The 288,358-nt window shown below is 37.1% G+C and overlaps 3 protein-coding genes and 1 long non-coding RNA gene across 15 annotated transcripts; 2 read left to right on the top strand and 2 right to left on the bottom strand.

Moving 5' to 3' along the window:
- Positions 1-49,064: 49,064 nt before the first annotated feature.
- EXTL2 (exostosin like glycosyltransferase 2) lies at positions 49,065-72,283 on the bottom strand. 8 transcript variants are annotated; one of them, XM_073008537.1, is made up of 8 exons: positions 71,621-72,280; positions 70,921-71,073; positions 69,096-69,147; positions 65,781-65,855; positions 65,047-65,122; positions 54,136-54,563; positions 53,447-53,517; positions 49,065-51,104 (listed from the first exon to the last, which is right to left on the bottom strand). In XM_073008537.1, exons 5-8 carry the CDS (start codon positions 65,049-65,051, stop codon positions 50,616-50,618), a joined length of 993 nt encoding a protein of 330 aa, XP_072864638.1. In that variant the 5' UTR covers positions 65,052-65,122; positions 65,781-65,855; positions 69,096-69,147; positions 70,921-71,073; positions 71,621-72,280; the 3' UTR covers positions 49,065-50,615. The 8 variants fall into 8 exon arrangements, with proteins under 8 accessions (XP_072864638.1, XP_037854044.1, XP_037854042.1 ...); XM_037998117.2 differs by lacking the exon at positions 69,096-69,147 and having other exon boundaries at positions 50,797-50,927; positions 51,047-51,104; positions 71,621-72,283; XM_037998116.2 differs by lacking the exon at positions 69,096-69,147 and having other exon boundaries at positions 53,447-53,514; positions 71,621-72,283.
- A 93-nt stretch (positions 72,284-72,376) lies between these two features.
- Positions 72,377-157,155, top strand: SLC30A7 (solute carrier family 30 member 7). Of its 2 annotated transcripts, XM_007977801.3 has the most exons (12): positions 72,377-72,645; positions 72,873-72,974; positions 83,282-83,395; positions 87,504-87,591; positions 88,574-88,700; positions 90,141-90,284; positions 94,925-94,975; positions 98,587-98,722; positions 137,410-137,500; positions 141,635-141,784; positions 150,276-150,368; positions 150,689-157,155. In XM_007977801.3, exons 1-11 carry the CDS (start codon positions 72,566-72,568, stop codon positions 150,321-150,323), a joined length of 1,131 nt encoding a protein of 376 aa, XP_007975992.1. In that variant the 5' UTR covers positions 72,377-72,565; the 3' UTR covers positions 150,324-150,368; positions 150,689-157,155. The 2 variants fall into 2 exon arrangements, with proteins under 2 accessions (XP_007975992.1, XP_007975991.1); XM_007977800.3 differs by having other exon boundaries at positions 150,276-157,155.
- On the bottom strand, positions 150,688-200,646 carry DPH5 (diphthamide biosynthesis 5). Its single transcript, XM_007977803.3, has 8 exons — positions 200,489-200,646; positions 200,094-200,251; positions 196,986-197,110; positions 189,037-189,145; positions 177,188-177,308; positions 170,859-170,898; positions 168,327-168,430; positions 150,688-166,327 (listed from the first exon to the last, which is right to left on the bottom strand). Exons 2-8 carry the CDS (start codon positions 200,226-200,228, stop codon positions 166,104-166,106), a joined length of 858 nt encoding a protein of 285 aa, XP_007975994.2. The 5' UTR covers positions 200,229-200,251; positions 200,489-200,646; the 3' UTR covers positions 150,688-166,103.
- Positions 200,634-265,737, top strand: LOC103224359 (uncharacterized). 4 transcript variants are annotated; one of them, XR_005240367.2, is made up of 6 exons: positions 200,634-200,849; positions 232,098-232,146; positions 255,352-255,577; positions 258,455-258,568; positions 260,036-260,375; positions 261,778-265,737. It is a non-coding gene; the product is annotated as an uncharacterized lncRNA (long non-coding RNA). The 4 variants fall into 4 exon arrangements; XR_012090015.1 differs by lacking the exons at positions 200,634-200,849; positions 255,352-255,577 and adding exons at positions 225,108-225,725; positions 225,908-229,059; XR_494098.3 differs by lacking the exon at positions 255,352-255,577.
- Positions 265,738-288,358: the final 22,621 nt, after the last annotated feature.

The raw sequence follows: 288,358 nt of genomic DNA, 5'->3' as shown, positions 1-288,358 counted from the left end.
GTTATATGAACCACATTTCCTTTATCCAGTCTATCATTGATGGGCATTTGGGTTGATTCCATGTCTTTGCTATTGTGAATGGTGCCGCAGTGAACATACACATGCAACATGCCATCGATGTTAATTGTCAGTGTTAAAATAGAGTTACTCAAATGTAGACGTGTAGTATTTTCTAAATATTCACTGATATAATAATTAAACAAATAAAGAATAATTAAACTTTAAAAATTTATCAAGCTATTACTTGAAGAAAAGTCACTGTACATTTTGATGAGTAAATAAAGAATTATGGATATTCTGTAGAAAATATCTAGGTATTTTCAAGGTCTGTAGTGATAAAAATTTTGTTTGTTGTTTTTGATGTTGTCTAAACTCACATCAAAACTTAGTACTCTCACTGTTCTTGTTATAAATAAGCAATTTTTAAATACATATGAATAATATATAACTAATGCTATATTTCCAAGGAAGCAAACTCATAGTGACTATCCTTTCCCCAACTCTGACTCTACATACTTTGGATACTCTGGACTTTTCCAGAAGCCATTGGAGTTAATATAGTTTAACATGGAGGCCTTAGAGTCAGAAACAGATTTAAACTGTGTAAATCCCAACTCAATCACCTACTAGCTGTATGATCTTGTACGATTTACGTGGTTACAATAAATCTTTGTTTTATTATATGTAAATAATCATTGGACCTACCTAAGAGAATTGTTATGGAGAGATAATACAAATTACATGTCTGATATGCAGTATGTTTCAATAACTAGGAGCAATTATTATAAGCATGGATGATGGCATCAGGCTCCTAATGGAGTGGGACTGAAGCCTATGGCATGCTTTAGATGTCAAGGTTCTCTGTATAACTAGTCTGGCCTTGAGCCCTGATTATTACTAAAGCACAAGATAGGCCCATCCCTACTGCTAGATTTATCAGATTTTTAAAAAGTGCAATGCATTCTAATAGCACTGGAATGATCATGAGAGTAGAGCCATGGATGAATGCATAAACCTGACTCAAAGTTAAGAAAAAAATGTTATGGGGACCCTCTCTTTTACCTCCCCCACTCTCTCAGGAGAGCTGAGATACTGTCCTTTCAGAGGATGCTAACCGTCCATCTGTACAGCAAGAGAGATGAGCATGGGCCTGAGTAGGTGCTAAACCTCAATAACACCCAGCTAGCTGGTCCACTTACCAGTGAAGCAAAAGTTCAGAATAAGAAGATTAAAACAATGTTATCAGAGGTAGTATTAGCAGAAAAAGAAGAGAAGTCACAGCAACTGCCATTCATGAAATTAAGACCCTGATGCTAATGGCCTTCTGTACAGAAGAGGCAAGCCTGATTCCAATACTTATATGTTTACTAGGAATTCTTGTAAGGACATACTGAAGAAATACACCAAGTATTATAGATTATACCAGCAAAGAGCCCCTAAAAGATTAGTCAAAAAAGACTCAATATTAGTTACTGCTAAGAAAGAGAAGATATAGCTTTTCTTCATATCAATTTGTAGATACCTCACTCATAAGCCTTTGGCAAAGGTAACAAGTATTGCTCTCCTGAAAACTGTACATATACACACACATTATTTTGCTTGCTCTGTTGGCAGAGACATAAAACCCCAAAGACTCCCCCTACCCCAGTGGATCTGGGTTTGGATGCTGAACTCCTGCTCTTCCAGTACAGAAAATGACTTAAACTTTGGGCTATTCAGAGGGCTATTGATAGCCCTCGGAAAACTCACTGTTTCTCATCTCAATATGTTTTGCTTTTTTTTTTCCCATCGCTACTCTCATTTATGCCTTAGAGATAAATTTTGCACATTGTTCCCCTACTCATAATAGTAAACCAATGGAGAACACAAGAAAAACCTTTTTTCTGTTTTATCGTGCCTGGTCTTCTAGTGTACATTAGCCAGCAGTAACAATAGCTCAGCACTCTCACAGTCGGGATTAGCTTTCATCTTAAAACTAATTATCATATTACAAAGGAATAGATTAATGTAAGAACAAAGACAGTAGACATGCTGATCACCATCACAGCACACACAAGGATGGGGCTCAGAAGTTTGAACAGAGAGAAGTGCTAAAGATAAAGGTTTAGATTTCACAATAAGATGTACACAAAATTATTATTACGTTCATCAAGGTGAGAAGTTTAACACTAAGTTGTAAAGATTTCTCATTAAAAATATGACTTGTTGTCACTGATGATATGCATTTGTTAAGAATACACTAATAATTAAACTATACCAAAGTGAAAATGTAACACTAATAACTAACATTGGTCATAGCACGACCTGGCTAGTCTTTTCAAGAGTTAGGGTTCTTGCTTTGCGGTCTTTTTTTCAATGGGTTGACTCATTAGTCAGAGATGTACTTTCATACACTGCTGATGGTGGAAGGCTATGGATCAGACATCAGACTATCCGGGAAGAATTTTAAAAATATAATTGCTTGTCACCAGCCCTTGTACTACACCCTCAATTGCCCATCTTTAATTAGAATTTTTGTCCACAGGCCCAGGAAGCAATGTTTATTGACAGTTCCTCTGGCAATTCTAACCAGCAGCCAGAGTTGAAACTCTGTTGTAGACCCTCTGTATCAACTTTTAATTTAAATGTAGCCATTTTGATGCTTTCTCTGACTGGAGCCAGTGATTTGCCTTTTAAGGAAACTGGTGAAAACTAAATCGAACACCCCTTGTTTTCACAATAATTGGAGACAGGGTAATTATTCTGAGTCATCTTGCAAATATGTCCTGTTATACAGGTTATTTTTAACAAATTTATATAGTTTAAGGCCCATATAAATAAATCAATCTATTTACAGATAAACAATCTTTAATCTGTATGAGCCAAGTCCCAAACGTTATCTGCAAATGGGCTAGATTTTGCATATGGCAGATAACTTGTAACTCAGTTGATATCCCAACAACCCTGTTGTCTTCCTTTAGCACAATACGCTCTTATCTTCCCTGGTTTGATTCTGTCTACCTATGCCCTAATAAGGAAAATATCTGGGCTCAGATTCTATCTTTTCTGCTTGCAGTAACTTTGATCAAGTTACTTAACCCTCTGTGATCCTGTTGAGGATAATAGCAATCTCATGTCACTGGGTTGTCGTGAAGAGAACTGAGATAATAACAGAGTAAGAACTCAGTAAATGTTTGAGGCTATTTTAAGGCATATAATTTTTTTTTTACAAACATGGAATAATAAAAAGCAAATAGCTTTGGAGTCCAGGAGATCTGAACAGCTGTGTGACTTCTGGCAAGTTACTTAACTTCTCTGTTTTCTGTGACTGCCATGAAGATTTAAAAAAAGACTTATGTATATAATTGACTATCTTCCCTGGTATCATCAGTATGTGAGAATGAATGCAGTAAAATTAAGAATACATTTTATCATTTCCTCCCCCTATCCCTTGCTTACAGCATCCATACTTTTTGGGGCTGAGACAGCAATGCTTAGCAAGAGTGCCGTCTGCTCCTCCATATCCACTTGCCAAGTTGCAGTTCGGCAGGGCCCTGAGGCTTCTGATTATTGAGTCATAAGTAGAAGCAACGTGTTTTTTATGACAACCTAACTTCTCTTCACTAACACATTCCTCCCATTGCCTAAAGACTTTCTAGAAGTAATAGTGAATTTCTGCAAGTACCAATGAATATACTTTCAGTTAATGGGAAATCCAGGATACCCCACTGCTACTTCTGAAGTATCTGCTACCTAACTACCAGGGGGCTATCATCACCTACTGGGCACTTCCATTTTCACTGTTACCTTCAAGATGCCTGATATGGTTTGGCTTTGTGTCTCCACCCAAATCTCATGTTGAATTGTAATCCCCAATGTTGATCTAGTGGGAGGTGATTAAATCATGGGGGCAGATTTCCCCCTTGCTGTTCTTGTGATAGTGGGTTCTCACAAGACCTTGTTGTTTGGCAGTGTGTGGCACTTCCCCCTTTGCTCTCTCTCTTCCTCTTGCTCTAGCCATGTAGGACTTGCCAGCTTTCCCTCTGCCTTCTGCCATGATTGTAAGTTTCCTGAGCTACCCGCTACCCCAGTCATGCTTCCTGTACAGCCTGTGGAACCATGAGTCAATTAAACCTCTTCCCTTTATAAATTACCCAGGCTCAGATAGTTCTCTGTAGCAATGTGAGAGCAGATGAATATGTGCCAAAACTATTTGTTGGTTTGTGAGAAAAAGGAGGCATGCCTCTTTTCCCTTTTTCATGTTACATTGAATTAGAAGACTAATAAGTAGTGTTGCTGGTGCCAATACTTTACTGAGTTGTAGTGGAAATGCCCTTTTATTGCTTGCTCTCTCTCCCTGACTGAGACAGGGTCCGTGAGCAGGAGACAATTCCAAGTGACCCAGTATCATTGAAGACTGAGTAGACTCAGAAGTTGCCCTGTCTTCTGATGACTAAGGGTTTCAAATTGGATTAGGCACATGATGTCTTACTTTTTTCTGCCCTTAAGGTGAGTTATTTTCCAGGAGGATCTCAGCACCTTCATAAGAATGGATTTGCCCAAATCTGTTCAGACATGCCTGAAATGCTTACGTGGATGCACTTAGCCTCAAACTGAGCTATACTCTCACGTGTGTGTACAGCACCCAGCGGAGCACTGGGAAACAGGTCCCACAAAGAGTGGTGCTGCTGGTGGAAAAGGTAGTCACCGTAGCTTATGTGGTAAGTTCTTTTTTTCTTGTTTCTAAAATTTAAAAGAAGTTCCTTTCTCTCTTCTTCCAGACTTTTCTATTTTTCATCCTTTGATTCATTATCATCAGAGAGTTTGATTAGCTTTCAGTTTTATGCAGAGCAGCGCCCTGGCCACTGGGTTGGATTTATTTTTATATCTAATAGGAATCAGGTCACAGAAGATGGTTTCAGAATGTCTCACATCCGGCCTCCCTCACCCACTAAAATGTTAACCTTTGTTCTTTTAAAATATTGATAAACACAATTGTTAATGAATTTTCCTTCAGTTTTCATCAGAGCTGAATCTTTAGACTTTTGGAATCTCATGAATCATAGGAAGTTCCCAAGGAAAATGGGAGCTTTTGGTGCTACAAAGTTTTTAAAAGGTTTTGATCTTTCTTTCAAGGTACTCGTCATGGGGCGTATGTGTGTCAAAATTTCACTTAGCTGATGTATTGTTATTAAAAGTGAATTGTTTCATTTCCTTTAGACAACACTAAAGGGAATGTTTTCTGCTAGTTTTAAGCGATAAAAATCTGAACACAATAGGTCTTAATATAACAAGCATTTGGGTGTTACTTTTTCCTCTGTTAAGAGAAAAAACAACCCCATTTATAAAGTGTTATTAAATCAAATTATTAATCCCAGTGGGATTTGAAACTCAGTAACAAAAATAATTGATATAATGTTACTTTTTCTGATTTTCCTGGGCTTCTTTACTAATTGGAAATTTTATTGCAAAATGAAAGCCTAAATAATTAATTTTTTTTTTTTTTTTTTTTGAGACAGAGTGTCACTCTGTCACCCAGGCTGGAGTGCAGTGGGATGATCTCAAGCACACTGCAACCTCCGCCTTCGTGGTTCACATGATGCTCATGCCTCAGCCACCAAAGTACCTGGGATTACAGGTTGCACCACCACGCCCAGCTAATTTTTGTATTTTTAATAGAGACAGGGTTTCACCATATTGGCCAGTCTGGTCTCGAATGCCTAACCTTAAGTGATCCACCTGTCTCGGCCTCCCAAAGTGCTGAAATTACAGGCGTGAGCCACCACACCTGGCCAACAATTGAATTTTTGAACTGGGAGAAAACCTGTTTAACTAAAATACTTATATTTATATAAATTTATATTTATATATCTCGCTCTGTCTTTCCTTATACACACACACACACACACACACACTCACATTCACACACATATATTTATATGCTGAGGCCCAAAGAGTTTGTATTATTTAGCAATGATACTGCTTTAGTCTGTTCAAAGTACTATAAAGATACCACCGACAGAGTGACCTAAACAACATTCATTTCTTACAATTCTGGAAGTTGGGGAGTCCAAGATCAAGGCACCTGCAGATTCAATGTCTAATAAGGGTTTACTTCCGGATCCACAGACTACCGTCTTCTTGATGTGTCTTCACATGGCAAAAAGAGCAAGGGAGCTCCCTTTAGTCTCTTTTATATGGGCACTAATTCTATTCATGTGACTCCACTTTCGGGACCTCATCACTTTCCAAAGGCCCCACCTGCCAAAACCATCACCTTGGGGATTAGGATTTCAATGTAAGAATTTGGGGAGGACACAAACTTCCCGTGTATGGCAGGCACAAAGTTAGTTAATGAAAGATCTGATTACATGGTAGTTTCTATTTATTAGCATAAAAATAGCTCCTTATAATAGGCTTTGATTTATGTCAAAAATATTTATATTTAGGCAAAATGTAAGCAAGAATTTTGCTAACATTGTGCACATACCATTAATATATACTAAACTCAGTCTACTTTTTCCCTCATCATTTTGTTACAGCTACAAAAATCTCTTGTTGCTAAATATAAGTTAAGAAAGAGAAGTTTTATAAAATAATGTGTTGAAACCTACGTTTATGAGACAAATACTAGTAATCCCCCACCTCCCTAAAGAAAAAATCTTAGTTTTAAATACTCCAGAAGGTCTCATGCTGAAATCACTTTTGCAAAATTTATGACAATGAGAAAAATTTGACATAGGAAAATTATGACAGTGAAAGAAATCTGACCAAACTGACTCCATCCTGCTTCTCATCTCCAAGCTGCCCTCATTCATACCTGGGTGAAGGCCATGCTAACTATGGGAGGAATTTACTTCATGGTTTAACTTTGAGAAAAGGAGGACAAGAGCCCCTTCCCAAAGCACACTTCTTCCTTGTTTGGGGACAAGACCACCTTTGTAAAACTAACAAATTAGTCATAAGATTAGAAATTATGGCTCAGGAGTGATGTAACCAGAGGCCACAAGATTCCTAAACTCTCCAATTGCTCCTGTAAATAACATCAGTATTGTAAAACCTAAGACTTGTATTTGAGGTATTTTTCAGACCCTGCAATCTGATGGACCAGCTAACACCATCCATACTAGTAAAGTGGCTCATCTAGTCTTGTGGCCCCCACCCAGGAACAGACTCAGAACAAGAAGACAAGTTTTGACTCCCTATGATTTATCCCCAACCCAACCAATCAGCATTCCCCATTCCCTAGCCCTCTGTCCCCCAAACTATCCTTAAAAATCCCTAGCTTCCACATTTTCATGGAGGTTGATTCGAGTAATAATAAACTCCTGTCCTTTCACTTGGCTGATACTGCGATTATTAAATTTTTTCTCTATTGCAAAAACTTGTTGTTCTCAGTGCACTTGTTTTTCTGGGAAGCAGGCAAGATTAACCCTTCGGGGGAGTACAATGCTATAATTTTATGAACCTGGTGTTTCACACTACCAAAATAGATACATTGAAATTCCAACTTCATATCAATACACTGCATGTTATTTATTTATTTATTTATTTATTTATTTATTTTATTATACTTTAAGTTCTAGGGTACATGTGCACAACATGCAGGTTTGTTACATATGTATACATGTGCCATGTTGCTGTGTTGCACCCATTAACTCATCATTTACATTAGGTATATCTCCTAATGCTATCCGTCTCCCCTCCCCCTCCCCACAATAGGTCCCAGTGTGTGATGCTCCCCTTCCTGTGTCCAAGTGATCTCATTGTTCTATTCCCACCTATGAGTGAGAACATGCAGTGTTTGGTTTTCTGTTCTTGCAATAGTTTGCTGAGAATGATGGTTTCCAGTTACATCCATGTCCCTACAAAGGAGATGAACTCATCCTTTTTTATGGCTGCATAGTATTCCATGGTGTATATGTGCCACATTCTCTTAATCCAGTCTCTCATTGATGGACATTTGGGTTAATTCCAAGTCTTTGCTATTGTGAATAGTGCCGCAATAAACATACATGTGCATGTGTCTTTATAGTAGCATGGTTTATAATCCTTTGGGTATATACCCAGTAATGGGATGGCTCGGTCAAATGGTATTTCTAGTTCTAGATTCTTGAGGAATCGCCACACTGTTTCCACAATGGTTGAACTAGTTTACAGTCCCACCAACAGTGTAAAAGTGTTGCTGTTTCTCCACCTCCTCTCCAGCAACTGTTGTTTCCTGACTTTTTAGTGATTGCCATTCTAACTGGTGTGAGATGGTATCTCATTGTGGTTTTGATTTGCATTTTTCTGATGGCGGGTGATGATGAGCATTTTTTCATGTGTCTGTTGGCTGTATGAATGTCTTCTTTTGAGAAATGTCTGTTCATATCCTTTGCCCACTTTTTGATGGGGTTGTTTGTTTTTTTCTTGTAAATTTGTTGGAGTTCTTTGTAGGTTCTGGATATTAGCCCCTTGTCAGATGAGTAGATTGCAAAAATTTTCTCCCATTCTATAGGTTGCCTGTTCACTCTGATGGTAGTTTCTTTTGCTGTGCAGAAGCTCTTTCATTTAATTAGATCCTGTTTGTCAATTTTGGCTTTTGTTGCCATTGCTTTTGGTGTTTTAGGCATGAAGTCCTTGCCCATGCCATTGTCCTGAATGGTATTACCTAGGCTTTCTTCTAGGGTTTTTATGGTTTTAGGTCTAACATTTAAGTCTCTAATCCATCTTGAATTAATTTTCATATAAGGAGTAAGGAGAGGATCCAGTTTCAGCTTTCTACTTATGGGTAGCCAATTTTCCCAGCACCATTTATTAAATAGGGAATCCTTTCCCTATTTCTTCTTTGTTAGATTTGTCAAAGATCAGATGGCTGTAGATGTGTGGTATTATTTCTGAGGGCTCTGTTCTGTTCCATTGGTCTATATCTCTGTTTTGGTACCAGTACCATGCTGTTTTGGTTACTGTAGGCTTGTAGTATAGTTTGAAGTTAGGTAGCGTGATGTCTCCAGCTTTGTTCTTTTGGCTTAGGATTGTCTTGGCAATGCTGGCTCTTTTTTGGTTCCATATGAACTTTAAAGCAGTTTTTTCCAATTCTGTGAAGAAAGTCATTGGTAGCTTAATGGGGATGACATTGAATCTATAAATTACCTTGGGCTGTATGGCCATTTTCACAATATTGATTCTTCCTATCCATGAGCATGGTATGTTCTTCCATTTGTTTGTGTACTCTTTTATTTCGTTGAGCAGTGGTTTGTAGTTCTCCTTGAAGAGGTCCTTCACATCCCTTGTAAGTTGGATTCCTAGGTAGTTTATTCTCTTTGAAGCAATTGTGAATGGGAGTTCATTCATGATTTGGCTCTCTGTCTGTTACTGGTGTATAAGAATGCTTGTGATTTTTGCACATTAATTTTGTATCCTGAGACTTTGCTGAAGTTGCTTATCAGCTCAAGGAGATTTTGGGCTGAGACAATGGGGTTTTCTAAACATACAATCATGTCATCTGCAAACAGGGACAATTTGAGTTCTTCTTTTCCTAACTGAATACTCTTTATTTCTTTCTCTTGCCTGATTGCCCTAGCCAGAACTTCCAACACTAAGTTGAATAGGAGTGGTGAGAGAGGGCATCCCTGGGTGGAGCCAGTTTTCCCAGAAAAGGGAATGTTTCCAGGTTTTGCCCATTCAGTATGATATTGGCTGTGGATTTGTCATAAATAGCTCTTATTGGTTTGAGATACCTTCCATCAATACCGAATTTCTTGAGAGTTTTTAGCATGAAGGCTGCTGAGTTTTATCAAAGGCCTTTCCTGCATCTATTGAGATAATCATGTAGTTTTTGTCTTTGGTTCTGTTTATATGCTGGATTATGTTTATTGATTTGCATATGTTTAACCAGCCTTGTATCCCAGGGATGAAGTCCATTTAATCATGGTGGATAAGCTTTTTGATGTGCTGCTGAATTCGGTTTGCCATTATTTTATTGAGGATTTTTGCATCAATGTTCATCAGGGATATTGATCTAAAATTCTCTTTTTTTGTTGTGTCTCTGCCAGGCTTTGGTATCAGGATGATGTTGGCCTCATAAAATGAGTTAGGGAGGATTCCCTCTTTTTCTATTGATTGGAATAGTTTCACAGGAATGGTACCAGCTCCTCTTAGTACCTGTGATAGAATTCAGCTGTGAATCTCTCTGATCCTGGACTTTTTTAGATTGGTAGGCTTTGTTCCGTTGCTGGCAATGAGCTGTGTTCTTTTGGAGGGGGAGATGCGCTCAGATTTTTTGAATTTCCAGCTTTTCTGCACTGCTTTTTCCCCATCTTTGTGGTTTCATCTGCCTTTGGTCTTTGATGATGGTGATGTACTGATGGAGTTTTGGTGTGGGTGTCCTTTCTGTTTGTTAGTTTTCCTTCTAATGGTCAGGACCCTCAGCTGCAGATCTGTTGGAGGTCCACTCCAGACCCTTTTTGCCTGGGTATCAGCAGCGGAGGCTGCAGAAGATAGAATATTGCCATACAGCAAGTATTGCTGTCTGATTCTTACTCTGAAAACTTCGTCTCAGAGGTGTACCCAGCTGTGTGAGGTATGAGGTGTCAGTCTGCACCTAGTGGGGGATGTCTCCCAGTTAGACTACTCAGGGGTCAAGGACCCACTTGAGCAGGCAGTCTGTCCATTCTCAGATCTCAACCTCCGTTTTGGGAGAACCACTGCTCTCTTCAAAGCTCAATTGAAAATGTAGAAATCACCCATCTTCTGTGTCGCTCACACTGGGAGCTGGAGGCTGGAGCTGTTCCTATTTGGCCATCTTGGGCACCAGCTGGAAAACATTTCTTATTTGCTGCATTCCAGGACTGGCTAAGGGAAGAAAGAGGGAAGGGTTGAGTCAGAGGTGTGTGTGGCTTCAGGACTGGTGGTAAGTTGAGTCTGGGTGGTGAGGGTGAAGTCTGTGAGTGAGAGCTGAGGAACTGAAGTGGGAAAGAACTAAGAGAATTGCGGAGGAAAGAGCTGAGAGGTGGGCTGAAAGTGCCGCTGCATGTTTTTACATCAACAAAAGCATCAGCCTCCTTACCAAATATGGATATTCAATTGAAATCTGAAATAATTAAATATTAAGGTAACAACCGTTAGTAATATAAAGAGAAGTTTACAATTACATTAACAAGTGTGATGACATTTATTTGAGGACACTATTCTGTTGGGACACAGAACTGTGAATCTTTTCCATGAAATCCTTATCTTAATTGAATTAGGCATTTCCCAAGTACTGTATACATATTTTTATTATAGAATGCTTATTAGATATCTCTTGCACAGTACTTAAAATCCTTTCAGCCTCACTTCTAATTCCAGTCACTGCCGCAGCTACCTAATACCTACTTCAGTCAGTTTCATCCAGGAGCAAACTGACAGTCTCTCCCTATGTGCCTCTCACTTTCTACCTTGCCTGGAGTTTTCTGATGCCTTCAGGTATGGGACACCTACAAAAACTTGCCCAAACTTGTATCAGTGTGAGTTCAATAAGAGAAGCAGAACCATTAGAGGCTCAATTTAAATTTATATTTGTTATCAGGATTTCACCATAAGTAATTGATGCTGTTTAGACTATCAGTGTAAGGCCACAGTATTGTTTTAATGTTGTCTTTTTTTTTCTTTACTGTAAATAATCAAGTTTTATTTTCAGTTGAAAGTTCAATGTCCTTTGTACTTGCAAAGGACATGAATTCATTCTTTGTTTATGGCTGGTGGTTTGTTGCACTCATCAACCTGTTACCTACATTAGGATTTCTCCTGTTATCCCTCCCCTTACTCCTCACCCCGTGACAGGCCCCAGTGTGTGATGTTCTCCTCCTTGTGTCCATGTGTTCTCATTGTTCAGCTCCCACTTATGAGTGAGAACATGCAGTCTTTGGTTTCAGTTCCTATGTTAGTTTACTGAGAATGATGGTTTCCAGCTTCATCCATGTCCCTGCAAAGGACATTAACTCATTTTTTTTATGGCTGCGTAGTATTCCATGGTGTATATGTGCCACATTTTCTTTATCCAGTTTATTATTGATGGGCATTTGAGTTGGTTCCAACTCTTTGCTATTGTGAATAGTGCTGCAACAAACATATGTGTGCATGTGTCTTTATAGTAGAATGATTTATAATACTTTGGGTATATACCCAGTAATGGGGTTGCTGGGTCAAATGGTATTTCTGGTTCTAGATCCTTGAGGAATCGCCACACTGTCTTCCACAATGGTCAAACTAATATTCACTCCCACCAACAGTGTAAAAGCATTCATATTTCTCTACATCCTCTCCAGCATCTGTTGTTTCCTGACCTTTTAATGATCACCATTCTAACTGGTGTGAGATGGTATCTTACTGTGGTTTTGATTTGCATTTCTCTAATGGCCCGTGATGATGAGTGTTTTTTATATGTTTGTTCACCACATAAATGTCTTCTTTTGAGAAGTGTCTGTTCATATCCTTTGCCCACTTTTTGATGGGGTTGTTTGTTTTTTTCTTGTAAATTTGTTTAAGTCCCTTGTAGATTCTGGATATTAGCCCTTTGTCAGGATAAACTGCAAATTTTTTTCTGATTCTATAGGTTGCATGTTTACTCTGATGATAGTTTCTTTTGCCATACAGAAGCTCTTTAGTTTAATTAGATACCATTTGTCAATTTTGGCTTTTGTTGCAATTGCTTTTGGTGTTTTAGTCTTAAAGTCTTTGCCCATGCCTATGTCCTGAATGGCATTGCCTAGGTTTTCTTCTAGGATTTTTGTGGTTTTAGGTCTTATGTTTAAGTCTTTAATCCATCTTGAATTAATTTTTGTATAAAGTGTAAGGAAGGGGTACAGTTTCAGTTTTCTGCATATGGCTAGCCAGTTTTCTCCACACCATTTATTAATAAGGAATCCTTTCCTTTCCCCATTGCTTGTTTTCATCAGGTTTGTCAATGATCAGATGGTTGTGGACATGTGGTGTTATTTCTGAGGCCTCTGTTCTGTTCCATTGGTCTATATATCTGTTTTGATACCAGTACTGTGCTGTTTTGGTTACTGTAGCCTTGAGGTATAGTTTGAAGTCAGGTAATGTGATGCTTCCAGCTTTGTTCTTTTTGCTTAGGATTGTTTTGGCTATATGGCCTCTTTTTTGGTTCCAGATGAAATTTAAAGTAGTTTTTTCTAACTCTGTGAAGAAAGTCAATGGTAGCTTGATGGGAATAGCATTGAATCTGTAAATTACTTTGGGCAGTATGGACATTTTCACAATATTGATTCTTCCTATCCATGAGCATGTAATGTTGTTTCATTTGTTTGTGTCCTCTCTCATTTCCTTGAGGAGGGGTTTGTAGTTCTCCTTGAAGAGGTCCTTCACATCCCTTGTAAGTCATATTCCTAGGTATTTTATTCACTTTGTAGCAATTATGAATGGAAGTTCAGTCATGATTTGGCTCTCTGTTTGTCTATTATTAGTGTACAGGAATGCCTGTGATTTTTGCACATTGATTTTGTATCCTGAGACTTTGCTGAAGTTGCTTATCAGCTTAAGGAGATTTTGGGCTGAGACAATGGGGTTTTCTAAATGTACAATCACGTCATCTGCAAACAGAGACAATTTAACTTCCTCTCTTCCTATTTGAATACCCTTTATTTCTTTTTCTTGCCTGATTACCCTGGCCAGAACTTCCAATACTATGTTGAGTAGGCGTGGTGAGAGAGGGCATCCTTGTCTTGTGCCGGTTTTCAAAGGGAATGCTTCCAGTTTTTGCCCATTCAGTATGATATTGGCTGAGGGTTTGTCATATATAGCCCTTATTATTTTGAGATACGTTCCATCAATACCTAGTTTATTGAGAGTTTTTAGCATGAATAGGTGTTGAATATTATCGAAGGCCTTTTCTGCATCCATTGAGATAATCATGTGCTTTTTTTCATTGGTTCTGTTTATGTAATGGATTATGTTTATTGATTTGCATATGTTTAACCTGCCTTGCATCTCAGGGATGAATCCAACTTGATCACGGTAGATAAACTTTTTGATATGCTGCTGGATAAACTTTTTGATATGCTGCTGGATATGGTTTGCCAGTATTTTATTGAGGATTTTTGCATCGATGTTCATCAGGGATATTGGCCTGAATTTTTCATTTTTTGTTGTGTTTCTGAAAGAGTTTGGTATCCGGATGATGCTGGCCTCATAAAATGAGTTAGGGAGTAGTCCCTTCTTTTCTATTGTTTGGAATATTTTCAGAAGGAATGGTACCAGAAATTATTTGTACTTCTGGTAGAATTCAGCTGTGAATCTGTCTGATACTAGGCGTGTTTTGGTTGGTAGGCTTTTAATTACTGCCTCAATTATATAACTTGTTCTTGATCTATTTGGGGACTTGACATCTTCCTTGTTTAGTCTTGGGAAGGTGTATGTGTCCAGGAATTTATCCATTTATTCTAGACTTTCTAGTTTATATGTGAAGAGGTGTTTATAGTATTCTCTGATGGTAGTTTGTTTTTCTGTGGGATCAGTGGTGATAATCCCCTTTATCATTTTTTATTGTGTCTATTTGATTCTTCTGGTTTTTCTTCTTTATTAGTCTGGCTATCTCTTTTGTTGATCTTTTCAAAAAACCAGCTCCTGGTTTCATTGATTTTTTTGAAGGGTTTTTTGTGTCTCTATCTCCTTCAGTTCTGCTCTGATCTTAGTTATTTCTTGTCTTCTGCTAGCTTTTGAATTTGTTTGCTCTTGATTCTCTAGTTCTTTAAATTGTGATGTTAGGGTGTTGATTTTAGATCTTTCCCACTTTCTCCTGTGGACATTGAGTGCTATAAATTTCCCTCTAAATGCTGTTTTAGCTGTGTCCCAGAGATTCTGGTGTGTTGTATCTTTGTTCTCATTGGTTTCAAATAACTTATTTATTTCTGCCTTAATTTTGTTATTTACCCAGTAGTCATTCAGGAGCAGGTTGTTCAGTTTCCATGTAGTTGTGCAGTTTTGAGTGAGTTTATTATTCCTGAATTCTAATTTGATTGCACTGTGGTCTGAGAGACTGTTTCTTATCATTTCCATTCTTTTGCATATGCTGAGGAGTGTTTTACTTTCAATTATGTGGTCAATTTTAGAATAAGTGCAATGTGGTGCTGAGAAAGATGTATATTCTGTTTATTTGGGGTGGAGAGTTCTGTAGATGTCTATTAGGTCTGCTTGGTTCAGAGCTAAGTTCGAGTCCTGAATATCCTTGTTAATTTTCTGTCTCATTGATCTGTCTAATATTGACAGTGGGTGTTAAAGTCTCCCCTTATTATTGTGTGGGAGTCTAAGTCTCTTTGTAGGTCTCTAAAAACTTGCTTTATGAATCTGGGTGCTACTGTGTTGGGTTTATATATATTTGGGATTGTTAGCTCTTCAGGTTGCATTGATCGCTTTACCATTATGCAATGCCCTTCTTTGTCTCTTTTGATCTTTGTTGGGTTAAAATCTGTTTTATCAGAGACTAGGATTGTAACCCCTGCCTTGTTTTTTTTTTTTTTTTTGCTTTCCCTTTGCTTGGTAAATATTCCTCCATCCCTTTATTTTGATCCTAATGTGTGTCTTTGCACATGAGATGGGTCTCCTGAATACAGCACACTGATGGGTCTTGCCTATTTATCCAATTTGCCAGTCTGTGTCTTTTACCTGGGACATTTAGCCCATTTACATTTAAGGTTAATATTGTTATGTGTGAATTTGATCCTTTTATCATGATGCTAACTGATTGGTATGTTTTTGCCATGGCTGGTACCAGCTGTTCCTTTCCATATTTAGTGCTTCCTCCAGCAACTCTTGTAAGGCCTGAGCACTTGCTTGTCTGTAAAGGATTTTATTTCTCCTTCACTTATGAAGCTTAGTTTGGCTGGATATGAAATTCTGGGTTGAAAATTCTTTTCTTTAAGAATGTTGAATATTGGCCCCCACTCACCTCTGGCTTGTAGGGTTTCTGCAGAGAGATCAGATGTTAGTCTGATGGGTTTCTCTTTGTGGGTATTCCAACCTTTCTCTCTGGCTGCCCTTAACATTTTTTCCTTCATTTCAACCTTGGTGAATCTGATGATTGTGTATCTTCAGTTTGCTCTTCTCAAGGAGTATATTTGTGGTGTTCTCTGTATTTTCTGAATTTGAATGTGGGCTTGTCTTGCTAGGTTGAGGAAATTCTCCTGGATAATATCCTGAAGAGTGTTTTCCAGCTTGGTTCCTTTCTCCCTGTCACTTTCAGGTACACCAATCAAATGTAGGTTTGGTCTTTTCACACAGTATCATATTTCTTGGAGGCTTTGTTGATATATTTTCATTCTTTCATCTGTAATCTTGTTTTCATGCATTACTTCATTAAGTTGATCTTCAATCTCTGATATCCTTTCTTCCACTTGATCAATTCAGCTATTGATACTTGTGTATGCTTCACAAAGTTCTCGTGCTGTGTTTTTCAGCTCCAGCAGGTAATTTATATTCTTCTCTAAACTAGTTATTCTAGTTAGCAATTCCTTTTACCTTTTTTCAAGCTTCTTAGCTTCCTTGCATTGGGTTAGAACATGCTCCTTTAACTCAGAGGAGATTTTTATCACCCGCCTTCTGAAGCCTACTTCTGTCAATTTGTCAAACTCATTCTCCATACAGTTTTGTCCCCTTGCTGGAAAGGAGTTGTGATACCTTGGAGGAGAAGACGAGTTTTGATTTTTGGTATTTTCAGCCTTTTTGCGCCGGTTTTTCCTCATCTTCATGGATTTATCTACCTTTGGTCTTTGATGTTGATGCCTTTGGATGGGGTTTCTGTGTGGATGTCCTTTTTGTTCATGTTGATGCTATTCCTTTCCTTCTAACAGTCAGGCCCCTCTGCTGCAGGTTTGCTCGTGTTTGCTGCATGTCCACTCCAGACCCTGTCTGCTTAGATATCACCAGCAGAGGCTGCAGATCAGCAATGAATGAGGCCTGTTTCTTCTTCTGGAAGCTTCATCCCAGAGGGGCACCTGCCAGGTGACAGCCAGAGCTCTCCTGTATGAAGTGTCAGTCAACACTTGCTGGGAGGTGTCTCCCTGTCAGGAGGCACGGGGGTCAGGGTCCCACTTGAGGAGGCAGTCTGTCCCTTAGCACAGCCTGAGTGCTGTGCTGGCAGATCCCCTGCTCTCTTCAGAGTCCGCAGGCAGGAACATTTAAGTCTGCTGAAGCTGTGTCCACAGCTGCCCCTTCCCCCAGGTGCTCTGTCCCAGGGAGATGGGAGTTTTATCCATAAGCCCCTGACTGACCTGTTGCCTTTCTTTCAGTGATGGCCTGCCCAGAGAGGAGGAATCTATAGAGGCAGTCTGGCTACAGCGGCTTTGCAGAACTGTGGTGGGCTCCGCCTAGTCCAAACGTCCCTGTGGCTTTGTTTACACTGCTGAGGAAAACCGCCTACTCAAGTCTCAGTAATGGCTGACGCCCCTCCCCCCACCAAGCTCAAGCATCCCAGGTTGACTTCAGACTGCTATGTTGACAGCAAGCCAGTGGATCTTAGCTTGCTGGGCTCCATGGGGTGGGATCCCCTGAGCTAGACCACTTGGCTCCCTGGCTTCAGCCTCCTTTCCAGGGGAGTGAACGGTTTTGTCTCCGTGGAGTTCCAGGTGCCACTGGGGTATCAAAAAAAATCCTGCAGCTAGCTCAGTGTCTGTCCAAATGACTGCCCAGTTTTGTGCTTGAAACCTGGGCCCTGGTGGCATAGGCACCCAAGGGAATCTCCTAGTCTGCGGGTTGCAAAGACCACGGGAAAAGCATAGTGTCTGGGCTAGATAGCACCATCCCTCACAGCAGGGTCCCTCATGGCTTCCCTTGGCTAGGGAAGGGAGTTCCCTAACCCCTTGCTTACTGAGTGAGGTGATGCCCTACCCTGCTTCAGTTGGCCCTCCATGTGCTGCACCCACTCTCTAACCAGTCCCAGTGAGATGAGCCAGGTACCTCACTTGGAAATGCAGAAATCACCCGCCTTCTGTGTTGGTCTCACTGGGAGCTGCAGACCTGAGCTGTTCCTATTCGGCCATCTTGCCAGCCACTTTCTTAGCCATTTTAAATTACATGGACTATCTCCCTTGTCCCATGCCGTGTCCACTTGCTCTTTTTAAAAACATTCATATTTTAATTTAAAAGACTTTATGATGCAACATTTTATATGCACAAAAGAAATTATATAACTTGTGCTAGCTTAAAAAGCAAAATAATAAAATGAACACTTGTTAATCGATTACCCAACCTCAGAAATTTACTGTCACCAATGTCATTGAAGCTACCTGTTTGTTCCTCCCTGATCCTATTGCCCTCTTTCTCCAGGTGTTAACCCTATCTTAAGGCTTATGTTGACTTGCAGTCTTTCTATAGTTTCACCACAAAATCAGCAATGTATTTTTTTGGTTTTGAAATTCATAAAAAGAGCGTATCACACAACATGAATGGCTATCAGCATATCCCCACTAGAATGTCAACTCCATAAGAGCAAAGCCTTTTGCCTATTTTATTCACTGATATATCCCAAGTAACTATAAAAGGATCTGGCACACGGTAGACACTCAAAAAATATTTATTAACTAAATTAGTAAAAATATAAGCCTTCCAAATAGTTTTGTCCATTTCTTCATATCTGAAGCTTGACAGTTAGGCTTAGTTGCTTAACTGATTGAACACCATGATTGTCAGGTACTATTTTTATTGGTTTACTACCTTACTTATACAGCTATTTCACTTTTGGCCTTAGTTAATGCTCTATGCATGAACTCAGCTCTTGTAAATAAATCCATTTTGATAATGTAAGGTTTCTTTCTGCTTTTCTCCACTGTCTGATTATAATTAGCCCAAACAAGAAATGCTTCTTTAATACAACGAATTTTGCCTCGGTCATAGAAACTGTAGGATGGGACAAAAGAACGGATTTCCTTCTTTCTGCTGCTGAATCACAGATTCTCCTAAGTAAGTAATACTTACTTAACCCAACATCTCAGGGATTCATAGGTCTGACCAAACATTAGAGTTCTTTGTTGTCTTGTAATATGTATGCTGTTCTGCTGTATATCACTATCAGTATACTTTGTATATTTTTAATGTCATTTAAGATGCACAATTCCTTGAGTCAAATGTCCTGCACTGAGAACTCCTTCAGGAATTAGTTTTATTTTCAAATGTGAATTTCTTAGGTTTACTATTTTCTTAGTATATATATTTTGTGTGTGTGTGTGTGTGTGTGTGTGTGTATTTCTTCCTATTGCTGTCATGGAATCTTTGCTGGAAGTCCTGTGTGATAAAACCTCCAATATGTGGAATGTTATTAACTGTTGCTAAAGACCTTTGGATGCAAAGCAGAGTTTCTTTTCTTGAAAGAATTGTGCAGTGGAAAAGAGAAGACTGCTTTGTGATTATAGCAGTTCTTTAACTGAATTAAGAGAGGCAATCATTGGTGTTTCTACTATGTTGCCAGGGACTTCTATTTATTATCAAGGCATTCCTTTATATTCTGCTTTGTAAAACTGGAAATTCCCTGAGAAATCTCCGAGAAAGCTGAATGCCATATAAAGAAAAAGAAAACTGAAACCAAGGAGGACAATATGTGGGGAAAAAAGGAAGCTAAGACGTTAGAACTGTGCTATTTCCTAAAGATTAACATGAAAAGATATAACAATGTTAGTTTTTGGATACAAGCATACATATTGTTTGCACCAAGTGTTGCTTTTTCCTAGTCTATAATCAATGAACAAGCATCTCTTGAACATATTGTATTTACTTAGCACAGTTTGAGACACTGTGGGGTATTCTAAAGAATAATCTGTAGAGCACTTGCCTTTCAAGAGCCTACAATTGAGTAGGAGGAATGCAATGACACATTTAAGCCATAAGGCAAGGCAAGATGATACTTAATTACCATAAGTACTAACTTATGAGGTACAGACTATTAGTACTATAAAATGTATTGGGTTCTTGAAATACTCTATTTCTTGTCTGAGTGGTAATTACATAGGTATTCTTTTCACAACCTGTTTTAAAACTGTACACGTTTTATTTACCTTTTTAAAAATCATAATTCACAATAAAAATTTTAAGTGATAGAAAGAGAAGGAGATGAATAAGGCCTGGAATAACTGGAAAAAAAAAAACTTGTGGGGGAAATATAACTTAAGAATTGGTACAGAAGAGAGAGCAGATCAATACAAATGCAAATGTAGCACAGTTGTGGATGAGTTGGGGTGCAGATGGGTTGCAAGGAAAGAGGGTACCAACTAGAGTGGGCTTAGAGTTTGGGGTGGGTTGTATGGGGTGGTGCAGTAGCTAACATGAGCCTGGACAATTTGAGAGTCAGTGATTGTGGGGTTGAAGGAGGACTTTGAGATGGAATTAGAAGAGCTTAGACTGATGTACCAGGTCATCCATATGTTTGGGGTTTTAAATTAGGCAAAAGATTGATGACAATGGAATTAAAGAAAAAAATAATGTAGTTGTGCTATGTCTTCTCCATGAAAACAGGATACGCAGCTGAAAGGATGTGGGGATGATTTGGATAAATGAACCACGTATTTTATGCTCCTGGGAGAATAACAGTGCCAGTGATAGAGTAGTTGGTAGAAGCAGTTGGTTAAGAGGAGGAGGTAATTCTGGTCTTTCAAATGCAGAATTTGGAGTGATAATGACAGTAGGGAGTAGCTATATGGGCATAGAGGAAAGGCACATAAAGACATTTTGATGAGCATTTTCAAATGTAAAATATCACAACCAGAAATGAATCCCCATATTGTGTTATATGACAGACATCATAAAGCACCTAAGCAATGCTGCTTTCACATCAAAGGCTAAATATCAAGGTAATTCTCCCTCCTTGAATGTGGTAGCCAAACCCACATATTCCTCTTCCTTTCCATTTCTGACAGTTCTATAAATACCTAAATTCAAAGCAAAGTCTGTTTATTTTATTGGGGAGAAAGCAGATGTTCCAGTTGTTGGTGATTTCTATGCAAGATGAGCCATCCTTACTATATTTTAAATCATTTTGAACTTGTGTCTTTTTTGCAAACTTGGAGAATTATACTATAGAAATGGAAATCTATAAAACTCCAAAGGGCAGACAGAATTAAGGAGGCAGATTTTGATTCAATAAAGAAAGAACTTTCTAAAAATGTGAATGATCCATAAATGGAAAAATCCTAAGTATATTCCCTCTTCTGGAAATATTTTAGCAAAAGCTTGACACTGTAGCGATTCTATATATAGGATTCTCACTTTGAGTCAGTGATTGGACTAAAAGACTTCCATGACACTTTATATATTTATTTTCTCCCTCTCATGTGTTGAGGCTCGGTGAGGAAAATTTTGAATAATACCAATAAATTTGTTCATTTATTCATCCAAGCAGGTTTGTTTTTCCTGTGAGCCTGGAACTGGGCTAGGCACTGGGGATGAAACAGTGAAAGAGACTCTGATCCTTGTTCTCAGTAATCTTGTAGTCTAATAAGGGATACAGTGAACACAGTGTTAAATGCTAACATAGAAGTAAATACCTGGAAATCAAGGTGAGAACGGCTCACACTTAAGGAGTCAAAGAAGACCTTTGAGAGTAAATAGCATATACCCTGAAACATCAACTATTGCACCAAACTGGACCGTTGAAGACAGAAGAGGCTTAAGACCTTTCTATCAGTCTGCTTGCCCAGTATTCACTATCTGTACACAAAAATTCTATAGCAAAGCCCATTTTCAGAAAACACAGCCTTATAGAAGGACTCTCAATATGACAGAATGAACTACAGTTTCAGAAATGTAGTTTGGCTTTCTAGAAAACATAAATCCATTTGAGTCTAAAATATTTTAAAACCTAAATAAAATCCTTATCCCCATGAAATGATATTGTCAAGTATTAATTGCTTTCTCCTATATTACCTTGACCCTGAACCTCCCCTATCCAGGCAACTAAACTGAATTGTTCCATTGGCCCAAACAGAGATGTGAAGAAGAAGGGAAGAGGAGGGAATTGCAGCACAATCAGAAAATAAATATAACACATTCTTGACTTTTCAGTTTTAAATGCCCACCTATGCAATACAAAGATTAAATCAAATACATGCTGGAGCAGTTTCCTTTCTCAAAAGGAAATAATTTAAACCTTTATCTGGACTAAGAGAAGAAAAGGGATATAGTGGAGATGGGAAACAAGATTGTTAAGACATTGATGAGACTCTCTTAGAAAAGAACACCAGACCCTACTTCCCCATACCTCTCCCTCAGTAATTAGCCCCTCGGGGAGATAAGAGCAATAGAATCCTTCGATAAGGTCAAGGTTCTTAGGGTAAATCTATGCTGTATCTCCGATCAGTGCTTTGCAAATTTCAATGTGCATAAAAATTACCTGAGGATTTTGTTAAAATGCACTTTTAATTGAGTAGTTCTGAAATGTGGCCCAGGATTCTGAACATTCCCAGGTGATCCTAATGCAGATAATCCATGGTTCACTCTTTGAATAGCAAGATAATGGGGAATTTTTGAAGACAATATTGTCTCTAGAAATTCCCTCTACCATCATGGAGCAGGCTTAGTAGCAGATATGGTTATGTATGTGGGTGTGGGCACTTAGACCCCGAGGCGGCCTTACTGAGCTTCCTAAGAGCCAATAGTGGTGTATGAGAGGAATTAATATTTTTATGTTTTTCAAAAAGGGTGCAGAAACTAGCCAGATAATTGGCAAGGGGCTCATGGTCATAATGAGGGGACTCCATGATGAGGGGGAAGCAGTAGGAACCACACCACCGTGGTGCAGGTAGGAACAGGGACACCTCTGCAGATGCCATCAAGAAGGTTTGTGCAAGGCTCCGTGGGCTAGAACATCTCCACGGGAGCCAATATGAAGGACAGATGACAAGCATGAGCCAGTTATCCTTCCACTACCCCCATCAGACCCACAATGCCATAAGCTCCTGGAAATTAAATTTCACATCAGAGGGGAGAGAAGACCCGAACAACTGAGTTTACCTAGAACTGAGCAAATTATTTTATCTGCTACTGGGGGAAAAAGGGAGATGTTAAGGTCAAAACCAAGTTGTTACATAAAAATAAAATTATTTTCTTAAATGCTCATACTTATGACCCGAGAACTTTGTACTCACTACAGAATATACATAAGAAATTTGATGGTTAATGCTCCCAAATAGTAATTTACATGAAAATTCAAACTACCAGTAAATTAGAGGTTTATTTTGAGAGGAGAAACTGATGTTTTATAGAATCTAATATTCCATGTAGGCCCTAGGACAGTACTTTAAAGAGGTTGGAGGATTCAAAATGATTTTAACTTCTTTTGGAAAATAAGAATTTGAAATGTTGTGAAAAAGATGGATTAAAATTAAATTAAATTAAATTAAAATTTTATCTCGGTTTTTTAAAGAAATAATGCAGAAAGTGAAAAATGAGAAAAAAATCAGTTCATGGACAGAAGGAATTGCTATGTTTTGATTACCCAGTGTGTGCCAGGCATTGTGATGGGCACACACAATAACAGAAAATTGCCCTAATGTTGTCAATAACCTTGTAAATAGATTTAATTCTTCCCCTTTGTAGATGAGTAAATAAAGACTAAAGAAGTTATGTGGTAGAGCCAAGGTTTAAATTCAGGCTTATCTGGTTACAAAGAGTCAAGTTTTGGGGTTTTTTGTAAATAAAGATGAAAGATCCAAAGAATAATAAATGTTTCGAGATCAAAGTTGTGGGATTAGTGATGCCAAATACTTACTCATAGCACAGTAATAAGAATAACAGCTATCAGACAGAGACATGGGGTGAAGAACATGGCAGAGCACAGAAGAAAAAGAAGGAAAACTGGCATTTATTGATATCTAGAACTGAACCAAAGCTAGAATGTTTATTAACACTCACAGCAGTAAGAACATTCACTCTACAACCATTCTGTGCAGATCAGTTTGGAGCAAAAGCTTTAGAAAAGATGTGTATTCAACATATTAAAGAAAAGTGCTCCCTCTTTGCACATCTATTCCAAATGATAATAGCTAATACAAATTGAATATTTATTATATGTTGGGTAATATTTTAAATACTTATATGTATTAATTCATTTAATGCTCACAAAAAGTCCTATGAAGTAAGTATAATTATTATTACAGAGCGAACACCTGAGATGCTGGGGCACAGAGAGATTATGTCATTTGCTCAGTCACACAGCTTAGGAATAATGGAGTCAGGATGTGAACTCAAGCACCAGGCTTCAGTTTTTAAGTGTATTACTGATGCCCTCACTTACTTTCAGTCATTTTTCCAAGTATGGAGCGTCAACTATCTTCATAGACCTGCATTAGGCTCTCTGAGGCATACAGAAAAGCACAAGATATGTTTTCTGCCCCAGCTTATAAAATAATAAAATAAACTATATTGATTTGGTGTACCTTTAAAATGTGTGTGTGTGTGTGTGTGTGTAATCATTCCAATGCCTGAAAATTGACTGTTGTGATTACCTAAGGCCATTTGATGCTGTTCATGAGACAAGAGTACCGTAGGTCCCAACACAAGACTGAACAGATCAGTTGTAGCAATTGGCATTCACTGAGTAATTTATTTTGAACTCATTCAGTATGATCTTATAATGAGAATCATGTTAATTATAATAAATAAATATATTTCCTTATACATATAACTAAACATATGAGAAAAAAAACCTTGAAAACTATTTTCCAAATATCATAAAGTAACAGTAAATAAAACAATAACAGCTGGAACATAGCCAAATTCACTAGTCTAGCTTTAATTATAATATATTCAGGGACTTTGCATACCTATTCACTAATCCATTTAAAATGGGTTTTGAAGAATCACTGACACCTGGAGATAATACACTTGTGTGTGTGTGTATATATGTGTGTGTGTGTGTGTGTGTGTATTTATATATCTATTTGAATGACATATCTCAAATGTAATGTCATATATATACGCAACAAACTGGTGATGGACATATGAACAACATAAGCAAAGTATATCTTTACAGGGCAGGTCATACTGCACAATTAACAATTTCTTTTCAAATTTTCAAGTTAACAGGTTAAAGAATGAAGGGTGTGTTAATCACCAAACTTTAGTAATAAAATAGTGCCTCTCAAAAATCGTCTTGCAAATTTTGTGTGAATCTGGATGGAAAATCTCACAATAAAATAAAATAAATATATATCCAGTGGCAAGTCTAGTAAATATGTTTTGAGGCTAAAATTCAGATATGAGAGATACATTTTCTTTAACTTTTAACTCAGTTTTATTTTCTCCTTATTTCAGGTGATTTTAAAAAACTATTTTCATACACAAATCCAGGTAAACTTAGGAACTTTGTGTTTAAATTAAAACAATTCATTGTTTTTACACCATCTCAAATATTCCTTGGGGTAACATCCAATCTTGAAGAAAAATTTTATAGGATATACCTCATTTAATCTGTGCTTCTGATGAATGGCATTCTAGAATTTTTTAAAGTTTTATCAACCTTCCATTTTTGAGATAATTCAACTTGATCATGATGTTTCATAACCATTTTGTACATTGTACATTGACAGTTTCAATTTGCTAAGTTTTTAAAGAATTCTTACATCTACATTCATTAGTAAAATTGGCTTGTTATTTTTCTTTCTCCTACATTCTTTGTCTGATTGTTATCAAGGTTATACTGAACTCACAGAATGTGGTAGAAAATGTTCCCTCTTTTTCTATTTTCTTTGGGAGTTTGCAAAAGATTAGAATAAACTTTTCCTTAAAATTTTGGTAGACATGTCAACAAAACCATCTGAGACTTTTTTTATGAGAAGATGTTCAATTACTTTATCAGTGTCTTTAATTGTGACTAAACTTTTCTGAAGGTTTACACACACACACACACACACACACACACACACACACATTTTTTTGTGGGGACAGGGTCCCGCTCTTTTGCCCAAGCTTAAGTTCAGTGTCATGATCCTCCCACCTGAGTCTCTCAGCTTGCTGGGATCACAGGTAGATGCCATCATGCTCAGCTAATGTTTTAAAAAAGTTTTGGTAGAGACAAGCTCTCCCTATGTTACCCAGGCCAGTATCAGAGTCCTAGGCTCAAGCGATTCTCCCTCCTCAGACTCCAAAAGTGTCGGGATTGCAGGTATGAGCCACTGTGCCTAGCCTATATATTTTTTTTAAATTTTCAAATTTATTGGCATAAAATTAACCAAAGTATTATTTTATATTTTTAAAATCTTGCTGGATATGAAGTTATTTTCCTTTTTCATTACTAAAATTATTTATTTGTGCCATATCTCATTTTCTGTATTAATATTGCTAGTGGTTTGTCTATTTTATTTTATTTTTCAACTCTTATTTTAGATTTAGGGGATACATGTGCAGATTTGTTACCTGGGTAAATTGTGTGATGCTGTAGTTTGGGTATGAATGGTCCCATTACCCAGCAACTGAGCATAGTACTCAATAGTTAGCTTTTCAACACTTTCCTTTCTCCATCTCTCCCCACTCTCTAACAGTCCCCGGTTTCTATTGTTGCCATCTTTATGTCCCTGAGTATCCCATGTTTAGTTCCCACTTACAAGTGGTAACATGTGGTATTTGGTTTCTGTTCCTGCATTAATTCACTAAGGATAATGGCCTCCAGCTGCATCCATGTTGCTGCAAAGGACATTATTTCATTATTTCTTATGGCTGTGTAGTATTCCATGGTGTATATGTACCACATTTTCCTTATCCAATCCACCATTGATGGGTACATAGGCTGATTCCATGTCTTTGCTATGGTGAATAGTGCTGTGATGAACACACCCATACATGTATCTCTTTGGTAGATTCATTTTTCTTTGGGTATACACCCAGTAATGGGATTGCTGGATTGAATGGTAGTTCTGTCTTAAGTTCTTTGAGAAATCTCCAAACTGCTTTCCACAGTGGTTGAGCTAATTTATATTCCCACTAACAGTGTATAAGCGTTTCCTTCTCTCCACAGCCTCACCAGAATCTGTTATATTTTGACTTGCTAATAATAGCCATTCTAACTGGTGTGAGATAGTATCTCATTATGGTTTGATTTGCATTTCTCTGATTATCAGTAATGTGGAACGTTTTTTCATGTTTCTTGGTCACTTGTATGTCTTCTTTTGAGAAGTGTCTGTGTCTTTTGCCCATTTTTAAACTAGATTATTTGTTTTTTGCTTGTTAAGTTCTTTATAGATTCTGGATATTAGACGTTTTTCAGATGCACAGTCTGTAACTATTTTTTTCCATTCTGTGGTTTGGTTGTTTACTCTTGTTGATGGTTTCTTTTGCTATGCAGAAGCTCTTTAATTAGGTCCCATTTGTCAATTTTTTTCTTGTAGTTGCTTTTGAGGATTTAGTCATAAATTATTTCCCAAGGTTGATGTCTAGAATGGTGTTTCTTTTTGTTTGTTAGTTTATTTATTTATTTATCTTTTAATTTTTAAATTTTTTATTATACTTTAAGTTCTATGGCACAAGTGCACAATGTGCAGGTTTGTTACTTATGTGTACATGTGCCATGTTGGTGTGCTGCACCCATTAACTCGTTATTTACATTAGGTATATCTCCTAATGCTATCCCTCCCCCCTCCCCACAATAGGCCCCGGTGTGTGATGTTCCCTTTCCTGTGTCCCAGTGTTCTCATTGTTGAATTCCCACCTATGAGTGAGAACATGCAGTGTTTGGTTTTCTGTTCTGGTGATAGTTTGCTGAGAATGATGGTTTCCAGCTGCATCCATGTCCCTACAAAGGACATGAACTCATCCTTTTTTATGGCTGCATAGTATTCCATGGTGTATATGTGCCACATGAAGTCCTTGACCATGCCATTGTCCTGAATGGTATTACCTAGGTTTTCTTCTAGGATTTTTATGGTTTTAGGTCTAACATTTAAGTCTCTAATCCATCTTGAATTAATTTTCGTATAAGGAGTAAGGAGAGGATCCAGTTTCAGCTTTCTACTTATGGCTAGCCAATTTTCCCAGCACTATTTATTAAATAGGGAGTCCTTTCCCTATTTCTTCTTTGTTAGGTTTGTCAAAGATCAGATGTCTGTAGATGTGTGGTATTATTTCTGGGGGCTCTGTTCTGTTCCATTGGTCTATATCTCTGTTTTGGTACCAGTACCATGCTGTTTTGGTTACTGTAGGCTTGTAGTATAGTTTGAAGTCAGGTAGCGTGATACCTCCAGCTTTGTTCTTTTGGATTAGAATTGTCTTGGTAATGCGGGCTCTTTTTTTGGTTCCATATGAACTTTAAAGCAGTTTTTTCCAATTCTGTGAAGAAAGTCATTGGTAGCTTCATGGGGATGGCATTGAATCTATAAATTACCTTGGGCGGTATGGCCATTTTCACAATATTGATTCTTCCTATCCATAAGCATGGTATATTCTTCCATTTGTTTGTGTACTCTTTTGAGCACACAATGCTCAAAAGAGGGAGGGATAGCATTAGGAGTTTGTGTACTCGTTGAGCAGTGGTTTGTAGTTCTCCTTGAAGAGGTCCTTCACATCTCTTATAAGTTGGATTCCTAGGTATTTTATTCTCTTTGAAGCAATTGTGAATGGGAGTTCACTCATGATTTGGCTCTCTGTTTGTCTCTTATTGGTGTATAAGAATGCTTGTGATTTTTGCACATGGAATTTGTATCCTGAGACTTTGCTGAAGTTGCTTATCAGCTTAAGGAGATTTTAGACTGAGACGATGGGGTTTTCTAAATATACAATCATGTCATCAGGAAAAATTTGACTTCCACTTTTCCTAATTGAATACCCTTTATTTCTTTCTCCTGCCTGATTTCCCTGGCCAGAACTTCCAACATATGTTGAATAGGATTGGTGAGAGAGGGCATCCCTGGGTTGTGCCAGTTTTCAAAGGGAATGCTTCCAATTTTTGCCCATTCAATGTGATATTGGCTGTGGGTTTTTCATAAGTAGCTCTTATTATTTTGAGACCTTCCATCAATACCGAATTTACTGAGAGTTTTTAGCATGAAGGGCTGTTGAATTTTGTCAAAGGCCTTTTCTGCATCTATTGAGATAATCATGTGGTTTTTGTCATTGGTTCTGTTTACATGCTGGATTACGTTTATTGATTTGCATATGTTTAACCAGCCTTGCATCCCAGGGATGAAGTCCACTTGATCATAGTGGATGAGCTTTTTGATGTGCTGCTGGATTTGGTTTGCCAGTATTTTATTGAGGATTTTTGAATCAATTTTCATCAGGGATATTGGTCTAAAATTCTCTCTTTTTGTTGTGTCTCTGCCAGGCTTTGGTATCAGGATGATGTTGGTCTCATAAAATGAGTTAGGGAGGATTCCGTTTTTCTATTGATTGAAATAGTTTCAGAAGGAATGGTACCAGCCCCTCCTTGTACCTCTAGTACAATTCGGCTGTGAATCCATCTGGGCCTGGACTTTTTTTGGTTGGTAAGCTATTAATTATTGCCTCAATTTCAGAGCCTGTTATTGGTCTATTCAGGGATTCAACTTCTTCCTGGTTTAGGCTTGGGAGAGTGTATGTGTCCAGGAATTTATCGATTTCTTCTAGGATTTCTAGTTTATTTGTGTAGAGGCATTTATAGTATTCTCTGATGGTAGTTTGTATTTCTGTGGGGTTGGTGGTGATATCCCATTTATCATTTTTTATTGCATCTATTTGATTCTTCTCTCTTTTCTTTATTATTCTTGCTAGCAGTCCTATCACTTTTGCTGATCTTTTCAAAAAACCAGCTCCTGGATTCATTGATTTTTTGAAGAGTTTTTTATGTCTCTATCTCCTTCAGTTCTGTTCTGATCTTAGTTATTTCTTGCCTTCTGCTAGCTTTTGAATGTGTTTGCTTTTGCTTCTATAGTTCTTGAAATTGTGGTGTTGGGGTGTCAATTTTAGACCTTTCCTGCTTTCTCTGTGGGCATTTAGTGCTATAAATTTTCCTCTACACACTGCTTTAAATGTGTCCCAGAGATTCTGGTATGTTGTGTCTTTGTTCTCATTGGTTTCAAAGAACATCTTTGTTTCCGCCTTCATTTCGTTATGTACCCAGCAGTCATTCAGGAGTAGGTTGTTCAGTTTCCATGCAATTGATCGGTTTTGAGTGAGTTTCTTAATCCTGAGTTCTAGTTTGTTTGCACTGTTGTCTGAGAGACAGTTTGTTATAATTTCTGTTCTTTTACATTTGCTGAGAAGTGCTTTACTTCCAACTCTGTGATCAATTTTGGAATAAGTGTGATGTGGTGCTAAGAATGTATATTCTGTTGATTTGGGGTGGAAAGTTCTGTAGATGTCTATTAGGTCTGCTTGGTGAAGAGTTGAGTTCAATTCCTGGATATCCTTGTTAACTTTCTGTCTCTTTGATCTGTCTAATGTTGACACTGTGGTGTTAAAGTCTCCTGTTATTATTGTGTGGGAGTCTAAGTCTCTTTGTAAGTCTCTTAGGACTTGCTTTATGAATCTGGGTACTCCTGTATTGGGTACATTTATATTTAGGATAGTTAACTCTTCTTGTTGAATTGATCCCTTTACCATTATGTAATGGCCTTCTTTGTCCCTTTTGATCTTTGTTGGTTTAAAGTTGTTTTATCAGAGACTAGGATTGCAACCCCTGCCCTTTTTTGTTTTCCATTTGTTTGGTAGATCTTCCTCCATCCTTTTATTTTGATCCTATGTGTGTCTCTGCACATGAGATGGATCTCCTGAATACAGCACACTGATAGGTCTTGACTCTTTATCCAATTTGCCAGTCTGTGTCTTTTAATTGGAACATTTAGCCCATTTACATTTAAGGTTAATATTGTTATATGTGAATTTGATCCTGTCATTATGATGTTAGCTGATTCTTTTGCTCATTAGTTGATGCAGTTTCTTCTTAGTGTCAATGGTCTTTACGTTTTGGCATGTTTTTGCAGTAGCTGGTATCGTTTGTTCCTTTCCATGTTTAGTGCTTTCTTCAGGAGCTCTTGTAGGGCAGGCCTGGTGGTGATAAAATCTCTCAGCATTTGCTTTCTGTAAAGCATTTTATTTCTCTTTCACTTATGAAATTTGGCTGGATACAAAATTCTGGGTTGAAAATTCTTTTCTTTAAGAATGTTGAATATTGGCCCCCACTCTCTTCTGGCTTGGAGAGTTTCTGCCAAGAGGTCTACTGTTAGTCTGATGGACTTTCCTTTTTGGGTAACACGACCTTTCTCTCTGGCTGCCCTTCACATTTTTTCCTTCATTTCAACTTTGGTGAATCTGACAATTTTGTGTCTTGGAGTTGCTCTTCTCGAGGAGTATCTTTGTGGTGTCCTCTGTATATCCTGAATTTGAATTTTGGCCTGTCTTGCTAGGTTGGGTAAGTTCTCCTGGATAATATCCTGAAGAGTGTTTTCCAACTTGCTTCCATTCTCCCCATCACTTTCAGGCACACCAATCAGATGTAGATTTGGTCTTTTCACATAGTCCCATATTTCTTGGAGTCTTTGTTCATTTATTTTTAGTCTTTTTTCTCTGAACTTCTCTTCTTGCTTCATTTCATTCATTTGATCTTCAGTCATTGATATCCTTTCTTCCAGTTGATCAAATCGGTTACTGAAGCTTGTGCATTTGTCACGTAGTTCTCATACCATGGTTTTCAGCTCTATCATGTCATTTAAGGACTTCTCTTCATTGGTTATTCTAGTTAGCCATTTGTCTAATCTTTTTTCAAGGTTTTTAACTTCTTTGCAATGGATTCGAACTTCCTCCTTTAGCTCGGAGAAGTTTGATCGTCTGAAACCTTCTTCTCTCAACTTGTCAAAGTCATTCTCCGTCCAGCTTTGTTCCGTTGCTGGCAAGGAGCTGCATTCCTTTGGATGGGGAGAGGCACTCTGATATTTAGAATTTTTAGCTTTCTGCTCTGTTTTTTCCCCATCTTTGTGGTTTTATCTACCTTTGGTCTTTGATCATGGTGATGTACAGATGCGGTTTTGGTGTGGATGACCTTTCTTTTTTGTTAATTTTCCTTCTAACAGTCAGGATCCTCAGCTGCAGGTCTGTTGGAGTTTGCTCGAGGTCCACTCCAGACCCTGTTTGCCTGGGTATCAGCAGCAGAGGCTGCAGAAGAGTGAATATTGCTGAACAGCAAATGTTGCTGCCTGATCGTTCCTCTGGAAGCTTCATCTCAGAGGGGTACCCGGCTGTGTGAGGTGTCAGTCTGCTCCTACTGAGGGGTACCTCCTGGTTAGGCTACTCAGGGGTCAGGGACCCACTTGAGGAGGCAGTCTGTCCATTCTCAGATCTCAAACTCTGTGCTGGGAGAACCACTACTCTCTTCAAAGTTCAGTTGGAAATGCAGAAATCACCTGTCTTCTGTGTCACTTATGCTGGGAGCTGTAGCCTGGAACTGTTCCTATTCGACTGTCTTGGAACTGCCGCTAGAATGGTGTCTCTTAGGTTTTCTTCTAGGATTCTTTTTCTTTTCTCTTCTCTTCTTCTTCTTCTTTTTTTTTTTTCTTTTTTTCAGGGTCTTCCTCTGTTGCTCAGACTGGACTACATGGCATGATCACAGCTCACTATAGCCTCAACTTACCAGACTCAAGCAATCCTCCCACCTTAGTCTCCCCAGTAGCTGGGACTACAGGTGTGCACAACCATGTATGGTTAATTTTTGCATTTTTTGTAGAGATGGAGTTTCACCATGTTGCTCAGGCTGGTCTCGAACTCCTGGACTCAAGTGATCCACCTTCCTTGGCCTCCCAAAGTTCTGGGATTGCAAGCATGAACCACTACAATCAGCCTCTTCTAAGAGTATTATGGCTTGAGGTCTTACGTTTAAATCTTTTATTCATCTCAAATTTATTTTTGTATATGGTGACAGGATCCAGTTTCATTCTTCAGGATATGGCTAGCTAGCTACTCCAGCACCATTTACTGAGTAAGGAGTCCTTTCCTCATTGCTTATTGCTGCCAGTTTTGTCAAAGATCAGATAGCTGTAGGTGTGCAACTTTATTTCTGGGTTCTCTGCTCTGTTTCCTTTGTCTATGTGTCTATTTTGGTACCAGTACCATGCTGTTTTGGTTACTGTAGCCTTATGGTGTAGTTTGAAGTCAGGTAATGTGATGCCTTGCACTTTATTATTTTTACTTAGGATTGCTTTGGTTATTTAGGTGCTTTTTTGGTTCCACGGGAATTTTAGAATAGTTTTTTCTAGTTCTGTAAAAAATAATGTTTGCAGTTTGATAGGAATAGCATTGAATCTGCAAATTTCTTTGGGTAGTATGGCCATTTTAATGATATTGATTCTTCCAATCCATAAGCATGAAATGTTTTTCCATTTGTTTGTGTCATGTATGATTTCTTCTAGCAGTATTTTGTAATTCTCATGTAGAGATCTTCTATCTCCTTGGTTGGATGTATTCCTAGTTTTTTTTTTTTTTTTTTTCTGTCACTATTGTAACAGGGATTGCATTCTCTATTTGATTCTTAGCTTGAATGTTTTTGGTGTATAGAAATGCTACTGATTTTTGTACATTGATTTTATATCCTGAAACTTTACTGAAATTGTTTATTATTTCCAGGAGTCTTTTGGTGGAGTCTTTAGGGTTTTCTAGGTATAGAATCAAACAGTCCTTGAAGAGATATAGTTTGACTTTTTCTTTTCCTACTTAGATACCTTTTGTTTCTTTCTTTTGCCTGATTGCTCTGGCTGTCCATTCCAATACTATGTTGAATAAGAGGGGTGAAAGTGGTCATCCTTGTTTTATTCCATTTCTCAAAAGGAAATGCTTTCCACGTTTGCCCATTTGGTATCATGTTGGCTGTAGGTTGTCATAAATGACTCTTATTGTTTTGAGTTATATTCCTTCAATGCTTAGTTTGTTGAGGGTTTTCATCATGAAGAAATGTTGGATTTTGTCAAAAGTTTTTCCCATGTCTATTGAGATGATCGTATGGTTGGGTTTAATTCTGTTTATGTGGTGAATCATATTTATTGATTTGCATTTGTTGAACCAAACTTGCATCTCAGGAATGAAGCCTAGTTGATCATGGTGAATTAACAAGCTGTTGGATTGGTTTGCTAGTATTTTTGCTGAAGATTTTTGCATCTATGTTTATCAGGGATATTGGCTTGTAGTTTTTTGTTGTTGTTGTTTCTTTGCCAGGTTTTGGTATCAGATTGATGCTGGCTTTGTAGAATGAATTAGAGAGGAGTCCCTCCTCACATTTTTTGGAATAGGTTCAACTGACTTAGTTTTTACTATCTTCTTCTTCTTATTACTATTGAGATAGGGTCTCACTCTGTTGCCCAAACTGGAGTGCAGTGGCAGAATCATGACCCACCGTAGCCTTGATTTTCTGGGCTCAAGTCATCCTTTCACCTCAGCCTCCTTAGTAGCTGGGACTATAGGCACAGCCCATAGTCTGGCTAATTTTTTTATTTTTGGTAAAGACGGGATCACAGTGTGTTGCCCAGTCTGGTCTTGAACTCCTGGGCTCAAGCAGTCCTCCTGCCTTGAACTCCCAAAAGGCTGGATTATAGGTGTGAGCCACTGAACCCAACCCATTTTGTCTATTTTAAGTCTTTTCAAAGAACCAACTTTTGACTTTGTAGATTCTATTTATTGTACTTTCTGTTTTTGAGACCATGAATTTTGTTCTTAACGTTATCATATTCTGTCTTACAATTTATTTTGTCTTTTTTTTTTTTTTTTTTTTTTTTTGAGATGGAGTCTTGCTCTGTTGCCTAGGTTGGAGTGCAGTGGCATGATCTCGGCTCACTGCAAGCTCCACCTCCCAGGTTCATGTCATTCTCCTGCCTCAACCTCCCAAGTAGCTGGGACTACAGGCATCTGCCACCATGCCCGGCTAATTTTTTTGTATTATTAGTACAGGCGGAGTTTCACCGTGTTAGCCAGGATGGTCTCGATCTCCTGACCTTGTGATCCACCCACCTCAGCCTCCCAAAGTGCTGGGATTATAGGCATGAGCCACCGTGCCTGGCCCTTTTGCAGACTTTTTAAGTTGCATGCACAACTCACCCATTCTTTCTTGACATAAACATTTAAGGCTATTTTTCCCCTAAAAACTGCTTTTGCTAAGTCCTTTATGTTTTGATATGTAATCTGAGGTGAGGCATGCATTCCAGGCAGAGAGAACAGCCAAGACTGGAGACAGGTGTATGCCTGAAATGTTTAAAAGAACACTCCAGAGCTGATGTGGCAGAGGAAGGTGAGTGAGGAACACAGTGGCAGGTCATGGGGTCAGGAGGGAGGGTGAGACCAGATCACTTAGGGACATGTAGGTCACCCTAAGAACTTTGGCTTTTGAGTGAACCAAAAAGCCATTGGAGAGCCATGAGAAGAATTGTGATGTGTCCATCTTGTCTTCTTAGAAGTGCCCTCAATTAAGACCAGGGTTAGGGGTTTGATGAGAGAAGCTTAAGAATGCTGCATTCATTTAGTTTCATTTGCAGCCTTTAGTAAGTGATTACTAGGTGTTAGACACTGTGCTAGCTACTTTCCAAACATTTTATTTTAATTTTCAACAGCTCTATGAGAGAGCTATAACAATAACAAACAATAATAACAGCAATAGGAATAGTTGACATTTACTGAGTAGTTACAATGTGCCAGGCACTATTTTATGAACTTTCATCACTTAATCCACCATCAAACCAATGAAATAGATAAAACTATTGTCCCCATTTTATAAATGAGGAAATTGAGGAATAGAGAGACTAAATCACTTGTCCAAGGTCACCTGGCTAAACCCAGGCAGCCTGGCTGCAGAGCTTTACCTCTTGGCCAATACACAATACTGCCTCCCTTGCAATAAGCTTTTGAGGATGAAGAATATTGGGCTTAGTGAAGTTAAAAAACTTGCCAAGTTCACATCCTTGTAAGTGATGGCTATGGATTTTGAACCCAGGTTCATCTGACTCTTGATTCTGATTCCCTGGTGGCAGATGGTACCAGCTGATAGCCTCTCTGAAAATCCTGTTGGACATGTAAAGTCAGAGTGAGAGAGGGTAGGCAACATCATCTTAGAAGAGAATGGCCAAACTATTCTGAAGGCCATGCATTTTCTCCTTTTGCTCCATTCTACCTTTCAGATAGAACTATTTTACTCTGTGTAACACTTGATGTGCTTGTTTCCTTCCATTCCTTGAGAACACTGGCCACTTCTTGTCCTTCTTTGTATCTTGAGCACCTAACACAGTGCTAGGAAGTAGGTGCTTAATAAGCGCTTGTGGAATGCTAAAAGATTATTTAACCTCTTTCCTAGAAAGAAGACCCAGATTCATAGGAGCTTAACCTAGTGCATGAAAAAGAGAGATCTTAACACATCCGGTGTCAAGTAGGGTACCCCATCTTAGTCAATATAGTTTTCATCATGACAAATAAGGTGAGAAAATGTATGGTTAAATTATACACATTGCTCAAAACAAAATAAAATACATGGATCTAAGCTGCTGAGCTTTAAATGATTTTTGGTAAGTATTGAAATAAATATATTAACAAAGTTAAAAGTTGTTTTTTTAAAAAACAGCTTTTTAATAACACGGTGATTAATGTCAAGTGATAGGTAAATATTACTGAAACAAAGAGATACAAACTAAATCTGACTTTTGGTGTGATATACAGCTTTATCAATAATGCTATATGTAAATTCATCAGAACTAGAAATTTTCTGGTTCTGTTTTCATCCCTTCATCCACCATCCCTGCAAAGAAAAAAAAAAACCAAGAAGTTTCTAAACTTTTAAAATCGTTGTGAAGATGGAGGTAAAGACTATGGCTGACAACTGTTTAAAATGAGGGAAACTCAATGAAGCACAGAGAACTTTGCTTTAGACATTGTATTACTTTCACTGCTATAAAGAATTACCGGAGACTAGGTGATTTATGAAGAAAAGAGGTTTAATTGACTCACAGTTCCACACGCTTTACAAGAAGCATGACTGGAGGCCTCAAGAAACTTACAATCATGGCAGAAAGCAAAGGAGAAGCAAGTACCTTCTTCCCATGATGGTATTGGGGGAGAGAGAAGAAGGAAGTGCCACACACTTTTAAACCATCAGATCTCACGAGAACTCACTTACAATCCTAAGAGTAGTAAGGGGGAAATCCACCCCCAAGAACCAGTCACCTCCCACTAGGCCCCTCCTCCAATTCGACATGAGATTTGGGTGGGGAAACAAATCCAAACTATATCAGATGTTCTGACTAAAAGGACGTATTATGTTTTCCATTTAGTCTGTAACTCTGCATCATGTCATGAATCACATTGCTGCCAAGAATGTGTAGAGAGCTAAATGCATTATAGGAGTCAAATTACAAGGGAAACTCTCCATTGTCTTCGGACACTCTCTTGAGGTCTTAGATAACCTCTTCTCAGCCCTCACATCTCCATGTCAACCAAAGGGGACCGAAGGAGGAGCAGAATATTTTCTCAGTACAAGTAATTTTAATCCTTTATCAGAACTCAAGACTGTCCCACTGGGGGTTGGAGGCTACGGGCAAATCACACTCTGTACCTTGTTCCTTCTCCAGTACCTTGTTCCAACTCCACTTGCCCTTCCCTAGCCCATTTCAGTTAATAGGCAAAACTGGATTTAAGTAAGCCTCAAGGAGAATCTTGCAAGAGAAGAATCACAAAGCAGTAAACTGTAGCAATTAATTATATGCATTTTTAATGAAACTTGGGTGGTTTTTTTTTTAGCATTATCTTCATTTATTCCCACCACTACCCCTAGAGTTACTAGTATCTTTGGCTTTCTGAAGAGTAGGGATATTACAAAGCCCTGGTCAGGGCAGTGATTTTTATTAATGGTAGCCTGAGTAGGATATATTATTAATAGTTGAGGTTATAAGCTTTATAACTGACTGACCTAGTTTTGAATCCTGACCTTTTACTTTATGGCCTTGAACAAATCACTTAACCTCTCTAATTCTTAGTTTTTTAAATCAGTTAAATAAGGTAATAATACCAATTTATAAGATTTGTTTGAGAATATTAAATAAGAACATTGTATAAAGCATGATGCATGCTACATTGTAAATACTCAACATGGTGCATGTTTATATTACTATTATTATTATATTTTATTTATTCAATAAAGGTTATTGATTTATTATGAATCCCATAAATTGTGCTGACCGGACTCACTTTAAATTTGTAACTACAAATCTCAAATGACTCAAAACAGTCCCAGATTATTCTATCTCATTGCCCTGGTAACTTCATTTTCCTCCTTCCCAAGATAACTATTTCACAATGTTCCCTTCTCTCAAATCCCCATACCTCCCACATATACACACACTCACACTCAACTGATACTCATACTCAGACTTTCGTCATAGACAATAAATGTCAACATGCAAAATGCCCTCTTTCTCATTACAAAACCCACTCACCTTCCTACATCCCTGTTTATGAACTTTGTCTTCCCTCCTTTTCCAGGAAAACAGAGTTCCAGGCCCCTTAGGCCACCCTCCCCTGCTCTTGGAACACATCGTCTCAGGCCTTCCCAGTCACCTCACTTCTGTACTCATGTACAGGCTTCTTCTGCTCCTCTAGAACTTCAGTCCTGGAGTGTCCCAGGCTCTGTCCAGCCCTCTTTCCTTCTCTATTTATGCTATCCCCCTAAATGATTTGACCAACTCTGAGGGCTTTAAATATCATCTATGCTTTAATGATTGATCTCCAGTCTTCCTCATTTCAGTAAATATTACCAACATCTGCCTCATGTCTCCAGCCAAGAACCCTGGAGCCCACATATAATCTGTCAACAAGCCTTGTATGTCTTACTGGCTAATTCCAAACATACCTTAAGTCTAACTACTTCTGACAAACTTCATTACTACCACCTTGGTCCCAGCTACCATCATTTCTCTCTAGATCAGGGTTTCTCAATCTTGGCATTATTGACATTTTGACCAAGTCATTCTTTGTTCTGAGGGCTGTCCTGTGCACCGTAGGCTGTTTAGCAGCATCCCTTCTCTCTACCCACCAGATGCTAGTCACACTCCCACTCTACAGTTGTGAACACCAAAAGTCTCTCCAGACATGGCCAAATGTCCCCTATGGGGACTGGGGGTTCAAAATCACTCCCAGTTGAGAACCACTTCTCTAAATTAGTGCCAGCAACCTCTTAATTTGTCCCCCTGTCCCACTCTTGCCCTTCTAAAATCTACATCCTATACAGCATCCAGAGTGATCTTATTAAGCATGTGCATCATCATATCCCACCCCTGGTGACAACATTTCAATGGCTTCCTTTGTACTTAGTGCACAGCTCAAGATTCTGACGTTATTTTCTTCTACTCTCACCTTCAGTCACTGCTCTACAGTCCTCTGGCATTCTTGTCGTCCCCCAAACTTGCCAAGTTTATTCCCATCTTGGGGCCTTTGCCCCTGATGTTCTCTCTGCCTGAAATTCTCTTCCCACAGAGCATGCCTTAACAATTCACCATTCAAACCACACCTCACATCCTCCTCCCGCTTCTCCCGAACCCCCAGTGAAAGAAGTCTCCTATAGCTACTCTTCATCACATTACTCTATTTTCTTTATCAGGGCCAGAGATTATATCACTTATTTTCACCGACTTATTGTCTTCCTGCTAAAATGTTTACTCCATGAGAGGAGGGACTTTATTTGGTCTTGTTTGCCACTTGCCACTTTAACCTTAATTTCCTGAAAAGTGCCTGACTAAAATAAGGATCTGGAAAATATGAACCAATATATTTTTGTCTGATTAATTAGTTGATTAAACACCTATGGGATTCAGGTTTGGGGTTTGGGGGCTGTGACTAGAAAAATAAATAATGACACATGGTTCCTGTGCTCAAGGAGTTAAATCCCATGGAGGTTTTGGAGAAGTAAAAAGGAAATTACAATATAGAATAGGAAGTGCTATAATAGAGGGAAGTTTAACTCAGATCTAGGGCTTCAGAGACTTCCCAGGGAGGGTGACATGAGCAAATGCATCCAGAGGGGTGAGTGAGAGTTAGCTGGGTTTGGGGGTGCTAGGGTCTGAATTATGTCCCCTCCTGAGTTCGTATATTGAAGCTCTAACCCCCAGTACCTCAGAATATTACTGTATTTGGAGATGGGCCTTTAAAGAGGTAATTAACTTAAAATGAGGTAGTTAGGTTGGACTCTAATATAATTTGACTAATGTCTTTATTATAAGAAGAAGAAATGTGGATACTCAGAGAGACACCAGGGTTGTACACACAAAGAAAAGACCATGTAAGACACAGAAAGAAGGCAGCCATCTATAAGCCAAGGGGAGAGGACTGGAATGGATCTTCCCTTATGGCCCTCAGAAGAAACCACCCCTGCTGATGCCTTGATCTTAGACTTCTAGCCTCCAGAACTGTGAGAAAATAAATGTCTGTTGTTTAAGCCACCCAGTCTGTGGTCCTTTGTTACGGCAACCCTAGCAAATGAATACAGCAGGATGGGAAAGTGAGGCATGTGGGTGGGGTGGAAAGCACCTGGGTGTGGAGCACAAGCTGTATGGTGGTTAGAGGGGAGGCTGGAGAGGTCAGCAGGGCTGAGCTCAGGGAGGCCAGGATAGGAGTGTGAGCACTATAGTGAAGATTCTCAAGAACAATGAAAAATCACAAGCAGCACAGTAAGGTGATCATACTTGCCTCTGAGAAGAATTTTAGTGGTAGCGTGGTGAGTAGAGCATAGGTGAGGAACACCAGAGATCCTGAGAGCAACAAGGAAGCATGTGGCTTTGCAGTTCAGCCGACTGAGGTTCCCATCCAGGCTCTGCCATTTAGAATCCCTATGACTTTGGACAAGTTCTTACCCTTCTTTGGCTTCTGTTTCCTCATTTGTAATTATAGGTGCAATTCTTACCTCAGGGGATAATATGAGAATTAAATAAGACAGCATGTGTAAAATACTTGGCATAATTAGAAACAATGATTGCAAGTAGTTAAAATGCTCAAGACAGTAATAGTAGAGCTGGGAAAAAGGAATAAGCTTGAGATATCCTAAAGATGAATAATCTTTAAAACTTGGACATTGATTTTATGTTTGGTGGTGTGAGAGAAGATGAAGTAAAAAATAACATCTGGACGTTTGATTCGGGCAGATTTTGGATTGTAATGTCATTCACCAAAGTAGGAAATGAAAACAAAGAAGAAGGGGGGGAAGAGGATGAGTTTAATTTTGGATACATTGAATTTGAGGGATCCTTGGTACATATCAGAAGAATATCTCATAGATGGCTGAATATAGAGATCTAGATTCAGGAAAGAGGCTTGGGCTAGAGACGTAGACTAGATTGATAAAGCATTTCATTGAAAGTGTGCAGAGTGAGAAGAGAAGCAAAATAGAGGTAGAACTCCAGGGACACATCCACCGTCAGAAGAAGAGAAGACAGGATAGGAGGCTAAAAAGGAGGCTGCAAAGAAAAAGGAGAAAAACAAAAAGTTAAGCCAAAGGAGGAAAGACATTTTAAAAAGAGAGTGGTTAACAGTGAAAAAGTCAAAGAGAAATCAAATAAGCTAAGAACCAAGTCATACACACCAGACTGTGTAATGCCTAGACATTAGGCAAGACTTGGAAAAGGATGATTTTAGGGCGTGATAGGGATATAATCCCTAATGTAATGAGGTAAAGAAAAAATGAGAGATGGGGAAGTGAATATTGTGAGCTTTATTGTTCCATTTTTATTTTGTTTCATTATTTTAGAGATACGGTCTTACTATATTGCCCAAGGCTGGTCTTGAACTCCTAGGCTCAAGTGATCCTCCTGCCTCCACCTCCCAAAGTGCTGGGATTGTAGGCATGAGCCACCGCACCTGACCAATATCATGAGTTTGAGAATGAGACAGAGAGAGAGAGAGAGAGACAGAGAGAGATAGATAGAGAGAGAGAAAACTCTGTCTGTAGAAGAAAAATCCTTTTGTTCCCTTACCCTTCATAACTCCTTGTTTCCCACCATCCTAACCTCTATTCAGCCCAGGGGTTCTTAACCTTGGGTTCATAGATCCACCTCAGGTGGTTCACAAATAGAATTTAAGGGGTCTATGTAATTTTAGAAAAAAATTACAACTTTAATCTCACTCGACTGAAATCTAGCATTTTCACCAATTGTGAATTTTGGAAAAACTACAGAAGATCAGCAGTACCTGTGACTGTCAAAAATATTTTTTCATATCATGTTACAGTTGTCGCAGATTTCTCAAAATATCATTTATACTCTTCACTTTTATGAAATTATAATAGTTATTTTAAGCCTGCTGCTAGATCTTATAAATAGTTTTAAATATTTTGATAACTATATTTAAATTCAATTAGTTTTCTTTGTAATCTTACGTGTTTTATGTTTTTAAAAACATTATTTGGAGAAAGGGTTGATAGGCATCTTCAGATGTCTTTGGCACAAAAAGGTTAAGACTTCCTGCTAGTTCATTCCATAAGCTGTGTATCTGCCCCATTATCTCAAATTTTTGAATTCTGTATGCTTCTGCCCTTACTTCTTCTTTCTATAAGTCACAATTATCCCATATGTTTTTCCAGGGAAAATAGGCATGTGTCTCTATGTGTTTTTCAATTGATCTCACCACCACTTAGTCCTGGTCATAGAAACACCACCTATTTCGAGATGGTAAAATTGTTTCAAATATTCATTTACTTTTTTGTTCACCATCAACCAATTATTGAGCACAAGATACTATGCTGCATGCTTGGGTACGCAGCACTAGTATAACCCAGGGATTTACGGTTTGAAGAGTAGTTGAAAAAGATGATAAGTATATTTATATATAAATAGTTATAAGACAGCATGGAAGTTGCTTTACTAAGGATACATAAAGTTTTGGGGTATCAGAGATGCCAGGGGAAGGCTTCATGCGGGGAGCGACACCGAGAATGACAAGGATGCTGTTTCAGGACTGAGTGTGTCAAGATGGGGTAAGTAATGTTCATAAAGTCATTGCTTTGCTTCCTAAAAATCTTTGAAACATTAAACATCATGGAGTAAAAGATATTTTTTCCCATCATGATGTATAGATTGAATTAGCATACCTAATGAGGACTAAGAAAAACACGGAGGACCAGATTGAATTTTTAGGATATCTTCCTTCCTGTAAGCATTTACGCAGAGAAACAATGTTCATAATCGCTACAAATGAAAATATTAAGCAAACATTCATTTAAAAAAGCATTTGGATATGAGAGTTATCAGTTTTTCGTAAATGAGTGAATGACACCTGCTGGCCACATTGAATAATTACCCGCTCTAAAGGAATGGGGAGTGCTAATAGTGAATACTGTGAACCCCATTTCTCTACCAAAGCAATTACATATGGTTCTTGGGCTTTTCTTTAATGACCAGCAAGGGGGAGAATTTTTGGAACGGTGAACCTCATCTTTTTTGGGGTTTGTTTTTCTAGCTTGAAGAGTTCAAGAAGTTTAAAGAATTTAAATGTTTAATGCAATTTATTTAATAGTAAGTTAACTGAGACTTGGAGAGAAGTAATGCCTCACTCAAGGTCACACAAGTGGGTTGGCAAGCTAATTCTAGAGCCCTGGTTTCTGTTCTCCTGCATTCTCAGACTAGGCAAAGGTTCAGATCGTTTGTTAACTTTTCTTCTATCTTATTGTTTGACTCAACTCTTCAGAAATTTTATTAGTGGTGACATCACTAACCCTTTCTATATGTCTAATATCTTTCACTTTTTAAAAAAAGTCTGATATGTTGAAGTAAAATTTACATAAAATAAAATTCACCAATGTTAAGTGTACAGTTCTATGAGTTTTGATAAATGTATATAGTCTCATCACCACTCACCACAATCAGATCTAGAATATATCTATCATCCCTGGAGATTTCCTCATACCCTTTTAATAGCCAGTCCCCCACTTCTACCTCCTGGTCTTGGCAATCACTGATCTGTTTTCTGTATCTAGAGTATCGCCTTTTCCAGAATGTCATATACATGGAAGCATATGGTATATGGCTTTCTGTGTCTGTCTCCCTTCACTTGGCGTAACGCTTTGGAGGTTCAGCTATGCTGTTGCATGGAAAGGTAGTTTGTTTCTTTTCATTGCTGAGTAGCATGCTACTGTATGGATAAGTCACAATGTGTTTATCCTCTAACTAGTTGATGGAAATTTGGTTTTCTTTCAGGTTTTGATGAGTATGAACAAAGTTTTGATAAATATTTGAGTATAGATCTTTGTGTGGATATCTATTTCATATATCTTAGGTAAATACCTAGGCATGGGATTGCTGTTATATGGTGAGTGCAAGTTTTACTTTATAAGAAATTAAGGCTTTTGCTTTTTAAAAGTAATTGTACACATACACCTTCATTTTATTAGTGTACTTCTAGTTGTGTGCCATATCATTGTTGTAGACATATTTTGTATAAAATATAGTTTTAGTATGAAGTGTAATAAACAAATAATGAGAGGTCTTTTCAATACAAGGTCCTAAAATCGCATTTTTAAAGGAATGGAGTATTGCATAAAGGGAAGACTACAGCCTTGGAACTATCTGAAGTTTGTCATTTTGGATGCTGTGTAACCTTGATTAGAAAAATTATCTAATCTCTTTGAATGTTAGTTACTTTATCCTCAAGATGTGGGTTACACAGGCTTCTACATGGCAGGGTTGTTATAAAGATTATATGGGATAATATAAGCTGAGTGTTCAGTACATAATAGGTGCTGCTGTTATTGTCATTACAGTTACATTTTTTGCTAAATGCAAAAGGCTGCACTATAGAAAACAAATAGTATCATACTACTAATGTTTAATATTCATTGGGAATTAATGGGTTCTTCCAAGGCTTTGTACATGTCACCCAGAGACAATTCAGTTACATTTGGCTCAAGTGTCTATGATATGTGAGTTTTTAAAATAATGTGCTGGTCTAACACTTCGCCACAGATGAGCATTTTGTATTTAATTAAGGTCATGTCTTCTATATGTCACTGAGAAATGCTATTGTCACACAAATTATAACAAGGTGTCATAACTTACGTAATATGATTTACCTAGGCAAGGACCCATTTAACTTAACTTTTGAAGGATTGATATTTTCTATAGCTCTACTTAGATATTCTTAATGAAAAACATTGACAGTAGGTTTTTAACTTTGCTATTTTAAGACTACTTCACTTAGTTTACTGGCAGGTATTTAAACTACTAAAAATGTTAGTTAATTAGGTTGCACTGACATCTGCTGGTCAGACAGTAAATTCCATAAAAATCGTGTTTCACTCGTTTAAATGAAATCAAATAATTTAATTGTTTTTACAACTCATATTTGCATTCTGGGTTTAACAAATTAGCTGCTGTATATGATAATTTCTGATTCATAGTTCAATTTGAGTCAAGTGGTTTGTTAGCCTGCTGTAACTCTCTTTGAGTTCTTCATAATGGCCAGTAGTACCCATTAAATAGCTTTGTTAAGAAGTAGAATATCTGTGAAATCACAACCTCTTCCAGTCGATGTTTACCACCGAGTTATGACATCATCATCACGTATTTTGGTCCTAAAACACTGCAAACAAGCAGCGACGTTGATTAAGTTAATTCACTTGGAGACAGTGTTCCTGGGGAGATAGGCTTAGGATGTAGGGGAGGTTCCAACAGAGCTAAACTCTATGGGATGATTTTTTCTTGCCGGGAAGTATAATACAGCTACTTTAAAACCTACTAATTCAATACTCACATTTAGGGTTACAGAATTTTACAATGGGAAATAAATTTCCTGACCATTTAGTTTGTCCCTCTCTTTTGTAGATGTGGAAATTGAGACCCAGATAAATTTAATTAACTTAGTCACCTAGCTGATACTAGAAAGAAAGTTCCCTGATTCTCCCACTCCAAGATTATTTTCTATATAATTGTCTTCAGTAGTTGTATATCATTTATTGTTTAGACCAAAAATATTTGGACACACATATTCACACATACGTATGCTTACTTGAGAATTTATATTTAGCTTATTTTAACTCAACCATGCTGACTTTCTCTAACTAGAGACATGATTAAAATACGAAACATATTATATAATATTTCTCTGTGGTGCTTCAGAAATATATATATTCATTCATATGTTCCCTCCCAGAACATCAAGCTCCATTGTCTAATTCTTCAATATGAGAAAATAGAAAGAGGTATGTGGATCAGAAAAAGAAAATGAATCAAAAATAAACCTTAACCAGGGAAATTTCTGGCTCTTTGATCACGTTGAGGGTCATAGAATCATGCATTAGATAGCTTATCAGGAATACAAGCACATTTTCCCTTAATGTTCTGTTCTAATGGCATTGTTATACAGGATAAAACTTTTAAAATGCAATTTTCATGTGATAAGGAGTGTGATATGATACAAGACTGATGAAATATCCATAATATAATGCCAAATATATTTTTTCTCAACTTTAGCACTACTGACATTTTGGGACAGTTCGTTCTTTGTGGTAAGGGCCTGTCTTGTGCATTGTAGGATGGTTAGCAGCATCCCTGGCCTCTACTCACTAGATGCCAGTAGCAAGCCCTGCATTGTAACAACCAAAAATGTCTCCAGACATTGCCAGATGTCCCCTCGGGGGCAAAATCAGTCCAGGTTAGGACATACCGCTATAAAGTAGGACTGATTTCTTCAGATGTATATATATTCAAATTACTCAAAATATTCCAATCAAGAATTTGATTCTTTTTCTTTTTAGATAAAAGAAATATTGACATATGAAAAGGAAAAGAGACTTGAGGAATCTCTAGATTAAATAAATACTTCCTTTACATATTCCTTCCGAGCTAGAGCTAAAGTAGGCTCCTTAAATTGCTTTCAGTACTTGCATATTTACTCTCGCTTCTTTTTATACTCTAAGGTATAATTTTGACACAGTTACTACTTCACAACCAAGTTTTCTTTTTAACTATTGGCCAAGCTGCTGTTTATCAGTGATGGCTTTTACAATATTCTTTAATTTTCCTCATATTGCAAAGTTCTCTTTACACATATGGCCTGTGAAAGCAAAACAAACAAACAAACAAAAACCAACCAAACAAACAAACAAAAAAACCCTGTGAATCTTAGGGCAGGTATTTTCATCCCTATTCTGCAGATGAAATTAAGTCAGGCCAGGAGTCGGTGCATGTTTCTAGGGTACCAAATGGTCTTTTTTATCATCTATGGTAGCTATATATTTGAGTTGTATATTAAGAGGGCTTTCAAGGAATGGAGGAAAGAAGAATGAGGGAGGGGAAGAAGGGGGGAAGGGAGAAAGTGAACAAAGTTAAAAGCATCCTAGTGGAACAATAAACAATGAAAGCTGGCATGGGATAGAGGATGATCTAATCTCACTGTTTAAGTCATTATAGCAACCCTTGAGATTCACTACCTCCATCCTCCTCCTCCATCACAGCAATATCCTCCACTCCCTCTCCCATTCCACCCCCTGTCCCTCCTGCACCCTCAAGTGCATGTATTCTAGCACACACAGATATCCCTTCCTGACCTCAGGTTCAAAGCTTTAGGTCTTCCCAGGGGAAAACAAATGTGGCCATTTCTGTTGCTTCCAAATGGTTTCTAGTTTGTACCAGGAAATTTTCATTGTTTATTCTCTAAACCTTAAAGCTTTTAGAAGCCGTCAAATGCTTCCTGAAGCTTATATTACCCTCCAATGTTTTGATAGTTGATTGCTTGCCTTTTTAGCCTTCTCAATACAGAGTTCTATGAATGAGCAGCTTTTCAAATCAGCACCATTTGAGTATTTTATACACAGAAAAAATATATGAAAGAACCTGTTACATAACACTCAATGTTGGGAAAACTGACAGGAAACAGGTCCTCTCAGATGTGGTATGAATAGAGTGGCCATGTCAACACCTCTGGAAGCATTTAGCAGTATGTAGCAAAACCCTAAAAGCATACACACTACTAGATAGACCCAGGTATTGAACTTTGTTGGACTTGATTTTAAAGAAATAATTATAGATATGCTCAAAGGTATCTTTTTAAGGCAAAGATACTTATCCGAATGCTTTTATAATGGCAAAAAAGGGTAAAATAAAATGGTAGTATGATTGAGCACATAAATTATGGTCTATTCATATAATACCAGATAAATCATGCTAGTAAAATATATGCCTAGAAAAGTCTGCAGGAATACATACCAAAATGCCATTGTTAATTGGGTTAGTGGGTTTTTAATTACTTCTTTATACTTTTCTGAATATGCCAAAATTGCCAGAATAAATATATACTGCTTTAATTAGAAGAAAAATTGTATTTGACAGAGCGAGACTCGATCTCAAAAAAAAAAAAAAGAAAAAGAAAAAAAAAAGAAAAGAAAAGAAAAGAAAAACAGTATTTGAAATAAATAATGAAAAGGAATGAAATTGCCATGGTTCCTTGCCCATAGTTAAATGTAAATAATTTCCTGAATGTCTCACCTGGTGGATGCAGGGGCTTCCTAACAACTAGGTGGTGAGTGGAAGGATTAATTCTGTCCTTAGTATCAATAACACTGTCATCCCAACAGCTTTCATTTATTGAACATCTAGACTGGGCAAGTCACTGTGCTATATGTATTCAAGTTATCTCCTTTATTCCTTAAAACAAACCCTAGGCAGATTGTATTCTTGTTTTGCAGTTAAGGAAACTGAGTAGTTAAGTGAAAATGAGGTCTAGCAAGGATTTGAGCCCAAGTATTCTAATGGCAAAGCGTGCACAATTGACCCGCTACGCTGCACTGCTTCTCTTACAAAGTTTTAAGCCTGAGCATCTCTTCTCTGGATCATCTGAGGCAAGAAGAAGAGGTGTTCAGGGAAAGACAGCTTTAATAGGAGTCTAGTTACAATGCAACAGTCTTTGTAATGTAGACTGAACTGCATTTTGGTTTCATATTATTTGCTCTATAATATCTGAAAACATGATATGATTAACTTATGTGATGCTTAAGACAAGTTTAAAGACACAAGATGGGAAATAAAATCTGGGAATATTTTTTCATGGGTAATGTGGCTAATGTCTCTACCTTATTCTCAGCAAAATATTAGAGTATCATATCTAGAAATGTGTAAGAACACCAATCACAAAAACATGAGTCTGCTTAGTTAACACAGAAAACATGGATGGCAAAAGTTTTTTATTTATCTGCTAGAGGAATCATAAGAGGCAAAAAAGTACTACCAATATTGGACAAAACAGATAATTGACATTATTGATTTTTAGTAAGGTTCTAAGTTTCTTTGTTTTTGTTTTTTACAATCTGACTGCATTAAGATATATATACTCTTTAATGTAAAAAAAAAAATCATATACTGAACTAAATGCACAAAGACCTCATTATTGGAACATTAGCCATGATTATTTTAATATTCTCACAGCTTTGCAATTTTGAGAATATACTGGCATTATATAAGAAGAAGGAAGAGGAGAAGGAGGAAGAAGAGGGAAAGGAGGAGAAAGAGAAGGTGGTAAACAGAGGCCTAGTTAAGAATTCCTTGCCCTAGTAGTGAACAAGGACTAAACACAGACCATGGGTGGAACACAGATGCTAATTCACGTAACAGAGAGTAGACAACCTTAACAATGAACTGATGCAGACTCCCTATAGAATTCCTCTGTTATGACTGGGTTCTTGTTTTCTCCTCTTTGTATATAGTTGAAATTATGTCATTATGAATAGTATCTTGGATCTTCTTTTTTTGAAGTTGTGAATGCAAGTGTTTGGCTTTGTAATACAACTTTTTAGTATCCAGAAGATAACCAGTGCTCTAACAATAAAGATCTTTTGATGCAAAGGGTTTTAACTTCTGCCAGTTCTTACTCATTTTTTTCAGGTTTTTTATACATTTCTTAAACAACACATACATTACGTAAAATATAAGAATTAATGTACATTCTCAAGGTCAGATTCAGTGACAAAATGCACTACCCGAATCTAGTAACACATTTACTCTTTGCTGCATATAAGCTGCATATAAGAAATACAGGGTATATTGTTTTGTGATCCATGCAGTAAATGTTCACAAAAATCAAGCAAACAACTAGACGTTCTTCAGCTACTAAAATTAACTGTCCCAGTCACAAAATACTTCGCAAAGATAAAAGCACTCATGGTTACATGAAAACCATGCTGGACTGAGTTTGTCCTGGAAGAGCTGGTTGGCGGGGCCACAACGAAAGCACTGGCAGCTGCAAATTTTCCTCCTCATATGTGACTGAGACTATTCTCTTCTCACATGGCTTTACCCCATACCACAGGCTTTTGCTGAAGAGGCATTTTAGGCTTCAAATTAAAACAATCGACCTTTAGTGAAAAAGCAGAGATACGCCTCTCTTGAGTTTCTGATCCTAGAAACAGCTTGCTGTAGGTCCTTAAGGCAAATGCCAGGAGTCAAAGAAACTGTAGAACAGTCTTAGGATGTAAACAATAAAATCACTGACCAAGGAGTTACATCCCTGGATGAAAACTCTTCATCTAAGACCTAACTGGATAAGACCAACTTCTTGGCTTTCAAAAGTAATGTGAATTTTATATCCTAGAAGCACTGCACATTTTTTCCTATTGTAGAGACTTCTGGAGTAGATAAAAGTTCATGATGTTGCTTAAAAAAATACATAGCATGGAGAAGCTACTCAAATGCCAAGCAGTTTTAGGTTTGTTTGTTTTACTTTTATATTTTTCTTTTGTAGTTGGCATATGGAAAACCAAACTGGGAAATCATAATGTTGGAGTATTTTAAGGGCATGCTGCCATAGATATTAACAAGCTTATTTATACAATAAGACCTCTGCAGAGCATGCTCAGCTCGATGCCACATTCCAGAATAGCCACTGTTGGTTTCTTTTTCCAAATTTTCCATGTTTACAGGCTTCACAAATATCCCTGAAGTCTTCCCAATATGCTTGGCAATGATAAAATTCATGGCAATATCATCACAGTTTTGAGTATCATCTATCAAAGCATGGACAGCTGCAGGTTGCCTCTGAAAGAATTCAAGATATTTGCTATTGAAGAATGAGGCTCCAATCAGCACCATAGAGTACTGGTCACCATTTCCAGACCCTGGTGCTTGCATTTCAAAACCTCCATAACTGTAGATACCTGATGAAGTAGAGACATGCTTTCTAGGAACAAATCCTACAATTTGATCAGGAAATTGCTGAAAAGAGGGAAAAAGAACAATTAAGTGTCACATATTTTTAGAGAAGATATAGTCAAAAAGGCAATGATTTATTACAGAGAGAATGAAACTGATTTGTCAACTCTTCCTTATTTCTAGTTTCTACATTTCAGTTTTATTTAGCTCCAGGTAACTTCATAAATCTCTGTTCTGATATGTTTACAGGTCAAACTGCATCACAACCCAAATATCTCTGAAAACAAATATTCTACCCTTACAAATGTTCTCCTAATTCAAACATTATCTGATATGAACAAATTCCAGTCACCAAAGAGTCCAATCCTTCAAAATCTGCTGTGAGAAAAGTTGAGTGCCTGAATGCTATTTATTGTAGGAGATAAGAGATAATGGGATTATTCTGAAAATTTGTTCTAATCTCTTAGGACTATATAAAATTATGGACCTACATGTGTGACTATCTCTTTTTCATGTTGATTTCAATGTTCATAAAACTTACTGTTGATTTTAAACAATGTTATATTTTATCCCATTTCAGCTTGGGTGTTTCCTTTTTCAAAAAAATGAGATAATATAAATAAATGTTTTTATTTATCTATATAAAATAAATATTTATATTATATATGCGAGAGAGATGCATCAGAATCTTTGATGAAAGGATAGATGGTAGATGAGCGTGACTAAAAATAAAACAACAATCAGCAAACAAAAGAAAAAGACAAAAGCATGCGAAAGCGGTAAGAACTTATAGGGTTGAAAGTTTCATTCGCTCTCATAAATAATTTGAATTTCATTCATTTATTGAACAGATGCAGAACTAGGGACGCGCACACACACACAAACGCAAATGAGGCTGAGTTAAATCCTATTTAAAAGCACTTACAGTCTAGAGAGGGTAGAGGGGTATGATACAGATATGCAAACAAGGAATTACAATACTGTGAGAAAGTTGTTAAGTGCAGCTGGGTAAATCCGATGGGAACATTGAAGGTAGAATGACAACTGTGTTGCTGGGAGGCAAAGGGCAAGGTCAGGGGATGGGGGATAAAGGCCAGGAGACTTCAGAGAAGATGTGCTATTTACACAATCTAGGAGAATGAAAGAAATTTCACAGTTGGCTAGAGGAGGAAAAGGGAAAACACTAAAAGCGGAGGTAATGGGCAAATACAAAGACACAGATGAATGCCTACTCTAATCTTGCTTGCTTATACACAAACCTCAGATCATTACACTATGCAGGGTTTGGGTTGGACTGAATTTAAGTTGGTCAATGGATTGAAGTTGTTTTTGATATTTTTATAAATAAAACCTAAAATCATATTTATATATCTTTAATTTATAGTTTACTCGGATGGTTCCAATTAACCACAGTCCCCATATTCTACCTCCATTTTTACATTTCGGGCAAATTGATTTTTAAGCATCAGTAGAAATCTCATAGTTGAAGTATTACATTAGAACTTTTTCCCCAAGAAGCTTTCATTTACAGCGCTGGGAAAAAAAAAAAAAAAAAAAAACTGTTGATATGAAAAAAATTTCAATTTGTTGATCAGCACACTAGGCATTAAAAACTGAAGTTTTAAAAATGCTGATATCTGTTGAGTATTGTGATCACTTACCATTAATATCTAATGCTGTTATATCCCAAGAAGCTAATTTAAAGTTACCATGGTGTAAATGAGATCATTTACTGGGTAGCACAGTGTTTAATTATTTGACACGGCTTCCAAGTATGTCTACGCAGTTCTGGTTTCAGGTAATGGTAGTGCAACTTGTAAAAGTTAGCTATTACTGACACATATTCAATAGGAGAGAACTGCTTTTATAGGATACTGAGCAATTTATGCCTGCTTATTCAAGCTAGGATTTAGGAAAAAACAAAACAAAACAAAACAAATCCCTCCTACCACAATGGTACATGTAAAATTATTACTGCAAAATTTCTAAACAATGCTCTCAGAACCAGGATTAAATTTTGTGGAGGTAACAAATACTTCCTTTTACAAAATGTTACATCCAATATTAATATAGAAATATACTTATCATTTGAGACACATGTCTGTGGTCTGGGCAAAATATCTCCTCATTCCAGCTTTTGCTGGACCACATCATTTCCCCATTGTTCTCTGGAAGGCAGTTCTAGTTCTTTTCCCCAGTACACCAAAATATAAATTAAATCTAGATAAAAGATACCATAACTTTCAGGTTGGCTGAACTAAGCTCAGGAAATCTTGATTCATCCATCTTTCAGATAAATATTATCTAAAATATTTTAGGTAACTTCTATATTAACCATGTTGCCCTGGTTAAGTACTAGTCAAGATCTTATAAAGACGGTTTCATAAAGGAGACAGCAACATTACCTGCCAAACTGAGAAAGCAAAAACAAGGTCTGGGGTGCTGATGAGTGTGTCATCATCTACCATCAACACTGCTAAAATGAAAGGACAAAAATTTAAGTTGAATAGTTTGGAAATGAAAACAAAAGTAGTAAAATACGATAGTGTCTACATATATCATTCAAATGAAGTCTTTTCTGACCCCCAATAAGTAAATAAGCAATGTATTCTTGGGGAGATTCGTCCAGTAGAAAAACAATTTTTGGTATCAAAACTGATTATATAATTGCCTGAAGGGAAAATAATCAAGTAGTTATCATCCATCATCCTAGAAACTATTGGGCCTATAAATAAATAAAGTCAAGATTCTTTTAAGCGAATTGCAACCTCATGAAACTATCAGGAATGGGAGGAAAAGAGGAGTGTCAAAAAAATATATTAAGCATAAGCTAAATGGCATCTTACTATCAACTGTAATGCAATAATATGTAATTATAGCATATTCTTTATTACAATATTAACCTCTTCGCCAGGAAACCACTTCTTGACATCTAGGAAATTGTCCCTCAAGCTTTCCAAAGTGCTTTCTTAGGACTAACTTCCTTCATTTTTCTCCGGACAGTTAAGACAAGCAGAAGGCCAGAAATTCACATGCCCGTCCCAGCTCTGGATAGCGGCAGCCCTTCCAGGCTGAGAACCCCACCGCAACTCACCACTGGTTTCCAGTTCAGGAAAGACCTGGAGTCGATTTCTCATCCTGTTTGCTGTCTGTTGTTTGAAGATCACAGGGATAGGGTGGGGCCCTAGAGAATTCCATAATTCATCTGGTGCCTTCTCTCCAATATTGTTCCATACCACAATCACTTTGTGCAGATTTGGTACAGCCTGATAATGATTTAAAAGTTTCAATAAGAGATCTGTTCTGTTGTACGTCTGCATTATGAGAGTAAAGGAGTCCATGGTGGACTTGCCCTGGGATTTTATTTCCCTACGCAACATGAGCATCTTGTCTTCTTTGACACTGGGAAGTAAGGCAGTCAAAGCACCAGCTACCAGTAATAATACGAGGATGACCACCAAAGAGAATCGAAGCACTCGAATCCCCATTACTCTCCCAGGAAGTTTGCAGATGTGGCAACACCTAGAGTAGAAATGGAAACAACATACAAATGTTAGCATTCTTACTAGTCCCTGTGTTTTCATGTTTTTTTCCAATGAGGAAAGATACCAATCTTACTTTAGTTGATTCAAATTCAGTTCTCCCTTCCTCCTCAATAAGGTAATTTGGCCTAAGAGATATTAAAAAACCAGTTTAATACTTCCTCCCTTCTTGCCCTGCTTGTTATGCAGTTGTAGACAAAAGATGCTATACATATGAAATTGGAAAAATTAAGCATTTAAAAATTTGCCATCATTTTATCACTAAATCTCCAGAACTGAGATTATTTTTCAACTGGAATTTTATTTCCCTTAGTAATATATTAATTTCAAATCTACACTTCTGTAGTAGCAGACTTTTTCCCAAACAAAATCATACAGGCCATAATACATGAGGCAGCAAACAATTATGGTAGGTTTATTACTTATTAGGCCCTGTACTATGTGCTTCATCTACCACAGTATGTACTTATTCATTCAACAGATAGTTACTAAGCACTTACTTTGTGCCGCCACTGTTCCAGGTTCTGTGGATACAGCAATTAATGACATAGAAAAGGTGTCTGCTGTTAGTAGCAGAGGAGATGATAGGGAGAAACAGGTAACACGATAAACAAATTCAAAAGATAATCTGGGGTAGTGGGTATGAAGAGAATCTGTTTATAAAGAGAATGGATCAGAATAAGCAAGGGCCAGATTATGTGGGACCTCTGACCCTCATTAAAGAGTCTGGATTTTACTCTACGCCAGATGAGAAGCCATTGGAGGGCTCTTGGATCTAATTTATTATTTATTATTATGATTCCCATTTAATAGTTTAGATGCTTACAGACATCAAATGACCTTCCCAAGATTACCAAGTAATTTCAGTACTACTGCTAGGATTTCGAACAGGAAAATCTGCCCCCAGAGCTCAGGTTGTTCATGGGCTTGGGGGTGTATTGCCTGGCTTTACATCCAGGTTGAACTGAGGCACAGTCTTTGAGCTTCCACAACTCCCTTTCTCACAGTACAAATCACAACGTATTATCAGCTATGTACTCTCCCATCTTCCTTATTGTACCTAAAGGATCTTCCAGAGATAGCCATAGAACAGTAGTGAACAAATCGATAAGTACAGTCTAGCTATCCACTGTCAAAAAATTTTGTGGAATCAAATCCCTCGCTTATATGAGAAAAGGTTAAATCTTACAGATAGTTTTATAGATGCCTAAAACTCTTATTCCCTGGATTCCAATAACATTTCATTTCCATGCTTGCTGACTCCTACTGTAGTACTGTTGGCTTTCAATTATTTCTGTTTTTCAGTCTTCCACTATTTCTGCATCTGATTCCAGGCTACTTACTCTTCCACAGGCTACCAGAAGCATTTTAGGTATGGTCCTTGTTTTGTACTTTGGCAACTGAGTCTTCAAGCCATTTCAGCCTATCATGGATCTATTTTACTACTCTATTCAAGGGCAAAGCCAGCAGTGAGGAAAATGAACTATTCAAAGAAATTTACTGAAGAAAAGAAAGACTGGAAACAAAAACCAATCAGGAGTTTCTAAACAACATATTTAAAACACCTTTAAGAAAAAAAATAGACCTCTGAGAAAGAATAGATGAGATGTTATTCTTGGTGATCTTAATTAACCCATAGTCTATCCCTTTTCATCCCCACTTCTAGTACAATTTCTCTTCTTAGGCTATATGATAAACAGTTCCTCTCATCCACTGCTTAATACTGACAGATGTAAGATAGCTGGAAAAGACTTCTCACTGCTAACCACAGCTAAAGTATACTAACTGCAAAGAGCTACTGTCACTCTTCTTCTTGGTATAACACTGCCTCTGTACATTTTATTTTTGGTACTCCCCCTCTTCTTGGAAAAGTGAACTGTATGTATACTTACACAGTAATATCTAAGCTCTTGATTTCATGCCTCGTGGCTAAAGTTAGGCAACTGAAGCTAGGCCATCATTCCACAGGCAATTCTAAGACTGTAGTCTACATTTAGTTTGGAATAGAATAGAACAGTTTTGGAATATTCTGTTCCAAACTAAATCTCATTTTACTTTCCTAATGATACCTATTCAACATTTTCTTTTTCACTGAGGAGACTTGGCAGTGGTTGGGTTATTGACCATCATATTCCTGTAAGCTTGTTTCATGTTGTGAGGTACGTTTCATAATTGTAGAAAGTTTCCTCTCTATAGTTCAAGGACATAGAGAGATCATATATGCCATGTCTTTAACATCTTCCTTTGAAGTTTATGAGAATGGGGAATAGAGAATTGCAAGAAGGACAAGGGCATACTCTCCATGATGGGACAGCATGCTCAGGCATGTGCAAGCAAAGGAAGAGTTTGTTCACAAGGACGAGGAGAAGATCATTGCCATTCAGCAGCTCTCACTTTTCAACAGTCCAGATTTGAAAAGTAATGTCACCTTTAGAGTAAGCTTTTGAGAGTGCTTTCAAGGGTATCTCTCCTGGACTTTCTCTGCAGCTTGTTCTATTAAAAAGAGCAATTTTGTGTTTCTGCTTCTATCATGGGCTCACTCTTAAGGTATAAATAAAATAAATTATTTTCAAGGTAACCTCAGCTTTTCTATGATTATTTTACAAGGATAGTAACTGAAAGCTTTAGTGTACCATATTTTCATTTTATGTACGCTCTTACTAAAACAACATGTACCATTAATGTTGTCAAAGACAAATCATTATGAATTAATAACCTTGGTTCAAAGTCCTTGAAAATCCTTTTAATACTGTATGAAAAGTAGGTCCCATAACACATATTTTCAGTTCTACATAAAAATGACCAGTTATAAGAACTGAGAGTAAAGAGTCACTTTGACTAACTGTATTACAGTATACCATGATTAAGATCTTTATATTCATTTTCTGCAGCTGAGTAGGAATAGCATATTTTAAAACTTACATAGAAGTGTTTCTGATCTCTAGACACTATCTAGCAGTTTTAATCTAGAAAAAGTAATAAGATTAATTACTATAGCTTACTATAAATATACACTGTTGAAGACACTCATGAGTGACTGCTTCCCTCTCATGTATTCTTTTAAGTAGGAGTTTATCCCCTGTCTCCATCATAGACAGTTCCTTCCAGATAGCTTCTAATCCCCCAATTTTACCTGTATCAGAAAGGTTTCAGGAGATATGAATAATTTATGTCTTTAGAAACATAGTGTAAATATTTCAGGTGGTATTTATTAAATAATGCAGCCCAATAAAATTATGTAAATTTTTTTAGTTTGCATAGTAAAGTACGAAGAGCAAGGACTTTATAGACTGTAGTGTAAGTGGCACACTGTACTTTAAGAATAGCTGAGATCTAGAACTCCATTGTAGGCCCATTAGAAAGAGCTTCAGTATAATTTGGAGAATAATGATGACTTTTTGGCTATACGGATCTCAGTTTTTAGCGTTCTTCTGTTCTTCTTTTAGAGAAAGAACCTATCATCTAATTTGCAGCTTTGAGCTCTGAATGAGAGATACGAGAAAAAACACATCTGGATGACCTAGATCGTACTTGGGAAGAACTAAGAAGTAAACATCAGCACCTCTCAGTTCTCTTGCCCTCAATTCCTAAACTTTCCCTTTAGGTTTTGGTTTTTCCTTTTTTATGTCCGTATATATTTGCTGACACCCTGCCTCATTCCAAAAAGGATCTCACAGCTCTTAGTCTATTCCCTTTCTGTCCTTCTCCCATCCCCATGACTACAGTAAATATAACTTAAAACAAAAATCCTTCCTCTTCTCCTTATCAACTAAAAAAGTCCAAGATTTCCCTCAATGATATTTTCTGCACGTTAATTCATTAGTTCTTTATAGGTAGAGAACACATCCTTTTAGTTATTTTGATACATTGTTACTTAGCGTCTTCTACACCAGAGGTCTCCAATCCCCAGGCTACACACCACTACTGGTCCGCAGCCTGTTACGAACTTGGTGGCACAGCAGGAGGTGAGCAATGGGTAAGCAAGCATTACCATTTGAGCTCCACCTCCCGCCAGATCGGCATTAGATTCTCACAGGAGTGTAAACCCTATTGTGAACTGTGCATGTGAGGGATCTAGGCTGCATGCTCCTTATGATAATTTAATGCTTGATGATTTGAAGTGGAACAGTTTATCCCAAAACCATTCCCCACCACCCATCCATGGAAAAATTGTCTTCCACAAAACAGGTCCCTGGTGTCAGAAAAGTTGGGGACCGCTGTTGGGGATACAAAGGATTTTCAACCAGGGATGATTTTGTCTTCCAGGGGATATTTGGCAAAGTCTGGAGATATCTCTGATTGTCACAACTGGAGGGGAGATACTATTGCTATCTAGTGAGTAGATGTTGGGGATGCTGCTAAATATCCTACAATGCATAGGACAGCCCCCCATGGCGAAGAATTATCTGACCTAACATGGCAACAATGCCAAGGCTGAGAAACCCTGATCTACATATAGGTTGCCTAATAAAACACACTTAAATATCATGAGGAGGACTACTAGGGAGGTGGCTTCTAAAAATCCTACTGCTATTCGTTATACTTAAACAATAAAGGGCAAAGCCCTGTCTCTAAAACTGCCCCAGTAGGCCAAGCATGATGGCTCACATCTGTAATCCCAGCACTTACGGGGGCAAAGGCAGGATACTGCCTGAGCCCCAGAGCTTGAGACCAGCCTGGGCAATGTCTTGAGACCCCATCCCTACAAATAAACTAAAAAATCAGTCATTGGTAGTGGTGCATGCCTATAGTCCCAGCTACTCAGGAGGCTGAGGCAGGAGGACAGCTGGAGCCAAGAGGTTGAGGTTGCTGCAGTGAGCTGCGATTGCACCACTTCACTCCTGCCTGGGGGACAGAGTGAGACTCCACCTCATAAAAAAACAAAAAACAAAAAACAAAAAAACACAACAAACCAACTAAAAACTACTGTCCCAATAATTACATAATTATATGACTTATTGCACAAACACAGAAACTCAGAGAGCTGAAAGGGACTTCAGAGCCCTCCTTAACCAGTTTCCTTGTTTCACAGATAAAGAACTCAAGGTCCAGGGATAAGGAACTTGCCAAGGTCATGCAGTTGCATGTGGCTAATCAGCAGCAGAACCAGTGGAAGACTCTAAACTTCCTGATGGCACAGTCCACAACTCTTTCCACTAGGTTATGGTAAATTCTGCACGGATATGTCAAAAAATTAATAAGCAAGACTGTCACTAAGGTACCTGCAAAATAATATAAAAATTTATACTTGTTATGTTGGAGTTTTTTTTAGTAGCTTTAAGGAGATCACATACCCATTTACATTTACCCATTTAAAGTATACAGTTCAGTAGCTTTTAATATAATCACAGAGTTTTGCAACCATCACCACAATTTAATTTTAAAACATTTTCAATGCCCCAGAAAGAAACCCCAGACCCATTAGCAGTCACTCCCCATTTTCACTTCCGTTAACCCCTGACCTCCATCCCAGTCCCAGAAAACCACTAATTTACTTTCTGTCTCAGTGGATTTGCCCATTCTGGATATTTCATATGAATGGAATCATAGAATATATGACCATTGTATCTGGCTTCTTTCACTTAGCATAATGTTTTTGAGGTTCATCCATGCTGTATATATCATGAGGCATATATCAGTACCTCACTTTTTTTGTTGCCAAGTAACATTCCATTCTATGGATAGACCACATTTTCTTCATTCATCAGTTAATGGATGTTTGAATTGTTTCCACATATTGGCCATTTTGAATAATGCTGCTATGAACATCCATGTACAAGTTTTTGTGTGAACATATGGTTTCATTCCTCTTAGGTGCTTACCTAAGAGTAGAATTGCTGGGTCTTTATGTCAGTAATATTTAAATATATGAGAACAGAAGTAGCTTTTGAAAGAGCATTATTTGAAATTATAAGTAATTTTCTTAAATGTGGACATAGAATAAGAAAGTAAATAATACATAGTCTATTAAATAACAGTACAAATTCTGTCATGGATGTCTTTAAATGGACCAGGCAATTTGAATTTCCAAAGATGTGCTATAGAGTTCCTTACTACATAATCTATCAAAGTTCCCTAGAAGAAACACTGTTGAAGGATTCTTTTCTCAAGGCTAGTTCCTTCAGACTGGAAAGCAATAATTATCCAGAGAGAAGCTGAAAACAAATATGCCAGTGCACAGCGTGAACGAAGATTATGTTCTCTGACTCATAAGGTAGAAAAGCAATGAGCAACGTGGTGTTGTACAATGAGAAGCTGTCATTTTCATTTTGATGCCACAGATGGTAGAAGAAAGATAACTATTCTGCCATTTCACTATATTTGCCTCACACTGTCCAGATTGTTTCTCCTCTGGCTCATCTTCCAGAATATTTACTTGCCTATAAACTGATGAATATAGAATATAGATGCTCAGAAAAGGGGCCTCAGCTGCCAAGAGATAAAATCATTCCAAGGTGGAATACAGAGGCCAATGCAGAACCTGGGCTGATGCACGTAAGAGGATGCAAGAATAAAGTTGGAAGAGACAGCTCTACAAACAATGACCAGATTCTGACCAGGTTTATGGCATGCAGATAACTAACACTGTTTAAACTGAGGCAAAGGGGCATGTGGTGCCATATTCCAAAAAGACATTTCCCCTCAATGGTACTGACATACAGTGAACCGGTCCACGACTCCGTGTATTGGTACATGCTATTTTCTCTACTTCAAAGTCCTTCTCTCTCTCTCTCTCTGACAAACTCCTACTCCCTACCCCTCAAATCTCTTTCAAATATCACGTCTCCTATGTTTCCCTCACCACTCTCCACTCTGAGTATTCCAGTGAACTCTGATCACTGTGTTTCTAGTTCTTGTTTTCAGGTATTTCAACTATTGACTGTTCTTTGTCTGTTTTTGTTTTCAAGTCTTAACGTATCTTGAGGGAAGTTTCTGTCATTCTTTACAATCCAGAACAGTGTCTGGCCCATTTTTTGACTAAGTGCTCACAACACGATAGTTGATTTAAATGAGGGAATTTATGTCTAAATTGTCCAAAATGTCAATGAATGCCTGAAACATTAACAGAATAAACTCAGATTAAATACAAATTAAGGCCCAGTTAAGACTAGACAGTACCAAAGCAACTGTTCCCTACATAGAGGGGCTGGGTCATCACCTATCTGGTGACTAGAAGAGCGTGTCATGAAATGTGACCTCAAACACAGACCACACAGGCCCCCTTTCTACGTGCAGTTCTGTGGCTAAGTCACTTGATAAACAAAAGATGTCTCAGATTTCTGATTTTTTTCACATCTTTTCAAAGATATTCTGCATTAAAATGTATTTGAACATCCCTGTTTCTATGAAAGCTCTTGGTGAATGAGTGATTTGCCTTGGTGGAAAAGCATCATCTGATGAATAATATCATCATTGTGAATTTCCCCAAGGAAGTTTAGCAGGTCATGATAACCAGAAGCTATATTACTTAATCCAGCAGGCAGCATACATGATTTAAGCACACAGAAAATGTCTTACTTGGTTGAGAAAAGAAAATTTAGTTTGGGTTCAGAAAGTGACAAAAACTACAGATGTCATGACAATTGGCAGAAAAAGAAAACTAAGTCAGAACACCACACAACTCAATCAATATTGCCCATAGTAAGCTTCTTCCATTAAAATCATAAGCAGCATAAACTAGAATTTATTTCATTGCAAAATACAAAATGCCAGAAATGGTACATGAAAGGTCACTTTTCTTCACAAGTCTTTTCCAGGTGCTATACAAGATTCTGGGAAGAGTTTTTGACGTAAGATTTTTATCCACATTCAGGAAAGTCATTCTTTTCATTGTTGTTTTAGAAATGTCATACAGCTTTTCTCATTTTCTACCAGTTCATGCTCTCCTTCCTCAATGATTTCCCCTCCCTTTTTCCTAAGGAGCTCTTCTATTCTTACAAGGTTCTTCTTAATTCCTGTTACTTTTTTCACAAGTCTAAAACAAAATCATTTAAATTAGTTTGTGTTAATAATAAATATAGTAGTAAAGGCAGGAATAGGAATAGATTTATAATAATAAAAGAGTCCATGTAGTGTCACAGATTCATCTTGTGATCTTGTGTTTATGGCCAATTCCAGTGATACGAATGGATCATGTAGATGACTACAATCTGAATCAACTGTGTTACAGACTAGTTATTAGGGTGGAAGTGATCCATCTTTTCTATTGACAATAGAACTGGCTATACATATACATGATTGTTGATAGCCAATTTAAACTTTGTTATTTAGAAGGCCTACTCCTGCCCTTATTACACTTGTTAGACTACAGTTCTGAAACAATTGCTAAAAGATTGAGAAGTAGCTACACAAACTTCAATATCTTAAATAGAATGATGTTGCTGCAATAGGTCATTTAGCACTGCAAGCTGTGAGGAAAGCATCTCTGTGCTGATTACATTAAATATCAAGTCTTCCTTCTGGCAACCAGGTTGAGTAAGCCATTTCTTAACAGGTAAATCAGGCTAGAATGAACAACAAGGGCGGCACTGAAAATGGGATATCAGACACTAAGTACCTGTGTTTCTATTTCCCTCCTCAATCCTAAGCTCCTATGCACTGCAAAAGCTGCTCATCCGTCCTAGCATTTTCTAGTTTTCCTCTTCCCCTTTCCTATACAAAGGATCTTATTCCTTCTCAACAATGCTTCAGGCAGTTATTATCAATGAACTAGAGTTTGCTTTGTTATCACTTATTTACAGGGAAATAACATAAATATTATGCATAAAGTTATTTTAAAGCACCACTTGCTTCCTTCAATCCAGCTATTTGCTACTGAGGTAGACAATGAGGCCCTTTCTACTTTCAAACTGTGCAGGTCTGAATTATGCTAGATAAAAGTTCTTTCTAGCTTTGCACCTATCTCCTGGAATAGTCAATTAATTATAGCTATTGATGATGATGATGATGTTTGGAGATGACCAATTCCATGGACATATATTAGGGCAGGAGTAAGAGTGGCCTTATTCCTAAGAAGAACATATCCATGACTCATAGGATCCAAGGAGTCAACGCATCCTAAGAGGAAAGCCTAGAAATAGAAAAGCATTTTTAGCTCAGTACAGTGCCATGCAAAATTAGTTCTAGAAATGGGTCAAAAAGAAACCAAGTACATCTGCAAATATTGTACTTTTACCGTTCCAGGATACTGGAGATTTTCATTTGAATCTCTGTTTTGTCAGACAACAGATCCCTGTTCTGTTCTATAGAACCCTTTCTCTTTTATCCAATATTGGTTTTCAGCCATAAACTCACTTTCCAAAATCACTTATGTAAGAGAAATAGATTTCATATAGATGAATTATGGCTTATAAATATTTTTAGGTATCGAACCTAAGATGGAAGCAATGCCACTTCATGTGAACTTTCTTACTTTATTAGGGGAAGGTCAAAATATCCAGCAAATATTTATAGGTATTTACCATGTGCCCAGCACTATAAGTGCTAGGGATGGTAGTGAGCAAGCAGAACCAATTCCTGCCCTTACAGAGCTGAGCATTACTAATGAAAGTTGTCAGAGCTCTCCCTGCTTCATGTTATAGATTACCTCAAATTGATGTTTCGAATTTTGCAGACAGGACATCTGAGATTGAGAATATAGTATTAAATGATTTTTCCTGAGCCACAGAAAGAATGGCAAGTCCAAATCAAACGCTCGACTCTCTCACTTGAGCCACATGGTATTTTCTATGTCTTCTGAATAGTCTCTATTTCCAGCTTTGTTCTGGTCTACAAGAATATTCAACTCTATAGGTACTGACTTCATTCTGTAACCTGGACTACTATTTTAATGGACCTAAGAGAGGTCTCTCAGTATTTTCTAAGATTTTGGCTTAACTAAGAACTATTGTTTCCAAAGAAATAAAATCAACTCTAGAGGAAATAATTTTTCTCAGACAAAGTACTGGTATTTCACCCATGTTCATTGTGGCCTTATTTGTAAAAGCCAAAAGGCAGAAGCCACCTAAAGGTCAAGTGACAGATGAACGAATAATACATTCAGAAAATGTGACACATAGGTATAAAAGAGTATTATTATTCTGTTTTTACAAATTAGGGAATTCTGATACATGCCACAACATAGATGAATCTTGAAGACATTATGTTAATTGAAATAAGCAGTCACAAAAAGACAAATACTGTATGATTCCATTTATTATAAAGTACCTAGGAAAGTCAAATTTATAGAAACAGAGAGAATGGCAGTTGCCAGGGGCTGGGAATAGGAAGAAATGGACAGTTGTTTTTCAGTGGGTATAAAGTTTCAGTTTTGCAAGACGAAAAAGTTCCAGAGATCAGTTGCACAACAATGTGAAAACAGTTAACACTACTGAACTATATACTTAAAACCTGTTAAGATGATAAATTTTATGTTATATGTATTTACAACAATTAAACAAAAGCCAAAAAATATTGGTACCTACCTCATTGTGTTGAAGTTTAATTTAAAAAAAAATTCCTTATGTCTTTAGTGACTGATAGAAGCAGGCTCTCTGGTCACTATTAAGAGAAATCAAAGAATTTTTTGTTATGTTTCTGTCAGCAGGAAATTAAAACAAAACAAAACAAAACAAAAAACAGTGCTTTCAATGCCATTGTCCATAAGACTTGAGTTATTTTAGAAATTAAAATTTGTTATTCTTTTAAAAATTATATTTAGGCAATGAGGTAGATGATGACTTCCAGTGAGGTTGGTGCTATATTTTGGTTTTCATCTTTCTATTGAGGGTTGTATTAGTCTGTTTTCACACTGCTACAAAGAAATACCCTAGCCTGGGCAATTTATAAAGGAAAGAGGTTTAATTGACTCATAGTTCCACATGGCTATGGAGGCCTCTTATGATCATCATGGACGGTGAAGCAGGTACCTTCTTTGCAAGGGGGCAGGAGAGAGTGAGTAAGCACAGGAAAAAACTGCCACCATCAGATCTTGTGAGAACTCACTCACTATCACAAGAACAGCATGGGAGAAACTGCCCCCATCATCTTATCACCTCCCACTGGGTCTCTCACACAACAAGTGGGGATTATGGGGATTACAATTCAAAATGAGATTTGGGTGGGGACACAGCCTAACCATATCATTCTACCCCAGCCCTTCCCAAATTTCATTTCAAAACACAATCATGCCTTCCCAACAGTTCCCCAAAGTCTTAACTCATTCCAGCATTAACCCAAAAGTCCAAGTCCAAAGTCTCTTCTGAGGCAAGGCAAGTCCCTTCTGCTTAGGAGCCTGTAAAATCAAAAGCAAGTTAGTTCCTTCAAAGATACAGTGGGGGTATAGGCACTGAAAAAATATTCCCATTCCAAATGGGAGAAATAGGCCAAAAAAAAAAGGGGGGGGCCTACAGGCCCCATGCAAGTCCAAAATCCAGTGGGGTGGTCATTAAATCTTAAGGTTCTTAAATAATCTCCTTTGACTCTATGTCTCACATCTAGAGCATGCTGATGCAAGAGGTGGGCGCTCAGGGTCTTGGGAAGCTCTATCCTGTGGCTTTTCAGGGTACAGTCCCCCTCCTGGCTGCTTCCATGGGCTGGCATTTGAGTGTCTGTGGCTTTTCCAGGCACACAGTACAAGCTGTCTGTGATCTACCATTCTGGGGTCTGGAAGATGGTTGCCCTGTTCTCACAGCTCCACTAGGCAATGCTCCAGTGGGGACTTTATGTGGGGGCTCCAACCCCACGCTTCCCTTCCACACTGCCCTAGCAGAGGTTCTCCATGAGGGCTCTACCCCTGCAGCAAACTTTTGCCTGGACATCCAGGCATTTCCATACATCCTCTGAAATGTAGGCAGAGGTTCCTAAACCTTAATTCTTGACTTCTGTGCACCCACAGGCTCAACACCATGTATAAGCTGCCAAGGCTTGGGGCTTGCACCCTCTGAAGCAATGTCCTGAGCTGTACGTTGGCCCCTTTTAGCCACGGCTGAGACGCAGGGCACCAAGTCCCAAGGCTGCACAGAGCAGGAGCGGGCCCTGGGCCCAGTCCATGAAACCATTTTTCCCTTCTACACCTCTGGGTCTGTGATGGGAGAAATTGCTGTGAAGGTCTCTGACACACTCTGGAGACATTTTCCCCATTGTCTTGGTGATTAACTTTAGGCTCCTCGTTACTTATGCAAATTTCTGCAGCTGGTTTGAATTCCACCCCAGAAAATGGGTTTTTCTTTTCTATCATATAGTCAGGTTGCAAATTTTCCTAACTTTTATGCTCTGCTTCCCTTTTAAACATAAGTTCCAAATTCAGATCATCTCTCTCAAGTTCAAAGTTCCACCGATCTCTAGGGCAGGAGCAAAATGCCACCAGCCTGTCTGCTATGCTAAAGCATAACAAGAGTGACCTTTGCTCCAGTTCTCAGTAAGTTCCTCATCTCCATCTGAGACCACATCAGCCTGGACTTCACTGTCCATATCACTATCAGCATTTTGGTCAAAACCATTCAACAAGTCTCCAGGAAGTTCCAAACTTTCCCACATCTTCCTGTCTTCTGAGCTCTCCAAACTTTTCCATCCTCTACCCGTTACCCAATTCCAAAGTCTCTTCCATATTTTGGGGTATTTTTATAGCAATGCCCTACTCTCTGCAGTACCAATTTACTTCACCAGGTAAAAAACTATGAGCTGCTGAGGTGCTTGCTGAAAGCAAAGGGAATACAGAATGGGTAGAAGAAGGTAGTGATGAATACCAGCTATGACCACATGACCAGCTGCAGAAACTAGGACTGTAATTGTCATGAGTTTTCCTCCTTATTTTGTTAAGAATACGTTTATGAATGTATACACTTGTACTAAGAATATATCTTTATTTCCCCTCTTTTTCCTGTATCATGTGACATTTATTGACATCATATCAGCATTTAAGTGTTGTTAACTTTATGTAATAGCATTTAGGTTAAGGATTAGTATGCTTCTGGTTGTATAAAGGACAGCTGTATTGTTAGGTGTAATTATGACTGTATTATTGTTTTTATGTAACCATGTAAGGGTTCACCTTGCCTGCTGCCTAGACAGAACGAATTTATCAAGACAGGGGAAATGCAAAAGAGAAAGAGTAATCTATGCAGAGCCAGTTATGCAGGAGACCAGAGTTTTAGTGTTACTCAAATCAGCCTCCTGAAAAACTCAGGGATCAGAGTTTTTAAGGATAATCTGTTGGGTAGGGGGGTCAGTGAGTTGGGAGTGCTGATTGGTTGACTCATGGATGAAATCTTAGGGAGTTGAAGCTGTCCTTTTATGCTGAGTCAGCTCCAGGGTGGGGGCCACGGAACTGATTGGCAGGTCCAGGTGGGGCCATCCAGTTATCAGAAATTCAAAAACCTGAAAAGATATCTCAAAAGGCCAATCTTAGGTTCACAATAGTGATGTTATATTCAAGAGTAACTGGAAAAGTTGCAAATCTTATGACCTCTGGAATAATGGCTGGTAATATTTAGAATTCCAGCCCCTCTCATCCTAACTTGGTGCCTGGTAGCCTTTCAATCATTTTACAAGAACAGTTTAGCTTTGGGGAAGGGCTATTATTTAAACTATAAACTAAATTCCTTCCCAAGGCTAGTTTGGCTTATGTTCAGGAATGGACAAGGACAGTTTAGAGGTTAGAAGCAAGATGGAGTTGGTTAGGTTTGATATCTTTCACTGTCATAATTTCTTCAGTTACAATTTTTGCAAAGGCAGTTTCATTTATTTGGAGATTAGGTATGATTTCGAGAAATGTGTATGGGTTCAAGTTGACAAGGGATGGACTTGTGAAGGTTAGTATTGTCAACTTCATTGAATTAAAAGATGCAAAGTATTGTTTATAGGTGTATTTGGGTGTTTCTCGGTGTTGCCAGCAGAGATTAACATTTGAGTCAGTGGATTAGGAGAGGAAGACTCACTCTCAGGAAGACCCACTCACAATGTGGGTGGGCACCATCCAATCAGCTGCCAGCATGGCTAGGAAAAGCAGGCAAAAGAAGGCAGGAGAAGCTGACTTGCTGAGTTTTTGGGCTTCATCTTTCTCCTGTACCGGATGCTTCTTGCCCTCGAACATCGGACTCCAAGTTCTTTGACTTTTGGACTATTGGACTTACACAAGTCATTTGTCAGGGGCTCTCAGGCCTTTGGCCACAGACTGAAGGCTGCACTGTCAGCTTTCCTACCTTTGAGGTTTTGGGATTCTGATTGAGCCACTACTGGCTTTCTTGCTCATCAACTTGCAGATGGCCTATTGTAGGACTTCATGTTGTGATCATTTGAGTAGTTCTTTTTAATAAACTCACTTTCATATACACATCTATCCTATTAGTTCTGTCCCTCTAGAGAACCCTAATACAAGGATCTGGAAGCAAAATAAATGCACACGATCCCAACTATCTAATGTTACATATTTGAAACCAGAGGATGTATGCCATGGAGCAAAACATCTGAACACGTTAGCAATTTGCACTTGTATCCAATTTCTAGATTTCTATGAATTTGTATTCTTATGTACCTTTACAACTCTTTCTTCACCAACAGTTCCCAGGGCACTCAATCTGAAACATCTAAAAGGGTCAAATAGGGTTGCAGACAAATGCCAGGGTTGATTACTGAGGAATGACAGATAGCATCTTTCCTATTCCTTGCTGACCATTGCCCAAAAGGAGCTGGAACCATGACTGAGATGAGCTTCTGCCCCTTAATTCCCTCTGTTGTCATTTCTCAGAATCCTTAATCACATGTCTCAGCAGCTGGGGTTTTTCCACCCATAGAGTCTGCATAGCTAACCCAATGCAATTAGTTGGTAGGAGATGATATAAAAACGTATTTAAAAGTTCAGGGTAGAAATCCATTTTTTAGTTTAAAAACATTCAATAGTATATGTATGTTATGATCTTATAAACCTATTTAATCTTGTAACATACAAAGGAATTAAAAATTCTGATTGGTGACTTGCAAGATACTGACCATTTGAACAGAGTGGAAGAATCATTTTTGATTTTCCAATACAACATATTGAAAGGGCAAAAGGAATGGTTTGGTATATATAGAAAGACTTAGTGATAGTCGTCCCTCCACACTGCTCCAAGGACATCCCTTGTGTAAATTTTAAACATCACAGAGTTCTAAAATACTGGACTGGTTTGCCTGTTACAATCCCCCTCTCTTCATAACTTCTCTCCATAAAATTCCTCCAGGGAAATAACTTTCAATTTATCTGGCTTTGTATCCCCAGTGCCCAGCACGGAGCGTGGCACATAGAAGATATTCATTAAATGACTGTTGAATGAGTGAAAGAAACAAATTTGATATGACAACAAAGATAGGTTAACAAATGTGGAACAAACATTATTTCACAATGACAGAAGTGAGAGACAGCCTAAAGTTTTTCACTCAGAGAACTTTTCCTGATTTAAATAGTGTCCACCCACACTTTTATATTGCAAATAAAATGTCTTTAGTTTTAAATTTGGTCATTATGCTCTCCAAGACTGGAAGATGTGAAGACATCACTGTCACTTTTTGAAAGGAGAAGGTCCTCATGGAAATACCTATCATATATCTTTGGGGGTGGGGAGTGGGGGAATTGGGAGTCTCTGGAAACTGATGTAACTGAAATTAAACTTCAATTTCTCGTATCCGTTTCAAAACTATTTGAAAACGGGTAATGTAGGTTTCTTCATAAACCAGTTAAGCAATTTCTGATTTGTAGTAATACAGTATAAAATATAGGACTTATTTTCAAAGGCAGATACAAAAAAGTTCAAAATGCAGCTGACCTTGATGAGTTAGGATTATGCTGGAAATCAGTTGCCAAAATTTAATTACATCTATTACTTCCTGCTCTTTACCCCAAGTTAAAGCATATTGAATAAGGGCGTTTTAGAGAAAAATCCAATTACCACAGAATTATTTATCTTTAAACTATCCAGTTTGCACCTAATTAATTTTTCCTCAGCAGTGCAGTAGAGTAAAATTCACGGTCTACTACTAATACAAAAACTTCCTTCCAAAAAAAGTAAATGCTACTAATTTTAAATATTTCTACATTTAAATTAAAAGAATGAAATATATGCTAACAAAGGCAAAGACAAAATAGTCTTCCCAGAACTTACTTCTGAAACCTAGCTGTTTTTACACAGTTTTAATTAACATTAACATTTTTCAAAATTGTAGAATAAGTACGTATTTTCAAAAACAAAACTACAGAATTACTACCCCATACACACACACAAAGTTTCAAGAACGAGAGCAAAACATGCATATATCCTCACTGCAAAAAAAAAAAAAAAAAAAAAAAAAAATTAACACTGGAGCATTTTGCTGTGTCTCCTTACCTCGAGTGCAGTAGATTGCAGTAAGGCCAGCCGATTTATTTCCTTGCAGCTTGGTTATCACAAAACGGAAGGGGCGTATCGTTCGCTCATTTTTTTTTTTCCCCTAAACCAAGCAGCGTGCATCTATCCTTCCCCATTCGCTGGATTAACAACCTGGAAAAAGCGCCGCCCGCAAAGTGAGCGCCTGGAGCAGGGGACAGTCCCCGAGTGGCCGCCCCTCCCTTTCGGTGACGCTCCACTTCCTGTTAGCCTAAAAGGCATTCCCAAGAAGCTCGGTTTTGTAGTTTCCAGCCCACCTCCGAAAGCCAATCCTTTCCCCCATTTCTTCTCCAAGGTAACAACTTTTAATCATTCACGTGACGGACCATCTGCCCTCAGCCAAACAACTTCCCGGAAAGGCGCCCGAAGGAGCGTTCCCATCCACCGCGGGTGCCCTGGAAACGCCAGTGGGGCTCTCCTTCCCGCGCTCCGCACGCCCTCGCATCCCACCGAGGCGCCAGCTTCTGCCTGCACGTTGCTGAAACTGGGCCTGGAAGTTCTGACAAGAATTAGAGCGGCGGCCCTTGCCCCGAGGATGACCTGGAAGCGAAAGGGACCTGCACGAATTCTAGAGTTTCGGGTTTCCGTGGGTTGAGATTTTACGGGAAACAATACATTAACCAAATCTAAAAATAAAACAAACACGTCTGGTAGGACCTACCATTAAACAGCTTCTTTTCTATAACACGTTTAACAGCCTTTGTTTTGAAAGACATTGATTGATGCCAGGCGTGGTGGTGCGCGCCTGGGGTCTCAGCTACTCCCGAGGCTGAGGAGGATCACCTGCGCCCGGGAGTTCCAGGCTGTAGTGAGCCTTGGTCCTGCCATTGTGCTCCAGCCTGGGTGACAGGGCGAGACCCTGTCTCTTAAAAAAATAAGCAAAGAAAGAAAAACATTGATCGCCTCCTGCGTGGCAGTCCAGAAGGGTCAAGCGCTGTCTTCGGGGTGGCGTGGAATGGATTCCTAAGATTTGGGCGCCCATAGAGTTAACGCAGCAAAACGATCACTTGCGTGTCCTGCGGACTGGCGGCAATAGAACACGTGGCTGCCTAGACTCTTAATCACTGATAACTACTACACTAGGATTTAATGCCAGTTGGGAGGAAATGGCGAAAGGGCAGGCGCTGGAGCCCATGCATCCGGGAACACTGGTAGTAGGCAGTCGGGTGGGCGTGAGCGGGCTCTCCATCTCCTGACAGCCCAGTCTGCAGGTCGCCACCTCAGGATTTTCTTCCTGAGTCCGGGTGGCAGGACTCCACCCCAGGTCAGCCCCTCACACCCCCTCGTAGTTGCCACCTCCCGGCGTTCCTTCAACAGCTCCAGCACGGTTCCCACCCTGCCCCCGCAGCAAGCCCCGCCCTCCGTCGCACAGGCCCCGCCCGCGACTGGCCTCCCTCCTTTCCCGTCCCAGGACGCGTTGCGCGGCCCGGGCCGGAAGTAAGCGAATTCCCGGGTGTGTGTCTGTGTCTGTCTGTGTCTCGCAGCGGCGCGCGGCCCCGGACAAGCGCTGGGGATTCCCGTTTGAGGCGTCACTACTATCACTGCCATCACCCCACGGAGCCACTTCTAGAGGGGAGTAGACCCGGCTCTTCGCCGGGCAGAGAAGATGTTGCCCCTGTCCATCAAGGACGATGAATACAAACCACCCAAGTTCAACCTGTTCGGCAAGATCTCGGGCTGGTTTAGGTGCGGGGTGCTGTGTTTGCGGGGAGGGGGTGTCCGGCAGAAAGGGAGAAGGCCCAGACCTCAGGATGGCCCGAGGTCCAGGGAGGGAGCGTCGGAAACTCCCCGTCAACCCCCAGCTGTGAGGAAAGGAGCATGTGAACTGGGAGGAACTTGAAAGGGGTACCCAGCCTCGGGGTCCCGGCACCTCCTTAACTCTCCCGGCTGTTTTCCACGTGTATCATTCCCAGGTCTATCCTGTCCGACAAGACGTCTCGGAACCTGTTTTTCTTCCTGTGCCTGAACCTCTCTTTCGCTTTTGTGGAACTACTCTACGGCATCTGGAGCAACTGGTAACCAAAGGGGAAAATGGTTTGGGCGGAAACAGGGTGTGAGGGAGACGAAACGCTGTTTGCTTAATGCCACGTAGCTCCTCACCAGGAGGTTCAGGTCCTACCTTCATTACCTACCTCTGCTGCTGAGTTGTTTTCCCATGCCCGCACCAATCTGGTAGGGCTACAGTTCTTGAGTAAGATCTGAGGCCTATCCTGTGCAACCTCTGTTGTCACCCTCCCCTCCGGTTCCATCAGACAAGACTGACAAGCCCCCTCCTTATTTTAGCAGACGGACAGAATCCTTCATTTCTAATTGCAGGCCTTAGCTTTACCCACTTTGTTGGAATTGGGAGAAATTTGTTTGCTGCCTCTCTCAGGGGGGAGTGGCATTTGGATTTCACCCTTAAGATTCCGAGAGTTTGAGATGTTCTACTTAGTTAGTTATTGGGGCTTGGAATGGGAGGTTTTATAAAGGGATATCCGGAGAAATATGTGTCATTCTCTTCTCTCTTTAATGCCGAAACTGTCTCATGATTTTCCTGTAGTGTTAACTGCGGTGTAAAAATCCCATATAGTTTTCTAGAAACAACATTTCTTGGGTTTTAGTGGCACCTTTGAGGGTTTTTCGTTTTTGTTTTTGAAAACATCCTTAGGAGGAGGAAAATCTAGTGTGTAAGTCTATGGCAGTGAAGTTACTATTATTCAAGTATTTGCTGTTGAGTAACTTAAGGTCTTATGAAGTTGTTCTGCTTACAATGAGACTGTCACATTCCTAGGTGTACTAATTCTGTCTTTAGATCCCATACTCGTTCAAAACTCTGAAGAAAGCCAATACTCAGAATTGTACATAAAGCTTCAGGATGTTGTTGGGTTCCCTGTACTAAATCTTGGACTGTAGATTAAGAACCTGTTTTCTATTTGTTAAGTAGACTTAGTGTCTGTTCTTTAAGACCCATTTTCAGAGAAAATTGCTGTCCTTGTTCTTCTGTTGAGATCAAACATTGACAGGTAATATCACCAGGTTTTGTGACATGTATATTTTTATGTAATGCGTGGGCTTCTTTCAATTCAACCATCAATTCAGTTCTACAAAAAATACTCAATAACCAGCAGATTATGAAGGTTATTGGTTTAGTCAATAGTTGTGTATAAAAGCATATTGGCACAATGAAATCTTAATATATGTAATAACCATTTTGAATCCTTTGGGAATCAGATGTATTTATTTCAAGGATACCCCATCATAGATTAATTCTTTAATCCCATAATACTAACACACTTTAATATACTGTAGATGTTGAAAGCACTTGTACTTGAATAATCACACTTTATCATAAATATGTATTACAGTATATTTTACATGTTTCTCTTCCTAAATTATGCCATAATTTTGGCATATGTGCTGATTGTATCAAGAGTGTGTCATAACTTATATATGCATATTTTGCTACAGATAGTTTCTATTGAAATGTTTCACCATGGCTTTCCATTGCATAAGTCACTCTGTGAAATATCTCATTCAAGAGATTCATACTTGAAGTTCCTAAACCACCTTTCATGGAAAGTTAAGTATATAGTAACTCTTCTGATCTGTAGAGATCTATTGGGGAGATTACTAAAACCGTTATTTTTTAAGTCACTATGCATCAGTGCATAACAAAAACATCGGTTGTTGGTGACTTGTTCTTTTACCCTTAGGTGACTTGCTCTTCTTTACTGGTACAACTTATACTGCTTTTCATTGTGTTATGTCTTCTAGCTAGATTTGAAATCTAGCTCCAGTGTGTGTTGTACTTAGATAATTTAGCACGTATCCATCATCTCATGCCCATTTATGTTAATCTCCATATCCACAACCAATTTTTCTTAAATATTATTTTTTCATACAGATCTCTTCTTATTGACATTTGGGCAGATTTAGACATTTCTCTGGCCTTTTAATAATCTGACTTTCTGTGTTTTTTTATTTAGATACCAAAATTTTTAGTTCCTTTTGTTGACTGATCAGTAATTTCTTTATATGACCAGAAGATTATCTATGTTCCCGTAGGTTCAATTAGCTTTTCAGTTCCTTGATTAAATTTCTTCCAAAACTCATTTTTCCCATAGAGGACTAAAACATGAATAAAACACTCACTTCACAAATAAAGGTTCATTGAAACAGTTAGTCTAATTTTAACAAATGTTAAATTGTTCTGGTTCTTTTTCAGAGCCTTCATTTTAAAGGAAGAACTTATAGTTGATTTATATTTTTGATGATGAGTAGGTATCTTCAGTGGAAGAATAGGTAATTGTTGTATGTTTTTCCCCATCAATAAATATCTGCTACCTTTCACCTTCCCACTAGAATGTAAACTGTATCAACGTAGGGATCTTTTCTATCTTATGCAGGCACTTCAGTACATAGAACATAGTGGATGCTTAATACATATTTGCTAAATGAAAGAATGAGGGAATGATTAATGTATGGAATTACATTACCTATACTAAAAATGGTAACTACCCCTGTTAAAGAAAAACAGCAATGACAAAACATTACATTACATTCTGTCACTCTTAGAAATTGGGAGGAATATGGTAGAAATTCTGTATGTGATTTTTCGCTTCCTTCTAGTATTTTATTTTTCATTTACTAATTTATTGTTGAGTAACTGACTAATCTCAAGGTAACACAGTGTAAGAATGTGGTTTTGTATCATCTAGGGTTAAGTTTGTTTTCACGTTACAGAAAACTCTGCACATCTATAATCCCAGATACATGGGAGGCTGAGACACCAACATCTCCTGAACCTGGGAGGCAGAGGTTGCAGTGAGCCGAGACTGTGCCACTGCCCCGCAGCCTGGGTAACAGAGTAATACTCTGTCTCAAAACAAAACAAAAACCTAAATTAATGGTTGCTTAAGCAAGATAAAACTTCATTTCCAAGATGGGTAGTGTTTGAGCCATCTCTGGCAGCATAATGTCTGGAATGCAGAGAAGAAGAGGTAAAAGGTGTGCACATTGTTTTTTGTTTTTTTTTAAGATTTATCTGGATGCTAACACACGACGCTTTCACTAAAACTTTATCACATGGTCATGCCTAGTTGCAAATGTATTCTTTATTCTACTCAACCATGTATTCTGTGGAAAGTCAGGGATTTTTTACTAAGGAAGAAAGGGAATATGTAGATAGTGTAAGTTCTAGAAGTGGGACTTGAGAGAGAGAGAGAGACAAACTAACGTATCATCTTCTGGAGGTGGAAAATTGAGGCCTAGAGTTTTTTACTTTGCAAGTGAGCAGCAGAGCCTACAGCACCTATTATCTAAGTTTGATGTCCAAAAAAATCACACTTTTTTTCTAGTATCTCAATATAGTTTCTGTGTTTTTATGTTCTTACATTTTTACTTCATTATTGTCAGATTTAATTTCAGTAGTGTTTCTTACCAAAGCTGTTGCAACCATTTTTCCTTTAGACATAGAAGACACTCAGGTAACTCTGAAGGTTAATGTCTTTGTGTTAACAAAGTAAATATTTGTTGAAAAAATGTTTAAGACAATACCAGACATTTTTTTGGTTCTACTTCAATATAATATTTCACAGCAGATGTTTGTAAAGTAATTCCTTACTGAAGAAAAATAGTTCTATCAATCACATGTTTTTCTATTAAAATTTTCATATATCTTAGTCTTTTAAAATCAACTTTTTCCTTCTCAAAAGTCAGCATTACTTACCAGCTTATGGTGATGCCTTTTGCTTTCCTATAATTTTATTTTCCACCTTAAAAATATAGATAAGTATTCCATTTTGCTTAGACTTTTTTTTTTTAAAGTAAGGGACTATATAATGGAATGTGGTGGAGTTGTGGGTTATTTCACTGTAACTCATTTAGTTTACTGACTTTGCTAATGTCAAGATTCTGAGAATTTTCTAGTTTCCTGATAATAAATTGATAGTTAATGTTTTTCCATGACTTTGACTTTCCACATCATGGAAACTACCTGATAAGGGATTTCTGAATTAGGATCATTCCTTATTTTCAATTTTGAACACATGTTTAACAAACAGTAGAAATATACTGTTAGCTTAGTTACCAATAGACCCTTTAAACCATTTTTTATCATTGGCCATTTTAAACATATATAAAAGTGGAGAGTTTAATGGACCTCATGTACCCATCACCCAGCCTTAACATTTATCAATACATGGTCTATCTTATTTCATCTGTTGTCCCTGGCCCACTATTGAAGTGTTTTAAAGCAGACACAAGATGTAATTTCTTCTGTAACTATTTCATTATGCTTCTCTAAAAGATAAAATCAACCCCCTCTTTAACATAACAGAAAACCATTATCACCTATGGAAGTTAATGACTCATTAATATCCAGCTAGTGAGTATTCAGGAGTCCCTCATTGTCTCATAAATTCTTTTTATGTTTGGTTTTACAGATTAGAAATCAAACAAAATCCATACATAGTATTTAGCTTATATGTCTCTTAAGTCGCTCTTAATTTATAAGTTCTCTTTGTCCCTTTCTTTGTTTTTGCCTCTAATACCCTAAATAAAGTTCTTTTCAAAAATTTCTTTTGCCATATATACTATTGACATTTGTGCTGTTTTTGCTTCTGTATTCGTGTGTTGAGGTTTCTCCTTTATACACGAAGATGTTTTCTTTTTCTTTTTTTTAAGGCGGAGTCTTACTGTGTTGCCCAGGCTGGAGTGCACTAGTGCGATCTTGGCTCACTGCAGCCTCTGCCACCTGAGTTCAAGCAATCCTCCTGCCTCAGCCTCCGAAATAGCTGGGAGTACAGGCGTGCGCCACCACTCCTGGCTAATGTTTTTATTTTTAGTAGATAGGGAATTTTGCTGTGTTGGCCAGGCTGGTCTTGAACTCCTGACCTCAGGTGATCCACCCACCTCAGCCTCCCAAAGTGCTGGGATTACAGGTATGAGCCACTGCGCCTGGTCGATTTTCCATGTTAAAATGTCTTTAGAAGGTAGTCATTTAAAAAAGTTTGCAAATACATTTTAGATAAACTAGCAGTGTTTGAAGAGGAGTCTACAAGTACATGGATTTTCACAACCAGCTTTACTTTATCATGGTTTACTTTGGTGTTTCAGTCATATAACCTTAGGTATTCTCTGTGCTACCTTTATTTTTTAAGGAAATTTATGCCATATAGTTTAAATATAATTCATAATCAGAAACATTTTCTAAGATTGAATATGAGCAGTAAAATTGACCTCCCTCATAAGCAGTATTTTTACATGTGATAGGTGAGCAGAGAACTAAAAGTAGACTGTTTTTCCCATGAGTTTGTGTATTTGCAGGTAGGTAATTTTTAGATCATGGTATCAGGTTTAAGGGAAGAGATCTCATATTGCAGTGTTTTAAAATAACATAATGTTCTTCCATCTCAGAAGAGGGAGTAGTTTTTCAGGTAGTCACAATTTATTAAGTATTAAAACTAATATTTTAATGCTAATTAAGTTTACTTAAAATTTAAATAAAATTTCATTTTGATGAGTATTAAAATTGCCGTGCTATATGCACACCTCTTTAAAAGGAACTTGACTGCTATTGTATGCAAAAGAAATTTACTTTTTTTTTTTTTTTTTGCATTACACCGCAATGTTTGGTGTATGTTGGATGCATATAAAATAAATTTGTTAAAAAAAAGGAGTGTGTATTAGTTTGCTAGGCTGGTATAACAAAACACCACAAACTAGTTGGCTTAAACCACAGAAATTTATTGTCTCACAATTCTGGAGATTAGAAGTCTGAGATCAAAGTATCATCAGGGTTGATTTCTTCTGAGGGCTCTGAGGAAGAATCTGTTCCATGATCTTTCTGTAGCTTCAGTTGGTTTGCCGGTAATCTTGGACAGTCTTTGGTTTGTAGGAGCATCACCTGATCTCTTCCTTATCTTCACATGGTGATCTATGTGTCTTCTTCCAAATTTCTCTTTTTTATAAGGACACTGGATGAGGGCTTACCTTAATGACCTAATATTAACTAATTATATCTGCATTGAGCCTGTTACTAATAAGGTCACATTCACAGGTACTAGAGGTTAGGACTTCAACATATGAATTTGGGGGCAGGCACACAATTCAACCCATGACAGTGTTTTACTGAATATATAGTGAAATAGGTAGTAAAATATAGATCAATAAATCGGTAAATGTTTGCTTTTATTTATTTAGAATGAATGCCCTGCCTTCTAAAACTGATTAGTCATTTCAAATAAAAGCTATATATACTAATAAAGCACTTACATTAAGAAATAAAAACATTAAGAAACCATACCTAGGGAGGAAAAACTAAACCTATTAAATATGTAGTCTAGTTTAGCTCCCAAAATTGACTTTTAAATTTAGTTATAAAATTCCATAAAGTGAACACAACTCTATCATTTTATCAGAATAGAAAGATAGTTTTCTGAAACCATATTTTAACAGTATTTTGCCGTAAGTCTTTTCATGGAAAAGATTTCAGAAAACAAAATCATAGACGATGCCTTTATTAGTGGTTTTATCACAGTGTAGATAAATTCTTCACATGAGTCTTTCATTCTTCAAAATAAAGTTAAATCATTATTTTCCATGTTACATAGATGTTGTGGTTCAAGTGTGTAATTTTCGGTAATCTATCCAAGGGCAAATCTTAAAATATTAAATCTAAGAGAATTGCATGAATAACATGCCCCTTGCCTTGTTCTCATGTATCAGTTTTATTATTCTGTTTTTCCATTTATTCACCAGTTCTCATTCTGCTTTGAGTTAGATGTCAGATGAGATGGTTAAAGTACTATCTGCACTTAAATTAATATGTCTATTTCAGTGGAATAAATACGGTTCATGATAAAACTTTAAGACGATTTCTAAAATCTTTTGTAGTGATTTGGCAGAGGTTTATAAATTATTGTGCTTTTTCTTGTTGGTAAATAAAGTGCTTTGACTTAGTTTGTAATTATATAATTATTCCAAATTATGAGAAAAATTTAAAACCGTGCTTTTTCTGTATGTTTGAAGAATGTTTTTGACTTTTAGTTTGTAGCACTTCCAACTGATGAAAGCTCTAGCATCTAGCCAAATATTAAGAGGTATGGGTTGTGCTTGGGAACACCAGGTATTGTAAGCATTAGTAATGGTTAATAATTAATAATCAAGGTAATTTATTAATAATTAGTAGTAACAGGAATATTAATGTTGTTTTAATGTAACAAGCATTGTAAATGTTTCACATATATTAACTCAATTATTATAACAATTATGTTACTTTTATGCTATTACTCTGTTTAAGTAATGGCTAAATCGAGGCACAAAGAAGTTAAGCAACTTACTGGTCACAGAACTAGTAAATATGGAGCTGGGATTTGAACCCAGGTACTCTGACTTCAGAAGCTTGTTTTTAGAGACTGAACTGATGATTGCTTTCAGAAAATTTTTATTGACTTCAAGTTCACGGATTTCTTTCCTCAGCTGTGTCCAGTCTGTGATAAGCCAATTGGAATAATTCTTTATTGCTGATAACTTTTTTGTTTCTAGCATTTCCATTTGATTATTTTTTGTATTTCCCACTTCTTTACCAAATTTCCCATTGGTTCATATATTTTATCCACTTTTTCCATCGATCCTTTAGCATATTAATTACAGTTTATGATAGCTGCAGTATCTGGGTCAATATCTTGGTCTGGTTCTGTTAACTGCTTTCTCCACAGTGACCTCTTTTTTTTTTTTTTTGCTCTTTTTGTGTATATTGAAATTTTTTATCAAATATTGGACATTATGAGTAAAAAACAGTAGATACTGGGGTAATAGTATTTATGATCGGAAATAGGTATGCCTTGTCTGTCAGACCACCAGTTGGTTAGACTTTGTGCTTTTAGTAGTCCCTGTATGGTGCCTATGCCATAGAAGCTCTTTTCTTCATGCTCTTACCCCTACCCAAGCTATAGACTGCTATTGCTTGTTACTCAGTACCCAGTTTATGGTGAAGGCAGAGGGGTATTTGTTGACTTTGACCCAAAACCTCTGTCTTTGGTAGATTCTGTAAGCCTAAACCTCAGGAGTATGATTTTTGTCAACATTTTTACTCTTCCTATGAAGCCAAACTCTACTCTGTGTATGTGTATGGTCCTGGATGGAAACAACTTTCCTGCTCCATCCTCAGTTGTAGCAGAACGTCTGCTTTGTGTTGGTAGAGGATTTCCTGCCCTTCTTTTGGTGGCTTTTCTTAGTGGGTGCTTTAGTATGTATAATATTAATCTTTAAATTATCACAAATAATATGTCATTTCGTGTATCTGATAAGAACCTTAAAATAATACACTTTGATTTTTTTATTCCATTCTGTGTGCTATTATTGTCATACCTTAGGTTGTTGACAGGAATTTTTTTTTTTTTTTTTCGGTTTTTCAATACTTTGAAGATGTTGCTCCATTGCATTCTGGCTTGAATAGTTTCTGAAGAAAAACATGCTATAAATTGTATTTTTAGTTTTTAATTTAATTTTTCTCTTTTTTCCCCTCTGGTTTTCTAAGATTTTTTTCTTTCTCTTTTGTGTTTAGTGGTTTGTGAAGTGTTTAGAGTTTTTTTCCTTGCTTGGAATTCATTAAGCTTCTTGGATCTGTAATTTATTTTCTTTTATGAATTTCAGAAAACTCTCAAACATTTTCTTTTTAAATGCTTTTCCTTTCTTTTTTTCTTTTCAGTTCCCGAGACTCTAAATACATATATTTTAGTATGCTCAATACTTCCAGACTGGTTTGGGAAAGTTTGTATGTTTGTTTCCACTCCCTTTTCTCTTTGTGTTGCACTTTGTATAACTTCTTTTGACCTAACTGATTCTTTCTGTGTCCAGTCTGCTCAGAAGCCCATGACTATTATTACTCCATATTGTAATTTTAAAAAAATTATCATTTCCATTATATTATTTTATAGTTTTTATCTGTGGAAATTCTTCATTTGTTAATGAATATTCTCTGATTTTATACCACATCCTTTGACATATTAGTTGTATTTGTTTTAAAGTCCTAGCTAATAGTTCCAACATCTGGGCCATTTCTGGTTCTGTTGATTGTTGTAACTCTTAACAATGAGTCTCTTTTTTTTTTTCTTGATTTTGTCGTTGAGTGCTGGACATTGTTTAAAAGAATAATAGAGACTATATATGTCTGGAAATGGGCACACCTATTTTTCTGCCTGGCCATTAATATGGGAGTTTTGAAACTATCTGGTCAATAGTTGAACTGGGGTTGAGCTGGGTTTTGTGTTTTGTTGTTGCTGATTTCAACAAATCACAGCCTTTAAATTTTTCAGTGGTTCCTAGTACTTTGTAATTAGTATTGCATTTGGAGTACTGGAGGATTTTTTCAGGGTTCTTGCTCCACTCTCAGCTTTTAGCAAGTTCTGCACATATCTCTTTGTGCTCTCACTGGTAGTTTACCATTACCTATACTTTATTCAAGGCTTAGTGGGGAGGGTAGGACTCAGTTCTCTTGTTGTATCCCTAGTCAGGTAAGCCTGTGCACCTGAGTGTCAGGGTGAGTATTAATGATCCTGCAGCTCTCCCTGTCTCTCAGCCTGTCCCCACTGTCCTCAGCCTGGTATCAAAAGGGAGGAGCAAGATACTCAACAATAGCAGACCTTTGCTTTGTAAGATCCTGGGTGCAAGTAGGTATCAGCCTCGTCCCAGTAGTAGATGGCTTTTTTTTTCCTACCAGTCTTTCAGTGGCAGCTGAGCTTTGCAAGTGACCAAGGGGTGGTCACATTCCTACCCCTCACTCAGCAGCAGATGGTTTTGTTTCTGCCTCTCTCACAGCAGCTGAGCTTTTCCTTGTGCAGGAGGTATGAGGGTTTACTTTTTTTTTTTTTTTTTTTTTTTTTTTGAGACGGAGTCTCGCTGTATCGCCCAGGCTGGAGTGCAGTGGCTGGATCTCAGCTCACTGCAAGCTCCGCCTCCCGGGTTTTTACGCCATTCTCCTGCCTCAGCCTCCCGAGTAGCTGGGACTACAGGCGCCCGCCACCTCACCCGGCTAGTTTTTTGTATTTTTTAGTAGAGACGGGGTTTCACCGTGTTAGCCAGGATGGTCTCGAACTCCTGACCTCGTGATCCGCCCGTCTCGGCCTCCCAAAATGCTGGGATTACAGGCTTGAGCCACCGCGCCCGGCCAGGGTTTACTTTTTAGATATTTGAAACTTATCCTCAATAGCTATCTATATAGCATATTTAAATTGTTGTTTTAGATGGTTAATTCCTGATGAACAAAAGCTGAATCCTTAGTAGGATGCCTACTATTTGGTTTTTATTGTAATTTGTCAATGTGTTTGTTCTTTTCCAGCTTAGGCTTGATTTCCGACTCTTTTCACATGTTTTTCGATAGCACTGCCATTTTGGCTGGACTGGCAGCTTCTGTTATTTCAAAATGGAGAGATAATGATGCTTTCTCTTACGGGTAAGACTTTAAGAAAAAAAAACCTTTTTATTGAAGTATAAGATAATACACAAAAAAACACTAATCTTAAGCTCAGTGACTTGTTAAAAATTGAACACACATGTAACTTTTGAATCTTTGAAGTCCCCACTCAGGCATCTTTGAGTTCCTACCTCCGCAAGGGTAACCGCTTCCATAACTTCATGGATGAGTTTGTAAACAGTATATAATTGGAATCTACAGTAATTTGTTGAGATTGCTACCATATAGAGGAATTTCTCAACTTTTTTTTGAAGAAGAAAGTTTTAATATATGAAAATAGGCATTTTTTTTTTGCTTTTGCTTTTGCTTTTTTCTTTTTGAATGGGTACTTTGCTGTTGATTTATTTAAAATCATTTTCTAATATGGTTTTATATTATCCTCTTTAGCTCTGCTTTTATGTAACAGTTCTTATATGCTTGCTGATTTGGACAATTAATCAAATATTTGTAGAGTATCTTTATGCTGAAGGGACTACACTGGATCATCATAGAGGCATAATTTGATTTCTACCACCTCTGATTGGAGGAAGCAATGGATTTTTTCATTATTTGATTACACTAAGTGTTTCCTTTTTTGAGTTCATAGAATATTTTGCAGTATAACTGTGTATACGTGTAAGCAGAGCTCAGGATGCATACTCTGTTTCTTTCTCTTCCCCACCCCTTTGTCTTTTCTATTCCCTCTCTCTTCTTTCTTACTGATTCTTCCCCTCTGTCCTTTTCCTCCTCTCTTCCTTTCCCCTGCGAGTGCTCTTTTACATTCTCTTCCTTCTTCCTCTGTCTCTCATATTTTCTTTTTCTCACTCTTGTTCCCATCCTCATCCTCTTACTCTCTCTTATCTTCTCCTGAACTCCCTTTTCCTTCTCTTGTTCTTTGCCTCTTGTACTTGGGCTTGTGCTCGTGATCTTTTTTTCTCTCTTCCTTCTTCTGTGCCCCTATACCTTTCCTGTCTTTTTCTTTCTTTTCTTCTGCTCTTTTCCTCTACCTTTTACTCTTAGGCTCTGTCTCTCCTCCTCCTCTTCTGTTAACTTCTTTAACTCTGTTTCTTTTTTGTCTCCCTTTCCAAGTCTCTCTTTCCTTCCTTCACTGATTCTCCTTCCCTGAGCTCTCCCTTTCCTGTGCAGTTTCTCTCATTCTCTCCCTGTCCTTTTTACATCCATCTTCTTACATGCACTCTCTTAGGCCTCTTGTTATGTTTTTTACTTTTGTCCTTCACTACTCCCTCTTTCTCCGTGGCTTTGCTTCTTTCCTTTAGCAAGCACACACGGTTTCTTTCACATGTTCTTGTTCTTGTTCTCTTTAGATATTTATTGAGGGTTCATATGAGTCAAATACTGTTCTAGTACTAATGATGTAAAAATGATCTAATGATGTAAAGACATGCCTCCTGCCTTGCAGGAACTTGTCTCTTGGGGAAACAGTTTAGTAAAAATATAATAATAGCTTTATATTGTGACAATTGCTAAAAAGGAGATGTGAAGTTCTGTGGCAGAACTTGCTGATTTTAGTTATAACCAAGAGATATGTTTATTTGTTTAATTATAAAAAGTGAGCCAAAAAATACTAATTGTGCATTTTATAATATAGAGCAGTAGATCCTGTATATCTATAAATTCAAACAGCTTGACAGCTCAGATAAGAACACTTTTTATAGCATGATATTGGTGATTTGCAAATAATTTAAACAGTGGTTACTAAAAGATTCCTAAGTATATTTTATATTATTAAAGAAAGATTGTATCCAAAGTTATAATTTTTGTTGGAAAATTAGTAATCTATATTATATATCAGAAATCTAATTAGAATAGCTTATTCAACAATCTTTCTGAATAAACAGTAGCCGACTATTAAAAATTCTCAGTTCTTTAATGCTTAGAGTTTCTTTTGTTTCCAATTTAGAATATATTGTCTCCTGCTCTAAAATGGATTTTAGGAATAGCTTTGAATACCTTCAGTACCATAGCAGATTTTAATATTCAGCTTTAGCTAGTTGATATAAGAGAATAATATTCTTTCCACTTTTAATTTAATCCTGTCCTCTCCTTCTGTATGTGTTTGTGTGTGTGTGTGTGTGTATGTGTGTGTGTGTGTATGTTTTCTTTTGGGTAAGATTAAAGAATAAAAGCTGGTACAATATTTAACACTATGAATAATTGGTATAGTAATAAGTAGCATCATTTGTAAACTACTGGTGGCAGTATATCAAAATGACACTGATTAATTCATGTTAAACATGGAGTTGAATTCTCATAAAACCCTCCCAATTCAGGATAACCGCGGTAGTGGACTGACTCTGCAATAGAAGAAAGAGTTGGGGAATATGAGAGCAAGCAAGGACTCTTAAGTATTTCTTTAAATAAAAGTCATCTTTGTGTCTTGCCACACTCTTATTTTTTAAAGAGCAAAGCCAGCATAAAAGTAATATACATCCAGTAGGTAGACAGATACGTACATACGTGCGTATATCCATATGTACCTATACTTAAATCTTTTCTATTTTTCTTCCTGGCTCAAGAATCTAAACACTAACCATACTTAATTAGGCAACAGCACATTCATGAATTGCATGTTCTCATTCTAAGACCTTCTCAATCTGTTAAGTAAACACAGTTATTTGTAAAGGCAAGTGTGTTTAGTTTTCATGAGTTTTTGTTTTGAACCTACAACCAAGTTTAACAAATATATCTTAAACTCAAGCTAATTAAATCACTCCAACAGTTTATCTGCACTTAGGGAGCACACCTACTAAGCTAGGAATTAGTAACAAAAAAATGCCTGAAAAACATTCTTGCCTTTGATCTTGAAATCTGGTAGAACTCAAGCACAAAAGACTTTCAGTCAAGCATTAGTTATGGGACTACAAAGGTAGATTAAAAGAAAATACTTTTTACTTTTGGATAGTAACCCTACTTATTTATTACATAAATTCCTAAGTGTAGGTTATGGAATGCTGGCTGCAAATTATTTGAATTTAATGAACTTTTCTCCAGAAAAAAAAAAAATGTTTTGACAAGTAATATGTTATTTGAATGTGTTAGAAGATAGAAATATGCATTATTTCTGGGATAGAAATACATGCTATGTTGGAATGCACTTGACAGGACAAACTCCAACATAACTTATTAGAGTACATTTTCAGGAATTCTCTTTAAAAATATTTTTATAGTAAAAATTGTATTACCTAGAAGTTAACATAGAAACCTAGGAAAAGCATGAGTTTTGATGCTCTCATTATATTGTTTAAGGACCAAAGTGGTTAACTGCTGTTAGCATCCTTTGAATGATGTTTGAACATGTAAAAATGCTAAGTTAAAGTTGTTCCTGATTACTTTAACTAAGCCAAATACACCGTATGGAAAAATAAAATCTTTCCCCAATGCTTCACACAGGTAGGAAGCAGAAAGCTTCAGAACTCCATGGAACAAAAGACAGGTATTTTAAAAACAGTTTAATTAGAATTATGTGAAGCTAAAATTGGTTCTAAAAATAGGTAATTGAAAGTTTATGCTAAATTTATTAATCTTAGAAAAAGTGTTAGAAATATAAATCTCAAGTTGTCTCTGGGATAGATCAGAAATAATTTTATTTTCCTTCAGATCAAAGCTCTACTTTCCAAAGATTTGAAAGCTAAAAGGTACAAAGCAGAAAGCATAAGGAGTTCTTAGAAAAAGAGAAATTAATAAGTTTAAAAAAAAACCCTTTTCCAGACCCTTTGTTTTACTTTTTATCTGTTGATCCTTCTTTGTTTGTCCACTTGTCTGGTTCTGTTTTTCCTTCTCCAGTAACAACTTGAGATTTAAATTTCTGTGAAAGGTCTTTCTAAAACTACTTACTCTTCAGAAGGTCTTTTGATTGGCTTGTAAAAATCTGTGTTTTGTGGCATTCTGCTTTTAAACAATTCATAATAATTCATTTCCTCATTTCTACTGTATATAAAATAAAATGCACTGTACTATAAACACTAGGACTTTGCTAACCACTTATAACCATATAATATGGTTTGGAATCTCTGAATGTATGTAATTTTATGATTTAATTTTTAAGACATAACACAAGAATTAAGTTATTGACTTTGTTCCTCTTTAGGTATGTTAGAGCGGAAGTTCTGGCTGGCTTTGTCAATGGCCTATTTTTGATCTTCACTGCTTTTTTTATTTTCTCAGAAGGAGTTGAGGTATAGTAGATAATGATTAAAGTCAATAAATTACATTTCTGTAATGAAAATGTTTATTAATTAAAGATATATAACAGCTTTTTCCGACTATTATTAAATATCGTGAACAATCTTGGATTAGATATTATGTGCGTACAAGAGGAACTTGCAAAATAGTTGTAAAATTAAATGTATATGAATCTTCTTGGATTTGAAAACAATTAAATGATAGTGCTTTACAAGTTATGGATGAAGTGTTAACACTATGAAATGTAGAGGTACAATCTGGATAGTGAGGTCAATAGGGAAGTATTTCTAAAGAAATTAGAACCTGAGGGTTTTGCCAGTGAATCTTTAACATTTGGTGTATTTTTTAAAAAGGAAGAAAATGTAAAGATTAGTGAACTTAAAATGAAAGGCAGTATTTTTATTTTTTATTTTTTTATTTTTTGAGATGGAATCTCGCTCTGTTGCCCAGGCTGGAGTGCAGTGGCACGATCTTGGCTTACTGCAGCCTCCGCCTCCTGGGTCTAAGCGATTCTCCTGCCTCAGCCTCCCGAGTAGGTTGAATTACAGGCGCCCACCACCATGCCCAGCTAATTTTTTTTTTTTTTTTTTTTTTTTTTTTTTTTAGTAGAGACGGGGTTTCACCATGTTTCATCAGGTTGGTCTTGAACTCCTGACCTCAGGTGATCCGCCTGCCTCAGCCTCCCAAAGTACTGGAATTACAGACGTGAGCCATGAAAGGCAGCATTTTAAGATACCAAATAAGAACAAGTTTTGGACGAAATATTTATGCTTTTAAACATTTATATGTATTGTAAAATAGTAATTGTTAGTTTTTCTGCAGTATGGGAGCACTGGTTTTATTTCTATGAACTGTTTTGGGAGGCTTTTTTAGTGCTTTTAATTCCAAAAATAACTGAAAGTGTTTAATATTGTCTTATAATTTTGTTAGTTGATCAATCAGAAATAATATCAATGCCATTTGTTTGTTTTCTAGAGAGCATTGGCCCCTCCGGATGTCCACCATGAGAGACTGCTACTTGTTTCCATTCTTGGGTTTGTGGTAAACCTAATAGGAATATTTGTTTTCAAACATGGAGGTCATGGACATTCTCATGGCTCTGGTATGACGGTTAGAACGCTTTGTTTCTTCATTTTCTACTAGGTTTCTGTCATAATTATTTACTTGAGAGAATTGTTAATTTAAGTTAAACTATATTGATTTCTGATAACAAAAGTAATATGTCAACAGACTATATGAATATCTTCCTGAACTATCCCTTTCACTTCTTTATGCCCCTCCATCTCAGTGCCTTCTCAGAGCTGTGCTTGTTATCATGGATCCCACCAGACCTCATTAACTTATCTTTTTAGTGTGATATCATTTATATAAGATAAACAAATATCGGAAAACCACAAAACAAATCTACTTATCAGAAAGTTTTGTGTGGGCTGGGCACAGTGGCTTACACCTATAATCCCAGCACTTTGGGAGGCTAAGGCAGGTGGATCACTTGAATCCAGGTGTTTGAGACCAGCCTGGGCGATATGGCGAAACCCCATCTCTACAAAAAAATACAAATTTAGCCAGGCATGCTAGGCGACAGAGCGAGACTCCGTCTCAAAAAAAAAAAAAAAAAAGCCAGGCATGGTGGCGCATGCCTGTAGTCTTAGCCACTCAGGAGGTTGAGATAGGAGAGTCGCTTGAGCCCGGGAGGCGGAGGTTGCAGTGAGCCGAAATCATGCCACTGCACTGCAACCTGACTAACAGAGCAAGACTGTCTTAAAAAAAAAAAAAAGAGTGTGTGTTTATGAAATGTACTATGTAAATATGTCTTGGAGATCCTGATAGTCATGATTTTTTCATATGGTGCAGTGCTAGATTTAATTTACTGGTATTTAGAATTTTTGTAAAAGTGATAAAAGACTTGGATAGCATCCACTCTTTTTCTGTCCTTTAGAATAGCTTGTATAAGATGCTTCTCAGTGGTTTAGTCGTTTTTAAGTATGCTGTGGAGAGAGGATTCTGCGTTCTTTTGCATTTAGCTTTTTCTACCTGCTTTAATGTAATTTTACTGATTCTGTTACCAAATGCAGCAACTTTCTTGTGTCTGCCTCAATGTGAGTATTTGCATATGTCTTGTTAATCTTTATTAGTGTGTGTAAGAGTACTTTGAAAACTTTAGGCCATGAATTTTGTCTTTGTTGTTTACTGCCTAATCTCCAGTGCCTAGAATGATTCCTATAATATAAAATGTTACAAATAAATATTTCTCAAATGAATGAATAACATTATCTGACCTCTTTGGATATATCTGTATACTTCTAGTCAGTACTTATTTTCATTTCCAGTAATGTCTATTACTTTCCTCTATGCTTTCATTACCTTTTGGTACTCCATAGCAGGAACTTAGGATTGTTTTAATAAACCTATAACACTTTTTACAAGTAAATGTTTATTGAATTGATCTGAGTTTAGAGCTTATTCTTTGTACTAGTGTCAGTATAATTGTAACCATTTATATATTTTTACATACCTTCTGTACTAACACTTTGTCTTCTAGGCCATGGACACAGTCATTCCTTTTTTAATGGTGCTCTAGATCAGGCACATGGCCATGTTGATCATTGCCATAGCCATGAAGTGAAACATGGTGCTGCTCATAGCCATGATCATGCTCACGGACATGGACACTTTCATTCTCATGGTGAGTACAGCCTAAAGACAAATGGATAGGCTCCAAATAAACAAGAGTTTTGTGGATTACTTTTCCTAGTTGAAATAGTTTATTAAAAAGATAATCAACTTCTTTTCTAATGAATCAGTCTAAATGGCTCCCAGGGCTAGTTTATTTTTTGTATAGCGTGAAATTAACTCAGTATAAGGCAGTGGATGCTAGCTTTTTTCCAGGGGGTGTATCATAATACAGTGCCACTCTCTTATATATTTATTTTTAATTTTTGTGGGTACATAGTAGGTATATATATTTATGGGTTACATGAGACATTTTGGTACAGGCATGTAATACATAGTAATCACATAAGGGTAAATGGGGTTTCCATCCCCTCAACCATTTATCCTGTGTTAAAATCAATCCAATTATACTCTTAGTTATTTTAAAATGTGCAATGAGATTGCAATTTGACAATAGTCACTCTGTTCTAGCAAATACTAGGTCGTATTCATTCAACTATTTTTTTTGTGCTCATTAACCATCCCCCCTTCCCTCCCCCCAAATGTCACTATTTTAAATGAGTGTTAGTGAATGAGGAGCAATTGCATTTTAGGAAATGAAAATCATAATTTTTTAAGCATCATGAGGCCTTTTGTGCTATATTGGCCTATAAAAATATGGTAGAGGTTTTCAGTTTTTCACATTTGTATTATAATTTTTGATGTCTGTCACCTGATGTTTACCTCTATATTTTTTTTAGAAATCTTTGGATGCTTACTTTTATAGCATTGGGTACTAACTTACGAGGTGTTTATCAACTTAATATTTTATTTTGAATTATATTTTACATAGTTTATAAAGTATAGCTTAATAGAAGCTGCTTGGGTGACACAATTTGATTACTCTCAATAGAGTGTATACTTAGGTATTATCTTGTATTGGCCGGGTGTGGTAGCTCACACCTGTAATCCCACTACTTTGGGAGGCCGAGGCGGGTGGATCACCTGAGGTCCGGAGTTTGAGACCAGCCTGACAACGTGCAGAAACCCAAAATTAGCTGGGCATGGTGGCACATGCTTGTAATCTCAGCTACTCCAGAGGCTGAGGCAGGAGAATGGTTTGAACCCGGGAGGCAGAGGTTGCTGTGAGCCTAGATCGCGCCATTGCACTCCAGCCTGGGCAACAAGAGTGAAACTCCTTCTCAAAAAAAAAAAAAAAAAAAAAAAAGCATTATCTTGTATTTGCAACATAGACAGAATCCTACAGCTTTAGAATTTAAAATATGAAAGGGACCTTGGCGAGTGAGCCTTCTAAGCCCTTCATTTTTCAATCTTTGAAATTTTTCCATGAGGCTAGAAAATAGCTTGAATCCAGGAGGTGGAGGTTGCAGTGAGCTGAGATCATGCTACTGCACTCCGGCCTGGACAACAGAGCTGACTCTGTCTTAAAAAAAAAAAAAAAAAAAAAATTCTAACTACTCTATTGAGATATGATTGACATTGACATATGGAAAGAGATAAATATTTAATGTATACAACTTGATGAGTTTGAGGTAAGTATGCACCCATGAAACCACCATGATTTCTCCAGTAAACATATCCATTCCCACTGAAAGTTTCCTCCTACTCTCAATTCTCTTCCCTTCCCTTCCCTTTCTTTCTTTCTTTCCTTCCTTCCTTCCTTCCTTCCTTCCTTCCTTCCTTCCTTCCTTCCTTCCTTCCTTCCTTCCTTCTTCCTTTTCCTTTTCCCTTTCCCTTTCCCTTTTCCTTTCCCTTTCCCTTTCTTTCTCTTTCTTTCTTTGTTTTTCTCTTTCTCTTTCTTTCTTTCTTTCTTTCTTTCTTTCTTTCTTTCTTTCTTTCTTTCTTTCTTTCTTTCTTTCTTTCTTTCACTTTTGCAGTAAGAGCACTTAACATAAGATCTACACTCTTGGCAGATTTTTAAGTATACAATACAGTATTAGCTATGGGCACTATGCCATACAAATCCCTAGGACCTATTTATTTTGCACAACTGAAACTTTGTACGCTTTGACTAATATTTCCCCATTTCCAACTTCCTCCAGCCACTGGCAACCACTGTTCTATTCTCTATTTCTATGAGTTTGACTGTTTTAGATTCCTCATAAAAGTGGTATAAATGTAGTATTTGTCCTTCTGTGTCTGGCTTATTTCACTTAGCATAATGTCCTTCAGGATCACTCATGTGTCAAAATTAGAAGGATTTCTTTCTTTCTTTAAGAAAGAAATGATACTGAATGATATTCCGTTATATGTATATACCACATTGCTTTATCCATTCATCCATTGATGGACATTTAGGTTGCTTCCATGTCTTGGCTATTGTGAATAATGCTGTAGTGAATATGGAAGTGCAGATATCTCTTTGAGATCTTGATTTCAGTTCTCATGGGTATATACCCAGTTTGCTGATCATACGGTAGTTCTATTATTGTTTTTTTGAGGACTCTCCATACTGTTTTCCATAATATCTGCACCAGTTTACATTGCCACCAGTAAAAGAAAAGGAAACAAGGGTTTCCTTTTCTCCACGGCTTTGCCCTCACTTACTGTCTTTTGGTTTTTTGGTAATAGCCATCCTAACAGGTATGATATGATATCTTATTGTGATTCTGATTTGCATGTCCCTGATGATTAGTGATGTTGAGCCTGTTGGCCATTTGTATGTTTTCTCTGGAGAAATGTCTATTTGATTCCTTTGGCCATTTATTATTATTTTTATTTTTTTTATAAATTTTTTTATTTTTAATTTTTGTGGGTACATAGTAGGTGTACATTCTTATGATTTATTTATTTATTTATTTATTTATTTTTGAGACAGAGTCTCACTCTGTCTCCCAGGCTGGAGTTCAGTGGTGCAATCTCGGCTCACTGCAACGTCGCCTCCTGGGTTCAAGTGAATCTCCTGCCTCAGCCTCCCAAGTAGCTGGGATTACAGGCATGTGCCACCACGCCCAGCTAACTTTTTGTATTTTTAGTAGAGACAGGGTTTCACTGTGTTAGCCAGGATGATCTCAATCTCCTGACCTCGTGATCCACCTGCTTTGGCCTCGCAAAGCGCTGGGATTACAGGTGTGAGCCACCGCACCCAACCAGTAGGTGTATATTCTTATGGGGTACATGAGATGTTTTGATACAGGAATGCAGTGTGAAATAATCACATCATGGAGATGAGGTATCCTCAGGCATTTATCCTTTGTGTTACAAACAATCCAGTTATACTCTTTTAGTTATTTTGAAAGGTACAATTATTATTGACTGTAGTCACCCTGTTGTCCTATCAAATAGTAGATCTTACTCATTCATTCTTTATTTTTTTTTGTACCCATTAACTATCCCCTCTCCCCTAGCAGCAACCACACTACCCTTCCCAGCCTCTGGTAACCATCCTTCTACTCTCTGCATCCATGAGTTCAATTGTTTTGAATTTTTATACTCCACAATAAGTGAGAACATGTAATGTTCTATGACTCTTTGACCATTTTAAAATCAGGTTATTTATTTACTTTGCTGTTGATTGTGAGTTCTGTATATATTTTATCAGATACATAGTTTGCAAATACTTTCTGTCATTCTGTAAGTTGCCTTTTCATTTTGTTATTTGGTTCCTTTGCCTTGCAGAAGCTTTTTAATTTGATGTAATCCTACTTGTCTATTTTTGCCTGTTGCCTGTGTCAGTCTCTAAAATATGCTGTATTTTTATAATAGTTACACTGGCATGCTTTAAAACCTTGCTTTTCCAACTTTTTTGCTCACATGCATCCCAAAATAATGTTGAAAAATTGCATATCTCTCACACTTTTGGCTATCAGCTGGATTTTTCAGGGTAGCTACTTCTTCATTCCCACACAGCAGTACAATATCTAGATAGGAAATATTATATGGTGTTATGCTTTTATATTTCTTTTGTTACATTATTGCACAACATTGTTACAGTGCTCTATAAAAGCTGTACTGATAAGGTACTGTGCTGTGGGCCATGAACAAATGATGATAGCAGGTACTTTGTTAGTTGTGATTAGAAAGCTTGTCAGCCTTCCTGATAATCTGTTTAAGCAAATATTGATCATCTTTTGCCTTGTTTTCCTGTATTTTTGTGCTTTAATGTTAAAGCTGATTAGTAATTTTCAAGATATTTAAAGATAGAAATTATAGCATTTTTTTCATCATAAAGACAAAATGAAAAAAATTATTTTTATCTCTTCTGTATCAAGAATTTGCCACATTAATCTAGAAGCTGTTGAAAAACTATTTACCATAGTCGAGTTATCTTTCTATCCTGGCTTCGTTTCTTGGACCTCATAACTTCAAGCAGTACATTTGGTTTTCTCTGAATTTTCCAGTTGTAAAAAAGTATTAAAAGATATTTTATGAATATTGGGAAATTTTCACAATGTTTTTAATTTCCTGTGCTTTTAATCTTTTTAATACAATAATTTCTGAAATACTCCATACCTTTGATGAATTTTAGAACTACCGCTGCTAAATTTACCTCCACTCAATTATTTCATTACATTTTAAAAGTAAATTTGTAAGTTTGATACGGCTGTATAGCCATGCATTCTTCATGATACATTTGAGTGAAAATGACTCTGAATTGTAAAAATTTGAATAAGGAATTGAAAACATGTTTTAAAATAACTTAATTCTCTACAGATGGCCCCTCCTTAAAAGAAACAACAGGACCCAGCAGACAGATTTTACAAGGTATGACAAACAATCTTTGTGTTTCTTAGTTTTTTGAAACTGCTTTTATAGTTTTGAAGTTTTAGTTGTCTGAAGTTTTCCTTTAAGAAAAATATGTAACATAGTGTTTGTGTTTAGTGTTAGCCTTTCTAGTGATGATTTTTTATATACTATTAGATATATTAGCAGACATTCTTTTAATTATCACTTGACTGTTTTCTCTAATTTGATAATAAAAGCAAAATATTGAGCTGGGTGTAGTTGGCATGTCCCCACAATCCCAGCTACTCAGGAGGCTGAGGTGGGAGAATTGCTTGCACCCAAGAGTTTGAGACCACCCTGGGGAACATGCGAGACTCGCGTCTCAAAAGAAGAAGATTCAGAAACTATTCTGCTTAAATACAAGTAATACCCACGCCCGTGACTATAAACATTGTATAGATGCTTCTTGATTTACTGTGGGGTTGTGTCCTAATAAACCTGTGGTAAGTTGAAGATACTGTGGGTTGAAAATGCATTTAATACACCTAACCTACTGAACATCATAGTTTTGCCTTACCTACCTTAAGTGTGTTCAGAACACTTGCATTAGCCTACAGTTGGACAAAATCATCTAACACAAAGCCTATTTTGTAATAAAGTGTTGAATATCATGTCATTTATTTAATACAGTCCACTATAGAGTACAATATCAGTTGTTTACCCTTGTGATTGCATGGCTGACTGGCAGCTGCTGCCTGCTGTTGCTGCCCAGCGTCACGAGAGATGATCATAGCACATTATTGCTAGCCCGGGAGAAGATCAAAATTCAAAATTTGAAGTATAGTTTCTATTGAATGCATACTGCTTTCGCACCATCATGAAACCAAAAAGTCACAAGTTGATCCTTTTAAGTCGAGGACTATCTGTAGTAGTATATTTGCTTTTACAGGATTATTACATAGTTTTTCCAAGAATAATATTTAATATGTTTTTATGTTGTGGGAAAATTTAGAGCTAAAAATTTAATGCAAAGTGAGGACTCCATCATATTTGTAGGCCATCAATAGCTAATACCTGTAGGAGCTTACATGTTGTGTAAAATTGTATATTACAAAGTTTTACAAGCCAGAGAAAATCAATCCTGTCTATGAATTATATTAGTTTTTGTTTTGTTTTGTTTTGTTTTTGTTGGGGGGGTGGTTATGAACCAATCTCTGGCTCTGAGTTTCCATTGAGACTTTATTGTCAGGGTTTCCTAATTTCCAGCTATCTACTTGCCTTTATTAACTTTTGACTTCCGTCTGACTTTCTGAATGGCCTTATCCAATCTCAAGTACACATATTTTTCTTCACTATTTCTTTATATAACTCTCGTTTTTTATTTTTCACTGTGAATATATTCCTTCATACTGAGAAATTTATTTTCAGAAGGCTTAAATGTGTCTTCCAAGCACAAGTTTTCCATTTACAAAATATGGAATTGTTTTAGAATAACATTTGCTGAAATAGCATATAATCATGCATGTTTGATGCATCTGTATCAAGTAGTATAAGTTAGCCTTGATAATAGGAATTTAATTTTGAAAGTCATCACAAGTTGGAGGAAAGGAAGTTAGATTTGCCTTCCTAATTCTCTTTTATATAAGTTATTATGAAAATAAGTTTATATTTTCTGAATATTTATCAATTTATGGTGGCTGAAGAACCCAGTAAATAGCTGAAGAACAGAAATAACCAGCTGGCATTAAAAACTTCTTGTAAAATGACCAGGTAGATAGATACTCATACATAAAAAACTTGAATTAATTAAGTTTTTCAATTATTTGCTACATTTTGACCCCTGGCTTACTAAGGTTTTGGGGGGTTAGGTTATCAGTATCCTACCACATCTTCTAAGACTTTTAACTTTGTATAAGTTAAACATCCTTGTTTATATTTCTTTCTTAGTGATTTTTTTCTTAAACAGTATATATAGTAAGAAGGGCTTAGATAGTTTTAATGACACTTACTAATAAAACCAGACACTTACTAATCTAACCAGTTTTCAGGTTAGAAAATAAATTGTAGCCAGGGACTTTCCAGTCTAAGGAAAATCAAGAATAAATCATTATTTTCTTTTTCCTTTCATGTTTAGAGTTATTTTCATTTTGTATTCTACCAAAACACTGATTAAAGGATATAAAGGTTTAAAAGCATATATCATACATAAGAGTTTGTAGTTAGGGACCTTCAATCTGCTTTGATGTGTATTATTTTTTCCAGTTTTAGTTTTTAAAAGTTAAAGTGGCCCCAACATTATTAACCTATTTAATTCACTGCTATTTGAAATACCTGACAGGAACTGAATATTCTATAAGTATGACAAAAATCTGTATAAGTATGTCTGTAAGTATGACAAAATTCTTTTGTTTTGGAAAAATTTTTAAGAGAGTTCTTAAAGAACTGTTCTTTTTGAAGAAGAGTTATAATAATAGAGTTAAACTGTATGTAAATGAAAAGGTATATGTAGGTAGTGAGGGATGATTTATATTTAATATAATATTTGATATAAATTTCCATCAGTGACAGAAAAATGAAGTATAGTTTCCCAGAACACAAGATTTGATTTGACTCATTAGCAGTCAATTTTTAAGTTTTGAGAACATTTCTTGAATTTAAGTTTGTATTTCTGTACCTCCAAATAATTATAGTTCACCTTTTTTTGTGCAGTGAATACTAAAAACGAAAACTCAGGTATTTCTCAACTAGATACATGCTTTTTATGCATTAACTATTTCTTTTCAGATAGGGCAGGTGATGATATTGAAGAATGTTCTATTTTTAGCAAGACATGGTTGAAGTTTAAAAGAATGTTTTGCTATGTAGAAATTTTGTATTAAATATCTAAACGTTGAATAATTTGTCTTAGTTGAGTTTTTCCAGAAAATATTGTACATAAATCTTGACATCTTAAATGGTTTTCTGGGCAACTTTGACTTATTAAATGTCTAAGTTCTTAGAATATCAGTATAACATCAGTATCCTACCAATTTAATATTTAATTATTAAAAGTTCAACATGTATTTTATATTTATTTAAAAATACTGAAATTAGCACCTGCTTTCACATCACCTCTGAGTATAGTATGTAACCAATTTAGATAGAGCTTTTAGGATAATTAATAAGTGTAACAGGATAAGTTATGGTTTATAGGAAATTATAGTCCCAAATGGTAATAATTTTAATCACCAGCAGAGGGCTCTGTATGTACGTATATCTATAGTTAAAATGTTTCTTGACCAGTTCTTTTAGCCTAATGCTGTTTCCTTCCCATAACAAATTATTGACTTTTGGACTCCTTTTAGCCAGAGGTGAATGTTCACAAATAATTTTTAAAATCAACTTACTTCTCTACTTCATTTATATCATTAAGAAAAAGTATGATTTACCAGTCAGATATTTCAACCCCTGTTGATTTGAAACAGAAAAATTGATTTTAATTCATAAATGTACTATTACATGGTTACTAAATGGTGAATATACATACTTACTTATTTTTGATATTGGTATCTAGTTTTTTGTATATAAAATTAAGAGTATAGCTCTAGGATATATTTTTATTTTAAATTAACCAAAAGACTGTTTTGATTTTTATGATGGTTTATTTCTAGGTGTATTTTTACATATCCTAGCAGATACTCTTGGAAGTATTGGTGTAATTGCCTCTGCCATCATGATGCAAAATTTTGGTCTGATGATAGCAGATCCTATCTGTTCAATTCTTATAGCCATTCTTATAGTTGTAAGGTAAGTGTTATTGTTACTTTCAAGTATTAAAGTGAGACCAGGAGATAAATATGTTACTTAAATTATAGATCTAAAATACAAATAATTATGTAATTATGTTGATTTTCCTTTGCTTGCTTTTTTTTTTTTTTGACAGACAGAGTCTCTGTCTGTCACCCAGGCTGGAGTGCAGTGGCACGATCTCGGCTCACAGCCATCTCCGCCTCCTGGGTTCAAGCAATTCTTCTGCCTCAGCCTCCCTAATAGCTGGGATTGCAGGCACCCGCAACCGGCTGTACATTAGTGCCCAGCTAATTTTTGTATTTTTAGTAGATATGGGGTTTCACCACGTTGGCCAGGCTGGTCTCAAACTCTTGACCTCAGGTGATCCACCTGCCTCAGCCTCCCAAAGAGCTGGGATTACAGGCATGAGCCACTGCGCCCAGCCAGATACTCTTTTCATCTTCATATGTCTTCTGTGTTGCCATGTATTTCTTACCTAGAGTTTGATGTTTCTTTTTGATATTTGGCAGTTAAACTTTTTGGTCATAATTCAAATCAGTAGTAATTTTCTTGAATCCAACATTACATCTATAGAATAAAATAATGGAAATATAAAATATGTTCACTATAGTTAGTGTATTAATTCTTTGACATCTGCATCTTACATTATTAAATGCAAAAGAATATCAAAGTCTCCTGCTAGAACCATTTTTATTCATAAAGTCACATTATCATTGTAGAAGTCTTGTAAAAGTGCTACCTTAAATGAATTATGTCTTTCTTCCCATCTAGCTTACAAAATTCTTGAGGCAGCATCTGCCTCCTAGCTCTTTATCTTTCTATTGCCTACTATAGTACCAATGTATATGGAAAGATGTATGTGTATAGGTGTATAAATTCTCAATAAATATTTGCTGAATTAGATTGTACAGTTGTTATCATTTAAGTTTAACTCATCCTGAGATACATTTTATTATTGGTCTAATGTTTATAATGATAAAACAATATGTTCCATTATTTTAAAGTCTTCAGTTATTTAAAAATTTACATATACACTGTATATGTCTTGACTGGACTATTTTTATTTTTTCATTGTAATTTTACTGTCAGGAAAGCTTTTATAATGATGACAAAGATCTGCTGGAGGCCAGACTCAAGATTTTTATAGCTCATAGTTTATTAGGATAGATTTAATAGAATATGATGAAATCATAATGTAAGATGAGTCAGAAATGGAGATTTTTTTAAAGCTTCTGCCTAAAAAAATAGGATATACATTTTAAACATACAGATGATTTTTAAATTTTTTCTAAGTATTTGAACAGGGAAATAACTCTGCTACATAAAAGTCCGTTGTAGGCTCAGCACAGTAGCTTACAACTATAATTCTAGCACTTTGGCTACTTGGGATGCTGAGGCAGGAGGATCTCTTGAGCCCAGGAGTTTGACGCTGCAGATAGCTATGATGGTGCTCCTGCATTCCAGCTTGGGTGACAGAGTAAGATCCTGTCTCTATATAAAAAGGAAAATAAAAGGATTTCATAAAATTTGAAATGCCTTTTCTTCTTCTTTGGAAATCTTACTGTACCTTCTTGAAATTTCAACTTAGATGTCCCATGTTCTGTGAAATCTGACTTTTGGTAATTTATTCACTGTTACAACTATACCTCTTTATTTGTGCTTTTAGTGTTCACTTAACTGCTTCTAATACTTCTTAGAGTAGAATCTTAATATTCACTTTTGTTTGTCTCCACTCTTACTATTCTAATTCTGGCTACAATTATGTCTTGCCTAGAAAACTGTAACAATCTCAAGGTTGACCTTTCTGTCTCCCTCTAAACACTTCACATTGGCTAAAATTATCTTTTGTTAATAAGGATTATATTACATATAAAAATTATTTAAATCCTTTAATGACTCTTACCCTTAGGATAGAGTCCGAACTCCTTAACAGACTTCGTAATATATAACCCTTGTTGACCTCTTTGGTCTCTCTCAGTACTTCTCAATTCATACTTTGCTCTTAGCCACAGTAAATTAGTTTTAGTTCCCTGAGTATGTTGTCAGCTCTCCGGATTGTGGGCTTTGCTCATCTTTCCTCTATTCAAAATACTCTTATATTTCATGTCTTCCTTGCTACACCCCCACCCCTTCCCACAGTTACTCATCCTTTAGATCAGATTCAGTTTAAATGGCATTTCTTTGGGAAGCATTTCCTGATTCTCTACCTCCCAGGTTTGGTTAAGTGTACATATAGCACCTTATACTGTAGTACCCTTTTCATGGCATTTACTTACCATAGCCTGTTTGTTATTGCCCTTGAGCTCCATTAGGGCAAATTGTTTTTTCATTGTTTTAGTCAGCACCTAATTCTCCCTGGCGAAAAAAAGTATGTGTATATATATTGGTACACTTTGAATTTGAATCAAAACAAATTTGTGGGTTTTTTTCAACCTCAGAGAATTACTTTAATTCCAAATTGGGAATTCTTACTTAGTTCTGTTCTTATTCATTTATTCCTCTAATATAAATAAATAAACACACACAGACACACAAAGTAAACTTGTTTTACTGAATATGACACACATTATAAACTGCACGAATCATCTTCACTAAATATTAAGTAGGCCTCTCGCCTACTTAATCTTAGGATCTTCACTGTCTTTATCCTATATTATAATAGGGGAGTGAGACAACAAACAAATTGATAAATTAGACTGCTCAAATGCCAAATAGTTACTTGTATTGTGTAGATTTAAGATAGGATTATATGATAGTGACTTGAGTTGCCACTTTAAATTGAGTAGATCTGGAAGACTTCTGAAGAAGGGGCCTTTAACATGAGATCTTATTGTCATAAGAAAAGCTTATCAGAGGAAGAACATTCTAGTCTAGGGATCAGTTGGCAGAAAAGCCTAGTGGTGAAAGCAGTTTTGATACTCAAAGGAGGCCAGCATGGCTGAAGCATAGGGAGTAAGAGGAAAGTGGTTTGAGATAAAGTTGGAGAAATAGACTGGGGAAGACTACCTAGGGTTAGGAGTTTGGATTTTATTCCAAGTGCAGTGGGACACAATACGGGTATTCATTTTAAAAAATGATTTTGGCTGCTGTATGGATAATAGATTGTAAGGGGGCACAAGCGAGAACAGGTAGACCAGCTAGAAGGCTATTATATTAAAGTGGACCAGGTGAGAGGCCATGGTGTCTTGGTCTTAGGTACTAACCTTAGAAATGGAGAGACACAGAAAAGTTAGAAAATGCTTTGGGGTACAGCTAACAAGATTTGCTTGAGAATATAAATGTATGGGTTAGGGCTGAGTGAAAGAGGGGAATTAAGGATAGTTTCTAGAGTTTTTATCTGGGCAGCTGAGTGAATGAGGTGTCATTACTGAAAGAGAGGGGACTGGAAGAAAGGTAATGTTTTTGTTTTTAAAGGGGACTGTAGATCAAAAGTTCTGTTTTGGATGTAAGTTTGAGATCTCTCAGACATTGATATGGAGATTTCAGATAGACAAAGAGTGTACAAATAGGCATTCTTGGGAGCAGACAACTGAAGAGAAAGGGTTGAAAATAGTCCACACCTGGATTCAAAGTCATGGAGTGGCATTCATCTGGCATCGGAATTCATCTAGCATGAATGCCATTGTTCCCACCCCTTCTGTTTTCCTGGAAAATATCCCTCAGTATGGTACTCCTGCCTGCTAAAACTGATGTAGTGTCAGGGGCCCTTTCAATATAGTGCTTCAAGCAACCACAGCCAGCCAACTACAGTTGGCTTCCAAGGTAAAACTTATTTGTCATCCTTGTCTAGGTCCTACTGACCTACTTATAAACTTCTCTGTAACTTACGTGAATACATAGTTTCAGGTCATATAATTGGATTCCTTTTTGTTATTGTTAAGCTTTAATATTTTTATTAATTTGCTCTTGTTTTTCTGATACGCAATTACATATGTATTAGTCATTTCTTGCATTGCTATAAAGATACACCTGAGACTGGGTAGTCTATAAAGAAGAGGGGTCATATTGGCTCACAGTTCTGTAGGCATTACAGAAAGCATAGTGCTGGCATCTGCTTAGCTCCTGGGGAGGCCCCAGGAAGCTTACAGTCATGGTGGAAGGTGAAGGCAGAGCAGGCATGTAGCATTGTGAGAGAAAGAGAGAGAAACAGATATGGGGAGAAGATGCCACACATTTTTAAATGACTAAATCTCGAAAGAACTCATTTACTATTGTGAAGACAGCACCAAGCCATGAGGGATATATCCCCATGATCCAAACACCTCCCACCAGGCCCCACCTCCAGCACTGGGGATTACAGTTCAGTATGAGATTTGGGCAGGCACACATATCTAAACTGTATCAACATTCTTATTGTAAAAATTTCAAACATTACTGAATTGTATAACTTACCTGTTGAAAGGTTCTCATAATCCCACCCTTTGAAGGTAACAGAAAAGTTTCACGTATCTTAAAATTCAACAAATGTTTTAGTACCCACTCTGTGCCAGGCAGTGAACAACATGGGCAAATGGCCTACCTTCATGGAGATTACATTTCGATATGGAGACAGTCAGTAAAGCAAATGAACATGCAAATAGATAATGGACTGTCAGTTGGTGACAAATGCCATAGAGTAGGCTAAGAAGATACTATTTTAGAAGGGCTTGGAAAGTCTTCTGCATAGGGTAATATTGGAACAGAGACTAAATGGTGGAGCAGAAGGACATGGGACTGTTCAGAGGAAGAATATCCCTGGTGAGAGAACTTGAAGTATAAACACACAGGCAGGAGCATGCCAGATATGAGGATGACAAGAAGGGCAGTGTAACTGGAGTGCAATGAGCAGGGCAGAGAGTGGTAGATACATTTCTATATATCTGCATCTCTGGAGTTCAGGGAGCAGGTTGGGGTGGAAGATAGAAATTTGGGTGTCATCAGATTATATATGTTATTTAAAGCCTTTAATACACAGTTTGCCCTGAGACCGTGTATTGATAGAGGAGGGGAGACCTGAGAACTGAGCCCTGGGGGTGGTCAGGAGGCAGGTGCAATCAAGAAGAGTAAAGTGGAGTGACCAGCGAGGTGGGAAGAAAGATACAACCATTTGTTGTTTCAGAAGGCTAGTAAAGAAACCTGTTAAACAGGAAGAACTAATCAACTCTGCTAAGCGCTGCTGGAACTAAGAAGAGTGATGAGAATGAAAGCCTGATCAGACAGAGTAGCTTCAAGAGAGAATGGGAGGGGAGGAAATGGAGATGGCAACTAAGTCAACTCCTTTTCAAAACCTTTTGCTGTGAAGGGGAGCAGTGTGATTGCCTGGCAGCACAGAGGGCCCATTTGAGGTTTGTGGTCATGAATTTAAAGTGAAAACAACCAGAATAGTTGTATGTTTTTCTTCAGTCTTGTTCAGCTACTTGGTAAGAGGTATGGAATAGACAGAGAGTTGGATTTAACAGGTTTGGGGTTTTGTCAGGTGAGTACTAACAGTGAGAAAGGGGCAAGGCAGGGATTAGAGTGGTGAGAAATTAAGATTTAAAGGTAATTGATGCATGCTTTAAAAAAAAGTGTTAGGTTCAGTGGTCTAATCCACTTAGTGGCCTAAGATAGGGTCAGTCTAATCCACTGACCCTATCTTCCCTGTTTGGGAAGAAGTATTAAGAGTAGAGGTATTAGGGGAAGTGATCCAGAAATAGGAAGGGTTGTTCAGATTATGAGATGCTTGGAATTGAGATCTTAAGGCCTAAGGTGTGATTATAGGGGCAGAAGATAGCTTAGCATATAGAGACCCGGTGTTGGGTGGATTGCCCACATGGATAATGTAAATCAAGGGTAATGAATAGAGGTGGGAAGATAATAAGCCCATTACCAAATTTTTCAGTGACTGAAGGGGGACAATCAAGAATTTCAACCCTGATAATCAAGATGGGTAGAGGGTGGAATGATCTAATGGCATGAACCTTAAGGAAACTGTGCCGTAGGGAAGAAGTAGCAGGAACTGTGATATATAGGGGTAGTGACAAGCAAGAAGGACATCTGCCTTACCACAAGCCCCAACAGTACTGGAGTGTAGGAGAGTCAGCACGTCTTAATCGTGCTCTAGGGAAGACAGTACCTTCCGCTGGTGGTCAGTTTTCAGGTAGAGCATGAACATGCTATATGGCTATTTAGAGAAGAGGCTGAGGATTTAATGAAATTGCATATTTAAAAGTAGTTTTTTAAAATTATGGTAATTATTATGTTGACAAACTTGGTAAAACATAGAAAAATATAAGGAAAAAATTACCTTAAGAGACCCATGTTGGTATTTTTGTGGGTTTTCTTTTGGATTTTTTCTTTTAGTCTGAGAATCTTTTGTTTTGTTTTATTTTGTTTTTCATAATATTTTTGTTTGTATTATGCATATGACATGTTCTTTGTAAGAAAATTTTTAATAGTTTTCTGATTATAAAATGTGATCATGGTAGAAAATTTTGAAAATACTGGAAAGCATAAGAAGTAAAGAAAAACTAGGATCGCAACACGCAGAGGTCGCATAACCACTATTAGCAGTATTTCTTTACAATCATTTTTAGGCATATTTAAAAAAAATTATTGAACTTCTACTATATGTAGATTGTTAAGCTTGGTCAGTGTCAGAGAGCTTTCATAGGTTTCAGATGAAAGATAATAGTATAGTCATTATTTTAAGTCAATATTAAGTTTTGGATGACTAAGTTGTCAGCAAAGGCTTAAATTCAATGGTAATAAATGACAACAAGGTACAGAGAAACACATAAGAAAAATTCTTTTAAAAGGTCTGTGTCTAAACTATGCATTTATCTTTACATGTATGAGGGAGAGACTATATATAGAGAGGGAGTGTGTGTGTGTGTGTGTGTGTGTGCACGCGCGCACGCATGTACACACCAGATCCCAATCAGCATTCATATATATAGAGAATATATTTCCCAGAATGTTAATTTTCTATGGGTAGTGTAATTTTAAAATTGTGTCTCTTGCCTAATTTCTCTATGGCAAGTCAACATTTTTGACTTAGACCTTAAAAAAGTATAAGTTTTTTAATGGAAGTCAAGAAGTAGCTCCAAAGTACAAAATAAAGAAATTCTAGTTCAGCCTTTTTTTCTTTTAAAAAAGAAAACAAACTGAATTTATTTAAATATATACCTGATAATGAAGTATTTGCAAGGAGGTCACTCTGAGATGTTTTTCAAATTGGTAAAAATTTGCCTGATTTTAGGAATTAGTGAAAACTCTTTCAAAGATCAACGGAATAGAGTATAAAGAAGTATTTTTCACTACCATTAATTTTTATATATTCAGTATTTGCAGTTCATCAATAGCAAGAGAAATAGTGGCACTCCTTATATATTCTCTGGGTCTACTGTTGCTCAGTTGAAAACATGCCGTGGAAATACACGTCTATCCCTTCTAGGTTGCCCAGTGTTCCATTTTCACTTCCACAGTGAACGTGATTTCTTAGAAAAAGACAGTTTTTTTTTTTTTTTCCAACATTTTCTACACAAAGGGTGATAATAAATTTTGTGGTAAAACTGAGTTGTATTGTGATGAATTTTATTTCCCAATGAAAAACGGGAGAATGAATATAATGTAAGAGTATGATTTTATTTTCTGAAAATATGGTTCCTATAAGAGCTTTCAGAGTAGTTCTGCTCCTTTTTTCCCTAAGGTGAGTTGGGATAGAAGATGAATTCATAACTTAGAATGCAGAAATCTGAACAATTAGTTGTAGCTTTGAATCTGACTGCGATTTAGAAATGAGGCAATTTACATAGATCTGTAGCTTGATTTTTTTTTTTATTCACTTAAATGAAAGGGTTACCTATGCATGATGGATAATTATAAAACTGAGCAGGATGTAGAAATATACTTTGTTGCTGGTGTGGTATTTCTGAAGCCTTGCTAGTTTTTTTTTTTTTTTTTTCCCTATCAATTTTCTGCAACTCACCAGTTACCATCTTGTTGTACTTTGTACTTTTTTAATATATATAGCATAAAATCATTTGTAACTACAAAGAAAAGCTTTTTAACCAAAAGAAAGTCTTTTTGTTAGGTCTAAAAGGTTTTAAAATAGTAGCTTAATTTTAGAGGAAACAAATTTTTAGAGGCAAACTAAGGTACAGACTTTAGAAATGATAAATAATGGTGTGTATAAAATAGAATATGTACTATTGGAAACAAAATGATAGACTTGAAATTCTAAATTATAAGAGATCATCATTGTTCATGAATACAGGATTTAGACCCTATACTGATTTTGATAAATCTTGTTGATTTCATATTTAAATAGAAAGAGTAGAATAGAATAAATTTGTGGCCTGTATGAAGTAAAAGGTAAGCATTTTTGGTTTTTTAATATGTAGAAAGTTACCATATGACACATTCTGGAGATTTTACTTTTTTCAAAATTGTTTTTGGGTGTTCCCTAACAATTTCCTTTGTGGTTTGCCTTTCAAGTGGTTATAATTTGTGAACTATTACTTTTGGGGACTAAGATAAAGGTAAACAGTTTGCCAAGATTTTAACTTGCTGCTTGTATATGTGCCTGTATTGTAAAATTGAACATATGGGAACATTATTGCATAGTTATTGTATTCTTTAACCATATATAAAACCATCATAGTAAGAACATTTATAAAAACTGATTCGTCTAACAGCCTTTCTCAATAGGGAAAGAATACCCTAATTCTATAAAGCCTCAATTTGTATGGAATTATTAACTTCTTACCTATTATCTAGATAAGTACAGTTATGTATTATCCTTGGGGGAATTGAGAAATAGTCGCTAAGATCATTTTCTGTGTTCATTGGTTCAGATGAGAAACCCTAGTTAAGAAAGGCTGGCAGTGGGTTTTATAATATGGAAAGAACACACTGAACATAGTAATGGTAAATAAAACTTTGAACTTAAGAACCTAATTATGTAAGAATATCATATAGCAAAAATTCAGTAGTTTTTATTGAAACATCTGCTTTGTCATCAACACTTTCTTAGGATCTGAGGATACAGTATCAGGTATTAATTCAGTACAACTACCAGTAAACCACCATTAAATATATTTTAAAAATTCCTGACTTAAGCAAAATCTCCATTCATTTCCTCTCTCTGCCATTACATTACTACACACATACATGCACACATGCACAATTCGTAAATATGCCTTAACTCTCAATGCCTCCAAAAGGTTGTAACTGCTAGTATTAGAGGTAAGGTTTTCTCCTGGCCAAAGAAGAGGGAGCAGGTTTTTTGGTTACTAGGATTGCATATTGGGTTTTATTTTCCATGCTCTTATTTGAAACTCACTGAGTTTTTTTTTTTTTTTTTAATTTTTACTGTTCAGTTACTATAGTTTAGTATCAGAGTTTAGTACTGTGCTCCTATTAAAATATTCACTGTAGAACCTAACTGCTTTTTGCATTGTTTCTTGTGGGAAATTGGTGATTTTTAAACAGCCAACTTAAAAATACCTTAAAATACAACCAATTTGTAAATTAGGAGTCTATTTGTAAACTGGATTTGTAAATTGGAGTTAAAGTGTTCTGAGATACCATCTTCCAGTTATTCAGGAATTCATTGCTGAAATGTATTTGGTTTCTTTTTTAAACATCAAGCATACTGTATTATTTTTTTCTTTACCCTAAAGCCAAAAACTCCTCAAAATGTCAAATAAGAAGAGCTGTGGACAAACAGCAGAGTGTGCTATTTCTGCTTTTAATCTAACCCTACCATTTTTGTTGTTGCTATCTTTAAACTGTAGTTTTTCTAAGAAATGCTGTATGTTTCATTATTGACTTTATTGGAGTATAAAAGCTACAATGAAGGAAAAAATTTAAAAATCAGAGTATTATTCCTTTTTCACAAAAGTTTTAGAACTGTCAATCCCATAAGAAACTGCTTAATGGCCAGGCGCAGTTGCTCATGCCTGTAATCCCAGCACTTTGGGAGGCCGAGGCGGGTGGATCACCTGAGGTCAGGAGTTTGAGACCAACCTGGTCAACATGGCGAAACCCCGTCTCTACTAAAAATACAAAAATTAGCCACGTGTGGTGGCACACATCTGTAATCCCAGCTACTTGGGAGGCTGAGGCAGGAGAATCGCTTGAACCTGGGAGGTGGAGGTTGCAGTGAGCCGAGATTGTGCCACTGCACTTCAACCTGGGTGACAGAGCAAGACTCTGTCTCAAAAATAAATAAATTAATTAATAAGAAAGAAACTGCTTACTGTGACCTTTTTGTGGTTTGTAACTGATATTTCTGTTACAAAGCATGAAAAAAATAAGTCAGTGGTGTAATAAAACTAGATATATATGTTAGTAGTAATTTAAAATCTAATGATGGTATATATGTGTAGGTCTGTGATTAGAAATCAAGTCAATGCTTTTTCCTTTTTATTTATGCCTTATCATTGTATGATATGGGATTGCTTGGTTAGTGTAGGTTTATTTTTGAATTAAGGAAACTTACTGCAAGTGTGATAGAGTGTTCTAGAGAAGTGGTATACAAAGATCTCACCAAGTAACATGAGAGAGATAAAAAGCTATACACAAATAAAAACAATACAGAGCTAGACTATAAAAATGAACAAGGTACAGTATAGATGGTAATTTAATCAAGGGCCCCCTCTTCAAAAATTGTTGATGTCTTATCTCTGTTTACAGAATAAATCTTATAGTTAAAAAGAGCTCTGTTATCTGCCCCAACCTCCCTTTCAGCCATAGTTATTTTCCATAGCAGTTTGTATATATTTTACCACTCTTTTTCTTTTTCTTTTTCTTTTTTTTTTTTTTGAGACAGAGTCTCTCTCTGTCGCCAGGCTAGAGTGCTGTGGTGCTCACTGCAAGCTCCGCCTCCCCCTAGTTCAAGGGATTCTCCTGCCTCAGCCACGTGAGTAGCTGGGATTACAGGCATGTACCACCACACCCAGCTAATTTTTGTATTTTTAGTAGAGATGGGGTTTTACCATGTTGGCCAGGATGGTCTTGATCTCCTGACCTCGTGATCCGCCAGCCTCAGCCTCCTAAAGTGCTGGGGTTACAGGTGTGAGCCACCGTGCCCGGCCATCACAGTTTTTTTTTAGCTTTATCACTTGTTATTTATGGAGGATACTTTCTACACATTGCTGCCCTTGTACCTTTGCTCATAGTATTCGTATCTAGAATGCCTTTCTTCCTCATGATTCCCATCATTATCCTAACAATTCTTTAAGGTTCAATTCTAATACTGTTTCTTCCATGAAGCCTTTTCTTCCATCTCTAAGCTATTTGTTTTTACCTTTAAATTTATCAAGTTATTGTCTTCTTAAATGGTGGCATAGTGTATCTCTATATACGTTCGTATACATACCAGTACATGAGCATAGGACTGAGTCTTGTTCAGCTTTGTATCATTGTGCTTTGTGCACAGTAATATTTGTGGAATTTTGGTGACCTAGATTGAGATTCAGGAGACTTGACTTACAGTTCTGGCTTTGTGACATGCAAATTTCTGGACCCCTCTGTTTTCTCAAGTGTAGATTTTTGACTTTATTCTAATTTTCATGGTTGTACAAATAAGTACCACTTTATGGAGTGTTGACAATGATACCTTTAGCCAAGGCTAATAATGGAAAGTAAGAATTCTCAGAATATAGCCTACTTCAAGGATATAGAGACAGTAAGTTATCAGGACCTGAGAACAGAGATTACTAGAAAGTAGAAATTAAATATTGCAGACTTAGAGAAGGCAATAGGAGCCATTTAGGTTATGAACTATAAGAATATAGGACTCTCATCTTTTCTTTGCTCTATTATCCAAATAAACCACTTAGATATTTTCATATTATGGTAAAAAGAATAAGGAAGTTAGAGGTTACATGTTCTTAAGGTGTGGAGATATAATATTTTCCTAAGAAATTATTTAAACTATCTCTGTGTAAATGGAAGAAGCAGAACACATCTAGTGAGGATACACATAGATTATCTGTATCTATATCAATATATGTAGGAATGCTTATATAGCTCTTCATTTTTGCTTAGCATTTTACATGTTCTTGTAATTTATTTACCTTCTCAATATTGCTGAGAAATAAATCAATGTTAAAAACAAATAAAAATCTGCTATTACTACCTACAGACATACTGTGTACCCATGTAAGAAACTGCTCAATTGTAAATTTTTCTCAATAATTCAAAACATCTGTGGGAGGATCGCTTACGCTTGGGAAGTCGAGGCTGCAGTGAGTCGTGATCATGCCACTGCCACTGCACTCCAGCCTGGGTGACAGACCGAGACTCTGTCTCACAAAAAGAAAAAAAATTCAGTGCCATGATTTTCTATTTTTAGGTCATATTTGAAGCTTCAAACTATTTGTGTTTAATATATGCTAATCAAAGCCTTCCCACTACAGATTTAGCTCATTTATTTTTAGAAACACCCTCTATATAACCTAATTGTCAAAACTAGCCTTCATTATGAACCCAATCAGTCAAATCATACTTTCAAAGAAAGTTCTTTCTGTCAGAGAAAGTCTTGCTTCATTTTTCAGTTACACAAATGACAGCCGTCTTGACTGCATGAAAACCTGGGTTCCTCACATGGTACTTTTTATAGGCATGAATTCTAGTATGTTTCTAATAGTTACATCCAGTGCTTTATGCAAGTCAGTTTAAACTTTTCAGAAACCAAAACTAGTTCTTTACCATTTTTGCTACAATCTGGTGAAGTGTATCTTCTGCCATTTTTATGCATTTTATGAAGCAGAGTGGTGTTGGAATAGGGAATGGAGCTATAATGATAGACTTGGTGTCTAATTTATTTTTGGCTATCACCTATACACTGGAATAATCACTTATCAAATGTGATTTCTTAATTATCATAGTGAGCAACAGTACTTTATATGAGGTTTTTAAAGCCAACTTTGTTGATGGCTTGGAATTGTTCAAGCTGTTTACTGTTTTTTAACCAATACTCCCAGCTTTCCTCTAAAAAAAAATTAATAGCTTTATTTTAAGGTCTGTATATTGTGCAAATAAATGACATTAAAGAGATACAGGTTTTTACTATCGTTTGACGGAGGTTTCTTGGGACTTCTCTCAGGAGTGATATATTCTTTGTCAATATCTGGGGGACAATAGAAGAGAGATTATTACTAAACCTATCATTACTTTAGTCATCCCACTTCACAATATGTCTGAACTCAGAACATTCCTAATCTGGGCCAGAATACCTTGTTCTTAATACGACTCTTTGCCCTTAATAGGAATTACAGAAAACAGGGAAGCCATAAAACTATACCTCAGGTTTATGAGCAGAGACAAAGGCTTTTATTAAAGGCTTACCAGATACCAGTATTTCAAATTGTCTTCTTTTCTTTTTTTCTTTTTTTTTTTTTTTTTTTTGCTACTCCAGTGATTTTCAAACTCTGGCACAGTTTACCATGGTAGTGTTTTTTATGGGTGAAATACATGCTTTTCTTTTGTCAAGTGGCTGAAGTGGTAATTGTGAGATGGGAAGGGAGCAATAGAGAACTTACTGATTTGCTAGACCAATTGTCTCAGTCTGGTGTCTGGTCAGTTTTGGAATGAGTACCTATGGAAGTGGAGGATCTGATATTTTATTATCTTATAACTATTCTACACATCTTTCAGAAAGTATATGGGTATCCCCAAGGGTTTTTTTTTGTGATTGGTGTCACCAGAATTGTGAAATGTAGTACACATTCCTATATGTACTCTAATTAAAGACTTCTGCCCTAAATCTCAGTGGTACCAAATTGTTTGCACTTTTTAGAACATGTTAAGTTAGTTTATACCTCTGTATCTCTGCTCATCAAGTATCTTTTCCTTAGAAAATCTTGCCTACTAATGTCTACCTTTTCAAAATAATTGTGATAAACGTAACATAAAATTTACAATTTTAATCATTATTTACCTTCTCAGTATTCCTGAGAAATAAATCAATGTTAAAAGTAAATAAAAATCTGCTATTACTACCTACAGACATACTATGTACCCATGTAAGAAACTGCTCAACTGCAAATATGTGTCAATAATTCAAAACATTTGTGGGAGGTTTTGAATTATTTATTTAAACATCTGAGTATTTACTCAGAAGTGGAATTGCTGGATCATATGGTAATTCTGTTTTTAATTTTTTGAGAAACTGCCATGCTCTTTTCCATAGCTGCCACACCATTTTACATTTTCACCTACAATGCAGAAGGGTTGTAATTTCTCCACATGCTTGCCAAAACTTGTTGTTTTCTGTTTTGTTTTGTTTTTGTTTTTATTTTTGTTTTTTGTTTCTGTTTTTATATACCAGAAAACCCATAATGTAATGCATATCAAGTGGTCTTATTGTTATTTTGATTTGCATTTCCCTAATGATTACTCATGTTGAACATTTTTTCTTGTAATTGGCCATTTTATATATCTTCTTTGGAAAAATGTCTATTCAAGTACTTTGTCCATTTTTAAATTGTTTGTTGTTGTCGAATTGTGGGTGTTCTTTATATATTCTGGATATTAACTTCTTATCAGATGTATAATATGCAGATAGTTTCTCTTTTTTGTGATTTGCCTTAATTTTAATGTTTTTTCTTTTGTTTCCTAAGCTTTTGGTGTCATATCTGAGAAATTAACCACACCAATGTCATGAAGCTTTCTCCTATGTTTTCTTCTGAGAGTTCTATAGTTTTAGGTCTTACATTTTATTCTGAGTTAATTTTTATATATGGTGTGAGGTAAGGGTCCAGCTTCCTTCTTTTGCATGTAAAAATTCAGTTTTCCCATCACCGTTTATTGAGAAGACTATCCTTTCCCCCATTGAATTGCCTTGGCATCTGTGTTGAAAACCATTTAACCATGTATGTGAGAGTTTATTTCTGGGCTGTCTATTCTATCCTAGTGGTCTATATGTCTGTTTTTATGTCAGTGCCACACTGTTTTTATTACTATTGCTTTGTAGTAACTTTTGAAATTAGGAAGTATGAGACCTGCAACCTTGTTCTTTTTCAAGATATTTTTGACTATTATGGGTTTCTTGAGATCCCACAGGAATTTTAAGATAGATTTTTCTATTTCTAGAAAAAATGTCACTGGGATTTTGATAGGTAGCTAATGTCTACCTTTTGAATACCTCTTATAAAATTCAGCTCAAGGGACATCTCCTTTGTGAAGCCTGTTTTAAACTACTATATAGAAATAATTGTTTTTTTAATTTTGTGCTCTAAGCATTTCTTTCTTTTTTTTTGAGACAGAGTCTTGCTCTGTCGCCCAGGCTGGAGTGCAGTGGCCGGATCTCAGCTCACTGCAAGTTCCGCCTCCTGGGTTTATGCCATTCTCCTGCCTCAGCCTCCCGAGTAGTGGGACTACAGGCACCGCCACCATGCCCGGCTAGTTTTTTGTATTTTTTTAGTAGAGACAGGGTTTCACCATGTTAGCCAGGATGGTCTCGATCTCCTGACCTCGTGATCCGCCCGTCTCGGCCTCCCAAAGTGCTGGGATTACAGGCTTGAGCCACCGCGGGCTCTAAGCATTTCTAACACCTGTCACACTTCATTAAACTTACTTAAGTGTTTCTTTTTACTAGACTGAAGAATTGCCATATGTATTAGTTTTCTGTTGCTACATAACACATTCCCACAATTTTTCCAGCTTAAAACAATACTCATTTATTATCTCACAGTTTCTGTGATCAAGAGTCTAGGCAGAGCTTAGTTGGCTCCACTGTTCAGGGTTTCACAAGACTGAAACCAAGGCGTTGGTTGGGGCCATAGTTTCATCTGAGACTCAGAGTCATCTTGCAAGCTTATATGGCTATTGGCAGAATTTGTTGCATTACAGCTGTGTAACACACAGCAGCTTACCTTTCCAAGGTCAGCAAGAGAGCATCTGATCTCAGGAAGAGCTCCATTCCATCTGTTAAAGGCTTTGCATCTGATTAAATCAGGCCTACCTGGAATAATGTCTCTCACTCGCTCTCTCTCTTTCTGTCAATTTCAGCTTTTATTTTAGATACAAGGGGTACGTGTGCAGGACTGTTACATGGGTATATTGCACCCAAGTAGAGAGTATAGTACCCAATAGGTAGTTTTTCAACCCATCCCCCACTTCCTCCTCTCTCTAGTAGTCTGCAGTGTCTATTGTTCCCATGTTTATGGCCATGTGTAAATCAATAGATAATTCCTTAACATGATAAATTACATACATCACAGCCTTGAAGCCTAAATTCCTTTCTTAAGGTATAATACTAGAGGCATTACTACCAAAATAGGGAACTAGACAAGGATTCTCTCTGTTGCCTCTGCTATTTCACATAGTATTAGTGATCATTATTAGCCAGTAACATTAGACAAGAGAAAGTATTTGAGACTTAGAAATTGGAGCAATGGTTTTTTTAATGCAAAGTATATAATTATATGTCTGTAAAGCACATGAAAGTTGATGGGAAAACTATAACAGACAATTAAGCAATGTTACAGATATAAGATTGATATACAAAAATCAATGTTCTTTATATGTAAACAAATTCCAATTGAATGATGTAATTAAAGAGAAGACACCTTTTAAGTAGGAACAACAAAGATAATATAGAAGTTAAATGAGCAAAATTTACACAAGGAATTTAAACTCTTTAAAAAACACAAAAGTAGACTTAAACAGAGCCTTTTTTGTCAACTATGACATTTTTAAAGAATCAGCTAGCCAGGTGTGGTGGCTCAGACCTGTAATCCCAGCACTTTGGGAGGCCGAGGTGGGCGGATCACGAGGTCAGGAGATTGAGACCAACCTGGCTAACACAGTGAAACCTCGTCTCTACTAAAAAAACAAAACAAACAAAAAAATACAAAAAAATTAGCTGGGCATGGTGGTGGGTGCCTGTAGTCCTAGCTACTTGGGAGGCTGAGGCAGGAGAATGGCATGAACCCAGGAGGCAGAGCTTGCAGTGAGCTGAGATTGTGCTACTGCCCTCCAGCCTGGGCAGCAGAGCAAGACTCTGTCAAAAAAAAAAAAAAAAAAAAAAAAAAAAAAAAAATCAGCATCATAAGCATGTCAATGCTTTTTAGGTTTATTTATACAAATTTTAAAATATTCTAATAAAAATGCCAGTAGGTCCTTTTATTCTGAGGAAGAAATAGTAAAAATTGATTTTAAAGTTTATAAGGAAAAACAAACAAACAGGAGGAATAGCCAAGTAAATCCTGGAAAAGAAGATGTAAAATATAAAGCCTTTATAATTAAAATAATGAGATACCTGAAAGGGCAAGAAGACTAATGGAGCAGATTAGGAGGTCCAGAAATGGGTTTATGTATAGATAGTGGCTTACTAATGATAAAGGCGGCACCTCAAATCAGTGGAAAAAAGATGGCTTTCCTAAAAACTGGATAGCCATTTGGAAAAAGATAAATTTAGAGGTCTATCTTATACTATATACCTGGAAAAATTTCAAGTGGGTTAGTGTTTTAAAAGTAAAACATGAAACCATGCTAGTATTAAAAGAAGGCATGGCTGAATTATTTATGGTAGCATGAGAATATTAAGGGGTAACTGTGGCTCAAAACTAGAAAATCAGTAAGAGAAAAGATAATGAATTAAGCTACATTTTAAAAAGGAATTTTGGCATAAGAAAAAAGCAGCATAAGGAAAGTCATAAGATGTAATAAACTAAGTATTGGCCACTTAGATCATGAAGGGCTAACATTTCTAAAATAAAGAAAGCTTCTAAAAATAAAAATAATTTAATTAAGAGACCAACTTCCTGATAGAAAACTGGGCAGAAGTATAAGTTCATTTAATTTACATGAAAAGAAATACAACTTTAATGTAATTAATTTATTTGTTTTAAAAGACACATTCAGTGTCACGATTGGACTATAACATTTGACAGTCAACAGCATGGATGCAAAAAAAAATCTTACATTAAAACCCTTCGGTAGACTGCTTTACACTTTCCACAGAACATAAACTAAGATAACCTGTTATTAATTGTTATACAATTAATCACAAATATAGTCTTCATGTTTTTTGCCCATATACACAAATATTGTCTAAAATATGTCTTCTTTGTAGCAGCTAGGTCCTGCCACCACTGTGCTTGGCTGAATTCACAAATCTGTTGTAACCTGTAGCTTCCCTGTCACTTCTTTGGCTCTTCTCTCCCACTAAGCTTTATTTCCTAGCAGTAATTTAAATCTTCTGCCACTGCCATAGCTTCTGCAGCTGTTGGAACTGCCACAGCCACCTTGGTTTCATAGTTTGGCAAATAATTTGCCTCCACCACCATAGGGGCCAGATCTTCTGCTGCCAAAGTTTCCTTCCTTCATGGGTCCAGAATTTGAAGACTGTTGTAATTGCCAAGATCATTGCAGCTTTCACCTCCTCCAAATTTGCTTCCATTATTACAAAATCCATTTTAACCATCCCACTGCCACCATATCCATCACCACCAGGGCTACCACCAAAGCCACCATGACCACTAAAGTTTCCACCACAACCAACATTGCCATTCCCACCAAAACCACCTCCACAGCCACCACCAAAGTTTTCAGAAGCACTTCACCCTTTTTGGCTAGATGAAGCACTAGCCATCTCTTGATTTGACAGAGCTTTCCTAATTTCACAATTGTGGCCATTCACAGTATGGCATTTCAGAATGACAGTCTTATCCACAGTCATGCTTACAAAGGCCAAGCCTTTTTTCTTGCCACTGCCTTGGTCAGTCATGATTTTAATCACTTCAATTTTTCCATACTGTTCAAAATAATTTCTTAGGTGATGTTTTTCAGTGTACTCTTTAATGCCAGCAACTAATATCTTTTTCATAGTTAAGTGGGCACTGGTCTTTGAGAGTCTTCTCTTGAGCCAGCTCTCTTTGGTTCCACAACTCTTCCATCCACCTTCTGTGGCTTTGCATTCATGACTGCATCCACCTCCTCCACAGTGGCATACATGACAAAGTCAAGGCCCCTGGAGTGCTTGATATTTGGATCTCCTATTACCACACAGTCTGTGAGTGTTCCCCATTGCTCAGAATGGCTCCTCAGATCTTCCTCAGCTTTGTTTCAAAGCTCAACCCTCCAATGACAATGAAGAGCTTCTACAGCTGTTAGGGCTCTTTAAGAAACTAACTGCGATATGACAGCAGTGGGAAGAGAGATTTTAACAGTGCCTCCTTGGCGGCATCCTCTGGCAGGAAGCACAAATAACTTTTAAACATAGAAGAGTGGTTCAGCTCACCGTATAAGGAAGAAATAGAAATTAAAACTGCATTGAGACACCACTTCTCACCCATCAATAGATAAATGTCCAAAGGTTTGCATAATCTTTTGACAAGGCTATGGGTAAAGTAGGTACTCTCATACTTTGCTGATAGGAATGAGAATAGTATTAACTCAGAGAAATTTGGCAATGTCTAGCAAAATTAAATATGCATATGCCTTTAATTAAGCAATCACACTTTTAGGAATATATCCCAAAGGCAAATTTGCAAAAAATACAAAAGAACGTGTCTATAAACTCATTCTTTGTGCTTTTATTTGTAATAGCAAAAGATTGGAAGAACACAAATGGCCGTCTCTGTGGAAAAAACACACTCAAGGTGCTGTTTCTGTTCTCTCACCCAGCAACAATCAACACAGTAGACTTCTGTGAAATGTGTGGGTTTTTTCCCCCAGACACCAAGCAAGTGTTAACCTGAAATAATCAAAAGAATCAGAGTCTAGCTTTATTCAAGTGAAAGGCTGAGAATGGCCATCTGGGAAACACAAACTCCAGAGAAATGGAGTCTGTGCTCCCAAATTAAAAGTTAAGGTCTCACTTACATAGGCAGAAAACAAATGTATTAGTATGATAGCATTTTCTATGCAAGGCTGGTTTATGAGTTACAACAATCTAATGAGTTACAGCTTGTTTTCATTTCCTTTTCAATTTAAAAGTGTGTTTTTAACATTTCATCTTAGACATGATAGTCTGTGTGTGAAAAAGGTAAAAGGGCAGTCAATCTACAGTGAAGAGAGAATGGGGCTGCCTAGGTGCCCTTGAATCATTTACAACATTTTATAAAACTATGTGGGTAAGAGAGAAGGCAAATCTAATCAGAGAAACAATGGTTACAGCTCCCTGTTATGTGACTGAGGTCCTGTAATACCATTCCTTTAAGGCTGAAAATATTTTGAAGTTCCGACAGCTTATATTTGGAATTACTTATTTTCACACAAACAGTCAGTTCTCCAGCAGACACTAGCTGAGTATCCTCCAATTCAGTTCAATTCTGATACTACCTGGAGACAGTGTGAGATCTCACAGGTTGAGGGATCCCATTTCTGATGCCATTTGCAAGCCCCAGGTTAGTTTGCCTGTGCTTCTGATTGACCGGCTATAAACTGGGGATCCCACAACCCCCTCCTTAGATTTGATTAATTTGCTAAAGCAACTCACAGAACTCAGGGAAGCATGTTTACTGGCTTATTATAAAGGATATAACAAAGTATACAGGTGAAGAGATGCATGGGGTGAGGTATTTGGGAAGGACAGATCTTCCATGTCCTTTCTTAGGTGAGCCATGAAGACATGAAGGAAACTTCATGTCTTCAGCTATCTGGAAGCTTCCTGAACCCTGTCCTTTTGGGTTTTTATGGAGGCTTCATTACATAGGCATGATTGATTAATTGGCCATTGGTGATCAGCTTAACCTTCAGCCCCTCTCCCTATCTGGATCTTTCTAATCATGCCTTGATCTTTCTGCATGACCAGCCCACATCCTGAAGCTACCTACAGGCTACCAGCCATCAGTCAACTCACTAGAAAGACATCACTTTAGAGATTCCAAGGATTTTAAGAGCTGTATGTCAGGAAATGGGGTCAAAAACCAAATGTGTATTTTGTAATATTACATCATCAGTAAAACAGTTCTCTGCAACCTTAAAAAGGAGAATAAAGATGATCTTTATGTGGTAAGGTGGTATGCTTTTCAAGAACGTTATTAAGAAAACAAGATAGCACTTAATATGTAGCACATGATATCTAGGTTTATAGCGTAAGCTATATAAAAGCACTGCTACCTTTTATATAAGAAGAAGATACATACATAAAATCTATATGTTTTCATATAATTTTGAAAAGAAACACTGGAAGAATAAACCAAAAGCAAATATAGTTACCTTTTAGGCAGAGGAAAGGGATTAGAAGTGAGACTTTGAATTTTCATTTTATTTTATTTATATATTTTTGAGACAGGGTCTGGCTCTGTCGCCCAGGCTAGAGTGAGGACAGTGGCACCGTCTCAGTTCACTGCAACCTCTGCCTCCTGGCCTTCCTCCTACTTGAATCTCCCAAGTAGCTGGGACTACAGGTGCACACCACCACGCCTGGCTCATTTTTATAGAGATGGAGTTTTGCCATATTGTCCAGACTGGTCTCAAACTCTTGGACTCAAGCAATCCACCCTCCTCAGCCTCCCAAAATGCTGGCATTACAAGTGTGAGACACCGTACCAAGGCAGAATATGTTTTTAATATACTTTTGATTTGGAATCATCCACATATTTAGCCCTTCAAAGAAATAAAAGTAAATCAAAAAAGTGAAAAGCATATTAAGATTTTTTAACTTAATTTACTTGCTGCAAAAAGAAAAAAAATTGACTCCTTTTGGTTCTTTAGTTTTTTTTTTTTGTTTGTTTGTTATACTTTAAGTTCTAGGGTACATGTGCACAATGTGCAGGTTTGTTACGTAGGTATGCTTGTGCTATGTTGGTTTGCTGCACCCATCAACTCGTCATTTACATTAGGTATTTCTCCTAATGCTATCCCTCCCCCCTGACCCCCACTCCCCGGTGTATATGTGTCACATTTTCTTAATACAGTCTATCATTGATGGACATTTGGGTTGGTTCCAAGTCTTTGCTATTGTGAATAGTGCCGCAGTAAACATACGTGTGCATGTGTCTTTATAGTAGCATGATTTATAATCCTTTGTGGGATCACTGGGTCAAATGATATTTCTAGTTCTAGATCCTCGAGGAATCACCACACTGTCTTCCACAATGGTTGAACTAATTTACACTCCCACCAACATTGTAAAAGCATTCCTATTTTCCACATCCTTTCCAACATCTGTGGTTTCCTGACTTTTTAATGATCGCCATTCTAACTGGCATGAGATGGTATCTCATTGTGGTTTTGATTTGCATTTCTCTGATGACCAGTGATGATGAGCATTTTTTCATGTGTCTGTTGGCTACATAAATGTCTTTTTTTGAGAAATGTCTGTTCATCTCTTTCTCCTACTTTTTGATGTGGTTGGTTGGTTGTTTTTTTCTTGTAAATTTGTTTAAGTTCTTTGTAGATTCTGGATATTAGCCCTTTGTCAGATGAGTAGATTGCAAAAATTTTCTTCCTTTCTATAGGTTGCCTGATCACTCTGATGGTCGTTTCCTTTGCTGTGCAGAAGCTCTTTAGTTTAATTAGATCCCATTTGTCCATTTTGGCTTTTGTTGCCATTGCTTTTAATGTTTTAGTCATAAAGTCCTTGCCCATGCTTATGTCCTGAATGGTATTGCCTAGGTTTTCTTCTAGGGTTTTTATGGTTTTAGGTCTAACATGTAAGTCTTTAATCCGTCTTGAATTAATTTTTATATAAGGTATAAGGAAGGGATCCAGTTTCCACTTTCTACATATGGCTAGCCAGTTTTCCCAGCACCGTTTATTAAATAGGGAATCCTTTCCCCATTTCTTGTTTTTGTCAGGTTTGTCAAAGATCACATGATTGTAGATGTGTGGTATTATTTCTGAGGACTCTGTTCTGTTCCATTGGTCTATATCTCTGTTTTGGTACCAGTACCATGCTGTTTTGGTTACTGTAGCCTTGTAGTATAGTTTGAAGTCAGGTAGCATGATGCCTCCAGCTTTGTTCTTTTGGCTTAGGATTGTCCTGGCAATGCAGGCTCTTTTTTGGTTCCATATGGACTTTCAAGTAGTTTTTTCTAATTCTGTGAAGAAAGTCATTGGTAGCTTGATGGGAATGGTACTGAGTCTATAAATTAGCTTGGGCAGTATGGCCATTTTCATGATATTGATTCTTCCTATCCATGAGCATGAAATGTTCTTCCCTTTGTTTGTGTCCTCTTTTATTTCACTGAGCAGTGGTTTGTAGTTCTTGAAGAGGTCCTTCACATCCCTTGTAAGTTTGAGACCCATGAAATCCCTAGGTATTTTATTGTCTTTGTGGCAATTGTGAATGGGAGTTCAGTCATGATTTGGCTCTCTGTTTGTCTATTATTGGTGTGTAGGAATACTTGTGATTTTTGCACATTGATTTTGTATCCTGAGACTTTGCTGAAGTTGCTTATCAGCTTAAGGAAATTTTGGGCTGAGATGATGGAGTTTTCTAAATATACATTCATGTCATCTGCAAACAGGGTCAATTTGACTTCCTCTTTTCCTAATTGAATATCCTTTATTTCTTTCTCTTGCCTGATTGCCTTGGCCAGAACTTCCAACACTATGTTGAATAGGAGTGGTAAGAGGGGGGCATCCTTGTCTTGTGCCGGATTTCAAAGGGAATGCTTCCAGTTTTTGCCCATTCAGTATGATATTGGCTGTGCGTTTGTGATAAATAGCTTTTATTATTTTGAGATACGTTCCATCAATCCCTAGTTTATTGAGAGTTTTTAGCATGAAGAGCTGTTGAATTTTGTCAAAGGACTTTTCTGTATCTTTTTAGATAATCATGTGGTTTTTGTCATTGGTTTTGTTTATGTGATGGATTACATTTATTGATTTGCGTATATTGAACCAGCCTTGCATCCCAGGGATGAAGCCCACTTGATCGTGGTGGATAAGCTTTTTGATGTGTTGCTGGATTCGGTTTGCCAGTATTTTATTGAGGATTTTTACATTGATGTTCATCAAGGATTTTGTTCTAAAATTTCTTTTTTTGTTGTGTCTCTGCCAGGCTTTAGTATCAGGATGATGCTGGTCTCATAAAATGAGTTAGGGAGGATTCTCTCTTTTTCTATTGATTGGAATAGTTTCAGGAGTGGTACCAGCTCTTCTTTGTACCTCTGGTAGAATTTGGCTGTGAATCCATCTGGTCTTGGACTTTTTTTGGTTGGTAGGCTATTAATTATTGCCTCAATTTCAGAGCCTGTTACTAGTCTATTCAGAGATTCAACTTCTTCCTCGTTTAATTTTGGGAGGGTGTATGTGTCCAGGAATTTATCCATTTCTTCTAGATTTTCTAGTTTATTTGCGTAGAGGAATTTCTTGCCTTCTGCTAGCTTTTGAATTTGTTTGCTCTTGGTTCTCTAGTTAGTTTAATTGTGATGTTAGGGTGTCGATTTTAGTTCTTTCCAGCTTTCTCTTGTGGGCATTTAGTGCTATAAATTTCCCTTTACACACTGCTTTAAATGTGTCCCAGAGATTCTGGTACATTGTGTTCTTTTTCTCATTGGTTTCTAAGAACATCTTTATTTCTGCCTTCATTTTATTATTTACCCAGTAGTCATTCAGGAGCAGGTTGTTCAGTTTTCATGTACTTGTGTGGTTTTGAGTGAGTTTCTTAATCCTGAGCTCTAATTTGATTGCACTGTGGTCTGAGAGACAGTTTGTTGTGATTTCTGTTCTTTTAAATTTGCTGAGGAGTGCTTTACTTCCAATTATGTGGTAAATTTTAGAATAAGTGTGATGTGGTGGTGAGAAGAATGTATATTCTGTTGATTTGGGGTGGAGAGTTCTGTAGATGTCTATTAAGTCCGCATGGTTCAGAGTTGAGTTCAAGTTCTGGACATCCTTGTTAACCTTCTGTCTCATTGATCTGTTTAATATTGATGGTGGGGTCTTAAAGTCTCCCATTATTATTGTGTGGGAGTCTAAGTCTCTTTGTAGGTCTCTAAGGACTTGCTTTATGAATCTGGATGCTCCTGTATTGGGTCCATATATATTTAGGATAATTAGCTCTTCTTGTTGAATTGATCCCTTTACCATTATGTAATGGCCTTCTTTATCCCTTTTGGTCTTTGTTGGTTTACAGTCTGTTCTATCAGAGACTAGGATTTCAATCCCTGCTTTATTTTGCTTTCCATTTGCTTGGTAGATCTTCCTCCATCCCTTTATTTTGAGCTTCTGTGTGTCCCTGCACGTGAGATGGGTCTCCTGAATACAGCGCACTGATGGGTCTTGACTCTTTGCCCAATTTGCCAATCTGTGTCTTTTAATTGGGGCATTTAACCCATTTACATTTAAGGTTAATATTGTTATGTGTGAATTTGATCCTGTCATTATGATGCTAGCTGGTTATTTTGCCCATTAATTTATGCAGTTTCTTCATAGCATCAATGGTCTTTACAATTTGGCATGTTTTTGCAGTGACTGGTACCGGTTGTTCCTTTCCATGTTTAGTGTTTCCTTCAGGAACTCTTGTAAGGCAGGCCTAGTGGTGACAAAATCTCTCAGCATTTGCTTGTCTGTAAGGGATTTTATTTCTCCTTTGCTTATGAAGATTAGTTTGGCTGGATATGAAATGCTGGGTTGAAAATTCTTTTCTTTAAGAATGTTGAATATTGGCCCCCACTCTCTTCTGGCTTGTAGGGTTTCTCCAGAGAGATCCACTGTTAGTCTGATGGGCTTCCCTTTGTGGGTAACCCGACCTTTCTCTGGCTGCCCTTAACATTTTTTTCCTTCATTTCAACCTTGGCGAATCTGACAATTATGTGTCTTGGGGTTGCTCTTCTCGAGGAGTATCTTTGTGATGTTCTCTGTATTTCCTGAATTTGAATGTTGGCCTGCCTTGCTAGGTTGGGGAAGTTCTCCTGGATAATATCCTGAAGAGTGTTTTCCAACTTTGTTCCATTCTCCCTGACACTTTCAGGTATACTAGTCAAACGCAGATTTAGTTTTTTCAAATAGTCCCAGATTCCTTGGCGGCTTTATTCGTTTCTTGTTACTCTTTTTTCTCTAAACTTGTCCTCTTGCTTTATTTCATTAATTTGATCTTCCATCACTGATACCCTTTCTTCCACTTGATCGAATTGGCTATTGAAGCTTGTGCATGCGTCACGAAGTTCTCGTGTCATGGTTTTCAGCTCCTTTAGGTCATTTAAAGTCTTCTCTACACTCTTTATTCTAGTTAGCCATTCGTCTAACCTTTTTTCAAGGTTTTTAGCTTCCTTGTGATGGGTTAGAACATGCTCCTTTAGCTCGGAGAAGTTTGTTATTACCGATCTTCTGAAGCCTACTCCTGTCTAAGTCATTCTCCATCAAGCTTTGTTCCGTTGCTGGTGAGAAGCTGCAATCCTTTGGAGGAGAAGGGGCACTCTGGTTTTTAGAATTTTCAGCTTTTCTGCTCTGGTTTCTCCCCATCTTTGTGGTTTTATCTACCTTTGGTCTTTGATGATGGTGACCTACAGATGGGGTTTTGGTGTAGATGCCCTTTTTGTTGATGTTGATGCTATTGCTTTCTGTTTGTTAGTTTTCCTTCTAACAGGTCCCTCAGCTGCAGGTCTGTTGGAGTTTGCTTGAGGTCCACTCCAGACCCTGTTTGCCTGGGTATCACCAGCGGAGGCTGTAGAACAGCAAATATTGCTGCCTGATCCTTCCTCTGGAAGCGTCTTCCCAGAGGGGCAACCTGCCTGTATGAGGTGTCTGTCAGCCCCTACTGGGAGGTGTCTCCCAGTTAGGTTACATGGGGGTCAGGGACCCACTTGAGGAGGCAGTCTGTCCGTTCTCAGAGCTCAGTCCTCATGCTGGGAGAACCACTGCTCTCTTCAGAGCTGTTAGACAGGGACGTTTAATTCTGCAGAAGTTTCTGCTGCCTTTTGTTCAGCTATACCTTGCCCTCAGAGGTGGAGTCTATAGAGGCAGTAGGCCTTGCTGAGCTGCGGTGGGCTCCGCCCAGTTCGAGCTTCCTGGCTTCTTTGTTTACCTTCTCAAGCCTCAGCAATGCAGATGCCCCTCCCCCAGCCAGACTGCAGCCTGGCAGGTTGATCTCAGACTGCTGTGCTAGCAGTGAGCAAGGCTCCATGGGTATGGGACCCACCGAGCCAGGCATAGAAGAGAATCTCCTGGTCTGCTGGTTACTAAGACCATGGGAAAAGTGCAGTATGTGACTGGCAGTGTCTCCTTTTTCCAGGTACTCTGTCACAGCTTCCCTTGGCTAGGAAAGGGAAATCCCCTGACCTCTTGGCTTCCTGGGTGAAGTGATGCCCCACCCTGCTTCGGCTCGCCCTCCGTGGGGTACACCCACTGTCCAACTGGCCCAGTGAGATGAACCTTAGTGGGAAATGCAGAAATCACCCGTCTTCTGTGTCGGTCACGCTGGGAGCTACAGTGGTTCTTTAGTTTTAATGGTCACTCTTAATCTGTGTGTAATTTCAAACTCTCCACCACTAGGTATAGCCTGCCATTAAATTAATTTGTTGTTTTGCTTAATTAATCCTTTGGAAACATGATTTCCAGTCATACCTCAGCAACTAAATATTTTAATATAGTTAGCATCCAATGTAAGTAGCAATTAACTTACTTTGAGATGTTCAATATAAAGTATATTCTCACAGTGATATTTAAAATTTTATATTTTAGGTAATCAGTTAAATAAGAGTTCTTTTTCTTTGTTTTATTTCACAATTTAGGTTTACTTAAACATGTAACTTTGGAAGTCAGCATGGAGTTTGGGCCCAGAATGGAAATTAGGTGTCAGAGATTTGTTTTTGGTCATGTCATTTGACTGTACCAGTCAGCTCTATGATGGCAGAAAACTTTCACATTGTTTTCTATCACTGCCTCTTGCCAAGGTCCACTGGGGTTATTTTTACTGTTCATATTTTCCTGAGCTTTTGCATTTTCTTCTGTGGGCTGGTCCTTTTATACACTTTAAAAATCAGCTTCTCCTAAAATCAGGACTTTACTGTCGGCAAAGGTTCTCTGAAAGAGCCAACAAAGTCACTTTTATAACTTTATCACAGACTAGTTAAGAGCACTCACTATGTTGATGAAATCCTATTTTAGTTTGGGTTGCCCTAGAGACATGATTCATGTCCCCCTGTGACATGGATTCAAGTGCAAGTAGTTTATCTGGGAGGTGATCCTAACAAACACCTGTAGAGGAGTCGAGAAGTGAGACAGGGAATGGAAGGAGCCAGCATCAGGTTCAGTGTCAATGAGGTTACCACTATAGACAACTGGAGCTTAAGTTGCTGAGTGATTCAGGGAGCCAGTGTAGGAGTCATGCTTCAGAGTTATTTCACTGGAGGGGAAGAAGGGAAATGGGATTTATAGACCAACTCCTCAGTCATTGGAAGAGAGCTGCTGAAAAGTGGGGGAGTGGTGAATCAGATTTTTTTCCACTTGGCAGATATGCAAAGCAAGCTTTGGGGTCAGAGAAATGCTGACAGTTAGAAGGAAAAGGGGTGCGAAGCAGGGGAGGGGTATGTCAGGGTACTAACACAAAGTACCCCTTTGTCTATTACAAAGCTAGAACTCATTTAGAAAAAGCAAAGCAATAACAACAAATAACAACGAAAAAGGGAATCAGGAAAGACAGAAAAATGCTAATCAGAAAAAAAAACTTTGTTATAGAATCTTAGTTAATCCATTCCTAATTTTCAGCAAAGAACATCCACAAATTATACTAAAATGTTGCTTGTGATAAAGGGGGCACTACCCTCCAAGTCTTGTAGTTGAAGAAGAATGGAACCCAACTTTTCCACAGCGTTACCTCCCATAATGCTTCAAGGTGCACCTCTTTTCTTCAGTTCGAGCTGTCTCCCTACTGCCCAGTGTGCTCATGCCAGGTTTGCAGTAACTGCTGTGCCTTTGTTGGTGCGGCTCAGCCTGCCTGGAATTCTCTCCATGTTGTGAAAAGTCTTCCTGCCTGGAATATCTAACTCAGACCCTCCTCTAGCCAGTGAGGTCCTGCCAACAACTTTCCGATTTCTCCCTCCTTGCCCACCTGGCTACAGTAAGAAGAATGGCTGGGCAGAAGAATAGCCCCAAAGATGGCCAAGTCCTAATCCCTGAAACCTGTGAATATATTACCTTACTTCACAAAAGGGACTTTTCAGATGTAATTAAGTTAAAGATTTTGAGGTGGGAGATTATTCTGTATGATCCAAGTGGGCCCAATATACCATAAAAAAGGGGTCTTAAATGGTGGAAATGGAAGGCAGAAGAGTCAGAGTCAAAGAGAAATGTGAAGAGGCTATGCTGCTGGCTTTGAAGATGGAGGAAGAGGCTGGGGCCAAGGAATGCAGGTGGCCTCTAGATGTCAGAAAAGTCAAGGAAACAGATTCTTTCTAGAGCCTGTGACACCTTGATTTTAGCCCAATGGAACATATTTTGGACTTCTGACCTCCAGAACTGTAAGATAATAAATTTGTGCTATTTTAAGTCGCACACATACACACACACACACGCTATATAGCCAGAGTGCCTGGGTTCAAATCCTGTTTTAGCTTTTTAGCTGTGTGAGCTTGAACAAGTCATTTAGCTTCTCTGTGACTCAATTTTTCATCTTTAAAATGGGGACAATGAGAATACCTACCTTATAATTTGTTGTGTGCGATTTAAATGGGTTAAGATGTGTATATAAAGTCTTGAACAGCACCTGCCACACTTGTAGTAAAAGTGTTAATTGCTTGCTTACCTTTCTTAAAGGAAGGCTATTGGGAAGCAGACACCATCCACTTAAATGTAGTCTTCTCTTACTACCGTGGCATGCTGTTGTTTCCTGTAATTGACTGTTATTCACTCATCACCAAATGGGGAAAGGCAGAGAGAAAAAAGGCAAGAAAAAAAAAAAAAGAAATATAGTTCATCTGTGTCTTCCCTAGTTACTTTGGAATGACTAGTTCTTGGCTACCTGATGGGCCAGGTCCTAAACCAAATCCTAGATAGGTTATATCTGCATCATTTAAGAGGACAAAAGATTAACTGTACTTTCAATGATGCCCTTTTCTCCTTTTCTGCAGTGTCCTTCCTGGATGCTGGATTTCTTCACAGCAACATACTCGGCCATTAAGAGTCAAAGCTCCATTACCATTTTGTGAGGAAATGATGGGGTTTGAACACTATGTAGATTGGATCAAATATACCATTTTAAACTTATATTAGTGATATGGTTTGGATTTGTGTCCCTACTCAAACCCCATGTCACATTGGAGGAGGGACCTGGTGGAAGGTGATTGGATCATGGGGGAGGATTTCCCCCTGCTGTTCTTGTGATAGTGAGTTCTCATGAGATCTGATGATTTAAAAGTGTGTGGCACTTCCCCCTTCACTGTCTCTCTCTTTCCTGCCACCATGTGAAGAAGGTCCTATCTTCCCCTTCACCTTCTGCCATGATTGTAAGTTTCCTGAGGCCTACTCATGCTTCCTCTTAAGCCTGTGGAACTGTGAGTCAATTAAACCTCTTTTCTTCATAAATTACCCAGTCTCAGTTTTTTATAGCAATACGAAAACAGACAAATACAACTAGGTAGACATAGTTTAACTCAGATTCCTGATAGCCAGTTGAAACCAGAGATTAATTAGCATTTTTTTTTTCTTTGAGACGGAGTCTCCCTCTGTCGCCCAGGCTGGAGTGCAGTGGCACAGTCTCAGCTCACTGCAAGCTCCGCCTCCCAGGTTCACGCCATTCTCCTGCTTCAGCCGCCTGAGTAGCTGGGACTACAGGCACCCACCACCACGTCTGGCTAATTTTTTTGTATTTTTAGTAGAGACGGTATTTCACCATGTTAGCCAGGATAGTCTCGATCTCCTGACCTCGTGATCCGCCCATCTCGGCCTCCCAAAGTGCTGGGATTACAGGCGTGAGCGCCAGGCCGATTAATTAGCATTTTGTTCCTATTCCTTTTGGATTTTTCTTGCTGACCTTTTTGTTCTGTGCTAATACTTGTCATTTCTGAAGCTACCTGAATGGTAATTAATTCAATTTTGATAGGCTTAAGTACTTGTTGTTGTCTCATGTGGTTTTTTTAAACAGGTCCTGTTTCTTGACTTCTATGCTTTTTAAAATGCAGATTTCCTTACAGAGCTTCTCCTGCGGGTGTCCATCCTTACCTAACTGCTGCTTTCAGATGGAGTGGGGCGGTTCCTCCAGGTCTCATTAGCATTTCAATACAAATGTTACCATATTTAATAGGAATAATATGAATTTATTCCTGCCTGATCTTCTCTCAAAGCTGTGTATATTTTGTGGAGCTTTTTGCCCAATACTATATTGACTTTAGTCTCTTCCCATTTTAAGATTTAATTTTTACTTATATTGCTGGTGTGATTTTAGTTTCTTCTTCATAAAAATGAAGAGAAGAACTTTTATTAAGGTAAATTGCACATTGAGAATTGAGAATGCTGATTGTTCCTAAGTACAATTCTTTCTAATGTATGTTTGAATGGAAGATACTTTGCTTTTTGTTTATTAGAGGTTCTTTTTTGGATGTGACTGAATTTGGAAGCTCTTCACTGTTATGCTATTTAGCTATTATTGTGAAGGGTTGAAAGTCACCTCAAACCAGGGCTAGTTTAAATGTCAGTAATCTGCCATTTGAAATTTCTAAGTACATAATACATTCAGCAGATGTGTTAAGTGGTTGTAAGCATTGTGCTGGGCACTAGAAATAAAATGAATGTGGCATTTTATTGCTATTCTCTTAACTCTAGAGAACATAACTGTGATGAGATACTGCAGTGTGTGCAGAGCTTTTGTCTTGGCAGTGTCACACCCAACTCTGCCACTAACTCTTGCCCATGTATAACAAAGAACAAGTTGTTTTAACCTCTCCAAGACAGTTTTCTCATCTGTAAAATGAGGGAGTGATTCTAACATTTTCTTAAAGGTTACTTAAGGTTGTTGTGAGGATTAAATTAGAAAAAATTTATGAAAGCATTTTAAAAACTATTAAGTGCTATCTAAACAATGACATTACTAATTGTTTACAAGCTTGACATTATACACTGGTGTTTTGGTCCAAAGACCAGATGTATTAGGTGTTATAACTAAGTTCCAGAAGCTTATGGAAAAGGATGACTTTTTCATGACTTTGGCTGTAAGTTCTAGGGGTACCTTAGGGTATCTTAATATCCCCATTATTGAGTAAGGTAGGTTTTCTGTAAATATGGATTGATTTGAGCCACAGGTTTCAGAAACACAGCATTATTATGAAGTAAACCACAATCCCAGGTGATAAGATTTTGGGTTATCTATTCTGTAGAAGGCTTATGAAATTCTAGATTAATGGGTAATTATCCATCACTATGAATTAATTATATTTATGCAAATGTGACCAAATATTTAATTTAAATGTGAATTGCATTACCATTATGGGTCAATTTTCTTTGGCTTTTTGGTCCCCTGAAAATATAGTATACAGCATTTGCCAAATTTATTTTTAAAAGTATAATTTTCTTTCTTTACGTTTGTAGATTGTAAGAACCCCTACAATATACAGGAAAACTTGGTTCATAAGCTGATTCATGAAGATGAATCTGTAATTATGTTTTAATTAATATTACTTGACATTTCTTCTCAGATCTAAGTAATAATTTTAACTGAAATTTTTTATTAAACATTTGATTGTCAGTAGTCTGGTCTTCAGAAAGTTTTGTAATGTATACCCTTTTTTGTTTGGTTTGTTTATGACTACTGGTAGATCATTTTATTTACTGTTGAAGTAGTGAGGCTCTTTCACTAGAAACTACTTCTGAAGTAAGATTTGAATATATTTGTATTTGTAAAATTACTGGCAGTAAAGAGTAGTAAGTAACTACTGCTCATTTAATATGTTAGCATTTAAGGGTAAAGCTTTCAAATTAATTTTATGTTTATGATTTTATGATTATAAATTTGATTTACCTTCAGCTTTTGAAGAATAAAATTATTCCCCTCTTTTACTGGTAAACTCATAACTAATGACTCATCTCTTTTTATTTATGATAGGGAAATGGTGCTTCATTGTGAAGGCTAGAATTGGGTTAGTCAACCAGAAGTGAACCTCTAATTGTTTCCAAATGCTTACTTTTTGGGTTTGGATGCAGCTCTAAGTCTTAGCTCAGTCAGGAATTTGCTAAGCTTGTCTTTTTCTACATATCCTTTCATTATGGCTAGATAGATCCAAGCTAAAATCTGGTTTATGCTTCTCCATTACAATAGTTAATCAGAAAAATATGGACACAAACTCCTGAGCTAAACACAATTTTAAAAGGCAAAAACTAGAGTTTCTAAAGGTTTCTTTTACATTTTTATGACTCTTTAAATTATTATAGAAATTGGCCTTGTTCTAAATTGCGTATCACCATGTGATTTTGCAAGTACCTTTATTCCCTACCATAGTTGTATGACGTAGTTATGGCTTCTATAGCTGAAATTCTTGCATTATTTTAAAATTGATATTGGAGAAAGTTAGTGTGACATATCGATTTGCTTTGGTGAAATGCTTGCTGCTGTTGAGTGTAAACATTTTATTAAAATTCTACCTAAAAAGGTAACCATTCCAAATTTCAGTATAGGCAAATCAATAAAAACCACAATTGATCCTTATGAAAAAAAAGGATAAAAATGCACTATAATTTTTTTCCTTATATCAGTTATGATGTCTTATAATTTAGTTAATTTTAAAATATGTTTATTTCTAACATTAATTTTATTAAAATGTTTATCTACATATGGTTCTTGAATTGTGTTAAAATGGAGTGATCTCTAATTTCCCTTTTAATTCTAATATGATATTATCTGTGATCATGTAACTTCTTTACTAATTCTAGAGTCCTTAAACTAAGGGCTTCATGTGAAAGCGAATTTTAGGAGGAGAAAAAAGAAGTACTAGGTTCTTTTTTAAAAAGGTGGTGGCAAGGAGTAGCAGACTTTGGAAGGCAACACGCATGGAATACACACATAAAAATTTGAACAAAGATTTGGATAAATCCGTAGATGTTTTTTCTAGGTGACTTATTAAGAGACTGTTGGACTGTCTAAGAGAATCTCTTTAATGTTTTAAGGCTGATCTCAAGGATTATTATAGATGGGATTCACCATCTCTTACTGTGTTTTAGCTCCTTGGGGGAAACAACTAGACTAAACCTGAGTATTCTGAAACAATACATTTTTAAAACTTGTTCGCACAAGTTATTTCACCCCTGTTGCTTAAGTAATGTTATTTCTCATACCGTGTGCCTTCTGTTGCAGTTGAGTCAATGCCTCTTCTATTCCTTTTTCTCTTCCTCTTTACTTTTAAAGGTATGTTTAAAAAGAAGTTATCAACATACCAATTAAGAAAACCATTCACCAAAAGTTCATGGAAAGTGAAAATGGATACAAGCATAATATGTAGTTGCTTTAAATTCGTATGTGCCTTCTTCTAAATGGTGTACCCTAAATAAGTTTGATGCCTGATTTCCATTGCCTTCTCTGCAGGCTTATTAAAAATAAAATTATGAATTTCTCTGAACCAAAATATTCTATATTATTTATTTTTGTATTTCCAGTGTCTAGAACATGCTTGCTTCATGGTTGGCATATAACAGATGTTTGTTGACTTGAACTTTTCAAAACTGAACTTGCAGTCTAACGACCTGATCTGTTCTAGTTCTCCTGCTCATTAGCTGTGTCTTTAAACAAACATTTCACACCTTAAACAAGTTACTTTGGTGTTCTAGGCCACCATTTCCACAACTCTAGAGTAAAGTCCCATCTGGTTCTAGAAAATCTGATGCCAGATACATAGTAGTAGATCCTTAATAATTGCTTAATATTGATTGCTTAATAAAATTCATTTGCTGGATTATCTATTGTGATAGAATAAATCATTTTGCCAAGTATATCGATGTGTCATTTGGTGACACTACTTTTTTCCCCTTAGTATATAAAAACAATTTATATTTTCTTTCATTTCCAAATATATTCTCTCTCCAGTATTCTTTATAGTTTAACCACTTTTTCTTATTGAATGGAAAATATATAAAAGATAAAAGAAATTGCCTGGATGTTTAGCCTACTCCTTCATTTTATAGATGAGAAAACTGATGCTCTGGAAGAATATGTGATTTGCTTAAAGCTATTTAATGGCAGAATCAGAACCCAAGTGTCATGGTTTCCATTTGAGAGTAATTTTCATGTCAGATATCTAAACATTGTTAGTAGTTCCCTAGATTAAGATTGGAGAAGAAATTATTAAAATAACTAAACTTAGGATGTAGGTAAGAAAAAAACTGTTTTTATTATTCTCAAACAGTAATTCAAGGAGAACCATTTTTGTGCCTCATTTTCTGAGTACAGTTAGGGAAAGATAAAAATTTTAAGTTTAATATATAAAAACATTCTGTGATGGATTCTTTCTTTTTCCTGAGAAATGAGGATGGAGAGAGTAAAGAAAAAGGTTGAATTGTACCTAATTAATATGCCATCATTTTTTTCTTTGCCTTTTTTGTAAACACAGGAAGTCGTCACCTATTTAATAGCAACACAGTAGGTAGAAACAGATACCACTCTTCAGTTTAAATGAATGAATAACCAATATTCTTCACTGTCAAAATCCTTAAGTCTATTTGCAGTTGTTTTCTACTCATTTTTTTTTCTCCTTCTCCAACCTGGCTTTTACTGTTCCTGAAATGTTACAGTGGATGGACTCAAACAATATTTGCATTATTTAATCTGATGGCCTTTTTCTGTTTCTGTTTTTCTTCATTGAGGCATTTACTATTGCTGGAAATATGTTTCCCCTTTTTCTAGATGTTTTACTTACCGTGCCTTTACTTTCTTTACCTAGTGCCTTTTCTTAACTGCTAATGATTCCATATATTATTTAAGATTTAGTATTGATCCTGAGCTTTAGATATACTTTTTAAATTTATGAATTAATTATGTTTAATAGATTCAGCTATGAATTCTGTTCCATAAACATTTATTTGCCAAACACTGTCTGAGATGCTGGGTTTACAAACATAAATAAGATAATTCCTACCTTAAAGCAACTTTCAGTTTAGAGGGAGGGGGAAACACAAGCTGGTAATTATCATGCAATGTAGTAATAGTGTAGGTAGCACAGATTGTTTTCATAGGAGCACAGAGAAGACACTTCATACAGTGTAGAAGGCAGTTTGTGATCAGGAAATATACCCTAAAAGAGGTGACATGTGAGATTTCAAAGAATGAATGTAAGACTGTAGGGCAGCTTAGGGACATTCTAACAGAGGTTACAGTTTGAGCAAAACCATGAAAGTAAGAAACAGTATAAGGTAAAGTACAAGTATGTTTTATTTGGAGAGCTTAAAATATGAAGCAAGGATTAATAGGAGGTGAAGGTAGAGGGCCAGATCCAAAAATATACCATGTTAAAGAGCCAGCACTTAATTTCCTAGGCAGTGGGGAGCTTTTGACACATTTCTTAGTGGGAAAGGGATAGGGTCACATACCTATTTTATGTATATTAGTCTAACGTCTCTGTAAAATCTGGTTGTATCAGTTATCTGTGGATACGTAAAGCACTCAAAAACCTAGTAGATAAAATAATACACATTATTATCTTACACCTCCTGTGGTTCATGAACCTGGGCATAGCTAACTATGTTGCCTGGCTCAGGGTCTCTCACAAAGCAGTAATCAAGGTAGCAGCTGGGGCTACAGTTACTCCAAGGTTCATCTGGGGGAGTCTACTTCTGAGCTCACTCAAGTGGTTACTGACAGCATTATGTTCCTTTTGGGCTGTTGAACTGAGGGTCTGTCTAGTAGCTCTCAAGAAATATCCTTCAGTTTCTTGCCACATGGTCCTCGCTATAGCACAGCTCACAACATAGCAGCTGTGGGAGAGCAAGTGAAAGCAAATGAGGAGGGTATACAAGACAGAAGCCAGAGTCTTTTTACTTAATCTTGGCAGTGATGTCTCATCACTTTGCCATACTCTGTTCATTAGCAGCAAGTCACTAAGTCCTGAAACTTTACATAGGGCATGAGCACTACATAGGGCAGGGCCATTGGGAGCCATCACTGAAGCTGCTTGTTACGTGGACTTGAGGAAATAAGACTAGAGCTGAAGCGACCACTTAGGAAGCTATCATAATAATCCACGTGGAAGATATGGAGATTATTGTGGACATGCATAGTACAATGAAGGGGAAGGAATTGAGTCAAGAAACCTTTAGGATATTAAATCATGAGAACTTGGTGATTGAAGGGAGAAGAAGGAATTAAGGGTGACATCTAATTTTTCTTGATTTGATTATCTGTATTTCTGTCATTCATTTAACCAACAATTGGGCCCACTTTATGACCAGCACTTTGCTAGATCTTGGGAATATAATAGTGAGCCAGATAAGCACTGTGTCTATTCTTTTGGGTCTTTCTTGGTACCTCTCTTTCCTTTCCATCTGTCAAAATACCACTAGTCCTGAAAGTACACTTGCTTCTACTCTTCTTATGAAACCTTCCTTGAAAGATGGATGTTCTTTTTATCTTCTTCAGCTACAGCTATTATCAGAAGTTGTACTTGAAAATTTTGAAATTCTCTAAGTTTAAAAGTGAGCACTGACTTAAGCTATTAAGTGTAGGGAAGCCATTTCTGACCTCCTCTCTCAACCTACTTCAAGCAGTAGAACAGTGCATTGCCACTCTGAATCATTGGAATCACGTGGAGAGCTTTTTGGACATTCCCTCAAAGATTCTGATTCAATATATCAGAAGTGAAGACAAAATGAGACTCTAAGGTGAATTGGATATTGCTAGACTGGAAAGCCATTACATTCGAGTAACCGTCACCATTCTACTATTAATTGTTTTATGTACCTTTTTTTTTTTTTTTTTTTTTTTTGAGATGGAGTCTCACTCTGCCTCCCAGGCTAGAATGCAGTGGCGAAATCTCGGCTCACTCCAAGCTCCGCCTCCTGGGTTCACGCCATCACGCCATTCTCCTGCCTCAGCCTCCCCAGTAGCTGGGACTACAGGTGCCCACCACCACGCCCAGCTCTTTTTTTTTTTTTTTTTTTGTATTTTTAGTAGAGATGGGGTTTCACGGTGTTAGCCAGGATGGTCTCAATCTCCTGACCTCATGAGCCGCCCACCTTGGCTTCCCAAAGTGCTGGGATTACATGCGTGAGCCACCGCGCCCAGCCTGTTTTGTGTACATTTAATCATCCAAATAGCCTAAAACAGTAGTTTCAAATACTAATTGAGGACTAGTTACATCAACACATGCAGACTTTTGGGCACCATCCCTAGAGGAGCTGAGTTCATTTCACTGCATCTGTGGTTATCGCCAGGCTTCTATATTTTTTAAATAATGAAATATGACTGATATTGAACAAATAGACTGATGTATTCTTTTTTTTGTATTTTCCTTATCAGTGCTATTCAGAGAAGTGCATGTAAATATTTGATAAATATTAAGGACCAGTTAGCATGGTAGGCCATGATTACTTTGGAAGGTTCTGACCATGTGGAGTCATATTTTAACTAACAGTTGAACACGTGCTGGGTTTAGATGATATTATATTATTTCAGTTTTATAGCTTTACTTTTTCATACATTAATACATTTTCTCTAGGTCTTTTACTTTTACTTTGGATAATTTAGTGATCACATGGAAAATCTAAAACAATGGTTGATTGTTTTTTCTCATATTATTCTAAGTCCTATTATATTCTACCATAGGAAGGGATATTATTACTTTCTTGCTGGATGGGATTGTCAGAATGTGACTTTGACAAATTGTTGTTTTCCTTTTCCTTAGTGTTATTCCACTTTTAAGAGAATCTGTTGGAATATTGATGCAGAGAACTCCTCCCCTATTAGAAAATACTCTGCCTCAGTGCTATCAGAGGGTGAGTTTCAAATATTCCAAACCATTGGGTTTTATGCTGTTTTCAATCTCTTGATTTTCAGCTTTCACGAATATGGGTAACATGTAAAAAATTGAATATTTCTTCCAAGATTGAATGCTGACCATGAAATGTAATTTATACAAGCCAGAATAAAATTGTCGGAAAATGTTGAACTTTACTAAAGAAAATGTAGTAGAAATTGTTCTGATCTAGAAATTGAGCAGTTTTTTAAAATATAGAATATCTATAGCAGAGACATAAGCATTTATTCAACATAGAGTTTTTGAGCTCCCATTCTACCAGATACTCTTCTAAAATACTGGGGAGGTAATGGTAAACAAGACAGACAGTGCCTGTCTTTCATGGAACTTACAGTCCAGTGGGGAAATACAGGAACTAAACAATAAGTAGATAAATAAGAAAATATCAATGAGAATTACTATAGTAGAAATAAAACAAAGTGATGTGTTAGTCATGGATGGCTACCTTAGATTCACTAAGGGAGTTATATGCAAGGAAATTGAAACCTTAATGACAAGAAAGAGCTAGCCATATGAAAATACTGGAGAAGAATGTTCCAGGCAAGGGAAATTGCTAATGTAAAAGTGCTATGGCTGGATTTAATTTGTGTTTGAAGAACAGAATAAAAAAGGCCATTGTGGCTGAAGTATATTAAATAAAGGGAAGAATGGCTTGAAAGCCTGGAGAGAATGGCAGGAGCAAGATCATTTAGGGTTTTGGGTCATAATAAGAGATTTAGATTCAATTCTAACTCAGTGGGAAGCATTGGAAAGCTTTTAGGCAATAGAAGTGTCATAAATCCTATGTTTTCAAGAGAATATTGTGTTTTCTATGAAGAGAACATATTCTAGGGAGGATGAAAGCAAAGAAACCCAGTTATGAAGTTATTGTCCTCTAAGTGAAAAACAATAGTGGTTTAGATTACAGTTGTAGCAGTGAAGATAAATATACATTTGGAATATGTTTTTGGAAGTGGATTATATTAGCAGAGGGTAGAGAAAGTGTTGGTTTATTACTTGGTAGATGGTAATGCCACTTACTAGATGGTAATGCCACTTACTGAGACTGAGGCCTTGTTGGTACAGGTTTGAGAATGGAAAATCTCCCAAATGAAGAGTTATATTCTGGATATGTTAAAATGGAAATGGCTACTACACTTCTAGGAGAAATGTTACTTAAATGGTTGGATATGAAAATCTTGAGTTTTGGGGACAGATTAAGACCAGAAAGAGTTATAAGTCATCAATATATGAATAACTTCTAAAATATCAAGATTGTATGTGATTACCTCCAGAGAAGTTCTAGTTCTACTCTTTTAGCTCTGCTTTCAACTCTAAATTTGGAGCACAGGTGACAAAGCCAGGAAAGGTAGTGGTTAGTGGGGTGCTGGAAAACCAAAAGAGTGTAGGATCACAGAGTTGAAGAAGGAGGAAGTAATTAACTGTGTTGAATATTTCTGTGGGGTCAAGGAGGGTAGAAACAAGAAGTGTTCAGGCTGGGCGTGGTGGCTCACGCCTGTAATCCCAGCACTTTGGGAGGCCGAGGTGGGCAGATCATGAGGTCAGGAGATTGAGACCATCCTGGCTAACACGGTGAAACCCCGTCTCTACTAAAAAAAAAAAAAAAAAAAAATTAAATACAAAAAATTAGCCAGGCATGGTGGTGGCCACCTGGAGTCCCAGCTACTCGGCAGGCTGAGGCAGGAGAATGACCTCAACCCAGGAGGCGGAGCTTTCAGTGGGCTGAGATCGTGCCACTGCACTCCAGCCTGGGCAATGGAGCAAGACTCCGTCTCAAAAAACAAAAAAAAACAGAAGTGATCATTGACTGGCCTTCTGGATGCTATTAATGACCTTGTTAAGAGCAGTTTCATTGGAGTGTTGGAGAAGGGAGCATGATTTGAATGAATTAAGGAGAAAATGAATGGGGAAGTGACAACTCCTTTACGAAGTGTTGTTAAAGGGAGCAGAGAAATGAGTTGATAGCGGATATGGATGTAGTATCAGGATAGAGGGTGTTTTTTTGTTTTTAAAGTAGGATGTTTTAGAACAGCATTATCCCGCAGAACTTTCCCCAATAATGGAAAGGTTCTATAATCTGCACTGTCCAATATGGAAGCCACAAACCACATGTGGCTAGTGTAACTGATTCTTTTTAACTTGATTTCCATTCATTGAAATAGTTCTATGTGTCTAGTGACTTTTGAATTGCACAGCACAGTTCTAGAACATGTGCATTAACTAATGGTAACAGTCTAACTGAGAGGAAGAAATTGTTATAGTACTAAAGGACATTATTAAAGGAATAACGTCATGGGAAGGTGAGAAAGGATAGAACCCAAAGCACAATGGAAGGATTAATTGTTGATAGTAACAGGGGTACTATATCCTCTGAGGGAATGCAGAAATGCTGACATAGATAAGGAGTCATTGGTAGATCTAATGGTAAAGGATAAGGGATTTTCTTTGTACTTCTGTTTTCTCTATAATGTACCAGGCAGTGTAATCATGCAGAGAGATCAGAAGGCTAGAGGGAAAAGGAGAAGGTATAAAATAATCTTTTGATACAGGGAAAGTACATATTGCCCATTCAAGATTTGTGGTTATTATTTTAAGGTAGCATCAATCAGCATAATTGTTACTAATTGTTTTACATATATATATATAAAACTATATATATATAAAATTGTTATATATAACTATATAATTGTTATATATATAAAAAACTATATATAATTGTTTTATATATATATAACTATATATAGTTTCTCTTCTTCACAATAAACTACAAGGTGAGTGTCATCTTTCTTTCCCTAGATAAAATTGAGGCTCACCTTAGGTCCAAATGCTAGTGGCTGAATCAGGATTCTAATCCACGTCACTCTGACTCTAAAGGTCATGTTCTTTCTACTCTACCACACTGCCCTTTTCATCTGTAACTACAGTTTCCTCCCATTTTTTAATTGGTAAAATTAAAGCCAGTTTCTACAGGAATTATTCTTTAGTTTGTGTTTTAAGATAACTGCAGTCGTGTACTTGTACTGCTACATATGGAAGTAGGAGAAATCTTTTTCATCAGGTTATTTCATTAACCATAGAACTCACCTTAGGCCTCATCCATGAGGATGTCATGTAGAAAAAATGTAGAGGGATATCTGGCTAAAACAGCTCTGTTGTCAGAATCCAAAAAGAGGAAGAAAAAGTATACCTTGATCTTTTTCCCCAATAAAAGCGGTTTTTAAAGAAGGCACAATAGATATTATCTCAATTTCCCATTAACTGTCGTGGAATTTATAGAAAAAAAATGACTACATTCATCAAATTCCAACAAAAAATAAATAGTTTTGATAGATATAAGATCAACATTTTCTTAAGTTCCCAAGTAGATTCTGTAAAATTCAGAATCTCCAAACTGAAAAAGATCTTAATGTGAGTTTGGCCGAGCCTTCTGTCTGTTGCAAAATCTCCTCTATGACATCAAGTTGGTATTACAGCTTCTTGACCATTTCCGGAGATAGGTAGTTAACACACTCCCAGAGAAGCTTCCCTCTTTATTTGTAAACTGCTGTAATTGTTATAAAGATCTTTTCACATTGAATTTTTTTCTTTTAACTTCTGGTTGTTGATCTGAGTTCCACTCCTCCAGATCAATATAGAGATGCGGAACAATAGCAGTGATTTGGGTATCTGCCTTCTTCCTGATCTTCAGGGAATACATCTAATGTTTCATCCTTATTTTCTGTACATTTTTGGTAGTTAGCCTGCATTAAGTTAAGGAAGTGTCCTTCTAATATTTTTTTTTCCAAGTCATAAATAGGTGTTGGACTTTATTAAGTGATTGTTACTGTAAATTTCCCTGTGGGGCACACTCTCAGATGTGTCCTACATATTTTGATATGTGTTTATTTATGTTTCCCAAATACTTGTCATGGTACCTGGCACATAATTAGTACTCAAGAGTATTTATTTGTTTATTTATTTATTCAAACATCCTCCTTTCCTTTTTTTAAACTAGAGAATAGAATCCATGTTTACTGATATATTGCATAATAACTTAAGTAGAAGGGAGTACTTAATTTGATTGTGATGTTAATATCTCTCCTTTATATTTCAGGTACAGCAGCTGCAAGGAGTTTACAGTTTACAGGAACAGCACTTCTGGACTTTATGTTCTGACGTTTATGTTGGGACCTTGAAATTAATAGTAGCACCTGATGCTGATGCTAGGTGGATTTTAAGCCAAACACATAATATTTTTACTCAGGTATGTCTTTTTTACTAACTTCTTTTTAAGGGTCTTAAAATTTTTTATAACTAGTAGTTTTAAAAATATTTACAAGGCCAAGGTGAGAGGATGGCTTGAGGCTAGGATTTCTACATCAGTGTGGGCAACATAGTGAGACCCCATCTCTACAAAACGTAAAATTAGCTGGGCATGGTGGCACGCGCCTATAGTCCCAGCTGCTTGGGAGGCTGTGGCAGGAGGGTTGCTGGAACCCAAGAGTTTGAGACTGCAGTGAATTATGATCCAGTTGCACTCTAGTGTGGGCCACAGAGCAAGACCCTGTCTCAAAAAAAAGAAAAAAAAAATGCTATTTAACATAATAAATATATATACTACTAAACTATAAGGTAAACATAAAGCCACATTTTTTCTTCCAACCACAGAGTCAAGTTTGGGAAATACCTGTTTTAGTTAATATTCTTCAGGAATAGGAAGATAGTTCCTATATGCTCATTATTGTACTTATTTGAGTTCCTTCAAGAAAAAGTATATTATCCTTTACTGCACATTTCTTAGAAGATACATTAGGTATTATCTGAAGCGAAGAATTGTAAAAGAGTGTTTGGAATAAGAATAAGTGGCTTTAGCTAAAAGCAGACTGTTAACTTTTTTGTGTGACAGCAAAACTATGGTCACCTACTGAGTGATTTAATAACTTTATATGCTGTTGAGTTTTTCTTAATAGTGCAGTTGGAATCATGAATTAGTGCATGGTCTACAACCAAATTCTTTCAGTTAAGGCTCGTGCCATCATGAGTTAACATAGCTCTATGACTGACAATGAAAGACTGATTACTATGGTATGCATTGTGTATATATTGGGAGAATAAGAAGGTCATGTCAGTAACAGCTAAGAAAGAGGTAGAGAGAATATAAATTCTTTTCTCAGTCTAGTTTGTTAGAAACATTTGGCAAAAAAACCTAGACATTGATACCACTGTCAGAATCATCTAACACAGCGGTCCCTAACCGTTTTGGCAACAGGGACTGGCTTTGTGGAAGACAATTTTTCCGTGAACGGGGGTTGAAGGTGGTGGTAGGAGGGATGGTTTTAGGATGAAACTGTTCCACCTCAGATCATTAGGCATTAGATTCTCATAAAGAGCACACAGCCTAGATCCCTCACACGTGCAGTCACAATAGGGTTCGCGCTCCTATGAGAATCTAATGCCACAGTTCACCCGCCACTCACTGCTGTGAGTGGCCTCGTTCCTAACAGACTATGGACCAGTACTGGCCTGTGGCCTGGGGGTTAGGGACCCCTGATCTAACACATAGATCTAATGAAGAAACAGGTTCCATGTGTTAAAAATCTGTGGTTGAAACTAACATTATATTCCTCCTGGTGTGATACCATGGGGAATACAGAACATGACCTATGGGGTACTCCTACCAAAAACGTTTAACTTCAGTCTAACCATGGGCAAACATCCAGACAAATATAGCTTGTGAAAGCCTCAACAGCATATAAATCCAAGGCTGTTAACTTGGATTATTTTAAAAGTGTCAATGTCATGAAAGGAGAAAAAGGTAGGGGATAATTCTAGATTAGAGGAAACTTCACAATTAAGTGCAATGTGTAGTGTTTGATTGGGTCTTGGACTGGGGAAAAAAAGCAACCACAAAGGAAAGGGCTGGATAATCAAGGAAATTTGATTATAGACTGTAGTAGTTCATTTAATTGTATGAGTGGTTAAATTTCTTGGATGTGATAATGGTATTGTGTTTATAGAAGACTCTTCTTAATTCTTAGGAGATACATGTTGAAGGATTTAATGGCAAAATATCCAGATGTTTAATTTTCAAATGTTTTGGTAAAATTAAAAAATTGCATATAAATATATATGTAGAGAGATGAAGCAAACTGGCAAAATATTAACAATTGGTAAATATAGCTGAAGGGTTCACAGGTATTTATTGTACTATTATTTTGACTTTAAATTTTTTCAAAATAGTCTAGGCATGGTGGCTCACACCTGTAATCACAGCACTTTGGGAGGCCAAGGTGGGCAGATCACCTGAGGTCAGGAGTTCAAGATCAGCCTCACCAAAATAGTGAAACCCCATGTCTACTAAAAATACAAAAATTAGCCGGGTATGGTGGTGCCTGCCTGTAATCCCAGCCACTCGGGAGGTTGAGGCAAGAGAATCGCTTGAACCTAGGAGGCAGACGTTGCAGTGAGCTGAGAGCACGCCATTGCATCCCAGCCTGGGTGACAGAGCAAGACTCTGTCTCAAAAAAAAAGTTTTTTTCCAAAATAAAAAGAAAAATAGAAACTTTGGTGGCACCTCATTGCCATCCAGATAAACCCCAACTTTCTAGCGTGAACCAACTGACTTTTAAAGTCTCTCTCCTGCTTTTCATTGCCATGTACTTTATACTCCAAACCTACTGGACTGTGTACTTTTCTGTGTGGGACAAAAATCCTACTCTAACTTGAAGATCCAATGCAATTGTTACTTTCTCTCTGAAGCCTTAAGTGTCCCACAAAGCAGAATTACTTTATTCTATGTCATACATATCACATTGTACAACTTGTGTGCAGGTTCCTACCAACTGTCATGATTTTGCATTCCCAGTGCTTAGAAGAGTATATGTGTATAATGAATTTGTTGTATAAACAGATTTTAAAGACTATATTTGATTAAAGCCATCTTTATATATGCTAAGTATGGAAAAATATTATTGGGTTCCCATTGGTCTTTTTTAACCACAAGCTCAAAAAGATCTTAATGAGATCTAAAATATATCTTTCTGATAAAGAAATGTGTCATTAGGTCCCTTTGGGAATAAATTAATGAAATCATCTTATGTATAATTAGGATTTACTTCAGTGCTAATCTTATGTGTAATCAAGACATACACTACTACAAAACAATATGCTGATACCACTTATTTCAGAATTTTAACAACTAGGTGTCTTTCTTAACAGACACTGTAAGTCTATCTCATGACCTTCATAATGAAGCATGCAAGACCTTCACAATGTGTCTGAATCCTTCTTATACCTTCTACATGTTTCCGGGACAACAAGATAACCAGGCTAGCAGTAATGTTTCTTTTCACTGATGTTTCCAGATTATTTTTCCCTCCTTTACCTTGAATTTTCTCCTAGATATGCCATGTCATTTCACCCTCATAGTGTGAGCTTCTGTTGAGCCCTAGGACACCCCATACTCTCCTAGGACTTTGGCACTTACTCACAATTTGTCCTCTAAAAAGGAATGCAATTTCTAGTTTTAGAAATGTGCAAGCAGCTGTGTCGGGGCTTAGGAACTGCTGAAGTTGCCATTCAAGTAAGTGGAAGGAGGTTCTTTTGGTAACTTTAGAAATGTTAGCTTTAAAAATGACTGAAATTGAAAGTTTATTCAGCTGCTTCTTTGGTTTTGGAAACTGCATTTGAGCTTTGAATATTTTAAGCCCTGAAAAAGTATTTTAAGCCTTTTTATCACCTAATGATTTTAAAATTGTTTTATGATCACTGCTTTAGTTCTGACATATGCAAATTGAAATTTTCATGAATTTTTCCTTTTCTGTGTATACCCTAGTAATGCATGATCCTTATGCAATTAGTATATGCCAAGGCTTGCAGGAGCATTTTTATTTTATGAGATGAAATTTAAATTAAAAAAAATTAATCTTAAATTATATCTTATAAATTTTACTTATCAAAAATAACAAAACTCAAATTGCTCCCTTTTTGATCACACAGATGCTTCAGGTGTATTTCTTATAGACAGATTTAAAACACTGGTGGCCTTAGTTCCAAAAGACCAAAAGAAGGATTTTTTCAGTAATTTATAGCTTTTTGTTTATTACATTTTTAGGTATCTTTCTTATAGCCAGTCTTAAATTAGAATGTAAGTGATAGTTTTTGGTTAAAAATTGTTTTGTTAAAACTTTTATGAGGGTAACTTTAAACTGAGAAGACCAATATCTAAAAGTTGAAGAATTATAACTTTCTATCTTGTTAATAAAACTATAGCTTTATAACTATATCTTAGGCATTAGCCTTTTTAATTTCATTTTCCAGGGTTACCAATTAATCTTTAACTGCTAAAGAAGTTGGCTTGCTGTACGTGAATATAAACTAATGCCAGTGCATTGCTAAAAGCCACTTAGTACTTAGATTGCTTTGGGATTAAGTGACAATACAGTTTGTAAAGTACCAGGTTTTGTGCTGGCATAGAAAAAGTCCTCTCCCTTTTCTTCCCCTTGCACCAGTTCTTTTTAATAAGTTATCATTTGGGAATTGATAAAATGGAAAGTTTATGTTTTGTGTTTCATGTACAAACAGGAAAAGAAAATGGGATAGTAGATTAGGAAGGCAATTAACATCTTATGTTTTAAACTGGCCAATAGTATTTATTAATTTTTTAAAATAACACACTTCACAATCATAACTGTAATCCTAAAAATTTTAACATACTTTTTGTTAGAAATAATGTTTGAAGGAAACGTATTAAAGAAACATCTAGAAATATGTTTGAAAAAAAGTCTAGAATATGCTTGGGGTTTATTACCATTCTCAGTTCCACAAAACACAAAAGACGGTCTCGCCTAATACATATTTATTCCTTGATAGAACTTCTACCTTTATTTCTTCCGTCTTTTCTACTCTTCTGCCTTTCTCCCTTGTGCCTAATAAGTCCTAAGCCCCCAACTTCCTGCTTCAGCTTTTTGTGCTCTATTCTCTGTCCTCAAAATAGAACTTAACACTGATACTCAGGAAGGAACCAAAAAGCCTCCTCACAAGCCCAAATAAGAGTGCCCCAAGTTTCAGAAACTTTCTGCCTCCGTTAACTCTCCTAGGATCATAATCCCTTCCTGTGGCTCATCTAACCTTGCTCTGTCTGCTTGAGGGAGGGGGTAGGAAGTAGGAGAAGGTGGATTACTATTTTTCCACTTTTCCTTTTCTTTTTTTTTCTTTTAAACTTTTGGTCAAGGGCTTTAATGTTTCCTCAGTATTGATTTTGGTTGCCTGCTCTGCAGTTTTTCCTTATCCATCTTCCCATTATCTTTCATTTGTACTTGAAGTTCACCAGAATCTGACCTCCTTTGGAAGTTGGAGAGAACAGCCACAGGTTGTGAGGCCAACAGATCCCTAGGTTTATTGTTTTTAAGTAATCCACATGATTTAAGTGTTCACTGGTTGATGAACAGTGGTCGAAATAATAACAGCATCAGCAGCTAGCATTTATTGAGAGCTCATCATGTGCCAAGTACTATGATCAGTACCTAACATGTTAAATGAGCCTCAAAAGACAATTTACAGAAAAAGAAACCCACACTCAAGTTACTGTTATTGACTTGTAATTTAGTCACAGTTACTCATTATTTTGCTAACTCTGAAATGATTTAGGTTTCACAAGGAAGAGTAAGGCAATTTTTCAAGACTTCATTTTAAAGGGATAAAGATGAATATATGTTCAGTCGAAATAATTTTCTGTAGTCATATTCCTGTTTATTTCTCTAAATTTTTTACTTCTGATTTGTTATCCTTTCTACAACAATAAATATGTATTGAAAATATTCTAAGCCTATGGCACCAGGTTAACATTTATTTTCTTAGGAGCATAAAAGTGTTCAAAATAACTAGGTGCCTTTCCAATTTATAAAAATATTGACTGGAGTATAGTTTGTACATTATTCTCAGGATATGCAATGAGTACTATATGGTTTTCACATTTTAAGGACCTGTCAGCCAGCCTCTGGCTCCTGGTCCCATTCTAGGGGTGGAATTTATGATGGACCTGAGCAGTGTTTTCATGTCTTTGTGATGTGAACAAACTATAGAAAACTTAGTTTGCATTCAGGGAGTAGGTGACTTACCATAGGATTCTTCCACTTTTCTCTTTACTTTGAAGGAAACTGGAAGAGGAAAATGAGAATCTGTAAAACTTGAAGCTGTCCTCATCAGGCCAGATGGATAAAGCAAAATGACTTTTTTTTTTTTTTTTTTTCCTGTTAGACTGAGCTTTTGTGGAAAGCTGTAAGCCCTTAGGGGAAGGTTATCAGCTTGAGTAATTAACTCATGATTATGCAAAGATAATTTATCTAGCCTCTTTGTTTTTCCTTTCTTTTTGATTGCCTTGGGCTACTTCATTTTTTATTACCATATTCTCTGTGTTAGGGCTAGGAGTAAGGAAAATGACAGAGACAATAAAAAGAGCCCAACTTATTTTGCCCATTTTACTTTACCTAACAATGTTGTTGAAAAATAAAATAAATTAAGATAATTTATTTGAACAATATTTGTTTCCTCTTATGGTTTGATACATAAGAATTTTTAAAGAGTTTCTAAGTACAGTCATTTCAGGTGTCATCTGGATAATGTCAGATCATATAATTGTAATCAATCATAATAATTTGTAATAGCCTTTTATAAATGCCTGGTATATAGCAAGGATTTATTGAATATCTGTCAAATATTGGATGAATACGTAACAATTGTGTGAGATTAGTAGGGTTGGTGTTTATCAACGCTTTTAAAATGAGAAAAAATGAAGTTTGATTTTAATTTGTAACTCAAGAACATACAGATACTAAATTCTGTCTTTTTTCTGCCACATCATCTTAACTGACGAGCAGATACTATTAAATATATTTTTCTTAAATTTGAGTAACAACTTTACCTTTCCACAGGAAGGCCTTTTATTTAAAAAAAAAGAAAAAGAAAAAACAAGGAGAAGCACCAGCAAAATTAAAATATGTTTCTTTTGCTGGCAAGCTTCTAGAGCCTGTCAAGCCTTTTATCCATTCAAGTAGTTCCTGAATCCTTTCAAGCACTTAGTATTGTACAGAGCCCTCCTACCTGAATTCTAGAAAAAAAGTCAAGCTAGAAAACAGTGCTTTGAGGAGTCCAGAAATTACTGAGAGAAGGTAATGCTAATAGATCTTTTCCCCACTCTGGTTTTTTCCCATTAAATATTCCAATTTACCTTTTTTTCTGTGGTACTGAGAAAAAAGGGCTTATTGTGACTGACGGGTTCCTTTAATTAAAAATAGATCATTTGGAGTTGAAAGAAGGAAATTAGTGGAATTTCAGTTAATTCAACAAATACTTATTGATCACTTACTGTGTGCTGGCTCCCACTTGAGGTACTAGGAGTCAGCAATGTAAAAAAGAAGACCAAATCCTTTATCTCGGAGAGATTATATTATAGTGAGAGGTCAATAAACAATAAACACCTTGAATAAGTTGTATAATACATCACAAGGTGGTAAGTGTATTGGGAGTGAGTGCTGAGGTATTTACTAGCTCTTGTACCAAGCTTTATTTTTTTCTTTAGCCTTTGGGGATTTCAGTTTTCAGAGAGAAGGAAGAACTAGCAAAGGAGACTGAGAAAGACTGATAAGTGAGGTAAAAGGGCAGGCAGTGAATATTCTCTGGAAGCCAAAAGGGAAAATATACATATATATATGTTTAGTAGGCGGGAGTGACCATCTGTATTCTCACTGATAGGTGAAGTAGGAAGAGGCCTGAGAATTGGTATTAATGTGAGCAATGTGGACGTGACCTGGACAAACAGTTCTGGGGAAGTGTTGGGAAGCAAAAGATTGGTTGAAATGAGTTCAAGAGAGAAGTGAGAAAAAGGATTGTAGACAGCAAATATGGGTAACTCTTTTGAGGCTTTTTCTGTAAAGAAGAGTGGAGATTGGGAGCCCAAAAGGAGATGTAGGGCTAAGTAAAGGGTTCTTTTTTTGTTTTGTTTTGTTTTTGTTTTTGTTTTAAATAGCTTTAGGGGGTACAGGTGCAGTTTTGTTACTAGGATATATGCATAATAGTGAAGTTTGGGCTTTTAGTGCAACTGTCACCTGAATAGTGTACATTGTACCCAAAAGATAATTTCTCATGAGGTTTTTTCAAAGCTAGAAACAGCTACAGTGTGTTTGTATGCTAATAGAAGTGATCCAGTTGAGAGGGAGTAAATTGATAATACAGAAGATATTGGGGAGAATTTAGAGAGCAGTATCCTTGAGTAGCAAGTTCGTATCCAAAACAGAAGAGAGGACTTGGAGTGCAAAATAATTCCAATAGATAGTTATACTTGCTAGATTGTTTACTAATCATTTATCATAGGAGGATTTAGATAGGGTTGATGTATGAATTTCAGCTAGGAGCCAACCAGTCAAGCCAACCAGTCAAGGGAATTGTAATTCCCTTTCTACAGTTACTCTGTAATTACTCTGTAATTGTAGAAAGGGAACTGCATTTTTCTAAGTGTCACCTGGATATCTGGATAGGGTGTGTGACTGTTAACATGGCTCTTTTGTTGTTGTTGTTGTTGTTTTGTAGTGGTAAATGGAGATTCTTTTTGTAGCTTATGAATATATTTGTTTCTGAAATAATTCTTTTTTTTTTTTCAAAGCGAGATTTGTAAAAGAAAAGAATTACTTTCCTGAAATGTGTAGGGTGTTATTAGCTTGTTTGATTTTCTAACTTTTTTTTTTTTTTTTACTTTTCAGGCTGGAGTGAGGCAGCTCTATGTACAGATTGACTTTGCAGCCATGTAGTGAATGGAGAGAAATTATGCACCTTTTATGGACCAAATTTTTCTGGTACTGTACGATCCAAAACATTGTACCCAGCTTTTCAAAAGAGAGAAATTATCACTACAACTCCCGAGCACTAAGTAAACGGGGTAGAGTCAGCCATTTACACTCTGTGGGGAGTTCACAGCTAAGCGATCAGATTTAAGAGGATATCTCCTGGACTTTTGGTCTTTTCTTTTGTGCTCTTTCCTCCAAATCTTTTTGACTTCTGAGGTTTTTGGTTTAGGGTGTTGATTTGTCCTTTTTTCTTTCTTTTTTTGTTTTTGGTTTTTGTTTGTTTGTTTGTTTTCATGTTGAATGCCCACACCATCATCCTCTCATCCCAGCCAGTAAGAATTTCAGATTGTGGGCCTCCAGTCTTCTGGAATGTCTTCACTGAAGCTGCTGGAAACCACTGCTTTCATTCCCACAAAACCAGTATTACTTTTTTTTTTTAAAAAAAAAAGAAAGAAATTGGAAATCTGTTCTATAAGTAATGTCACAATTGTTGACGTTCTTCAGTATAATCATGTTTGTAAAATTGTTTGTACCTTGCAAACTTATGAACCAAACCATATTGGGTTTTCAAAGTGCCTTTGTATCCGAAAATGTATTTGCCAGCATAGAAATGTACCATCAAAAGTCATATATGGTTTATTTTTATTTTTTATTTTTTGAGATGGAATCTCGCTCTGTCGCCAGGCTGGAGTGCAGTGGCGTGATCTCAGCTCACTGTAACCTCCACCTCCCGGGTTTAAGCTATTCTCCTGCCTCAGCCTCCTGAGTAGCTGGGACTATGGACGTGTGCCACCACACCCAGATAATTTTTGTATTTTTAGTAGAGACGAAGTTTCACCGTGTTGGCCAGGATAGTCTCAATCTCTTGACCTTGCGATCTGCCTGCCTCAGCCTCCCAAAGTGCTGCGATTACAGGCGTGAGCCACCATGCCCGGCTATTTTTTTTTTTTTTTTTTTATGGATATTCTGTAATCTATACAAAGCAAGACTATTGCCAGTAATGTATACAAATTGTCTTTTTGTGTACTTCCAGCATAGGTTTGGATATATGAACATTTTTCTTTGATTGTTTTATCTTATCAGAAAATAAAAGCTCTTAATTTGCTTTTTAAAACAAATTTAATTATGACATTTTAAATTACTTCATGGACTGTGTTTTCAAAACTTTGCAAATTCATCTGTCACACAGAAAGTTTTGACTTAAAACATCTGCTGAATTTCAAATTTCTGTAAAAGCTACTGTATCTGTGATAAACTTCCCTGTATCTTTCCTTGCCATTTCTATGGATTTTATAATTAAAGAAAAAGGCATTGGAGACTGAAGGCAGAAATGATTGTGACAGTGCCGTTTGGCTTTTTCATTCTTCAAATGCCAAGTCATCCACTTTGTTTTCCTGTTTAGGCTTTGCACAAATACAATTGCTTTCAGGAATCCTAAAGTAGCATTTTATTGAGTTTGAATTATTAAAGGTACAGAGGAAATGTGGTGATGTAGAACTTTTCCTAACACAGGCATCTAGGAAGTTAGTACTAAGTTGATTTTCTAGGTTCTTATATATCTGAAAAATAAAATTGCAATTTGAGATAAGTGCTTGAACACTCTACTTAAGTATTCTCTGTGTTTTATGAATAGATAATCTGATTTTCCCATCATATTTCATTTTACCGTACATATTCACTTTTAACTTTAAAAAAATTGTAAATGTGGGAGAAAAACCCCTGCAGGATGGAAATGATGATTAAGAATGTAGATCAATAAGCAGAAATCCCTGTTGATTCTAAGTTTCAGAGTGTGCTTTCCCGTATTTCTGACCTACATCTATAAACTACTCTCTGTTAGGAGAACTAGACCACTTTCTTCATTCTTTTCTAAACTGCTGCAGATTGCCATGAAGTCTATCAATAGTCTCTTTTCTGCAGGCAAAGTAGTATTTTCTAAACATGTTTGCTTACTGCCAGGTGGTTTGAAAGCTATGATTTACTGCAGTAGTATCTGCTTAAAACAACTGTTGAGGTCTTTTAAGAGGGAAAGTTCAAAAGGAAGTGTCCTGATAATGGTACTGGTTTTTCTACAAATATAAGTAGTCATTTAGAAGTTTGCAACTACCACCAAGTCTGAGAGAACTCTGGGATATTTTGTGGGTTTTGGCATATTAGATAGAGAAAATGACAGATCTAGATGAAGGGAGATTTTGGATGTGTGCCTTTAAAAACTGAGTATGTATAACTACTGATATTTCACATATGGAGATATTTGAAGACCCAAGTCTGCCTTTCACAGAGCTCTCCATTCCAAGTTTAGTTTTTGTCAAAATATGAATCATTTTATTTGTACTATCAGTACACAAATGCATGAGTATGTTTATATAGTGTTAGACTGATGTGAATTTGCATTTGTTACATGATATTGCCAGCTCATATCAGTTAGCAAGTCAGCATTAACATTTATGCTTTAATTAAATGCCAGTATACCTATGTGTGCAGCAGTAAAAAATTAGTGAGAAAAAGCAACTTTTTTTGTCACTCTTAGGAAATATTTTGTCTTATTAGTGTTCTTGGCACATGTGTATTACTAAAGTTGATAATTCCAGTGAGAAATACTACCTGATTATTGTTATAAAATTAATTTACAATGTCCCTGATATTGGGCTAACTCTTACAAAAAAAAAAAAAAACAAAAACACACAAAAACCCCGTATCTGAATATAACTTAGCCAATATTTTTAAAATTCAAAATATTCTCTGGACAACAAGTTTATATTGCTCGGGGACAGTTTACCTTGCCTGGTAAACCTTCCCAAACAGAAATATAGCTATACTAGCTTTGGTTTTTTGGGTTTTTGTTTGTTTGTTTGTTTGTTTTAGATAGAATTTCACTCTTGTTGCCCAGGCTGGAGTGCATTGGCGCAATCTCAGCTCACTGCAACTTCCGCCTCCCGGGTTCAAGCGATTCTCCTGTCTCAGCCCCCTGAGTAACTGGGATTACAGGCACCCACCACCATACCTGGCTAATTTTTGTATTTTTAGCAGAGACAGGGTTTTACCATGTTGGCCAGGCTGGTCTTAAACTCGTGACCTCAGGTCATCCTCCTGCCTCGGCCTCCCAAAATGCTGAGATTACAGGCATGAGCCACCGTGCTCAGCCACGAGCTTTGGTTTTTTAAACACAGATTATATTCCTCAAGATGAAGGGCTTAACATATCCACAGCTTCCTCAGTTTGCTAACTCCCCATGCGTCTTTGTGAAGGACAGTATCTAGTTTATCTGTAGGTCAGTGTTCTTGTGCTGTCATTTCCCTTATATTTGGAATTTGTCAGCATTCCTGAAAACCTACACGTATATCAGTAACCAAAATGCTATGACTTTTTTGCACCTTTGTACAGCAGCCAAATCATGAACTCAAAATGTATTTGATCACAGTTCTATAATGTTTTTACCTACCTACTATGGAATAATCAGTTTTTACAGAGATTATTAATATGGTAGAACCCTGTTATGTAATGCCAAAATTTAAGAACCATATTTACATTGCTTAACATAGAATTTTACATCTAAGCAAGGACTGGCCTTAGAAGCAGTCTAGTTCTACCTCTCATTTTACAGATGAGAAAACCGAAGCCCAGAAAAGCTCTCATTTGCTCAAAGTCACAGAGATAATTAGTGGCAAAGCCAAAAAGATTCAGATCTTCTGACTGAAAGTCAGAATAGAGTTCTTTATACTCTATTATGCTGCCTCTCCAGTGTAATATTTGCCTTTCTGTAAATGGGATTAAATATGATTTGTAAATAAAGGACATCTAACCTCCTTTTTTTGGTACATTAAGGCACTTTATAAATGGACTTTTATTGTCTCATTTTTCATATATAATTATTTCCATAATATTCTTTATGGAAGATGTTGTAATTAATTTTAACTTTTTTACTCTTATAAAGCCAGTTCCTGACATTTTAAAAAATGATATCTGTAAAATGGATCCTTTTATGAGTGAATTTTTCTGTTAATTGCCCAAGGCTAAATCCATTGTAAGGATTGCTTAGTTTCTTTATTTTGTTTATGTTCTCTGAACTGGTATTTTTTTATAAACCAGGCTAATTCACAGGTCATTCCATTTCAGTCTTGTCATGTTGGCTTCCAGTCACTGGAAAAGCTTTTGCATTTTAAAGATTTTTAGAGCCATGCAAAACTGGGCATTAAATGTTGCATAAAACAAATCTTTTAAGTAAGGTAAAATGTTGAAGTCTTAACCAGAATTCCAAATACTAAATTCTAACTCTTCATAAAAGCATTACCTTTGGAAAGTTAAATTTTTTTTTTCCTTTCATCACCATCTTTGAAACAAATTATTTTCCAATTCATAAGAACTTTGGTAAAAAAAATAAATAAATAAAAGGAAATTATATTTTGTTTGGACATTCATTGGAAGGCTTGTTGAAGACATGATCCCCCAGAAGCCTTAGTGACCCAGATCTCAACCAGAGACTCAAGATAGCCTCAGATACAATGAAAGATTATGAATCCAAAAAAAAAAAAAAAAAAGGAGCAGAGGAGGACAGTTCTATTTAAAGCCAAATGGATGTGAGTCTGACTAGGGTGTCTTTGGTTTATATTTCCTAACTGCAGATTACACAGAAGGCAAGGTTAGTAAGTATTTATGTGCCAGATGCTTAGTGTGGCCTTCATGTTATTACATTTAAGCCTCAAATTTCTACAAAGGAATAATTTTGCATGATTTTATGATTGACAGAGCATTTTCAAATCTCCTCTAATTCTCATAACTTCTCTGTGAGGAAAGGATTTGTATCCTTTTTACAGATGAGGAAACTGTTTGGAGATAATTTAAGTGACCTGCCTGGGGAATATAGCCAGTAGTAGAGCACTGATTAATCAGGTGCTGACATCTGCTCTGCTTTGTGTATGTCATTCAGCAGTGCTTCAAAGATCCAAGAAGTTGTAGCAGATCTCATTAGACTCTCCTGTAAAATTAGTGAACAATCACCATGACAAAATTGGTATGGGGGAACAGTCATTATACATTATTCAGACTCATTCCTTCTTCCAGTGCCCTTATGCTTATTTCCTACCTTTACCATTGATCTTAAACTGTGCAGGCTAAAAAGAGGAACCAGAACTCCCTTAAGCACTTTTAAGACTATTTAAAAAATAGAGTTTTGTTGGTATTGCAGAGTAAGCTGCTTAAGGGACTAAATCAAAAGATAGTACCCTCTGTGGCCGTATGAAGAGAGAAACTGAACTTCTACCTGAGAGACCTTAATTTAGTTTATTAGGGAATTATCTTCCCCAAAAGTACAAGTAATTTTGTACTGCAGGAGAGGGATAAGTATATTTGATTTACATTACATTTTATGCACACCTTTCAAAACCAAGAAATATGTTGCATAAATAGTAGTAATCTATGCTTAAACTTAACATTTAATGTTGACTTCTTACAACAGCCTTGAAAATTATTTGTAATTGTGATCATGATGTTGGAAAGCTTGTAATAAAGAATATCTTTCTCTTATGCATTCTTTTATCCTCATGGATTTACATGCTCAGTAAATGGTTAACTAGTGAACATTTTAGATAGTTGTGTCAAAAGTAAGAGTTAGGGATAGGTAAAACCAATAATTTGCTGTTTTTTACAGAAGACATCTCAGCATTTCTTTGGCATTTTTGCACAAATAAATGACTATATATTCACCTTGGCCATTTTTTTTAAGTAGCCCTGTGAGCTGCTCATTCTTTTTCATATACAGTGGAAGTATAAAGATGTTACCCATTTTACAAATTGTTGGATCGGAATTTGACAGAATTGGGACTGTGGAACCTGGGTCACTTGAATTTTCTGTATTTTGTATGGCCAAGTCAGGAACCAGACAGTCTCCATAGTCTCCTTTGTTTTTATGGAAAACTGCCATATTCACATATTTCATTTATCCTGATGTATTGCCATCCAAAATGAAAGAGGTCTTTCTTGAAGGTACTTTAAAGACAACACTACATGTATTCAATTACTGATTTAAATATTCCCAGAATTATTTTTTACCTTTCTCTTTTTCCCCTCAAACACATTTTAGTAGCACCTCCCTCTATTTCTTCACTGATTTTTCATCTGTTTTCATTGTTACTTCCATTATAGAACTTCTACTTTATACTAGCAGGGAAAATTTTTTTATTTTGAATTTTAATGTTTGAATTTTGTTTATGTATTACATATTGTGCTACAGTTAGCCTCAATGAAAATTCTATTTTGAACTAGACATCCTGTCAATAGTTTGTCAAGTAACTTCATTGCTTCCCTTAATAGCAATTCAGTGAAATTTTTTCCCAAGTGATATTCCGCCCAACTTTGTGAGTTTGATAAACAGAATGAGTCTTTTATATTGGAAATACTGTGAATGGAAAATTGCCAAATCCCTTCTTAGTATATTTTAAACACCCCTACAACACTTTACCTCCCTGCCTTCAGTGGTGGTTAAACATATGGCCAAGTTAGAATTTGGGTTTGATTCTTTTGGTGAAGACTATGGCATCAAAACATTTCTTAAAATGTTTGAGTACAAGGCTAATTTATAATGTCAACTTTAAAAGACTATGTTGTGATTTGGTTTGAATATGCTGAAGTGAGCAATTATGATTTGCCCAAGTGCAATACAACAAATCTATAATGTATATTTCACATTTTCTACTTGAACTCATTCATGTATATATTTTGTTAAACTTCATATGTATTTAAAAAGAATCATGAACTGTATCAAAATTCTTTCAATAAAATTTCTGTTTAAAAATCTCTACCTGAATTGTGTCTGTCAATCAGTTTGATGAACTGAAATGAACACTGTGAATCTTACAGGTATTGGAATAGATTCTAGAGGACTTAAGGAATGAAAGGCAAAGAAGGATTCTCAGAGCCAAGAAACGGCAGAACTCATTAGGAGAGAAGAGATGGTAGGAGGTTGGAAGTTTCTCTACATTGTGAACAGCCTCATTGTGGCTCTTAGTCAGCATTTGACCTCATAAACATGTCTCAAAGTATTTACTTCCAGATATTTCCATCACTCCCAAATTGTTCTCTCATCTCAGTTTCTATGGATGACTTAGTCTTATATGACATGAAAGCCAAAGCATCTGATGTGAGCCTCTATTATCCTTCCAAATTTTTCTCTAGTTAGAAGCAATTCCTTTTTAAAATAACTTCTTCCACAATATCTCAGGCACCACTCATGTCACCTTCCTTCTCAAATGTCTTCTTACCAAAGCAGCTTCTTTACTATCAATCTCTGCCGTACTTCAAGGCTTTATCCTCAGCATGTCTGCTGTCAGATTCCTTGTATGTGGTCTACATTTGCTGCTTCTACCTCCTTTCTAACCATTTCCATAGCTCCTAGTAGTATAGCTTCACTCCTATCTTGTAGAAGTTGCTTCAAGGCCATCAGTGGCTTCTTGTCACATTCATGGCAGAACTACCAGCATATCCCATTCAAAATTGAAGAAAACAAATCTTTCCCATTCAATTCTCAACTACCAATTAGTCGGAATTCTTCATAGAATTCTTAGAAAACTGAGCAATGCCTTTATCCCCTCCATTTCCTGAATCCCTTATCATAAAATGTCTTTCTTCCTTTGAAATTGTTTACATTCTTTTCCATTCCCACTGCCCTATTCCAGGATTTCACTGATGATTGCAAGAAGAATCACTTTCCTTGTCCAGCTCTAGTCACCTCCATTCCAGCCCCCACCCAAACAATTCTGGCTTTGGCAGAGAGTACAAGGAATTTTTGTTGAATCCAACTTTTGTCCAGGCGCTTTTGAAACATTTGTCCTGTCCTGGCTTCCTGAATGCCTGGGGCTGGCCCCTCTGCATACCTGCTAGATTGAGACTCCCTACCTAGCCTATGTCCTCTGGAATTAGCCTCTGGCCGAATTCTACAGTGGCCTGTCAACACTCCTACAGAGCAGTCTCTTCTGTTTATACACTGGGTTAGGAAGTTGTTTGGTACAGTACTGCACCGGCCAATGTTACGTAGAGTTTTGGTTTTCCTAACCACAGAAGCCACCCTCTGTTACACTGGTCTTGCTTTCCTAGTTTCCACTTGCAGTCCTCTAGCTCAGGAATCTTGAGTGGCTCTCTAATGCTTATCAAGTGTAAACTCTTCTGAACAACTTTCGAAACTTAAATGCATTTCTTTCCCTCCTTATTAAATCAAACCCTTGATTATGGCACCAAACTTTTCATTAGTCTAGAGCAAAAATAACAGCAGAGACAAAGAGGAGCAAACTGGTTCAATAGGTGTAGACAGAATGATAGCAATTTACTATTTTTTTCCATTCTTTCCAAAAAAAAAAAAAAAGGAAACAGCATTTTAATTGGATTCTCGTTCATTAAAACATTATCAGGTCATCCAGTTCTACTTTGAGGCAAAAAAAAAAAAAAATCTACCATGAAATTCAGGCTTAGCACATGCTGCTACCAACATTTAAATTCACAATTCAAATTTATCTGCTAATGTTAACAGTAAGAAATGCATAGTCTGGCACAGTGTAGGCAAGGCAATTTATTGAAAAAATGGATGATTTTTGCTTTTTAATATAAAGTTTAACTCCTCTTTGAAAAGTGATTCTGTATGAATTGTTAAAGTGAATAATACTCTTTGTGAGAGAGCAACTGCCGAAACTAAAGAATAAAACAAAATAATACAAAGACATTATAAAAAGTATTTCCTGAACGTAGCCACCAAATGGCATTTTTTAAATGTGGTATTTTTTAAGTAAACAAGATGTTCAGATTCACATATAAGCAGGAGCACTTTCATAGCAATTAAGGCTTGGCTTGGCCATTTGGCTTGGACTTTTGAGTATGTCATTTTGACTTGTAAAATTACAAATAAAGTAAGGTCCATCTGATGAGCCGTTGCTGTCTTCCAGCCTAGACAATAGGTTAGATCATAATGTTCAGCTTTACAGGGTTTATTGTCCCGTATGTGCATCATACTACTTTCCCCATGAGCAATAATTTGTACATAGGTCATGTCGGTTTCTACAGACTTCAAAAGAAGGCAAAGTTACTACATTTGTTGTTAACATTAGTTGGAGGGAAGACTTCCCACTGCCTTCCAAAAGCTTCCCCCCCAAGCAATCCTGTGGTGGTGGCCAACAGTTATGGAAGCCCACAGGAACTAAAACTTTGAGGGAGGGGAATATTTCTGTTTGGTCGAGTTATGGTTTTAAAAGGGTACAGCAACCCTGTTGCTTTTATTCTCTCTGTACCCCCTCCACATGGGTCAGAATGCAGGCCCAGTCATGAAGGTATGAAATAGCAACAGAGTAGAGTAACTAGATCCCCAAGTTTCTGGCCAGAGGACCAACCAAGAAAGGGAGCCCAGGGAACCAGGAAGTAGTGGAGAGATTATGGAGTGGGAGGAAACTAGGAAAGCAATCTCATAAAGTTGTTTATGAACGCCAAGGATCATCTTCAAATCACTAATGCTTGGATCTGGTTCTACTTAGCCTTGAGAATCTTGAGAACTAAACTATCCAACAGACTACTTTGTAAGTCCCAAACTGCATGCCACAAACTTGAAATAGATCCAAAGAGAACTGCAGTCTTTGAAAACTGAACTTACACTGGAACTGTAGCCCATAAAGAGCAATCTGATAATTGTATCCCGAACCTAACAGGTTGGTTGCCTGCTAAAACAAAAAGATTGATATTCTCCATTAAATCTGAACAAGACCCAGCAACTCACAAGGTAATATTCAAAATGCCAAGCTATAATCCAAAATTACTTGACAAAGTGCTGCAAAAATTTCAACTTACAGAAAATCAATAGATGCTAAAACTGAGATATCAATCTTAGAATTAGCTAACAAAGACCTTAAAGTAGATATTTAAAATGCTCAAACAAGCAATACAAAAATGCTATATGAAATGCTCAGACACCTACAGAAAAATACGTGACAAAGAAATCACAAATAATCTTGCAACAAATGTTAAAATAAAAAACAGAAGATACAAAAATAACCAAATGGAAATTTTAGAACAGTAACCAAAATTTTAAAAACATACAGAATGGACTCAACGGCAGAATGGAGAAGACAGAAAAGAGTCAGTGAATTCATAGATAGATAAAAATTATCAGCTCTGGGCAACAGAGAAAACAGACTGCAATAACAACAATGAACAGAGCTCAGGAACCCGTGGGACAGTAAGAAATGTCTAACATTTATATTTATCGGAATTTCTCAAAGACAGGATAAAGTATATAGTGCTGAAGGAAGATCTGAAGAAATAATGGCTGTAAACTTCCCAAGTTTGGTGACGTACACCTAGAGTCAAGAAGTTGGGCAAACCCAAAACAGAATAAACCCCAAAATGTCCACACCATCTCAAACAATTCCAATCAAAATCTCACAAGCTCTTTTGTATATGTCAACAAGCTCATTCTAACATTTATATGGAAAGGCAAAGGAACTAGAATAGCTAAAACTACTTTGAAAAAAGAATGTTAAAGGAACCACACCACCTGTTTTTAAGATTTACCATAAAGCTAAAGTAATTAAGACAGCATAGTATCACAGAAGGGAGAGACACACAGATCAATAGAACAGCAAGAGTTCAGAAAGAGACCTACATAAATATGGCTTAATGATTTTTACAATGGTGCAGAAACAATTCAATGGAAGAATAGTCTTCTTATCAAGATGTTGTAACTAAACATCTACATGCCACAAAAAAAAAAAAAAAAAATGAGTGTGAATCTAAAACTCACTTCATACAAATATTGAGTCTGTTGAATTTGGTGATGGGATCTTAGACATGGCAACAGAAGCATAATCCATATAAGAAAACACAAACTGGATTTAATCAAAATTTAAAACGTTTGCTTTATCAAAAATGGTTAAGGGAATGAAAGGACAAGCTACAGATGGGGAGAAAATATTTGCAAGTCATGTATCTCACAAAAGCTTTTATCCAGAATATGTATCAAACACTCAAAATTTAACCATATGGAAACCATCCAATTTAAAAGTAGGCAAAAGACATGAAGAGATGCTTCATCAAATAGGATATAAGAATGGTGAATAAGCACACGAAAAGATGATCCACATCATTAGGAATTGGGAAATACAAATTAAAACCACAACAAAGACACCACTGCGGCCGGGCACAGTGGCTCACACCTGTAATCCCAGCAATTTGGGAGGCCGAGGCAGGCAAATCACCTGAGGTCGGGAGTTCGGGACCGGACTGACCAACACGGAGAAACCCTGTCTCTACTAAAAATACAAAATTAGCTGGGCGTGGTGGCACGTGCCTGTAATCCCAGCTACTTGGGAGGCTGAGGCATGAGAATAGCTTGAACCCAGGAGGCAGAGGTTCTGGTGAGCCGAAATCATGCCATTGCACTCCTGCCTGGGCAACAAAAGCAAAACTCTGTCTCAAAAAAAAAAAAAAAAAAAAAGACACCACTACACACCTATCGGGATAGTTCAAAATACTGCCAATATGAAGTGCTGGCAAAGATAATACAATGCTGGCGAGAATGCAAAATGTACAAGCACTTTGGAAATCATTTTGGCAGTTTCTTATAAAATTAGGTGCACACTTAATCATGTGATCCAGCATTCCCTCCGGATATCAGGCAAAAACCTGTTATGTTAATGTTTTAACAACTTTATACATAATCGCTAGAAAGTGGAAACAAACCAGTTGTCTCTCAAATAGTGAATGGATAAAAATGGATAAACAAACTGTAGTCTATCCATATAGGAGAACACTACTTAACAATAAAGAGAAATGAACTAGAGGAATGAATATAAAGGGAGAGTGGGAGATCTTGTGGGTGATGAAACTGTTCTGTATCTGGATTATGGAATGGGGTTTCACTACATGATAATTTTAAAGAACTTTATAGTATTAAAGAGCTAAACACTATTAAATAAATAAATGTATGCAGCCTTCAGGTATTTCAACTAACACTGGGATTTCACTACTGTTCATCCTTTCCCTGCTGAGTAATGCAGTGTTCATTTTACAATTTCATTAAATTGAGATTAAGTTACATACAGAACAGGATTGCCAGATTTAGCAAACAGAGGAACCTAGTTACGTTTCATCTCAGATAAAAATTTGGTAGGTTCCCTACTAATACCCTTGGTAGCTTTTTTCTTTTATCCTTGGTTTTTATCAGTTTTACCTGTTGTGTTAGGTATGATTTTCTTTATTTTATTTCACTTGGGGTTCACTCAGTTTATTGGATCTGTTGAGTTGACAGCTTTTTGGGTTTGACAGAATTTGGGGTAATTCTGGCCTGTAAGTTACTTATATTTTCTTCTGCCCTATTTTCCTTCTATTCTTCTAGAAATCCAGTTATGTAAGTTAAATTGCTTGATATTTCCCCAAATGGCATTGAGGCTCTGTGCTGTTTTCCTTCTAATCTTTTCTTCTCTCTTCCTCAGATTGGACAATTTCTTTCATGTATCATCTGTATTCTCCAGTTAAACCCGACCTTTTTTTTTTTTTAATGTTTCCACTTTTGGGGTGAGATATATACTTATATGCATTCATTACAACCACACTACCTTTTCTTTTCTTTTTTGTTTTTCTTGAGACGGAGTCTGGCTCTGTCGCCCAGGCTGGAGTGCAGTGGCCGGATCTCAGCTCACTGCAAGCTCTGCCTCCTGGGTTTACGCCATTCTCCTGCCTCAGCCTCCGGAGTAGCTGGGACCACAGGCGCCTGCCACCTCGCCCGGCTAGTTTTTTTTTTTTGTATTTTTTAGTAGAGACGGGGTTTCACCGTGTTAGCCAGGATGGTCTCGATCTCCTGACCTAGTGATCTGCCCGTCTCAGCCTCCCAAAGTGCTGGGATTACAGGCTTGAGCCACCGCGCCCGGCATCACACTGCCTTTTCTTCCATGAACATAGTTCTAAAAACTGCTTTAAAAATAACCTTGTCTGCTAATTCCACTATCACCTAGTTTATGTTAGGATTTTTTTTTTTTTCTATTATCTGCTCTTTTTTTAAAACTATAAGCTGTAAGCCGTATTTCCTTATTTCTTTGGATACCCTATAGCATTTTATTGTATTCAGGTCATTGTTTATATGTTATGCAGATTCATTTTATTATACTCTGAAGAGTGCTAAGCTTTGATCTCATTTAAATTATTGGCTAATCACCTTGATTTTACATTATGTTAAAGGTTTTATCCTTAGTTTTAGCATAAATCTTTAGTCTTGTGCACAGCCTTTATTAATACATGGCCATTCTGGGGGTTTGGGAAGCTCAAAGTTCTATCAAGCCCTTCTAACTTGTCAGAATTCAAACTTGAAACTCTGTCTTCTGTTGCAAAAGAAAACAGCCATCTCTGTTCAGCTTCTTGAGCCTTCCAACTGTGGCTTTTCACCAAGGTCCATGGAGTCTTCCTGGGGCCTGCACGGTTCGAGAGTTAGCTAAGGATTCAAGGAGAGATCATATGCAGACAGGAAGCCTCCTCCATTTCTGACACCTTCATTTCTAGGATCTGCTGCTTTAATTTTCAGTCCTTCTAGCAGCCCTTAATTCCATCCTAACACCTCAAGCCAGTAAGACCGCAACTTTCTCTTGAGTTCTAGCCATGCCTTACCACACAGTCTGGGAATGACCTAAGGGGAAAAAATCATATATAGTTCACAGCTGGTTTCAGTGACTCCCTAGAGTTTTTAGACCATTGTTTATTATATTTTGTCCACAGTTTATAATTGGGAGGGTTTGGACATTACAAGCTATAACACCATTACTAAAACCAGAAGTTCTTCATTTTATAGTTCTTAAATGTTTAGTTTAACATATGAGAACAAAATAATATACAACTGGTATTTAAATGTACTTGGCTCTCTCCGCTTCTGTGTCTAACAGATTGAAAATGACACCAGGCATGGTGGCTCATGCCTGTAATCCCAGCACTTTGGAAGGCTGAGGCGGGTGGATCACTTGAGGTCAGGAGTTCAAGACCAGCCTGGCCAACATGGCGAAACCCTATCTCTACTAAAAATAGAAAAAAAAAAAAAAAAGCCAGGCATGGTGCCGCATGACTGTAATCCCAGCTACTCGGGAGGCTGAGGCAGGATAATCGCTTGAGCCTGGGAGACAGAGGTTGCAGTGAGCCAAGATTGCACCACTGCACTCCAGCCTGGGCTACAGAATGAGACTCTGTCTCACAAAGAAAGAAAAAAAGAGATGTTTCACATATATATGTAAATATATTTTATCTCGAAGTAAAATAAGTCGAATAATCTTTAGCTAATTGATGAACCCAGGGAGTAGGGAAATCTTTGTTCAACTTCCAATGGATTTATTAAGGGCTCAGAAAAATTGGTTAGGCCATGGAAATACTTAGAGTTGAACCAAGTGAACTAGCATATTAAGAAAGCTATTTCTATTCAGAATTGACAAAAAATATAAAACTCTTTGGTCATGAAATAGAATGACCTGTGGTCATAAATGGAGTGTTATTTAAAACTAGTAAGATGTGTGACTACTCGCACATATACAATGGCGTATTAACTGAGTTAAGTGATATGGCATATCTTGACTAATCCATTGTTGCCTTCAAACTTACATTTTTACAAATTTTATTTTGTAGTCAGCGAGTTTTCCATTTGTCTGCTTGGATGTGAAAGATGCTATTTAAAACCAAACAGCAACTGTACAAGACTGGCTGAACATTTATAATTAAACAATTACATGACCTCCAAAATACAGCAGAATATGAGCCACATAATTAGGATGTCAGCTAACCAAGACAGTGAACTGAGAAGAATGCCATTTTGTGGCATGTGCTCAGCTGAGCTTTAAGTCAGACTGCTGGATGGAAATGTACTCTTTCTACCTTTGTTTATATACAGTAATACCAGCTGCTGTCAGGACAACTCATGCAGTCAGGACAGCTAACTTTTTTAAAAAGAAGAAAATTATAAACATATTTTGTGAATGTTTACTAATCTCTTATTTGCTTTTCTTGGCACTCATAACTTCTACCCTTTAAACTGAGATTCAAGTGATTCAAATTCCAGTTACCTCTAAGTTATATTCTGTTAACAACCATCTTGTATAAATTGGTTTCATAAATAAAAACTGCTCTTAAATGATTCTGTCAGTGGATATCTATCCACAAGCTTTCCAGCCTGGTCTGCTCTATGTGTGTACATCCTGAAAAGTTGCCAAAATAGCAGCAACAACTGATGATATCATAGGGAAAAAACTCACTGCCACAGGAAACCAAGCATTGTTGAGTCAACTTCTTTTTGGTCGCTTGTTTTATACTTGCTAGATAAGCCAAAAGACCTGTTTGTTACACAAATGTGCATGCATCCATGTATTAGTCCATTCTCACACTGCTAAAGAAACACCCGAGACTGGGTAATTGTAAAAGAGGTTTAACTGACTCACAGTTCCACGTGGCTGGGAAGGCCTCAGGAAACTTACAATCATGGTGAAAGGCACCTCTTCACAGAGTGGCAAGAGTGAGAATGAGAGCCAGTAGGGGAAATGCCAGACGCTTACAAAACCATCAGATCTCATGAGAAGTCACTATCATGAGACTAGCATGGGGGTAACCACCCCCCATGATTCAATTACCTTCCACAACACCTGGGGATTATGAGGATTAAAATTCAAGATGCGACTTGGGTAGGGATACAGCCAAACCATATCAATCCATATATGGTTGAAATTTAAATCAGACAATAGTAAATATCTATGTTCAAAGTCCATCCATGCTTTGAGATTCTGAGCTATTTTCTGGTATGGAAAAGAGATTTAGCATCTCCATCTCCATTGGATGTATGCTGCCTCCTGTGATGATCAAGGAATGCAATGGTTCTCCCAAGTCCACCGTACACATTTGCTGTAAAGTGCCTGCTGCAATTTTCTGGTCGTCTGCTCCAACCCTGGCTAAGCCAACACAAAGTGTCTCCTCGGTGATTGCTATTAAAAAAAAAAAAAAAGATACTGTCATTCAATTCAGCAAATGCATCATCCTGTCCAACAGTCAAACAAACATCAGTACCACAAGTACATTTCAAGAAGCCCCAAATATCTTAAATCTCTTTTGCCACTTATGGACCAGTTATCCATTAATTCATCCAAGGGATTTTCTAAATCATTTGTATTACCTAATATTATAAAAGAGTACTTTCAAACTTTACCCTTTTCAGAGTTCCAAAGACTTACATTAAGCTTTTAGGACTTGACAGGCTATACTTATACTCTACAACTGCATAGCATTTGTTTTAAAATAAGTTCTGAGTAAACAATGTTTATTACACACTTATGTTTTTAATAACTTACTTATGTTCACATTGACCTAGCTATACTGAAGAAACCATGAGATTATGAAATAAATTCACAGATTTGAGTTTCTCCCTTGCCAATGTGATAAACTTCAGTTTTCTGTTTTTAAAATGTAATACTCTCTCTTTTAAATCATGGTAATGAGAGCTAAGATAGTAGATACGAGACTAGTAGATTATAGATTCCTTAACAAATAATGAGCATTTGGCATGATTTATGTCTTTAAGTTCAAAAGAGCCAGCCTTAATGAGCTTTAGTATTATTGACCCTGGTGCTACTGCTAAAGAGCTGACCCTTTAATGGTTGTATTGTTTAGTTGGGAAAGGGGTCTTGATTGAACAATGATCAAAAGGGGGCAAATGATTTATCCAAGGACAAACGGGAATGCAAGCAACCTCTGTACAAAGTTATGGATATAGAACAGCCTTGCAGACTATTTGTTTCACGACTGTAACATGGCCTACTAATGAGAATAAAATAAGCAACAATCACTCAAGAATCTCTTGACCAGGCGCAGTGACTCACACTTGTAATCCCAACATGTTGGGAGGCTGAGGTGGGCGGATCACTTGAGCTCAGGAGTTCGAGACCAGCTGGGCAACATGGTGAAACCCCATCTCCACTAAAAATACAAAAAAATTAGCCAGGCGTGGTGGCATGCAGCTGTAGTGGCTACTCAAGTGGCTGAGGTGGGAGGACGACTTGAGCCCGGGAGGCAGAGGTTGCAGTGAGCCATGATTGCACCACTGCACTGTAACCTAGGCAACAAAGCAAGACCCCATCTCAAGAAAAAAAAAAAAAGAATCACAGTGGGTCGGGCGCGGTGGTTCACACCTGTAATCCCAACACTTTGGGAGGCTTTGGGAGGCCGAGGTGGGAGGATTGCTTGAGCCAAGGAGTTTGAGAACAGCCTGGGCAATATGGTGAAACTCTGTCTCTACCAAAAACACACAAAGAAATTAGCCAGGCATGGTGGCATGCACCTGTAGTCCAGCTAAGGTGGGAGGATCACTTGAGCCCAGGAGGTGGAGGCTGCAGTGAGCTGAGATCACGCCTCTGCACTCCAGCCTGGGTGACAAAGTGAGACCCTGTCTCGAAAAAAAAAAAAAAAAAAGAGAGAACCTCCCATAAAGATTTACTGACAATAAACATTATTATTATACACCACACACTGTGTCTACATATTAGGAATATAATAACAAATTTTCTCATATTTACCCTGAAGAAAACTATTCCTAGTCTCAGTGTTAAGAATGAAAAGAGGCAAAATAAAAGTAGGATAAGTATATTTTTGCAGGACAGATCTCACCATTGATTAGGGATAACATGATAGATACATTTTACAAAAATATTTATATTCTAATATATTTATATCAAATGTGACTGATGTTTGTGAAAAATCCTCACATTCTGGAACGGTGTTAATTACACTATAAAAGAATGCCAATTTTTTTTTCTTTCAGTACAACTTGAAGCCTATGGGATTAAAGTTGGACAAAAATGACAAGAAATAGTACAATACGAAAACACTGACTCTTGCTTCCACAGTGGTATAAGTCAATATTAAGTCATATACACATCTACATGCAGCAACAGAGGAATAATATGAGAGCCCTTCTAGGGTCTTGAGTACCTGGTTCTTCTCCTCGTATTCTTTGATTTTGAATAATCTCCAGAAGCTGCTGGGCTGCTTGGTTTACACTCATATACCGTGGAGGTTCATAGATCTTCCTTCCCCTATAGGTAGAAAACTAGATGCCACTGTTCTTAGCCATTAAACTACATAATACGTTATTAATGCAATTACTCTCCTAGGTATACTCAAGTACCACAGTCTACATTCTGTTTGATATTTTTTACATATACTCACTTTAAGCATACACAAAAGCATGATGATTGTTCATTTCTTAAGCTTTTTCATTGTTCAACTTTCCTCTCACTGAAATGATGGCAGGAACACATAAAGATAGATGTCTAAATGAAAGTTATCTTTATCCAAAGTGATACCTTTGGCAAAAACAATTCAAAATAAGTGGCAATTTGGTCTATACTCTAGCTTAATCAGGTTTAGTGTCCTTTTTATGGCCATTTTTAAACCACATTTCTTCTTTTCACTGTTTCCTCTAAGAAAAGTAAACTAAAGCATCTTGGATGCTTAAAAGTCTCAGGTGATGTTTATTTCTGTATGCCTCAAAAGCCTATCAGGCTTGCCGAATTATCATATTAATAAAAATATAGCTATTGCAGGTCACGTGTGGTGGCTCATGCCTGTAATCCCAGCATTTTTTTTTTTTTTAATTCTAGCATTTTGGGAGGCCGAGGTGGGTGGATCAAAGGTCAGGAGTTCGATACCAGCCTGACCCACATGGTGAAACTCCATCTCTACTAAAAATTAAAAAATTAGCTGGGCTTGGTGGTGCATGCCTGTAATCCCAGCTACTCAGAAGACTGAGGCAGGAGAATCAATTGAATCCGGCAGATGGAGGTTGCAGTGAGCTGAAATCACACCACTGCACTCCAGCCTGGGTGACAAAGTGAGACTCTGTCACAAAAAAAAAAAAAAAAAAAAAAATACATATATACACACACACACACACACACACACACACACACACATATACACACATATATATAGCTATTGCGGTTTACAATACAGTTCATATAGATTATTTTAATGACTCTCAAAACAATTCTCCAAGTCAATGCTATCCAATAGAAATATAAATGAAGCCACATATATAATCAAGTTTTCTAGTAGCCATATTAACAAAAAAGTTTGTAAAAAGGCAATTTTTTTTTTTTTTTTTTTTTTTTTTTTGAGCCAGTCTCACTGTGTTGCCCAGGCTGCAGTGCAGTAGTGTGAGCTCAGTTCACTGCAACCTCTGCTTCCCGGGTTCAAGCAACTCTCTGCCTCAGCCTCTCAAGTAGGTGGGATTACAGGTGCACGCCACCATGCCTGGCTAATTTTTTTTGTATTTTTAGTAGAGACGGGGTTTCACCATCTTGGCCAGGCTGATCTCGAACTCCTGACCTCGTGTTCCAACTGCCTCGGCCTCCCAAAGGGTTGGGATTACAGGCATGAGCCACCACGCCCAACCAAAAAAGGCAAAAATTTTAATAATATATTTTATTTAATCCAAAATGTTGTAATTTAACACCTACTCATATAAAAATTATTAAAGAGATTGTTTTTATATTAAGTCTTTGAAATCTGGTATGTACTTACAGCACATCTTAATTTGGATATTAAATTTTCACTGGAAATAGTTGATCTGTATTTAAATTTCATCAAATTTATAGTTGTAGAAGTAGATTTATATACTAAAGCTGTTTCAAACATACTTAAAAGTTTTCCAACAACAAGAGTATCATTTTTTAATTAATTAAAATTAAATGAAAAATTCAGTTCCTCAGTCACATTAACCACATTTCAAATGCTCCTTAGTCACAAGTGGGTAGTGGGTACTGTATTAGACACTGCCTCTCTAAGTAAAAAAGGATTGGTACTATCATTATACATATGAAGAAAATAAGGCTCAGAGATGGAAGTAATTTGCCCAAGAGCACTCAAGTAGAGGCAGAGTCAGGACTCAAACCCATGTCTTTTTTTTTTCTCACTCTGTTACCTAGGCTGGACCACAGTGGCGTGATCTCAGCTCACTGCACCTCTGCCTCCCAGATTCAAGCGATTCTCGTGCCTCAGCCTCCCAAGTAGCTGAGACTAAAGGCACGTGCCACCACACCCAGCTAATTTTTCCCTTTTTAGTAGAGATGGGGTTTCACCATGTTGGCCAGGCTGGTCTTGAACTCCTGGCCTTGAACAATCCACCTGCCTCAGCCTCCCAAAGTGCTGGGACTACAGGCGTGAACCACCGCCCAGTCTCACACCCATGTTTTCAGAATCCCAATGCATTAATTCATTCCACAAACACTGAGTGTCTGTTAGATGCTAACCACTGTTCTCAGTGTTTAATCTACAAGATATATTGCTATTTCTACTCTATTATACTCCTTATCATTTCATAAGAATAAAAATGTTTAATGTTCACACTGTTAATGAGAGCTCATTTTCAACCATCTTTAGAACTCAGGTCATTTAAGTAGAATTTATTGAATTGTTCAAGGAAATAAAACAGATGTATGCATTCTCAGAATAATAACTTACTTGATTAGATTTTCCAAAGACTGCTCCTTTACTTTGATGTCTGTAGGAAGTAAAAATAGGTCTTTTAATTTAATTAAAAACTTTATCCAAAACCCTATGTGTAAACCTCAGTTAAGAGTCACCTAAATTTTGGGGGAACATTCTTCCCTCACACTTTAATTAGCCACTTTGTTACAGTAACATAGACAAGAATGGAAGCTTGTGGTTGTGCCACTAGTTAGAAAACAAACATGAGCTTGGCCCTGAGACCATCCTGCTAACATCTAATTTCCCTGGAAAAGAAGACAAAGGAAAGAATTAGATAAACATTGGCAAATACACTACTAACAGCTAATCACAATCTTTGTTTTCATTTCTGCCAGCTAGTAACTGCACAGACCCCACTGAAAGGCCTTCGATAGATGTAAGTAGGAAAAAAATCTTTTCCACATTTAAAAAAGTCTTTCGCTTTCTTATGAATGTTAACACATGCCATAATTTTGAATAAATACTTTAATTCTAAGTATTCATGCTTTTAACAGGGATTTGAGCACCAACTGTATGTCAGACACTGTGCCAGAGACTGGGAGACCACAGGGACCTGACCAGATATAACCTCTGCTCTCAAAAAGCTTGACAGTCCAAGCATCACAAATATTTGATTCGGTATACTTTTTAATCACTAATGCTTAACTGAACTATTTGGTAAAGGTAAAAAAGCAGAATCACTCTACATCCTCAAAGGAACTCAGTATACAACAGCAACAGCTGCTTCCTGCTTTACATGCTGAAAACAAATGGTTCAGCCAAAGTTTGTTTTTGCAAAAATAAACATAGTGCAACTGAGGAGTCTTTAATAGCCTTATGCAGATTTGCTAAGTGATTATAGAAGTGTTTCTTTTAAAGAATATCCAAGAGTTTGCTTGGAAATTATAGCAGAGTTAATATTAAATACATATTTTTAAATGTTCTTGGAGCCAGCATTGAAAGCCTTTTTCAGGTTTGAAATATATTTCTACTTGTCTGTCACATTATGGAGAAAAAAGTGAATATCTGTTATTAAGAATGTGGCCTCCCTATAATCAATGGTATAAGTCAACTTTCAGATTTCCATTAAATTATGTTTGTAAGATTTTAAAAATTTTAACCCACTTATTAATTCATTCACTTTGAGCTTCTGAAATGTTGTGATAATGAGATTTTTCATATTTTCAGTTTTCTTTACTTTTCAAATATGCTCTATAGAATCTGATTTTTAAAGTGAAGAGGGTTGAGGAGAATTTTTACAGATAAATCCTTTTTAATCAAGGAATGCATTCGTGACTTCGTCTCAATCCAGACCCCGCGTTACTTTTCCCTTGTCTTCAAACAGTCCATAATTTTTCTTCTCTATTTCTGCTTGCTAGAATGTAAGCGTCTCTGATTCATCTTAGTACCAGGACCTAGCATAATGTGAAGTACCCAGAAGACTCCATAAATGTTTACTGAATAAATTTACTCATGTGGCTGTCCTACCACTCAGTCACCAACCCATCTTAAACTATCCACCTTCTGGACAACATAAGTCTAACTCCTTCATAAAGTCTTTGTTGATATCTCCTCAAATGCTTTTTGTTCTTGGAAAGATCTATACAATTAATGCTATCTTTTATTAACCTCTAATTATATCATATATATTGGTCTTCTCTTTCTAAGTAAATTTTAAATTCTCTGTGTTTTCTTACCATGATTTATCCACACTAATCCCTATAGAACTTAACCCACAGCAAGCATTCAATAAATACATACTAATTTAAATAATGAGAATGTCAGACGATAAAACGATAAGAACTATGGTTTGAGGATTTGAAATCATGACATCCTATACTTCACAACCTGTTCCTGCTTTTGTTAATCGAGCAAGGAAGATATATTGTTTAACCTTGTTTGTCTTTTCCCAGGAAAGCTAAGAAAAGTGGCAGCTCTTAGAAAGAGAACTCAAGAGCCAAATTTCTGGTTTGTCCTTCCTGCCTCTCCATACAATAGAACTTAATTGTTCTTTAAACTTTCACATGCACAACACATTAGTTCCAAACTAGATTTCAAAGCTTTGAGAGCAGGACCCACGTCTATACTTTCTTGGTATTCCAAAAGAAACTAACTCTACATGGGGCATAGGGTAAGCACTCAATAAACACCTGTACACTGATCTTCTATTTGCCTTTCCAAAGCTTCTGAAAAGATAAGCGCTGCTTGCTCTCCTTCCTGCCACTTTTTCTTTTTCCTTTTTTTCAGACGGAGTCTCGCTCTGTCGCCCAGGCTGGAGTGCAGTGGCGCAATCTCGGCTCACTGCAAGCTCCGCCTCCTGGGTTCACGCCATTCTCCTGCCTCAGCCTCCAGAGTAGCTGGGACTACAGGCGCCCGCCACCACGCCCAGCTAATTTTTAATATTTTTAGTAGACACGGGGTCTCACCGTGTTAGCCAGGATGGTCTCGATCTCCTGACCTTGCCTGCCTCGGCCTCCCAAAGTGCTGGGATTACATGCGTGAGCTACTGTGCCCAGCCTTTCCTGTCATTTTTAATGGCTATAAGGGGAGGTTATCAGGTAGCCTGCCTCTCAGATTCTTCCTTCCCTGTTCTGTTTTAGAACCTTTCAGTACTGTTGTAAAACACACATTCTAGTGTCTGAGCTCCAATGAATCCCCATTTTTCATCCCTCAGATACATCTTCTTCTTCAGCAAAAGTCCTTTTAAAAATTATCCTTCACCTGTCATCTACTTTGACCTTCTACCCACAGCTGATCTTAACTGGATCGAACTTTGGGATAACAAGATAGATATATCTGATGGCATGGTCCACACCAACTCATAAGTCTTACAGTGTCCTTTTTAGTAAGGACTATAAAAAAGTAAGACCAGTCTCTTTTTACATGGAAAATTCAAGGACAAAATTATAAAGCTAATTAATGAGGAATGAAGCATTAAATCACACTGGCAATAAACTAAAATAAGAAAACGTCATACTAGCTGATTGCGAATATTGGCATAAGATAAAAGAAAATGTGTTAGAGAAGAGTTTATGGCCTAATCTAGATCTATAATTAATTAGATGTCAAGAATAAAAGGAGGCCAGGTGCAGTGGCTCAAGCCTGTCATCCCAGCACTTTGGGAGGTCAAGATGGGCAGATTACTTGAGGCCAGGGGTTTGAGACCAGCCTGGTTAACATGCCATCTCTACTAAAAACAAAAAAATTAACCAAGCATGGTGGCACACTTCTGTAATCCCAGCCTCAGGAGGCTGAGGCAGGAGAATCACTTGAACCTGGTAGGCAGAGGTTGCAGTGAGCTGAGACTGCACCACTGTACTCCAGCCTGGATGACAGGGTAAACCTTATCTAAAAAAAAAGGAAAAAGAAAAAAATGGAATTAAAAGGAGTGTATTCCGGCTGGAATTGATTGAACTAGCAAGAGTTAAAAGCTTTTCTGTGCCAATGGGTAATAAGACCAAGTCTGAGAATATAGACTAAATAAAACTTCAGTTAATTTCCATAAATATTTATTTAATGCCTACACTGTGGTAGACTTCCAGACATTAGGAAGAGAATAATGAGCAAGATAAAGTCTCTGCTCTTATGACGCAGTGAATAAATCAAGTTAATAAGGTAATTCATATGGCTGGTAAGACTATGAAAAAAGTAGCGTAAGGTTATAACACATCACTGAAGGGATTCAGGGTGCAGCACATGAGATTAGATAAAATTTCACTCAAGATCAGGAGTCAGCAAATTTCTGAAAAGGGGCAGACATATTTTAGGTTTTGAGGACCATATGGTCTCTGTCACAACTACCCATCACTGCTGTTGTAGCATGAAAGTGGCCGTAGATAATATATAAATGAAGGTGCATGGCCACGTTCCAATAAATCCTTATTTACAAAACAAACAGCAGGCCAGATGTGATCCATGGGTCCTTGTTTGCTAATCCCTGCTCTAGATATTAATTTCTATCCTAAGAAATGCCAATCATTAGTAAGAATGTATAATAATATTTTCTATTAAGACATACAGCCAGGCACTGTGATTCACTCCTCTAAGCCCAGCACTTTGCGGGGCCAAGGTGGGTGGATCGCTTGAGCCCAGAAATTCGAGACCAGCCTGGGCAACATGGCGAAACCCCATCTTTACAAAAAATACAAAAATTAGCTAGGTGTGGTGGCATGTGCCTGTGGTCCCATACCTAGAAGGCTGAGGTGGGAGGATCACTTGGGTAATGGGAGGTTGAGACTGCAGTGTGATGAGATTGTGACACTGCACTCCAGCCTGGGAGACAGAGCAAGACCTTGTCTCTTAAAAAACGAACAAACAAACAAAAAACTTACTGTGTTGCTTAAAATTAAATATTGTTAAATAATAGAGAATTGGTTATATTATGCAAATAGCTTAAAAATTTTTGGCAAACAGGCCGGGCGCGGTGGCTCACGCCTGTAATCCCAGCACTTTGAGGGGCAGAGGCGGGCAGATCATGAGGTCAGGAGTTTGAGACTAGCCTGGCCAATATGGCAAAACCCCATCTTTACTAAAAATACAAAAATTAGCCGGGTGTGGTGGCAGGCACCTGTAATCCCAGTTACTCGGAAGGCTGAGGCAGGAGAATCGCTTGAACCCAAGAGGCGGAGGCAGCAGTGAGCCAAGATCGCGCCACTGCAATCCAGCCTGGGTGACAAGAGCAAGGCTCCATCTCAAAAAAAAAAAAAAAAAAAAAGGCCAGGTGCAGTGGCTCACGCCTGTAATCCCAGCACTTTGGGAGGCTGAGGTGGGTGGATCACGAGGTCAGGAGATGGAGACCACCCTGGCTAACACAGTGAAACCCTGTCTCTACTAAAAAACTACAAAAAATTAGCCAGGTGTGGTGGCGGGCACCTGTAGTCCTAGCTACCCAGGGAGTCAAGGCAGGAGAATCGCTTGAACCCGGAAGCCGGAGAGGTTGCAGTGAGCCAAGATTGCGCCACTGCACTCCAGCCTGGGCAACAGAGTGAGACTCTGTCTAAAAAAAAAAAAAATGTGGCAAACAGAAATCTTTTCTACTGTTCTGAATATCTGTATTTAATAAACAGAGGCCAAAATCATGGGTTTATCTGCCCTGATGTTGTGCTATGTGATAGACATTTTGGTGAGTGATTTCACACAGTTTCACTAAGACAGTACAATTCAAAGTATCTCAGGACCAATGCCAGTATGTGAGCTTTGTGTTACCAGTAAATGATGAAGTAACTACAGGAGTAAGAATATGTACAAAATTTATAGTAACTTGACACTGACATAAAAGATTGAAAATTTAAAAATCAAACATATGTTTTAAACAACCCAACCATGGTTCTTTACCATAAATAGTTTGAGAAGTACTGCTCTATACAACTCCATGAAGTAGGAGGAATTATTCCTATTTGATAAATATGAAGGCTAAGGAATGTTTACAGTATTCTCTAGCTAGTAAGTAGTAGCACTGGGATTTTGTCTTCTGATTCCAAGTAGAAGTATCATTTCAAAGTTATCAAAAATGTCAGTTAGCTGTGTTCTGTTCAGTCACAGATGAAGTCTTTGATACCAGTATTTCTTTCTACAACATATGCTACTAAAATAGGGGCTGATTAGCAAATGTGAGTCAGTAAAATTTCAGTGCCTCTGCTAGAAAGAAAACACCATGCCTTTCTGAATCTCAGTACTATTATCTGGGTAAACAAAGACAGTGATCCCAGCCAGCTCTTTCCACACAAAACAGGAAATAGGATTTGAGCAAGATGGTACAGTGAAATGAGCTATTACTAAAAGGCTATCTGATTCTCCCAGTTCTGCCACCAATTGACTAGGTGACATTGGGGAAATAATTCAATATTCTGGGCCTCAACTTCATCTGTAAAACAGGCTTCAGTAAGATGATCTCCAGAGTCTCTTTTAGATCTATCATTGTGAATCTGATAGCATCAAGACTGCAGTATTCAAAGAATCTCCCTAGGAAGGTGCAGGATGGTCCTTGGTAAGACTTGCTCAGTGCATGTCTATTGGATTGCAGTAAATCCTTGATGGACAAATGAGTAAGATATGGAATACTGGAGAGGATCTACTAGGGCATAAGAGGGAGCAGCATAACTATGGTGTGTATGCAGAAATAACCACGTGGTACCTGAAGCAGAAGATGCATGTCTCTCTGAGAGTGTAGGAAAGAGTGTGGTCTGCATAGAATGGCTAGACTGTGTCTTTTCTTACCTCTAGCTAATTATCCATACAACAGTTTTTACCTTAACACAAAATCAAAAAAAAGAAAAGTATGATAGTTCCATATTGTTACTTCAAGGAAATTCCCAAACCCTTACCTAGTAAACATAATGTGTGCATGCCATTTTGTCTGTTCTTCTTCACTTTGTCAAAGAAGCTTTCTGGTCTCCAAGTGTCTGTCCAAAAAACAATAGAAACTGTCTCTCCAAACTTATATAACTAGAAAAAAAAAGCACATTAATTAATGATGGAACAATTCGCTACTATTTCATAGATAAGGAGAGAATTTAATCATTTTACAACCAAAATAAAACATGAAAACCCAACTTGAAATGGGTTGGGGATCAAATCTGTTACAAAAAAGGTAACAGGAACTTCTCTTTGGTTCATGGTAGCTGGTGTCTTTCTGATGCCAGTAGTAGGTAAATTTCAGTAATAAGTTTCTAGTATTTCTGCATTCTGTATAGGAACATGTATAACAATTTCATAATTTAGCTATATAGTGTTGCTAAAAATACTGAAGTGCAAAGAACCCAGGAGAAAAAAAAAAAAAGAGAGTTCTGAGCAATCAGAGCAGGGTTCACAAAGTTAATATTGTTCCCATTTTACAGATGAGACATCAAGGCTTAGAAAGATCAACTGACTTAGCTAGTCACATAGCTAACTAATATAAAAACAAATACTTAAATCTAGTCTGAGGGAATGCTCCTTTTCATCACATTATCTCAATAAAACCAAGTATATACTCACTCCTGCCATTGTTCCAAACCTACAGTCCCTTAATTTGGCAAGATTCTATTTGTTCCCTCACTACAGAGTTCAGGGGTGAGGGCCTTTTTCCAAACCTCCTCTTTAACCCTCATGTGGCCTACCCCACTTCACCATCACTATAACCAAGAAGCTTGCTTCTCTGATCCAGACTGGCTGAACTAGTTCACTTAAGTAAGTCCAATTTCAAATCTTACGCTGAGAAAATCTACTTTTGAATTGTGGCTCTGTAACTTGTTGGGTGTGTGATATTACCCTAAGACTTTATCTCTAAAATAGGAATAGTGATAAAATTCTGTTCTTCCTACTCCTTAGGTTGTGAGGATCATATTACATGTAAAAAGTTATTCAAACTGTGAAACAATAGGTTAATATTAGTTCTTATCTCAGCACTAAGCAAAGGATATTTATTTTCAAAGACTTAATATAAAACAGAATACTAAAGTTGTATAAAGATTTCATTATTCAATTTAAATAGTACTTGAAATAATTTATAATAGAACTGGTAAGCACTAGACTCTGAAAGTCCCATCTAGTCCTCTGCCACAAATTAACTGTGTGCCTGAAATAGCCGTGTGACTTCAGGAAGTCACTTTTCTCAGCCTTGGGTTCTTCATTTAAAAATGCAGAAACTGGTCTGGAGCAAGGATTAGTCATCCTCTGCTTCCAGTAGCCTAAGGCTTGTCAAATCAGTTTCAGAGGCTCGGCAAGAGATGAGGGGAAGACAGGCAGGAAGGAAACAGAGAAAGTGGGGCATTCAGGTGCTTCATCCTTAATTCCCTAGAGCAGCTCGATGTTTCTGAGTTTTTACAAAATGAGGTCCTATAAACTATAATCAATACTCATAATGGTGACTTTCAGTTCTAAAGGGAAGGTTCACCATGTTCCTCATAGGCCACAGTCTACATCTTACCTACCAACAAGCTTTACTCCAAAGTCCATTTGAAAGCTGCCTAAAAACGTATTCTCTCATAGAAGTTATGCTATTCAGTAGCAATCAAATTCACAGGTCAGTGTACAAAGACCCATGTAACTCCAAGTATTCAGTCATGAAACTTCCTGCCATATGTGACAAGGTTTCTCTGTAACAAATGTATTCCTGGTTCCAATGTGGAATGCCAGGAATATGTTCACTCTGTGCCAAGCTACCAGGAATGGTCCAGGCCCTGCTGAGGGGTTTCGTTATTATTATTAGGTGATGAGAGGCAAACTTAGCCAACATATACTTATTACAGATCATCTACTATGTACCAGGTATTATGCTAGTCACAGGTTTAAAATGACAGGCAAAACACAGCTCCGGCTCTCATGGATTGTGCAGTCTTGCTCATGTCTCATACAGCAGGGAAAGGCTCTGCAGTCATGACACTGGTTCTTACTATGACTAATCATGGACAAGTCAAGTAATGTTTCCAAGCCTTGGGAGGAACCCTTCTACAAAATGGGTATAATAACTGTAAACATAAAAACGTGGTTTTTTAGGGTTGAATGACACAAAGTATGCAGAGTGCCTAGTAGTGCCTTGCACATGGAAAAGTCTCAGTGTTAGGAATTTGATGATATAATAATGATAATGTTTTAATAATGATGATGTTCTAAAATGCTGTGCCCTGCTATAATCCAACTGCTTTTCTTATTGGAGTAAGCTCAAAAATATTATTAAATATTTGAAACTACATTTATGATTTCATTCTGACAAGTTCAACTGTTCACATTCAAAAAAGGATTTTTCACATCTCTGATCAAATTATGAAATATTAGTATTATTCCATTAAAAAACTTCAAGGTAAAATTGTTAAAAAATTATATATGCAATAATACATACTTTAAATGAGTGTTGAATAAGAGTCATGGGAATACAGTCATGGAAGGAAATAAGTTCTTCATTCAAAAAGTAAGTAATAGACCACTTAAGAAAGAACTGAGATGCAAGTCACATATAAACACTTTCTAAAGCATTTTGTGTAGTAGTGTCTTTGAATTGTCTAATTTGAGAGATTAAAGAAAACCTCACACAAGCACTGCTCTCCAGGACCCTGATTTATAAACTGTAACCACTCCTATAGCTGTGGTGCAAACTTCTTCAGTGAATCCTGGAATATTATGCAAACAATTTCACCATATGTCAATACCTCGAAGAACAAAAGAACCAGTTCTTTGTGTTTCACAATCCAAGGGCTCACCAGTGAACTATACAAAATCACACAGTGATGAGAACTGAGATTGCAGAAGCCTAAGTATTGAGCCATCCTATAATACTAATATAAGCCTTTGTGCTGTAATCACTTTTCCTCCAAAACATTATCTGCAAATCTAAATTTAAAGACTACAGAAACAGCTCTTTTGTAAGAAACAGTAGGTAAACACAGGCCTTTTTAAATTTTAACCTGGAGTAACCTATAGAGAAAGCAGTTTACCTAACTTATATTGGATTATGTTTTATCTAAGACAAAAACCAAAAAAACTCAACTCAAAACATCCACTCATTAGGCATAAGGCACAATCTAGTCAGAAGATGCACAAGAAAGACAATAGCAGGTAGTAATAATTATTATTAAATATGCTATAGACTCTAAGCATTATAAGAATTCAGCATTTCCCCCACTCAGAAGGCATCTGAAGGCATCTTCTGAAAACACAAGGTGTAAGCCAGACCTTGAAAGACAGTTAAGATTTAAGACTGGAGAAGCAAACATGGGGAAAGAATGAGATACTATGAACAAAGTAACAGAGCTGGGAAGTCTTGAGCAATATTTAGAATGGCATTAAGCAATTACCTAGAAATAGCTAACTGTACCTGACTTCTCTCTAAACATATATCTAATTCCTGACATCTTATTTAGTGCCAATTCCTGTAAATTCTGCTGTATAGTTTATGTAGCTGACTAGTCATTTCTTTCCCTACAACTATGATTTGAGCCCTCAATGTCACTTGCCTGAATAACCTTAACACTCTCCTAATTCATCTCATAGCCATCAATATTTCTTTCCTTTTAGAAGCATAGATGCTTTGTAAAACTCCATTTTAGACTTCAATGCTTTTGTTACTTTGTATAATAAAAATATTTTCTGTGGTATTTAAGTTAAAAAATCTGTTAAATTAAGAAAAATTAAACTTGCTAAGAACTCTATTAAGCCCTGCAAGTATCATATATTTATATCCTAAATTAAATCAGTGAAATCTGTGAAGTGAAAGAAAGCCAAGCCAGCAAAACTGTCAAAAAATGTACCACAAAACCACATAATCAAGAGTGATTAGTTTTCTGTTCTATACAGAATACTGGTCTTGGGGTTGGGTTTTGTTTGTTGTTGTTTTTATCCCCACATACAATTTGCTTACCATTGATGTAACACTGATTTTTGATGACACTAAGAAAGAGTATGCACATGGTCACACACTAGGTACATAAAGTTGAATGACTATGTGGACAGAAGAGCTACAGGATTTATAATGAGAGCCACTTGTAAATTAAATTTTAAAATGACAATTTAGAGCATATAATTTCAAAGACAAGATCGAACTCCATGGTGGAAGGCAGGGGGTTGGGGGAAAAAATAAATAAGAAATTCAACCCAGCAAGTACTTGTTACATATTGATTACATGCATGGCACTGTGATAGACTGCAACGGCAGACAGGAAAATCAGTAAATCAAAGCATTTATAATATAAAATCATAAACATATATAACATGGCTTGGGTGTGTCCCCACTCAAATCTCATCTTGTAGTTCCCATAATCCCCACATGTCGTGGGAAGGACCTGGTAGTGGGAGGGTGAAGGTGGGGGCAGTTACCTCCATGCTGTTCTCGTGATATTGAGTTCTCACGAGATCTGATGGTTTCATAAGGGGCTTCCCCCCTCTTTACTCTGCACATCTCCTTGCTGCTGTCATGTGAAGAAGGCTGTGTTTGCTTTGCCTACAGCCATAATTGTAAGTGTTCTGAGGCCTCCCCAGCCATGCTGAACTGTGACTCAATTAAACTTCACAGTTTATTGACCTCAAAGTCAATTTAACCTCAAAATTGAGTCAAATTGACCTCAATTTCCCAGTCTTGGGTATGTCTTTATGAGAAGCATGAGAATGGACTAATACAACATACAAGTAACTGAACATTCTATATAGGATGGGGATTAATTTACCAAAATTGTTTTAATAGAAGAATGGCACAATTAGATTTACAATTTAAAAAGAAAACTATGAAGTAGGAAAAAAATGATGGTGAGGTGGCTACTAAAAAAAATAATGATTAGAACCAGTAATAAGTGGAAACAAAAAAGAAGAAAAAAAATTAAACATGCTCATGACTTAGCAGGTAGTCAAAAACTGTTGCTAAGTGACTAAAAGGATAGAAAGAGCTTAGATTATTTTCTTCTAAGACCACAGAAGATGTAGAACTCTAGATGATAAAACCTAGCTTAATACAAAGAACACTAAAACTAGGTGTTCTTTGTATTAAGCTAGAGTTTTTCATTACTACGTTAGTCCCTGGACAACAATGAAACCAATTAATGATTCTGAAAACTAACAACAAGAATCACTACAAGGTTGACAATGCTGACTATCACACTGAATGTTGTGGTATTAAAAAAAAGGGAGGAAATGAGTTGTTACTTTCGGAAAGTAACATACATTTTTCCAAACTAGAAATGCATTATATAAACAGATGAACATATGGCAATACTCAAGGTCACTCATGCAATAGCAAGAGAAAGTGGAAACATTTCACAATGATAGGAAATTATACAACCTTTTCTCTGAAGTCAGTCACAACTGATAATGCAGTTTTTATCTAGAAATCATTGCTACCTAGTTTCATGGAATTGTCTCATTTATCTGCCTTTCAAAATGTTTTAAAACCATTTCAGTTACCAAATTTCTACAAGAGAACTAATATATTCTATCACACAAATGATTAATACAATAAAATTATATATAAAGAAGTATTTCAGAATTTTTAATTTCTTCTAATATTTGTTTGGCCTATAAGATTAAGTAAATATACACATACTAAGTGTTGAATAAAAAGACTGAAATATGCCAAAATTGGTAATTGTGGATACCTCTAGGTGGTGGTACTATGGATGCTTTTTAATTTTCTTTTTATAATCAATATATCTTCCTAATTTTCTGTAAGTATAGAAATCATTTATTATCAAGGAAAATGGTTCTTCTAAAGCAGGAACAATGCTAAATGGAAGCAATTCTGACTGTATGTCTAAGCTAACTGCTTCTGCAGAAATGTTAAACTCAAGAATTCAAGAAAAGGGCTTTATTCTCCTATCTTCTGTGTATTGAGAAAAATCTCTGATTTATTAAGATTGATCCTCAATTTATTAAGCAAATTTTCATTACCACGACATCTGAACACAACCAACATGCCTGGCTTTAGACATACAAATAGGCTTTTCTTTCATTAGAAAAATCTGAAAAATGTTAAACAATTATAAGTGTTAGAAATATCTGTTAGGAATTTAAAAACATGATTTTAAAGTATATGTGTTTATAACTATTATTTTAATGTGAAAAATCCTAAAATTTACTGAATGAAAATTTGAGTACCTAATAGTATCTCAGTCAAGATAATCTTTGCCAAATGTTGGTAAAGAGGCTGGCTTTTTGGCTTCCAAATCTATAAGATATTAGAGCTTATCTAGGTTAGTAATTTTCATACATTTTACTGGCACTTAGTGTACATTTAGTTCTTTTTTTCTAAATGAACTACTCTTAAGTAAAACATCAATAGAGTTAAAGATAATAATTGGGCTCCCTGAAGATCTAAATATTTGTTATTTGTTGTTATGTCACTACTTCATTATCTGCAGAATCCCTAAAGCATCTTCATACATCATGGTGCGGTTTGAAAACCAGCTCTCTCATCCAATCTCCCTCCCAATCCTCAACACATACCCTTACGGTAAAGAAATCTGAGATCCAGAGAAGTAGGGTGATGCCTTAGTTACTGCCTAGGCAAGAAGTAAAACCAAGGCCTTTTAATTTGAAGTTAAATTCTAAATCTTTTCCATTATATTTTTCCTCTACCAATTCTACCCAATATGTGGTCAATTTTTATTCAACATACATATTGTGTTAACTGACTCCCTAGATAGCCAAGGTTTCTTTGGTATTTATTTATGTGCATATTTGTATGTATGTGTGTGTTTCTGCAATATCTTACAAATTCCCTAAAGTGCTTCTAAGACTCTCTCTTTTAACTACACTTCTCTCTCTGTTGGGAATGTCTTCTGCCCTTTTGCCTATCTAGCTAACTTCTTATAATTCATTTTTTTAACCACTTTACTGCATTATCATTCACGTAACAATGACCCTTTCAAGCGTATAATTCAACACTTTTTAGTAAATTACCACGCTGTGCAACCATTGCCATACTTAGTTTTAGAACATTTTTCATCTCCCAACTAAGATCCCTTATGTCCATTCACAGTTAATCCCTGTAATGCCCAGCCCCAAACAACCATTAATTACTTTCTGTCTCTACAGATTTGCCTTTTGGGGGACACTTCATATAAACGGAATCAAATAATACATGGTCTTCTATGTCTGGCTTCTTTCATTTAACATATATGTGCTTAATATCTACCCCATGACTTTAACTCTTCCCAAGACATTAGTAGAGCCTTCCAGGCAACATCCATACCCTCAAGAGTCTGGGAGTAAGATAAACATAATACTACTCTTCCACATAATCAATTCTATGATTAATCTATGGTCCTGAAAGCACAGGAAGACTGGCACAGGGCTCTTACTGAAAGGAGGCAACTGCTCTAGCAATGACAAGTTTAACAGAACCAACCAAAGTAGGAAACCAATTGAGCAATAGTAATAGAAGAGTCCAGCCCTACAGACAAGTTTTTGTGGGGTACAAACCATAATAACAGTGATAGTGAAGATGATGCATAAAGACCCCAATTCCTTTCCTAGGACTATCAGTAAGGCAGAAGTGGCTCTCTACATCTCCCCAAATCTCAATTCTCTTAATAGAAAATGCTCCTAAGTTCACTTTCTAAATCTTCTCTTATGCCATACTCCATACAGAACAAGCCACCATCATCTTTCCTCTAAATGACTATAATTAGCCTCCTAATTGATTTCCTCAATTCAAATCTTGCCTGGCAGTAATTCAATCTTCATGTATTGGCCAAAGATTATGTTTTTAAAAATTTATCAGATCAAGTATTTCTATTGCTTAAAACCCTTCAATGTCAATCTATGTCACTTACGATAACATCTAAACTCCTAATGTTGGATGAGAGTCTAGTGATCCAGCCCTGTCCACCTATCCAACCTCAGGTCACTCTTCCCCTTGCCTGCTACGGTCCAACAGCCTTTCCTTGGTTCCTTTAACAAGCCAAGCTCATTCTCACTTCAGGACCTTTGTACCGACTGTTCCCTCTGTATAGAATATGCTGGTTCCTTCTTGATTCATATCTAACTTAAATGTCACCTTCTTAGAGATACCTCCCCGACCTCAGTAGTGACTTAGTCACTCTAAACACCAGTCTACTTGAATTTCTTATACTTACCAATATCTAATATTTATCATTTTATTGTTGTCTCTTCTGCCCACTAAAATAGAAGCTCTTTGAGAGCAGGGACCCTATTGGTCAAGTTTATTACTGTATCCAAAGGCACTTAGAAAAATAACTAGGTTAACAGTATTTGTTGAATGAATGGATCACTATTCTCTTTAAAGATGTCTAACTTGGAAGTCTCTAATACACTTTTTATTTTACAAGGAAATTTTTCATCAGAAATATGGAGTTTGTGGTAGATAATTTTATTTTATGGCAAGCCTATAAGTGCATATCAGCTGGCTGTGTATGTGAATGTCTGTGTGTATGAAGGAGTGTTAGATAGTTAAACAACTATTTTTACCATCATAGTGATGAACAAAAATTTTCTGTTGGCTAATAAAACTACAAAGGTAATGAACTCAGTGGTTGATTCTGAACTCTGCATGTTATTTCTTTAGAAAACAACAAAAACAACAGAATAGTTCAAAGGGGGTCGATATATTGATAGCTGAAAAGTCTGCCTATTTCTAGGTTAGAAATTTCACACTGCTACTCTTTAAGGCAAAGACGTTAGAAAGCATGTATGGTTCAGGTTTGTCACAACATCCAAAGTATATTTCTGTTCAATAACTTGATGACTGGTTTTGAACTCATGGAAAGCTCTTTCATGGAGATGACAGAATGCCTTTTCACAGTGGTTCTCACTTCCCTTTTAAAAAATTGAGCAAGAGAGTATGGCAAGATAACCCCTCAACAGCCTACATTTAACAAGTGTATACCGGGAATTAAAAACCTACTCTTCCAATCCTGCCATGACAAATGAAAGATAATACAGTTCTCTCACTTTCTAAGTTTTTAATTTGTCTAGGTTGGTGGTTCTCAAAGTATGGTACCTGTAGCAATAGCTTCAGCATCATCTGAGAATTTGTTAGAAATATAAATTCTCAGACCCCATCCCAGATCTACTATATCAGAAAGTCTGAAGATGAAGCCCAGCAACCTGTCTTACAAGCCCTCCAGGTGATTCTAATAAATACTAAAGTCTGAGAACCACAGATTTAGGTTATTGTTTCTTCCATAAGCACTAGTCCAAACAGTAAAAAGGCCAGCTATTATAAGGAAGAAGACTTTGTCAAAGTACTTGCATTATGCAGGATATCTATAAATTTATTTTAAAATTTAAGTTTTATGCATATGATTTGTAATGCTTTTTATATTAGAAAACTGTATAAAATGAATCAGTAATTACCTCTTCTGATATGAATTTCAGTGGTACAAGATGTATATCTTCATGGAAATGTCATCACTATATAAGACAGAACCTAGAAAGGCACCTCCTGTTTCTCACACAAATAGTTGTTTCATATTCAGATTAGATAATAAAACTAAGCTGGGGTAAAAATGGTGTGTGGCTGTTTAGAGAAATCCCACACACAATTGTGAGAAAGTTTTTTGAAAAATAATATATTATATATGGATATGACTGTAGGTGCTTGTATGAAGACTGCAAATTCTCACAGTAAATTCCCACTCAAATACCTTCACCCATTTTAGACATAAGAACAATTATACTTTACCTATCTATCAGTGTGGAGGATCAGAAGGACAGGATCACCCAGGTTTAGTTTTAACCAGTCTATAAAACAGATTTACAAGGGATGTGTTCTATTTTTATGCTTAAAAAAGAAGCAAAAAAAAAATTTAAAATAGCTATAATTTAGAGCAAAATATGATGGAGAAAGGGCTAGTTAATTTTCTTTACAAGACATAAAATTATATGAAATATGATAAAAATGTATGTTCTATTAGCTTAAGGTTTACACATCTTTATTTATCAAATGATAATTTCTCTCCTTTTTTTCTTTCTTCTAGCATTTATCAATTCTTTTTTTTTTTTTTGAGATGGAGTTTTCATTCTTGTTGCCCAGGCTGGAGTGCAATGGTGCCATCTCGGCTCACTGCAATCTCCGCCTTGCGTGCTGGGGTGATTCTCCTGCCTCAGCCTCCCCAGAAGCTGGGATTACAGGTGCCTGCCACCACGCCCAGCTAATTTTTGTATTTTTAGTAGAGACGGGGTTTCACCATGTTGGCCAGGCTGGTCTCGAACCTCTGACTTCAGGTGATCCACCCGCCTCGGCCTCCCAAAGTGCTGGGATCACAGGCGTGAGTCACCGCGCCCAGCCATCAGTTATCAATTCTTAAAAGGCAGCACTGTCACAAGCTTGTCCAATCCGCCTTATTTTGTGGTTGTTTTTCTGTTTTGTTGTGTTTTAGGCTTTTAGCAGCCTGAAGCCTTGGTTTTTAGTTTCTGTCTCTAGTGATAAGCAGAAAAGAGGGAAGAGGAAGCAGCTTTACTGGCTCAACCAGCAACAGAAACTAAGATTTCTCTCCCTTGGACACCCGCAGAAGGGAAGAATACTGGACTAGGGATCAAGAGTTTTAGCTCCATCTATGCTACCACCTACCTGAATGACCTTGGGAACATATTTTGGCATCATTTTCTCCATCCCTATAGCATTCTTTGTAGCACTAACACTTTATGGTTTTATGAATAGCATTCAACTTACTCCAACACAGAAATGTTCAGAAGGGTTTCAAAATGTAAAAAAAGACTTGAATGGGCAAGGTTTTTTAAAAGTATGCATTTTGGGCAAAAAAGCAAAATTCCATGCTAATTTAAACATAACAACTAAGAGCAAGTGGTGAATATTGTCAGGTCAATCATTTATACTTTTTCTCTAGTTCTTCACAAACACAGGCAACATTTTGACATAAAAAGCCAGTATTAGTCAATTAAATTGAACTATTCTCTCCAAGTCATACAGAAAATATAGTCCTCTAAAGCTATAGACATAGAATTGGTGCCTGATGCTAACATATCTTCTTGAAAGTATCTATTTTTAAATTATGCGTTTCAGGAAGACACACTGGGGAATACTTTATTTCATAGATTCTAAGATGCATGTTGTTTTCCTGTTATGATATATCTGAAAATAGGACTATGTCTTAACAATCGATGATGTCTTAAAACCACTGTTAGCCAAGCAGCAGTCATAGTTGTCATGGATTATCCATGTGTGAACATCAGAATACAAACACCAAGCTTGGAAAATGAATGTCAGTAGCTAAGAAGTAAATCTTGGAAACAATTGTGGGGCACTCTAACCCCTTAGAACCAAGACTGTTGGACACAAAAATGACTAACTTTATACATCAATAACTGCAAATCTGGTTTAAAAGCCTACATCCCTGGCGTTTAGCTTTTATACTGATTCCACTAAGAAATGCAGCATCACAATGCTCTTGACAGCACACAAAACAATACTGTATGAAACATCATGGCCCTCGACAATGCTGAGTGAGTCATTTGGATTAGTTTATATTTTCCTTTTTATGTAAGTACAAGTTGGATATAAGGTTAAAACAATTTTCTAGTTAAATCTAAATGTTCTACTCCAATAAGGTGGAAAACCTAGCATTAAAAAAATTAGTGTTAAAAAATTCAGAATATGTATATAAGTAGTCTAGTATCAAATAATAGTATGTTTTATGATTCATAAAATACAAATAAACGTATTTTCAATTTGTGGAAAAATAAAACCTTTTTGTTTAATTCCACTGAAAAACCTCCTTTGTTGCATTACCTGTAAACCACAGCAGCCTACAGCATTCATTATGGAGGCATTGTGAATAACTCTATAAGGAATTCCCAGCTTTGTTGCTCTTAGAACAAGATCACTGTGTGTTGTAGCCCTGTAGTGAGAAAAGATTAGATTGGATTAAAGCAAACAACACTTTCAAGACAGTAAAGCTATAATATTTCCTAAGTTCATGTCAATTAAAGAGACAGGAGCACTGCATTTCTTCAAATTCTTCTACACACCTGCATAAGGCTTTCATCTGAGCTTTTTAGCAAGAAAATGCAAGACTAAACATGCCCTTCAAAATGTTGAGTTGCTACTATAACACTCCGAAAGCAGCCTTGGCTGTTTTCTTTACTTGCCTTTACTTGCCCTTTGTCCTGTAAATACCCGAAAAAGACATCTAAGAAATATAAGCTCAGCAACTTAACTCTTGAGCAGCAATTCTTAAGCTCTTTGGTCTCAGAGCCCTTTTAAATTCTTAAAATTACTGCTCTAAAATTCTAAATTAGGGCACAACTAGAATCACTGCTCTATTTTGAAGGCTTTGTTTTTGTATTTAAAATATAAGGCAGAATATACAGATACACCATGAAGATACTGCAAGTTTGGGTCAAGATAACCACAATAATGTAAATATTAAAATATAGTCAGCCACATGGATTATTTTAGTTTCTTATACATATAAAAGTTATGTTTATACTAAACTGTAGTCTGTTAAGTGTGTAATAACATCATGTCCAGAAAATGTGCACATCTTAGTTTAAAAATACTTTATTGCTAAAAAATGCTAACAATCATCTGAGCCTTCAGTGAGTCGTAATCTTCTTGCTAGTGGATGGTCTTGCCTCCATGTTGATGGCTGCTAACTGATCAGGGTGGTGGTTGCTGAAGATGGGGGTGGCTGTGACAATTTCTTAAAATAAAACAATGAAATTTGCTGCATTGATTGACTTTTCCTTTCATGAAAGATTTCTCTGTAGCATGCAATGTTGTGTGATACCATTTTACCCACAGTAGAACATCTTTCAAAATTGGAGCCAGTATTCTCAAACCCTGCCAGTAATCTAATCAACTCAGTTTATGTAATATTCTAAATCCTGTGTTGTCATCTCAGCAATGTTCACAGTATCTTCATCAAGAATAGATTTCATCTCATGAAACCACTTTCTTTGTCCGTCCTTAAAAAGCAACTCTTCATCTGTTCAAGTTTTATCCTAAGATTGGAGTAATTCTGTTGTATCTCAGACTCCACTTCTAATTTTAGTTCTCTTGCTATTTCTACCATATCTACAGTTACTGCCTGCAATGAAGTCTTGAAGTCCTCAAAGTCATTCATGAGGGTTGGAATCAACCTCTCCCAAACTGCTAATAATGTGGATATTTTTACCTCCTCTCATGAATCATGAGTATTTTAAATGACATCTAGAATGGTGAATCCTTTCTGGAAGTTTTTCAATTTACTTTGCCCAGACTCATCAGAGAAATCACTATCTAGGGCAGCTATAGTCTCACATAATGTATTTCTTAAATAAAAAGACTTGAAAGTCAAAATTACTCCTTGATCCATGAGCTGTAGAATAGATGTTGGGTTAGCAGGCATAAAAACAACAGTAATCTTCTTGTACACTGCCTGAGCTCTTGGGTGACCAAGTGCATTATCAATGAGCAATAATGTTTTGAAAGAAATCTATTTTTTTGAGCAATAGGTCTCAAGGGTGGGTTTAAAGTATTCAGTGAACCATGCTGTAAACAGATGTGCTGTCATTCAGGTTTTCTTGTTCCACTTACAGTACACAGGGAGAACAGATTTAGGTTAATTCTTACAGGCCCTAGGATTTTCATAAGATTATATATCTGAGCAATGGCTGCAACCTAGAGTCACCAGCTGCATTAGCCCTACCAAGAGTTAGCCAGTCCTTTTAAGTCCGGCATTCACTTCTCCTCTCTAGCAATTAAAGTCCTACAAGGCATCCTCTTCCAATAGAAGGCTGTTTCATCCACACTGAAAATCTGTGAAGTGATTCATCAGTTATCTTAGCTAGACCTTCTGGATAACTTGTTTCCACATTTTGTTATCCATAAAAGCTCACACATTTATGTTATAGAGACAACTTTTTTCCTTAAACTTCATGAACCAATCTCGGCTAGCTTGGAACTATATTTCTGCAGCTTCCTCACCACTGTCAGCCTTCACAGACTTGAAGAGAGTTCGGGCCTTGCCCTGGATTAGATTTCAGCTTAAGGGAAGATTGTGGCAGGTTTGATCTTCTATACAGAATACCAAAACTTTCTCCCTATCAGCAATAAGTCTGTTTTACTTCCTTATCATTTGTGCATTTGTAAGAGTAGAACTTTTAATCTCCTTTAAGAACTTTTCTGGCCGGGCGCGGTGGCTCACGCCTGTAATCCCAGCACTTTGGGAGGCCGAGGCAGACGGATCACAAGGTCAGGAGATCAAGACCATCCTGGCTAACGCAGTGAAACCTCATCTCTACTAAAAATACAAAAAGTTAGCCGGGTGTGGTGGCAGGTGCCTGTAGTCCCAGCTACTCGGGAGGCAGAGGCAGGAGAATGGCGTGAACCCGGGAGGTGGAGCTTGCAGTGAGCCGAGATCACACCACTGCACCCCAGCCTGGACGACAAAGTGAGACTCCTTCTCAAAAAAAAAAAAAAAAAAGAAGTTTTCCTTTGCATACATAACTTGGCTGTTTGGTGAAAAAGGCCTAGTTTTCAGCCTATCTTGGCTTTCTTTTTCAAGACAGAGTCTCGCTATGTCACCCAGGCTGGAGTGCACTGGAGCGATCTTGGCTCACTGCAACCTCCACCTCCCGGGTTCAAGTAATTCTCCCTACCTCAGCCTCCTGAGTAGCTGGGATTACAGGCACCCGCCACCATGCCCAGCTAATTTTTGTATTTTTTAGTAGAGACGGGGTTTCGCCATGTTGGCCAGGCTGGTCTTGAACTACTGATTTGAGGTGATCTGCCTGCCTCAGTCTCCCAAAATGCTGGTATCACAGGTGTGAGCCACTGCACCCAGCCTCTTGGCTTTCTATATGTCTTCCTCACTAACCTTAATCATTTCTAGCTTTTGATTCAAAGTGAGAGACATGTGACTCTTTCACTTGAACACTTTGAGGTCATTGTAGGGTTACTAATTGGCCTAACTTCAATATTGTTGTGTCTCTGGTAAAAGGGAGGCCCAAGGAGACAGAGAGAGAGTTGGGGGAATGGCTGGTTGGTGGGAGCAGTCAGAACACACACAACATTTATCAATTAAGTTCACCATTTTATATGCACTTGGTTTGTGGCAACCCAAAGCACAATAGTAACATCAAAGATCACTGATCACAAATGACCATTAACAGATGTAATAATGAAAAAGGTTGAAATATCACAATAATTGCCAAAATGTGACACAGAGACAGGAAGTGAGAACATGCTGTCAGAAAAAGTGGCACCAACAGGATTGCTCAATGCAAAGTTGCCACAAACCTTCAATTTTTAAAAAATGCAATGTATGTGAAATGAAATAAAGCAAAACACAATAAAACAAGGTATGCCTGAGAATAAATTTTCACAGCTTGTCACTCAGTCTTTATATGAGAGTCCTATCTCATATTATATTGGATTTTATACTTGTCTAGCAGTCATTTTATTTATAACTGTTTTCATTTGGTTACTGTGTATAATTAGGATGTGTGTATGCACATGTACATGTGTGTGCGTATCTGACCTGCTGTCTTTCCTTTTTTAAAATAAATCTCAAGATTATAAGTAGGTAGATTGGAGTAAAGAGAGAATATAGATAAATATGAACATAGTGAAATGTAACCCCTTATCAATTTAGAACTGCATTTTAAAGACATTTTTCCCTCTTGATAAAAATTCCAGGCCCTACTGGGTAAAGCAACATTAGCATGTCTGAGAAATCACATGCAAACAAGCAGAGCCTGTCGACTGGTCAGTGCATACCAAGTAGGAAGATCAAGGGCTTTCACCCCATGAAGCAGTCAGATATATATTAACAAATGCCCACCAAGGAAGCTTGTTTTTAATCACATACATAAAATAAAACTAGTATGAAACATAATCATTAATTTGATTTCAAATAAGCTTTAAAAAAAATGAATATCAATTATAATTTTTTTAAATATCACCTTCAACAGAATCTCACTACTTAACATTAAGAGTAAAGAAAACTAAATTACTTACTTGGTGAGTTATTTAAGTACATGAAAAAGAAAAACTGGTTCAAAATTACATCTCTATCACAAGTTTATTTAAAATGAGTAGACACATACATACACACACACACACATTTACTATTTCTAGGTATATGGCTCTATCTAAAATCATATATGTGTATATGTATGTATGCTCAGAAATAGTAATAAATCTGTAATAATATGCTTGTTACTTGAAATTGTTCTAAAGGCAATTTCAAAAAAGGAGACCCAAAAATGTTTTGATTAATGGAATCGATAAAAGTACACAAAGGTGGCCAATTTGAATATACAAAATTTGATTTTTTTTGTTTTTTTTTTTTGAGATAGAGTCTTGCTCTGTTGCCCAGGCTGGAGTGCAGTGGCACAATCTCAGCTCATTGCAACCTCCACCTCCCAGGTTCAATCAATTCTTCTGCCTCAGCCTCCCGAGTAGCTGGGATTACAGGCACCTGTCACCACACCTGGCTAATTTTTTGTATTTTTAGTAGAGACGGGGTTTTGCCATGTTGCCCAGGCTGGTTTCGAACCTGTGAGCTCAGGCAATCCACCCACCTCAGCCTCCCAAAGTGCTGGGATTACAAACATGAGCCACCGCACCAGCCGGTATGTTTGTTTTAAATGTTATAGTGCCTCCCTTTTTGACGTAAGTATGGCTGGTGGTCCAGAAATTCAGTAATGTTTCCAATGATATAGTGAAAATGATGTTTTCATGAACTATGGAAGCACTAACAATTGGCACTATCCTTTTGAAAAATAATTGACAACATGCTTTTTGCTAGAAAATCTCCATGTCCACACTTTTTGATATTTTATTCCTAAAAAAACCTATTTTGGAGGATCTACCATAAGGAAACAATCTAAAATATGGGGATAAAGAAGTGGGAGGGAGGAAGGTATTATATACATAAATTTATACGTGACAGCTTTATTTATATTGAAGAAAAATGGACTACTAATAATGCTGACATTGATTTTATAGTTATTAGGTGCCAAGCACTGTTCACATTCATTACATGGAAATGGAAGCAGTCACACAGCCTACATCAGGACATATTATCTGTACATGTATGCCGCTAAGGAAAAGGCATACAACATAGGGATAAAAATTATGTATTCATTATAATAATATAGTTACAGAGCATACTGAAATACAGAATGGAATAATAAAACAGAACCATCATTAGAGACAGTGTGTTTAATAAAGACTTCTTCTGCAGAGATTTAGGGATAGAATGTTTGAGACCGTCAACTATCATAATGATTAAGTTCTATTGATTTAGTATTTTTTTAGACTCATTTACTTTCTTTGTGTGATCTATTTCCATACTCCTTTCAATGACCTGGGTAGAAGAACAAAGATGAGACTACATGAACTTACTTTACCATGACTTTTAATTGTCTTCAAGAACTTCATATTGTTGGAGATGGACAGTGCTGATAATTGCACAACCATGTGAATGTACTTCGCATGCCACTGAACTGTACACTAAAATGGTTACAATGACACATTTTGTCATGTGTCATTTTACCATTTTAAAAATATTGAAAAAAAGAATTTAAGATTCACCATCTTAAACAATCTTCTCTTTTTATATATTTTATTTAAATAAGAAGGGGTCTTAAAATTAAATAAGGGGTATTTTTGGCTGATATCTAAGAATTTCAATGCCTTGCTGCCGTCTATATTCCTTACCTGATTTCTCCTCCATTTAATCCACTCAAATTCCAATTAAAATTACACATTCCCCACCATGCCATTTTCAACTATTACATCCTAACAATAATCTGCTGTTAAATAAAAAATAACTGCAGTACAGTAAATATTCCTTAAATCTGAATTTAAACACAAGGTTATATATGATGAATCACTGAGAAACAGCAAATTAAAGGAGTCTAAAATGAAAAAAAAAAAAAAAAAGGCATTCCTGAATAAAACAGGAATGAAACAGGTAGCATCTGAGCTGTACACTAATTTTATAGTACAATTAGGTATAATTAGGAACTGAGAAGAACTGTTTTAAGGAAAAAGCTTGAGCAAAGAAATGGGGGAAGAATATTATAAAACACTTATGAAATGGAAAGTTGCACAATTTGGTTTCTAGCATAGCAGTTACAGTAGCTAGAGAAAAAAGAAAGACTTCAAGATTTAAGGTCATGAGAAGTCACTGAAGGTTTCTGAGCATAGGAGCAATTACATTAAGGTACTTTCTCTATACCTCAGTTTTTTCATTTATATGAGCATTCTTCCTTCTACCTTTCTCCTGACCCACCCCATAATCTCTATCTGTTGAACCCTAGCCAGACCCAGCTCAGGTTCCAACCCCTCCATAAAACCACCACTAATCAACTCCAAACATCGTGTCTTTAAATTCATACACATACTTCTATCCTCATCTTACAGTCAAACTTTCAGTATTATATTGAAGCTATTCAGTCCTTCCTTTTTGAAACAGTCTCTTTTCCTGGTTTCTGTGACAACATACTCTCTTGCTTTTTCTCCCTCCTCCTCTGGCTCTAGGTACACAATGAAATTCCAAGGTTTCCTAGGGCTATCCTAGGTCCTCTTCTTTTCCCATTCTTCTCTCCTAAGCTGATTCTATTCATTCCTCCAGCTTTAAACACCATAAACATACTGATGACTTCGAAAGTCATTTATCTAGGATGACCTCCCACCCCCAAGCTCTAGCAGCAGCTAACTGCCTACTTGACATCTCAAAGTTAACATATTTCCAGAACCAATTCTTGTTTCTCCAAATCCTGTTCTTTACCAGTTTTCAAGTGACACTATCAACCACTCATTTATAAAGCTAGAATCCTGGGAGTCAGATTTACTCCTTTCCTTTTCCTTATCTACCACATCCGGATATCTTGGCATTCTTCTTCTAAATATGTTCCCATCTTTTTCTCTTTTCCACCCAAAACATTCCTGCCTCCCTGAAATCCATTTACCTAAGCATTTAGAGTGATCTTTTAATGCTAATCAGATGTTGACTTTTTCTGCTTTGAATCCTGCAAAAGTTTACCACTGTATTTAAATTAAATTCCTAGTCCCCTCCAAGGTCTTACATGGTCCTTATGTTCCTTAAATCTGTGATATAAATCTCAGGTAACCAGCTGTAGACAAAAAACTCTTCTGTTTGACTTGACATTAGAGATTGATGATGCTCGACTGGGCAGTAGATGCCCATCTTCATGGTAATGACAAAGAACAGGGTTCCCAATGGGTATAAGAAATTGAAATCAGAGACTTGATAAACGATAAATTCAAGGCAAGCAAAGTGACGGCAGTATTGCCAAATGGTAGATGATTACGAAAGGGAAAAAAAAAAAACCCAGGGCAAAAGAAGTCAAAGATGCTTGAAATTATCAGCAGCAAATGGCAGGCGTGACTTTTGATAATGTAATGAACTGTAATGAACTATTTAATAATGATATACCAGTTAAGGCATTTGTTGCCCTACATGACCTTCTAAAACAGCAGAAGCAATGATACAAACTTTACAGTTGGCACTTGATAATACAGTGATACATATGATGATATATTTACCAAGTAGCTTTTCTTCATTAATCTCAAAGATCATGGAAGTTTCAACTACAACATTTTAGATAGAGCTTAAATAAATAGAGTTCCTGGCAGGTAAGTTTTAAATGCAATAGAATAATTCTTACTGATTAAAAAAAAGTAAATGAGTTAAAAACTCAAAACTCTCTGCCTTAACTTACCCAAACGGATCGCCAACCACAAGGAACGCAACATCACTGATATCAGCATCCTTTAAAATATTATCTGCTTCTTGTTCCACTTCTTCTCTATCAGCAAGAATCAATTTTCTTCCGTAAAACTCTTCCTACAGATATAAGTCCAATATCAAGATAGAGAGACAGCAGGTGACCATTCTAACACACACACACACACACACACACACATACACACACACTGTTTGTTTGGGACTGGTGCATATCTTGGCAACCGCCCAAACACAGATCGTTCAATACAACTCATCAGTGAGCCAGTACTTTATATCATATTGCAATTAAACTCTGTCTTTGGGGCTGTCTTAATATCCCAAAGGACTTCTAAACATCTGAGGCTTTTTGCATTTTTAATTTATTTCTAAATTTGGTTCTAAAGGCCAAGTAGAACACTATAGGATGAATACAGAATATGTACACACATGAGCCCTACTTCAGAAACATGATGTAATATGGAATAAATATATTAAACAATAAGTTTAAACAAACATGGTGGTTTAGCTTTTATTAAATTTTCAGTGGTTAAACATATGGAAACTCAGCTAAAAAAAAAAAGGCAGCACCAATGAGAAACAATAGAAAATTAGCTGTTTACAGAACTAGTGAACATTCCTACATAAATACAGAAGACAGTAATTTAAAAGTATATTCCTTAGTTTCTGCTAAAAAGGCAGAGTTGCAGGAGCAATAACTGAATTCTAAATATGTAGGAAGTTTGCAAACAAACTGCTTTGTGATTTAATTCCCTACAGCTCAACTCTAGAGAACAAATCCAGTAGAGAGTGAGCTAGTAAGCTAGTAGTCATCTGATAGTGGTTACAGGCTGTTATGCAAGATCATGAATCCTTTTTTTTTTTTCATTTCATCAGCCAGTACAGAATGAAGAGGCATGAATCTTAAAACTGATTTCCTGAGAAGTAATAAGTAATTCAAATGGAGTAAAACTGGATGCATAGATAAATAATATGGTTTCTTACATACTGAGAACTTTGAGTGAGTTATTAAAAGTTGTAAGGATTGCTGTAGTGCAATGGTATCTGGTACTCAATAATATCTGTCAAACAAACGAGTACATGAATAAATTATTAAGCAGGGCAGGATCCAGCATTGACCATTTTGCTTGAATCCTACCTTCTCTGTAGGTGTTCTGTGAAGTGACACTTTGTGTAGCTATTATCTATCCTTAAGAATACAGAGACACAGTACAGTGTAGAGGTCAAGAGTGGCAGACCTCGGCTGGGCGCAGTGGCTCTCACCTATAATCCCAGCACTTTGGAGGCCGAGGCAGGTGGATCACCTGAGGTCAGGAGTTTGAGACCAGCCTGGCCAACATGGTGAAATCTCATCTCTACTAAAAATACAAAAATTAGCCAGGCACAAGGGCACACGCCTGTAATCCCAGCTACTCAGGAGGCTGAGACAGGAGAATTGCTTGGATTCCCACTTGACAAATGAAGAAACTGAGGTTCAGAGAAGTTTGGAAATGTGACCATTGACAATTTCTATTTCTGAACACTTTTGTGCCACGTACCATAGCTAAGAACCTATGCTAAGACCTATGCTCAACACCTAAAGTAGGTGGTTTTTACCCTATTTAGAAAAGTCACTAAAGTTAAAGGACTTGTCCAAGGTCACAATAACATGTAACAAAGCAAAGATAAAACTTTATCCAAACTTTCCTCTATGCCATCCCCTGATATGTCATTCTATCAAACTGCTGTTTTGTTATTTGTCTCTCTTTTCTTGATGGTATTAAGTTCCTTCTACTTTTCCTTAATCACTGATTAGAGAGGCACATTTCTATCATTCTGAGCTTAGATATTTTGGTTCTATCCCAAGAGTGAAAAAATGAGGAAAAAAATTTTTTTTAAATGAAAGTTGGTCTTAGGCTGGGTGTGGTCGCTCATGTCTACATAATCCCAGCACTTGAGGAGGCTGAGGCAGGCGGATCGCTAGAGTCCAGGAACCTGTGACCAGCCTGGGCAACATGGCAAAAACCTGTCTCTACAAAAAATACAAAAAAGTTAGCTGGGCATGGTGGCACCCACCTGTAGTCCCAGCTACTCAGGAGGTTGAGGTGGGAGGATACTAGAGCTCAGGAGGTTGAGGCTGCAGTGAGCCATGATGGCACCACTACACCGTAGCCTGGGCAACAGAGCAAGACTTACTTTCTCTCTCTCTCTCCACGTATATGTATATATCAAAGTTGGTCTTTACACACAACTTTTATTTAAATGCATGGCCAATTCAAGTAGCAGTTCTTAATTCCTTCTTCAAGATGTTAACGTAATCTAAGGCCTAAAAATTTTAAGTCAATTTTTTATTTGGAAGACAGGACAAAGACAATTCTAAAAATCTACTCTCTTCTCCCATAACATACGTATTAATCATTTGATTTACATTCTACTTAGAGTTTGACAATGAACCTGAAGTTGACCCTTCCCCCAAATTTACTGGGCCCTTATGAGGGCCAACTAAATGTATAATACACTAACAAATATTCTGGTTACTTAGTGTATACTCATACAACTGTATACTCATACATTTGTATATATTAAGTCCAGGCTCACTCAATGTATACAAGTGTATCAGTATAAGCCTTATTGGGAGATAGTCTATTTAAGGTAAGATCTCTCTGGATATGATATAAAAAGGCAATCACCATTCCCTATGGACATACTTCAAAGGGGGAAGCTTTCAGCTTGGTTTCTGAATATATAACCAACTCATTAAGGCTGTGTCAGCACCTCATTAGCACTCAACTCAGAAAGGATTTCTTGACTACCTCATGAAATAAGGGGTTTTGATAACTATCCCCCAAGAGTATAAAATGGCTTTCCTATTTACTGGAGAAAGCCACAAAATTAGACTTGTAAAATAGGACAAAGCACCCTTTCATTTTCCAAGTCACTTGGTTGGTGTATAATTTCCATTCTGCTCCTCAGATCATTAATGAAGAAAGGATGCGTTTCAAAGGGTTTAAACAAGCAGACCTGAAAATTCTGTTCAGCTTAGTGTATGAAAATCAGATGTTAGATAGCTTTCTTCCCAGGACGCTGGGGAACGCTCAGCACCTACCAAAGCTTCCTTCCCTACAGTCAGGACTGAGGTGTAGGCTTCTAGATACACTCGACTGCAGCGTCTAACAGCTTCCAGGCCCTTGACTGTGATGTCCTTGGCATCTCCCAGGCCCAAGCCGATGAGATAAAGCATTTCAAACTTCAGGAGAAGAGAGACTGCAAGACGAAGTGGACAGAAAAACCGTCAGTTACACCGAGGGCACCTAAAATCTAGTGATGAACACGAAGGTGACAACCAAAATAGCACAAGAGAAGCGGCAAGTCACAAGGAGGGGTTTGGGAACCTTATGTCACGCTTAAGGACTGGGATAAGAGGTTTTAAACAATCCTACCACTTTTACCGCTTGTTACACAAACCTAGGAGCAGCCAATTACCCGCTGACAGAATCGTACCTAGTTCCCTGGCCTTTCCAAATTCCAAACTACCGCCTTTCCGCAGAAGAAACTACCAAAGCGCCGGCTCCCTGCACCGCAAGGACCCACGCCGCCGGCCTCACCTACGGTGCCGCAAAATGCTGGTGCCTTTACTGCACTTTACGACTAGCGGGAGGGGGCCGGGCTAGCCGCTAGTGGGCTGCAGAGACTAGACCCCCGCTCCACCGGTAGAAACCCGTCGGCCGCTGGGGCAGGGCGGCGAAAGGTCAGTCGGCCGAGAGGAGTCCGTGGAGCACCCCTTTCATTGCCTCAGGGAAAGGATCGGGCGTGCTCACGAGCCCCCTAACCCATGGCTTAAACACCCGCTTCCTAAGCCTGGGTAAGTGCAGTAGCTCTTTGCCGGAGAGAAGCCACGTGGGAGGAAGTCTGGAGGGGCCCTGCGTCCTACTCCTCCTCTCCAGAAACTGGGAGGGCGGGAAGGATTTTCCTGGTATGTCCCCGGATTTGCCCGAGTGCACAGATTTTAATCCCCACTCTCATCCTCCTGTAGTTCAACTAGGTGTCTTCCTGGTGAAGCGTCAGATTGGCAAACCCAGCAGCGAGTGTGCTGATTTCCCAACGAGGCAATGACTCCTCGGGTTTGTCCCCAAGACCTTATGCCTGGAGTGCCCCAAGGATGCTTCATGCACCCTCAGTGTCAGGAATCCCAGATCTTCCTATACCTAAAGAAGTGACCTTTAATAGTGTTCAGGGAGTTCAGACCTCTCAAGTGTTTCTGCTGGGGGAATTCTTATAAAGCTGTTGGTTACATATGATTATGAATAGAGAAGATTTGTTTTGACTGAAAATGCTCTTCCCAGGGTGACCTCATCCAAGTTGAAAAGACAGCTGTCATTGCTTTTCTCAGCAGGCAGTGTTGGTTACTCAGAATTTTCCTCTTGCCTCCCCGGCAATGCCGAACTCTGCTTCCTTGAATCTTGGCTTTTTTTCATTCCCAGGTTCCATCCACATTTTTGCACTTCCTGTCTATAAACTCTTCGTGGCTGGTTTTATCCCCTCTCATTACGTTGATCTATTCCTCACACCACATACACGCCCCAAAAAACTCAAAATGGATCATAGATGTAAATGAAAAACCTAAACCTATACCAGAAGAAAACCTAGGAGGAAATATTTGTGACCTTATTTAGGCAAATATTTCTTAGACCAAAAGCATGATGAGAAAAAATTGACAAATTGGACTTCAACAAAGTAAAAATTTATGCTCTTCAGAAGACTGTTGAAGCCACATGCTGTGAAAATATTTACAAAGCATGTATCTGATGAAGGACTTGTGTGGAGAATATATAAGGAGCACTCAAAAAGCAATAATAAAACAGCTCGTTGTTTAAAAATGGGCAAAAGATTTGAATAGACACCAAAGAAGATACACAAATAACAAATAATCATTTTAAAAGATCCTAAACAAACAAAAAAAGATCCTAAACATCATTAGATATTAGGGAAATAAAAATTTAAATTACAATGAGCTACCACTACCCACCTATTAGAATGGCTTAAGTAAAACAAACAAAACCCCCAAAAAACTGGCTGTTCTCTCAAAATTCCTAGTGTCTCTAATATTTTGCAGATTCAAATTTCAGCCTGCTCTCCAGACTTCCTCCCTCTTGGCTTCTTGTTAACTTTCTGCTGGAAATCTTCACCTAGCTAACCCGGAGTCGTATTCAACACTTCCAATGTTGAATCCATAACCTTCCCCTTCAATTTTGCTTTTCTTTCCATATTAGCTACTTGGATGGAGCGGGGAGTGGGTGAGGACAGTATTGTCATCAACAGATTAACCCCAGCCAGACACTTGGGAGTCACCCCCACATCCAGTCTGTCCTGTCTGCCTGTATATCTCAATGGAAACCATACCCTCTGTCACCATCTTGGTTTTCAGGTCCTCATTTTGTCACTCTTGTAGCTGATCATCATGTCTCCTTCACTCAAGGGAATCAGAGAGTTATAGTTGGTACACAATCTGAAAATATCACACCCCTTCTAGATCCTTCTGAGACCAAGAGAAAGTCCAGGTTTGTTAACATACCCCACAAGATCATTCATGGTGTGGCCACTGCCTACCTTTTTAGCATCAGCTCTCTCCACTCCATACCATGAGCTTTCTCTCCAGCAATACTGAATTGCTTATAGTTCTCTGCCCACAACATGCTGTTTTGTTCCTCTGTGCTGCTGCCTCAGCATAGAATATTGTCTCCCATTCTCTCCTGCCTAGATCACTAATACCCATTCTTTAAGACCAAGCTCAGGAAGCCTTCCCAGAGACCCTCACCCCGCTAAGCTAATTTAGGTTTCTCCTCTATTACAGTATTACTCTACATATACTTACTAACCAATTTATGAGATTTTATATTTGTTCATTTGTGTTTCTTCTTCACCAAACTATTGATTTAGTCAATTCAGGGACTGCATCTTATTTGTATTCTCATCTTTAAGGTTTAGAACTATCCCTCGCACATAAGGTATTAAATGTTTGTTGCATAAATCATTATTATCCACTACTAGCTGAGTTAAGTATTTTTCCATCTTTATTAAATACAGAGGGTGATATGTTTTAAATAACTACCAAAAAGTCATTAATGGAATATCAAACATAAATATGCCTGTCTCAATGCCACTTTAGAAGGTCATTTGTATTGAAAGGCTTGTAACACACAAAACATATAGTTCATATGCACGCTATTGAGTAGGTAAACACATTTTCCAACGTGTTGATCATTTGTGTTTTTTATTTTCAGATTTAAAAAAATAATATTTTCAGATAGATTCATAGCAAAAGGACACTGCCAAAAAGGATGATTAAGTAATCTGAAGAAAGTATGGTTTATCTCCTTTCAGGAAATATATCTGTATTGAAATAAAGTTATTCTGGGTAATCAAGGAAGTGAAACATTGTCTGAAATAACAGTAATAATTTGTTTTTAAGCTTCAAAATTTAGCCGGAGGAACTTAGTTTCACCACGTAGAATTCTTAACAAACAACGCTTTCACCTGCCATTATTTCTCAATAAGAGTGGAAATTTTTTGTACTTTTCTGGAGCTAGACAGATAAAGGGATTATAGTAATCTTTTTTTTTTTTTTTCCTCAGCTCAACAAACATAAGCTGCAAAAGTCTTGCCTATTGGTTTTTGCAGAATTCTTCTGTGGGATTTGACATTTCTCCCTTGCCATTTAAAACAGGTTTCAAATGTGATAATATTTTCCCCAACAATTTGTTGTGAAAAATTTCAAACATACAAAAAGGTTGAAACAATGTCACAGTCAACACCCATATAGCCGCCTCCAAGGTTCTAAAGTTGTTAACATTTTGCTGTTTTTGCTCTATCACTTACTTATCCTTTTACCCAGACATCAACCCCTCTTATTTGTTGATGCATTTTCAGGGAAGTTGTAGACATCAATACACATATTACATTTTGCTTGAAACATAAACTCCTCATCTAGGTAATAGATTAACAAAACATACCTAGGCATATAGCTGATTAAATGATTTCATTGCTTTACCTAATTTAGGCTGGGTTTTGAAAATTTTGCTGTAAAACGGTTTCGAATTAGTTTTTAACAAATATTGTAGTTTTATAATGATAATGAAAGCAGTTAGAGGACAAATTCATTTATGTCAGCAAATTTGTAGTCTCATGTCTAGCAGAAGAGAGATTGATGGTTAAAGAGAAGGGTGATTATAGGACAAAAGAAAAAAGATTTTTAGCCTTTTTTGGCTTCAAGAATAACATGGATAGATTAGACCTGAAGAGTTTTCTACTTTGTGTTCTTGCTTTCAGGTCAGATGATGCCAAGTCATCCCTGAGGGTGAACATTTATGCTTTTACTGAAAGATCTTTAAGATATTTTTATAACCTTTGCGAGTAACTCATTTTCACTGGCAAATTCTTCCTTATATTTGAGACCTACAGGCAGTAGTCATAAAATGTGAGAGAGATGCAGATAGTCATAAGAAGTTAATGCTGATGGCTTTTCCATTCCATTGTCATAAACACATCATATGCTACTTTTATTTTGAAGTAATAACATAGTTGAGTCACTGCATTCCATTATGGACAAGTTATAATTACCCTACATTGAAGAGAAGTCATCCTTCAATTGTCCTGTTTAAGTAGTTTGTCTATTAAAAAGAAGACATCAGGGCGACTGACTAAACTCCATCTGACCTTACTGTGAATAAAGAATATTATTTTATTCTGAAGCTGGTCTTTTAACCTACATGTTCCCAGAGATTGCCTTTGTTAGAGGAAATCTTGATTAATATTTGTAGAACTCAGACTCTGAATTGATTGATAGTCATTATTTTCTAACAATTCACAAATAAGTGATAATTAAAGATAGCATTGCTTTAGGATAAGGACCTGTATTTACTAAGGTTAAAAGATTTGAAGTTACATTATTGTACACTTGTTTACTTAGAGAAAAAGTCACTTTTTATAAACTCAGTGATTTTACATACTCATCCACGCATTATATGTTAATCATATGATGTAAAATGCATAAATAGTAAACAAATCTAGAGCTATTTTCTGTGTCTAATGTGGAAATTTTTATTGTCATTCATCCTAGTTTAATAGATTGAATGAGTAACAATATGGACTGTCATAAAGAAGTCACCTAGAGCCCTGCATTTTTGTGTAAAGTAGCTCCCAGAATGTTCCCTTAAGTGCCTGTGTGTATGTGCATGTATGTGTAAACTTTCTGTGTGTTTCTAACACATTTTTATATATGGCAGTTCCTTCCTCCAAAATCTGTTGCTAAAAAGGTTCAATCAGGGATACATAGTTCATTCTTTTTGCACTTAAAAAAACTACAGTGTCCCTTTAAGTTTTTTTAGGGAAACATAGCTAAACTAGCCAAGATATGGTGGAAGAAGGGGAGTGGTTTCCCTTTCATTCAAAAGCCAGAACATAAAAAGCGAACTACCAGGCTGTATATTAGCCGCACATACATACCCTCACTGTCTACACCACTCCCCTAGTTCTCCAGCCTCACCTCTTCGTCTCTGTCCCCCTGGCCCCTACAGATAGCTGTGTGGCTCTGGCTTTACTTCCTTGAAGTCATTGTTCAGAATTCACTTCCTCAGTGAGGGCTATCTTATGTAAAACTTCAACTGACATTTCTAATCACTTTGTCCTCTCATTTGCCCCTGTAGCATTGCTCACTTTCTAAGACAACTGTATAATTTACTTATTTATTATGACTTTTTTGTCCATGTCCTAAGAATATAAGCACCACAAAGGCAGGATTTTTTGGTCCATGTTATGCTCTAATGTGAAACAAACAGCTAGAACAGTGTTTGATGCTCAGTAAGTATGTATTGAATGAATGAGTATACATCTACACTTGGTAGTAAGTTATAAATAAATTTCTTGAGGAGAAGAACTGAGCAGAGGGGATTTTTTATGATTGTTGAGATCTCACATTTTGGTGTCATTCAGACCGTGTTTTAGTCTAGGCTTTCCACTCGGTGTATTCCTTGCATTCCCTTTTTAAACCTCAGTTACTTCTATAAAATAGGGATAATAGTAACATCTTTCATGGGATTACTGTGAGGATAAATGAAAAAATACTTAAAAAGAGCCAAGCATACTTTCAGACAACTAGTAAAGACTCAGAAAACATTGGCAAATATTGATATAGAGCTTGAAGTTAATTTTAGAGTTATCTACAGTGTCTGTCAGATTATAATATGAAAGTCAAGTCCACCCAGATTGGTTCTCATTCTTTTCCCCATTCACAAAAGTTCTATGAATCATTTACATAATTCAGTAATTATAGACCAATCCACTAAATAGTTTATTGATTGACAAAAGTCATCTTAAGCAAACATTATTATTATTATTATTATTATTTTTTTTTTTTTTTTTGAGACGGAGTCTTGCTCTGTAGCCCGGGCTGGAGTGCAGTGGCCGGATCTCAGCTCACTGCAAGCTCCGCCTCCCGGGTTCACGCCATTCTCCTGCCTCAGCCTCCGGAGTAGCTGGGACTACAGGCGCCCGCCACCTCGCCCGGCTAGTTTTTTGTATTTTTAGTAGAGACGGGGTTTCACCGTGTTAGCCAGGATGGTCTCGATCTCCTGACCTCGTGATCCGCCCGTCTCGGCCTCCCTAAGTGCTGGGATTACAGGCTTGAGCCACCGCGCCCGGCCGCAAACATTATTATTTTAATATTATACTCTGAGGTAATCTGAGAGAGACTGTCTTCATTTCAATTATTCTGTCATTGAGTTCAACACTATAGACTTTGTTGGCACCAAATAAATGTTGTCTGGCAATTTGTTAAAACTTAAAGTAGAACTTAAAGGAAGTGGAGCCAAATGTGGTGGTTTACAGCTGTATAATCCTAGCACTTTGAGAGGCTGAGGAGGAAGAATCACTTGAGCCCAGGAGTTCGAGACCAGTCTGGCCAACATAGCAAGATTTTGTCTCTACTAAAAATAAAAATAAAAAAGTTAGCTGGGCATGGTGGCGTGCACCTGTAGTCCCAGCTGCTCAGAGCTTGAGGCAGTAGGATTGCTTGAGCCCAGGAATTTGAGGTTGCAATGAGCTGTGATCACATCACCACAGTAACCTGGGTGACAGAGTGAAACCTTGTCTCAAAAAAAAAAAAAAAAAAAAAAAAAAAGCGAATGGACTTTTCTTCTTAGAAGTTTAGTAAACAAAATCTGCTAGTTAGCAGAGAAAATGTTCATTTGGGAACTGAATTCTTTTTTAAAAAAATTTTTTTAGATGCCCAACAACAATAAAAAGAATCATTATGTTGTGTGATACCTTCATATAATACAATGCTATACAGCAATCAAAAAGAGTGAATTACTGCTACATGAAACAACCTGGATGAATATCACAGAAATGGGATATAGCTTACATAAAGCAAAGTCCACCAGATTTTAAGTATACAATTTGATGAGTTTTTACTTATGTGTATAACCATGTACCCATTATTCTGATAAAGATATGGAACATTTCTGGCATCCCAGAAGGTTCCCTTTTGTCCTCTCCCAGTAAATGCCCTCCCCTCCCCAAAGTAACCGAACCACTATTTGACTATAAATTAGTTTTGGCTATTCTTATACATGGAACCGTATAAAATGTACCATTTCGCATCTGACTTCCTTGGCTCTGCTTTACTCGTCCGTGTTCTGTGTAGCAGTCATTCATTCTTTGCTGAATAGAATTCTGTTATTTGAATGTACTACTATTTATCTTTATTTTTGATGGATGTTTAAGTTTCAGTTTAGGGCTAATATGAATAAATCTGCTATGAACATTGTTGTATCTGTCTTTTGTTAGACGTTTAAGTATTCATTTCTGTTGAGTTATATTACCTAGGAATTGAAATTGCTGGATTATAGGATATATGTTTTCACTTTAACACATTGTGCCAAACAGTTTTCCAAAGTGTTTGTACTATTTACATTCCCGCCAGCAATGGATGCAAGTTCCAGTTGCTCTGTATCCTTGCCAACACTTGGTGTTGTGAGTCCTTTTAATTTTAGTGGGTGTATAGTGATATATCATTGTGGTTTTAATTTGCGGCTCTGTGGTGGTTAATGGTGTCAGTTGCTTCATATGTAATTTTTTTCAGTTATTTTAAATTTTCAGTTATTTAATTTTTCAGTCATTTTCTTTATTCTTCAATATGAATAAAATCAATATCACTTTTTGTATTGGATGAAAGTGCTTTTAAAGTCAGTATTAATTGAAACCTCTTCAAAGTCAATTTATTTATTTTTTAAGACAAAAATATTTCTTCCACCACAGTGATATTTAAATGTGGAATCTATACTTGTAGTTGAGTAAATTCATTTGTGAATAAGATACTTCCTTTAAAGGGGTCTTAATAGATTCACTAATAAACATGTGTGAAATATGTTTTAATGTATAAAAAGCACTTAGTGCCTGAAACATAGTAAGTGCCAAAGTTTTTTTTTTAAATAATTAAAATGTACTTAAAAAATTATATATATTGTTTTGCCTGGAGAGAATACCTGTTGTCAGGACTCCCACTTCTCATTCTGCCTCTGCTGCCAGTTACTATGTGGGTTTGGACCGTTTTTTGCTATCAGGAACATGAATGCTTTTAGTTAGATGATTTCTAAGTCACCTTGTAGGATTCAGTAGCTTCCTTTGGGGTTAGAATAGAAAGAGCACTAGACCAGTAATTAGCCAATGTAAGCTATTTACACTTGTGGACCTTTGCTTTGCTTCATGACTCAAAACCCCAATAAGAAGTGTCTTTCCCTTCCTCCTCCTTTTCTACCCTTCTTCCTTTAATAGATTTTGATATAAAACTGCAAACAATACAGTAATTCCTTAAACCTGGAAATTAGCATAACCAATATAAATTTTTTTAAATGTTAAGTTGTTACTAAATTTTGTACACTAATAAACTGTGTAGACCTTGAGTTATTCTTCACATGACTGTACTTCACTGTAAGTACAGTGATTTTCTTCGTGATAACTAGAAACTTTTTCAACCAAAGTTAAATTGATATCTATATCAAGTTGCAGAATTTTCACAGATTTAATTTTCTCAGAGTGATTTTGGTTTGTATTTCTAAATCCTGGGTAGTCATAGAATATGATTCACCCTAATCTTATTTCCTTACATTTTGCTTTATTTTATTAGGGTCTTTTGTTTTTTTTTTGCAGTAATATGTTCTATTGTATGCTTTTAGTAGCATTTTTTTTTTCCAGCAATTTTTACATCTTACTATCAGAGCTCATTACATATTCTGATAAAGGCTTATTGGGCTTGAGACTCAAACTCATACAGATTCTATTTTAATCTTATCTTTGCTTCTGGCTATTGCCTGTCTTCTGGTGTTCACTAAAATTTGATGAAATCCTATTGTATCAAAATATTAGTAGTAGTATTAGTGGTATCAAAAATACTGTTTTCTCCATGCATACCAATTGCAGAAGCAGTGAATAGCAGTGGTTAAAAACCTGGACTATAATGTCATGGGCTTTAGAGTCAGACTACAGAATTTGAATTTTGGCTTCTCTTACTAGCAATGTGACCTTAGGAAAGTTCTTGAACCCTTAGTTATATTGCCTGTAAAATACAGATAATAAAGGCACTTACAGGACCATCATGATGATTAAATGAAGTAATACTTATAAACAGTGTCTTTGAACAGTGTTTTGCACTTTGTAAGTGTTCTATAAATGTTAGTGATCGCTATAAATATTACCTTTAGGGTTTTGTGAAGATTAAATGTGATAAGTAAACTGTATATCAAAAGGCCTGCAATATAGTGCACAATTAACATTAGCTAGTATTACTACCAAAAATATTCTCTAGCTCGCTGGTTTTACAGAATTTCTATGTGGTCTAGGTAAAATTGCAGTTTAGGACTGTCATCCATCCCCCTTGACACCAAACAAAAAGTGAATTTGTAATTAGAATATTTAGTACTCAGAAAACATGGACATCCAGGCTAAAGCTCAAAGCTTTAAAAAATTATAATGTAGCTGAAATGTTATTTGCAATGAAAGGAAACAGAAAGTGGTATTAGTAATTTTAAAGATAATTTTTTTCTTGAATAAGGTGTGATGTTTAGTTCCTAATAATCTTGTCCTGTGACCAGTTAAACCCATCAGTAGGTTGAAGGTGTTCAGGGCATGGTGATCTGAGACTGAGGCCAGTCACTTTCTTAGAGAAGCTATAAGAAATCCTATCTAGAAATTACTTAGTATCACACTAATTTTGATATTTGCATCACTTAGATGTTATTTACTTTCCTGTTATCTGTGCTCCTGTCTGGCCTCCCTGCCATCTCAGTAACAGAGTTCCTTGCTTTATTCCTAGTCATCAGGACCTGCATCTCTGCCTTGTTATTTCAAGAGGTTGAACCTTGCTACTGATTTCATTCTGAGAGACTTAAATTCTTGCCTTGGCCCCATCTCCCCATGATTGGGTTCCCTTTTACAAAGCTAGGCTCCCACAAAGGTGGACACTCACCTATCTGAAATTGCCAGGGTCATTGTGCACTTTTGAACAGGTGTAGGCACAACTTCAAGAGGTACCATTCACAGATGACATACAGCTGCCCAACTGTACGTGGTGGCTCAGTGGCCGGTTGCCTGTTTCTCGAACTATGGTTGATCACCTGCTCTGTTCCTGCTTGATGGTCTTCATTAGACAGCACATGCTGAGATTCTTGCCCCAGTGTTTGTGGTCTTCAGTTTTTTTAATTATGTGATCTCACCTGCTTTTTATCTTGCTTCTGGTTAATTTATCTCAAATTTCATGACCATTCATTGCTCAGTGTATTGCCTCTACCCGGGAATACTTCCCTACTTTATCTCATAGGAATCATCCTTAGAATTCTAGTTCAGAACCCTCTCATCTGTAGTGTTTTCCCACCTCACATAAACTGCAAATTTTTTTCTTATTTTGATTTTCTTTAATAATCTGTTGCTATTGTGTGTTTTTCTTAAGTAAGACTATAGATTTTAAGGGCAAGGTCAATGTTTTATCTTTATATTCTCTGTAACTCCTGCATGGTGTTCTGCTCATAATAGATGTTAAATGAGTATTCATAGAATGTCTTGATGAAAGTGCTACTTAACAAAAGGAGGCAAGTCAAGGTGTGCTAATGAACTGAGAAAAGAGAGGCTAGAAACAAGGAAAGAGACTTGATAAACTATTGCAGCGATCTGTACCTGAGGTGATAGTAAGTCTTGCGTATTCTCAGTGACAAAAGAAGTTGAGATGTGTTAATAATATAAATTAGTGGGGATGACCATGAACATAATTAAATGGGAGAAGGAAGGAAAGGGATTGATTAAAGCCAGAGGATGATGCAAACTGGATCCTACTTCTTACTTTTAGAAGTTTATATCAAATGTCAAGAAATAAAAGTAAGTTCAAATTTAAATTAACAGTATTCTACATTCAGTTTAATAATGTTCAAAACCGCAAAGAAATGGATCCTAAGAAAACTCTCATTTAGTCTTTGTGGAGCTGTCATAATATTTGATGACTATAAATGTAAATTCCATTTAATGGTGAAATTTCAACAAAACTGAAATGAGCTATGGGATTTTTCTTTCACAAACAGATAGACAAATAGGCAGAGAGAGTTGAGATTATTACTCATTTTTGAAAATCATTTGAAATACTTTTATACTCCCTTCCCAAAAAGGCTTTTGAAAGCTAGAGTTATTTTTGGAGCATCACATTTTGACAGATTTTTGCACATTCTTCAGTGGTCATCACATGTAGAGATTTAGCTTGATTCCTTGCACAACTAACTTGAAGTCTTCTGATACCTAATTGACCTTAATTGTGCCTTGTTCAGTCCAACAAATGCTTACTATCTATCATGCATAAGGCTATGTGCTTTTTGTTCCCAGGGATAAAAAGAAACATAAAGCACTATTTGTACCACCTAGGGATTATATTCAAATGAAGAACACAGCACACCTGTGCTCTATAGGGATATCACAATATGTACAGTGATACCTGCTGTAATAGAAGTGCAAGCAGTAAGGCAGAAAAGGAGGAAAAGATTAATTAAACTGGATACTGTTCTAATAGCTTGATCTAATCTTATTGTTTATAATATCTAGGTAACACATGGAAGCTATTTCTGGATTCTTGATGATTTAGAAGACTCACCACAAGATCACCAAAGTTTATTTATGTCATGGTTTAGAGAGACTAACTTGGTATAATGTTGTCCAGGAAGCCCAGACATGTTGCAGATAGGACAGCATTGCAGCATTGCAGATGGCCTTCATCCTTACAAACATGCTAACTGGATTTTTCTTAGAATACCCAGAATAGCCGGGCACAGTGGCTTATGCCTGTAATCCCAGCACTTTGGGAGGCCGAGGCGGGCGGATCACAAGGTCAGGAGATCAAGACCATCCTGGCTAACACGATGAAACCCCATCTCTACTAAAAATACAAAAAATTAACCGGGTGTGGTGGCAGACGCCTGTAGTCCCAGCTACTCGGGAGGCTGAGGCAGGAGAATGGTGTGAACCCGGGAGGCAGAGCATGCAGTGAGCCGAGATCATGCCACTGCACTCCAGCCTGGGTAAGAGTGAGACTCCGTCTCAAAAGAAAAAAAAAGAATGTCCAGAATACAAGTTGCTTAGCAATGGACTAACACTAGCTGTGTTTATCTGTTTCTGGTTTACAAAAGTCTGGCTGCCATTTTGTCCACTTCCGTTAGGGTCTAGGAAGAGATGAATAATATGTATTTCTTTCTTTTTTTTTTTTTTCTTTTTTTTTTTGAGATGGAGTCTAGCTCTGTCACCCAGGCTGGAGTGCAGTGGAGCAATCTCAGCTCACTGCAACCTCTGCCTCCCGGGTTCAAGCAGTTCTCCTGCCTCAGCCTCCTGAGTAGCTGGGATAAAGGCACACACCACTATGCCCGGCTAATTTTTTTGTATTTTTAGTAGAGACGGAGTTTCACCATGCTGGCCAGGCTGGTCTCGAACTCCTGACCTTGTGATCTGCCTGCCTCAGCCTCCCAAAGTGCTAGGATTACAGGCATGAGCCACTGCGCCCAGCCAGTAATGTATATTTCTAATTAGAACATCCCTTCTTTCAGATGCCAGTTTGCATATGATAAGCATAAAATTATAACAGGTAAGTGGGTCTAATTACCTAGATGCTTGGAAGACGCAGAAAATATCTTTCTTCCACATAGTGTCCTAGTTAATGGAATTCTTTTGAGCCCTGTAAGTGCCCTTTCTGAACTCTGTTTTCTGGACTAACCTTTTCACATTAGTTCTTTCTGTTAAAAATACCGTTTAAGCTACAGTCCAGTTGCTGTTTCTGAGGGCCTGGAAGAATTCAGCCTCATCCGATTAAGTGTAGGTATATTTGACCAGCTCTCTGTCCTCTTAGGCCCATCCCTTTATTACAGTCTATATTTTAATTTTTAATGTTTATAATTAGGATCTCATTTATTCTTTTCTGATACTGCTGAATAACCACAGTTTTACTAACAATAACATAAAAATATTTCAGCCACTACATGAGCCCCATTAAAAAAATTGGTTTCAAGTTAGTTTGTTGGGTGGAACTACAGTGGCACTAATATAACACTTACTCCAAGATCTATGATCTAATGCTTTAATCACACAGGATGTATCTAGTTACTCAAATCAGAGATTCTAGAGTCACCCTGACTGTTCTCATACTCTCCAGGTAATTTCTCTGTCTTGTCAATTTTGTCCCTTGCTTATCTCTTGAATCTTTCCAGTGTTCTCCATGCCCACTATTCAAGCTTTAATTCTGGCCTCTGTCCTTTTTCACCTATACTGTGGAATAGCCTGCTAGCTAGTCTCCCTATCTCAAGTATTGTCCTAGACCATCTTTACACTGCAATAGTGTTTTCTCTAAAAAGATTCATCATGTAATCTTAAACTTTTTTAATCCTTCTGTGATATCTTATATAAAAGTTCAAATTCCTTAGAATAATATACAGACCCTTACTATTTAGATTTTGCCTATCTTTCCAATCCTTTCTCCATTCTCCTATTGTATACATTTTACTCCTGCCATACAGAACTAACTTTCCAGAAGTCGGGTTTTTCTTGCCATCACCATTTTGCACATGGCGTTTCTCTAGAGAACTCCCACAACCATCTTCCAGGTAGATTTCTATTTATTTTCAAGAGTCATCTTAGACATTCCTTGCTCCAGGAAATCTTTCTTATGCTCCCAGACATAATGTGATATCTTTTCTGTTTCCATTCCTATGTCTAATAGCACATGCCCCCTTAGAGTAATTATTTGTGGATTCACCAATGGACTTTGTACTTCGGAGAGATAGAGACAATGTTCTCTTCCTTTTTGTGACTGTCACAATACCAGAACATAGTGATAATATTTGTTTTGAATGAAGTAGAGTAGGCACTTGGCATTCTAGATTTAATTTCCTAGCTTTCAAGCAACCTTGAAGATTCATTACGTGTACTAATTTGTATTATAATGTGCAGAGGCATAACTTTGACTCGAGCGCCCTATGGGGTTGGTATGTAGGAACGAGTCACTAACCTTGTGAGAATTCTAGCCAGCTACTTGATGCCACCCTTTCAGAGTGGCTTTGCTTTTTTCTTTATGAAAACTGTCAAGGTTCTTTTATTAGTTTTCATACTGCTATAAAAACATACCTGAGACTGGGTGATTTACTAAGAACAGAGGTTTAATTGGCTCATGGTTCTGCAGGCTGTACAGGTTTTTGCTTCTGGGGAGGCCTCAGGAAACTTACAATCATGGTGGAAGGCAGAAGGGAAACAAGCATGGCCTTCATGTGGCCAGAACAGGTGAGGGGAGTGGGGAGGTACCACACACTTTTAAACAACCAGATCTTGTGAGAACTCTATTATGCACCAGCACTAGGGGAATGGTGCTAAAACATGAGAAACCACCCCACATGATCCAGTCATCTCCCACCAGGCCCCACCTCCAATACTGGGGATCACAATGCAACATGAGATTTCAGTAGGGACACAGACCCAAGTTGTGTCATTCTACCCTAGCTCTTCCCAAATCTCATGTCCTTCTCACATTTCAAAATACAATCTGGCTTCCCAATAGTCCCCCAAAGTCTTAACTTATTCCAGCATTAACTCAAAAGTCCAAGTTCAAAGTCTCTTCTGAGACAAAGCAAGTCCCTTCCACCTATGAGCCTGTAAAATCAAAAACAACTTAGTTACTTCCAAGATACAATGGGGGTACAATTCTCTCATTCCAAAAGGGAGAGATTGACCAAAATAAGGGGACTACAGGCCCCATGCAAGTCCAGAAGCTTTCAGGGCAGTCATTAAATCTTAAAGCTCCAAAATTGTATTTGATTCCATGTCTCAAATCCAGGCCACACTGATGCAAGGGATGGGCTCCCAGGGGATTGGGCAGCTCTGCCCCTGTGGCTCTGCAGGTTACAGCCCTCATAGCTGCTTTCACAGGCTGGTGTTGAGTGCCTGAGACTTTTGCAGGCACCCAGTGCAATCTGTCGGTGGATCTACCATCCTGGGGTCTGGAGGACCCTCTTCTCACAGCTCCACTATGCAGTGCCCCAGTGAGAACTCTGTCTGGGAGCTCCAACCCCACATTTCCCCTCTACATGTGGTAGAAAAGAAAAACTCATTTTCTGGGGAGGAAATGCCCTAGTAAAGGTTCTACTTAGGGCTACAGTGCCCTAGTAAAGGTTCTCCTTAGGGCTCTGCCCGTACAGCAGATTTCTACCTGGACTGTCAGATGTTTACATACATCCTCTGAAATCTAGGTGGAGTCTCCTAAGCCTCAACTCTTGCCCTCTGCACACCTGTTGGCTTAATACCATGTGGAAGCCGCCAAGGCTTATGGCTTGTACCCTCTGGATCAGTGGCCTTAGACATATCTGGGGCCCTTTTAGCCACAGCTGGAACTGAAGCCACTGAGACACAGCGTGCCATGTCCTGAGGCAGCACAGATGAGTAGGTCCCTAGGCCTGGCCCACGAAACCATTTTTCCCTCCTAGGCCTCCAGGCCTGTGATGGAAGAGGCCGCTGGGAAGGTCTCTGAAATGGCTTGGAGGCATTTTCCCATTGTCTTAGTTATTAACATTCAGCTTATCTTATGCAAATTTCTGCAGCTGGCTGAATTCCTCCCCAGAAAATGAGTTTTTCTTTTCTACCACATGGCCAGGCTGCAAATTTTCCAAACTTTTATGCTCTGCTTCCCTTTTAAATATAAGTTCCAGTTTCAAGTCATTTCTTTGTTTATGCAAAGGAACATAGGCTTTTAGAAGAAGCCAGGCCACACCTTGAATTCTTTGCTGCTTAGGAATTTCTTCCACAAGATACCCAAATCATCTCTCTCACAGTACCACCAGTCTCTTTGCTAAAGCATATCAAGAGTGACCTTTACTCCAGTTCTCAATGAGTTCCTCATCTCCATCTGGGACCACCTCAGTCTGGACTTCACTGTCCATATCACTATCAGCATTTTGGTCAGAACCATTCAACAAATCTCCAGGAAGTTCCAAACTTTCCCTCATCTTCCTGTCTTCTTCTGAGCCCTCCCAACTGTTTCAGCCTCTGCCTGTTAGGCAGCTCCAAAGTTGCTTCCATATTTTCAGCTATCTTTATAGCAGTGCCCCACTCCTGATACTAATTCTCTGTATTAGCCCATTCTCACATTGCTATGAAGACATACCAAAAAGTGTGTAATCTATTAAGAAAAGAGTTTTAATCAGCTCACAGTTCTGCAGACTGTACAGGCTTCTGCTTCTGGGGAGGCCTCGGGAAGCTTACAGTCATGGTGTATGGCAAAGGGGAAGCAGTCACATTCTTCACATGGCCAGAGCAGGAGAGAGGGGTAAGAAGGGGGATGTGCTATACACTTTTAATCACCAGGTCTTGTGAGAACTCTATCACAAGACAGCACTAGAGGAGTGGTGCTAAACCATTAGAAACCACCCCCATGATCCAATTATCTCCCACCAGGCCCCACCTCCAATACTGGGTATCACAATTCAACATGGGATTTGGGTAGCGACACAGAGCCAAACCATATCAGTTCTATTGTAAAATTTTAGTTACAGGATGAATTTACTCCATTTTTAGGGACTTTTTATGAAACTTTTCATAACCTACATATCCATTTCAGTAGTTAAAAGGAAACACAACATGGAACTGTTTCTTACTCTTTGGTTTATTTATGCATGACATTCCTCTGTAGAGAATATATTAAATTGTTACTTGGTTTGTATCATTTTCAAAGATTAGCAGGTTCAGTAGTATTTCCATTGTCAGTGAATTCCATTTTCCAGTTGTAATGTAAGTGTTCTCTTTCTAGTGCCCTCCCCTACCATTGTTTTGTTTTATTTTCACTCAGAATATAGTATTCCTCATCTTGCCAAACACAGATCCCTCTACCCCTTTTCTGAATTTATTCTCCCACTTTCACAGAGACCTATTATCCTCTTCCATAATTTCAAGTACTCCCTCCCCACTGACTTTTCCCCTTCAGCATATTAGAATACTCCCGTCTTAAAAATAATCAAAACAACTGTCCTGTAATCATTCATTGCCTACTTCTAACTATTCCTCAGTACTTTTCCTTTTCACCATAAGTGTTTTGAAGAAATGTTCAGAGATCATCTCAAATTCTTCATCATCTCTGCTGTTTTCTTAATTGATTTTATCTGACTTTCACCCCTACTACAATGAAACTATTTTTGCCATGGTCTCTAATGATCTGCATATTATTAAAATAGGGACAGTCACTACTGGATCTCTCTGCATTTTTTGACTCTGTTGATCAATCCTTCCATGGTTTGTCTGACACCATTTTCTCTTGAATTTCTTTCTATCTGTTCTAAGTTAGTCTACTCCTCAACTGCTGGTATTCTCAGCATTCCGTTCTAGATCTTATTCTTCCCTCACTCTGCAAAATTTCTACTTAGTGATCTGATTTACTCCCATGGCTCCAAAATCACTTTTAAAGTTACGACTTATTTCTTTCTCTCTCTCTTTCTCTTCCTTCCTTCCTTCCTTCTTTGCTTCCTTCCTTCCTTCCTCCCTTCCTCCCTTTCTCCCTTCCGTTCTCCTTTCTTTCTTTCTTTCTTTTCTTCTTTCTTTCTTTCTCTTTCTCTTTCTTTTTTTTTTCCTTTCTTTCTCCTTCCCTCCCTCCTTCCTTCCTTCCTCCCTTCCTCCCTTCCTTCCTTCCTTCCTTCCTTCCTTCTTTCCTTCCTTCCTTTTTTTCTGAGACAGAGTCTCACTTTGTTACCTGGACCAGAATGCAGTAGTATGATCAGCTCACTGCAGCCTGAAACTCCTGGGCCCAAGTGATTCTCCTCCCTCCACAATAGCTGGGACTGCAGATGCATGCCACCATACTAGGCTAATTTTTTTTTTCTTTCTTTTTTTGGCAGAGATGAGTTCTCACTATGTTGACCCAGGCTGGTCTCATACTCCTGGCCTCAAGTGATTTTCATGCCTCAGTCTCCCAATGTGCTGGGATTACAGGCATGAGCCACGTAATACCCAGCTAAAGCTATGACTTTCATACATGTTTTTTCACTTGGGATTTCTTTCCTGAGCTGCCATCTCATATATTCAACTGCATTTTCCACAGCAGCTCAATACTGTGTGTGCAGAACTGAACTCCCATTTTCCCACTGTATATGCATTTCTTTCTGATTTCCCTTTTCCTCTTCCTATCATAATTCCAAGACCTTATTTCTTTCCTCCAGAATTGCTTCATCACTTCCTAAGACTGATTCCAGTCTCATCTGGTATTTAATCTTCATCTTCATCACTGCTGCCAAAATGATTTCTTTTTCTGAAACACATCTTTATTTTATTCCTCTGCTTGAAACATTTCTGTGCTTCCCATTATATTCAAGATAAAATGTATGTAAATATATGTACACTGTGTATTTAAGTCCATTTATGATCTGGCTCCAGTGTTGCTGTGAAACCACAATTTTTGCCTCTCCTGTGTGCTAGTCAACTTTATATCAGGTCTCAGGGAGCAATCTACTGTCTACCTTCGGTGTTATGCACTTTTCCCCCTCTGACCTCTTCCTCCTGTGCAATTCTCATTCTTGAAGCCTGATGTCACTACTTCCAAGCCTCTGCTTTTCTTCCCCATCCACTCATCTGGCATTGCTATTCTTCCTATTTCATATTTCTTTTATAGCACTGACTAATTCAACTATAATGGTTTGTCTGAGTGTTTCCTAAACTATAAGCTTTCTGACAGCAGGAGTTATGTGCTTTATCCTTGTATCCTGACAAGTAGAATATAACTGTGGAACATATTTAATAAAAGTTTGTTGGATGAATAGTGTCTGTGTTTAGTTTACTTCAGAAATAATTAGTATCTACAATTACAGTGGTTTCTTTTTTGTTGTATAGTGAGAAATAGGTTTACTCTTTTAAAATGACCACAACTCCTATGCGAACTTAGAGATATGAGAAGGTACCTCAGGGTAAATGTAACTACAAGTGATAATAATATGATAAAGCCTTTGCAATACAATTCTGACCTGAATTACCCAGAAGTAAGCTAAACTTCATAGGTTAGGGGCATAGTTCTCCACAAAACTGCCCTCATTTCAGACACCAGTCACAAGCTTGGGGGCTTCCAGGGCTGCTCTCACTTCTGATCAGCTGGTTACAAATACATGAGGATAACCTACAAACCCTTCAGTTGCAATCATTAACTAGAATTATTACACTTACAGAATACAGGAAAGCACTATAATTATGATAAAACTTTTATTATAGCAAAAAGTGTACATATCAGAACCAAAAGAAGAGGTCTGGGAGGGCCCAAATATGAGTATCCATGTCCTCTCTCCATGGAGTTAGAATTCATCATCTTCTGGTGGATTGTTGTGTGACAATTGCTAACCAGTGGAGCTTACCTGAGCCTTGGTGCTTAAGAGTTTTTATTGGGGTTTTATTACATAAGTATGATTGACTGAATCATAGCCATGCAGTGGAACTCAACCTCCATACTTCCCTCCCTGCAGGTCAGGCTGGTATCACATGGCTGAAAAAGTACCAACCTTCTAATCACATGGTTGCCCTTTCTAGAATGTCCAGACCCCATCTTGAGTCACCACATTAGTTTAAACTATCATTAGCCCACCATAAATAATGAAGACACTCTGATCATGGGGAAATTTCAAGGAGTTACAGTCTCCTTCCTAGGGACCAGGGACAAAGGCCAGCTACATTCTTTTTTGCAAAACCTAAATTATATTGGTAGTACAGAATTCTTGTTCATTTATCTGTTTTAATCATATGATCATTAAGGAAAGTCCAAAGAATTTGGAATTCATGTACAAATTAGAAGTCTGAATGGCACTATAAAAATTGAGTTGACAGCATTAATTTCCATTTGGAAGAGTCTGCTAGAGGTTATTCATACAGGAAGAATTTATCAGAATTTGGAACTATTTCTAAAGTAGATCACACATATCTTATTTGGTGAATGTTCCAGAAATTGTGTGTGGACAGTTAAGAGAATAAAACTTAAATGATCCTTATAAAGCTGATGGTCTGTGAAATCCTACCTACATCAAACAGATTCAATAGAGTTATCTTTATCCATTAAGTGTTACTTTCTATTTGATATTACTGATTTAATAAATTTAAAATCTATTATTTATAACAGACAAGATATCTAGGTTTCATTTATAATTAGACTAATTCAATCTTGATTAAAGTTTCTGCCTACATTATAGGTATCCTAAGCAGCCCGATTAAACCCATTGCACCAGTAGTGACACTTTCTTATTAAGAAAGCCTGAGTGTAAAGTATAATTCCTGGGAAGGAATTGAAAAGTCTGTCTAAGACATTAACCTCCAAAACTTTGAAAACTTATGTAAGGTAATAAAAGAAGGTGGACCAACACAGTGACTTAAGCAATGTGAGTAAAAATCACTTGTGATTAGAGGGTCACTGTTTCTAGCAGAATGGCAAAATACTCTGAATAATTCTGCTACTGAAAATGGCCGCAGATGCTGGATAAAATATATAACTGAGCTGAGAAGAAATTTAAGAAATTCACAGGTCAAAAGCAAAATGAATGCAGAAACCCAGAGACATACGGTAGGACTCAAGCTGCCTTTTCTAGGGATTTGTGCACAAGCATCTTTCTCTACCCTGAGCTCAATTAGCACATTGAGGCAGGTGATAAAGTCTAAAGCCTATCAAAGAATCTAATGATACCTCTTTTGTAAAGAGATCTGTACTCAAATGGCTTTACCAGCATATTTAGAATGAACTAGAAATAAACCTGTCTCACAAAAGGGGACAACAAGGAACACTGACAGAAACAACTTTCTCTAGGCCATGGGACAGCAAACTATAACCCCTGGGCCAAATCTGCCTACTGCCTGTTTTTGTACAGCCCATGGGCTAAGAATGGTTTTTATATTTTTTAATGATTTTTAAAAGTTAGAAGGACAGTACTTAGTGATGTAAAAATTATTATGAAATTCAAATACCAGTGTCCATAAGTGGAGTTTTGTTAGAACAGTCATGCTAATTCATTTATGTGTTGTCTGTGGCTGCTTTCACACTATAGCACCTCAGCTGGTACAGAGACCATAATGCTTGCAAAGCCTAACATGTTTGCTATCTGGCCTTTTACAGAAAAAGTTCACCAAACCTTGGTTTAGGATTTATAATGGTTAGAAATAGTTTGAGTTTTCTTCAGATTTAATTCAAATCTCTAGCCCATTTGATAATACTACATAATCCTTTGTTTAGGTAATAGATTCAATTAAACAATAGCACAGTTATTGTAAAGGCAAAGAAATAGAAATTAAATTACTTTAAAGCTGCTATTCTTTGTGACCACTTTGAATCTTTGTGTTCAAAACAATGAAATAGTGGAAACTTTGAGGTATAATACATATTTGATCTAAAATTTATTCACAAAATATCTTGCTTAATTTTTCTTTACATGTAGAATTAAAGAATGTAGAAATACATTCTTATTCATTAACTGTTAATTTTTTAAGCTAAAGAACAAATTAAAAAATGATTTATTACAGAGGGCACATGTCACTAACCTTAAAAGAAAAAAATTGCTACATAGGGCTTCATGAAAATTAAAAGATGCTTAGCAAAATATATTGCTAAGAAAAAAGTAAAGCCAGAGATTGAGATAAAATATTCAAAATATATATACCTGACAAAGGACTTACATCCAAATAAATAAATTCTACTACCTAAAAATACAATAACTCAAATGTTAAAATGACTTGAATGACACTTCACCAGAGAAGATATATTCATGTATGTAATCATAGGAAGAAGGTATGCAGCATCATTAGTTATTAGAAAAATGCAAATTAATATAACAAGGCTAAAATTAATTCTCATACATAATTGGCATAGTGTAAAATGGTCAAAGGACTTTGGAAACCTGTTTGGCAGTTAAATGTCGTATACTTTGTGGCCTAACTCATTTGACTCCTAGTATTTTTTCAGAGAAGTGAATACATGTGCTCGCAAAAATACTTGCACAAGAGTGTTTGTAGCAGTTTTATTTGTAATAGCCTCAAACTGAAAGCAATGGAAATATCAATCAGAAGGAGAATGGATTAAAAATATATATGTGATACAGTCATGTGACAGAATACTATAAGCAATTTAAAAATGATCTACCGATACAATCTGAAAGATGACTGAATATCAGAAATATTATGTTGATCAAAAGAAGCCAGACACAAGGGAATAAACACTGTTTGATCCTATTTATGTGAAATTTTAAAACAGGCTAAACTAACCTATGCCGATGGAGTAAGTGGTTGCCTACAGGGGTGAAGCTTGATTGGAAAGGTGCTCTAGGGAAATGTCCAGGGTGATACCCCACTTTTTTCCCCCCAAGACAGGGTCTCACTCTGTCACCCAGGCTGGAGTGCAGTGGTACAATCCTGGCTCACTACAGCCTCGACCCAGGTTCAAGCAATCCTGTCATCTCAGCCTCCTGGGTACCTGGGACTACAGGTACAAGCCACCACACCTGGCTAATCTTTTTATAAAAATTTTTTTTTAGAAATGAGGTCTCACTATATTGCTCAGGCTGGTCACAAACTCCTGGGCTCAAGTGATCCTCCTGCCTTAGCCTCCCAAAGTGTTGGGATTACAGGCTGAGTCACTGTGCCAAGCCCCAGGGTGATAATCTTGATTAGTTATTGGTTATATGTGTGTATCTGCTTGTCAAAACCTATCCAGTTTTGCACTTAAGATTGCATTTCTGCAGCCACAAAAAGAATGAAATCATGTCCTTTGCAACAACATAGAGCTGGATGCCATAATCCTAAGTGAACTAACTCAGAAACGGAAAAACAAATACTGCATGTTCTCACTTATAAGTGGGAGCTAAACAATGGATACACATGGACATAAAGATGGAAGTAATAGACACTGGGGACTCCCAAAGTGGGAGGTTGGAGGGGGCAAATGTTGAAAAATTACCTATCAGGTACAGTGTTCTCCATTTGAGTAATAGGCATGTTAGAAGCCCAGTCTTCACTAGTATGCAATATACTATGTAACAAGCACATGTACCCCCTGAATCTAAAATAAAATAATAAAATAAATCTGTGCATTTCGCTGTGTAAATTAATTAAGCAAAATAAAATAAACTTGATATTCACATAACTTACAATCAAAATATTCCTAGGACTAATCTAGAGCAAAGATGTTGCTTAACACGTTAGTTAACTAGTACCTCTGGATACCATTATACATATTGCATTGTTTTTTTAAACGGCATGTTATGTGATAGGGTAAAAAATAATTTCCAAATGGAAAGCCGCTTGTCTAAAAATAACATCAATAAATCATGTTCTCTTCAATTTACCTTCATCATAAATTGCCTATAACTAAATGAGTAATAAAAATAAAGCATACAGGAGATCAGCATCAAACTGTCAAGTCAAAATTAGGATCACGAGAGGAGCTTACTATCAGGTGTTTTATGTTCATTATCTCAGTTATCTCAGTTAACCATAATAATAACTGGTAAATAGGTTTAAGCTCCCTTTTACAGTCTATTGAAGTTTATAAATTTTAAGCAACTTGATCAGACACAAGGCTAGTGTCTAACACTCAGTTTTTGAACCTAGTTCAACCAACTTCAAATTTTAAGGTCTGTCCAGAGTACCCGATATTTCAGAGATCAATGAGAAGGGGATAGAAAAGCAGTTTAGGATTTACAGGCTGAAATACAGCAGAGTCTGAAGGACAGATAATTCCAGTAAGGCCTAAGGACCTTGACTACTTGACTGCCCTTCAGATATCTCTTCCACTGCCAGACCCAGGCCTCCAAGTAATCTCTGCACCTCATCATTTTCCTCTGGGTGCTCTGAAAGTCAAAAACTGGCCCATATATCAGTAGTTCAGTTACAATTCTACCGATGTGATCCATCAGTACTAAAAATAGAGATGCGTCAAGGGGAACAGTGAAGATAAATCAGTGCAATGCCTTCTTCAAAAGTGGAGGAAAATACTATGTTTCTATATTGTGATAAAGAGTAGTGGAAGAGAAAAGCAGAAAAATGAAGGACAAATGGGAAAGTAGACTTAAAGGCAATTGAAGGTATACTGAAACAGGTGTATTTTTCTATAAAGTCTAGCATTAGAACCTATGTTCTAATGAAAAACAATGGAAAGAATTATGAGATTAAATAGTTGCTGACTCTGAGACCAAACATTGGTATTTGTGCAGATCTCAAAAAGAAGTAGAGAAAAGTGTGGCTTATTGTTATTTTAGGAAAAGTAGTAAGAATTAAATAAGTGTTTAATGTGGAATATATGAAACGTGCACCAGCACACTTTGAGGAAATGCTTAGTTCTCAGAGTGAAGCCTGCCCCCAGTTAAAGCATTCCGAATTTATTCCTAACTTGTCTGCCACTCGCCTTAAACATTCCTTTGGAGACTGAATGTCACCATCTAGTAGATGAGAGGTTTGGACTATATATGTTCTAATAATAATAACCACTATATTGGTTATCTTCCATGTACTAGGACCCACACACTAGATGCGTTAAGTTTTCACAACTGATATGTGTGTGTGTGTGTGTGTGTGTGTGTGTGTGTGTGTCTGTTATTGCCTATCTTATTAATGAGGAAACTGAAATTCAGAGTGTTTAGCTCTGGTATTTGACCCTGACTCTATCTGGTTCCAGAGCTTTTAACCACTGTGTTATTTTGCCTATCTATGGGTCCTTCAACTTTAATATGCTAAGATTCTATTTCCTTGAGTCAGATCAATAAACAGATTAAAGTTAGATGTAAATCCTTGAAAGTCAGAGGACTTGATTATTGTCCTACTTTTATCTTTATCTTCAATGCCAACTACATTTTCGGCCTGGCTGCATTCAAGTGAAAGGAACCGAACAGATTCATCATAATCTTTGTCAGGAAGATCGTATTTTATCATTGCATTCTGGTTGCCACCACTCATGCGGTCCTCTTTCCACCATGTTTAGCATGGTATTTTGCATGTAAAGTACACTCAGCAATTTTTGACTGATTACAAATAGAAAAAGGCTCAAAAATGATCAGCTCTTTTTGGTATAAATTAGACTCAGTGCTTTCATCCAAACACAACAGCTGTTTAATGTGGTGGACTGATAATAGTGGCCACAAGTTTGAGGTTAAGAGTGACCTTTCATAGCCAAGAGAGGCTCCGAAAGGTCACTCTTTTTTTTTTTTTTTTATTTATTATTATTAAACTTCAAGTTGTAGGGTACATGTGCACAACGTGCAGGTTTGCTACATATGTATACTTGTGCCATGTTGGTGTGCTGCACCCATCAACTCGTCATTTACATCAGGTATAACTCCCGATGCAATCCCTCCCCCCTCCCCCCGAAAGGTCACTCTTAACAAAAGAAATATTTTGTAAATTTTAATTTATAGAGCCAATGGACTTTCTCATGAATGCTAGAAGAAGCCTTTCAGAGAATAGTTTTTGCCTTAGGGAGGCCCAAATAATTTGTGTATATATTTTCAGTTAAGAAGAAACATATAAGATTATTATCTTACTGAATAGATACTAAGATTATGTGTCAAAAAACTTTCTACCAATTGTGGAAGTTAAGTATTTTAGATGGCATTTTTATTCCAAGTAACTGTTCTTCTTGACTTCATTAGAGACAAATGAATATTTACCTTGATAAACAACCAATTTAAGTTCTATTTACTCATGATGAAATAATTCTATGCACCCACATACCCTAAGTGTACTCTATATGGACTGTGTTTGTTTTTAATTAGCCAGACTTTAAGTATGACCACTTAACAAAACTGGTCATGTCACAGATAGTTGCAATCTTTCCTGATACTCAGAAAAGAATATAGATGACAGCTAACTTTTTAAAGTAATATTATTTGATAATGAATATATTTCCATGTCTTTCTACAAAAAAATAAAAAACTTTTTCTAGGGATTATCTAATATATCTTAAAGTATTACTAATTCTAATTTGTCATCTGTGACATGAAACTAATTTCCATAATGCTTGGCATCTAAACAGCCGTGACTGCACCTGTTGCTGGGTTATCCCCTCAGGGAGTGGTTTTAGCCCTGGGGAAGACCCAGATAATTTGGTGGTAGAAGGAAGGGAAAGTGGTTTTTAGAACATTTTGATTATTGTTTCTACAAATATATTGCAATAATATCCTTACTCCCTCAACTCCCTTTCATTTATCAGCTCATTGCTATCTTGCTTCCTTCTTTAAACTATACTGAAGCAGATCTTGCTAGGTCACAACTAACTAAGTGTCAAATTCCACGAAGAGATTTAGGCTCTTAACTTATGTGACTTCTTAATAGGACTTGACACGGTTGATCATCTTGATGATCTCTGCCTTTTGGCTTCTCTGATCCCTTTCTTCACGTTCTCTGCCCCCTTTCTTCATGTTCTCTGCCCTCTTTCTTCATGTTTTCTGCCTCTCTGACTAACTACCTGTCAGTACAGACAGTCCCTGACTTACAATAGTTCAGCTTATGATTTTTAACTTTATGATGGTGAGTAAGTGATACATGTTTAGAAAAGGTGTGCTTTGAGTATCCGTTCTTCTTTTCACTTTCAGTACAGTATTCAATAAATTACATGAGCTATTCAACACTTCCAAAATAAGCTTTGTGTTAGATGATTTTGCTCAACTGACAGCTCATTTAAGTGTTCTGAGTATGTTTAAGGTAGGGTAGGCTAAGCTATGATGTTCAGTAGGTTAGGTGTTTTAAATACATTTTCAACTCAAGACAATTTCAATTTATGATGGGTTTCTTAGGACAAAATCCCATCATAAATTGAGGAGCATCTGTATTTCTATACCTTTGTTTTCCTATTAATTGCTGGATTTGTTCTTTACTCCTGTGAAAGTTAGTTTTATGTGTCAACTTGTCTAGGCTAAAGTATTTGGTTATTTAATCAAACACTAATCTAGATGCTGCTGTGAAAGTATTTTGTAGATATGGCTAACATCTACAATCAGTTGACTTTAAAGGAGATAATGCAGTGGGTTGTATGCACTCAGTTGGAAGGGTTTAAGAGCAAAACTGAGGATTCCTAGAGAAGAAGAAATTTTGTCTCAAAACTGCAGCATTAACTCCTGCCTGAGTTTCTGGTTTTCCTGCCTGCTGATCAGCCCACCTTAAAAATTTCAAACTTCTTGCCCTGCAGGCTTCAAAGTGTCAGCCCCTACAACCACACAAGCCAATTCCTTTAAATAAATATCTTTAAAAAAATACACACTCTCATATACATATACATGTACAGATACAGATACAGATACAGTTATGCCCCAGTATTTGTGAGGGATTGGTTATATGTCCTCCCTATGATACCAAAAGCCAAGGAAGCTCAAGTCCCTGATATAAACGGCATAGTATTTGCATATAACCTATGCACATTCCCCTGTATAAATCATCTCTAGATTACTTACAATAACCAATACAATGTAAATACTATGTAAATATACCATATTATTTGGGCAATAATGGCAAGAGAAAAATGCCTGTACATGTTCACTACAGATATTTCTTTCAAATATTTTCAATCTGAAGTTTTTTGAATCAGCAGATGTGGAACCCACCAATGCAGAGGACCAACTGTACATCCTATTTGTTCTGTTTTCCTGGAGAACTCTGATTACAAATCCTTTTATCATTTTATTCATCATGCACTCTATATAATTCATCCATTTCACTTCTTCAAATATGTTCATAATATATCTTTTACTTCAGAATATTTACCCCAGTTCCACCTCCCGGGTTCAAGCTGTTCTCCCACCTCAGTCTCCCGAGTAGCTGGAACTATAGGTGCCCGCCACCACGCCCGGCTAATTTATTTTGCATTTTTAGTAGAGACGGGGTTTCACCGTGTTAGCCAGGATGATCTCGATCTCCTAACCTCGTGATCCGCCCGCCTCGGCATCCCAAAGTGCTGGGATTACAGGCATGAGCCACCGCACCCTGCCAACCCCAGTCTTTTATCTGAACTCCTAATCAACATTTTCAACTACTATGCATCCCTATATTGATGTCCCAATCCCATCTTAAATTCAACATGTCCAAATGAAATGGTTTTTTAAATCCCCACCTCAACTCCCTTCTCTCTTTAATTCCAATCTCAATTAATGGCAACTCTACACCTAATTATCCTATGTAGAGATCTCTGAGCTATTCTTCATAACTTTCTCTGAACTCTGAAGCAGCTGAAGTTTTTTCTACTTGGTTGAAAACTGTTCCCCCAAAATTCATGTCCATCAGGAATCTATGAATGTGACCTTACTTGGAAATCGGGTCTTTGTAGATGTAATCCAATTCAGATGAGGTCACACTAGATTAGAGTGGGCCCTAAATCCAATGACTGGTATCATAAAAAGAAGAGGGAAATTTGGACATAGAGACACACAGAGGGAAAATGGCCATATGAAGAAGGAAACTGAGATTGGAGTGATGCTGCAGCTCTAAGCCATGGAATGCCAGGGACTGTCTGAGGTCACTGGAAACAAGAAGAGGTAAGGAAAGATTCTTCCCCAGAGCCTTTGGAAGGAGGATGGCCCTGCAGAGACCTTAATTTTAGGCTTCTGTCCCCTGGAATTGTGAGAGAATAATTTTCTGTTGTTTTAAGCCAACTAGTTTGTGGTAATTTGTTACTAGAAAACTAATACAAAATTCATAGTCCCTTCATATTCCTCATTTTCCTTGGTTTAAGGAAGACTTAATCATACCTTTTAAAATTTATTTTTACTTATTTTAGAGACAGGGTCTCACTATGTTGGCCAGCTTGTCTTGAACCCCTTGCCTCAAACGACCCTCCTGCTTCATTCTCCCAAAGTGTTAGGACTACACAGTCCTCGTACCTTTCATAGTAAAATTCTTGCATTAAATTTTAAGAATCCACTAAGATCTTCATGAGCTCTTTTCCCTCCTCTTTCACTTTACTGTGGGCTTAATCCAAAATCCTTTGCCCTTCTATTCATTCTTTCTCCCATTGGGACCACTCCCAATTTTAATTGCTGCTTCTATGTTAACTTCTAAACCTAAATTTCCAACTTTGACCTATCTTTTTAGCTTTAAATCCTATGTTTTCACTAACGGTAATTTTAAATTTTGTATTTTAAAAAATGTTACGGGCATTTTTCTAGCAAAAACCACATAACCACTTAGCCCGTATGCTAAAGACTTTACATACATGTTAAATATTCACAAAAACCTTATCAGACCATTACTCTTATTATCCTCCAATTTAAAGATGAGAAAGTTGTGTGAGGCACTGAGTGGTAAAAGAACTTGCCAAAGGTCCGACAGTCAGTAAGTAGTGGAGCTGGGATGCAAACCCACCACAGTGCGCTTTCAGCACATAGGCAACCCAGACTTCTTTGAGAATTTGGTGAAAACTATGGTCATTCACCACAGAAATAATACAGAAAGTTTCCTATAAATATTAGAAAGTTTATACATCTCTTAGAAGTCTATTTATGGATCCCAGGTTAAGAACACCTGTATCGGATTAGCCAGGTGTGATAGCACATGCCTGTAGTTTTAGCCACTTAGAAGGCTGAAATGGAGGGTCACTTGAACCCAGGAGTTCAAGACTGCGGTGAGCTATGAGTATACCACTGCACTCCAGCCTGGGCAACAGAGCATTGTCTCTAGAGAAAAACAGAAATTAAACAAAAAACATCTGTTTTGGAAAGATCCGAGTCACAATAAATATACTAGTAATAAGAAAAACATAGCTAAATTCAATGGTCTAATTTTCTTCATCAATTTGATTCTCCAGGAAAGTGTAATTTATTTTAGCAAATTAGTAGATCTTTATTTTAAAGAAAATAGTGAACATCATGCTCATTCATTTGACACAAATGTAGTGAATGCCTCCAAATCAAGAAGGGAAGACAAAACATATAAACCAAAAATTACAATATGATGCAACAGTTAGACAAGAACAATAATCTTTGTGAACTGTGCAGAGTAATATGAAAGGAAAGTAGTGTATTGAACACAGAGATCAGGTAAAAAATTACTATAATCAGGTAAGAATAAAATCCATGCAAGAGATGAGGATGGAGTTTCTAACCTATGGCAGTGGAAGTGGTGAGAAAGGATTAAATCCAAGGGTTACTAAGGAGGAAAATGCCGTCTGAGTTTAGTGGCTGATTAAATCAAGATGAAAATGAGAAAGGAAAGAACAGCTCAGAGATCTCTACATAGAATGATTAGGTATAGAGATGCAATTAACCGAGATTAGAAACAAGGAGAGAAAGGAGTGAGGTGGGGAGAAAAAAAAATTCCATTTGGACATGTGATAAATTATATAGAGATAGAGATTCAGAAATAGATATATAGACACAGATATTATATAGTTATATAATCTAAGCATATTTTTAGGCAAAAGTGGGTGACAGAGGGAAGGTTATCAGGCATAATTGTGGGAGGGTTAGTTTTAGGAGACAGGATACCTGTTTTTCTGAAATAAGAGGACAGACTGCATTCTGCAGTTCCAGTAACAGTTCAAGAAACAAATGACTATTATTAATCATATATTATTTAAAATAGTATCCACTTGAGTGTTTGTCTGATTTTAAATTGTGGATGTCAGTTACATATTTAGCCAAGAGATCTGCTTTTTTTAAAAGCAAATCTGAAAAGCTTATAATTAAAATGGACTATAGCCAACATGTTGGAATCCAAAGTGTATTTGATAATTTTCTTACAGAAAATGTCTTAGGCCTACCAAGGAACTTAGTCTAGTATAGTTAGAACTTGTAATTTCACACTCTTTCAGAGTAAGCGTACTAAAAAATAGTTCTTTTTATAAAAGTGTGCAAGTGATTAAATCCTAGTCAATTGCAAAATGTGTATTTCTGTGATGGCATGTGTATTTAAAAGCTTTGACAATGTTAAAATGCAACTTGATGCTCTTCCTTAGTATGGTTAAATTCAGTATGACATCACCCTTTGTGGGAATCTTCATGAAGGTAATTACAGCTAAAATAAGTGAAGTTTCCTGATAATGAAATGGCTTTGTTTCTGTGGGTCTTGATTTAGTTTTATTTGTTTATGCAATCAAATGAATAAATATACATCTGCAGAGACAATATATTCAGATTATACATTTATATTTAAAACCTTTCTTTCCAACTTTTTATTTTACAGATTTGTTCAGCTTACTTTAAATCACTAGAATGTAATTAAACATTGCCTTCTCAACTGGAGAAAATAGGCTGTTCTCACATGGTTGGACTTTGTTAAAGAACAATAGATTTAAATAAAACTTCAATAGACTATAGTATGTTTCTTGAGATACTACATGGCTTGATTTTATAATATTAAGATTCAAAACATTGACAAGGTCCCTCCAAGTTGTAAGGGACCACAGAAGTTATCAATTTGTGCCCTTTTTCAGATCAAGAAATGACAGTTCAGAGCAGTAGTTTACCCAGAGCCAAGAAGTATTATATAGTGGATTCTACATGCCAAGCTCTGTTCTAAACAGTTTACATACATTTTATATATTAACTTATTAATTCTTAAATTCATCATTTTACAGGTGAAAAAATAAACACTCAGAGGTGAAGTCACCCAAGAACCCTCACCTAGTAAGTGATGGCCCTGGGATCTGAACCCAGGTATTCTTCGTTGGGGTCAGTGCACTTAACTATGCTCCCAGTTTCTACAAAGGGCAGTGTTGAGTCCCTGAAACCATTTAACCTTCTGATATGGTTGGGCTTTGTGCCCCCAACCAAATCTCATCTTGAATTGTAATCCTCATAATCCCCACTTATCTAGGGAGAGACCTGGTGGGAGGTGATTGGATCATGGGGGTGGTTTCTCCTATGCTGTTCTTGTGATAGTGAGTGAGTTCTCATGAGATCTGATGGTTTTAAGGCATCTGGTATTTCCCCTGCTCATGCTCTTCTCTCTCCTGCCACTACATGAAGAAGGTCCTTGCTTCCTCTTTGCCTTCCACCATGATCGTAAGTTTGCTGAGGCCTCCCTAGCCATGTGGAACTGCAAGCCAACTCTCTTTCCTTTATAAATTACCCAGTCTCAGGTATTTCTTTATAGTAGTATGAAAACGGACTACTATTACTACTATCACTAGTACACACACACACATATGCCAGGTGTAATACACTGATTTTATTGAATTACACTTATTTATGTAAATGCCAATCTCTTTCACTTGATTGAGATGTTCAATAGATCTTCGATAACAGGAACCATGTTGTATTCACCTCAGTGAAGAGTTCATTACTTGGTACATAGTAGGTGCTGCATAATATTTTTGGATAAATAAATGAGCCAATTTATACATGAAGGATTTTTAGGAAGATGAGTCTAGAGGTAAGGAAACAAGTTAGATGTAGAGTGATCTCTCTTTGGGAGGTAATATAATACAAAATTCAAGTGGTGAAGTGATTTTGTTAAGGGAAAACACTGAACAGATGAGAAAAGCATTACAAAGGTTGGAGTTGGTGATTGACTGCTGTGAGTGACAGAGAAATCAAAACAACTATATGACCAGTTCAGTCCATCACAAAATTTATTACTTTGATTAATCTTTTCTAAGTTGGACTGAAACAAGATATCTTGTTTTGTTTGGTCATTTTCTATGCATTGAACAATACCATAAATTTTGTCACATCCTTCCTTCTGCTTATTTTAGGTTTCATTTGTTCTTCTTTTTCTCGTTTCTTCGGGTATATGCTTAAGTCATTAATTTTAGAACTTTATTCTTTTTAAATATAATTATTAAATGCTACAAATTTCCCCCTAAGAACTGCTTTAGGTATAGGTAATGAGGTTTTGACTTTTTCATTTTCATTTGGTTCAAAAAAATTTTTTGAAACAGAGTCTCACTCTGATACCCAGGCTGGAGTGCACTGTTGCAATCATGGCTCACTGCAGCCTCAACCTTCAAAGGCTTAGGTGATCCTCCCACCTCAGCCTCCTGAGTAACTGGGACTACAGGTGCATGCTACCATGCCTGGCTATTTTCAAAATATATTTTAAATTATTTATGATTTCTTCTACAGTCTATGATTATTTGGAAGGGTTTTTTAACGTTTCTAAATATTTAAAGTTTTTTTTTCAGATATCTTTTTGTTATTAACTTTTAGTTTCATGCAGTTTTGGTAAGAGAAATGGTCTATTTGATTTACTTTTAAAAAATTCATTGAGACTTCTTTTGTGACCCAAAATCTGTTTCTTCTTGGTGAATATTCCATTGGCACTTGAAAATAATGGATACTCTGTATTGATTAGAGTGTTCTATATATGTCAGTTAGGCCAAGTTGGTTGATAGTGTTGCTTAGGTCATCTACACGCTTAATGATTTTTTTTTTTTCATTTACTAGAGAGGAGTGTTAGAATATCGAACTATAACTGTAGGTTTATTTATTTTTCTTTCAAGTTCTGTTAGTTTTAGCTTTATGTGTTTTTAAGCTCTGTTATTAGATGCATGTACTTTAAGACTGTTATATTTTCTTGATTAATTGACTTTTTTATCATTGTGAAATGTCTCTTTATATCTAATATATCCCTTGTTTTGAAGTCTGTTTTAGCTGATAATAATATAGCTACTCTGCCTTTCTTTTGAGTAATATTTACAAGGTATATCTGTTTCTATTCTTTTCTTTTTAACCAATCTCTGTCTCTTTATTTAAAGTGGATTCCTTGTAAACAGCATATAGTTGGATCCTGCTTTTTCAGAAATCCAATCTGACATTAAAATTATAGTGTCTAGAGCATTTAGAATTAATGTAATTATTGATACCAATTGTCTTATGTCTACCATCTATTTGTTTTATATTTTTCTCATCTGGTCCTTCCCTTTTTTCTCCTTTAAAAAACTTATTAATTGGGTATTTAATTTCTACTATTAGATGATTTTTTAGTTGCTGATTTATTTTTAGTACTTATCTTTAACTTGTCATAGTCAACATTTAAATTATATAATAATACTCCTCCTTATCCTTTATGCTCTTATTATGTCATACATTTTAAGGCTCTCTCTATATATATTATCAACCTCATAAAACATTATTATTTGCTTTAAACAGACATAAATATCTTTTTAAGAAATTAAAAATGAGAGAAATTATATTTTATATATGTTCACATATTTACCATTTCTGTTGCTTGTCATTCTTTGCTGTAGGTCCATATTTCTATCTGGTATCATTCTTCTTTGGCTGCAGAACTTCCTTTTACAGTTGTGTACGTGTGTGTGTGTGCATGCATGCATGTGTGCATGTGCATGTGTGTTCATGTGTGTGTTCGTGCGAACGTGTGTGCTGGTCTGCTGGTGATAAACTCTTTTGAAAGAATTCATCTGAAAAAGTCAATGTTTTCCCTATGTATTTGAAAGATATTTTTACTGGGTTAGAATTGTAGGTTGACAGTTTTATTTTGTTCTGTTTCCTTTCAGCACTTTAAAGAGGTATTTTCATTATCTTCTGGTCTGCATGGCTTCTGATAAGAAATTGGCTGTCAGTTTTCTCTTTGTCCCTCTGAATATAATGTGTTGTTTTTCCTCTGGGCATTGAAGAGTTTCTCTTTATCACTGATTTCCAGCAATTTGATTATGATTTGTCTTAGAGTGGTTTTCTTTGTTTCTTCTGCTTGGAGTCATTGAGATTCTTGAATATATCTGAAAACTTGCTTTATGTATTTTTTCTGGTTTACTAGCTGTTTACAGTGAAAGTGCAATGCCCATGGCAAATGTCTTAGTCTCTCTGGGCTGCTATAACAAAATGCCATAAACTGGGTGTTTATAAACAACAAATGTATTTCTATAGTTCTGAAGACTGGGAAGTTCACAATTAAAGTGCTAGCAGATTTGGCGTCTGGTGAGGTCTGCTTTCTAATTCATAGATGGCGCCTTCTCACTGTGTCCTTACATAGTGGAAGGCATGAAGCAGCTCTCCCGGACCTCTTTGATAAGGACACTAGTTTCATTCAGGAGGGCAGAGCCTTCATGATTTAACCTACCTACCAAAGACCCCCTTTCTAATACCATAACATGGATGGTGAGGTTTCAACATATTAATTTGGGGGAAACATGAACATTCAGATCAAAATAGCAGGTAATATTTCATGTGTGGAATCAGAAGTCTTATTTTGTTTTTATTGGTAGAAAATGGCTTTTTTAGCTTATAATTCATGAACTTGTTATTAATAATGTCTTCCAAAATTTTCAGATTTTATTGTCAAATTTGAGAAAACGTCTCTCATTTTTTCTTGACTTAGCCACATACTTTCGGTGCCCGGCACCATAAGACCCATTCATATACCATGACCACGTCTGGACCTGCATCTTTGTGTCATGATTCTAGATGAGTCAGTACTTGGGGTGATAGAAGTATTGCTAGAAGCCCATCTTGAATTTGCTTAGCTAGTTATAATATAACCATACACAAGACTCTGCAGTCCACATAGGCCTATCCCATTAAATCCAAGCTAAATATATCCTTAACTCAACTTCCACTTAGCTGGATCTTTGTTGGTTTTTTTCTTAAAAACAGGTTACTCTGTCATCCAGACCAGAGTGCAGTAGCTCAATAATAGCTTACTGTAACCCTAAATCCCTTGGTTCAAGCAATCATCCTGCCTCAGCCTCTCAAGTAGCTAGGACTACAGGTGTGTGCCACCATATCTGGTTAATTTTTAAAATTTTCTTGCAGAGAAGGGGTAACACTATGTTGCCTTGGCTGGTCTCAAACTCCTGGCCTCAAGCAGTCCTCCTAGCCAGGCCTCCCAAAGCACTGGGATTACAGGAATAAGCCAACATGCCCAGCCAGGTGGATATTAACGTTTGCGTAGCCACTCCAACATCCCTACCATGAGAAGTAATGGAGAACCCATAATGAAAAGAGACGCTGGAATTAATTGATTGCAGTTAACATATCTTACTTTTACAAATTGTACAAAAGTGCATGATCACTAAATACAATGCTTGTGTTTCTCTCTGGACCTTGGGAGGGGTTTGTGCAGAGAAGCCCTGTCACTTATGCTTTATTCATTCACTTTACACTAATTCTGCTCTGACTTTACCATTGGTGTTTTAAAAGCAGGATCATTCTATGTCACATAGCAACTCAAAAATTTGGAATTATCTATTCACTAGTAATAATCTTGCGCTGTAATAGAAATTGTTGTTCAGCACCAAAAACAGGAATCAGGAAATGTGCTGTTGGTTTGTCTCTTACTTCAGCTATCTGATTCTGACAAAATCCAAGTCAGTACTCAGTTACATACTGTTTCCCAAGCCCTAGTGGAAAAAGAAAATTGAATTTAGCAGAGATTTGGATTAAGGAAAAAAAAAATCCCTTTTGCAGTTTAGAGGTCTTAAATGATTACAAAACAAAAATAAGTAAAACTTTTGATTCAAAAGTAGAAAGTGTGTATTTCATTTTACTTTTGTACTTAGTGGTATAGTTCTCACTTGTTTGTGGTTTCATTTGTCCCCTCAGTCTGTCACTCAGAAATAATGAATATGTAAACTTGATATTCACAACTTGGTTTGCTGCAATATAGCCCCCCAAAGTAATTGGGCTTTTATTAGTTTTTTCTTGCAAGTATTCCAGTTTTGACAGCTTTGATAGCAACTATATCTTAATTTTTTCTCCTATAAAAATACCAAGAATCCCTTTTCATAAACAAGTGTTTTTTTAAAAATAACTTTATCAACACAGTAACAGTCTCTAAGTTTCAGATGTGGTGCTGCTTAGTCTCTCATAAAGAATGAATGGGGGCCGGGCACGGTGGCTCATGCCTGTAATCCCAGCACTTTGGGAGGCCGAGGCAGGCGCATCACGAGGTCAGGAGATTGAGACCATCCTGGCTAACACGGTGAAAGCCCATCTCTATTAAAAATACAAAAAATAAGCCGGGTGTGGTAGCGGGCACCTGTAGTCCCAGCTACTCGGGAGGCTGAGGTAGGAGAATGACGTGAACCTGGGAGCAGGAGCTTGTAGTGGGCAGAGATCGCGCCACTGCACTCCAGCCTGGGCGACAGAGTGAGACTCCATCTCAAAACAAAACAAAACAAAACAAACGAATGGTGTCGGGCGCGGTGGCTCACGCCTGTAGCCGAGATAGCAGCACTGCACTCCAGCCTGAGTGACAGAGCAAGACTCCATCTCAAAAAATAAAAAATAAAAAAAAGACAAATGGAATTCTTTGCACACTTAATAGCAACACCTAGACTATAGTCATGTCTGGCTGCTGATAGGAGGTTTAGAATCCTTTTCCTGTTTTGAACGTTCATTCCTGCTTTGAACTGTTATTAAGAGAACAGATTTATTGACAGATTTCTGCTTTTGATTTCAAGTATCAGTGTTGATTGACTGTCTGCTGTAAGCATAATAGTGATGAATACAAAGCCACTGGTATTACCTTTCAGAATAATAAGATTTAATTACATTAAAAGATAAAATGCTGAGGTAGATTTCAAAGAAGGGAGAGATCTCTGTGACCTAAAGATTCTAGAACTCAAACTGGGCTTTAAGGTTGAACAGAATGTGAAGAACGACATTCCATGGGGCAAGCAAAAACACCTCATAAGAGTAAAGGCTTATTTATGTCTCATTTAATTTTGTTTAATTCAACATATATCAAAAGCTTATTGTCTTCTGAGTATTTTTCCAGTTAAACATACCAAGATAAATATGGAATAGTCTTTACCCTCAAAGAATTTAACAATCTAGGAAATGGGAAATGGCATTGACGCAACTACTAGAAGACAGTGGATTTCTTTGAATAGAATTTATAGCATAACCTTTTATTTAAAGGTTGCCTGAGCAACAAACTTTGGGTCAGAAAGATCTGGGCTTAAGCTTTAGCACTGCCTCTTCTTAGCTGTGTAACCTTGAGCCCCTTTGAGTTCAATTTTATCTGTGTCTGTCTACCACAGTATTTCACAAATATAATCTGAAGCTCTCTATCAGCAAACTCATTCCCACCAGGTCAGAGAGAATTTCACTGCCAGCTGTCCTATCAAATAAATGGAACCTGGGCTGTCTTTCCCACCATAGGCTTTGTATCATATTACTCCATACATACCCCCAAGGCTACATACATTAACCCAGTCCAGATTACTGGGCTCCAGTTCTTGACGTCTGTCTACAGTCATTGTCATCCTGCCTCACCAGTTAAATTAACTGGCCCTGACTCTTCTCAAAACCACATCTGCACTTACCATTCTTTTCAAAGTAGCTCATTGGACTACTCCAAAATATCAGGGTGCTTTCATTTCAGTTTCCTTCCACCTCTCGCTGGCGAGACAACTGTCTCCTTTTGCCCAGGACTCAGGGAATTCCGGGAACTTGGGAATTTCAGGGCTAAACAAGTGAAACAGGATGAGTTAGTCATCCTAACACCAGCCTGGTTCCGGCCTCTAGCCCTTGTTTCTGAAGTGTCGACATATCTGCTGCTTAACCTAATCCAAGTTTGGCAGTCTTCTCAATTTTTGGGGGGGGAGGGGGAGGTGGGATGGGGTCTCACTATGTTGCCCAGGCCAATCTTGAACTCCTGAGTTCAAGTGATCCTCCCACTTCAACCACCTGAGTAGCTAGGACTACAGGCGCACACCACTGCACCACCCAGCTACCATCTTAATATTTTGAAGGTCAAAAGACATACATGTAAGAGCTGATTCCAAAAATGTATTGGTTAGTACTGAGTGAGAATGCCAAGCCAGTTTAAAAGTAAAAGAAATAGCAGGTTGCAAATTAAAACTTCTTGCTGCTGAAAAAAAATTAAGGACTTGGAATGGCAGCCAGATGGCTGGGGTAAAAGGTTTATGTGATGTCATAGATAAAGCTGGTAAGTAGGTTTGACCAGGATCCCTTTTCTGTGTGTGTGCATTTGTGCAGATGGGCTTGGATGTGTGTGTACATGAGTATGAGGGAGAAAGTTAAATGCTATAGACAAATTTTGGAAAAATCAGATTGTAGAACTAAGATAGTAACTGGATATAACAGGTAAGAGCAACTTAACTAGGAAAATGGATTAATTAATAAATTGTTCTCAAATTTTATTTTTATCATAAATTTAAGTAAGCCCTTGGTTCCTTTTATTACATTTCTATGATAATCTAGTATAATACCCGATATAAATCCAAAGCAGGTGATTGGGTATTTCTAACTTAATATATCAATATTTCACAGGCAAGTTTGAGATGCATCAAATAATTGTCAGAAATAGGGAAAGAAAGATGAGTAGGCTGGGTGCAGTGGCTCATGCCTATAATCCCACCCTTTGGGAAGGTGAGGTGGGAGGCTCACTTGACCCTAGGAGTTCAAGACCAACCTGTACAACATAGTGAGACCCTGTCTTTATTAAAAAAAAAAAAAAAAAAAAAAAAGGATAGTCGAAATATATATTTAGAACATTTGTGCAATTGATATTTTTAAATTAAAACGTTTTAGAAACTTTTGATATTCTTTTTCTTCACAACCTTATGATAATTGGTCTTTTCTTGCATTTGATGACTGTAACTAAACATATTACAACCACTGATTTATTTCCATAGCTGGTTTTATAAAAAGTTCCCTTAATAGTCAATGAAATGAGTTTCTTAACTGAGAGCGCTTTTTTCCCACTCAGAACTAATTAGCTATGCTTAAGACTTTCTCACAAGAATTTCTCTACAGAGGAAACAGCACTTTGACTTTGAGGCTCTCCACTAGTATAAAACTGTCTATGGAAAGGATCGTGTCCCCTCTACCATCCCCATTTTCATATAGGCTTTTAAATATTCAGGAATCTGTTGGTGTTCACAGAACTGCCTTTTCTAATACAATGATTTTGAGGCAAGATGATTCGGGGAGAGAAAAAGTGCAGTACTACAGTTTTGGGCTTCTAAATCAGCAACAAAATGCATATCAGATATTCAAAAAACTAAATTCCTAATGTATAAATTCAGGGGGTTTCTATTACCATATTAGTCCGTAGCTGTTAACACACCACAATAGAGACAATTAATACTGAGTATACAGTTACAGATAAATTGATCAAATTCATTCACTCAATAAATATTTATGGGGTACTTTCTAAGTTTAAAAACATTTCTAATCACTAGAAATATTGTCAAAATATTAGCCCTGTAGAGTTTATAAAATAGCTAGTACAATTTACAAAAATCTCTAGCCTTGTAGAATTTAAATTCTAATAGGGGAGACAGATAAAAAACCCAAAAGTAAATAGTATGTCAGATGTCAGAATAGTATGTCAGAAATACATGCTATGAAAAAGTAAAACAGCCTAAGAACGTTAGGGAATGATCCAGAGTGAATGGGGCAGGTATGCTGCTTGAGATGTGGTGTCAAGGAAGGCCTTTCTGAAAAGGTGATTTGAGCAGAGACCTGAAGGAAGTGAAGGAGTGAGGGAGTGGGCCTTGAAGGTATCTGAAGAAGAGCAGATGAGGGAGTAGCAAGTGCGAAGATCCCAAGGCAGAATTGCTGGACATATTCAAGGAATAGCAAGGAGGTTAGTTTGGTAGGAGCAGGATGAGAAGGGAGAGAATGGCAGGAAATGAGGTTAGAGAGGTGGGAAAAGAGTGGCAGATCTTGTCAGGTTTACAGATTACAGTAAATATTTTGGGCATTCAATCCCAGGAAGATGCCTTTAGAAGTAGAAAGTTGCATTTTTTTCCCTTCAATTTTTATTTTAAGTTCTGGGGTACACATACAGGATGTGCAGGTTTGTTACATAGGTAAATATGTGCCGTGGTGGTTTGCTGCACAGATCATCCCATTGCCCAGGTATTAAGCCCAGCATACATTAGCTATTTTTCCTGATGCTCTCCCTCCACCCCCTCAACAGGTTCCAGTGTGTGTTGTTCCCCTCCATGTGTCCATGTGTTTTCATTGTTCATCTCCCACTTATAAGTGAAAATATGTGGTGTTTGGTTTTCTGCTCCTGCATTAGTTTGCTGAGGATAATGGCTTCCAGCTCCATCCATGTCCTGCAAAGGATGTGATCTTGTTCCTTTTTTACAGCTGCATAATATTCCATGGTGGATACATGGAATATTACATTTTCATTATCTAGTCTATCAGTCACTGATGGGCATTTGGGTTGATTCCATGCCTTTGCTATTGTGAATGGTGCTGCAATAGACATATGCATGCATGTATCTTTATAATAGAATAATTTTTATTCCTTTAGGTGTATACCCAGTAATGGGATTGCTGGGTCTAATGGTATTTCTGCTTCTAGATCTTTGAGGAATTGCCACACTGTCTTCCACAATGGTTGAACTAATTTACACTCCCACTAGCAGTGTAAAAGCATTCCTATTTCTCCACATGCTCGCCAGCATCTGTTGTTTCTTGACTTTTTAATAATCACCATTCTGACTGGCATGAGATGGTATCCCATTGTGGTTTTGATTTGCATTTCTCTAATGATTAATGATGTTGAGCTGTTTTTCATATGTTCATTGGCCGCATGAATATCTTCTTTTGAGAAGTGTCTGGTCATGTCCTTTGCCTACTTTCAGTGGGATTTTTTCTTGCAAATTTCTTTAAGATGCTTGTAAACTCTGGATATTAGACCTTTTTCAGATGGATAGATTCCTAGAATGTTCTCCTATTCTGTAGGTGAAGGTTGCATTTCTTAATTAAAATATCCTCAAACCAAACGGGTGTTCCTTCTCTTATGTTCAGGTGTATAATGGCCCCTGCTTTTGCTAGAATGTCTTTCCCTAACAAGGGAGTGGGGCTCTCCAGCATAATTAGAAAAGCATGTGAAAAGAGTAAAGTTCCCCAGTCACAACTTAGTGGCTGGGAGAAGTATCTAGTGCCTGGCCATCCTAGGACCCCTCAGATAGTGACAGATCTGGAGGACAGTTGTCTGGGACAGGAGAGTAAGACTGAGAAGGCCGTACCAGTGTCCAGGAGACAGGTAACCTCCTGGCCCTCAATGGTCAAGCATACCCAGGGCTCTGTGAGGGTGATGGCATGGGCTGGTGCTTGTCCCGGGCACCCCTCCCGAGGAAATCTCAACTGCACAACGCCTACTATGCCCCAGTTCAGCAGGAAGCAGTTAGAGTGGTCGTGGGCCAACCTCCCCAACAGCACTTGGGTTTTCCTGTTGAGAGCGGGGACTGAGACACCAGACTAGCTGGATTTCCTAGGCTGACTAAGAATCCCTAAGCCTAGCTGGGAAGGTGACTGCTTCCACCTGTAAACACGGGGCTTGCAACTTAGCCCACACCCGACCAATCAGATAGTAAAGAGAGCTCACTAAAATGCTAATTAGGCCAAAACCGGAGGTAAAGAAATAGCCAATCATCTATTGCCTGAGAGCACAGTGGGAGGGACAATGATCCGGATATAAACCTAGGCATTCAAGCCGGCAACGGCAACCCCCTTTGGTGCCCCTCCCTTTGTATGGGAGCTCTGTTTTCACTCTATTAAATGTTGCAACTGCCAGAAAAAAAAAAAAAATCCTCAAACCAAATTGTCACAATACTGGCTTTAACCAACCCATTTATGCCGAGTGTTCCATTTTTTGATTGCCACATAACAATGGAACACAACAAAAACTTTTTCTCTTCAAATTTTTGTTCCTTAAATTTTTCTAGGTAACACATATGAATTTCATGCAAAAATTCAAAAAATTGCAACCTCAGGCATAAATGGGTTACGAAGACTGATTTCTACTTTGAATTATTTTTCAAACTTAGATGGATCATTCTATAAGCATATTAATTCAATCTTGGGAAAAACTTGCCTGTTAATATGGCAGAAACCCCAGTAGTAAAAACATCTTAGAACAGCTTGACTATTTCTCAGGTTTTCCATCTTTCACGTCTCTAAAATGTTCAGTGCAAGCTTTTATAGTGAAGCAGGGCTGATATTTTTGTAAACTTATGGTATATTATTGATAATTTTCAAATAACAGAAAATCTAGTCTATTAGCTAGCATATTTTCATTTACTCAATTATTTATTCAAAAAACATTTACTTTGCATTTATTATACTCCAGAATTGTGTTAGGTCCTCAAAATACAAGGATATATAAAGGCTCTTTCCTCAAAACAGATTCATAAGTAAATAATTGCAAGATGATATGGCAAGTGCCTACTATATAGTAATTGCTCATTAGATACTTGTTCAATGGATGAATGATGGTAGGACTGAGAATGAAATTATTATCTTTGTCTGAGGAAGTCAGGGAAGGGGGAAGGAATCGCTTTTGACCATTAGCTCCATGGGAAAAGGGGGAAAGGGCATTATCTTGTTCATTCCAGCATCTAGCAGAGAATCCAGCAAATAATCAGTGTGCAGTAAAAATGTATGGAATGAATAAATGGGTGAGTGAACGAGGAGATGAGTCAGCAATGTCTGAGGGAGGAATAAAATTTGGGAGGCAGGTGCACATTGCTTGTAAAGGAAACAAAGTATACAGATGGCATAGAGATGTGGAAATGTATTATTCCTTTCCAGTAATAATTTTGGATTTTCATTTAAAGTACTCTGTCACGTATACACTAGAGACGTAATTGTTGGTACACATGCTTCTTTTTGGTGTATTTCATATGAATCTATATGCATCTAAAAATTTTCTACAACACTATTGGTATGTGTGTGTGTGTGTGTGTGTGTGTGTGTGTGTGTGTGTGTGTGCCGGATGAAATATCTATGTTTTTAGCACAGAAACTTGTGTTGTCACAACTTATTTTAAATAGCATATTTACAAACAAGAACAACTCTGAAATCAGAACACATAACATTGTCCTAATAATACAAAGATTAATTCACAGAGCACATTTGGTGGGGAAAAAATTACACATTTTACCACATAGTTAAGTGTATTATCTTGTCCATTAGTTGTGCAGTTAAACCTTTATCAAGGTATAACAAGCCCTCAAAGTGATTTCAATTGTATGACAAAAGGGATGGAATAAAATTCATTTAAAACTGGTTCACACCAGCTCTCCTGCGTGTACTATTAACTGCTAAGATCAAGTCACAAAACATTATTTTGAGGAGAAAGGGTTTAGTGAACCCTAGAAATTGGGTTTGATTTATGCCAGAAAATCTGCCTTTTCACTGCTTGAGATTTCTATGGAAGAAAGCCGCAGTCTTTTACCAAATGGTTTCTAAGGAAACCCCTTATAGCACAGCATTGGAAAACAATTTGGTTGTTAATGAGAAATGGTTCTCACGGTGGGAAAGTGTTTACTGAAAGAAAAGGCTTCTGGAGTTGGCGGTCAGTCTGTAAAAAGAGTTTACCGCTCTACAGTTACGTTTATGAAATTTCTAGATACAGCAAACATTTTTAGGTCCCATTTTCCAGTCATTCTCGCTTGTAAATATATTTTTTAAAGAAGCTAGGGCAATAGAAAAGCTCTGTCTTAAAGTTTAGATACTTGAACTTGCAAAAATATATTCAAACAAGTTGTCTTCCAGAATCTTTGCACTCCAGTGAGTTTTTCAGTCTGTTTTGGAATTGTGACATTCCAGAATTTATATGTTAGCATTGAAATATAAGTAAATTAATTTTGCATAAAATATTTCTAAAAATCCTAAAATACAGTAGGGTATTTATATATTTTTAAAACATTTTAAAAATGTATTCTGAAATGTCCCATAAGTTGTATTTATTTTACTTCTTTAATTTCTCCATAAAAATAAAATAATTAATTGCAATGAATATTTTAACTATAATCCTTTTGTAAGAATTTCAAGATTAAATTTTAATATCTAATGAAGCACTAAACCTTGTAGTTAAAAAATAAATGCTAAATATACACGAATTCTTCTAAATGTACCTATTGAAGTCAGACTCCAAAATAACTACACCTGTATTTTCCTGATAATCTTTAAGTAATGAAAGCCAAGGAAACTCATGCAATAACTTTAAATAGATTTTCATCTGTAGCATGATTCAGAAACATGAATAAATATATGACAGGAACCAAAAAAGTGACCATCAGTTCAGAGGAAAATATTTAGAAATATTTCTTGCTTTGGGATTGTTAAAAGTTTTCAAGTCTGTTTAAAAATATAATACTCAGTTGTTAAGTCACTTGAAAGCATATTGCTATATTGCTTTGCCCAAAGCTGCCATCAGTCCATCTGTCCACAAATGTGTTTTCTGCTTTAGACTTTCATACAAGGCAGAGTTGCCAAGAGTCTTGGTGTTGTCTTCAGTTGTTTTCCTCATTTGACCCCCACCTCCTTTCTCTTTCTTCTCTGGTCTTTGAACTTCCTCCACTTTGGGCAGCTGCTTTCATTTGCAACTCTGCTTTGAGCAGGGAAAAAATTCTGCCAATGAAAACAGGAAAAATAAGAAAACAAGAAGGGTTGCAAGTGTTTTGCATGTGTTGCAGCTCTCCGGCTGTCCACTTTGGGGATCTTCCACCATTGGGTAGTATACTGAGAAGGAATCTGTTGTTGGAAACTGACCCTAGGTGACCAGAGCTTATCTAAGGGACATTTTTCTTCTCATCTTAGAATCAGTAAATTTAGAAATCATTTGTGTTAAAAAGAATTGTGAAAGTGATATTTTATGTTTACTCACCCACTCCATATTCTGAGGGTGTATATTCATCATTTGGTTTGGTCAGATCTATGCTATTGTTAAGTTACAGTTTATATATATATATATAAAATATATATATATATTTTAGAGACAGGGTCTCACTGTGTTGCCCAGGCTGGTCTTGAACTCTTGGGCTCAAATGATCCTCCAGCCTCAGCCTCCCGAGTAGCTGGGACTACAGGCGCTTGCCACTGTGCCCAGCTATAGTGTTTTTGATTATGACAGTTGAGAAGGAGAGAATATGACCTTTTTTTAACTCTCCTTCATTCCCTGCAATACACACAAAAAACCTCACAGGGCAGAAACTTCCCTAACTTTCTCAGAGTAGTATATGATAGATATGCATGCACAATACATGAGAGTACTTCATAAATATTAGTTCATGAAGCTAATGAAGAAAACATCTTTTCTAAGTCAAAAAAAGAGCAAGCAAATTCTTAATAGTTGCTGTTATTATGCCAATATGCTTGATTTTTGAAGTTTTGTGAGATCTTTTTTGAGTGGCTATAAAAGGAAAGAGATGTAAGTCTTGTCTTCGTTAATAAAACATCGGGAGGACTGATTGATGGTGGTATCTGAATAATATACTCAAAATTATAATGTAGTTTCTGACTTGGCACATCTATCTTGTTTTCACTTCTTTGCTTCCTCCTTTTTCCACAGTATCCACTGCAGCACCACAGGATGGTTCCCCAGATAAGGCAATAATCTAATAAGGCAGCTGTAGATCTCTGTGTTAGAATTAAGGAAGGAGTATTTGTCATTACTTCTGTAACCCACTCTGCATCCACACTCACATACAATATATAGTGAATGAAAAAATCGCTCAAGCAAAATGTTGCCTCCCTTTGACCTTGTCTGAGTGCCATTCATTGTTATTATCAGAACTGAGCAGTAAATGGCAAGAACCACACAGAGTTGTAAACAAGTACACGTGAGAAAAAGAAATAACTGTATTTGCTGAGTCAAAATCCACGTAAAGGAGAGGATCACATTTCCCTTTCTTGGAAACACTTTTGAAAATATTTACAGTCCCAAGTTCAAGTTAAAATATTCTCATTAATTGCTCTGTGTTAGACTCTTCACTAGTAGCTGTGAATACAGAGATAATGAAGTAATCTTCCTCATGGAAGAACTCACAGACTAGACTTATGATAACCTCTCTTCTCCTTAGAATTTGAAGGACTTCAGATGGTTTCCCCTAGATTTTTGTTTTGTTGCACAGTGTTACTCGTATTCACTTAATGAATCTCTAATGAAAGGCCTATTTGGTGGTATAGTAGGAGTCCTAATGATGAATAAGTCCTAATGATGAATAATTCCTAATGATAAATAAGACATCATTAGGACTTCTACTTTATCAGTCTGTTTTACAAGTCCCACTCCACTAGACTGGGGCCTTCTGGAGGGTAGGTTCCAGAAGGCCCCAGTCTAGTGGAGGAGTGAGACTTGTAAAGTGGAAATTATAGTACAATTTTTATAGAAATGATCAAATCGTATACTTTCTGGAACTCTTGATTTCTGAGATTGATAGATCTTACCAGTCAAATGAGAATACACATAAGGTGTTGTAGCATTGTATCTGGCAGATTGAGAGGACCCAAAAGATGTTAACTGCCTCCTTTACCATTATCACCTGTACCTTTCCTATTTCACTATTCTTATGCTAGATATTGAATACAAATCTAGCCCTTCCATAGTTGACCTCTTTAAATGTCTCATTAACAAAAGTCAATCTACTTTCTAGGTGACATGAGACTCCTTATGTATCAGCCTATCATTATCACTTATGTTCTTCCACAGCTCCTGAATATCACGTGTGGTGATAAACACGAAAATGTATGAAAAATTGTATTCACTGAGAGAAAATGGAAGGCTTTTCATTCTACTTCCACATTTTCATTCCAACAGCTTTTCTCTTTTGGAAGATGAGTACTGAATCTTGCAATGAAACTTTTTAAACTTAAGGTATATTTTAGTGAGTTCCACGCTGTCTGACTGTCTGTCTGATGCCGTCATGAATATTCAATTAAGTTTTATTTTATTTATTTATTTATTTATTTATTTATTTATTTATTTATTTTTGAGACGGAGTCTCACTATGTCACCCAGGCTGGAGTGCAGTGGCATGATCTTGGCTCCCTGCAACCTCTGCCTCCCGGGTTCAAGCGATTCTCGTGCCTCAGCCTCCTGAGTAGGTGGGACTACAGGCGTGCACCACCATGCCTGGCTAATTTTTGTATTTTTAATAGAGATGGGGTTTCACCATGTTGGCTAGGCTGGTCTCAAACTCCTAACCTCAAGTGATCCACCCACCTTGGCCTCCCAAATTGCTGGGATTACAGGCATGAGCCACTGTGCCCAGCCAAATATTCAATTAACTTTTAGATCAGGGTTTCTGAACCTCAGCTCTACTGACATTTCCAGCCAGATAATTCTTTGTTGTGGGCTGTCCAGTGTGCTGTAGGATGTTTGGCAGCACCCCTGGCCTCAACCTACTAAATGACAGCACCCCTGCACAGCTCTGACATTCAAAAATGACTCTAGACATTGCCAAATATCCCTGGGGGTTAAAATCATCCCCAGTTGGGAACCACTGCTTTTGATCATCCGGCCATTGATTTTAGGCCCATAGGTTGGAGCTATGTGACTACAAGGGTGTGTGGTCTTTCTTCTGGTAGGTGTAGGACTTCAGTCTGCCATGCTCCTTCACATACTCAGTGCCTAATTTGTGCAAGGTACCAGCAAACCATGAGGAGAAACGTGGTCCATGTCTCAAAGAAACTCATAGTCTAACAATTTGTAAATTAAGTTGATTCTTCAGGTTTTGGAAATACGCTAGGTGATTCTTGGTAATGCTTTGAAGTGGTACTTTGAGCTTCTTAGGTAGCTGTGATAAATTTCCACAGTTGGATATTATTATGTGTTATCAAAATACTTCCAAAGCAGTGGCTAACCCCTATACTTTTCTTGAAATTTTTCATTGAATAGTTGATTCTTGGGTAAGGAATGGATTGAAATTTGCAGCTTTGTTTTACTGGGATATTTGCTTGTTGTTTTAATGTTTAAACCTTATCCCTCCAAATCTTTTATAAATCAACACTTGTGTTGTAGATTTGGAGGATAATAACAGCACCTGTCCTGATACATAGAGTTCTTATTGTTTAGACAGCTGTCTACACTCTGAACATCAGCTGTCTGTATTCTGATTTCAGGGGTGTGTATGTGATCTAGGTTTGAACAATAAAAATATTGAACCCCCCTTCCCTGTACCTACAATTGTTTAAGAGATGAAAACATGCAAAAGTTGGTATAAATTTCAATTCTAAAAGAGTATTTGTATAGTAAAAATCTTACAATTATGTAACTGAAGCTAACCTAAGTGTTCAGCTTACTATCAAGTATATAAAAACCTTAAAAAGCCTTTAACAATAACAAAAAAATTCCAAACACTGTAATTAAGCATTTGATTCATTTAAAATCAAGTATGGAGCAACATATAATATAGCATTTAATATCACATTTGAACTGATAAATCATTAGGACAACTTAGTTAAATAGTAATAAGAGAGTTAATCCCCAGGAGTATAGCATTTCTCTGGCATTTATCTAGTCCTTTGTATATAATAAAGTGGTTCAGCTCTTCATTCATAAAAACTGTATTAGGAATCTGAGTCATATGGTTTTCTGTGTGACAATTTAGACACTTTAGCCTTTGCATTTCAGAAACACTAGGAAAGTTTTTATTTGTTTGAAATAGATTCCAATGATCTGTTCTATTTTTTTCTGATGAAAAGGGTAAAGGGAAATTTCTCTGACTTCTAAACTAACTTGAGAGATTTCCCTATTGCCTCAGTCTATCCTCCCACCCCTAAGCTAGATAGAAAGACAGATATTTGTGTACATACTATAACATTGTTTAAATGATACTTGTATTATTGTTCTGAAATAGCCATACTTTAAATGGTTTCAGATAATTAGCTTCAGTTTTGCTAATATAATTTATGTAAGTCATATGGCTAGGTCAAACTTAGTAGAACATTTGGGAAGAAAGGTATTTAAAAATATATTTTATGATGAAAACTATCTTGATAAATTTCCTTATTTATTTTATATGATAAAAATCATTAGTTGCTCCCTAATAAAATATCACTTAACTTACATTACAATGCTGGGCATGTATTACAAGTTGCTCATTTGTAGAGCTAATTTTTGTAGCATATTAGAGCTAATTTTTGTAGCATATTTGCATGTGTGCATAAAAGATTGTGACAGAGATAAGAGACATAAGTGAAACATGTTCACTTATTCACAATATAAGAGAATATAATCTATTAATATTCAAATTAAAAACTAGATAGCAAGTCAGTAGTTCATTTAGTTGAGAAACTTAGGGGAGGATGGGGAACTAACAATAATGGTACGATTATTATCATTCCCATTTTACAGACAAGGAAAATGAAGAAGCACAGAGACGTTAAATAAAACTCTCTCAAGGTCATGCAGCTGAGAAGAGACTGGACTTGAACTTCAGTGCCAGCCCTATTAATCACTATGCTGTACTGTCTCTCAGGTTCTTATGCCTTTGTTTGAAAAACATGGTTCCCTGTGAAATTTTACATGTAGAAGAAAGCTTCATACTGTGAGAACTCTCAGGATATAATTATTTCAGACAGACACTGGGAACATAAGATGGCTTATCAATCTAAAATGGCCTTCCTGTCGTTTGGATTAAACTGAAACCATCCCTAATTCCAGGGATAGGTAGATGATCCAGGTTTGGACAATCTAAATATTGAACCACCCTGGACCTACAAGCGTTTCTGGGATGGAAACATGCAAACGTTGATCTAAATTGTTGTTCTAGGCAGCCCAATACATTTCTCTAATGCCTGGTGAGCTCTAAATGTCTCTACATGTTTGTTGCAGAATGAATGAGAATAAAAGTTTTTTCTTAGAACATATCCCTGACATTAGGTGTGGGATAAAAGTGGAAAATGCAGTTTGCCTTATAATAATACCTTTCAGAAATGACTTTTCTATAACAGCCATTCACCAGTATTCTAAAGGGCACCTGTCAAGGAGTCACTGCATTTTCAAAAGTACGTTTATTTTCACATCACTTGCCAAAGTCGATCTATTATCATCACATTATGCCCCTAGTATAGAGATGGCCGCTAAATTAGAAGTAGATATGAATTGCTGAGACCTAGAAGCTTAGTTCCCTTAGAAGCCTTTTTACCTGAGGGCAGGGAGTATAGTGAGGATCACCTGCTTTGAGTCATACTGGCTTGAGGTTGAATCGTAGCTTTGAAGTCAACTGAGGAATCGCATACTATGCACAGCATGACCAGCGGCATACTGTGCAATTCCTCAGTTGACCGAGTAATTATAATCACCCATAGGATTGTTTTGTGAGTTAAAGGAAAGCTATATATACTCGCATAAAATAAGTTGTATTATTTTACTTTCTTTTACAACTCTCAGTTGCAGGGATAAAAGGGAAGGAAAGAGGGAGGGATGGAAGGAGAGAATAATGGAAGGAGGAAGGGAATGATAAAAGAAATTGGCTCAAAAAATTAACTCGTTACTGAAATATTAAGGGTTCAAACAATATTCTCAGGACTTGGTCTCTGCATTTCTCCAGCCTATTTTTCTTAATACTTGCTTTAACTGTCAAAGAAGTTACTTCCTAATGTCATCCTTTAGCAACTCTAAACTTACACATCTTGCCAGTTTCTAATATAACATAAAAAAGAGCAACTCTCCCCAGAAATACCTATAGAAGTCTTGGCCTCACTTTGATGAGACAAATTTGCATGTTTCTATTCCTAAAACAACTGTAAATTCAGGGGGGTTCAATAGTTTGTTAGATCACATGCCTGTCCCTGGAATCGGATAGTTTCAGCTCAATCCAAAGCAGGGGGACCGAAGGCACAGGAAGCATGGTTGTCCAAAGAAAATTGTTGATAGTGTTACCAAAAGAAAGGGAATGAATATTAGATGGTAAAATCAGGAAAAAAAAATGTCCACTACACTGTCACTTAACTAAATAGCAGTTATTATTGTGTTTTGTGCCACTTACAAATTCCTATTAAACCTACTACTACATTTTAAAAAATCACTCTATTTAACAACTTTATTCAGAAAATATATTTAGATTTCCAATTTGGGATATTGCAATACATCTTCTACCTTTGCTTCAAGATTAATATAATTAGCAGGAATTCCTTAATAGGCCTATGTGAAACTCTCATTTAACTTTTATGAACCTCAGTTTTCTTCTCATTGTCTAAAGAGTTACAGTTTTCTTTACTTTTGGCCAAGGTATCTCTGCTCCCTGCAGAATATAACAGATTGTTGTCTTATAACTTTTCTCCTTTCCTCTTGTTCCAGAAGCAACAATTACTTCTTCTAGGCTAGGTTATTTTCTTTTTTTTTCCCCCTCAAACTGCTGATAACTATATACATACCACTACTTCTGGCTTCTCTTTTTTTACTTTGGCTCTAGATGGAATGATAGGGTACACATAAATGTTCACGTGGGCTCTGGCGTATACCAGGAACTGAAGTAAGGTACATGGACATCTTGAATATTGTTAACTGTGAGATGGGCAAGCCTATGCCTTTGCAAATAAAGGAGGATTGGGAAGGATTAAGGTGAGCTTTCTTGCAAATAGATGGGTCATGGTAATAAGGAATTCTGAATGCATGAACAGTGATGCTCAAAAGCAGGGGGTCTTCAAACTATACTCAAGGACCAAATCATTGCCTCTTTTTATAAGTGAAGTTTTATTAGAATACAGCTCCATCCATTCATTTAAGTGTGGTCTATGGCTGCTTTAGGACTTAAAATGCCAGAACACTTGTGACAGAAACCTTCTGGCCCCCAAAGCCTAGAATATATGCTATCTGGCTCTTTAAAGAAGTTTGCCAACACCTGCTCCATTGTAAGGAAAATATTAGTCGGGTTCTAACAGAATTGCTTGTTGAACTAGGGTTTAAAACACATGGTAGAGACTCCACTGTTATAACCAGAGAGAAGACTGCCAAGAATTAGGATAACTTGTTCTCAGGCAAAAGGGCTACGTAAAAGGCAGAATCTTAGTTCCGCAGGGCTAGTGCAGGAGGTGAGGAGGCAGGGGTTACAGTGGTGTCCGTGGGTCATTGTTCATGCAATGGATACTCAGTCTGATTGAGGGATACATGCGAGGCTAGAATTTGTGCTGAGTCACCAGATTTAAGATCTGAGAAAAATGACGTACATTTCTTCACTTCAAAGACGTGGGGGCCATTAATCCAGATTTTCCTCTTGTTGAACTAACTCAGGAATGGAAAACAACCTTGGTGAGGAAATGGGACACTGAATAGGGATACTTCCTACCAGCCCAAGACTAGGGTTAGGGAAGGACTCACTTATTGGTAAGAAAGGATTTTTGCCTCTGCAGACCTTTACTTAGACCTGTACTTAAATGAGGTAAAAAGTGAGAAAGCAATATTTCTGAAGTGCCTACAAACCTGAGGAGTCTTTCTCCATTTGTATGTTACTCAAGATCTCAAAATGCCACAACTCTTTAAAAGGGCTCCTTCTCTCCTTTGTATCGGTGACTTGCAACATGCTATTTGAATCTTTCAGTAGGCTGATCTGTTTGGCTAATGCTATAACCCAAATTAATTGTTCTTTCCTCCATGTTTTTATCTTATCACAGTAGTCAGCATATCTTGCCTTGTATTATACTTACATGTGTACATGTAGTCTTCTCCCAGACTAGCCATTACTTGAGAGTGAAATTTTAGCCTTACCCATCTAAATATCCCCTGAGTGCTTGTCTAGTGAATGCCTAATTGTAATGCCTATTGACTTAAATGGAATTTAATTAAATGGGGTTTGTTTTATTCTGCTAAGACTGTAGTAGATGTAGGCACAAGTCTGATTCTTTTCTTATAACCACCATTTTCCCCTGTTATGGATATATCAAATTACCACCCTTCACATCTCCTCCAGATTAATTTGTCTTGAATGAGCCCCTACTTGACCACAGCTGATTAAATTCCCCCAAGGGAACTCAGCCACATAGGTTTTGTTTGTTTCTTTTTTGGTTGCAAAAAGCAGAAAGGTGCATATGCAACAGAGACCATCTTAAATACGAGAATTGTTAGAGTAGCTCACAGAATCGAAGGTATCACTGAACAAGCGAGCTTCAGGAGGCTGGAAACCAGGACAATTCTGAGGACTCGAGCATTGAGAACTCAAGAACTCTTTGACCCAGAGCACCCCAAGGCACCTCCACTTAAGACTCAAATTCTAAGGATCTGTGTAAGCCAACTGGATTCAATAATGTAACTCTGTGCTCAGGAAACAGGTGGTTCCTTTTTGTTTTTTGTTTTTTTTTAAATCAGAAATTGGAGTTAAGAGGATGCAGGGAGAGTGGTAGACAAACGGAAACGAGTGTTACCATAGCAATCTATTAGAGGGCAAACTAAGCCACCAGGAGTCTCTCAAGAATGTAAATTTAGAGGCCAAACAAACAAATGTTATGAGTGACTTTTGGCTTAAATATCATGTAGACTAAGACTGGAGGCGCAGTGGAGAAGCAGGGAAAACTGAGAGCTGAAAGAAGCAAAATGAAGGATAAGACTGAGCATCCCCTAAGATGGACAAGGTGGCTTCATTTCCTAATGGTTTCTCCTCTTCTTTTCCTTGAACCTACCAATGTGTGGTTATTTTCCTTGCAATATTGTGTTGTAAGATATCCTTCCAATTTATAAACAGAAAGGATAGTAATTCCTTCATGTTAGAATATTTAGCTATAGAATAATAGGAATCAAAATTATCTTAGATATCAAAGAGTACAGAACATCAAAGATAATCTGAGGCAACAAGACACAAATCCCACTTGTCAATTCTGCCATTTGGTGATCATGATGGTAGTGATTTGAGATATGTCTAGCTAAGTACCAATCACTATTTTAAGCATTTACATGTATTGTTCTCTCAAAAGCTCTGAGAGATAGGTAGGATTATTAGCCTCATTTTACACATAAGAGAGCTAAAGTATAGAAATAAAAAGTAATGGAGCCAGGATTCAAATTTCCCAATTCAACATCGAAGCCTAAATTCTTGAAAGTGCAGGTCTCTTCACAGACTTCAGAAATTCTGCAGCATACAAGAAATCTTAAGTTTTAGGGTGGTTCAAAACCTTTTAAATCCCTTTGAGTCAAAAATTTCTCTTTTTTTCCAGATCCTATTCAAATGTCAGTGTTACTATTTAGCCTTGGATATCTCCGTTAAAGGCAACTTCTTTCTGGACCAAGAAATAAAGCTTTACATCAGCAGCTTCCATAACAGCAATAATATGAATGACCATTTACTGAGCAATTGCAATGCACCAGGATTATGGTTTATGAGCACTTTATGTTTATTATCTCACAACTCACTGAGTTAGATACTCTTCGCAACCCAGTGAGGTAAATACTATTACTTCCACAGTATATATTATTATATAATAAAATGCTTAGAATATACACACAGTAACTAAACAATACTTATAAAATATGGCTCTAGATATGTTTGATAAATATTTGCCGAATGAAAACATGAAGGACTCAATTAGCAATATCTCTCTGCAACCTTTAGCCCTTGAGAAGCATGTAGAAAAGAGGAGCTGTCTTCTCTTTTAGCAAAACTTCTGTCAGAGATGGTTTCCCCTGACTTAGACAGTTGTGTTTTTTTCCCTACAGAATGATTCAGTCTCAGAATTATTCTTTAATCCTCAATATTTCCATTAAGAAGAGCTTCTATGAAGTGCTTCAAAAGTACCCAATGTAAAGGAGTAATAATGACTCCCTGCTGGTGAGCGAAGTGTGGAGGACACAGGTCCCTTATCCATCCACTGGATGCTGCCCTGTTTGGCCTGAGCCAGTGTGGGCAGAAATACAGATGCCAAGAACCTGTCTTGCTTCTATTTTCACTGGGTTACTATATCTCCTTTGTAGTTCAACCTGCAAATTACTTTGAGAAGAAGAGCTACACCTCTGGACCAATGTAGTAATATATTTGTATTCCTTGCCAAAGTAGGAAAAAAAATACAGAATCTTTCAAAATTGAACTCGAGGGCAACTAATTTAAATTCCTTTCCTTTCATGTTGAAAATCTTTTGACTGGGTTATTCTGAAGCCATAGCATTAGGTTACAGTTTACTTCTCTGTTACTTTACCATCTTTAAATTTGGCACCTTCAGAAGGTTGTTCTGTGCGTTTTAAAAAAAAAAAAAAAGGAACTACAGTTGGATATTGTATTGTTGATGACCATTATTGGATTTTGGATTCTTTTGTGTGTTTGGGTCTCGGTTTTTTTGGTGGTTGTTTGTTTTCTAGAGACGGGGGTCTCACTATGTTGTCCAGACTAGATTCGAGCCCCTGAGCTCAAGGGATTCTCCAGCCCCAGCCTCCTGAGTAGCTGGGACTTCAGGCACCTGTCACCACGCCCAGGGACAGTTACTTGATTCTTAATAGTCCAGTCATAATGAGACAGGATACTGCATAAGCCAAAGACCACACAAAGTATCAATGTTAAGTGTCAAGAGGGTGTGGAGGAAGTGGGTTACAACCACTTTGTCTCCCAACTGTTGTATGTTTTGCCTTTAAGTTTTTTTTTTTTTAAGTACATTAAACTGTAGTGTATTCAGATGTGGCTGAAACAACGACAAAACATTAGTTTTCTTTAAATATGCATGACTTTTAAGCTTTTTCCCTTTCCCAGTGACTTGCTTCTCCACTAAGCTCTTTTTTTCTCTTTTTTTTTTTTTTTCTCAAATATTATTGTTTCATGTCACTGTGACAGGTTTAGTCTACTGGAAATTCCTATGTTCTCTGTAATTTAGGTTTTAAGCAACATATGATTTATCTTGTTATTTAAAAAAAAACTATCTGTCTTTTTTAGTATTAGTATTTATTATTTTTATTATTAGTATTTAGTAATAGTATTTATCTGACTCTGACATCCTTAATATTCTTCTATAGAAATTGTGATGAAAGAACAGATAAGCCTAAGTAAATCTAGCGTGTGGAGCTCCTTTAAAATGTGAAGATTGTCAACTGGTTAAAAGTAAAACTTGGTTTTGTCCTAAATATCCTTGCTGGGCCTATTATGCATTTAAAAAGGGGCCACAGCCCATTTGCAAGGCTTCTGAATGAACTCCATTCATTCTGTACTTGGAAATGTCTCTTCAGCCACAAAAAGAAACAATAGTTATAACCTAATTTCTTTGGCGCCAATATCAGCAGAAGAAGAGCCAAGAGACCATTATGAAAACTCTAGTAAGTTCTCTTGGTGATTATATAATTCTGTATTCATTGATCATATTTCTGTATTTAAATAAGTACATTTTAAAAAACGTTATAAAGTGGATCGGTAATGCTGTAATATCACATTTCATGTATTATGCAACGTTTTTTAAATGGAGTACTCTAAAGTAATTTGCTTCTTACGGTTACCAACGTTTAAAAAATACCCTAGCATGCACTCCGAGATTTTAAGAGGAAAGCCTTTGTGCTTTTCATTACTGTATTTTGAAACCTGAGAGTGCAAAACCAATTTTCTTAGGTAAACCCCTTAGTCAGTTTCCACATTTACCTGTAAAAGTCAGTGGAGGGCATACATCTGGAAGTAGTAGTGGTGGTACACAATGTGTGTTAATATGATTTCCAAGGGGTATCTAGAGTGAACTTTCTTAAGCACAGATCTGATCTGAGCATGCCGCTCCTTTCTTAAAACCTTTCGTTGATTTTCCATTTCCCTAGAAGGAAAGCCCACTGGAGCATGGGCCTTGCAAAGTGCTCTTTCTGGCTTCTGCCTACCTGCCTTTGCAGCTTCACCCCTACCATCTTCCCTGAATGAACTTTTGTCAGTGGCCTCGCTCTTTCTTCCTATGGGATGTTGTTTCTGCATGTTCTTGCAGGGAATTCTCTTTCTCCCAACCCTGTTTCATTCCTTTAATCTGTACAACTCTTTCTTATCCTGAAGTCTTTACCTTAAGGTTGCCTTTTCAGGAAGACTTTTAATTATATTAACTAATTAGTTAATAAATAGTCTGATGTATTTGGAGCTGAGTTTCTATGGGGATTAGTTGCTGGAGGGTAGTTTAGAGCCAGATTGTGAAGGACTTTCTAAACTGTGCTTTCAAGGTTTTGAACAGGAAAATGATGTAGGCTCTCTGTTTTTTAAAAGTTTGGAGGATGGCTTGTGTCTTAAAAGAATATGTAACATAACCATTTAATTTGTGAGTAGTGGACTAAGGAAACACCACTGTAACCGTTTTCTCTCTGCGATAATCCCATCTTCAGCCTCTCAAGCACTGTGAACAACCACTTTCTCTGGCTGTCTTCTTGGAGCCCCTGCTAATTCATTATTGAAAAATACCTGCGGCCTGCATTTGGCCTTATGTTGTCATTTACTTGGTAAGTAATGCTAAATATAATATTAACTAAAATTAAAAGACCATTAAATTATTGGATAGTGTCTACTATAGTGGTTAAGAGCACAGGCTCTGGAGAGATCTGATTTAAAATTTGCTTTGCTCTGCCACTTGCTAGCAATATAGATGTGGACAGGCTATTTAGATAATTTTCTTAGCAAAATAAACTTGAACTGAAGGGTAAGAGATTGAGGCAAGGAAGGTAGACCCTAAAGCAGTTTGCCAAGTACAAAATCTCTTGGAATTTGAGTGTTATCTAAAAATCCATGTGAATCTCGTATTCTTTTCCACAATACATTTCTGTTTGTTTTAATATAAAAATACTTTTAAGTTGGAGGAGGGGGTTAAGTGGGTTGGTGATTACTGCCTCAAATTTTCTGTACAATTATTTCTCCAGGAAAACACACATTGCTTATTCATGGCTTGAAGCAGTATTTTCTTTTAGACATACTTTTATATTACACAAGCATGTGAACAGACTAAGGAAATTACCAGAAATGTAAATATAATATCTCATTAGAGCAGAAATTCTGCATTGATCTTCAGCCACAGATTTACAGTGTTTACCCCAATATTACTATATTCTAGCTAAAATGTTAAAAATCTAGCACAACAGTGTTACAAAATAAACTGATTATTTCCTTCCCTTCACCATGTATACATCTAGATTATTCCATTCTTTCTAGTTACTCTTACAGGAACCTCAAGAGGCATGCTGGTTTATCTCTTTTCCTGCCTCCCCCCAAATATTTTAGTTAAATATTTTATTGTTTATACAATCCATCCTAAACATGTAATTCTTTGTATCACTTCTTTTCTGTTTATTTCATGCAGTCAGCAGTCCATTTTAGGCTTTTGCCATTTTTTTCTTGCCTGTAGTATCACTGTGAGTTCAAGAATGAGTTTTCTATATACATTCTCTTTCCTCTTTTGTTTGAGCTGTGAACTGTATTCTTTCATTGTCTCTGCATCAGCTACAAAATTAAGTATTGATTTCCAAAACAGGCCTGCCTTCCCCATGTTATGCTTACCTTCATTTCCAGCCCAAAATATTCCTTTACTCTCCTTAATGGTCCATCCTTTACAGCCAAAATGAACCTTCCACTCTTCCCTGAGCATCCACCGACTCGCTTGTCTCCAGGCCTCAGCACCAATTATTCCCACTGCTTGTCACTACTGTGTACATTGCCCAAAGCCTGTCGCACAGGCCTCCTTCTCCTCCATAAATCCTTCCTTGATCATCCCAGCTGAATGTGTGGGGTCTCCCTCTCCTTTCATTGTTTCATTTATGGCACAGATGTTTATCAAATGCCTGGTGTACATCAAGCGATAAACCAGTGCTAAGGATTGAGTAATAACTAGGGCAGAATTATTACCCACTCTAATGGAGGTTATAATCCAACACAAAAGTGGTGTTGATAACTAATTTCAAGTTTCATGTGTTTTCCAGGGTCTGGCAGGGTGTTTAGAAGGCTACACCTTAGGCTGGGGGTCAAGAATGTCTTCCCTGATGTGAGGTTTACACAGAGATCTGAAGAATGAAGAGTCCAGCTAAGTGAAGTGGGAGCGGATTAAGGGAATGCAAGGACATGAAAGAGTGTCCTAGGCAGAAGGAACAACATATGCAAAGGCCCTGAGGTGGGAGTGAAGAAGGAACATTTGAAGAACTGAGAGAAGGTCACTGTGGAAAGCCAGATGCTGTGTGATATGAATAATGCAACAGGGGAAATTGAGATATTAGCAAAAGAGGGATTGATGACCCATGGGCTTGAAGATGTACTGGAACTAAAGTAAGGAGCGAGGATAAATTAAAAGAGGGAGAAACTGGAGAAACAGAGTGCTTGGAGACCGTGATGAATTTGAGAAAAGGATGGTGATAGAGTTGACCTAGCCAGCTAGAAGGGTAGTGCTTTTTAGTCAGTGAGCCCTCCATCCCATTTCTCATTAAATCTTGTAATGCTTTCTCACTTCCTATATTCTGTCATATTTTATAGTTGTTTATATAATTATCTTATTTTTATACCAATTATAGTTTCCCTGGGTGCTTATTATGGGTTAACAATTATATTATTATTAATAATATGGGTAAATGTTCACAAAGAAAGAAGTCTTTGTTGCTATTCTTATTTCTTTAATCTTTGATCAGGGGTTTTTATTTATGAATTCATCTTATATATCACTTGACAGACACTGAATGCTGAATGCCACAGAGTACATGACACTTTAGCAGCATAAAGAAAGGCACCAAAACCAAACAGCAAACTACATGCTACAAAACAACAATTTTTGGAATTAATGAATGAGGCTAATTTTCTGGAGTCCTCTCTCTCTTTCAAAATATAGCAAGTGTTAGTATGGCCGGGCATGGTGGCTCATGCCAGTAATCCCAGCACTTTGGGAGGCCGAGGCCGGCAGATCACCTGAGGTCAAGAGTTTGAGACCAGCCTGGCTAACCTGGGGAAACCCTGTCTCCACTAAAAATATAAAAATTAGCTGGGCATCGTGGCACGTGCCTGTAATCCCAGCAACTCAGGAGGCTGAGGCAGGAAAATCACTTGAGCCTGGGAGGCAGAGGTTGCAGTGAGCTGAGATTGCAACACTGCACTCCAACCTGGGCAACAGAGTGAGACTCAAAAAAAAATGTAGGAAGTGTTAGTATGTCTAGGTCTATTCACAGGTTTGGAAGGAGAATGGGGATAGAAGACAGAGCAGAAAATTAGTGGTAGGATTCAGTAGATCAGATCTCTTAGCTTCTTAGTACCTTTGATATTTAGTCCAGTTACTGAATTGCTCTTCAATTCTCCACTTAGAACTTCTTTTCATTCCAGTGGGATTGCTTCACACTTATGAGAATTAAGGTACTTATACAAAGCCATTTTCAGAAAGGAATCACTAATATTATTAATAAACACATATTTGTTTTTCTGTTACATTGAGTTCATTGAATCTCATTTGTATTTTCTTCATATGTTACCTTATACAGATATAGGCCGGATGTCCCTGTTTTTTCAGCTGGCTGTTAGATAAATTCACCATACATTCACTTTCAACCTTGTGTGTAAAAATAAAATTAGTTACATGAAGTAGTCATCCACATGACATAAGATACCTAATTTTAATAGGAAATAATATTAAAAGTGTAACTCTTAGAAAATGTTAGTGATCATCATCTTCTTCTATTTTTTCTCCTAGGTACTTCCTAAGGGTGGCTACTCCAATGTAGCTGTAGTATATGTACTGAAGGAAGATCCTCTCATACTGCCACAGCCAACAGATAAAGTTGTGAATCTTTTTTGGGAGAAGCCGTTAAGGACAGGTCTGTGAAATGGAAGAATCTCTGGATCACTACAAAGTCTGGCTCAGTGACTATGGCTTTGCAAACACTAAACATTCCTATCTCAAGTCCTGTAGATGACTTGAAGTAGCATACACAAGCATGCCTTATAAACATCTTCAGTCTTTATCAACTCTTTGGAGATTCAGCCATTCTTTTTTGTACTTTAGGGAATTAAATAATTTTATAATGTGGTATAAATCTGAGCATGGCAGATGGTAGAAGAAATTTTGTCATATATTTTTAAAGAAATAAAAATGTATTATGTTTTAAAATTCCTTTAGCTGTTTTTCTTACAAAGCTCCCAACAACGTAGTTACCAAGTAAATTATCTCAGATGTGATTTTTCAGTCCTTGCTAATCTGTTTATAAAATCTTTTGCTATTTTGTAATTTTATCATTTATGTCTGTCCTTAAGTGTTCATTTGTTTTTATGTCTCTGTATGTCATGTTTATTTGAGCTGTTAGTGTAAAGTAAAACAAGAACTCCCTGCATCTTATAGCATAAAAAGCAATGTTTTTCACATTCTTACCCTAATAGAAACCCGCATTCACAGAGTGATGGCTAATGCTCTACCTTTCTGCAATTCCTAGTCATAGAACTGTCCAAGTCTCACATGACCTGCCTCTTGAAGAAGAAATATACCACGAGTTACTTCCTAGCTATACAGGTTAAGAAACTCAAATGACCCACTAACTAAATGTTGTTTCTTAACAAAAACACTATGGTCTATCATCATAACAATGTCAACTTCTCACATCATCATTTTGAATCAACAACATGCCATCATATCAAAGAGAACTTATCATGTTAGCATATTGAATATAGAATTACAGTACAGCTATTTCCAAGACCTAAATGAGTGTCGTATATAAGAAGAGCAGTGGTTTAGAAATAAGGCGATCTGACATGCTTATCTCAGTTCTGCTATGGGTATTTAAGGCTAATTATTTAAATTCTCTGGGCTTTACTTAAAAAGGGAAAAGAAGTAGAGGCATGCCCATTCCTTTTAAGAATATGACCCAGAATTTCCATGCATCATTTCTGCTCATGTACCTTTGGCCAGAGCGTAATCAGTTTGTCCCAGGTAGTAGGAAAGGAGGCTGGAATATGTGGCCTTTAGCTGAAACTTCGAAGATTCTAAAGGAATTGGACTATTGAAAGACAAGTAACGGTCTTTGCCATTGCTTTCTTATCAAGAAAGCAAATGCTCTCTCAGACCCTCCTCCCCTGCCCCACTGAGTGATTCCATCAGATGAATCACTATCTATGGCAGCATACCATTATGAAAACTGTGCAGCAGATTTCTGCTTAGGCCATAATTGAGCATATAGTTACCCCTAGATTTAAGGAAGCTGGGGAAGCAGGAAACAGAATTGACATGATTGGCTTTGACCAAAGTTTCACAAACTTTCTTGGTTCACAGCTCCCTTGGGTTCTTAATAGTTTTTTTCATGGTACTAAAAAAATACATAAAAGCTTCATTTACAATTTAATAACCATTTGAACTACGATACATAAGTTGAAAGAAAAGTAATACCTTGGTCATTCTTAGATAACCACAGTTACTACTGGGTTATATATACCTGTGGGGCACTCTACAACTTCTCAAACCTTGGACTCAGATAGGATGGTGCCACCCTTATGTCTTGCCAGGCAGTGCTTGCTTTTTATCACAGCAACTCCTGAAAACCCAGCTTTGCAGTGACATAATATTCTAAAGAAATGTAGCATGGTCTAACATGGAAACTGTGAATCACCCCAAGCTAAAAGCTAATAGTGGGCATGCTGTCTGGCAGAGGTTGAGTCCCTATTTCCCTTGAAAATTTGAATATATTATAGCCTCACCAGTGAGTTTACTTTAACACCTTTGAGGGCTGGGCACACAGTTTGGGAACCATGGGTTTAGACTAATCATCGTTTATTTTCTGGGCTGGACATATTGCTCCCTAGACAAGAATTAGTCTTTTAGGGGGGAAGAAAGAAGAATGGAAACTATTTAGGAAACTAACTATTTCAGCCCCCCTGTATTCCACTTAAACTACATGATCTTTAAGAAGAGAGACTTATGTCTGTTTTTACACACTGTTTTCTGTGTGGCATAGTTCTGGGTACTTAGAAGGAACATAGAGGCTGGGTACAGTGGCTCAAGCCTGTAATCCCATCACTTTGGGAGGCTGAGGCAGGCAGATCCCTTGAGATCAGGAGTTCAAGACCAGCCTGGCCAACATTGCAAAATACCATCTCTACTAAAAAATACAAAAATTAGTCAGGTGTGATGGTGCACGCCTGTAGTCCCAGCTACTTGGGAGGCTGAGGCAGGATAATTACTTGAACCTGGGAGGCGGAGGTTGCAGTGAGCTGAGATTGTGTCACTGCACTTCAGCCTGGGTGACAGAGCGAGAGCGAGACTCTGTCTCAAAAAAGGAAAAAAAAAAAGAACATACACATTTATTAAATGATTATGAAATGATTATATGATCAATGAAATATGATTAATAGTATTAACCAACCATAAAATGCCAGCTCATAGGAAATTTGTTGCCTATACAACAGGCTTCTGTGTACATTCAAGGACCTGGACTATGCCTTCCTAGTTTCATACCACCAGTGCCCAATAATTATTTGGTATATTGTAGGTGAGAGAAAAATGTTGATCAAATGAATGGGTGAATGTCTCAGTGAGAGCTAGTTCTGTCCCAAACACCATTACAAAGGAGTTTCGTTACATGCTAATAAAAATGCTTATTAGTGGACTCTTAATGTAAATCCTCATGTTGACTGCCAAGAAAGAAAAATAACCACTTTCTCTTATCACTATGGATCTAAGGCTTTTTTTGTTACCACAGTCACCACGAGAAAAACTGACAAAAGGAGAAAAGCAGAACTATTCTGAGGTATAAGATGAAGTTTTCTTAAAATGGTTTATATTGTCAGCAGCTAAACTGTTTCACTATTCAGGATTATTACATAAAGCCCAGAAAGTGACTATTTTCAAAAGAGCTACCAAACTTTATAAGTATAAAGATATAATCAAACTTTATAAGTATGATTACTATATCATTTGAGCAAAATGTATCTTTCTCCTTTTTCTTGTTCCATAGCCCAAATTGGTTTTTGTCTATTTTCATGGTTTTGCCATTCTAGCTCATTCTGTTTTCTTGGGAAGCCATGCAAGCTCTTTGGTTTCCATGATTGTAAAGTGTATGGCTCTGTGACAACTCCATAGAAGAATGCATATGTGCTAGTGCATTAGATTTGTCTAGATCTAAAAATTATCTATGGTTAGTTGATTGTTTTCAGTAATATATTTAGAAAACTATTTGTGTGTCTGTCTCTATTGCTAAATCAAAGGTATTTTGAAGGCAGGGACTACGCCCTTTTTGTTTTTGAATCTCCAGAGCATTGCATCTGAACTCTGGGTACAGAGTAGGTGCCCAATTCATATTTGTCGAGTTAATAAACGCTTTCTTCGCAAAATTTTCCCAATAGCACAGTACAGAGTTTGTTCACAATAAATACTGAGTGTATTTTTATTTTGTGAGAGCCTAAATCATTTTTAATTCTTTCAATGTTCCTGAAAACTAAGAGACAGGATTTATTCTTCCTCTTTTCTAAATGGAAAAATATAATTATCCTTAATGATGGATATCAAATATTGAATTTGTACTATACAAGAAATAATTTATTGACTTAAAATGTTTTAAAGCGTTCTTTCTTTTTTTGAAGAATATTATATTTCTTTGTTAATGTATTTCTTTTTTACCAGTTTAATAAAAGCTTTTGCTGGGCATTTCTACATGTTCAGGGGCCAGACTAATGTTGCAGTTGTATGTTCCTATAGTTTATTTCAAAAATGCATTTTTATTTATTTTTTGAGCATGAAAGTAATATATGCTCAGTGTAAACAATTAAGTCATTATAAATATATTTAACAGGAATACCAGAGATAACTTCTGTTAATAATTCAATGTATTACTACAATTTTTTCTATGAATTTAATATAATAATATTGTTGGAAATTTTGATACAATTATTTAAGTGAAATTTAATCATACTGCACATACTATTTTGGAGTTTTTTTAATAGTGTATTTAAACTTTTAAGTGCAAAAGATTTTCAAGACTAGCAAATATAAGTCTACTTTATTCTGTGTAATTGCTAGAGCCTACATTCAGATGTTTGCAGGACCCGATCCTCCTACTTTAAATTACTTACAAATTTAAATTTGTAATTAAATTGCTTATATAATTGTAGTTTTCATATCTGTATCCCTAAATATATTATAAATTCCATGCCTAACACATACCACATGAAACAGTACATATAATGGCAATAGGTGCTATGAATGAATGAATGAGTAAACTTTCTTTACAAAGCCTGTGCTCTTTCCACAATGCCACACTTCCTCCTCTTAGTGGTTCCTTTATATACTATGGAAATTTTCATAATATCATTATTAATGGTTACATTATTTTGAGTTTTATTATTTATGTTTAGGTCAATTGTGAAGGCAGAACTAAGCAATTTAGAAATTCAGAAATATAGAAATAATAATTATATACAGACACACCTTGAAGATATTGTGGATTTGGTTCCAGACAAGTGCAATAAAGTGAATATTGCCACAAAGCCAGTGACACATATTTCTTGGTTTCTGAGTACATATGAAAGTCATGTTTACACTATACTATAGCCTTTTACATGTGCAATAGCATTGTCTAAAAAAGTACGTAACTTAATCAAAAATACTTTATTGCTAAAAATTGCTAATGATCATCTGAGCCTTCAGGGAGTGAATCTTTTTGCTGATGGGGGGTCTTGCCTTCATACTGATGGCTGCTGACTTATCAGAGTGTTCAAGACTGGGGTGGCTGTGGCAATTTCTTAAAATAAGACAGTGAAGTTTACCATATCAGTTGGCTTCTTTCACAAAAGATTTCTCTGTAGTATGCAGTGTTTTTTTGATACCATTTTACCCACAGTAGAACTTCTTTCAAAATTTGAGTCAATTCTCTCAAACCTTGTCACTGCTTTATGAACTAAGTTTATATAATATTCTAAATCCTTTGTCATTTCAGTAGTGTTCACAGCATCTTCACCAGGATTAGATTTCATCTCAAGAAATGACTTTCTTTGCCCATTCATAAGAAGCAACTGCTCATCCAAGTTTTATAATGAGATTGCAACAATTCAGTCCCATATACAGGCTTCATTTTATATTCTTGTTCTTTTGCTATTTCTATTACATCTACAGTTACTTCCTCCAGTGAAGCCTTGAACTCCTCAAAGTCATTCATGAGGGCTGGAATCAACCTCTTCCAAACTCCTATCAATGTGGATATTCTGACCTCCTCCCATGAATCATGAATGTTCTTAATGGCACCTAGAATGGTGAGTCCTTTCCAGAAGGTTTTCAATTTCCTTTGGCCAGATCCACCAGATAAATCACTATCTATGGCAGCTATAGCCTTATGTGTTTCTTAAATAATAAGACTCAAAAGTCAAAATTACTTCTTGATCCATGGGATGCAGAATGGATGTTGTGTTAGCAGGCATGAAAACAACGCTGTAACTTCCTTGTACATTTCCATCAGAGCTTGTGAGTGAATAGGTGCATTGTCAATGAGCAGTCATATTTTAAAAGGAATCTTTTTTTCTGACCAGCAGTTCTCAACAGTGGGCTAAAAATATTCAGTCAACCATGCTATAGACAGATGTGCTGTCATGCAGACTTTGTTGTTTTATTTATAGAGCACAAGCAGAGTAAATGTCACATAATTCTTAAGGGCCCTAGGGTTTTCACAATGGTAAATTAGCATTCGTTTCAACTTAGGTCACCGGCTCCATTTGCCTCTCATGAGAGTCAGCCTGTCTTTTGAAGGTTTGAAGCCAGCCATTGACTTCTTCTCTCTAGCTATGAAAGTCCTAGATGGCATCTTCTTCCAGTATAAGGTTGTTTTATCTGTGCTGAAAATTCGTTGTTTAATGTAGCCACCTTCATTTATAGTCTTATCTAGATCTTCTGGATAACTTGCTGCAGCTTCTACATCAGTACTTGCTGCTTCACCTTGAGCTTTTATGTTATGGAGACAACTTCTTGATCTCATGAACCAAGCTCTATATCTGTAAGCTCTTCTGCTTCTGCTTCCTCACCTCTCTCAGCCTTTATAGAATAGAATTGAGTTATGAACTTGCTCTGGATTAGGTTTTGGCTTAAAGGAATGTTGTGACTGCTTTGATCTTCTATCCAGTCCAATACAACTTTCTTCATATCATCAATAAGGCTGTTTTGCTTTCTTATCATTCATGCGTTCACTGGAGTAGCACTTTTAATTTCCTTTAATAACTTTTCCTTTGCATTCAAAATTTGGCTGTTTGGACACCTGGCTTTTGACTATTTTGGCTTTTGACATGAATTCCTCACTAGATTAATTATTTCTTGCTTTTAATTTAAAGTTAAGAGCCAAGAGATGTGACTCTTCCTTTCATTTGAACACCCAGAGGCCATAGTAGGATTATTAGTTGGCCTAGTTTCAAAATTGCTGTGTCTCAGGGAATAGGGAGGTCCAAAGAGAGGGTGAGAGACAGGGAAACAGTCATTTCGGTCGGTTAGTCAGAGCATACACATTTATGAATTAAGTTCACTGATATATATAGGCACGACTCATGGTGCCCTCAGACTAATTACAATAGTAACATGAAAGATCACTGATCACATAGCATCAGAACAGATATAATAATAAAAAATTAGAAATATTGCAAAATTTACCAAAATATGATTCAGAGATAAGAAGTAAGCACGTGCTGTTGGAAAAATGATGCCAATGAACTTGCTCAACACAGGATTGCCACAAACCTTCAATTTATAAAAATGGCAGTATTTGTGAAGCACAATAAAATGAAATATGCCTGTAATGACAAAAAAACACAGATTTTAAAATTTTTAAGTAATTAGATCTTATCAATTTTGTCAAGGTTTACATGACACAGGCTAAGGATTTTACTTTTTAATTTAATGCTTAATTCCTTGACTTTATAGCAGGAAAAAAAGTAATATCTCATGAATTTTTTGTTATAGCACGGGGCACAATTTATACCAAATATTTTTATTTTCAAGTGTGGCTTTAAAATCTTGTAGAAGTCTATCTTTCTCTTCCAGAGAGTGGTACATTTTAAACCTTTTTAAAAGACTTTATTCTTATAGAGCAGTTTTAGATTTATAGCAAAATTGAGCAGAAGGTGTGGATATTTTCTATATACCCCCTGCCTCTCCACATGCGTGGCTTCCCCCATTATCAACATCCCCCATCAGAGTGTTAGATTTATTACAACGGATGAACCAACACTGACACATTGTTGTCACCCAAAGTCTTATAGGTTAGTGTTCACATTTCACATCGTACCCGCTATGAGTTTGGACAAATTTATAATGATGCATATGTGAAGGATAATTTTGCAAGATACAGAATTCTTGGTTGCTGGTTTTTTTCTCTGCCACTTTAACTATTTCACTCCACTCTCTCTTGCTGCGTGGTTTCTGAGGAGAAGTCAAATGTAATTTTTATCTCTACTGCTCTATATGTAACATATTCCTCTCCCCACCCCTACCGCCGGCTTCTTTCAGTTTTTTTCTTTATCTTTGACTTTCTGTAATTTGAAAATTATATATATAGATATATATATGTAGATATTCTAGCATTTATCCTGCTTGATGTTCTCTGAGCTTTCTGAACTTTGGTGTCTGGCATTCATTTTGAGACGTTTTCAGTCATTACCATTTTGAATATTTGTTCTGTCTGAATTTTAGTCCATTCAAGCTGGTCTAACAGAACACCATAGACTAGTTGGCCTATATATAACATACATTTTTCTCCCATAGTTCTGATGGCTGGGAAGCCTAAGATCAAGAAGCTAGCAGATTTGGAGTCTGGTGAAGGCTTGCTTCTTGGTTCATACGTGGCTGTCTCTTGACTGTGCTCTCACATGGCAGAAGGGGTGAGGGAGTTCTCTGGGGTCTTTTTCATAAAGGACTAATCTGATTCATGAGGGCTTCACCCTCACGATGTAATTACCTCCCCAAACCTCCACCTCCAAATACCATCACACTGGGGATTCAGTTTCAACATAAAAATTTTGGGGGCACACATTCATTCAATTTATAGCATTCTATCCGTGGTCCCTTAAAGTTTACGTTTTTCTCATATGCAAAATATCCCCATTCCATCCCAATAGCCCTAAAGTTTTAACTCATCCCAGCATTAACTTTAAGTCAAGAGTCTCATTTAAATAGGTCAGGTACTGGTGACACTTGAGGTATAATTTATCTTGAGGTAAATTGCTCTCCAGCTGAAATCAGACATGTCCTGTGCATTATATACAATGTTCAGACAGGCATAGGATGGACATTCTCCTTCTAAAAGGGACAAATAGAAAAGAAAAAAGGAGTGACAGGTCTAAGGTAAATGTAAAACCTAATGGGGCAGGCAACATGAAACATTAAAGCTTGAGAATAATCCTTTATGGCTCTCTGCTTTGCCTTCCAGACCCACTGCTGTTGTGGTCCCAAATCCACATCTCTCATGGGTGAGAGTTGCATGTTTGTGACTCTTGTGAGCAGCAATTCTGGCTCACTGGGGTTCCATGCTTGCACCTCCCCCAGGCTGGAATCATACACTGGTGGCTCTGCTGGTCTGATGGCATGGAGGTAGCCTCACCCCCTTGTCTCCACTGGGCATTGCCCTAGTAGGAACTTTTTGCCATGGCCCTACCCATGCTGCTGCTCTCTTCCTGGGCCTTTTGGCTGTCCTTGTTGGGGTCTTGTACCCGTGGCTCTGCTGGGAAGTCCTGCCTTTGAAATATACGTGGAGGCAGCAAGGCCCTCCTGGCTTTGCTGGGTGCACCCCATTTCACAGGTCTCTGTGTGGGCCCCACCCCTGAGCCACTGGAAAGGGATATCCTGGCCCATGTGGACTGGAGACATGGCCCCATCCTTTGGAAACTATTCTGACCTAGACCCTTGCACTCTGGGTCTATGATGGGAGGTAAAGCCCTGATAACCTCTGAACTGTTATTTTTCCATCATCTTAGAGAGTAGCTTCTGGCTTCTATTGAGATGGCTGATCAGTACTAACATCCTTTTCAAATAGTTGCCTGGCTATGCGCTTAGTGTTTTCTTCTGACCGTGATTTCTCTGTTTTTACGGTATGGGTATGCTGAGAATTTTCCAAATCTTTGAGTTCTGCTTCCTTTTCGCTTAATAATTCTGTCTTTAAGTCAGTCATTTCTTTCTTTCTTAAATTTTACTAAGAGCACTAAAGAGAAGCCAAGCTGCACCTTTAAGACTTCTCTTTGAAATTTTCTCAGTCAAATGTATCCAATTTTATTGCTCACAAGTTCTACCTTCCACAAAACACTAGAACACAGCACAATTCAGCCAACTTTTTTTATAACCACTTTCTAACAAAGATAGTCTCTCCTCCAGTTTCCAAAAGCATCTTCCTCACTTCTTTTTGAGACTTCATCAGAATGACCTTCACAGTCCATCTTCCTACCAATATTCTGTTCAGAATTACTTAGGCATGCTCTAAGAAGGTTGAGGCTTTCTCTACCGCTGTGTTTTTGTTTTTGTTTTTGTTTTTACCATGACCTCACCAGAATCACTTTTCAAAGTCTGCTCCCAGCAATGTAGGCTTTTTCTAGCATGCATTCCAAGCTTTTCCAGCCTCTACCAATTCCCCATTTCAAAAGTCGCTTCTGTGTTTTTAGATATTAATTACAGCAGCACCCCACTTCCAGGTACCAATTTCTGTCTCAGTTCATTCAGGTTGCTAGAAAAGAGTACCACAGCCTGGGAGGCTTTTAAACAACATTTGTTTCTCACAGTTCTGGAATCTAAAATGTCCATAATGAAGGCGTGGGTAGATCTGGTATCTGAGGAGGCCCACTTCCTGGTTCATTAACAACCTTCTGTTTGCTGTGTCCTCACATGAAGGAAGGGGCAAGAGAGCTACCTGGGGTCTCCTTTGTATGAACACTAATACCATTAATGAGAGTTTTATCCTTATGACCTAATCACCTCCCCAAAGCTCTACCTCCATATACCATCATATTGGCAATTAACTTTCAACATATGAATTTGGGGGAGATATAAACATTCAGTATATAGTAGTTTTGTCTCTCTTCTTCTTCTTGTATTTTTTATTATACATATCTTCTATCTTTGTAATTGTCACACAGCTCTTAGATATTTTGTTCTGCTTTAATTTTTTTCATTCTGTTCTCTTTCTAGTTTTGGAGGTTTCTCTTGATATATATCCTCAAGTCCAGAGATTCTTGCCTCAGCCATATCCAATCTACTAATAAATTTATCAAAGGTATTTTTAATTTCTCTTAAAGTATTTTTTATTTCTAGCATTTCTTTTTGGCTATTTCTCTGAATTTCCATCTCTCTGCATACATTGCCCATCTGCTCTTGCATGTGTAATTTATCCCTTGGAGCCCTTAGCATCTTAATCACAGTTTCTTTCCTTCTTTTTTTTATACTTTAAGGTCTGGGATACATGTGCAGAACGTGCAGGTTTGTTACATAGGTATACACGTGCCATGGTGGTTTCCTGCACCCATTAACCCATCATCTACATTACGTATTTCTCCTAATGCTGTCCTTCCCCTAGTCCCAAACTCCCCCAATAGGCCTCGGTGTGAATCACAGTTGTTTTAAATTATTTGTCTGATAATTCTAACATCCCTATCATGTCTGGCTCTTTACTTGTTAGAACAGAGTGGGAATATCCAAGCTCTGATACTTGCTGTCTCTTCAAACTTTGCTTTTGCCTTTTAGTATATGGTATGGTTTGAATATGTTTCCCAAGGTTCATGTGTTGGAAACTTATTCCTTGCTGTGACAGATACGGTTTGTCCCCACCAAAGCTTATGCTGAAATTTGACCCCGAGTGTGATAATATTGGGAAGTAGGGCTTAGTGGGAGATAGTTGGGTTACGGAGATGGATTCCTCACAAATCATATGATGCTGTTCTCATGGTAGTGAGTTCTCATGGAAATGGATTTAGTTCCTGAGAGAGTGGGTTGTTATAAAGCCAGGACGTCCCTCAGGTTTCCTTCTTTTTGTACATGTTCATTTCCCCTTTGACCTTCTCTGCCATGTTGTGATACAGCATGAAAGCCCTCACTAGAGTCAGGGCCAAGCCCTTAAACTTCTCAGCCTACAGAATTATGAGCTAAATCAACCTCTTTTCCTTTTAAAGCACCCATTCTCAGGTATTCCTTCATGGCAACACAAAACAAAGACAATCCCCACTGCAACAGTGTTAAGAGATGGGATCTTTAAGAAGTGATTAGGTCATGAAGGCTTTGCCCTCATGAAACAATTAATGCTGTTATCGCAGGAGTGGGTTTCTGATAAAAGGATGAAGTTGACCCCCTTCCCAATCCTGCATGCTCTTTTGCATTTCTGCCATTCTTCCATGGGCTGGCACAGCAAGAAGTCCTTTGTCAGATTTGCCCATCAACCTCGGACCTCCCAGCCCCTAAAACCATCAGCTGAATAAATACCTATTCATTGTAAATTACCTAGTCTCAGGTATTCTGTTATAGCAATACAAAGTGGGCTGAAAGAGTATGCCTTGTAATTTTTTCTTGATAACTGAACACGGTGTACTGGGTAAAAGGAAGTGCTGTAAATAGGCCTTTACTAATATGGCGATAAGGTGTTGGGAAAGGGGAAACTTTCTATAGTCCTATGATTAGGTCTCTATCTTTTAGCAAGCCTATTTCTCTGGACTCTGAATATCACAATTGTTTCTTAGCCCTTCCCTTTTTAAGTAAAATAGGACAGCTAGAGTAGGCTGAGGTTGGTTATTTCAATTCCCTTAGGTTAGTTAGGCTCTGATGAAACCCCAGCAGGTGGCTCTGGTTAAACAGTTTCTCCTAAGAGTAGACCTTGTTAAGAACAGAGCGCTCTGGCATGTATCAAAGTGATTTTTCTTTCCTTCCTACTGCCAGAAGCACAATGTAATTTTCTCCAATAATTAGTCTGATAATCTGGTCATGCTGCTGATGGTAAAACATACAAAAGCATGGTGGTCCCCTTATGACTAGGTCTTCCAGAGTTTTTATCTCTCAGACTTGTCTACACATAGCCTCTAGCAATTCACCAATTAGTTTAGGTTTTCCTACCTCCGCAGTGGCTCCAATGGAGGTTTCTGCTCCAGTATATTGTTATTCTCTGTATCTGCCTGTCCATCTTGCTAATTCTGGGGGCAACAGTTTGCCCTGTGACCTCACTTCTCTTATGGACCCAAGAAGACTTGATTTTTCAGTTTGCTCAGCTTTTACTTGTTAGAACTGAGTGGCAACTTCCCAGCTCCTTAAATGTGAAATTGGAACCTGGAAGTCTTGGAGATTACTTTTTCAAAATTAAAAAGACAGTGATAAACAGTCACAAAACAGCTTTACTTAACTTTTCCAATATATTTCTCAGGCCAGTCTCTTTCAGACATTCAAAAAGAAAGAGTTTCTAACCTTAAAATAATTAAATGACAAACGGTAACAGCTGCTAGTTATCTCCCAGCGGCTGTTCCCATGGTGGTAGGGCCTCAGATGTGTGGTCATTTGCAATGGACACAGCATTTCTAGCTTGCAGCCAGGCACAGCCAATAGCAGGAGAGAACAAGGTGTGTTCCTTTCCTCTCTTGTCTTCTGACCCTTTCCCTGTTCTGCTCCTCTGGAATGTGATGTTGCCATGTTGAGACCGTGAGGTTGAAGCCTTCAGGAAAGAACATCAAGATGAATGGAGTCTGAGTTCCTGACAACATGGAGCATCATGCCAGCCATGAACCACTTCTGAGACATCCCTGTGAGACAAAAATAAACTTCCATGTTCTTTAATTTGTCATTTTGGAGAGTTTTCTGTTATTTGCTGCAAAACCTGATCTTAACTAACACAGACATTGAATCTGAAATTCCCAGGAAAATCCCTGTAAACCTATTGCTTGCCACAAATAACTGGCCTCTACCAGTAGCATTCTACTAAAAAGAACATATGTGGCATTATCCCTTATTTATAGATAAATAAAATAAGGACCAGAGAAGTTTCCATTCAGATTCTGAATCTAATGCTCTTCCTAAGAAACTGCTTTGCATGCTAACCAATGAGTAATAAATTAGAATACAGAGTCAATGTCAGCCTTTTGTATACAGTTCTGTTATTTGTTTCAAGATATTAATCTCATCTAGTTACTCACAGCCACCCTTAAAGCAGGTTCTTAAGTGACAGAACTGAGGCCCAGAAAGTGTCATCTGTACAAGGTAACACAATTGGACAGTGCACTAGCTTCCTGGTTTCCAGCTTTTATGATTTGTGTCATATTCTTCACCAATCTTTTAAAGCCTCATCTGTCATAAAGTATATTATTTAACATTTTATCCACCAAGTTTGATCAATAATATTTTCCATCCCCATTGTAGACTACAGGCTGTCCTTTTCACACTTAAATCTATAAAACTGAGAGAAGGGCATGAGAATCAAGAAGATGTTATTGTTTATTCAATAAGGTAATGTTTACTTCCACATCTGGGAAGGAGGAGATTTTGAAAGGAAGAGTAGACAAGGAGTATATATGACTTAAAACACTCTCTGAGTTCAGGGAAACAATCCTTCTAATTGTTACTGATACACTGGACATAGATAACAAATAAGATATCATTTCCATGCTGCAGAAAATCAAGCAGTCTATTCATTGACTGAAATAATAAAGCCTGATTGAAAAATCCACAGGCAGAAAAATCCCAATGGCTGCTTTGCGTGCTCTAGTTAGTTCAAGCTGAAAGTTTTAGTATGCGGTTTGCATTTGCTTTCATGCCCCAGTGCACTCAAATTTCAGTATTATTCAGTTTCCTGAGGAGCCCAAATATGAACAACCTTAATAAACAATATTTTCCTCCACTTCCTATATGAGTGTTTAAGGTAATTGCTCTATATTGCTTCTGCTGTAGCCTGAGATCATCAAAAGCATAATCGGTATATGTAATGAGCTGACCTTGACCTTTTCTTCAATCAACTTTAAAAAGAAACCATTTCTGTTGGGTCTCTGATGGATTCTCTTTTTAATTTGTCTGCTTTTGTTGTGTATTTTATTCCTTTTTGCTCGTGTGGCAGAGGGACTGAATGTTGATGACTGAAAGTTTGGATCTTTTCCAGGCATTTATTTTGGGACAAGTTCTCAGTCTGTTGGCACAAATACCTACCTGCCACCCCCGTCCTGCCCTCTCCTCCCCACGGTACGACCGACATACATCTACCCTTTCTCCCTTATGTAGTGGGAAGAGTGGGAGTTCTTTTGACAATCTCTATAAACTGAAGTATTTATAGCAAATTTCTGGGTAGACATAGATAAGGCCTAGGGAGTTTGTTAAGGGTAATAAAATTAATTGCTTTACTTTTTTTAAATAAAACATTCTTAAACCACTTCTGAGCCGTTCTATCATTAAATTTGCTTCTATCTTGAAACTTTCCTTAATAGTCAATTCTTATGCAACTTCCTTTTTCCCTTTGACAGCATGAAGCATTTTATTCACATGAGTTTTCCTGGTATAAACATTTGTATTTGAAGGAGTTGGAAGATGCAGCTCACGGTAGACTCTTCTCTCTTTTGTACATCCCACTATTCATTTAAGGATCCTAATTCTCAGAGTTTGCACTTTCATATTCTCACGCCATAATATTCTGAGTATGGCGAAGCTTTGAAATGCAAGTTAGAAGTGCTGAATATTACTGGATTGACTTTGATTAGTCAATAACCTCTTTATTTCTTATTGGTGAAACACATGTATAATAACTAGAAATCAACTGATCTATACATTTGCTTTGACAAATAAGTATAACTAAAGTTAGAGAAACAGTGCTGGGTAAATAGTGCATAAAATAATTGCAAAGAAAGGGATTCTTGTTATTTAATTGGCTTGAATTAAAGGAAAAAAACAGGTTTTTTTTCAAACATTATAACATGATTAGCTTGAAAAGATCTTCCTGCTGAATAGTGTAAGATATTTTTTCAAAATATACCTCAATAATAATAGCTATTTTTTCAGCAGTCCTAAGAGGGTAGGTAAAATAATATTATATGTTTTGTTTTTTTAAAAAAGTGAAGTACTCTCTTTTATGACTCCTCAGTTCATTTCCTGTCTTGTAGGTCCAAGTTCAGTTCCATATTAGGCATAAAAATTCCTGTAATTATTTCATATCCCAACAGTTTCTACCTCTGAACTGTTCGTTATATATTTCATATAACTTCTTACATTTATTCTAATACTTTCTTATACATAATATTATTGTTATTATCTAGAATTTTGAAATATGTCCTCCATCTTCTAAACTGAATTTTAATTTGCTGGAAATAAACGATTGCATAGTCTCATTTACTCTCAAAGTTTTATCTACTAATGTAGAATAAGTCTTAACCAATTATTCGAGATTTAGCTTGCTCTGCAGTTCTTTTGCATTAGAATGTATAAACATTACTGTAGGCTCAATTCATATTAGTCTACTTAAGTAAACAAGAAACAGTTCATTATGATCAGTTTCTCAAACTTACATACTATTTCCTTCAAGAAAATAACTTTGTTTTGACATGTGTAACATTCAGTGTAATCCACTGTAGGATCAAAACATAAAAATCTTTGTGTTATGGAAAGGGAGGCAATAACTAAAGTTTTACAATAAACATATTTTACATTTTGCAGTGTTTTATGTTTTTCAAAAATGTTTTTATGTGCCTCTTGAAGGTAAAAGCGAAACACATTTTAATGTTATAACATCATTTAATAATGAATATTAGATTTTACCTGGAGTTCTTTGAGAAACAACAAGGCATGGCGGAAATATTAGAATCAGAGTGCCTAAGTTTGAATCTTGACCCCACCACTTGCAAGCTGTATGACCTTTGTTAAGTTACTTAACCTCTCTGTGTCTCATTTTCTTCGTCTGTAAAACAGGAATGATTACAATAATTGGTTGTAATATATTAATGTATATCATGCATTTAAAGTCAGGCCTGGAACTTAATTAGCCCTGGGTAAATTTCTGCTTATACTATTATTTGGGGAAAATTTTCAATGTATCGTGATTTATTGTTGTATTCAGATTTATTATCTAAATTATAATATAAAAATGGATATACTGGAGTTGATAAAATAGTTTTATTCCTCTAACTGTGATGCAAGAAACATAGGTATAACCACAGTGTCTTAAACTTTCCTATAAGCTATGCTTCACCAAGTACATCAGACAATTCATTATCATGTGCTCAATAGATACCTGCTTATTGTTAATTAACTGCATAGCTGACTTCCTATTGCTGGATAAGTGTTAAAATTTAGTCTCTTTAAATTTATTTTGCTTGCTTAAGTGGCAGGCTTTTTTGGACAATTGAAATGTACACACAGAAGTTATATATATATAAACACACACACACATATATATATCTTCTTTAGTCTTATATATGACTAAAAATATATATTATAAAAAGTGTTAATCTCTCCAATGCCACTCTATTCCTCTTATAAGCATCCTTATAATCCCATTTTCCAGAGGTTTGCTTCCTATTCCCCCTAGGTTTTGATATGCCGTGTAAGCATAACTATGTGTGTACATATACGCATACACAGGATGTTTTTTCTCATAAAATTGGTATTTACCACACATAATAATCTTCTATTGTGTTTTTTCATATCACATACTTCTAACTTGATTAATACATGTAGACTTCACTTGATTCTTTTCTAATTTTTCTGAAAATCCAGAAGCATGTAAAAACATATGTACAATGATATATGTAGCTATATAGTGAATGTCCATACATCCATTACTCAGGTTAAGAAGAACATTGCCAGTATATCAGAAACCCTATCTAATAGCTACAATAGTGTTCCAGTTTATGTCTATATCTTAATTCATTTCACATTCACTTATCAATAGATATTTAAGTTACTCCTAATATTTTGCAGTTACTAATAATGCTGTAATGAACATCCTCTGTTTTACTTTTACATTCTCATGTAACTGTGCCTACATGACGGATTCTTAGATGTGAGATTTGTAGGTCATAGAATGTACACTTTTTAGATTTGAACAGCAAAAACTAAATTATCCTCCAAAAGTTTGGGTAAATTTATACTTCTATGAGCGGTATAATAGAGTTTATTCCCCCAGACCCAGCACATATCCAACAGTTGTTGTGTTCAATATTTTTAATTTTTCTAATCTGATTAGAAAAAAGTTTTATTTATTTTAATTTCTATTTCTTAACTGGTGAAGTTTAGCACAATTTCATATATTTATTAGGTACTCGTATTTCTTTGGTGAATTGCCCATTCATGTACAAAACCCATTGATACTATTGGATTTGTTTATGCTTCCTTACTAATTTGTAGTAGTTCTTTATAAAACAGATATATAAGTCATTTGTCTGTTATATGTCACATGGATTTTCTTCTGGGTACTATTTTAAAGTTTTTAATGTATCATTGAATGCATGAAGGTACAGGTACTGTAAGGCTCAAGAATTAATATTTAATAAGCTATTTTTTTCACACATATTTCCTCACAGTATTTTAACCTCTTACAGAAAGGTTATTTAAAGCAGTTGGATTACTGAATCTAAAATTGCATTTGCCATTTTGGTTTCCATTTGTGAATATGCACCTACACATCAAGTAATTTGTGCTTAATTTTTTTCATTCTCATGGACAGAGAATGTTAAATTGCTAAGAACCCTGTAGTATTAGTGGACCATTTTAGAGGTGTGTATCTAGTTTTCCAAAGAGGCGATTTATTTCTATATTCAATGAATCATTATATAAAAGCTATCTATTCTTCAGTAAAAGTACAATTACACTAGTTTAGAATTAAATTAGTTCTCAATACTTCAAATCACTTTTCTTAACAAACTTTTGTGTGTTTTTTTTTTCCATTTGTTTGTTTTTGAGACAGTCTCACTCTGTCACCCAGGCTGGAGTGCAGTGGCGTGATCTCAGTTCACTGCAACCTCTGCCTCCTGGGTTCAAGTGATTCTTGTGCCTCGGCCTCCCGAGTAGGTAGGATTACAGGAGAGCGCTACCACACCCAGCTACTTTTCTGTGTGTGTGTGTGTGTGTGTGTGTGTGTGTGTGTGTGTGTGTGTGTGTTTTTAGTAGAGATGAGGTTTCACCATGTTGGTCAGGCTGGTCTTAACTCCCAACCTCAGGTGACCTGCCTTCCTTGGCCTCCCAAAGTGCTGGGGTTACAGGCGTGAGCCACCATGCCTGGCATTAACAAAGGTTCTTATATGTACCTCTAGTGTGTCTCTTGGTATGTTTTAGAATTTTTTTGTTTCTAGTATTTGTTTTATTATCTCTGAGAAGTAAGGAGTGTGTCTTATTGACAGCCTGTAAATAGAACAGATATTCTGTCACTTGAATTTTTAAAATTTACTATTTTCTAATTTGATTTAAAGTTTTTTGGTTTAGTATCTATAGAAAAAAATGAAAGAAAACATATTTTGAGAAACAGGAAAATCTGATCTATGCTTTCTAAAGACTATAACATGCTTCACGATATAATTTCTCTTCAAATATGTTTAGTACATTTAATGTGTTTTTAATGTGTTAGAAAATAAATATATTCTCTCTGTTTTTTCATTCTCTGCTAATTGTATGCTGCTTGTTGTTTAGTTCATATGCATGAAGTAGCTAAATGTTGGCAAGAACTTTTAGCTGGGCTCAGCTTTTAGTAAGCCAAAAAATTTTGAAAGAAGATGGGCATTCTTTAGCTTCCAAAATGTTGACTCTGGATTTAGCAGCCACTAAGTAATAATAGACTACCCACTGACTCAAAGGTCAGAACCACAAACTGATTAGGACATCATGATTATGTGAAGAAAGAAACATAGGGTTATCTAGTGCCAAGTCTGAACCGGATTGTGTCCTGTGACCTACTTTCCTTGCTCTCTATGGATGGAACATGCAGCCGTATTCTCTGGAGACTATTAACAGTTATTATTCAAAATGTAAAGGTTTTAAAGAAGTCATATATTAATTATTCCAGCCTACCCAGCAATATTATTGATGTGGTTAATTTGTTTGAGCTATATGATGTAAAGAACATTGTAATGTACAAAAATAAAGGCAAGCAATGTTACTGGAAGACTTGATGTAGGCAAGTATTATAAACTTCACTGCTACCTATGTAGGTTACACAGATCATGTTACATTGTTGATAGATACACATTTAAACAGCAGTTTTAGTCACATACATAGAATTCATCCTTTTAATACGTACAATTCAGTGTTTTCTTAGTACATTTACAGAGTTATACAACCATCATCACTATTTAATTTCAGAATATTTTTATCAATCCAAAAACAAGCCCCATGCCATTAGCAGTTACTCCCCAAAGTTGATTCTTTGGAATAGTAGGCAAAATTGATAAGTCACTGACTAGATTGACCAAGGAAAAAAAGAGAAAAAAACACAAATAGAAAATGCAGACTTGAAAGAGATAATAAGAGAATATTTTTATTATATTATCATAAAAATCTTTGTCAATAAATTTGAAAATTTAGATGAAATTTTCAAATGGACAAGTTCTGAGGAAAACATACTATACTAAAGTCAATGAAAAAAGACAAAAAACTGAATAGTAACTATTCTAACAACTATTACAGAAAATGAATTCATATTCAAAATCCTTTCCACAAAGAAAAGTCTAGGTTCAGATAACTTTACCAGTGAATTGTATCAAAAATTTAAGAAAAGATGAATCTCTTCTGTTCGAATCTATTCTGATAGATTAGGATCTGTTCTAATACAAACTCTTCCATAAAATAGAAAGTAAGCAACTTTCTTTCTGTTTCAGAAGACCAGCATGACCTTGTCACCAAAATTCAAGGACATTATGAGAAGAGAAAATTATGGGGGAAACATATTATTATCTCAATGATGCAGAAAAAGCATTTGATAAAATATAACATCCTTTTTTGATAAACAGAAAAATTGTATCTAGGAATATAAAGGAAATTCATTAATCTGATAAGGGTCTCTACAAAGAAACAATTAGTAAATATGATACTTAATGGAGATATGCCAAAAACTTTATCTTTAATATCTGGAGGAAGGCAAGGATATTCACTATCACCACTTATATTCAGCCTTGTTCTAGAGGCCTGAGCAAGTGCAGTAGGGTGAAAAAAATACACTGATTGGAAAAGAATACATAAAATTGCCATTATTGGTGAACATGATTGTGTTGAATGAAAATTCAAAAGCATCTACAGATAAATTATTAGAAATAGCAAGACCGATGACTATAAGGTCAGTATTAAGCAAACAACTACCAATCTTAAATCTCCACTTAGATATCTCAGAGTCATCTCAAACTTAACAAAGTTCCAAACTCTTGGTTTTTTTTCCATCACAAATCTATCTCTCCTCCATCCCAATGTCCCCGTTTCTGTCAGTGGCAACACCATTTACCCAGTTACTCAAGCCAGAATTAAAGGGTCAGCCTGGGTCTAGCCTGTGTACTGCTTTTGTACAAATTAGAAAAGGTCTCCATGGTGGTAGCCCCATGCTAGGGGACATGACTTGGTGGACCAAGTGTGAGCTGGGTTTCAGCTCCTATTTGCCTTTCTCAGTTAAGTGCTCTTATGCAGTGAACATCCTGCACAACTGTGTATGACAGCTCTGCCTTGATCTTCCTCTTTTCCCCAAACTCAATTAATTCACAAATACTGCCAAGCTTATCTCCAAAATGTATCTTGAAACCACTCTCTTTTCTTCCTCACTCCTTCTACCTTAGTTCAAGCCACCATCACCTCTCACCTTCACTACTATGTAACACCATTGTAGCTGGTCACTCCATTTCTGTTCCTGCTCCCTCAATTTCCCCATAGCATGTGAAGTGATCATCTTAAGACATAAATCCAGTAACATTCATCTCCTGCTGAAATTCTTTAATAGGTTCCCGTTTAACTTAGAAAAAAGTCCCAGCTCTTTACTATGAGCCACAAGGCCCAGCATGATCTGATCCTGTCTATGTTTCTCACCTCATCTGTGCCACTGCCTCTTTGCTCTTCTGCTCCAGCTGCATTAATCTTATTTCAGTGTAATTAACACACCAAAGATCTTTCCTACCTCAGGCTTTTGCACATGCTGGTCCGTTTTTGTGAAGAAAAACATAATATAATTAATAACTAGTATTTGTTTTGTTCATGCTATGTGCCATGTACTGTTCAAAGTACCCTACAATCATTAACACGTTTTATCTTTACAATAGTTTTATGGAATAGGTAATACTGCCCTCCATATTTCACAGATGGGGAAACCAAGGCATAGAGAGGTTAAAGAGGTTGCCTAAGGTCTCACAACTTGTAATCAGTGAAACCAGGATGAGCTTCTTCACATTCTTTGTACAGCAGCCTCTTCTCATCCTCCAAGTCTCAGGATATTAGTCCTGTACCTGGGGAGGCCTTTCCTGACCACTATATCCAGGATAGGTCCCACTGTTAGTCGCTATCTCAGCTCCTAGCCTGTGTCCTTCATAGTGTGGACAATAACTTATTGTTATTATTTTTATTTTTCCCCATCTTCCCCACGAAAATGTAAGTTCCATGAAGACAGAAACGTGATATTCAAGCATCAATATGCCAAACACTTTAAAATATAAAATGATGAATGAGAACACCTTTTCAACATCTAGCACATTACTTTGGACACAATAACCACTCAATAAATGTTCACTGAATTTATAAGATTGATATCCCTTTCCTATTCAGATATTATTGACTTGCAGAAAAATAAATGTTTTATAATTTAAAACAAAATAAAAAATGCTACTGAAATTACTCCTCGATCAGCTTAACGGGTTTTGCTAGAAACATCCTACCTTTGCCTGACTCACTGTAGAGAGTATAAACCAGACAGGAAGCAATGTGTCTTGCTGTGAATTAAAGATAAGCTAATAAAATTATCTTTCAAAAATAACTAACTCACTGTTGAGATTTTTTCTGATTATGGGCCACATTCCATGGGTTTAGTAGTAACCATTACTTTATTTCAATGGTAGATTTACTTAGGAAATAAACAGTATTTTCTTATTGATTGAATGACTTAATTTATTCTGATGTTCAGCCAGGTTTCTTATCAAAAGTGGCAGAAACTAATTGGCTAATTGAAGTGAAGGAAATTTCTTGAGAAGGCTTCAGGGTCACAGAACTTAGAGGAGACCGGGGCATGGGAGGCTTGGAAATAGGCAGGAACCAAAAGGTCACCAGAGCCAAAAAGCGTGAAGCAGCCCGGAGTTACTGTGTCCTCGCTGGATGGCCTGATCAGGGTGCCACCACCACTGCTGCCATCGTCCTCCAGTCCTGGCATCACTCATACATACGAAATGCCGTGAGCAACCATCTGACTCACCTCACTCATGCGTTGGGCTGCCCAAGTCTCAGTTCTCACTTTAAGACTACTCAGTTAATTCCCCACAAAGAAACTAAGTGTCTTTTACATAGGGAAAAGCAGAAACATATGTTTTCATCTTTTAAAAATAATTCTGAATTGTGTTAATGGCATAGGTTTTACCCAAGCATACAGATCACAACATTAGAAGGGACTTGACTCTTCCTTTAGCCAAAACTCTTATGTTGAATTAGGCATTAAACAAGAAATAAAAGTGAGTATTGTCATTGAAGAGTGAAATGTTAAAACATGATGAACCTTCGTGAATAAGTCATGTGTGAAACAGCCTTGTAGGAATCAGAAGGTAAGAGTGCCATCCACATTCTTTGCAGAACTGGAGAAGAGTCTTGCATTCAGGTCATGACCCAGCCGTATTTTCAATTACCTAACTAGCCTCTTCACATGGTTTCCCACATCCACACATTCAATTTGGGACATTCTGAGTTTGAGCTCAAGCTCAACATGTATAAAACTGAACTCATCTCTTCCACACCTGCTACTTCTCCTGTTTTCCCAATATTGATAAATGCACCACTATCCAATCTAGCCACATAATCCAGAAACTCAGGATTCATAGATGACCATTCTATATCTCACCCTACACATGCCGTCGTACCACTACATTCTGTCAATTCTTCCTCCATCTTGCTTTTTGAATGTATGCCTTCCTCCATTCCCTTTTGCTAGTATCTTGGTTCAAATTCATGGTATCTGTATTTCTCACCACCCAACTTATCTTGCAGTTTAGCTTAATTTTAGTAGGTCCCATTGTTGCCAGTAAGCCGGTTCAGGTTCTTGTTTTTGCATCACAAAGTAATTCGAGAATGAGTCCAAAGTAAGAGTAAGCAAAGAAGTTTATTGCAAAGCAAAAGTGCACTTTGAGAGGCAGAATGGGTTGCTCCGAGGGAGCGACAGCAGTTAGTGCCTTAGGAGGAATTTCTTTTATGGGAGTAGTATATACATATGCAAAAAATACTGGTGAGGTCAAGTGTGTAAAGGTAGACCTGCAGCTGGCACATGTGCTCAATATCTACAAGCTCTAACAGGCATCACATGTAACATTAGCAAATAAAATCTCCACCTAGGGCTGTCTTTTTTACTATTAAAATGAGGAAAATGTTACTATTAATATAAGCTAAAACTTGACACTTGTTGCACATGCGGGATCCTGGAGAAGTCCCTGCCCCCCAACCTCCAGGCAGGAATTTGTAGCTAATAGCTTCTTGGGCTTTTGGCGCTGATTGGCTGGAGATTGGGGAAGCTACATCAGGAATATGGGGCTTCTGTTCTCTTTCCCAGGCCATACTGGGTATCAGAAACATGTAACCATCTGGCAGTCTGCTCATACACTGTAGGATCACCTATCTTGCACAAGAGTTAGGTGCCGATGCACGAAGGTGCAGGTGAAGAGGACCCCTTGCGAAAGGTGCCTGCTAGGCTTCACGCAAGGGGACAAGTCTGTATGGCCTTCTACCCTCGCTTATCCTGCCTCACCATAGGATATCAAGTTTAGGCTATTAGTTACAGTGTCAGCCATACATCCCACAACTTATTCCCATTTTACCTGGACTACCTAAATTCTGAATATATCCTGCATTTTCATATGACTTAGATTTTAATATGCTGCTATTTAGTTAGTTAATCTTTCTACCTGCTTCAATCACTCCTGTCCTTCTTGTTTGCTTGGTAAACTTCTACTCCAAACTTCCAATTTCAGTTTTATTGAATTTTTCCTGAAGACCTTCCCATATCAACCACCACCTTCCCAAATAGTCTCAGGCGTTTCCTCTGAGCTCCCATAGCACCTGTACACACTTCCCTAGATCGCTTCCTTGCTCATTATTTGTTTATACGTCTGTTTTTCCTTTTGGACTGGAAGCTTCTTGAGTGCTGGGACTGTTGCTTATTTACAGTTGTGTTTTCTCCCCTTAACACATTCATTTAGTACCTGGTTCACCACAGGCAATGAAACATATTTGTTTAATAAATGAATGAAGCACGCATCATTGAATAGAGTATGTAGACAAAGATGAGACTGTAGAAAACTCCAGAAGCCAAACTGAGGGAGTGCCTCTGTACCCTGACTGTGTCCTGCCTTTTACCCAAGCTGCACTCAAAATGGAGGAACTTCAGGAAAGCAGCCCTTATCAATTCCAGATTCTAAAACCTCTTCTCCCTTGCTTTCCCCAATTATTATTACCTCGTTACATTTACCTAGAATACAAACTCTGCCTTCTGCTCCCATTTCTAGCCTAGAACTTGCCTCAGACACCTCACCATGGATTTGGTCCATTCACCTGTGAGCCTCAGTGTTCCTCTTTACACACAGTTTATTTTGTCTTCTTCTTGCCATTTTATCTCAAGTGACTACACCCTGAGCCAGCCTTTGACTCCCAGACTATGCTTCAGTGTTAGTTCTTATGGCCCACATTGCTTTGGGGGGTCAGGCCTAAAGGTAGGGAGAGATATATAAGGCAGTGCCATGATAAATATCAGCCTAACTTCACGAGAGAAATAAGAGTCATAGGGGAGACAGTCCAGAGTACAACCCTGACAATTTTATCTGAAAACATCTCTTTGTCTTCACGCCGCTTTTCATAGCCTAGTATACACATACCACATGAGTCCACACATGCATGCCTTCTTCCTTTCATTTATTTCTTTTGGCCTTCATTGAGCTCTTTCTGATCACCAATCACTATACTAGGCTCTAGAATAAAATATTTTAGAATAAAGAAGTTTCCCCTGCTCTTCCGATTGCTTATCATCTGGGATGGAGGGATAGTTCCATGAGTGATAAGTATAGGATAATAAAATAAAATGTCAATTGAACACAAGCCCAATAGTAACAAAGCAAAGGGAAATGCAGTCATAAAGGTAACACCAAGTGTCTGACGAACCAAGAACATTAAATAGTTCATCCGAGGCTCCCCATAACCTGCCCTATCTTATCTTTTCCAACCTTAATGCTTTATACTGTTACATACTCTATACTCCAACCAAATGTAAGACTACCATAGAAGACGCTCATTATGAAATTTAGACAGTTTATTTGTGGGATATATTTTCTTATAGTTCCATGAATACCAAAAGGGCTATGGCAACAGCTTATAATTTCTATAGTCTTGTATTTCAGCGTGGCAAAGTAAGGTTGATTTATTTTGGGAAGGTATTTTGATAGGGTAACTTTGTGTTGAATATAGTCAACCTTCTGCTAGCATTATGTATAATGACAAATAATCTAAATGTAGTTTCACAGATAATCTAAAGTCACGTGTAGATTTACGATGTATTTTCTGCTTTTCTGCTCTGCCATCTCCCCTAGGAAGGATTTCCCATAGTTTTGCCCCTTTTAAGGCAAATGTCAACAATTAAAATGTAATATTAACAAACATTTTCTAACCACATGCCACTGTTGATATGTTTCTGATGGATAATGAGGAAGGAAGCTGTTTAACGACTAAACATTGTCTTGCATTATCCCTAAAAGCATAATCAGATATATGTTAAAATGACACATTTTTCTCGGGTGTGTGTGTGCAAACAACTTGCATAAAAATAGTCTAACTTCTGTACCAAAGAGGTGTACAATACATGTAACTATAGGGTTCACTTGTAGTATGTTAGAACCCACCTTTGGGTGGAGTTACATCACTGCCAACGGATATAGTTGTTGTGGTTTATTCTAACACTTTCGGTCACTTTGAACAATCAAGGTTGTTTGATCCAACGTTAGAAGACTGCATTTCATGAGAACCAAGACAACATCTACTACAGCTGTCTGGGCCAGCAGCGTGCGTCACACCACAGACAGCCTGCCCAGCCACTTCTTTCCGGTTCCTGTTTTTGTCTGAAAATGGCAAAGTTGGGAATTAAAACTTAGTTGTAAGAGTCCCCAAATGTAATACTTTGTAATCAAATGTAATT

The sequence above is a fragment of the Chlorocebus sabaeus genome, chromosome 20 (genome assembly GCF_047675955.1).
Source record: "Chlorocebus sabaeus isolate Y175 chromosome 20, mChlSab1.0.hap1, whole genome shotgun sequence".
NCBI classification, from domain to species: Eukaryota; Metazoa; Chordata; class Mammalia; order Primates; family Cercopithecidae; genus Chlorocebus; species Chlorocebus sabaeus.
Note: the sequence above shows the minus strand (reverse complement) of the source record. Positions and strands in the feature narration are given on the sequence as shown.

Excerpts from the sequence above, each read along its gene's own strand:
- EXTL2 (XM_073008537.1), bottom strand. Across the intron at positions 53,518-54,135 it reads TCCTGAACTGGAAACCAGTG|CAGTGTTGATGGTAGATGAT; the intron begins GTGAGTTGCGGT and ends CTTTCATTTTAG. Across the intron at positions 51,105-53,446 it reads TTGCTTTCTCAGTTTGGCAG|CAATTTCCTGATCAAATTGT; the intron begins GTAATGTTGCTG and ends CCCTCTTTTCAG.
- SLC30A7 (XM_007977801.3), top strand. The coding sequence starts at position 72,566 with ATGTTGCCCCTGTCCATCAAGGACGATGAATACAAACCACCCAAGTTC. Across the intron at positions 72,646-72,872 it reads AAGATCTCGGGCTGGTTTAG|GTCTATCCTGTCCGACAAGA; the intron begins GTGCGGGGTGCT and ends TATCATTCCCAG. Across the intron at positions 90,285-94,924 it reads TGGACACTTTCATTCTCATG|ATGGCCCCTCCTTAAAAGAA; the intron begins GTGAGTACAGCC and ends AATTCTCTACAG.
- DPH5 (XM_007977803.3), bottom strand. The coding sequence starts at position 200,228 with ATGCTTTATCTCATCGGCTTGGGCCTGGGAGATGCCAAGGACATCACA. Across the intron at positions 197,111-200,093 it reads CTGTAGGGAAGGAAGCTTTG|GAAGAGTTTTACGGAAGAAA; the intron begins GTAGGTGCTGAG and ends TTATATCTGTAG. Across the intron at positions 168,431-170,858 it reads TCTTTGGAAAATCTAATCAA|GGGAAGGAAGATCTATGAAC; the intron begins GTAAGTTATTAT and ends TTCTACCTATAG.